The following is a 287,000-nucleotide window of genomic DNA, read 5'->3' as shown; positions in this document are numbered from 1 at the left end:
ACCAGCATACTGAATATGTTAAATTAAATTAAATTTGGCCAAAAGCTGCTTCCATACTTTGAAATTCTGCATAGCAAACTGCACCTAAGTTAGTGTTTAAATAAACCTTACTTAAGAGTATATTCTTGTAACAGATAGCTGAGTCTCAGCTAATTACAGCAGCCAGGTTTCATCCAATCACATACTACCAACTAATAAGACCATGTCCACATAAGGCAAATGCCACGTTGCATTGTGCCCAAATAAGGCAAATGCTGGGCCATAATCAATCAAGCTGTTTCTGTACCTCAATTCCTCTTTCTGCCTATAAATACTGCCTGCTCACATTGCTGAGTGGGGCTTTCTGAACCTCTACTGGTTCAGAATGCTGCCTGATTCATGAATTGTTCTTTGCTCAAATAAACTCTGCTAAAGTTAATTTGTCTAAAGTTTTTCTTTTAACAAGGGTCTGATGAGAGCCTGTTCCTCATAGATTATACCTTCTCTGTGTCCTCACATAATGGAAGGGGCAGAAGACAAACAGTTCCCTTGTACCTCTTCTATAAGGGCACTAGTCACATTCATGAGCTCTGATGATTTAATCACCTCTGAAAAGCCCCATATCTTAATACTATCACACTGGCAATTAAGTGTCAACATATGAATTTGGGGAGGACACATTCAAACCATAGCAGGTGCTTTGGTTACTGAAAACGTAAAGTAAACTGAAAAATTTACTTAATAAACTGAAAAACATAAGGCAAGATTCAAACCCTGGACCATATGTTATTAAAAGCTGCTATTTCTTTATACCTCCCTCTTTCTGAGATATCTTTGAATCTTACCCCAACTCTCCAGTTTCACTCATTCTGCATTACTTCAGGGCCTCAATTTCAGTTTCTCTCATCTGAATTATTTCAGTTTCCTTACAAATGAATTTCCATTCTCCCTCAATTTAAACATACTTAAAATTATTATTTCAAATACAGGATCTGGTCTTCTCACATCTTTTTCTAAAATATTTCAAGAAATCCTCAAAGGCTGCAAGTGAAGTCCAACATTCGATTATAGGCAAGATTTTGTTTAATCTAGCCTCAACAAATCATGTGCCCTTAAGGGCTCTGCAGAGGTACTTCAGGGGCTACGCAAACATTATATTTTGAAATTAAATTTTAGATTACATTTTTACTGTTCTATCAACACTAACAAAAGGAGCATGCACACTCAATTGTGATCTATCTTTGATTTAAAAGTATTAAAAATTACCAGATTGTGTCTGGGCATGGTGGCTCACACCTGTAATCCCAGCACATTGGGAAGCAAAGGCGGGCAGATCACCTGAGGTTAGGAGTTCCAGACCAGCCTGGCCAACATGGTGAAACCCCATCACTACTAAAAATAAAAAATTAGCCTGGCATATGGCACAGGTACTCCAAGCTACTCTGGAGGCTGAGGCAGGAGAATCACTTGAACCTGGGAGATGAAGGTTGCAGCGAGCTGAGATTGCACCATGTACTCCAGCCTGGGTGACAGAGCGAGATTCCATCTCAAAAAATAAAAATAAAAATAAAAACAGACCAGATTGTGCAGTTGGGAGACAAACCTTAGATTAAAGGTTCCTCATCATCGAATTTCCTATATTTGAATATATAAAATATGTCATTGATAAAGAAGTTTCTAGCTCTGTATTTATCTTTTTATCATTTAGACCTCTGCATTTTGACTCACTTAAATTTATGTAAGTATATAATACTGTGAGGCTCTGGTCAGAGACATGTACTGCCTAGAATTATTTCTTATCACAGCATAGTAGTTGTTCAAAAAGAGCATATAAAACACTTCATAATAATATTATACTATAAATAGTTTTAGAGATTATTTTCCATTTTGGCTACATCTTGTCTGACATTTACATATGTGAACAAGAGGTAATTGACATTATTAGTTATTGACCACTGAAGCAAACATTTCCTGCTACTTTTCTTTCAAGCTTCTGATCTACTTTAATTGAAGCATATACTGAAATTCTGGGACAAGCTGCAGTGTGAATCAGAATTTTCTTATTATTGTGCAGCCAAACAGAAATAAAATAAGCAAAGTATCAGATATAACTCCATGGCTGCAATATTTAGCTTCTCCGAAGAGCTTTATTATTCTCATTTTTTCCATGTATAACAGAAAATATTTCACAATTAAAATGATAAAATACATTTAAACTGTAAAGTACCACTTTTACACATTGTATATGTTGGGTTCTAAATACAATTTTATTTGAAAGGGTGACTCATATTAAATATGTTTGAAAATTATGGCTTTAGCTAAATTGGACTACTTTCTGCTCCCTGCACATACCAAGCACCTTCTGACAGGGAGCCTTTGCTAAAGCCTTTTTTTCTGTGCCGGCTGAGCAAACTCCTACTCTTCTTTCAAGACTCAGATCAAATGTCACTCCTCTGTGTACTTTGACTGTTCACACTCCGAATTCCACCTCTTAAAAAACTATATTCTTTTACTTTGTGCTCTCAGGGCCCTTGGTCACCTGGATTATGAGCTTATCAAGTTTTGTTCATTTTTGTATCTATAGTGTCCTAGGATTTCTTTTAAGCATAGAGCAGTTCAACAAATATCAGTTGTGTTGACTTGACTTGGGTAACCCTTTTTTGCTGCCTTAATACAAACCATGAACTTAACCTGTGTCTCTCAGCTCAGCTCTTTAAATTGAATACTTTCAGCTCTTTAAATTGAATACTTTCTTTCTAATCATGATGTGATAGTAGTAATTATTTACATTTTCATTCTCTTTTACAGCTTACTTTGTGCTCACCATCATCCTTTGGCCTTTCTTCTCTAACACAGTTCCTGTATCCAGCCTCATGCTTTGCTGTGCCTGTAACTGTCTTCTCCCCACAGACAACCTGTCATTGAAGTACATGAAGAAAATAGTCAAATAGTGAGTTACAAATTGTACTTCCCTCTTTCAAATGGTCCCTGTTTCTCTCATTATTATTTTCTTCCCTTCTTGTGGATATTCCATTTGGTTAAATCTTTTTCACAATAAAGTAACCCAAACCAAGTATGATATTTTGGCTACATGATCGCACTGTTTATGTTCCCAGACAACCAGTAACACCTGCAATAATACATTTCAAAAAAAATACTGCCAAGAGATTGTGACACCCTGGCTCAGTAGAATACATCAGGGTCACTTATAAATATCCAACCACAGAGAAATGATTCATTACATTATACTGCATCATCTTGAAAAACTATTATGCCACTATTAAAAAGTAAAAATTTTTAATTGTATGTGGAAATGGTTAGGATAAGTGTAAAAGTCAGAATTCAAATTGTATTATATAAGGATTACAACCATGTATTATATATTTTTGCAAAATAAATGAAAAGACCATCTAAAAGTGAGGAAAAAAATCAATACGGTGAGGGCAAGAATTTACATACTTTTATTTAAACTATTGTACAGCTTTTATTTAACTTTTAAAAGCACTGGACATATAGTTTTAGTATGAGAGTTCTAAATATACATGTCAGATGTATATTTGGTTGCTTGAAAGAGGTATTTGCATACCAATGTTCATTGCACTATTCACAATAGTCAGAATGTGGAAACAACCTAAATGTTGATAAATGGATGAATAGATAAAGAAAATGTGGTATATACATACAACGGAATACTGTTTAGCCTTAAAACAGAAGAAAATCTTGCCATGTGTGACAACATGGATGAACATTGAGGATATTATGCTAATTGAAATAAGCTAGTCACAGAGGAACAAATACTGTATGATTCCAATAACAAGGTATCCAGGAGTTCTAGTCAAACTCCTAGAAACAGAGCAGAATGGTGGTTGCCAGGGGCTATAGGGAGGAGGAACTCGGGAGTTCCTACACAGATTTCAGTTACAGAAGGTGAGTAAGTTCTAGAGACCTATACAGCACTATGCCTGTAGTTAGTAATACTGTATCATATAGTTAAAAACATGTTAAGAGGTTAGATCCCATGTTTAGTGTTCTTACCACAATAATATATATATTATTTGGTTGCCAACTTTTGCCTTCTCTAGTCTGAACCTGTGAACCCAGGGGAATGTTTCAGGATAATAGATGCTGTGTTTCACATCACATACTAATATTTCCTTTGGCTGCCAATTCAGAAAATGGAATAACAGGATAATCTTTCAATATGCACTTCTCTGTAGGCGAATGAGGGTGGTAGCCTTCAGTGAAATAAAGCCATTAAGTTGGAAAACCAAAGAATCAACGATATAGAAATCCTTCCTCACTTGTAAATCATTAATGAACATTAACCAGTTACTAGTGGCTTTGAGCTGTGACTTGAAACACCGCTACTCTCTAGCCAGATCTATATCTGTGGGTTTTCTATCTATCTCAGATTTACTCTACAGTCATTTGTTGATGTCTAGGAAAAACCTCCTGAGTGTTAAAATGATAAAACTGATTATTTCACTGGCTACTCCTAAAACATAATCAGTACAAAAGTATTGAACTGCTATTCACCGGAATGCAGCCAGGAAAGTACTGGGAGAAAAGTAAGTGCTATGGTCTGAATGTTTATGTTTCCCTTTCAAAATTCACATGTTAAAATCCTCACCCCTAAAGCAATGGTGTTAGGAAATGGGGCCTTTGAAAGGTGATTAGATCATGGGAGTGGAGTTCTCATGAATGGGATCAGTGCCTTTATCTGTGTCTTTATCACCAAATCTGCTGGTGCCTTGATCTTGGGCTCCCCAGCCTCCAGAATTGTGAGAAATAAAATTGCTGCTGTTCATAACAGCACACTGCTGAGTTTATGGTATTTTATTACAGTAACCAAAACAGACTAAGATAACAAGGGTCACAGAATTTGTAATGAGCTTTTAATGACCAGATGTGGAAAAAAGGCAAAGCAAATTTTAACAGCACTCAGACTTCATTCCCCATTTTCAATAATAAACTTGGATGAAAAATTGGTTTTATATCAATATCTTATGACAATTATGAATCTTCACTATTTTTATTCTCTGCACGTTTTAGAGCAGTGATGTAAAAACTTTTGTTTGTGTCATCAATGTAAATGTATGTGGAAGTTGTATCCTACATGTACATATATATGTGTAAAGTATGTATATGTTTATTTTTTATAAATTAAATACATTTACTACAGTACATTTTAAACACAATTTTGAAAGATTAGTTAAAAACAAATATAAACAGACCTTGTTTTATTTTTTTCCAGTGTGCCCATGGGTTTTCCTGAGTACTTCCTACAGGGTATGCAGTCCACTCTGAAGATCACAGCCTAGGACCATAAGTATGCGGTGAATATCTTAAAGACAATAAAGCTCTATCCACAGAATTCTGAGGATGGAGCTGATGCTGGAAAATCAGTATTCTCTTAGGCAATATTACATCATCTCCTTATAACTATGCTACATGCTCTCAGTATTATTTATATCATCTTTCCTTCCCTTCCACCCAGCAGTCTCATTTCAAGAGATTTAACCTAAAAAGATACAAGAACAGGTGCACATATATATATGGACAAGGTTATGCATCACAGCAATTTTTAAAACAGCAACAAAAATAATAACAATATGGTTAAATGTGTCAATCATGTATTGGTCTATAAAAGTATGCTATATCATTAGTCTATAGACTAATTGGGCTACAGACTAACCATTAAATGCTTTCCTTCATGTGGCACTATACTAAGTGTTAGGAATTCAACTGTGAATAAGACAACAGACATGGTCCCACGTCTCCGGGAGTTTATGTCTTATGAGGAGATGAAGACTGAACAAGGATACACGCATTCTTATGCAGGGTATTGTCAATGAGAAATACAGAGTGTTAAGAATCTGTGTGACAGGCTGACCCAAGTTGAGGAGGGGTGGTCAAGGAAGACTTACTGTAGGAATCATCTTTAAATTAGAATCTTAAGAATCAGAAGAAATACTAGGTGAAGGGAGAGTGGGAAACATTGCAGTTAGGACAATATATACAAATCATTGACATTGAAAAAAAGTATGGTGGGTATAAGAAATAAAATCCAGAATGAGTAATGGTGGACAGGGTACAGGTTTTGTAGGACTTTGTAAAGTATGTTAAGGATCTGTTGACAAAAGGAGTCAAACTCTAAAATATTTGAAGATAATAATTTTGAGCCAAATATGAGTGACCAATGGCCCATGACACAGTGCTCAGGAGATCCTGAGAACATGTGCCCAAGGAGATCAGGCTACAGCTGGACTTTATACATTTTAGGGAGACATTAGATATTAGTCAATACATAAAAGATGTACATAGGTTTGGTCCAGAAAGACCAAAAGTGGGGGTTTCCAGATCATCAGTAAATTCAAAGATCTGATTGGCACTTGGTTATTGTCTAAAAACTTTGAACCAATAGAAAGGAATGTCTGGGTCTTCAAGATTAGGGGCTGTGGAGACCAAGGTTTTATCATGCAGATAAAGTCTCCAGGTAGCAGGCCTCTGAGATAATAGATTGTAAATATTTCTTACCAGACTTAAAGAATCTGTTCTATGAGTAATTCCAAAAGGGTAGAGGATATAATGATGCATGTCTGGCTCTCCCTTCACATCATGGCCTGAACTAGTTTTTTCAGGTTAACTTTGGAATGCCCTTGGCTGAGAGAAAGGATCCATTCAGATGATTGCATGGCTTAGAATTTTATTTTTGGTTTACATTCTCTCCCTTCTGGCCAATATTTGCCAGAGACAACATCAGTGGCCACCAAACTTTTATTTTGTCCCATAGCATTGCCAGGGTGGCATGGCTGCCTGCCCCAGGTCCATCCTGCTCCTCAGTTGAACCCCAGTGGCCAAGAGACTTAGTGCCAAAAGACTTATAGCTAGATTAAATGTTCTAGACTAGACAGGAATGGACGTGGACAGGCATTTATTAACTCTTACATTTTTTAAAGTAATATAACAGCCAACAAACAAAAAGCCTAAAGCAAGGATACAAAATTGACTTACCTTTAACTTCTGTGCATTGAACTATTGTAATCTCAGCTTTAGTTACAGACTTGTAGCGATTAGCATAAAAACATAGCATAATAAAACATAAGCATTGGTAAAACCTTTTAAGCTAAGGAATTTAAGGATTTTGTTATGTCACAATGCTTTTTGCAGTCTTTTAGTAATTTGTTCTAAGATGGCTAATAAAATTTTTTAAATAAATATATACATATATATATGCATGAATCACACAACTGGGAGTATTATACCCAGGAGACTTTGTCATGAGGTATCTTTATAGCCTTTCAGTAATAATTTTATTTTAATTCTATAGGAAGCAGTAAATTGTTTATAGTTGGGATGGATGAAAAGGTGCCACATAGTAGCTCAGAAAGCAAAGTTCCTTATTTTCCAGCTGTTTAGGCATTTGTGTACCCATCCTTGATTTGCAGGGTCTGAACAAATTCTATTCCTCAAAACCGGCCCTTAAAATCTCACACGCCCACCACTTTTGCAGTAGTTTCTGGACCTGGAGGGAGAGTGCTTGTATAGTTTTAGCAGCAGGAGATTTGTAGTGAAAAACAGATTGGGCCCAGTGGGATTCCAAATAAGGGTAATTCAAAGGCTTTGTCAAATCATCTCTGGTCTTCAGAATACCACAATTCTGGTTTTCTTGGAAGGAGTAAAGCTGTGAGAGATAAATATCATTAATAATTTGACAATTAAAAAGAGAATGTATGTGTCAGAACAGAAAAAGTGACCTATTCAATTAGGGTGCTAACAAAAAACATGGAGAAAAATTATAACCTGGTTCATCTTTAGAGGATTATTATAGCTAAAGAATAACTCATGATTTAATCTGCAATCAAAAGAAAAGTCAGGGCTACAATCTAGTAACAGGGGTTATAGTTTTCTTTTAAAATAATTTTTCTTTCCAGCCTTCCTTTTCTACTAAGGAAAAGTTATAGTAAGACCAATTTGTGTGTAAAATAAGTTTTAAGATTATTACACTTGGCCTGACTTTTCACATAAAGTGCAGGAGGAATTGATTGGTCATATAGGCTCTTTTCAAGTTGGCTTTGCTGGAACCTTACCTAAAAATACTTATTCTAGCCAAAACCTTGGTAAAATAACTAGTGTCTCCAATTGTCTTATTTTAAAAGAAAATACTCTTACTAAATTTATGCAAATAACTATTGTCATAAAATCACAAGCAGTTTTTAAATTTTGGAGAACTCATAGAGAGAAAGGTACATTTGTTCACAGAAACATACTTTACCCAATTGCTTTAAACTATAACTAACTCGCTAAATACCACATGTTCTTACTTATAAGTGGGAGCTGAATAATGATAATATTAGTAACAATGAGCCATACGGGTCTAGAGCAACCTCAATTCTTGCCTTCTCAGAAGAAAGAATTCTACCGAGGAGGCATAAGGCAGAAGGAGAGATCAAGGCAAGTTTTAGAGCACGAATGAAAGATGACTAAAAAGCTTTAGAGCAGGGACAAAAGAAAGTACACTTGGGAGAGGGCCAAGCCAGCAACATGAAGAACAGGTGCGTGGTTTGACCTTTTGACTTGGGGTTTTATATGATGGCATGCTTCCGGGGTCTTGCATCCCTTCTCCCCTGATTCTTCCCTTGGGGTGGGCTGTCTGCATGCTCAGTGGCCTGCCAAAACTTGGGAGGTGAGCATGCAGAGTGTATTTACCGGAATTGTTTGCATGTTCTCTTGAGGCATTATTCCCTTACCAGTGAAATGTCCCTAAAAATTCATATAGAATGTCATATACCAGTTAAGCTCCACAATTTTTGCCTCTTACTGTGCATGCTTGAGCTCACTAGCCCAACTACTGAGATCTTATCAGGAAGCTGCTGATGGCCAGTTTCAGGCGTTTTTATCTATTGGGAGACTGCCTTTCCCTGGCCCTGGCTGTGACCAATTACTATTGTTGAGACACAGTTTAATAACCTCCTGACCATCACCTGATAGTTGCCAGACAATCCTGGTGGTGGGGGGAGCTCGCCTAGCCTGCTCGTGTCAGACTAGCTACTTACTATAACAAGAACACATGGACACATAGAGGGAAGCAACACACACTGGGGCCTATCAAAGGGTGGAGAGTGGGAGGAGGGAGATGATCAGGAAAAATAACTAATGGGTACTAGTCTGGGTGATGAAATAATCTATATAACAAACCCCCATGACACAAATTTCCCTATGTAACAAACCTGCACATGTACCCCTGAACTTAAATTGAAAGTTAAAAAAAAAATTTACTCATGTCTGTAATCCCAGCACTTTGGGAGGCCGAGGCAGGCAGATCACTTGAGCTCAGGAGTTCAAGACCACCCTGGAAAACATGGCAAAACCCTTTCTTTACAAAAAAATACAAAAATTCACCAGATGCAGTGGTGTGGGCCTGTAGTCCTGGCTACTTGGGAGGCTGAGGTGGGAGAATTGCTTGAGCCTGGGAGGCAGAGGTTGCAGTGAGCCAGGATTGTGCCACTGCACTCCAGCCTGAAGTGCCAGAACCTGTCTCAAAAAATTTATAAGTAAATAAAAATACATGACTCAGAAGGAAAAGATTTCCTTGATTCTTATTTAACCAGAGCTGCAGCCTTCCAAAGAAAAGATCTCTTTGGTCACCTGGGCACTGCCATTCCCAAGCCAAGCAGCTTTACATGTCTTTAGTTTTATAGTACTAGATGGGGAAACATCCCCCAGTCAGATACAATACCCATTTTCATAAGATGTTTAGGCAAAGGAGTCACAACCAGTTTACATAAAGGCTGTTTAAACATCTCAAATTTCATAATTTCATAATCCTTTCAACCTTTACATTTTTATGTTCTGGTCCCAGGAAATTATCTTCTCTACTGCCAGATCATTTTACTTTTTCTGGTGAAAAAAATTTGGGCTCCTAGCAGGGAGTTGAGCCAAGGAACTCAGGCCCTTTTTAGCAGTCTATAGCTATCTTAATTTGCCTCAACATTGCCCCAGGCAATGTCAGCTTTCTCATTATAACCTTCGCCTTTTGATTTTTTTTAAAATTTCTTCAATCCAGGGCAAATGCAGACAACTAGTTTGAGGTCCCATAAATGTTGGAGAACCAGCAGGGGTTCCCCATTGGTCCACCCAACCTTTGATTGTTATTAACCCCATCCATTTTTATTTTATTAATTTCATTTCTTAATAATCATCTAAATCTTTAGATGATTATTAAGTCAAAGGATTCATCCCTTCTGGGACGTCCCCTTCTGGGACTAGTCCTTCGACTCCCTTTCTCCTGTCTCCTTTTTTGTTTTGTTTTGTTAATTATCCTAATGTTTTATTAGCATCTGTAAGAATTTGATAAGGCTTCTCAAACAGTTGTTTGATTCAGTAGTAGTAATGTCACCCACGGTGCCCATGTAGAAGGGGCCCTCTTAACCCCAGCATTTATCATGACCTGGGTAATAGGCATATGAAGTGGGAGAATATCCCACTCATCATAAAGCCAGTCCCACAGGGCTTGCATTTGAAGCATATAAGCCGCTTCATCTGGGGTGTTCCACTTGGCAATTTATAGGGATAGTTAGGAATTCCCCTTCTCAGGGTAAACAGAAATTAAGGTGGTGTTTATTCTGTCCAATAGGCTGGTCATTCTCTCAGGAATAATCTCCTGTGCACCTGGATCATATGTACTCATCAGCAATTGTTTAATAGTGAGCTGTGGGTAATGCATCAACCCAAACATGCTCTTTTATTCTGTTGCAGTTAAAACTAAAGATACTGTCCATAAAGTAGTATTTTTACAGTCCATTATAGTAAAGGTTTCTCAGGAAGCTGAGGATACCAATCTACAAAATGAAACAATTCCTTTGCATTATACACTGTGGTTTTAATAGTTACTTGGTTTTTGCCCTTTTCACACATTGATTATCTTTTTAGTAACTACAGGTCTCAGAGGTAACTTTTGTTACCCTGGCTTAATTTTTCCTTATGTGGGTAGCTTTGAGGCTGGTGGCCTGAGCTGAGACAGACTCTCATCTGAGCTTCCTCCAGCCTTAGGGCCCAACCCAGCACTCTCTTACTTTCATTTTAGCTATTACAGATAACAATAAATAAGAGATTGAATGTTTTGCTTTTTTTTAATTAGTTTTCATTTCCTTATGCATTCAGTAAACTAACTCCCTGGGAGTATGAGTATAATCCATCTCTAAATTCCACTGGGAACTTTTACTCTTTTGTAATTGAATGCAGCCCAGCTGCAGCTCCTTAAGATGTGTGACCATGTGGCTACCCACGGGTCAGGGTTTCTTATTCCCCACCTTTCAATTTTTCTCTTTATCCATTTAGTTTTATTTATATAATTTTTTTCTTTATTTTAAAATGACAGCCTCTAAACTAGAAAAATTACATTTCTTTTAGCAAAAATCACATCCTTGTGTTTTTATGAACTTCATCAAAAACACTTTTAACTCATCTGCTATTTTAACTCTTAGTATAACTCAAATTCCCAGTGGAAAAAAATTGAGGTAACTTAATTTAACATGACTCTAAGATTTCAAACCACTGGAGAGAATTTCGAGATTAAATTTATCAAATTAATCTTTTCAAGTATAACTATAGTCATACAAACTAAAAGTCATCAGAGGTAGATTGCTTTTATTAGTCTGATAAGCATTTACTTTTCTTCAAGCCAGTTGATTAGGGCTATCATAGAATTTGATAGTGAAGTATCACTTCCACATGACACATATAAACATGTAGACATAAGGCAGATCCTATGAGATTTTTCATTTTCCTGTTTTTAAAAATTCTTGCCCTTACTTTAGACTATTAATTTTTTTAAAAAATTAAAAACAAACATTGAAGAAGAGAATTACCACCACAGGCCTCCTCAAAAGGGAGCTGAAGCAGCAGTATACAGCAGAAGTTAAACTGAAATATCAATATGAAGAATTTCAAAAAGAAACAGATTATATAGTTTAAAACTTAAAAACTTCTTGTATTATGAGTAAGACAATTTTAATAAAATATTGTTCTAACCAATCCTTTAGTTTTGTATTAGTGTATTTTTAATATCAAAGTTGAGTTTCTAGAAAGACTTAAAATTTCCCTTTATTATAGCCAACTTAATTATATAACTTTTTTAAATAAATTTTTTAACTAACCTATTAAAATGTACACAGACCATTTACAACATGTTTGGACTTTCCGGTTTATCCTAAAAACCCCTCTTTCTTTAACAACTAGTCATTTTATTTTAGGATAAAAATTTATCATACAAGATTCTTTCTCATAGACTTTTCTACCAAAAATACTTCTTTATATTTATAAGTTTCTTTACATCCATCTCCTAGTTCCTTCTACCTTGTTTTATATATAACCTTTAAATAGTTTTTGAATTAGATAAAAAGTATTTACCTTTTAATAAGAACACTGTTTCAGAAAAATATTTTTCTATAATTTTTAATTGAAAATTACCCAAACATTTAATGAATATTTATTATTTAAAATAACTTTAGATTCTAAATTTGTATGACAAGTTTGTTTGCAAGTATTTATTCCATTACATTTACCCAATTATTTATTTTTAATAGCTTACCTAGATTATTCATGAAAACTGTGATAGTCATCATTTAGTGTTATTTCCCTGTTAACCATTTTTATAGCCTATGAATTTCAGGTGTTTACCTATGTGAGAAACTTAAGGTTAAATATATGGGTATTTTACCAATAACTTAGGATTTAGCTATTTTCATTAAACCAACAATATTAAAAGTCTCCTATATCAAAAAATACACAAGCAAAGATCATTCTGTTTTGAGCTGGGTTTATACTTTTTTAATTCATTTGGCAAGTTTTGACACCTTATAGTATCTGTCAGGGTACATATGAAACTGCTTAATCAATAAATGCAAACAAAAATGCTGACAATTCTTAAGACATCTCTAATATTACTTTACCAATAATTTTAAAGCCAGGTTATTTATTAAAGATTTTAGTTAAGTCACATGAACTTAAAAAACATTTGGGCTTATTATTCACTTAATTTATGACTACTCCTTAACTTTAATCCAATTTGGTACCTTGTGGTAACAACACATAAAATACAGTATGTAAACATAAATACATACATAGGCACTCATAAAAAGATCATATAGCTTTTACTTCAGAACTCCAGCCATGAGATGCTAATACAAACTCATCAGTTTAAAAAAAAAAAAAGTGATTGGATCCAAACAGTCGTTTTTATCTCAATAGAAGAGTAACAGCAGAAAAGAAAATAGAGAACTTAGGAACTCTATAGTTAGCTGAAGGTCAGCCTCTGGACTCCAGATTTTCCCTTGATGTAATTTGTCCATGAGTTTAAAGTGTGCACAACAGACCATGATATGCACAGAGCTAGAAAAACTGGCATGCCCTGGAGCCTTTCCATTTTACACAAACACTTGCAAGTAGAGGTGCCATAGAACCAATGAGGTGCCTGAAAGGGGGTCGTTCTCATTATCTTTCTTCATTCTTAGATTTTCTCTTTCCTACCTTTTTTTCCCTAAAAGAAGTATCTGAGTTGTGGCTTAGGGTTTAGTGTGGCGGATCAATATGTGCTGATTGTGGGCAGGATTCCAGTGTTTCACCACTGAATCATTTTTGCCCTCTTACATATTTCAGTTTCTCTCTCTTGAGGTCTAGCACCTTTGAGATGGTCCAAAACACATAGTGATCAGGTCTTACATGTGTTTCCTAGATAAGGCTTTTTGAACTAAGTTTTTGGGGAGGTTCTCTGTAGGGCCACCATATGTCATGGGGGTCAATCCCCCAGATACTCCCATTCAGCCTGTGGTCACCCAGGGGTGCCTTTCCGCTGAGAGGAACAAAATGCTCCTTTTCTTCAGAGCTGAGGAGCTCAGTGTCTTATTTATCTGTGAAAATAACACTTCAGTTTCTCATGCCAATGCACAGACAGGTCAACTGAGTTTAATTTGGGGAGAAAAAACAATGGAGAAGACCCTTTAGAATGCACCTGCAAACTGGAAACCAAGTAGGGGTTCTCAAAAGGGGGTCATTCTCCTTATCTTTAGAAAAGGGCAATTAAGAAATCCCTTTAGAATGTACCTCTAAACTAGAAATTAGGATCTTACACAACAACTTCCTTGGGGAAAATAAAACGCAGCTCAGAATAAACCAAGGACCATCAACCAGAGAGAGGTCCAGGGCTCAGGAGGACGTACCTGTTCCACTGGAGAAGATTAAAGTCAGGACTTCGAATGAAATTTGCTTTCTTCTTTGCACATTTCTGAATGATTTTATTCTGTGTACAAATCATTTTACAGGGGCAAAATATATTTTCTATAAATGTTTACCTCTATTTAAATACTTTTAAAATGGCAGGAATATGTCTTTTTGTGCCTTTCTAATGCCCTCTGACCTCTTACCTAGTATTTAGGCTTACCTAAGCAGGCCAACTTTTCAGGTAAGAAAGTAGAATCAATTTGACAAAAAAAAGTGCTTCTGAAGATGTTTGTGCTAAGACAGTAGTCTAATAGTTTAGGTCATGCTTAACTTTACATCCTCTAAACTAAAGTTTGGGAAGACAAACATTCTTTCTTGCCAGATCACTCATAAGTAAATGCACGTACCCATCAAATCATTGAGGTATAAAGAAACAAGATACACTCCGTCTATTACCCTGCTGGATATTATCATCTAATCCAGAGGTCAACAAGATTTTTCTGCAAAGGACCAGATAGCAAATATTTGTACTATTATGTGCCATACAGTCTCTGTCTCAAGTATTCAACTCTGCCTTTGTAGGACAAAAATAACCATAAATTATATGTTACAAATTATGCAAGGTTGTGTTCTTAGAAAATTTTATTTACAAAAACAGTTTGGCTGGATTTTGTCAGCAGGCCATACTTTACCACACTTAAATTATAATCCATCAAAATAAACTTTTTTAGAATGTGGAATATTAAGGTTCAGTCTCTGCATAAAAATCAACAACCAGAGAAGAGACTTGTGCACAACAGTATGAGGATCTCATGGACCCACTCCCTAGGGAAATGGGTTAAAATTATTTTTTGAAAGACTCAACTGTGTAGAGTTTCTGAAAATGGCCTAAAAGACATGTGGCAAATAAGAAATGTTTATTCCAGAAAATCTGTAAAAATCTGGCAGAGCAAAACCAAACACTGACATTGGCATTTGCAGCCAGAGAAAGTGAGGCATTTATTTCAGGACTCCAAGCAAGGAGAATCAGGTAGGATGCTTAAGATCAGAACTCCTCAGTGGCCTACATGTAGGGGTTTTAAAGGCAAGGAGGCAGAGTTACAGGCAAAGCCATAACTCAATACATGGAGGCTATACATTGATTTGGTCTAAAGAGGTGGGGCATCTTGCAGCAAGGGGTCACACGTTATTGGGAGATTTAAAGATTCTCAGATTTGTGATTGGTTAAAGAAGCGAAGGTTTGTCTAAAAACTTGAGGTCAGCAGAAAGGAATGTTATGCTCTGTACTTTGGGCATGACTGTCCAGGCTCCGCAAGAAGAAATTTAGAACAAAGAACAGTGCTCTAAGTTCAGTCTTCAGTTCTCACTTATCTGAAGTCTGTATGCCAACAGATAGCATTTTCCATTTTGTGGAGGTCTAGGTTTTTGAAAAACAATTCAGGAACATATGTTAAGGTGTTATCTTTAGTTTCTATAGGGAAGCAAACATTTTGTGACTCTAATTTCCTTCACTGTTGTTTTAAGCTACCTTCTTGTTTATCAAGTTGCTCATTTACTACTCAAGTCTAGCTAGGTCCTTGGAATTTTCCTTGAAGGAACTCAAGATTTTCCTTTATTACCATGCTTGTGGGGGTGTGGAAGGCCCCTAAAAAGGGTCTTTGCTCCATTTCAGGTTCATTGATGATAAAAGCTGTAAACCAAAAATAAAATTTTAAGTCCCACAACTAACTTAATGGACCTCCCTTTCAACTAAGGGGATTCCAAAGAAACATGAAAAACTATTAATAGTTGAGGCCAAGATGGCAAGAGAGGGAGTCAGACATGCTTCATTATACCCTCTCCCTTTTGGAGTTTAGACACAACTGAACAGCGTTAGCATTAAAAATAGAGATCCTAAGACTGACAGAGCAGACTCTTTGTAGCAATGTGTTACCAACTCAAACCTGATTGTGGTATAACATCATATGATAGATAAGAGGCCCTAAAAGAAATAAAAGTATTTTACTCCAAAATGTATTTCTTTTTTTGTTTTTTTCTTTGTCTTTTGCTCTGCCACCCAGGCTGGAGTGCAGTGGCACGATCTTGGCTCACTCTAACCTCTCCCTCCCAGGTTCAAGCAATTCTCATGCCTCAGCTTCCCAAGTAGCTGGAATTACAGGCCAAACCACCACGCCTGGCTAATTTTTGTATTTTTAGTAGAGATGGGGTTTCACCATGTTGGTCAGGCTGCTCTCACACTCCTGACCTCAAGTGATCTGCCCACCTCAGCCTCCCAAAGTGCTGGGATTACAGGCATGCCACCACACCTAACCCCAAAATACGTTTCTTTAACATATTTTGGAATAGTCCTGCAAGTCTGCCTCATGTGGGGAAAACATACATTCTATAGAAAATCCCCTTCCCTTTCCAGGTATTTTCCTGATCTACAAGTGATTTAACAAGGAGTCTGAAAACTTTTAAGGCCCAATTAGAGACATTTACCATCTATTCCCTCTGAAGCCCAGTACCCGGAAGCTTTATCTACATAACAAGAACCTTGGCTTCTATAACCTCCTTTATCTTAACCACAAGCATTTCTTTCTGCTGACTTCAACTCTATAGGCAAAGCTTAACTCTTTGAACCAATTGTCAATCAAGAAACCTTCAAATCTACCTATCACCTGGAAGCCACCCCCATCCCTTGGAGATATCCTGCCTTTATGGGCTGAACCAATGTATTCTTTACATATATTAGTTTATGTCTTTGCCTGTAACTTCTGTCTCCCTAAAATGTATAAAATCAAACTGTAACTCAGTCACCTTGGGCACATGTTCTCAGGACCAGAGGTAGTGTTATGACTCAGAATAAACCTCATCAAATATTTTTCTGAGTTTGACCTTCTCTGTCAACAAAGCAAAAGGCAACTGGAAGGTGATTAGTAGTTTCATTGGAGATATAAGGTAAACTGTAGGTCTGCTAGTTTGTTGGAGAGAACGAGAGGAAGAGGCAGCTGTGGGGAGATCACAAGGGGTCAGAATAAATCTCAATAACTGACGACAGGAACTATTCCTTCAAAGGAGCCCTTGATTTGGTCTGTGGAGCTATTTATGCCCTCAAGGCATTGCTGAAAACAACAGAACACTAACTAGAAGTTACTAGTGCTTGATAGTTAAGATGTGGTCAGGGAAAGACATAATCAAAAAGTAACCTAACCACAGCAACTGTCATCTAAAAGTGACTCTGAGAGCATCACAAAGGCTGGGCCCTGATGGGCATCAGAGGCTTCACACTGGGGCTTGGGGGTTGTGGGGATGGATATAAATTCTGTTAAAACAATGCAGCTGGTCACTAAGCAAATAGCAATAACAAGTATGGGCAGGGGGTGAGAACAGCACTCAGAGTTGCTACAGTTTATTACCTAAAATGTTGAGTTTTCAACAAAAAAATTATGAGACATGCAAAGACACAGAAAATTATGACGCTTATAGCAGGAAAAAAAAATCAGGCAACAAAACTGCCTGTGAGAGTAACCACATGTGAGATTTCAATAGTAGCTATTATAAATATGTTCAAACAACTAAAGGAAATCATGATTTAAAAAGTAACATGAGATGACCATGTCACATCAAACAGAGGTTACAAATAAATAGAAACAGGCCAAGTGCAGTGGCCCATGACTATAATCTCCCAGCACTTGGAGAGGCCAAGGCAGGAGGATTGCTTGAGCCCAGTTGTTCAAAACCAGCCTGGAGGGTCCAACAAAGTGAGACCGTATCTCTACAAAAATTTTAAAAATTAGCCAGACATGGTGGCATGCATCTGTAGTCCCAGCTACTCAGGAGGCTGAGGCAGGAGGATCACTTGAGCCAGGGAGGTTGAGGCTGCAGTGTGCTATGATCTCACCACTGCTTTCTCGCCTGGGTGACAGAGCAAGACCTTGCCTCTAGGGAAAAAAAAAAAATAGAAATAGAAATAATAAAAGAGAACCCAATGAAAATAATGGAATTTTCAATACAGTATAATTTACATGAAAAATTCATATAGGGGCTCAACAGTAGATTTCAACTGACAGAAGAAAGAATTTACAAACTCAAGCATAGATCAATAGATTCTACAATCCAAAAAATAGAAAGAAAAATAAACCAGGAAGAATGAACAGAGCCTCAGAGAAATGTGAAAAACATAGGGCAATGACGTATGTATAGTGGAGGTACTAGAAAGAGAAGAGAGAGAAAAAGAAGCAAAAAATATTCAAAGAAACAAGGGCTGAAGCTGGGCGTGGTGGCTCACACCTGTAATCCAAGCAGGTTGGGAGCCCAAGGTGGGCAGATCACTTGAGGCCAGGAGTTCAAGACCAGCCTGGCCAACCTGGTGAAACCCAATCTCTACTAAAAATACAAAAACTAATTGTGCATGGTGGCATGCGCCTGTAATTCCAGCTACTTGGGAGGCTGAGGCACGAGAGTCGCTTGAGCCTGGGAGGCTGAGATTGCAGTGAGCCAAGATCACACCCATTGTACTCCAGCCTGGAGGACAGAGTGAAAATGTCTGAAAAAAAAAAAAAGGAAAGGAAAGGAAATGAAGGGGAGGGGAAGGGAGGGGAAGGAAGAAGGGAAGGGAAGGGAGGTGAAAGAGAGAGAGAGAGAGAGAGAAAAAGGAAAAGAAAAGAAAACAAAAGAAAGAAAAGGTTGAACACTGAAGAAATTTATTTATTGAAAGGCAATCTGGACAACCAGGAAGCTCAATAACTCTAAGCAGGAATAATGTAAAGAAATCCACACAAAGACACATCGTGATAAAAATAATGAAAGTCAAAGATCAAGAGACAATCTTCAAAATATCAAGAGAAAAATGACTTGTCACTTACAAGGGAAGCTTAATGATATTAAGAGCTTACTTGTCAGCAGAAATAGTGGAAAACATAAGATAGTGATATAACATATTCAAAGTATTCAAAAAATAAGGTCAATCACGAATCCTACACCCAACAAAGCTGTCTTTCAAAAATGAAAGCAAAATAAAGACAGACCTTCCCCAAGAAACAAAACTGAAAATGTTTACTGTTGTCAGACTTGCTATATAAGAAATAATAAAGGGAGTTCTTCAGGCTGGAACTAAATTACCCAGACAGTAATTGTCAGAAAATATTTGTAAAACATACCTCTCATAAGGTACTTGTATCTAGAATATATAAAGAACTATTATAAGTTGGTTATTAAAATATTAATAACCTAATTTAAAGTGGGCAAAAGATCTGAATGGACATTTTTCCGAAGAAGATATGTAAATGACCAATGAGCACATACAAAGATATTCAACATAATTATTCATCAGGGAAATTCACATCAAAACCAAAGAGATACCACTTCATGTGGACAAGAATGGCTTGTGAGAATGGCCACTAATCAAAAAATGACATAATAACAAATGTTGGCAAAGATGTGGAGAAATTAGAACCTTCATATACTGCTGGTGGGGATGCAGAATGACGTAGCCACTTTGAAAAACAGTCTGTCAGTACCTCAAAAATTAAACATAGAGTTGCCATATGGCATGCAATTCAACTGGTATGTATATATCCAACAAAAGTGAAAACATGTGTCTTCACAAAAATGTGTATGGGAATGTTCTAGCAGCATTATTCATAATAACTAAAGCTGAAGGCAACTCAAATGCTCATCAGCTGGTGACTAGATGAACAAAACATGGTATATCCAAACAATGGAATCTAATTCAGCCACAAAAAGAAATTCAGTACCAATATGAGGTACAAAATAGATGAACTTCAAAAACATTATACTAAATGAAAAAAGCCTGCCACAAATGGCCATTTATTATATGATTCCATTTACATGAAATGCAGTGCAAATACAGACCATTTCCTTTATTGTGGAAAGTTGTATTGGACAGAGCTGTTCTGCCTGATAGTAAGGGAAAAGGTGGTTATCTTTTAGGCTTAAATAGTTTCTAAAATTAAATCTTGTAAGAGCTGGCATCAAATCAGTAGACATTAAATTCTTAGGCAAGAAGCTAGGATATAGATTTTTTGGTACAGATTAGAGACAGATCTGCATAACTGAAAAGTCAACTGAGGAGATGGGTATGTTAGTTTTCTATTGCTTCAGTGACATACTACCACACCTTTAATAGCTTAAAACAACACAGATTTATTATCTTATTAGTTCTATAGGTTGGAAGTCCAGCCTAGGGCTCATTGGGCTACAATTTAAATATTGGGCTTCTTTGAGAAAATACCAAATGATAGATGTTCCTAGTGCTGCCAGAGGGTCCCCCCACACCTGGATGTCCTGGAAAAAGAAGCCTTGGTTTCCACAGAGGTTTCTGCGGCAGCATTTGGTCCAAGTCTCAGAGCTTGTGAAGGAATTAAAGACAAGGGATGCCTTCCTATCACCAAGCTGTGCCACCTGGATCAAGGCCACAAAGGAGATCTTTCTGTTTTCCCTACCCATTCAGTAGTCTGAGATCATCTACTATTTCCTGGGAATATTCCTCAAAGACAAGGTTTTAAAGATTACACCCCTGCAAAAGCAGATTCATGCTGTCCAGCTGACCAGGAACAATGCATTTTTCACTATCTTGGACTATAAGCAACATATCATCTGTGTGTGAAGTGCTCCAAGGAAGTAGCCACTGCCATCAATGAGACCGTCATCCTCGCAAAGCTCTCTGTAAGTCCCATGCAGTGAAGCTACTGGAGGAACAAGATTGGCAAACTCCACATTGTCCCTTGAAAGGTAATAGGCAGCTGTAGCTCTGTGCTGGTACTCCTCACCCCTGCCACCAAAGAAGCTGCTAATAATGGCCGGTATCCTCAACTACTACATTTTAGCCACGGGATTGCACTACCACCCTGGGCAACTTCACCAAAGCCACCTTTGATGCCATCTACAAGACCTATAGTTATCTCACTCCAATCTCTGGAAAGCCTCTGTCTGCTTAACAAGAATTCACTGACCCACACCAGAGTGTCCATGCAGAGGATTCAGTCTCTGGCTGTGACCACCACACTAATGTCTTTATACAAGAAAAATAAGGTGATTTAATTAAGCCATTAAAAATTGCTGGTAGTGCTTTATTTTTTCTGGAGTATATAGGTTAAGATATCCAGATCCTAATACTGAAAACCCTTGAATGTTACTTTGTATGACGAAAGGAACTTTGCAAATGTTATTAAGTTAAGGATCTTGAGATGGGAATATTATCAATAATAATCAGAGACAGGAGACAGTGTAGACTGTACTTCTGTAGTGTTTGGATGTTGGGACTTACATAGAGAATAGAAAGGAGCCAGAGAGAAATTCAGGGACAAGAGATTGGAGAGATTTGAAGATTTTTAAGGTGGACTCACTCATTTAATATAAATGTTAATGAATTAACTCATTAGCATTTAATAATTTGACAAATATTTAAGTGTTCACTATAGGCAAGTCAGTGGTATGTGCAAGAGATGCAACCATGCATGAGGTATTCACTCTGCCCTCAAGGAGTTTACTATCTGAGGAGAATGCACCAGAAGAAACTGACTAGGGACAAGTAAGAGAACTGTTAGGCAGCATCAATGATCCATCTCAATTTATAGTGGCAGCAATCTGTGTGCAAATGAGGCTGTTGTGCTGCAGAGTTCACCACCTGAATGGCAGGGCAAAGAAACATTGATTGAAGATTTGTTGGATTTTATGGGTTAAAAGGATATGGAACTGAGAGTGCTGAAAAGATAAGGAACTGAGGGTTTTGGCTTAAGTGATCAATCATGTGACTCAAGCTACAAAAAGAGGGAACAGAGGCCAGAAGGGAGTTAAAAAGATTGGGAGAAAATGTTGCCAAAAGGTTTTCTAGATGAAAGATCTCTTATGGTATGAGATCATGAGAGAAGATGCAGTCAGAGATCGGGCTTTAGAGTTTAAGATTTCTGAGATCCACAACATGGCTTGCTGGCTACAAGGACATTGGACTGTCTTAGGATTATGGCAGGATTTAGGGTAAAGATAAATAATTTAACCCCAGATTCACTGGCTTTACTGGATATGAGCAAGGAATCCAGAAGTATAGTCAGGGAGCTTGACCTCACAGCAGATGAAGCATGGATTAATAGGTGTTCGCTGGACCAAATTTCCATCTAATTTTGAAAATATGGAGGCATCTTTTAATGTTGGAGCAAAAGTTACAGGAAGTAGAGTGGAAGGTGGGAGGAGGGTGGTTGTTGGAAAGAATCTTGGGAGAGGGAGTTCAGGATAGTAAGGAGATGACGGCATGAAAGCAGGTTGGAGACTGTAAAGCTTCCATTGTATGAAGACTGTAGGGCTAAGAAATATGCTTAGAATTGACAGACTTCAAAGGATTTAACCTGGGCATAAGTTGTGTTTTTTGTTGCTGTTGTTGTTTTTGAGACAAGGTGTCACTCTGTGTGTAGGCTAAGGTGCAGTGGTACCATCTTAGCTCACTGCAGCCTCAAACTTCTGGGATCAAGCAATCCTACCACCTTAGCTTCCCAGGTAGCTAGGTCTACAGGCATGCACCACCACACTGGCTAATTTTTTAATTTTCTGTTTTGACAAATTCTTGCTATGTTGCCCAGGCTGGTCTAGAACTCTAGGGCTCAAGCAATTATCTCACCTCGTCCTGCCAAAATGCTGGGATTACAGGCAGGAGCCACCATGCCCATTCATAAATTGTTTTAAGCCAGAGACAATTATATTATTAAAGCCAATAAAGTAAAAGGAGGAAACTTTCTAGTTTGAATACAAGAAAGAGTATTTAATTCAGGCAGTTCTCTGATATTGTATTATATGACCTCTTTATTTTTATCAATTAATTGAAGATACAAACTAAAATTTATAAATGTTGTGCATGGCCAAACTACATTAATGGTGTCTTTAAATCTCCAAAGTTAATATGATCAACATTGTGCAATGGAATGGAGAGAACTTTGACTTCAACAGATTAAGAATTTAGAAGGTAGGTGATGGATTTTTCTTGTTAATAGGCACAAAGCAGTGTTCTTGGGCTTTAACTTTGTGCTAAATTAATGGCCAATTCCTACTGATTTTACCTCTTAATAATATTTATTTTATCATGTCCCTCTTGCCCTTCTATGCTGATACTATCCTTGTTTAGGCCATCATCCTCTCTCTCCCGGATTACTTTAAAAGCCTCCCCACTGGTCTCCCTCTCTTTAGACTTAAACCTACTAGTTCATCTTCCTTACCACCAGTGTATCTTTCAGACATCTAACTTTGTCATTATCCTACTGAAAGCCATTCCAGTCTCTCCACTGTCTACAGCTGAGAGTACAAACTCTTTATCATGGCATCACATCGGCTCTATAATGTGTCCCCTATCAACTTTTTCAATTTAATTTTTTTTCCTTGCTGCCAGTAGGTTCCCATCTAATCAAATGCAGTATATCCTAGTTTTTAAAACAGGAATCCTCCATTAAAAAAATTACTAGATATCCATCTAAAGTATATGCCTGTTCTGTGCTTGACAAATTAGTTTCAGAGTAATTAATCTTAAATGGGTTGGTATTTAGACATGGTTATTCCACTATTGACAACTGGATTATTTTAGGAATTACATACAACTATATTGGAGCTACAACCTTTGAATTTGTGCATAGGAATTGCTATGGATGAAGTTTCAGATGCTCAGTATGGGACACATTTTTTAACAGCTTTATTGAGATATAATTCACATACCATATAAGTCATTCATTTAAAGTATACATTTCAATGGTTTTAGGATATTCACATATATTGCAACAATCACCACAATTTTGTTTTATTTTGTATTATTTTTTAATTTTTCACATCCTCATGAGGCATCTGACATCACCACAATTTCAGAATATCTTAACCCTCTCCTTAAAAAAACCCTGTGTCCTTTAGCTATCATCTTCGTATACCCCATCTACCTTAACTCTGAGCAAGCATTAATCTACTCTCTGTCTCTATGGAATTTGCATATCATGGGCATCTAATATAAATGGAATCATATGACATGGTCTCTTGTGTATGGCTTTTTCACATACCATAATGTATTTAATATTTAGATTCTAGCATGTGTCAGTACTTCATTTGTATTACAATAATATTTTATTGTATGGTTATATCACATTTTGCTTCTCAGTTCATTGACATTGAGGTTGTTTCCAACTTTTGGCTATTATGAATAATACTGCCATGAACATTTGTGTTAAAATTTTTGTGTGGCTATATATTTGAATATCTCTTCAGTATATAGCTAGGAATGGAATTGCTGCCTGTCTGAGTCTGGGTTGCTATAACAAAACACAATAAACTGGGTGGTTTACAAAAAGCCCAGAAATTTGTTTCTCACGGTTTTGGAGGCTGGAAAGCCTAAGATCAAGGCATTGGCAGATTCCGTGTCTGGTTAGGGCCCTCTTATTAGACAATCGTCTTTTATCTGTGTCCTCACATAGTGGAGAGTTTGAGAGATCTCTCTGAGGCCTCTTTTATAATCCTATTCATGGGGGCTCCACCCTGGTGACCTAGTCACCTCCAAATGCCACGCTTCTTAACACTATCATCTTGGGGATTAGGATTTCAACATATGAATCTGCTTCAGGGCCAGTGGGGGCACATAAACATTCAACCCATTGCACTGGGTCATATGATTTCTCTATAATTAACGTTTTGAGGAACTTCCAGCTGTTTTTCAAAGTGGCTGCACCATTTTACCCCACCAGCAGTGTATTAGAGTTCCAGTTTCTCCACATTGTTGTCAACATGTTTTTTTACCTGAGTTTTTTATTATAGCCATCCTAGTGGATATGAAGTGGTATCTCATTGTGGTCTTGATTTGCATTTCCCTAACGCCTAATGATGTTAAACGTCGTTCCATGTGCAAATTGGCTATTTTATTTTTTTCTATGGAGAACTACTTATTCAAGTCCTCTGCATATTTTTAATTGGATTATTAACATTTCTACTATTTCATTGTAAGAATTCCTTGCATATTCTGGATCCTAGTCTCTTATCATGTATATGTTTTGCAAATATTTTCTCCTATTCTGCAAGTTGTCTTTTTACTTTCTTGATAGTGTCCTTTGAAGCACTGAAGTTCTTAATTTTTAGTAAGTTTAATTTATCTATGTTTTCTTTTGTTGCTGCTTTTTTTTCTTGGTGTCATATCTAGGAAACCATTTATGCTATTATTTCTTCAAATATTCTTTTGACTTAGCTGCCACTTTGATTTCAGAATTCTTACTGCCAGAGCTGTGAGCAAATAAATTTCTGTTGTTTTTAAGCAACATAGTTTGTGGTATTTTTTTTTTTCTTACAGCAGCCACAAGAAACTACCTCTGTTGGCCTCATCACCTTCTCTTTCTCATTTTTCCCCAAGGAAGAAATAGGTCATCTGATTGAGTGTGGCTCTAGGGAGTATCCCTTCATTCCCCTCCCCTAGCTGCCAGTGGCTGTCATCAATCTGTGGTATTCCTTGGTGCATCACTCTAATCATTGCCTCCATCTTATATCTGTGTCTTCTCTTCTGTCCCTTCTAAAGATATTTGCCATTGGATTTAGGACTCACCTAGATAATCCAGGATGATCTTATTTCAAGATAATTAAATTAGTTACATCTGCAAAGACCCTTTTCCTATATAAGGCCACATCCACAGGTTCTGGGGTTTAGGACATGGACATATCTTTTTGGAGGCCACCATTCAACCACCGCAATTACTCTCATGGTGGTCTCTCCATATGGAAACATGGGGGAAGGGAGAAAAGTTCTACTTTAACTTATGCTCAGTGTAGCATTTGTAAAAAATAAAAGAAAATTAAAAAATTAAAAGTCATCTATATGTGCACCCATTGTATGAGTTTATTATTCATAATTGATATTCTCTCAAATTTTGGATTCATAAACCCAGATTAAAACAAGCTTGTCTGGCACCGTGGCTCACACCTGTAATCCCAACACTTTTGTAGGCTGAGGCAGGTGGAACTCTTGAGCTCAGGAGTTTGAGACCAGCCTGGGCAACATGTCGAAACCCCATATCTACAAAAAAAACACAAAAATTAGCCAGGCATTGTGGCATGCACCTGTAGTCCCAACAACTTAGGAGCTGAGTTGGGGGGATCACTTGAACCTGGGAGGCAGAGCCAAGATCACGCCAGTGCACTCCATCTTGGGTGACAGAGTGAGACTCTGTCTCAACAAAAACAAAAACAAAAATAAAAACCAAAACTAAAGCTCTACTCTGTGTACTGTTATACTTATTTTTATTTAATAAGAAATTATGATAATCTTAATCTGTCAATAGATATAGAGATAAAACATAATTTTTAATGCCTACAGCATATCCTGTTGCATAAATATACCAAAACTTATTGAATCAATCTCCTATGAAAGATATCTGTGTTATTTCCAAATGTTCACAATTATGAACAAAATTGTGGTGAACCTCCTTGTTTTATTGAGCTTTACACATTTCTCCAGTTGTTGTCTTAGGATAAAAAACTGGATCAGTTATTTTTAAAGGCTTTAATACACAATTCATCCTTCAGTAGTTTGTATAAAAGTATATTCCTAACAACAGTGTATGAGACTGAGTGCTTATGATTTTGGGTATTACCCATCTTTTAAATTGAGTATATTCTAATTAGGATTTTTGCAAATATATTCATGATATTTGTTAGTTGTGTCTCCTTTTGTACCATTTTTGTCACAAAGCTTGGTGTTTACCATAGAGGCCTAAAAATTAGAATCACACTCATAGCTAGAGAGAAATACTTTATTAGGAGCCTGGTAAATATGAAAGAGTCTTAACGTCAGGACTCAATGCTCCTTGGTAGTTTAACCAGACAAGACTGGCTCAGCCTGATAGAGCCAGAAGAAATGTAGCAGAGTCTGGAGAGATTGAGCAAAGATGGCAAGGAAGAAGTTATGGGGGTAAGGGTGATTTTATTATGTTTCAATATTTTACAGTTTACTTAAACTTTGAACTAAATAAAATGCATTAACAAACATGAAGTTTCTACATTTGACCACGGCATTAACTAGGGAAAGAGAACATAAAGGAAAACAAGAAAAAGACTTTGAAGTATTGGAAACACACTCCACTAAAATGTTCTTATTTTTTATTTTTATTTATTTATTTTTTGGGACAGAGTCTCTCCCTGTAACCCAGACAGGAGTGCAGTGGTGCGATCTCGGTTCACTGAAACAGCCACCTCCTGGGTTCAAGCAATTCTCCTGCCTCAGCCTCCTGAGCAGCTGTCACCGCAGTCATGTGCCACCATGCCTGGCTATTTTTTTTGTATTTTTAGTAGAGAAGGGGTTTCACTATGTTGGCCAGGCTGGTTTTGAACCCCTGACCTCAGGTGATCTGCCTGCCTACATCTCCCAAAGTGCTGGGATTACAGGCATGAGCCATTATACCTGGCCTAAAATGTTTTCAATAGCCACATTTATGGAGAGGGAACAGATAAGCTGTGGTTGTAATGAAAGAGCCTTTTGAATATTTGACTCTAAATGTTTATTTTAAAAAGGAACCCTTGATTCAAATGGCGATCCAAGATCACTTCGAAATAATGAGCAAGATCTCCCAGACCCAAATCTCATGGCTAGAAAATGGATGACCTGATTACATAGACCCTAAGATGTCTTTTATAAAAACCTGAGAAGAACAGTGGACCTGAGAGTAAAACACTTCTGCAGAGATAATTTGTAGATCCACAGTCAAAATATTTCAGCTGTGCCTTTGTCTGTTGCCCACATGTCCAGGTAATTCTTTTAAGTAGTTTAAGAATGGTAAATTACACATTTTCTAGGAGATTGAAAATTCCTAATCAAAGGTTAATTATTTTTTGAAAATTATTTTTTGCAAAGTTTAGTAAAATCTTCTGAAGGCTTCATTTAGTTCTACATCTTGTAGAAGATTCAGAAGGCATCAGGTGTAACCTTCTGCTCTTTTCTCTATCCATTGCTGGCTCCCTACTTTCATTTTGAATTTTTCCCTATTTCCCTATTTTTCCCCCTTTGCTACAGATACGATCATTCTCCACCCTACCTTCCAGCACTTGCCCCTCTTCAACTACCACCTTCTCCACCCCTTATTGAGAAAGCCTTCTCTCAACTTCTTGTTTATACTTAGATTCTTTTTTTCCTCACCTACAATTCCCAAACTATTGAATAATTGTCTACTCCCACAGACCACATCATATCTCCTTGCCATCTTGCTTGTTGACAAGAGTGCATATGTGCCAGGCACTGTATGAGGCACCAAGGACACAAAATACATGATTCCTGTCCTCTATATTTAGGGTGAATTGTCAGAAGAAACTGCTATTACAAAGGTCAGTTAGAGAGTCATTGTGGTCAATCACTTATAAATCACAATACACTTTTTCTCTATTTTTAGTATTTTTCTATTACATATAAAAAAACTACCTTCCATAAGAAACAATAGGATGGAGATTATTCAAGATATAGTGTGTCAAACTGAGAAATGAATACACAGAGTTAACAATTTGTTTGACCAGAGGCAAGAAATCAGTCACAGAATGCAAAGTGAAGTTAGACTTGCTGACTGAGTGCTTTGAAACTCCCGGTTGGGAGGATGAACCTCATGCACAATTAGCGCCTTAAGGGAAGGTCTTGAGATGAAAGAAAAATGAAAATAGTTTTGTGGCCGCAGAATTTAGTACCACTGGACGCAAGATGTCTAAAGTACTTTAAATGTGAACTCCAAGGGCGGTCAGAGATAAATTCGACTGCTAAAAATCAGATTTAGAAAAGCAATATTCAACCATGTAGACTGGCAACTCCACTAGTGTTTGGAGCTCCCCATCCAGATGTACAACAAACTCTTGGAGACTTGGATGTGTTACACAGGGGGCCGGTCGGGTTTCCATTTCGGACCAGGAGATTATAATCACTTTATTTTAGCAACCTCCTTACTACAAGGCCAAAACTGACAGTCCTCTCTCCAGACCCTCGCGTCCGCCCTCCAGACTGTGGTTCCCGCGCTGGACAGGGAAGTGGGAGTGCGGACGACAATCCGCATCCTGCTAGCCAGACGTCACCAAGCTGTCTTCCAAGAGGCAGGCGGAGAGAGCTGACTTCCGATTGGGTCAGCCGAGGGGCACGGCTGGCTCTCTATTGGCTTACAGGAGGGGGCTAGAGAGAGGCGTGTCTCAACGTCACACCCGCCCCTAGTCTCCTTGCTGCTCAGGATTATGGGAGGGAAGGGAAGTCCAGGAGGGAAAAATGACCCGGAAAGACCTTTGCCGGCCTGGGCCAGCCCTCTTCCGGAGCTGATGTCTCCTCCCACCAACCAGGAGAGGTCCGCCCTAGGCCCCGCCCGTGCCGGGGGATCAGGTGATTGCGGGCCAACACGGTCACGTGACCGGGGCGCACCCGCCGATTGTGGCCATGGCGGCCGCAGTCTCTAGTGTGGTGAGACGAGTGGAAGAGCTCGGGGATCTGGCTCAGGCCCACATACAGCAACTTAGCGAAGCTGCCGGTGAAGATGGTGAGGGAGCGGAGGAGAGGGAGGCGGGCGGGGCAGACGGCGCTAAGGTACTGGCGCTCGATGGCTGTGAGGGCTAGAGGCTGAGGCCTGTGTTCCTTTGGGTCCCAGGCCGCAGGTGGTTACCCGAGGTCTGTCGCTTCTGATCCCCGCTGCGCCATCGATTGCCCACTTCCCAGAACTCACATTGCCAAGGCGTTGTCTTCGAAAACCGCATTATTCAGAACCCATGGAAAATCTGTCTAGATCCGTGCTGGTGTAAACTGTCTGGGTAGCGATTGGAAGAAGGGCAGAATCTAAATAAAATACAGAAGTTTAAATAAATGGCTAAGATGAATGATAACACTCAAATTAGTAATGGTGGTTTGCATCCTGTAAAGATAAAAAGGCATGTATAACAGTTCCACTTTTTCATTGCTGCGTTGTAATTTGCGTTTTACGTTTTGGATTCAAAACAACATTCTATAGAAGAGCTTTACATTGGTGTGTAGACTATTCTGCCCCATACATCATGCCAGTTCTCAAAAGGGCTCTGTTAAGTATTGGCATACTTGTTTTGGAAAGGTCTAAGCTGTTAGGAAAAACTGGACTAGGGAATTGCCTCAACCTTCTGAATTTAAGTCCAATTCTTTTCATTACGTCTCAGCTGCCTTTAGGTTCTACATTATTCCTTTTTGAGTTTGAGCAATTACTACAGATAGTTTTTAAAATTCTGTGGACTGACTCATATCATCGGACTCATAGGAAAACAGTGGTGGAACATTTTCTTAAGCGATTGAATAGTTGGTGAATTTGTTATTAAATAGGGTCTATGATGAAATGCCTTAGTTTCAGTGAATATTTTTTGCCGGATTATCATTTATCAGGAGTGTTTTGTTTTGTTTTGTTTTTAGAGGCAGAGTATCATTCTGTCGCTCAGGCTGGAGCCCCTCTAGTAGTGGGACAACAGGCGCACACCATCACGCCCGGCTAACTTTGGCATATTTTGTAGAAACGGGGTTCACCATGTCGTCCAGGTTGGTCCTGAACTCCTGGGCTCAGGCATTCCATCCGCTTTGGCTTCCCAAAGTGCTGGGATTACAGGCGTGAGCCACTGTGCCAGGCCAGGAGTGTGTTCTTTAAAGACCTACAGACCACCCTGAAGCCGACTTATATTTTGGTCTGTGGATTCACATGAATAATTCTTGGGTAGTAGGAGCTATTAACTTGAAAGTGTATCTATGTTACCTCTAATTCCAGATTCACTTGAACCAGTCCAAAGAGACCAAAGAATGTTTTTTATTCACTTATCACTGAACTAAAAAGCCATTCTCATTTCCCTTGGAAGAGTTCTTTAATCTGGAATGAATCAGAGCTGGAAATAAAAGTCATGTGCTATATATAGAATTCTTGTTTGAAGGCTTTACACTTCTGAAAATTTACTAAAATAAAATGACAATGTTAGTGGTCCACATTATGAGCCGTTGATCAGCATGGAAATCAGTTCAATCTTAAAAATATTACAAGATTTATGAACTTTAATTAAAACAAGATTTCATGTACTTGAATTGAATTTGGCATTATTTTTCCACGCAACAAGAATAATATACATTCAAACTTTGTTATTTAATGTAATGAGTATATATTTATACTAGGATATAGGGGTTTGATGATTTCCATTGTCTTCTTCAGATTAGATGAGATACAGCCAGACATTATTTCATCTAAGAATGCGTTTTTAAATTTCTAGCCAATTTTTGTTAATTTATTTCTCATCATACAAGCACAATCTGTTTACTCTATGGAAGTACGTCATGAGGGAGTTTTTCCAGAGATTATATAAGAATCAGTTTCATCTTTTGCTTTGCCAGTCATTACTTTGACTAAATAGTTCTAGTCAAAATACTGCATTTTATGGGCTTTTCCAAAATGTGAGCTATGCCACCACCACACCCCTGCCACAGTAATTATGTCATCAATTTATGTGACATACTCTTTCAGCAATGGTTTAGTGAGTTCAATGCAAATCTTTACATTGAAAATAATCCTGCAAGTTAAACAAAATATCAACACACTCTCTAAAGAAGCACCTAAGGCGTGTCATATTCCATGTAATTTCAGTTTATAGTAGAATCTTTTTCTATATTGTGTGGATGTCACTTCTGGGCTAATGAGAGGTGGAAGGACAGAGCTAAGAAGTAGATTTCAACTCAAGTGAAAGTGGATCTTACAGCAGTCAAAATGCAATCTCAGGCTTTACCTGAGAAGACTTAAGACAGCAGTCACATGATTGCCAACAGACATAACTTGATGGTGCTTTTGCTCCAACAATGAACAGCTTATCTGTGTAACTCCTGAGGCTGGATCAGGTAGGCCTACACCAAATGCTACACTATCTGTTCATTGGCCCGTGAAGAAGAAAGGGATATATTTTAGAATATCAGACTATGTTTCAGAAGGGAAGCACAGAGAGGTAAACTCAGAGAGTTTAGTGTCTTGATTATGGGTGTATCTAAATTTGACTTCATGAAGTGCTGCAGAAGGGTGGATAGTACCTTGAAGTGGACACATAAGAAAAGGTGAAATCACAGAAGCAACAAAGGGATTATGACATTAGAGAAAGGGAAAAAAAATCAGGAGATGGTGAAGGCGGAGGGAGGGTGAATTGTGATTAGAGGACTTATTAGAAGTATTTAGTTCCTTTTCTTCCAGGTTTTGAGGAAATGAGGTAATTTGTTTCTAAGTTTTTAAAGGAATTAAATACACAGATGTATTAGGTAATTTTAATTGTAGTAGATATAAACAATTATAAAATTGCTCATAATGTTGGCATTTTATAAGGAATTTGATTTGGTCAATCATGGTCTTTTGAATAACATTTGCAACTACATTTATGAAATCTTAAGTTTTCAGTGGAAGCCCTTTCTGTATATTTATGTATATTATTTGTATATTCCAGTAAGTTTTAAATTTGTTTAACTATTTTGAGTGCATTATCATAAAAGAAGCATAATGAGAATACAGACTGCATTTAAGAAATGGCAAGAGTGACTCTAGAAAGTTTTCAGTATTTTGCTTTGTAGAAAAAATTTTCATGATAAATTTACTTAATTAGGATTAGGCATTATGAGATATTTCATGTTTTAGATAAGATATTATTACTATAATGCTGTTTCTCCATATGTCATAATATTATTTCATCTTGTCATTTCATCTTCATACATAATGTGTTTTTTGTTTAAATAACACTCTGACACTAGGTGAAGTAATCCTCATGTTTTTATTTCTTATAGATCACTTTTTAATTCGGGCCTCTGCAGCGTTAGAAAAATTGAAACTCCTGTGTGGAGAAGAGAAAGAATGTTCAAATCCATCAAATCTTCTAGAACTTTACACACAGGTACTGAAAGAGTGGTGGACTCTGGCATTTTATGAGGGCAGGTTGTTTATTTAGATGATTGACTCCAACTTTAGGTAAAATGAAATCAGTTTATTCCATATTTCAAGTGTTTAATTTTGTCCAAAAAACTATGAATAAAACACAAAAACTTAAAACTTTGAGGTAGTATGAAAAGAAGTAAGATTTATTAGATGTGTTAATAAGAAAAGTCAGGAAGAAAATCTTACAGATAACGGAATTGTTTTCCTTTAGAGATAATTGAACAGGACACTAGTGTGTGCAATGTCCAATCTCTTGAAAGTTTCAGAGGGAACAGGGGAGTATATAAGGGCCCTGACTTTTTTTTTTCCCTGAAATTTACCTTCCCTAGGATTCTCAATATTATTCTCCCTGCTAATGTCATGCATATCTATGTGATTTTTCTGTTCACCCACTTTTTTTTAACTTTCCTTTCCAAATCAGGCTGCTGTGTGGACAATACCTTTTTTTCTTGGTTTTCTGAAACACTGCTGAGGCATGCTAACATCAAGAAATGTAATTTTATTATAGTAACTAACATTTATATAGCACTTTGTAGTTGATTGAGTGTTTTCATGTGCCCTTTTTGGATTGCTAAGGGATAATAAAACTGAAGTGGTTACAGAAAGTACAGTACACTTAGTTAGGCTTCCAAAGTGCCCATTTATAGCATTTAAATGCTTGGTGCTGTTCTTCCTGTTAGGAAATTTCTAAAGATAGCTTCTGCCTTCAAACACCATGGCTGAGTAAGCCTAACAGCTACTCACAAACCACAGAGAACTGTTTTAAGTTTGGCAGGTATTTTGCTTGGCTTTCTTTCTGTTCAGAAGACTCTGTGCTTGTCTGTATGTGTTTTATGTCATCTCATTTTTTTCACATGAGAGTGTTCCAAACATTTTAACGTACTTACTGGAATAAGGCAAAAGACCTAGAGATACAGATTTCAATTTTAAGATCCTCTTAAACCCTATTTATGGTTCTGAATCAACAGATCACCTTTCATATGATGATGAAATCATATATGATGATCTCTCCTTACTGGCTTAGGCTTTCGCACGATAACATTTACTCCTCATGTTCACAGAAAGTAAAAGCACTAACTGGGTGCTAGGTAACGTTTCTAGTACCTTACATATGTTAATTAATTTTATACTCCAACAAGGAACTTTGAAAGGTATTTTAGTCCAATTTATCATTTAGCCAATTAAGAAACTGAGGCTCAAAAAAGGTACAATTGACTTGTCTTTGGTTAGTTAAGTGATTAGTGGTAGAACTGACACTAGAACCCAGTTTCCTTAGTCTTAGTTCAATAGATTAAAAAAGGAAAAAGGATTGGGGAGTTTTAATATGCTTTAACAGCATCTATAATAATTAGGAATACTGGGGGCTTAGTGTTTGAGTTGCATATGTTGATGGTACGCTTCCTCTATTGGGTGGCAGGATACATACGCCCTTCATGCTGGCTCTGTATTTGGGAAAACAAATCCTTTGAAGGTTCAAAACTGGAAGTAGTGACCTTAACTTGATACAGCAGGCATTTGGAAAATTTTCAGGGGTTATATAAATAGTAGAATATAATAATTACCTTTTTCATAATTATATATGATTAAATTCTGTAAATTAAAACAAAGCTCTATTTTCTTTTTTGAGGGAAAGAAAGATTATCATTAATTCAGCACTTTAGTAAAATACCTATGAAGTTTTCTTTAAAATCTTTCTCAAATTATATTTACATCTAGACATTTTGCCTACTTCTCAAATTTACATACTGAGCTAGAAGATTTAAATGTGTAATAAAGCACTTATATGTGCAAGGTTAAACTGTAAGAATTGTTTTTTTTCAATTTTAAATCATTGATAGATACCTTTCTTTTTTTTTTTTTTTTTAGGCTATTTTGGACATGACATATTTTGAGGAGAACAAGCTAGTAGATGAAGATTTTCCTGAAGACTCTTCTTCACAGAAAGTAAAAGAGCTGATTAGTTTTCTTTCAGAACCAGAAATTTTAGTAAAGGAAAATAATACGCATCCAAAAGTAAGTTTTACATTCCTGTTAATTATGATGGAATATTGCTGGTACTTGCTGTCCTTTTTGGAGTCTATATTTTTTTTCTTCTTGATTGTATCTTTGTTTCTTAAATTAAGATTGGAAGAGGGAGATAAAAGAGCTTAACACTTCAGACCAATGTTGCAACAAAAGTATCATATTTTACTAAATGTATTTCAGAATATTTGCATAATAGAATTGTAATAGCTGTGCCTAATCATTTTTTTTTAATATAGATATTCCCATTTCGACCCCCTTTACTTTTGCAGATGCTGTTTTCTTGAAGGTCACTATTAATCTAATTACCACGTCTGTTCTTACAGTCCTTATTCTCTCGAACATTTGCTCCCCTTCTTAATGTTGATCACCCCCTCCCTCTGAGACCCTGCATGCTTCTTTTCCACTTCTTCATCTCTGAAATGTCTTCTCTTGCTAGCAACTGTCCTGCCTTCCATTCTAGAAACACAGGTACTAGCCAGGGATGTCTCTTTCATCACCGATAGTCTCTATTCTGTCTTTGCTTGATAACCTGTTCACAGGCTTTGTACTGTCATCTCTATTTGGATAATCCTATGATTTGTATATCTAGTCCTGGATACTCTTTCAAGCAAATAATTTCTCATCTTTAACTGCCTGCTGACTGTTTACTTAGATATATTTTTTTTCTCTATTTATTTATCAGGGGAGGCTGTGGAAACATCTCCAAATTTCAATGACAAGCCACTTTAAAAATTTTGATTTATTAAAATTATTTTTGGGTGTAAATTTTCATTATTTTATTCCAGCGGTAGTAGAAATAGATATGATCTCACTTCAAGTAATGTATTTGTGAAAAGTTACCTTTTTAATGAGATGATGACTGCTTATATTGCAAACCTGTTAGGGGAATTTGCTAGTAAAAATATTTTTTAAATTATTTTGTAAAACTACTAGTAAATTGAAGTTATTTTAATTTTCATGTATTAATAGAATTGCATATTTATAATTGATTGAAAGTAAGGCCTCCCTGTGTAAGCAGCTAAACAAAGGGAACATTTTGTGACTTGAGAATGTTTTTAATTGATGAGTTTTTGAAATTTAACTTCAACTTTTATAGACATCCAGTTTCCGTTTTTAGCTATGTCTTTTTTTGTGTGTTTCAGCACTGCAATTTGCTTGGGGATGAGCTACTGGAATGTCTCTCTTGGAGACGAGGAGCCCTGCTGTATATGTATTGTCATTCTCTTACCAAAAGAAGAGAGTGGCTCTTAAGAAAATCCAGTTTGCTTAAAAAGGTAAGAAGACATTCCTTACACATTTTTCATTGTTGACATTTAGAGGTTTCAAAAAGCTGTCTTTGTTGTACTACTAAGAGTAGTGGATCAAAGGGTCTGAGTCTGTGTCTTTTATTTACTAGCTGGGTAATCATAAATAAATTGGGCTTGTTGTGAAGACTAAATCAGATAACATGTGAAAGCACTTTGTAATCTGCAAAGTTCTTTTTTTTAAGGATTTGTATTGTTTTAAATATAAGATAAACTATATTAATTTCTAAACTTTTAAAAAATTTTTGTCCTGAAAGAAACACTTGACTGTGAGCCTGTCAGCAGATCACTTCTAAGGAACTCACATGACCCTGCTTCTAGAAAATTGTGGCCCTCTGATTCACTTGACCATTATGACTGAATCATTAAATCCAAAATATGAGTCTTGGTATTGTATCACTAAGGATTCTAACTTGGGTTAAATGTACACACAATTTAGGTGGGCTTGAAATGGGAGGCCACACTTGCAGATATAAAAGTTTGATCATAATATTTCTAAATTATAAGCACATACATACATGTTTTTAATACATTGTTGTTGAGCACATCTTTATTATCTTTATTCTTTTCTTCCTCTGATAACATCTTTAACAAGTATATTACTGAAATGTGTTTCTGGTTAATGTGTTCTTTTTTTTTAGTACTCTTTTTTGCTACTAGAGCATTTCAAGGGGTATATTTATATTAGCAGAGTCTTGGGATGGTGGGTCTTTATACCATTGAAATAGAATAGCTGTAAGCTATGCCTATATATTAACCAATTTTCTCTTTAGTAAAGAATGGAAAATATTAGTATTTGAAGTTTATATATCTCTGCATATAATACTTTCAATTCTTTGGCTCTGACTTTTATTTAGTACCTTCTTGATGGAATCAGTTACTTGCTACAGATGCTAAATTATCGATGTCCTATCCAGTTAAATGAAGGAGTTTCTTTCCAAGACCTAGACACAGCTAAATTACTGAGTGCAGGTAATGTGATCTCTCATTAAATTTTCTAAGTGATTTAAAGCTTCTTAAGATTTTAGGAAGTTTGTTAGATTTCACTCTGATTTAAATAAATGACAAGGTAGATTATAGACAAAAAAGTAATAAGTAATAAAGGGTTTATATAAAATTCAAAGATAAAATCTTTTGATGTAATACAGAAAAATATTTCTAATCCCTTGTGTTTAGTAATTTTGGAAGTTATGTCTTGTGTTCCTTCTGCTCATTTTGCATCCTCACACAGCCCTGTAATTAGTTTGTTTTCACACTGCTATAAAGATACACCTGAGACTGGGTAATTTGTAAACAAAAGAGGTTTAATTGACTCTCAGTTCCACATGGCTGGGAAGGTGTCAGGAAACTTACAATCATGGTGGAAGGGGAAGCAGGCATGTCTTAAATGGCAGCAGGTGAGACAGAGCATGTGTGAGTGCAAGAAAAACTATCATTTATAAAACCATCAGATCTCATGAGAATTCACTCACTATCACGAGAACAGAATGAGGGAAACCACCCACATGATCCCGTCACCTCCCACCAGCTTCCTCCCTCAACACCTGGGGATTATGATTCAAGATGAGATTTGGGTGGGGACACAGAGCCAAACATATCAAGCCTGTCAGCATATTATCAGTACTAGATTTGGCTACCTGTAACCGAATGGAAGTAACTTTTCAACAAGGTAGACATTTAGTGATCTTTCGCACAGTAAAGGTCCAGAGCTGGTACAGTGGCTCCATCTCATCATGTTCTTACCTTTTTCCTCCATTCTTCTTTAAAACAGACTTCCTCTTCATGGGGAGGCACTTTATATAGAACATAATATAAATGATATTTTCCAGACTGTGCAGCATGCATCTCTGTTTAGGACATTGCTTTTATTCTCAGTATCCCAAGATGTTCCTGGAGCTCCTTCAATCTCACCTGTGTTTCAGGCTACAGGAATGGCAAAAGGGAATTTCAGCCAAGTCTGTTCCTTTAGACCATCATTCTCAGAAGTTTCTTACAACCTCCATTTCACTGGCCAGAATTTAATCAGATTACTTTACTTAGCTATAAGGAAACCTGGGAAGTATAGTCCTTAACCTGATACATTGCCATCCCAAATAAAATTAAGATTCTTTACTAAGAAGGGGGTATTGGGGAGAATGAATACTGGTTGGCAACTATAAATTTCTGCCACAAGCGTCTGTGTACTTGAAAATTCTAGGAACTGAATATAGAGCATCATCTGGGTTTTAGACTTGTGTGTGAGGAGAGAAGAACCACTTACTTTTACCATCTCCTTATAAATGGAAGAACTGAGATCCACGTAAATGCAAGTGAATTGTTCAAGGTCATATAGCTGCAAGTAACATTAGATCACATGTGTAAACCTTTTTATACTTCATCTGAAGTTTTGATGGGAAAAAAATGAAATGTGAAGAATAATTAGAGTACCTCTTTGGAAATATTCTAGTATATTAAATATGTTTTAATTCTTCCTGTTTCTTTGTTAGCCTCTCCTGGATTGTTCTATTTGAAAGCATTTCATAGAAAAAAATAGTGATTTAAGTGACCTGATGGCCAAAAATTATTACTTTCTGCTCATTTAGAGAAATATTTTATTCTAAAACAACTTATTGTGAATACAAAAAGCTCCCTCAGTGGGCATGACATTTTGACAAACATAGGATATTTGATGTAATTATGGCAAGTATATACTAGTTATTAGTTATTTCAGATAACTAGGAACCAATTAGAGGCATTGAAAATGGCTTTTAAAAAATTTCTATTTATACACATGGACTGATTACATTGAATTCTTAATGTGGGACACTTTAAAAGAAAAAGGTGGGGGTAGGCACTACAGCTCATTTAGAACCAAAGGGAGTGGCACAAATCACCTGTTTTCCTAATTCTCCCATTTCCAGTTATAAAGTAAGACATTCTCATAACCTGGAGTTTTTTCTTCAGGAAGCACGTAATATTGGTGGCGTCTCTTTGTCGTACTTTGAATTTACTAGCTCCTAGTTTCAGTTGGTTCTTCAACAAGGGAATTAAAAGGGTCAGATAGGGTAGCATTTTCCAGGCAAAAAGACACAGTATAGGCACCATAGCAGTTTGCTACATACTGTCCTAAGTCCTCTTAGGGTGTCGGCCTTTTGTTCTCATCTAAAGAAGTTTGCACTTGAACCTAGGAGGCGGAGGTTGCAGTGAACCAAGATCTCACCACTGCATTCCAGCCTGGGGGATAGAGCCAGACTCTGTCTCAAACAAAACAAAACAAAACAAAACAAACATAAGTTTGCCTCCTTTAGGAGGCCAAGGCAGGATGATCACTTGAGAAAACTGGCGCCAGGAGTTCAAGACATAGTGAGACATCATCTCTGCAAAAACTAAAAAAAAAAAAAAAATTAGCCAGGCATGGTGGCGCATGACTGTAGTTCCAGCTACATGGCAGGCTGAGGTTGGAGGATCAGTTGAGCCCAGGAGTTTGAGGCTGCAGTGAGCCCTGATCGCACAGCTGCACTCTAGCCTGGGTAACAGAGTGAGACCCTGTCTGAGAAAAAAGAAAAAAAGGCTGCTTTGCCCAAATGTATCTATCTGAACATGATTAGATTAGAAGCCAGGAAACCTACTTTTCATAGGCTGAATTACTCCTAAGTCCTAATTTGAGAGGCTCAAATTATTTTTTGTTAGTCCATATAAAATACAATTCTGAGTAATTCTTAGCATTTAGGGAGAAAAGTTCTATATGAGACATCAAATTTTCTGTGGCTAGATCTTGGTGATAATTTACCTAATTTTAGATAAAACTCAAAACTGTGTATGGTTTTTGTTACTTTTTCTAAGGTAAGATAATCATATTGTTGTTTAGACATTATCTGTATATCATTAAATTTTATGCAGTAAGCCCTTGTATCTCACCTCTGAGTCTCATTCTTCTGTGAAATGGGGCCAGATAATTTTAATCTTTGGACATGGCCTTATCAGATAAAAGGGTTATAAAAATTGCATTGTCAGAATAAACCTGGAATCACATGGGGGTAAATAAAAAACTGTCCAACTTTTACACCCTTTGTTTATGCCCTTAATACCACTGAGGAGCCTCCCACCCCTACAAATCAGAGCTGGTATCACAAAAGGTTGTATGAGTGGGAGGAGGGTGATGAAGAGAGGTTGGGTTAATGGGTACAAACATACAGTTAGAAAGAAGGAATAAGTTCTGAAGGCAAAAGTTTGAGAACCACTATTTATCATATAGCCATTTGTATTAGTCCGTTTTCACGCTGCCAATAAAGACATACCCAAGACTGGGAAGAAAAAATAGGTTTAATGGACTCACAGTTCCACATTGCTGGGAGGCCTCATAATCATGGCAGAAGGCAGAAGGCACTTCTTACATGGCGGTGGCAAGAGAGAAGGAGAGAGAAGTGAAAGCGGAAACCCCTTATAAAACTATTAGATCTCTTGAGACTTATTCATTACCACAAGAACGGTATGGGGGAAACCGCCTCCGTGATTCAGTTATCTCCCACTGGGTCCCTCCCACAACACATGGGAATTATGAGGGTACAATTCAAGATGAGATTTGGATGGGGACACAGAGCCAAACCATATCACCATTCATTCAGCTATTCTGCTGAGCCTGTTGTTTCTCTTGCTACTCTTTATAAGCAGAAATTGAGGTGAAGTGAAGGTGAAAACTGTAGGAACAAATTTTGATACTTTAAAAAGCTTGCAATAGATTCAAACAGAAACTACCACTATTTTGAAAGTTGAATTTTTCATATCCAGTGCCATCATAGTCACTTTTGTTGAATCATATTAGGTGAACAACAGACATTGTGATGCTCATTTATTTGAAGTAATCTTTTCTAATCACAGAAGCACATTAGAATCCATCATTTATTTTTTCTTCAATGGCTTTAAGAAGTTACATTTTTATTTCTTATGTTCTTTAGGAAAATTCAGGAATTAAGTAGGGGATGCAAACTCCTTATTTTTCAGATTTAAAACCTGAGATTCAAAGAGCTTTGGTGACTTGCCCAAAGACACAAAGCCAGTAATTTATACCCAGATCTTTTTTATTCTAGGTTTATTTGTCTTTCTGCCAAATTAATATACTTTATGCACCATAAATGTTTAATTATATAATTGCCTACTGGAAAAACTACCCATAAGAAGAAAGAGTTCAACTTTTGATGAAAATTCTGCAGCATACTCTCTTTTTTTCTGGTAATACAAAGCATCTTGGAAATAACACCTTTAATAATTTAAAATTGTATGGACTCTCAGGCATGATTATGCATGATAATTTCTTAGACTTTTAGAGAATATAGGAGGTCTAGGATACTTGACTTTAGCTATATGAATGATCCTAGAGCATACCCCAAAATAAAGGGTGTGTCCATGGATGTAATTCAGGGAGTTTATAAGTACTCTGAAATTGACTGCAGAATTTGGGGTGTATATTCTGGGAGAAGTTCTATTCCTTAAATTAGATTCTCAAAGAAGTTATAGAGTGGACCCCAAAAAGGTCAAAAACACCTAAATGGTTCTCTAAAAAAATTCTCTGGTACTCTGTTTTTCTTTTTGTAATGGGCCTCCTTTATCAGTAAAATCGATATTAAAAAATGCTAATTAAATGAAGATTGTATTAGTCATATTTGGCTTTTGTGTTACTGTTAAAGTGAGAATAGAAAATGCTTAATGACAAAAGGAACTTTAATTAGAGTTTAGTTAATAACTACGGTTTCTTTTTAAGCTTTTAATTCTAATCTGTCAACCTAAATTACTTTCCCAGGAATATTTAGTGACATTCATCTGCTGGCTATGATGTACAGTGGAGAAATGTGTTACTGGGGATCGAAGTATTGTGCTGATCAGCAACCAGAAAATCATGAAGTGGATACTAGTGTTTCTGGAGCAGGCTGCACTACATACAAGGAACCCTTGGATTTCCGAGAAGTAGGAGAAAAAATCTTGAAAAAGTATGTATCTGTGTGTGAAGGACCCCTGAAAGAACAAGAATGGAATACAACGAATGCAAAACAAATTTTAAACTTCTTTCATCATCGCTGTAACTAGTAAGTTCATCTAGTCCTTTTCAAATAGAAAAACAACAAAACCCATGAAATGGAAAAGAGAGTTCCAAAAAAGAAGACCTGTTGATACTGAATATGAGAACATTACACTGCATAAAGATATCCAGCTTGGGTACCCTACTAAAACAACATCACCATCTTTTTCATTATATATTAGTAAACCTATGAAGGGATGATTCTTTAATTTCTAAAGTGTTGTTCAAACTCACCTTAAAATACAGATGTTATGTCACTAATAATGAGTAGTAACCCAATTTAGCTTTACAAAGATTTTTTCTTTATTTTTTTTATTGTGGTATATGTAACACAAGTTTACCATTTTTATCATCTTTAGATTATTTTTTAATCTCACTACCTTGAAGTTTGCCATGCTTCAGAAATTAAAGTCAAGTTACTTCACTGCTTTGAATACATACTATGGATATAAATGTAGGCAAAATGAAAAATTATGACTAATATTCAGATTCCATTTTCAATAAGGTAAATAATGAAAGATCTCACAAAGGAATCATTGTGTTTAATTATTTTGCCATGTATTACTAATTGTATTTAAAATTTCTACTTCCCTTAGGCATTTTATAAAAATTTAAAAATTATTTTTCTATTTTGTTTAAAAGAAAATGCATGGCTTTTCAAGTGAGTAATGAAGATAAAAACCAAGCTAGGTTAGTCTACCATTAGTTTATATGTTTTTGTAGCACATCTTTTCATAACATACTGAAATTTTAATGTTTTTTGCCTTTAATAATAGGGGTGAGTGTTAAAGGCCAGAGAGCCTAACTTGATATCTTGCTCATGGTCTTTCTGTCTACCTCAACTCCTGTTATCATCTTTGGATGATCTTTCTGATACCTTGCTGATACCTTGGACTTCTGCCCAGTGACTTTATTACATTCCAGCAGCTTACTCCCGTGGCCGCACTTTGAATGTCACCATCTTGAGTTTCTCTTTCTGGTAAAATTTCAGTAACTGATAACTTCCCTCTTTTCAGTTTTTTCACTTCCTTATTTTATTGACTTTTCTCTCCTTTATGTTCATTCCACATTCTTCAGTTCCTTCTTACCCCCTTTTCTTGACTGCTCCCCTTCCTCCTAAACTGTCAGCCCCTTTCAGGCTTTCTTCCCTATCCACCTTCAGCTTTGTGGGACACTATATGAACTAATCTCACCAGTTATTCTTCTTTCCCTGGTCTTTTAGTCTAGTCCTTCGGCAAGCCCTCAACCTCAGATTAATCCTATTTATTATCTACCTTTTCTGGGATGCTGAGTTCTTTGTGATGGGTAGTCCTTCAAAGTAGAATCACTACAAGTGTCTCACTTCAGCCTTAGAAAAGCCCTCAATGTAAACCTTATGTTTGTTACTAGGGTGGCCTGTCTCCCATTTCCCGCTGTGGCTGAGCCAAACTTCATTACTTTCCTTAGGCCCTCTGCCCCTCCCCTAGCATATGGCTCTTTCTCCTATTGAACAGAAAATTGAGACTATGAAGAGGTCAACTTGTATTTACCAAATTTACTCATTTTCCCGTTTTAGAGGAAAAGAGGTTGCCTGCTTCCTATCAAAGGCGACTCTGTGCTACATGTTGGTTTCATCTTCGCTGTCTCCCTCATTTCCCCACGAAGTGTTGTCTCACTTTCTGCCTACCTTTTAGGTATTGATCTTCACTATATTTTTTTCTCTCTCTCTCTCTTTTTTTTTACTTTACATATTTTATACAATGTCATTCATAACTATGGCTTCTTTTACCACCTGTAATAACAGACTGAGTCTCAAACCTGTAACTTGTATCCTGACTTATCTCTTGCTTTCTAAACCTTGTTTCTAACTGTCTTATCAAATATCTTCATTAGACATCCCACAGTAATTTTAAACTCAGTGTTTCCAAACATCAAGTCCTCATCTGTTATATAAAATCCTTTCTGCTTTGTAAGTTTTCTCTTTTTGGGATTTTCCGCAGATCAGGGCAACACAGAATGGCTACCTTCCCAGCCATGTCTCTGCAGTCATCCTGTGTAATCATGTTCTATTCCAGTGTTGCTCAAACAGTTAAAATCCAGGCTGCTTTTGGTAAACATACAAATTCTGATATAGAGCCTCTGTGGCAAAGGGAATCTCTCAGTTCCTGTCCCAGCCCCCTTGTTTATCGTTACACAGCTAAGATTTTTATTTAACTTAGCATTTTAGCAAGTTTTCTTATGAAAATACCTTTGTGCTTTCTAAGTATAAAGATTTAAATTATTTTTAATAGGTTTTTAGAACCACAGACTATCCCTCTTTTTAGAGCATCCTGATCAATTGCAAGTACTTCCACTTCTTCCCTAAATGTGCTTTGTGTGTTTTCCACCTCAGTAGCCTTGCACACATCATTACTTCTACATCCTTCTTTGTGACCAAGTGAATACCTACCTACCTCTTAGGACTCAGCTTCAGTGATTCTGTTTTCATAGGCTTTTTAAAGCCCTTTTCAGTCAAATTAGATGCTCCTTTGTTCTGGTCATTTACTCTTCCCCTCCCATGTTGTCGCACTGATCACACTGCTTTGTAATTATTTTCTTTATTGTTGGTAAACTCCATATTTTAAAAATTTACCTGTATACACAGTGCTTAATGCATGGTAGGCCCTTAGTAATGTTTTTGAATTAATGAGGCATGATTCTAAATGCCAAACTTTGCACAAAAAGTTGTTGCTATTGGATTCCAAACTGCTATGCCCTCTATACCAGTGGCTGACAAGGCATATAGGGATATATGCCATCCTGAGAGGAGTAAAGTGTTTAGATTCTGAACCTGAGAAAAGAGAACTTTCTCTTAAGAAGTTGGAAACTTCATTTTACCTTCATGACCCTGGTAGACCACTTGGTCTCACTGGTTGGTACAATTATGAGGGTAGTACTGGGTGCTTTTTATACAACTTTCCATCCCCCACACAGTTGGAGAATAATTTGTAGACCATAGCAGTTAAAATGCTTTTTACTCGGGTGTATTATAGAATAATGAACACATTTTTATATATGTTAAAGCCTGCTAAATCATTCACTTAGAATGAAGTAACCTCAAGGTACCAAATACCCCACATAAGGAAAGTACTACACTAAATTCACTCAACTATTGTATGCCTACCATATGCCAGATTTTATCCTAGACCCTGAGGATATAGCTTTTTAAAACCCCCTCCTGTTTCAGAGCTTATATTCTAGTGGAGGAAGTTAGACAAAGCATTTTAAGTAATAAATGTATAGAGAGTGTCAAGTGATGAGTACCATGAAGAAGAATAAATGAGGGTAAGGGGCTAGTGTGATAGGGAGAGGGGTGAGATGCCATCATATTTAGGGGTGGTTGGGAACTGACTACTGCTTTAGCATTTGTGTCTTCAAATTTCTCTCCTTTGGTTATATACCTTGCATATTCCGCACATTCATAAAGTTTCTTTCTTACAGAAGTTCTGATATTGAATTAAGGAATGGGTCACTACTTAAGACTTTATCATTTCAGCTACACATAAAAGGTTTCTCTCCCCTATGGATTTTGCTAATGGTTGAGTGATACCTAAAGGCCTTGTTGCATTTTTTACACTTGGGGTTTCTCTTCGGTTTGAATTCTCTCATGGTTATCAAAACTCTGTTAAAGGACTTTTCACAGTTGTTAAATGTGTATGGCTCTTTATGTTAACTAGGCTTTTAGACTTAGTTAAAGACCTGTGTGCTCTGCTGCATTTATAGGGTTTTGGGCTACTGAGAATAATTGATGCTGAGTAAGGTGCAAATCATGACTAAAGACTTTTCTTTCTTCTTTTGCATATAGTAGAGTGAGGTGAGGGTCGTGGCTAAAACCCCACAATAACTTTACATTCCTAGCTTTACAGTCTTGCTGTGAATTCTCTGGTGTTCATTAAAGTGTGAGCTGTGTTAAAAGGCATTCTTAGATTCATTTTAACCACATTTTTAAAAACTCACAGTTGGTTAACATGATGGTTTCAGATTGCTTGCCTCTTTTCTCTTTCTACCTTACAGGGCTCCTTTTCTAGCTTAAATAAGGGTACTCCATCTGCCACAGAATCCAGGATTCTATAGTTTTTTAGTTTCACTTCCCTATGTTCTTTTTTTTTTTTAATTTTTAACAATGAGATGATACCATGTTACAGCGGTATTACATTAAGATACATTTAATATAGCCACAATTAAAGTATGTATTATGTATTTATGCTGGTGTTCTTTCATGTTATTTCTTCTAGTGAAAATTTCCAAGTAAACTGTTATTGAGCATATACATTTTTAAAAAAATAAAACCATACACCCCTACTTGTTGCTTGTTTTCTTTTATATTTGGCTGTTGCATCAGAATTAAAACTTTTATCATCTCAGTTTACTATTTTAACTTCTGAATGTTATTTCTTCTGGTCCTAATAACTTTTAAAGATGGGGTAATATAGTGGTTAGGATTCTGAGCTCTGGAGCCAGAAGGCCTGAGTTTAATCATAGCCCTGCCATTTATAATACTAACTGTGACTCTCTTTAAGTTATTTAATCTTCCTGTGCTGCCTTATCTTATTTTTAAGGCAGTAATAGTACCTACCTCAAGGATATTGAAGATAAATAAGTTAATATTCAGAGTGCTTTAGTTCAGTGTGTAGTATATAAGAGCACAAGAGAATTAGCTATTTCTAGACTGTTTCCCTTAATGTCTAGTTCTGTATATAGGCATACCTCATTTAGCATGCTGACTCATTAGCCAGACAATTGAATGACAAACTTGTTGGCCAGGAAAGCACTGCCTTTTCCTTAGTTCAAGTCATGCCGGTCTTTCTAGGTGGGAAGCAGATTTCAGAGAAGAAATCAGGACTTGGATAGGCATCTCAAATGTTTTTTGTGGATATGACTGGAAGAAAACATCCAATTAATTTTCAAAACATTTTCAGCCCTCCCTCAAAATATATATAAAACCCACTGTATTGAGATGTACTAGTCATCTAAATATGTTATACATATCCTATTTAAAACTGGATTTTTTAATCAGCCTGATCGCCTTGGCTTCTGATACCTTTTGGTCTAATTCTTAACTCACAAATCAGAAGCATTCAATGAAATACTGGTTATTTAAATTTAAATACTATACTTAAAAATAGATTATTCTAAATCCTTGTATAGCCACATGATTGAGTAGTATGTAGCTGTAAAAATCCATGAGGTATATTTCTGTATAACGCTACAGAGTGGTCTTATTAAGTAAAAACAAAATGGAGAAGGTATATATATATATGTGTGTGTGTGTGTGTGTACATATATATGTATCATATTTAAGAAAGGGAATATAAAAGTGCGTGTGTGTGTGTAGTTAAAAAAAAGAAACAATGGACCCATAACCAAAACTTTAAAAAATGGTTACTTATGGTGGAGGCAGGAGGAGAGGAACCAGATGGAAAGGACCAGGATGGAAGCTAGATTTCTCAGAATATATCTTGAATTTTCAACATTTGACTTTGGTACATACGTTATTCTAAAACGAGATTTAAGCAAAGTTAAGAAAAGCCCTACAAGTACAAAGCAAAATGAAACAGACGACCTGCATTGCATATCAAGTTGATGGCTTGAATACACAGGTATGTTTCAGTTATCTTTAAAGCATAGTAATTTGTATGTCCATTCTTAATGGGATATATCCAAGGGCAAAAAGAAATGTGAAGAAATCTTAAACTCTTCAGTAATTAAATTGTTAATCATAACTATGTTAATATAATTAGAAATGAGGATTTTTAGTGTATGAGAAAAGATACATACAAAAAGAGTAAAAAAAATCTGTAATCCTAAATTTGGGAAATAACACGAAGTTATGTTTTCTCTGTATAAAAGACACTAGAAAGGCCTGGAAACCATGTTCAAATACCATTCCCGTCAAAATGAGCCAGGGTTTTCTGGAAATATAGCTAATTCTGGCTTGAGCAGGACAATCAAATGACTGACGGAAAATTTTTCTTTAATTCAGCTAATAAAAGGAATTATAGAACTAGAATACTAACATTTTATAACTTGTAAGCAAATAATATTCATTGATAAATGCTGTATCTTTGAGGTGAAAAACTTACAGGAAATTTGAATGGATCAGCCCAGTGAAACCACTGATCACTCCGAACATTAGAAAATGAGAATGACTTGTAGCTTTCAGTCTCAGTATATAATACCATTTACGAATGTGTTAAAGACACTATTGAGATGCCATCAATAGTGTGCAGGCCGGGTTCAGTGGGTCACACTTGTAATCCTAGCACTTTGGAAGGCCACAGCAGGAGGATCACTTGAGCCTGGGAGGTCGAGACCAGCCTGGAAAACATGGTGAAACTCCATCTCTACCAATAAAAAAAAGAAGAAGAAGAAGAATATAGAAAAAAGAAAGTCCAGAGTGGTCCAGAAAGACCAACCTGCTTTCTTTAACAAATATCAAGGGAAAATAAAGGAGGGGGAGCTATACAATGAAACTTAAGCTTTAAGAGTATCTGTAATGTGTGACCCTTGTTGGGCCATGATTCAAACAAATCAAATGTGAAAAATTATTTTCAAAGCAGATGGGGAAGTTAAACACTGACTCGGTATTTGGTGATTTTAATGAATTAAAATTGCTTAGGTACAGTGGTCTGTTTCTTAAAATCTGTTTTTTTTAGGGACGGATACTGAGATATTTACAGATGATAGGTCTGGGATTTGTTTCAAAAGAATCCAGAATTGGGGGTGTAGTATTAGGTGAATATAGCAACAGCACAAGATTAACCAGGTGTTGGTAATGGAATCTTGGATACTGGGCACACAGGAGCATATTATTCACTCTCCGTTTATAAATGTTCGAAATTTTCCGTAATAAAAATAAAGTTTTTCTCATTCATTTAACAGATATCATTTTAATACTTTATACTTGAACTGATTTTTTTTCTTGCTCTAGTTCCAGTTTTTTGCTCTCAAAGTAAATCGTGTCCTAGAAAGTGATGAGAAATGCCATATGGTTAATCCGTGGTCCTTGTCCAGATTGCCTCCCAAAAACGAGGCTGCAATTTTATTGGTTATTGGCCCCTACCAACAACATGCAAATAATAAAATGTAATGAAACTTAAACTTGTATGTTACAGAGCCTTGCAGAACCTTAGTTATCAGGCTTTCTTGGATTCTGTTGACATTTGATCCTCAGAGATTTACTTTTTGAATGTATACATACCCAGTTCTATGTAACAGATTCACTTGTAATACGTTCTCTTAAAGCACTTTTAAAGTAAGCCCAAAGTAGAATGGGCATCTGTTTTGAGAATTAAAAAACTCACTAGTGGGATTTCAATACCACCACATCTGGGTTCTTCTAGCCGTTTTTTGCCGCCCTTTTATGAGATACATAGGTTAAGCAAATTTTAAATGTACTTATATTTTTGCATAGTGGGTCCAGACTTCTCATTTTGGCAAAAGGTTCTTTGTAATTGGCCCGCGGACTGCCTCTCTAGTCTGTTTTTGCTGATACTCAAGAAAATAAATGGTAACTTGGTGATTGAGGAAACAACACACACAAAAAACACCCCATACGTAGTATGGTAGTGCTGAAAAGGAAGCAAGTGGTTATTAAGCCCAAGACAGTGGCAGAGGGCTATCGAACAAGCGGAGTCGCCTAGGACCAGGCATAGTGGAAATGATCCCGGAGAGAACATCTTGAATGAAGCCAGGAAGTCAGCGGGCCAGTGATTGTACCGGGGCTCTGCGGTTGGCGTGGCTGAGGTTGACGCCACAAGTTACTGAGGAAGTTAATTGTTGACAGGAGCTTCGTACTCGGCTCACAACCACGCACAGTGGGCTTCCTCCCAGTACCCCCCCCCTTGCCCCTGGGCCTAACCCTGCCCTGGAGGCGGACTCGCGGGAGAGGCGGGAGGCGGAACGCCCGAGGGCGCCCTCGGCTGGCGCGGAGCTGCGCAGGAGGCTGACGCGCTAGCGTGGCTCTGAGACGCGTCACCCACGCTGCGGGCAAGCCATGGCGGGAAGCGAGCCGCGCAGCGGAACTAACTCGCCGCCGCCGCCCTTCAGCGAATGGGGCCGCCTGGAGGCGGCCATCCTCAGCGGCTGGAAGACCTTCTGGCAGTCAGTGAGCAAGGAGAGAGTGGCGCGTACGACCTCGCGGGAGGAGGTGGATGAGGCGGCCAGCACCCTGACGCGGCTGCCGGTGAGCGTCGGCCGCAGGCCGCGGAGGACAGTGGGGCCGGCCCGGGCCGGAGGGACCTCCCCTGGAGCCCCCCGGGGCCTGGGGAACTCTCGCACCCCGGCCTGGGTCTGGCTCCGTCCATGCAGCCATTCCTGGCAGTGTAGTCACCGAGAAGCTACAGTTGATCAGAAGCGTCTTGGCGTGGACCCTGGTGCTCCGCAGGGGGCCGGAACATCTCAGGGAAGCACCTTCACGGGGCCCCTGGGGACCCTCCCTATCGCCCTCAGGTTTTCCACCCCCCAAAACAGGCACATATGACTAGGACACCCTGAATGTCCGGTTACGGAAATGAGACAGTTCCCAACTTGCTGATTAGCTTGGGAAAGCATTCCAGCGTCCGTGTTCCCAGCGTCTTTGATTCCGGATCATTGTACCAAAACACTTGGAGGGCCAAGGTTTTTACCCTCTCAAGAGGACATTGTGCCTGTGGCTGTTATTATATATTTGAAGAAACAAAACGGCCCCTCAGTTGAAAATAAATGACTTAAGTTACAAGTGCCTCAAGTTACATCAAGGCCACGAGAATGACACACATAATTTATTGTTAAACTTTGGGGTAGATAGGTAAATGAAGAGAACAAAAATTATTGAAAATTATTACAATTCTTTGTCTCATTTGGACTATTGACACCTCCCTCCAATGTGTATATCAACGTGAAAACTGCAGGTTTAGAATGCCTCCAAGTTTCTCCTCCTTGCAGAGGTTTTTCATAACATTTTAATAGATTCTGTAGAGGAACTAAGATGACAAATTTACGGCCGGGCGCGGTGGCTCACGCCTGTAATCCCAGCACTTTGGGAGACCCAGGTGGGCGGATCACGAGGTCAGGAGATCAAGACTATCCTGGCTAACACGGTGAAACCCCGTCTCTACTAAAAATATAAAAAATTAGCCGGGCTTGGTGGCAGGCGCCTGTAGTCCCAGCTACTTGGGAGGCTGAGGCAGGAGCATGGCGTTAACCTGGGAGACGGAGCTTGCAGTGAGCCGAGATCTTGCCACTGCACTCCAGCCTGGGCGACAGAGCGAGACTGTGTCTCAAAAAAGAAAAAGACAAATGTACACTCTTTGATTTGGTCTGATGATAAAATCAGATAAAGGTTGATATAGGTTTTATTTTGAAGGACAAATTATTTCCTTAACTAATTTATGTAACTAACTGGTATATCCAAATATCTCTGAGGAAAAATTAAAGGAACTGGTGATTTTGCTGGAAAAATAGCAAGACAGTGGTTGCTTTTTCAGGAATGTTTCAGTGTTTCAGAAATTAAATGTTTAACAACTACGAAACTAAAATGTTCAGTTATGATCCTTTGCTGATGGCAGGAAAATAATAGATTTAATTATTAATGGTAGATTTAATTATTAAAAATACTAGTCAGTTGACCTTTTGTTATTTATTTGTTGATTATGTGATTTATCACTCAAAAACTATTTTCTTCATTCCTTTTTCCTACCTGCTGCTTTCTTCTGTTTCAGATTGATGTGCAGCTATATATTTTGTCCTTTCTTTCACCTCATGATCTGTGTCAGTTGGGAAGTACAAATCATTATTGGAATGAAACTGTAAGAGATCCAATTCTGTGGAGATACTTTCTGTTGAGGGATCTTCCTTCTTGGTCTTCTGTTGACTGGAAGTCTCTTCCAGATCTAGAAATCTTAAAAAAGCCTATATCTGAGGTCACTGATGGTGCATTTTTTGATTACATGGCAGTGTAAGTATCTAGTTTTATGAATTAAAAAGAAGATATTAAATTTTCCTGTATTACTAGTCAATATCCAAGTTAGTCCTGACCCTGCTACTGATTTGTTGCGTGGATTTGGGGTCTAATTGTTCTCGTCAAAACTGGGAGTTAAATGACTTCCTTCATAGGACCCTTTCAGCTTTAATATTTTATTATTTCCCTGTGGTGCCTAACCAGTATTTGAATAATTATAAGTAGTATAGATGGCAAGAAGTAAAAGACTTCTTAAAAGTCTCATGATCTTTAGAACAATCGTCATTTTGTTAAATAAGTAAATACTTTTCCGTATTCAGAAAAAGGATGATCAGAGACCCCTGTCGTTTGGCAGGGAAGAAGAAAACCATTCTAAAGGCTCTGAGAAATAAGATTATATTAGCACCCAAAAGCACTGACATTTTTTAATATCGCGTAGGTGAGATAATTAATGTTACTGAGCAACTGCAGTGTACTGGATTCTACGAGGGATGCTTTATATATGTTTTACTCATTTAATCCTCATGCAACAAGGTGTTATCTTTGTATCCCAGATGTGGAATTAAGGTTCATGGAGGTTATGTGATTTGCCTAAAGTCATATAGCTTGTAAGGGACTATTCAGACTGGAACCCCATTATGCTACCTCAAAGATATATAATGACATTGGATCTGGATATAGCCTGTTTTTCTGAGAAACTCAAATTTAACGCATTATTTTAAAAATTTCAAAATATTCTTTAAAAATTGTTGTGCTTGACTCAGTAGCAAAATACAGAATTTTTTTTTCAAATTTTGAGTTATTCAGAGCCTTTCCTTATTCTAATACAGATGCCATTATGTCAAGTGTTGTGATACTATTGGATTCAAAGGTGTATTGTCTGTTATAGATAATCTCAGCAAGTGCTGCTGTATCTCACTTGCTAGGCAATACCTGTACAATAGCTAACCATTGCATCAAGTGTATATGAGGCTGTGGAATTAGATTTTGCCCAGGGAATAGTAATAATAGTAACTACCATTTATGGTCATATAAATTACTTATCATTTTTACAACCCTGAGTTATTTCTTTCTTTCTTTTCTTTTTTTTTTTTTGAGACGGAGTCTCGCTCTGTCGCCCAGGCTGGAGTGCAGTGGAGCGATCTCGGCTCACTGCAAGCTCCGCCTCCTGGGTTCACGCCATTCTCCTGCCTTATCCTCCCGAGTAGCTGGGACTACAGGCGCCCGCCACCATGCCCGGCTAATTTTTTGTATTTTTAGTAGAGACAGGGTTTCACCGTGTTAGCCAGGATGGTCTTGATCTCCTGACCTCGTGATCCACCCACCTTGGCCTCCCAAAGTGCTGGGATTACAGGCGTGAGCCACTGCGCCCGGCCAACCCTGAGTTATTTCTGTTGCTCACATAATACAGATGAAGAAACTGAAATTCAGACTGTAAGTGGCTCATATAACTAAAAGTAGTGAGGCTTGGTCAGGTCTATCTAGCTTCAAAGTTGTTTTTTGTTTGTTTTTTCCCCTTCATGAGTTACAAGGTTTCTAATAAAAGGATTTTGTTAGGTTAGTGATTTTGTTAACCAGCTTGACTTATTTGAAGGACTTTAGGTTTTATTTTGATTTGGGCAACTTTTAATTTTTGATAAAATGCATAATTGGTACTTTAGAGATTTATAGCTATTGCAAGAAACGGAATTGTTTTACGTCATTCTTAGTTTGCTAGGTTTGCTGCAAGGATCATTTGAGCCTCCCTCATTTAACTCTTACTAAACTGTTATATTTGAGGCTATTAATAGAAGTACCCAAGACATTTGAAATTTGGTTATATTGGTAGTGTTAGCAATTTTTTTGGTTTGTTTGTTTTTTACCTGTAGGGATATTGTGCTAACTGTCTGTGTGTAGCTTATCTTTAGTGCTGAGTTTCTGAATCTTGGCACTATTGACATTTTGAGACAAAGAATTATTTGTTCTGGGGCCTGCCCTATGCATTGTAGGATTAATGTTTAACAGCATCCTTGGCCTCTGCTAACTCCTTCTCCCCTCCCCAGTTGTGACAATAAACATGTTGTTCAGACATTGCCAAATGTTCCAGGGGGGCAGGGATAAACCTCCTAGGGTTGAGAACCTTTATGTAGTAAAATTTCACCATTCAAATGTTCCATGAGAGAATCTAAATTAAAGATTAGAAAGTAAGTAACCACTTCATGGGGGAAGAGTTCCTTAGCTTCTGGGCCACTCCCACCCCCATGGCACCTTGTGCTTTTCCCTGTCAGAGCACTCCACATACATATTATAAAGGTGTCTGTCTATTGTCCTCCTGGAGGACTGGGAGTATATAATCATTGTATCCCTTGTGTCTAGCAAGTACTCAATAAATTATATATTTTTGAATGAATAACTGGCTGTTTTCTGTGTTAATGTTCTAATTGTGACAATTTTTTACAGCTATAGAATGTGCTGTCCATACACAAGAAGAGCTTCAAAATCCAGCCGTCCTATGTATGGAGCTGTCACTTCTTTTTTACACTCGCTGATCATTCAGAATGAACCACGATTTGCTATGTTTGGACCAGGTTTGGAAGAATTGAATACCTCTTTGGTGTTGAGCTTGATGTCTTCAGAGGAACTTTGCCCAACAGCTGGTTTGCCTCAGAGGCAGATTGATGGTAATTTTCATGTTAATCTACAGTTAATTCAAACACTTTGAGCTTGACATTCTTGTTAAAAAGAAAGAAATTCATTTTAAATTAATTATTTGCTATAATGAAGTATAGTACTTTGGTTGTTGGGAGCCCTACCAGGTTCCACTGAACTGACAGAATTAATTTACTTACTGTAAGAAAGCTTCCTCTTAATTCCTCAAATTTGTACAATCCAGCCTTTAAGATTATGTGAAAATAAATTATTTGTTGTCAAGATGTTGCATTTGTACAGTGGGATATCATATTTATCATGTTTGAAAAAGCAGAAAAAATTGAGCATCTGTGTGGAGAGTATTTTGATATGTATTGGAATTCAAAAGATTTAAATCATCACCTTCCCCTCTTTCTATTAAAAAATGCATAAATATTTGGCAAGGCAGGATAAATAGTAATTGTAAGTAATAATAAAATTTAGCCTTTGCTTTACTTATTTATTGAGAGCCAGCCCCTATAAGTGAGATGATAGGGATGCAGATTTAGAACAATGTCTCTGTCTGCCTTCAAGATAGGTGTAGGTGAGGACATAGACAAGTGTATACAGATAACTAGAATATGATGTATTTAGTTCCTGGGTAGAAAGGTAATGGTCAAAGAAGGCTCCATATTGATGATGTCTCATATGAGTCACTAGGGTGAATAGTTGTAGGCCATCACAAAAAGACAGTAAAGGTGTTCCAGGCAGCGAGAACTACATTTCTTTTTTTCTTTCTTTCTTTCTTTTTTTTTTTTTTTTTTGAGATGGAGTCTTGCTCAGTTGCCCAGGCTGGAGTGCAGTGGCGCGATCTCGGCTCACTGCCAGCTCCACCTCCCGGGTTCACACCATTCTCCCAAGTAGCTGGGACTACAGGTGCCCACCACTATGCCTGGCTAATTTTTTTGGTATTTTTAGTAGAGACGGGGTTTCACTGTGTTAGCTAGGATGGTCTCGATCTCATGACCTCGTGATCCGCCCACCTGGGTCTCCCAAAGTGCTGGGATTACAGGCGTGAGCCACCGCGCCCGGCGGAGAACTACATTTCTAAAAGCACAAAGCTCTGGATGTAGAGGACACATTTGAAGTATCACTGTGTATCTAGAAAGAGTGGAGCTATGTGAAAAGACACATATGTACCGTGCTTAAGCATTTGGGAGCTGCTGGAAGATTTTAAGTAGAGGATTGAGATGATCAAGGTTGCATGTTAGAAAGGTTACTCAGGCTCTTGAGTGAAGAATTGATTAGAAGGGGCTAAAGATATGGAGACCCATTAAGAAGCCACTGTAATGTTATGATTAAAATATGAAGAGGATCTGAACTCTAAGTCAACTGTTAGTGAAGATGAGAGAAGAGAATCAATAGTAAGGATATAAAATTGACAGAATAAATGTATTAGCAGTAATAAGGATGGCTCCAGGTTTCTGACTTGAGTTTTGTGTTGGATGATAGAGGATTCACTAGGGTAATAAATCACTGGAGAAGTAAGAAAAATTTGGAAGGGGCAGGTAACAGTAAGATCTGTATAGGGAGAATGGCAGCTATTCTTTGGAATATGTTGACTTTGATAACTCCATGGAAGATCCAAGTAGAGATACCTACTATAAGCAAATCTGCTAGAATGGAAGCTCCATGAAGGTAAGAGTCTTGTCCACTTTATTTTTAGCTATATCTATGGTGCCAGGCACATAACAGGCACTCTCTGTATATTTGGTGAATGAGTGAATGACTTTATGGATTACTGTATGCATCCAGCTCTCAAGAGCAAGATCTGGGCTAGAAAATCGAGATTTGGGAGTCATATGGAGTCCACATGGACTTGGAAGTTTTTGAGGATGGAGAGGAAGATTGGAGACAGGTGCTGAAATGTTCAGTTTATGTTTGGGGGAAGTGACTATTAAATGGAGATTCATAAGTAATAACGACAAAGAAGGAAAGAGTGCTACAGCTGAATGATGTGTTTCTCAAGTAGAAGGATTTTTTTCAGAGGGTTGGTGAGTAATTGTTTAGCTATGGCATTGGGAGTTAAGAGAACATGAATCCCACCTCTTTACCTTGAGTTTTGAGAAAATAAGCATCTTTGCTACTTGAGAGTTCACTGCAGGAGAAGCCTCACCTAGGGGTAGGCCAATTTCAAGTGTGGCTATTAGGTCAAAGGAACACCTCAAGAAGAGGTTGAGGAAATGGGGAAGTTTGATGGTTATAAAATGTCAATTCCATTTTCCAGAGAGCAGCTGAAGTGATTGTTTTAAAATTTCAATTTATGCCTCACACTCAGCAAGACGAGAGAATATGGGGTTACATAATTGGCAGAGAAGGGCAGAACAGCATGGCGACTATATTGGACTGAAGTTAGACGTGTTGAGAGGATAATCTCTGGGAGTGCAGCTGATGAAAACAAAGATCAGAAACATGGTAAAGTTTGATTCTGTGGTCTCTGTGAAACATGCACCAGACCTGGTGGCTGGAGGACTAGGATCACGTGGCCTGGCATGGTTGCAGTCCTAGTACTTAAGAGCCCTGTGTGTGTGTTGCCTAGAATGATGACATGAGATGGTATGGCATAGCTTATTTAAACAAATAAATTAGTTATAATGCAGGAATTAAGAGTATGAACGGCTGGAGTTGTCTCTAATGAGGTTAGTAGGGACCAGATATTATGGTTTTATTTCTTCATCTGAAGGGCAATGGCTTTGTAGAGAAGACACTTAATTAGATACCATTATTAAAAAATTCTTCCAACTGATGTCAGAGGAAAGGATAATAGGAGGCAAGAAGATATAGGAGACTGGTTAGAAGTGATTGCAGAGGCCCGGGTGAGTGATGATGACAATGTGAACTAAAGTGTGGTCATGGGGATACAGAGAACTGAACAGATCTAGAAGAACATTTATATAACAGGATGAAGTAGAGCCATGGAAGCCCAGAAGGGTCTTTTGAGGAGGCAAAAGGAGAACCAGCCACTTAGTGTTAACACAGTCCAAGGAGGGAAGAGGTTAAGAAAGAAGGACAAATAACAGTGGCTAATGATTCAGATACAAAGCAGTAAGAAGCTAATATTTAGCACTTGTGGTTTACTAGTCACCCTACTAGGAGTTTTACATGTATGATCTCACTTAATCTTCCCAGTAAACCTAAGAAGAATATATTAGTTCAACTTCTTTTTGGTGTCAAACTGAGGGATACAAATACATGGCTATAAGTGAGAAATTCAGAATTATAATCCAACTCTGACAAATTCTAAATTTCAGTATCTTCAGTACTTTCTCAATTTACTAATGTTCTCTTGGCAACTCCTCATTAATTTATTATTATTTTTTGAGACAAGGTCTCTGTTACCCAGGCTGGAGTACAGTGGCATGATCATGGCTCACTACAGCTTTGAACTCCTTGGCTCAAGTGATCCTCCTACCTCAGCCTCCCAAGTACCTGGGAAACAGGCATGGACCACCATGCCTGGCTAATTGTTTTGTATTTTTTGTAGAGATGAGGTTCTCACTATGTTGTCTAGGTTGGTCTTGAACTCTTAGCCTCAAGTGATTTTTCCACCTCAGCCTCCCAAATTGTTGGGATTACAGATGTGAGCCACTGTGCCTGCCCCCCCATCAATTTAAAAACAGCTTTTCAGAGGGGGAGAAAGACACTTAATTGAATGTATACATTGATTATTAGACTAATGAAAAACATAAAAATATGAAAATGAGTCTTACTCTTGAGGATACATAGTAGTAGCTGTGATTATGCAGCTGCTACTGATAAGATGATAAAGTTGATGATAGTGATGATGATATAAGGACTGTTGCAGTTTTTTTCTTTCTGTGTATTTTTGTTGTCATGTGAATGAAAGTTACATACGGTATCTTTTCTTCAACGTATACATTTTATTTTATTTCAACTCTATGTATAAGTTGTTATAGAATTTTTTTCTTTGCTCTTTTTGCTTTCACTGGGTAATTTTCAGTGTGATCTTTTGCTATTTTTATTAATGATTTGTTTTGGTAACTGTGATTTTCTTTCTTAGGTATTGGATCAGGAGTCAATTTTCAGTTGAACAACCAACATAAATTCAACATTCTAATCTTATATTCAACTACCAGGTAAGGCTACATACTTGGTGGCTTAACTGAAACATCAGAACTAAAACATTTCAGGTGAGTGGAGCCTGTTCAGTGTCTTTTTATATTCTGTCTTTACAATTTTTTTTCTAGAAAGGAAAGAGATAGAGCAAGGGAAGAGCATACAAGTGCAGTTAACAAGATGTTCAGTCGACACAAGGAAGGTGATGATCAACAAGGAAGCCGGTACAGTGTGATTCCACAGATTCAAAAAGTGTGTGAAGTTGTAGATGGGTTCATCTATGTTGCAAATGCTGAAGCTCATAAAAGTAAGTACTCATATGTACATTTTTAAGCACATTGTTCTTTTCAAAGCAAATGGAAAATACCCTTTTAGACTTTACTGTGGCTTCTTCAGAATATGATGGCTTATTTTATCAATGTGATTTTCTGACCCTTACTATTAATAGTGTGTTCTCACACTTTGGTGTGTATTAGGATCACCTGGGGAGCTTGTTAAACATGTTAACAAGCTGATTCCTACCCTGGTGGATTTTATTCCTAGATTTGGGTTGTGTGAATCAGATTTGGGCATCTGTTTTTTCCAAGCACCCAGGGAATTCTGATGCATTCCAAAGTTTGGTGCTAGAGCTATACAATATTTTTTTGCTTTATGCTTCTGCATTTTTTTGATACTGACATTTTGTCTGCTTCTGGCTTTATTCAAATAATCTATGCAAATAACTATGAAAAATTTTACCTTTGTTTTATCCAAATAGTAGAGAGATGTGATGGTAGGGTGTTAAGTAGATTCGTTGAGAACACTATTCATATATTCTGAATAATTGCCATTCAGAATGCTATTTTTGTGTGAAATCAAAATATCATTGGGCCATGAGCTAGTATTATAATATCTTTCCCAAATCCTTTGTGAACAAGGTAGAATATAAATACATAATATTTTGTATATATATTATAGTTCTCTAATACACTGGTTTGAATTTCTATTCAATTTATTTTCCCTATGATCTGTTAGGCATGAAAGCAGTTGCAATTACTTTCTGTTATTACAGGGCTATCTATAAAAAGAAAACTTAGAAGCAAAATAAAAGATAAGTTCATTTAACAAATAGTTTTTTAGTTCCTACAGGCATGTTGCAGTTACAATTGGGAACTAAAACAGATATAGCCCCTATTTTTATCTAGTTTTCCAATCTGCTTCTATAAAACAGGCACACAAAAAATAAATTAAAAAAAATTACAAGACACAAAGAGACTATACTCACTTATCAGCTTTTTCCCACTGGCCTCTACTAGGTGCTCATGTAAAAGGTTAGTGGTAAGGCAGGAGACCTATGAGTGCCCTCCTTGGTGGTACAGGCATGCATGTGATGACCAGCTGGTGCTTGAAGACAGGTATATCCTCCTGCTTTCTATATCCTCTTCTCAATGAAGCCAAAGCTGTTTTCCACAGACAAAAGTTGACTGCTGCTGTCTCAAGGGAGATAGAAACAAAAGCTGTCTTAGGGGAGGAGCAGGAATTCCACTTGTACCAAGGATCTTGCACTGATACAAATTAAATGTTTGCTGACTCTGGAGGAGAGGCAGGAAATTTGCAGTGGAGACCTTTCTACCAATACAGGGCAGAATTCAGCAGTCATGCTGGAACACTGAGAAAGCCTGCAGCACTGAGGCTGTGGTGCACAGGGCCTACCTAAGGCCTGAGGCTGGGATGAGAAAACTGAGAAATCTCCATGTCCCTACCAATTAAGGAGCAACAGCAGACTACTGCAGGGGTGGGGGAAGGGTGTGGAGAGGCTCTCCTTGCCTCTTCCCCATAACCCCCATGGCACAGTTAAAAAGATAGGCTGAAAGCTGAGAACAAGTAGAAACTCTGAGAAAGAAACTCTGGTACTCCAGTGCTGTTACTGAGAACAAGATAGGCAGCAGCATGCTGCTGGAAGAATTTAAAGTCTGTGTGTTACAAAGTTAACTATAGCAATAAAAGCCAAATCCGGCTCAACTACAGACTAGTTTGATTCAGCCTACTGCATTAATACCCTGACCGAAGTATGATGCCTATTTTTAGGAGTAAATCCTTTTTACCTTAGTCTTTACTGCTCTTCTACATAAAACACCTAACATTAAATCTAAAAATTATGAGACACTCACAAAATCAAAGTGAAATGATACATTGTCATGAGATAAGGCAGTCAGTTGAACTGGACCAGAGATGGTCAGCATGTTGGTATTCTTAGAAAGGGACATTAAAATAACTGATTAAGAGATCTAGGTCAGGTGCAGTGGCTCTGGGAGGCCAAGGCGGGCAGATTGCTTGAGCCCAGGAGTTTGAGACCAGCCTGGGCAACATGGCAAAATTTTGCCTCTACCAAGAATACAAAAAATTAGCCAGGCATGGTGGCACGTGCCTGTAGTCCCAACTACTTGGGAGGCTGAGGCGGGAGAATCGCTTGAGCCTGGGAGGCAGAGGTTACGTGAGCTGAAATCACACCACTGTACTCCAGCCTGGTTGACAGAGCCAGACCCTGTCCCCAACCCACAAAAAAATGAGAGATTGAGAGAGACCTAGTGGAAAAGGTGGACAATATGTGTGAACAGATAGATCTTTCAGCAGAGAAAAGGAAGCTGTTTTGAAAAAGTAAAACAAGCATGCTAGATATGAAAATATGACAACAGATGAATAGTTCCTTCAGTGGGCATATTAGCAAAGGAAAGAATCATTGAAAGTGAAGTTAAGTCATTCAGAATTATCCAAATTAAAACACAAAGAGAAAAAAAAGTAAGAGCAAGGAACAGAGTGAGAGTTGGGGGAATCTATCCAGTGATCTAACTCAGGGGTCAGGAAACTTTCTTAAAGGGACAAATAGTAAATATTGTAGGCTTATGAACCATACAGTTTTTTTTTTTTTTTTTTTACAATCACTTAGCTCTGCTATTGCAGTGCAAAAGCAGCAGAGACAATACATAAATGAATGGACAGACTGTTTTCCAATAAAAATTTATTTAGAAAAATTGACCCACAGAATGTAGTAGGCTGACCCCTGATTTAACTTATCTGTAATTGGAGTCCCAAAACATGAAGGGAGAGAGAAAAGGGGAAAAGGAATTTTTGAACAGATAATGGCCAGAATTATCTCAAAATTATGGAAAGACAACAAATCACAGATTGAAGATGCTCAGAGAATGCCAAGCATAAATACAAAGAAAAATGCATCTAGGCACATCATAGTCAAACTGATAAAAATCAGAGATAAAGAGAACATCTTTAACGCAGCCAGAAAAAATGAAAACATACATATAGAAGGCCAAGATAATAGTGACGGCAAATTTCCTGTCAGAATTGCCGCGGGATAGAAACCAATGAAGAGAAATCTTTATAGTACTGCAAGGGGGAAAAAAATCCTATATCTAGCAAAAATATTTTTTTGAAAATAAAGGCAATGTTAAGACTTTTTCAGACAAACAAAAGTCCAATGTCTTAGTTCATTTGTGCCACTGTAACAGAATACCCCAGACCTGTATATCAGTCCATTTCTGTTTTTAGATTATGGAGACATCTGAATGGTACTGTGATTTTTTTCCCTCTGGCTTCACCTAAATTCCTATTCTCCCAAGACTACTTAGTCTAATTTTATTACAGATCAATACATGAATTTTTAAAGAACAGAAATTTATTTCTCACAGTTTTGGACACTAGGGAGTCCAAGATTAAGGCACCAGCATCTGGTGTCTGGTGAGTGCCTTCCTTGCTGATTTCTTACTTGGCAGAAGGCAGAAAGGGAAGCGGGAGACAAACATTGCATTCTCACATGACAGAAGAGGGAAAGACAGGGCTGCAAGCCGTTTTTAATGGCAATATTAATCTACTTATAAAAGTAAAGCCCTTATGACCTAAACAACTCCCAAAGACACCCCTTCCTGCAACACTGTTGCATTGGGGTTTAAATGTCCAACACATGAATTTTGAGAAACACATTTGAACATAGCACTGAGAAAATTGATTGTTAACAGATCTTCACTATAAGAAATCTTAAAGGAAGCTCTTTAGGCAGAAGACTATGATAACAGATGGAAATTTGCATCTACTGAAAAAGATGAAGACTCCTGGGATGGAAACAATGGAGCTATATATAAAAGGTTTTTTTCTAATTTTAATAAAAAAACTAATAGTGTATTATACATGTATGACATTTTAAAGAAAAATATGTGATAATAGAACACATCATGGAAGAGAGAACATTTAAGTATATTATACTGTAAGTTTCTTCTATATGTGAAATGGCATAATATTTAAAGGTAGACTTATAAATTAAAAATGTGTATTACATATACTTGAACAACTACTAAAAAATGTATAATGAAGTTGTAACTAAGCCAGTAGTGGATATAAAATGGAACCATTAAAAAACTCAGTCCAAAAGAAGGGAGGCAAAGAGAGAAGAAGGAACAAAGAACAGATGGACAAGTCAAAATCTGAGACGTATAGGATACATTTAAATGCACCTTGTTGATAAGTACATTAAATGTTTATTAATTTTCAATTTCTATTAACAAATTACCTCAAATTTAATAGTTTAAAACAACTATTTTTTTAGCTCACAGTTCTCTATGTCAGAAGTCTGGAAATGGTAGTACTGAGTTCTCTGGATAGGGCCTCTTGGGCTGAAATTTGTGTATCATATGGTTGCATCCTTTTCTGGAGGCTCTGGGAAAGAATTTGCTTCCGAGATCATTCAAGTTATTAGCTGAATTCAGTTCCTTATTGTTGTAGGACTGACCTTCCTGTTTTCTTGCTAGCTGTCAGCTGGGGGCTGTTATCAGCTTCTAGAGGTCACCTATATTCCTTCCCATGTGACTCCCTCCATCTTCCAATCCAGCAATGGAGAATCTCCCCTGCATTGAATCTTTCAAAAAGAAGAGCCGCTTTTAAGGTCTCACCTGATTAGGTCAGGCTCAATGAAGATTACCTGTCTTTCTTAAAGTCAACTGTGTCTTAAAGCCTAATCATGGGAGTGATGCCCCATCTTATTTGTAGGTTCTTCAGACACTAAAGGGGAAAGGGATTATGCAAGGGTTTGGAACATTGAGGCTATCTTAAAATTCTGCCTACCACAAAATGCAGATGGTCCAAACACTCCAATAGAAGGTTGAGATTGTTGGTATTCATTAAAAAAGCTAAACTCTACTATATGCCTACATTTTGAAAGTAAGCCCTTTGAATGAAAGGGTAGTGACATCTACAGAATTTGTGAAAGGAACTACCTGTATCAAGCATTTTTGCTTTTAAACTGTGGAGACATCTGAAGAGTACTGTGATTTTTTTCCCTCAGTTTATGTTTGGATCCTGGTAAATTTTTGTTCCCTCGCTTTGTTAGTTTTTTATTTTATTATTTTCAAAACTATTAAAAGTAATGCAAATTAAGGGTTTTGACTTACATTCCTTAGGACATGAATGGCAAGATGAATTTTCTCATATTATGGCAATGACAGATCCAGCCTTTGGGTCTTCGGGAAGACCATTGTTGGTTTTATCTTGTATTTCTCAAGGGGATGTAAAAAGAATGCCCTGTTTTTATTTGGCTCATGAGCTGCATCTGAATCTTCTAAATCACCCATGGCTGGTAAGATCACTTATACTCTAGTGACAAAAATTTTATTTTGCACTCTATTTTCTATTTGATTTTATTTTTTAAATTCATCTTCTTTAATGAAATGGCATTCTAAAGTCAATTTTAATAGCTTAATCTATGGAAGCTATTTGATTGGTGATAATAAATGTTAGCTGATCAATTGTTTCTTACTTGCCTCTTCTCTCATACAGTGAGATAACAATTGGGGATTTTTTTTTTTTTTTTTTTTTTGTTGAGACAGGGTCTCACTTTGTTGCTCAGGCTGGAGTGCAGTGGCACGATCACAGCTTGCTGCAACCTCAACCTCTTGGGCTCAGGTGATCCCTCCACCTCAGCCTCCCAGGTACCTGGGACTACAGGTGTGTGCCAGCACACCCAGATAATTTTTTGTATTTTTTGTAGAGATGGGGTTTCTCCATGTTGCCCAGGCTGATCTTGAACTCCTAGGCTCAAACCATCTGCCTGCCTCGGCCTCCCAAAGTGCTGGGATTACAGGTGTGAGCCATCATGCTCAGCCAGGTTGTTTTTTTTAGATGCCACTATTATGTTTTTTATAACATCAATGTATTATGCTTTATGGACCATCAAAGTTATATGTTCCATCTTATAGTTTATTGCTTTCTAAAATATATTTTATTTATTTTTTTGTGACAGGGTCTCGCTCTCACCCAGGCTGTAGTGCAGTGGTGCAATTTTGGCTCACTCCAACCTCTGCCTCCTGGGTTCAAGTGATTCTCGTGCCTCAGCCTCCCAAGTAGCTGGGATTACAGGCATGTGCCACCACACCTGGCTAATTTTTGTATTTTTAGTAGAGACAGGGTTTCACCATGTTGGCCAGGCTGGTCCCGGATTCCTGGCTTCAAGTGATCCACCCGCCTTGGCTTCCCAAAGTGCTGGGATTACAGGCATGAGCCACCGTGCCCAGCCCTAAAATACATTTTAATTATGGCATTCTTTCTTCAAACAAAACCTGACATAATAACCCCTGAGTAAAACAGATAAAGAAAAATTAAAGTTGGAAACCTTTTGCAGAGAAAGTAAGAGAATTTTCTTTGTTCCCCTTCCATCTCTTCCCTGGAGCTCCAAAGACTCTTTGGAATGAAGTTTGAAAACCACTAATAAAGTTTCCCCTTCTGAATGGTGGCAATTTTAGCTTTACTATTAGGAGGAGTGGCAGTCTTCAAGACACATTTTTGCAACAGGATGTCACACATATGACTAACTGGGTCACTAAAAAATGTTTTAGTTTTCAAAGTGGATCCTTTGGAGGATTTTCCCCTCATACCTGGAAGCAAGTCATGGAAATGGTAGTTCTTTCCATTTCCAAAGCTGAATTCCAAGGCAAATAAACTTTATATTGATAATAGTTACAAGAGAGATGATCATATTTTTATCTAAGTGCCCTACAAAACAAAACTTGAGCAACTTATCCAAAGTTTGTTGGGATTTTTAAAAGTTCTGTTATCTTTTTAGTGTCTAGAAAAATGTCCCTCCTACTCATAAGATTTTGGACTTAGTTTCTTACTAACAACATTCTCTCTTATGTATTCCGAGGTCCAGGATACAGAGGCTGAAACTCTGACTGGTTTTTTGAATGGCATTGAGTGGATTCTTGAAGAAGTGGAATCTAAGCGTGCAAGATGATTCTCTTTTCAGATCTTGGGAACTGAAACCATTTGAAATTTATTACTAAGGTCGTGATGTGAATATTTGCTCAGTCAGCCCACCTTGTCCTGCCTTTTTGCAGATGGGCTTTCATTTGGACAGCTGTAACTGCTGTGTTTTTTATATTATTTTTACTCTTTACCATAAATCAATTACAAGAAAAGAGTTTCAGTCCTAGTATTTAGCCCCAAAATGAACCTTTAAACATTTTTTTGGTAATTTTTATATTTTCTGTCTTTTTAAAAATATTAAATTCTGGAAAAAACAAGTTTGTGCCTCTCATTCCCTGAGTTTCTATTCTTTTGTGTATAAAGATTGCCTTAGTGAGAAATAGCAAATTTGCTAAACTTTCCATTCAGTCTTTTCAAGGGTTCATCAGTGGTTATCAGAAAAGAAATTTTTATCTATTCTTAATAAATACACTGCTTAAAGACTGAAAAATGTACTGGAATTGCATTTAATATTATGGCCATACAATCCGTCTTTTATTATGAAACAGTACAAAGCAAGCTTATATCATATTTAATACTGCTTTAGTGAAAAATAACTTTTCCTGATAGTTCTTACTATTTTCAGATAACTTCGCAAGTTCATAAGATACTAAAGCCAAATTCTATTCTATACTCAGAGTGAAAACTTCCCAGAGACTTGTATGTATCATATTACTTCCTTCCACAAATGGCTTATACTCGGCAGAAGAAACACCCTAATATCTCACTGGAACTCAGCAATTTTAAGATTATAGTAAAAGCCATAAATATCTATATATAGTTTATATAAGTTCCATATTTAAATCTATTTCTGTTTTGGACAGAAAGTTTGTAACATATACATATAATTGTATTTAGTCTCTTTTAGGTCAGTGCTATTACTATTTTAACCTTTTTGTTGAGGGGGCAGAATTTTGCCTAATGGACTATTGGGTTTAGGAGACCTTCGAGAAAGACCTACGAACATATGGTTTCGCATTTGTCAGAATGTTTACTTAGATATTTGTAGTTTTACTATGGTGAGGCATTATTAATATTTCTAATAATAATCCAAAGTTATGATAGAAGAGTGGTTTAATTTATTAAGTACCAATGGAAGCAGAACAATGCTTTTATATCAGCTATCTTTTTTTAAAATGGCATTTTAGTTCTATAATTAAGATATTATATCTGATGAATGGAGAAAATGAAATAGTGTAGTATCAAATTCTAGGTCACTCACCAGATTTAAACTAGTACCTTATGCTCTTTTTTACTTATAGCACACTCCAGTATTTATAATCTAGATTTTTGTTAAAGCAAGATACATTTATGTTTCTAGTTTTAATTTAATTTTCCAGAGTCCCAATCAAATCTTTTTTTCCTCCTCTACACACTATGAAATTTGTCTCTCTTATATTAACTCATTTTTATATGGTCTTTTCCTAGTCCTAATTATCTTTGGATAGGACTTGCTGCATGTCTTGGGGTTCTCCCCACTCTATTTGCAGCATGAGATATAATTTATTATATTTGATCCTTGATGATTTCGACAAGTACATGAGCCATTTGCATTTTAGATGTTTTTCTCCATATAATTATGGGTAACAAAAGAGATTTTTAAAATTACTAATTATGAGGATACTGTAAAATTTACAAAATCTTCAAATGTTGGAGCTAAGACTAAATGCTAGCCTTTATGACAGCTGTGTCAGGCAATGTGTATAATACTTTGTATACATAAACTTTAAATCTTAGAAAAACCTTATAAAGCCACTAGTATTATCCTCATTTTTTAGGTAAAGAAATTGAGACCCAGAGAAAAGAATTCTATTATAATTCAAGTCCATATCATGGTATAGGTAGCAAAGAAGACATTAGACTTGGAGTCCAAAAATCCTCTTATCCAAGTTAAAAAGAGCTACAAGCTATTTTGATGTTTAATTAAAAAATCAATTTCCTGGACTCTACGGTGGTTCACTAAATTCTCATCAGTGCTATATTAGCATTATCCAGGGATGAACAAACCAAAATTGTTGTGCATGCAACCTCTGGAGTTGAGAATGACCTAACGCAAATTTCCACTCTGCCAATTTTTATTGACATGGCCACAAGTAAGTCCCTTAAATTCTGAATCTCAGTTTTCTCATGTACAAAATGAGAACAATAATACCTACCTTGGACATAAGTTTTGCTTTATCAAAAACCGATGTAAGCATCTGCATAAGTACTTCTCTGTGGGAAGGCCTCAACTTCAGTACTAACGTTCTAAGAGTTTTTATGGGTTTTTCAATGTCACTCTCTGAAATGATTATCCTGACATAAAACAACTATTTTATAGGTATGTTTAGATGGTCATATAAAAAGTGTCAGTGTTTAATCATATAAACTCTATCGCCACTATTGAAAATTACTTGAAAATTGTGCCTCTATATAGTTTGTGAACTGCATGTGCATATTAATAACTGTTAATGGACTGAATTTTGTTTCCCCAAATTCATATATTGCAGTCCTAACTCCCAGTACACCTCACAATGTGACTGTATTTGGAGACAGGGCCTTCAAAGAGAGAATTAAGGTTAAATGAGGTCATATAGGTGGCCCTAATCCAACAGAAGAGGAAAAGACACAAGGGATGTTTATAGACAAACAAAAGACCACATGAGGACATAGTGAGAAGGTGGCCATCTGCAAGCCAAGGAGAAAAGCCTCAGGAGAAACCAAACCTGTTGACACTTTCATCTTAAACTTCTAGAGTCCAGAATTGTGAGAAAATAAATTTCTGTTGTTTAAGACACTCGGTCTATGGTATTTCATCATGGCAGCCCTAGCACACTAAAATGGGAACCCAATGCTATTTTGCACTAAAATGGTAACCGAATGCTATTTTGTAACGATCTCAGGCTGTCATTTTGTAGAAATCAAATGGAAGTTCTTATTTAACATATTGAAGCATCCAGTTCTACAACTGCAATTAAAATAAGCATATACTAAAAGAATATTTGTTTTACTTATACCTAGAGAAAGTACAATTCTCCATATTGTCAAAATAATTTTTCTAAATCATGACAGATGTGTAGTTCCTCTGTTGAGAAACGTTCAATGGTTCACTATTACCTCTAGGATAAGGCCTAAAATTTCTAGCCTGATAGCACTATAGAAGAGAGAAACTTTCTCAGCCCGTTTGTTATTTTTAGTGACACAGGAAAACCTAGTGTTTGTGAAATTATGATTCTTTGCCATCATGATGAATTACAATATCAAACATTACTCATAAATTATTCCTAAATAAGTCAGATAAAAAATGAGACTACATAAATGTTAGAAGTCTTTTCCTTTTACCAAATATTCCATATTTAGCAGTCATAGGAAATGTGAAAATAATAAAGTTCAATTTTTAGTGCATTCCCACTATATATATGCCAGGTCTTGTGCAGTTTCAGGATAACCAAAACAAATAACAGCAATTTAGAGCCATTAGCACAAATTGCTTCTTCAGCAATTTGCTCTTTTAGCTAAGGTTAAGATTGTACTCATGCAGTATTTTGCAATGGTACATAAGTTGATGAAATGTAGTCCACAACCAAGTAGATACTTCACTGGACAGGAAACGAAAGAAGCAAGGGTCTTAACTCCAATTAGCAAAGTTTCTATCTGAAACATTTAAAATGATAGCAGAAGTGATGAGAGTCTGGGGGAGATCTAAGCTTTCTAGGAAGGACTTGACAATTTGTGTCAAGAGCCTTAGAGCTATTAAATGTTCTAGCCTAATAATTTTATTTCTAAGATCTTATCTTCAGGAAACTGTCATTAACATGCACAAAGCTACAGCTAAAAAGATAGTCAATGAAGCACAATTTCTAATTTATGGTAGCAACATTTTTTTTAAAAAAGTGTAAGAGACCAATCTAATTAAGAAACTTTCAATACAACTATGTAAAGGAATACTATGTGAGCTTTATGAAAGTGATTGTTTATTCTATTTTGTTCCTTGCTTAGTATATATCATTAAGAACAGTGGTTGGAACATAGTAGATGCTTGGTAAATATTTTTAGAATGAATAATGAATAAATGGCTAAATGTGGACATTAAAAATAATGCTTTTAATTACTTAAATACATAAAATATTCACAATCTATTTTTGTAGGGAGACCCCCTGAAACTATTGCTATGGAATAAAGATGAAATGCTCCTGATTATTGTAAATACAAAATTGCATGCAGGGTTGGGTAAAGACAATGCCAGGTTGGACTGCCAGAATGAGACAACAGCACGTGATGTGCTTCCCCCTGCAGAGAGCCTATGAATGGACGTGCAGTCAGGGAGGTTTCACATCACCAAGATTCCTATCCCAGAAAAGCCGACGTTCATAGCTCTGGGAATGGAATGTGACCCTTGTGGAGAGCCTATAAATGGATATGTGGGGGACGCCTGTCCATATGGATAAGATAGGGCTATATCTCATCTTGCCACGGCTCTTCTAGGCCTCTTTAGGGTTAAGGCATACTCCCTTCTGAGAATTTCTGGTCTAACCAGTTGTCTAGCTTCACAACCTATGGATTTTTTGTAACCAGCTTTTGCTGCAGCTGTTACCGCTGATTAATATCTTGCTAATCATAGGTTATGGAAAGACTGTGTTTCTGTTTTAAGGCTGTGTTAGAAATTACTGATGTACACACTATATTGTAAATTTTTATCCCTGTATACTGTGCTTCTGCATACAGATGTTATGTTACAGAATTACTTCATCCCCATGTGACCATCTCACCTCATAATCAAATGACCTTAAATCCCTCACTAACCTACCCTGCCCTCACTAAGCTTAATAGTAAATGCTGGCATATCCAGTGCACTGTTGGCACCGTGGGACCAAAAGGTGGTGACCCCCCTGGACCCAGCTTTCACTGTCTTGTGTGTGTCTATTATTTCCCGACCTGCCGATCTGCCTGGGAACAAAGAGAGAGCCCCGTTGCATTGCAGGCTGCTGGCCAGATCCCGCAATATATTTTTAAGTAAAAAGCAGATTATAGAATTGTGTTTATAATGTGGCCACTGTCATGTCTATTCACCTGTTATTGTGTTCTCCAGATAAAAGGGCATAAATCACAATTGAAAAATGCATTTGCCTGTTGAGAATCAACATATTAAAACTTTTGTAGCTGGTCGAATAATATGCATCAGCAGAAATCCTTCAAATATGTCAATAGAAAAAGTAGGGCACTCTGCTTGCTGAAAAGCACTTGCCTTGAGTAATTTTCCATTGCAGAAATGATCTATCTCAAGACTTTTCAAGACTCCTAGTCAATTAGAAACAAGTAAGCAAGCTTAAACAATTTTACATGCCAAGTGATACCTAAAAATACTCCCCTTGGATCAACTACCATTATGACAAATAACTTCACATAGTTTTTGACTAGCTTTCTTTTACCAAAAAAACAAAAACAAGAAGTCAAGCCTTCCCCCAAACATCCCCACCAAGAATTTCTATCCATAGCATTAAAATTCAAAAATATTTGTTTTGATCAGAAGGTTCAATAGAAGACCCCACACTGTCTCTTCTGCTTTCTTCATTTACTGTCAAACATTGAAATGCAATGGTACAAAAGCATATGGCTTCTTCAAGATTTCAAGTATAGCCACAATGCACCCATAATTTCAATCCCTAAATAAGTCAGAATCAAAAGTTAATAGACATCATTGCTCACAAGTTTCCAAATAAAGGACCATTTATATTCTGATTTCATCAGGAGACCTTGGATTCACTGTCTAAGCTAATACTATTGTATTGAATAAATAGGTGATACATAATATATTCCAACAGAACACAAAGAGCCCTAGAAAAAAATTGAAATCTTATTGTGTAAGACAGGGATATTTCCTCCTTAGAGACAATAACAAATGAGACTAGGACAAATGAAAGTACCTGGAATATTTGAGGTACAAAGGAAATGAAAAAAGATCATGATGTATGTTCTTAACTACCTTCATCAATTAAGAGATAAAATCACCTACCTGTCAAAGATGAGAAGGCAGGATTGGGTTTAGGCTGACAGAGGAAGGATTAAAATGAGGCATAGAACAGCTGTTGTGAGAAATATACCAGTATCCAAAGGAGATGAATAGATTGTTAGGAATGAAGAACCATTTGAATTTGAATAGCAGGAAGCTGAGCAGGTTAGCATGGTTTAGAAATTTCTCAACTAATATTCAGGAGTCCAGAAGTGGAAGCCAAGAGTGTATTTTGTGGAAGTTAATCAGGCTTAAGCTTTCACAAGAGGAGCCCAGAGGATTGTCCAGAAGGGAAAGACTGGGGAGTAGTGGGAAAATATCATCAGCCTAGTATAGGCTAGAAGTACATTCAAGCATTAATGGGAGGAGGCAGGAAATTGGGAGAACATGGATAGTAACTAAGCTGCCACTTCTGTAAGATAAAATGAGAGAGGTAGTCATATGTAGGTTGTGGTCAAAGTGAAAAAGCTTATAGTTTAAGGTATTGGAGGATGAGAGTTTTGAGTGATGATAGTTTCTACAGTGTAACCATGGGAGGCTGACATCAATATGATCAGTGCTTTCTTTGAGGCTCAAGAAGTAGGGATCAGGTATCACAAGGGACCCTAACATAAGTGTTGACTCACCCAAGACGGTGATGGGGCAGAGAGAGGCGAGCTACTCAATTAAGTTAATGTTATTCAATAGAACTCTCTACAGCAATAAAAAAGTTCTGTAGCTGCAATGTCCGATCTGATTAGTCTCTAGCTATTAAGATTTTAAAAGTACTTAGTGCAACTGAGGAACTAAATTTTACATTTTATTTAATTTTAAATGACCTTATTGTTAGCCACATGTGGCTAGTGGCTACGATCTTTTTTTTTTTTTTTTTTTTTTGAGATGGAGTCTCGCTCATCGCCCAGGCTGGAGTGCAGTGGCGCAAACTCAGCTCACTGCAAGCTCTGCCTCCCAGGTTCACACCATTCTCCTGCCTCAGCCTCCCAAGTAGCTGAGACTACAGGCGGCTGCCACCACGCCCGGCTAATTTTTTGTATTTTTAGTAGAGACGGGGTTTCACCCTGTTAGCCAGGATGGTGTTGAGCTCCTGACCTCGTGATCTGCCCATCTCGGCCTCCCAAAGTACCGAGATTACAGGCATGACCCACCGCGCCTGGATGCTAGTGGCTACTATCTTAAACAGTGCAGCATCCAGGGAATGTAATATATTTTCTTTGTTTATCATAGTCTATCTTTTAATATTATACTACTTTACATATAACGAATGAACGTTACAGCAGTAGAATTTCCCCTCTCCTCCCTTTGGTGATACCATTGTCATACAGTTTAATTCTTCATGTATTATAAACACTATGATATATTATTTTGCTTTTATCAGTCAATAATCTTTAAAAGAAATTAAGATAGTCTTTCATATATACTCGTATTTTTGCCATTTTTAGCATTCTCTATTTTCTAAGTAGATACAATTTTTTTCTGCTATAATTTCCCTTCAGTGAGAAGAATGCTTCATTTGTATTCCTTTTAGTGCAGTTCTGCTGGTAACAAAATCTCGCTGTTTCTGTATGCCTCCAAAAAGCTTATCCACCACTATCAGGTCGGCTTCATCCTGGGGTTGCAAGGCTGGTTCAACATAGGCAAATCAATAAACGTAATCCATCACATAAACAGAACCAATGACAAAAACGACATGATTATCTCAATAGAGGCAGAAAAATCCTTTGACAAAATTCAACAACTCTTCATGCTAAAACCTCTCGATAAACTAGGTATTGATGGAACATATCTCAAAATAATAAGAGCTATTTATGACAAACGCACAGCCTATATCATACTGAATGGGCAAAAACTGGAAGCATTCCCTTTGCAAACTGGCACAAGACAAGGATGCCCTCTCTCACCACTCCTATTCAACATAGTAATGGAAGTTCTGGCCAGGGCAATCAGGCAAGAGAAAGAAATAAAGGGTATTCAATTAGAAAAGAGGAAGTCAAATTGTCTCTATTTGCAGATGACATGATTGTATGTATGAGTTAGAAAACCTCATCGTCTCAGCCCAAAATCTCCTTAAGCTGATAAGCAAATTCAGCAAAGTCTCAGGATACAAAATCAATGTGCAAAAATCACAAGCATTCTTATACACCAGTAACAGACAAACAGAGAGCCAAATCATGAGTGAACTCCCATTCACAATTGCTTCAAAGAGAATAAAATACCTAGGAATCCAACTTACAAGGGATGTGAAGGACCTCTTCAAGGAGAACTACAAACCACGGCTCAAGGAAATAAGAGAGGACACAAACAAATGGAAAAATATTCCATGCTCATGGATAGGAAGAATCAATATCATGAAAATGGCCACACTACCCAAAGTAATTTATAGATTCAATGCTATCCCAATCAAGCTACCATCGACTTTCTTCACAGATTTGGAAAAAACTACTTTAAAGTTCATATGGAACCAAAAAAGAGCTCACATAGCTAAGACAATCCCAAGCAAAAAGAACAAACCTGGAAGCATCATGCTACCTGACTTCAAACTATACTACAAGGCTACAGTAACCAAAACAGCATGGTACTGGTACCAAAACAGATAAATAGACCAATGGAACAGAACAGAGCCCTCAGAAATAATGCCACTTATCTACAACCATCTGATCTTTGACAAACCTGACAAAAACAAGCAATAGGGAAAGGATTCCCTATTTAATAAATGGTGTCGGGAAAACTGGCTAGCTGTAGGTAGAAAGCTGAAACTGGATCCCTTCCTTACACCTTATACAAAAATTAACTCAAGATGGATTAAAAACTTAAATGTAAGACCTAAAACCATAAAAACCCTAGAAGAAAACCTAGGCAATACCATTCAGGACATAGGCATGGGTAAAGACTTCATGACGAAAACACCAAAAGCAATGGCAACAAAAGCCAAAATAGACAAATGGGATCTAGTTAAACTAAAGAGCTTCTGCACAGGAAAAGAAACTATCATCAGAGCGAACAGGCCACCTACAGAATGGGACAAAAATTTTGCAATCTATTCATCTGACAAGGGCTAATACCCAGAATCTACAAGACCTTAGACAAATTTATGAGAAAAAAACAAACAACCCCATCAAAAAGTGGGCAAAGGATAAGATCAGACACTTCTCAAAAGAAGACATTTATGCAGCCAACAAACATGAAAAAAAGCTCATCATCACTGGTCATTAGAGAAATGCAAATCAAAACCACAATGAGATACCATCTCACACCAGTTAGAACAGCAATCATTACAGAGTCAGGAAACAACAGATTCTAGAGAGGACGTGGAGAAATAGGAATGCATTTACACTGTTGGTGGGAGTGTAAATTAGTTCAACCATTGTGGAAGACAGTGTGGTGATTTCTCAAGGATCTAGAACTAGAAATACTATTTGACCCAGCAATCCCATTACTGAGTATATACCCAAAGGATTATAAATCATTCTACTATAAAGACACATGCACACATATGTTTATTGCAGCACTGTTCACAATAGCAAATGCTTGGAACCAACCCAAATGCCCATCAATGATAGAATGGATAAAGAAAATGTGCCACATATACACCATGGAATACTCTGCAGCCATAAAAAAGGAAGAGTTCATGTCCTTTGCAGGGGCATGGATGAAGCTGGAAACCATCATTCTCAGCAAACTAACACAAGAACAGAAAACCAAACACCACATGCTCTCACTCATAAGTGGGAGTTGAGCAATGAGAACACATGGACACAGGGAGGTGAACATCACACACCGGGGCCTGTTGGGGGGTAGGGGGCTAAGGGAGGGATAGCATTAGGAGAAATACCTAATGTAGATGACTGGTTGACGGGTGCAGCAAATCACCATGGCAAGTGTATACCTATGTAAGAAACCTGCACGTTCTGCACTTGTACCCCAGAACTTAAAGTATAATGATAAAAATAAAAATGCTGTAAAAAAGGAGAAACTGATGATTTTTTTTTTTCATCAACCCTATTTCCATCTTGCTTAAATGCATGTGGAAGAACGGCTTTAACACTATTCAGCGGTTCTTCCTACCCATTCAGTGGCCTGAGCAGTGGGAGGGCAAACCAGCCTTCGGTGGCAGGCTGAGTGCTCCAGTGTTCAGTAGGTAACTGCTGAATAGGCACAAAGCACACATGCAACCTGCACACCTTCAGGCCATTCTGAAACCTCACACTAAGTAGCAGTGAACTCAGGTGCTGAAGAAGTCTGTTCACCCTGAAATTCCTCCTTGGTCACAGCTTTTTCAGCAGCAACCTGCTGTTTCTTTTCAATCTTTTCAGGATGTTTGTAGAAGTAGAGATAAGTCATAATCTCCCATGGGTGTTCACAGGAGATGGCGCCAAGCACGTGCATAACTTCTTGGCCACCATCCACCACATCAGGCCCACTGAGTGAGCTGCTGTTGCATGGGATGGCAATGTCCACATAGCATGGAGGAAAACCTGTGTGACCTAGAGCAATGGTAGACAGGTTAGCATAACATGCCTCTATGAGAGGCTTGTGGTCAGCCCTGGAATCAGTAACCACCAGCAATGTAACTCCTGTAAGGCTGCCTGGATCTGGTTAATGAAGTTTCCAGGAGGAAATGATCATCAACAGGAGTAGCTCTAATGGCAGCAGTAAACTTCAGCACAGCCTGGTGGTCAGTATTCCTGGAGGATATGACACGGACATCAGCAGGGTTTCCAATCACAGCAATGACACGAGCTGCCAGCAGAAGCCTCTAGGTCCTCTTCAGATTTATGATGCAGATGCTATCACTTTTTCTTTTGTAGAGGTACTGTTCCATTTGGAAGTCAAGGATGGTGCCACCTGAGTGGGTTCAAACTACAAGAAATTTGAGGACATTTTCTGTCCTCCTTCATTTTCAGGACATCAAGGGCTCTGAACATTGTGAAAATTTCCCTTTAAGTTATGCCACAAATCTAGAAAAACTCCATATGGATCTCTCCACAGTGCAAAGCTGTGGGAAGGTTTTAAACTGAAAATTTAGTATATTTAATAAAGATAGGAGAATTCAGATGATATATTGATCTATTTCCTCTTGAGTAGGAATTTGTTGTTCGTGCCTTTCAAATAATGTGTCCATTTATAAAAATTGACTAATTTATATAATATATTGGCATGAAGTTGTTTGTAATACCCTTATTACCTTTTTAACAATAGTATAACCCAGTGATTAATATATTTACAATTCAGTAGTTAGTACCATTCAGTTTTTATATATGGGTAACCATCAACACAGTCAATTTGAGAACACTTACATCACCTCAAAAAGGAACGCTGTGCCTTTTAGCTGTAAATACCCTATCTTCCCATGTCCTGTCCACTCTCCTAGCCCGAGGCAACCACTAATATAGTTTCTGTCTCTATAGACTTACCCATTGTGGACATTTACTGTAAATGAAATCATAAAATATGTAATATTTTATCTGTGTTTTAGTTTAAGTATTTTCTGTTGGCCTCTCTTTGAGTTTACTATTCTTTTCTTCTTTGTCTAGTCTCCTATTATACCTGTCAATTTTAAACAATTTTAGGTGTATTTTTGAGTTCTAAAATTTTCATTTTGTTATTTTTAGTTTCCCTTTCTCTGCTAAAGTTTTTCCTCTCATTAATCATTCTATCTTTCAACTCTATTCTATCAGTTTTTTTCTTTTTTTATGTAATTTGTGTGAATGCTTTCATTGATTATTTTTTCTTTTTCTTCTTATTATACTTTAAGTTTTAGGGTACATGTGCACAATGTGCCGGTTAGTTACATATGTATACATGTGCCATGCTGGTGTGCTGCACCCATTAACTCGTCACTTAGCATTAGGTATATCTCCTAATGCTATCCCTCCCCCCTCCCCCCAACCCACAACAGTCCCCAGAGTGTGATATTCCCCTTCCTGCGTCCATGTGTTCTCATTGTTCAGTTCCCATCTATGAGTGAGAACATGTGGTGTTTGGTTTTTTGTCCTTGCGATAGTTTACTGAGAATGATGATTTCCAATTTCATCCATGTCCCTACAAAGGACATGAACTCATCATTTTTTATGGCTGCATAGTATTCCATGGTGTATATGTGCCACATTTTCTTAATCCAGTCTATCATTGTTGGACATTTGGGTTGGTTCCAAGTCTTTGCTATTGTGAATAGTGCCACAATAAACATATGTGTGCACCTGTCTTTATAGCAGCATGATTTATAGTCCTTTGGGTGTATACCCAGTAATGGGATGGCTGGGTCAAATGGTATTTCCAGTTCTAGATCCCTGAGGAATCGCCACACTGACTTCCACAATGGTTGAACTAGTTTACAGTCCCACCAACAGTGTAAAAGTGTTACTATTTCTCCACATCCTCTCCAGCACCTGTTGTTTCCTGACTTTTGAATGATTGCCATTCTAACTGGTGTGAGATGGTATCTCCTTGTGGTTTTGATTTGCATTTGTCTGATGGCCAGTGATGATGAGCATTTTTCATGTGTCTTTTGGCTGCATAAATGTCTTCTTTTGAGAAGTGTCTGTTCATATCCTTTGCCCACTTTTTGATGGGGTTGTTTGTTTTTTTCTTGTAAATTTGTTTGAGTTCATTGTAGATTCTGGATATTAGCCCTTTGTCAGATGAGTAGGTTGTGAAAATTTTCTCCCATTTTGTAGGTTGCCTGTTCACTCTGATGGTAGTTTCTTTTGCTGTGCAGAAGCTCTTGAGTTTAATTAGATCCCATTTGTCAATTTTGTCTTTTGTTGCCATTGCTTTTGGTGTTTTAGACATGAAGTCCTTGCCCATGCCTATGTCCTGAATGGTAATGCCTAGGTTTTCTTCTAGGGTTTTTATGGTTTTAGGTCTAACGTTTAAGTCTTTTATCCATCTTGAATTAATTTTTGTATAAGGTGTAAGGAAGGGATCCAGTTTCAGCTTTCTACATATGGCTAGCCAGTTTTCCCAGCACCATTTATGAAATAGGGAATCCTTTCCCCATTGCTTGTTTTTCTCAGGTTTGTCAAAAATCGGATAGTTGTAGGTATGCAGCATTATTTCTGAGGGCTCTGTTCTGTTCCATTGATCTATACCTCTGTTTTGGTACCAGTACCATGCTGTTTTGGTTACTGTAGTCTTGTAGTATAGTTTGAAGTCAGGTAGCGTGATGCCTCCAGCTTTGTTCTTTTGGCTTAGGATTGACTTGGCGATGCAGGCTATTTTTTGGTTCCATATGAACTTTAAAGTAGTTTGTTCCAATTCTGTGAAGAAAGTCATTGGTAGCTTGATGGGGATGGCATTGAATCTATAAATTACCTTGGGCAGTATGGCCATTTTCACGGGATTGATTCTTCCTACCCATGAGGATGGAATGTTCTTCCATTTGTTTGTATCCTCTTTTATTTCCTTGAGCAGTGGTTTGTAGTTCTCCTTGAAGAGGTCCTTCACGTCCCTTGTAAGTTGGATTCCTAAGTATTTTATTCTCTTTGAAGCAATTGTGAATGGGAGTTCACTCATGATTTGGCTCTCTGTTTGTCTGTTATTGGTGTATAAGAATGCTTGTGATTTTTGCACATTGATTTTGTATCCTGAGACTTTGCTGAAGTTGCTTATCAGCTTAAGGAGATTTTGGGCTGAGACAATGGGGTTTTCTAGATATAAAATCATGTCATCTGCAAACAGGGACAATTTGACTTCCTCTTTTCCTAATTGAATACCTTTTATTTTCTTCTCCTGCCTAATTGCCCTGGCCAGAACTTCCAACACTATGTTGAATAGGAGTGGTGAGAGAGGGCATCCCTGTCTTGTGCCAGTTTGCAAAGGGAATGCTTCCAGTTTTTGCCCATCCAGTATGATATTGGCTGTGGGTTTGTCATAGATAGCTCTTATTATTTTGAGATATGTCCCATCAATACCTAATTTATTAAGAGTTTTTAACATGAAGGATTGTTGAATTTTGTCAAAGGCCTTTTCTGCGTCTATTGAGATAATCATGCGGTTTTTGTCTTTGGTTCTGTTTATATGCTGCATTACATTTATTGATTTGCATATATTGAACCAGCCTTGCATCCCAGGGATGAAGCCCACTTGATCATGATGGATAAGCTTTTTGATGTGCTGCTGGATTCGGTTTGCCAGTATTTTATTGAGGATTTTTGCCAACGAGAACAAAGACACAACATACCAGAATCTCTGGGATACATTCAAAGCAGTGTGTAGAGGGAAATTTATAGCACTAAATGCCCACAAGAGAAAGCAGGAAAGATACAAAATTGACACCCTAGCATCACAACTAAAAGAACTAGAAAAGCAAGAGCAAATACGTTCAAAAGCTAGCAGAAGGCAAGAAATAACTAAAATCAGAGCAGAACTGTAGGAGATAGAGACACAAAAAACCCTTCAAAAAATTAATGAGTCCAGGAGCTGGTTTTTTGAAAGGATCAACAAAATTGATTGACCACTAGCAAGACTAATAAAGAAAAAAAGAGAGAAGAATCAAATAGATGCAATAAAAAATGATAAAGGGGATATCACCACCGATCCCACAGAAATACAAACTACCATCAGAGAATACTACCAACACCTCTACGCAAATAAACTAGAAAATCTAGAAGAAGTGGATAAATTCCTTGACACATACACTCTCCCAAGACTAAACCAGGGAGAAGTTGAATCTCTGAATAGACCAATAACAAGATCTGAAATTGTGGCAATAATCAATAGCTTACTAATGAAAAAGAGTCCAGGACCAGATGGATTCACAGCCGAATTCTACCAGAGATACAAGGAGGAACTGGTACCATTCCTTCTGAAACTATTCCAATCAATAGAAGAAGAGGGAATCCTCCCTAACTCATTTTATGAGGCCAGCATCATCCTGATACCAAAGCTGGGCAGAGACACAACCAAAAAAGAAAATTTTAGACCAATATCCTTGATGATCATTGATTATTTTTTCAATTCATTTGGGGCTGTATTTTTCCTGTTTCTTTACATGTGCCCAATTGTTTAAATGATATATATGAAATTTTTAAAAAAGAATGATATATTCTGAACTAGAAAATACATGTTTTATAATATTCTCCTTTTTTTGTCAGTTGCGTAAGAGGCTGATTATTCAGATTCTACCATGCATCCAGCTCACTTGGAGCTGGACCACATCTTTATTTCTAGTTAAAATCAGACTGTAGCTCTAATTTCCTTTTATGCTTATCCCAAATAAGCTGTGCTGCTACCAAGTAGTTGACCTTTTTGATCTTATTGGTTCAAAAGGCATTTGGTTGCTTATGTAGTCAGTTTCAGATCATATGCAATTCTAGCAGGGCCCTGAAACCCAAGCATAGAATGAAACAGATATTTTCCTGCTTTTCAGGTTTGTCCTTTCTGTTTCTTACCAGAATTCCTGTGTGGGAGAATTGTTGGGCTAAATTTTTTTTTTCACTGGAGTTCTTCCATTTGTAATCCACTGCAGCAGCCATATTATCAATAAAAGCTTCAGTAGTACATTTTTTTAATTCTAGCAGAGTCTCCCTGCTTATTCCAAAGATGTGCTATTCCACCCATCAATACCCAGAACAGGCAATTTGTCCCAAGAAAGCAGTATAGGACTTTGATCACCAAGAAAAGTGTTTTTCTAGTTAGAATTTAGTTTTATTTAGATCTCTTTGCATCTACTGCTATTTGGTGGTTTAAAGTCTATCCTATGGTTTACCTACTACCCTTTGATGGATTAAAGAAAAGTGTAAACTTCAGTTTATCCTGTGTTTTCTAGTTGCAGGAACAATCTTTTGTGACCTTCTACATTCTATCTGAAAGTAAACCCTTGGTGGCTTTTACACTGTTTCTTAAATACCTTATAATCTCCCAGATTTGCTGATGTATTAAAACACTTCCTAGCATTATGTCTGTACATGGTGGCTGTACTAAACTTATTTAATTATTGATCATAATTATATATTGTGAAAAATTATGTAGTGTCATATTCTCCATGATTACCATCATCGTTTCATTTTAATATATAGTATGATGACATTTTGCTGTTTTTATTTTTGTGATGGAGCTTCTTGACTTTTGGAATAAGCAAGTTTATATAACATATGAGATCTGATTCTTGCTACAGCCTCAACAAATTAAATTTCCTATATTTTAATTTTCACATCCTAGCAGGTATTTTTTTCTACGCATTTGTAAAAGAAGTTTGTAGCATATACTCTATTCATAGAGTATACAAATACAAATTGTAAGAATTATACAAATTTAACCCAACAATTCTCCCCTACAGGAATTCTGGTAAGAAGCAGAATGGACAAAACTGAAAATCAGGAAAACATCTCAGTTTTGTTCTATGCTTGGGTTTCAGGGCCCTGTTAGACTTTAAAACCAAAGTAGTTGGAGTTCAAATCTTAACTTTATCACTGGGTGATCTTAGGCAAGTTTCTTATTTTCCATGGGCCTAAGTTTCTTGAATTGTAAAATGAAGATAAACAGTAATTATACCTTATAGGGTTCTTAAGAGGTTTAAATAAATAAATATTTTAAAGTACTCAGGATAGTGGCTGATATAAAAAAAAAAAGTACTCTAAGCCTAGGCAACATAATGATACCCTGTCTCTGTAAAAAAATAAAAATTATCCAGGTGTAGTGGTATTTGCCTGTGGTCCCCGCTACTTGGGAGGCTGAGGTGGAAGGGTCTCTTGAGGCCAGGAGTTCAAGTTCATCCTGGGCAACATAGTGATACCCTGTCTCTGCCCACCCACCCCCAAACTAATTAATTAATTTAATTAAAATTTTTGAGAAATACTCTGAGTCTGTTCAATAAATAAGATGTTTTTGATCTTTAGAGCAATATCATTATCAAAATGAGTTTTTATTCTTAGTCTCATAAAAACCTCACAAGACAAGGATGCCCTCTCTCACCACTCCTATTCAACATAGTATTGGACGTCCTGGCCAGGGCAATCAGGCAATACAGAAGTAAAAGGTATTCAAATAGGAAGAGAGGAAGTCAAATTATCTTTGTTTGCAGATGGCATGATTGCATATCTAGAAAACCCCCTCATCTCAGCCCAAAAGCTTCTTAAGCTGATAGGCAACTTCAGCAAAGTCTCAGGATACAAAATCAATGTGCAAAAATTGCTAGCATTCTTATACACCGACAACAGGCAAGCAGAGAACCAAATCACGAGTGAGCTCCCATTCACAATTGCCACAAAAAGAATAAAATACCTAAGAATACACCTAACAAGGGAAGTGAAGGACCTCTTCAAGAAGAACTACAAACCACTACTGAGAGAAGTCAAAAAGGATACAAACAAATGGAGAAACATTCTATACTCATGGATAGGAAGAATCAATATCATGAAAATGGCCACACTACCCAAAGTAATTTATAGATTCAATGCTATTCTCATTAAACCACCATTGACATTCTTCACAGAATTAGAAAAAACTATTTTAAAATTCACATGGAACCAAAACAAGAGCCCAAATACTAAGTCAATCCTAAGCAAAAAGAACAAAGCTGGAGGCATCATACTACCTGACTTCTAACTATACTACAGGGCTACAGTAACCAAAACAGCATGACTTCAAACTATACTACAAGGCTACAGTAACCAAAACAGCATTGGTACATGAACAGACACATAGACCAATGGAACAGAGTAGAGAACTCAGAAATATGACTGAATGCACACAGCCATCTGATCTTTGACAAACCTGACAAAAACAAGCATGGGGAAAGGATTCCCTAATTAATAAATGGTGCTGGAAAAACTGGCAAGCCATATGCAGGAAATTGAAACTGGACCCCTTCCTTACACCATATACCAAAATGAACTCACGATGGATTAAAGACTTAAATGTAAACCCCAAAACTATAAAAACCATAGAAGAAAATCTAGGCAATACCATTCAGGACATAGGCATGGGCAAAGATTTCATAATGAAGATGTCAGAAGCAATTGCAACAAAAATGAAAATTGTCAAATGGGATCGAATTAAACTAAAGAGCTTCTGCACAGCCAAAGAAACAATCATCAGAGTAAACAGACAACCTACAGAATGGGAGAAAATTTTTGCAATCTATCCATCTGACAGAGGTCTGATATCCAAAATCTATGAGGAACTTAAATAAATTTATGAGAAAAAAACAAGCAGCTCCATTAAAAAGTGAGCAAAAATATATGAACAGACACTTCTCAAAAGAAGACATACAAGTGACCAACAAACATGAAAAAAATCTCAATATCACTGATCATTAGAGAAATGCAAATGAAAACCACAATGAGATACCATCTCATGCCAATCAGAATTGCTATTATTAAAAAGTCAAAAAGCAAAAGATACTGCCGAAGTTGTGGAGAAAAGGGAACACTTTTACACTGTTGGTGAGAGTGTAATGTTCAACCATTGCAGAAGACAGTGTAGCAATATCTCAAAGATCTAGAAACAGAAATAGCATTTGACCCAGCAAGTCCATTACTGGGTATATACCCAAAGGAATATAAATCATTCTGTTATCAAGATACATGTACGGGTTTGTTAGTGTAGCACTATTTACAATAGTAAAGTCGTGGAATCAACCTACATTCTCTTTAATGATAGACTGGTTAAAGAAAATATGGTACATATCCACCATGGAATACTATGTAGCCATAAAAAGAATTAGATCATGTCCTTCATGGATGTAGTTGGAAGCCATTATCCTCAGCAAACTAAGGCAGGAACAGAAAACCAAACACCACATGTTCTCACTTATTATTTTTTTATTTTGAGATGGAGTCTTGCTCTGTTGCCAGGCTAGAGTGCAGTGGTACAATCTCGGCTCACTGCAACCTCTGCCTCCTGGGTTCAAGTGATTCCCCTGCCTCAGCCTCCTGAGTAGCTGGGACTACAGGCATACACCACCACGCCCGGCTATTTTTTGTATTTTAGTAGAGACGGGGTTTCACCATGTTGGCCAGGATGGTCTCGATCTCCTGACCTCGTGATCCGCCCGCCTCGGCCTCCCAAAGTGCTGGGATTACAGGCATGAGCCACCGTGCCCGGCCTTGTTCTCACTTTTAAGTGGGAGCTGATTGATGAAAACACATGGACACAGGTCAGGGGAACAACACACATTGGGCATCTGTTGGGGACGGGAGAGCATCAGAAAGAATAGCTAATGGATGCTGGGCTTGATACCTAGGTGATGGGATTATCTGTGCAGTAAACCACCATGGCACACATTCACCTATGTAGCAAACCTGCATATCCCGCACATGTACCCCTGAACTTAAAATCAACGTTGAAAAAAAAAAAAGAAAAAGAAAATCTCTAAGAGATATGAAGGTGGCGGTGCCAGGGAACTGGTGGTGGGAACTGCCTGACCAAACCAAGCAGCATGTAGGCCATGGTGGGACACCCGAGGGAGAATGCTACACAGATGAGGTTTATTAGAACCAGATCTTGTGGAACTACACTTCAAAGTGCTAGGAACCCACGAACTCTACACAGTATCACATGAATGCCCTCTGCAAGGGTGAGGGGCCTGGTCGGATGGAAGGATGGAGACAAGGCCAGAGGGGAGAGATTCCTCTCTGGGAAAAAGGAGAGAGCCCTGGGGGCTGTGGAATGAGGGTTGTGTGAAGCAGAAGATGCCTTCTCACACCCCACCTCCTTTCATAGACTTCAGGAGCTATGTCTTTGGAGAGGGCCTTGCCACACCACATCAGATATATTAAATATATTAAAATGCATCCACATCACTATGAAACATTTTCATTATAGAAATAAGAGGTTGAATAGCTTTTTCTAATTTTGCTTCTGAAATATAACTGTATTTTGCAGGAAAAAATAGAAAAACACGATGTATTTATTTAAGAAGGGATATAAAAATCTAACAGTAGGTAAGTCTGATAAAGTCATTCAGGGGGACTATCAGGGTTCTTACTGTTCACAAAGCTATAGTAAATTTTAATTAAAAATAGAAATTTGCCAGAATATTATTTAAGTTTTCTCCTTGCCATGAGTAGCTCTGTCAGTTTTACACAAAAGTACATTGTAGGTCATCTTCTAAACTCTATCTTCTTCATACTGCTTTTCTGTATCTTATTTAAGGACAATGCAAGAGTGAGAGATAAAATAAGTTGTCTATCTGACTAATTTATCAAGGGCAGTCCCATGATTTTGTTCTCTAAAATATTTTTAATAGAAAAAAAATTTTATGCCAATCCATTTGCCAATAGTTACATTGTTCCTATGCTATTTGTTTCTAGAAAATATATATTAATGATGGCAAAAGGTCAGGGCTTTTTATGTGTTTTGTCTTGTTTTGATTTAAGAGAATGTAAAAACACAAAGTCTTAGCTCATTTGTTAAATGATGCCATAATTAATGAAGACTATTCTTAAATTCTGAAAAATATGGTAGTGCTATCTTTAGACTTCCAGAAGGTGGTACTATTGCTACATACAAGAAGACAGAATGTATGACCTGAAAAACAGTTATTTTAACTTATATATATATATTTTAATCAGATTTGACTTTCAGTAGCATTTTCTAAAGTGTATTCTAAAGTATAGGGACTTCCTTGAATACTAAATCAAAACATTAATCCTTAGTGACTTAAAGTTAAGACAGGTTACACAGGACTTCTTAGAACCTTTAATATCCTGATATAAAATATAAATCAAAGAAGATTTAGTGTGAGGCATTTCTCATAATTATTTTACCCTGAAATTCCCTTTTCACAGAATATATTTAAGGATTTGTTTTTAATGGAATGAACTTAGGGAAATCTTTTTAGAGGAATTCAAACCCAGTAGAATACGTCATGACAATCCACAGAAGGGGAGAATTTTTTTTGCAAATGATATCAGTAATAAGATAATCATATCTAACTATATCAAGAACTACTATATACCAAAAATAAAACACAAATAATCCAATTAAAAATGGACAAATAATCTGAACAGACATTTCTTCAAAGAAGATATACAAATGGCCAGTAAGCACATAGAAAGATTCAACATCATAGTCATTAAACAAAGCAAATCAAAACCACAACAAGATACCATTTTACACCCACTGGAATGACTATAATAAACAGAAGATAATAACACATGTTAGCGAAGATGTGCTGCTGGAAGTGTAATTGACGCAGTCACTTTGAAGAACAATTTAGCAGTTCCTCAAAATGTTAAACATAGGGTTACCATATGACCCAGCAATTCCACTCCTAGCTATATACCTAAGAGAAATGAAAACATATATGCATATAAAAATTTGTATATGAATGTTCATAGCAGCATTATTCATAATAGCTAAAAAAGAAACAACCCAAATGTCCATCATCTGATAAATGGATAAATACAACTATTGTATATTTATTCACTGGAATATTATTTGGCAAGAAAAAAGACTACTGACATATGCTACAACATGGACGAGTCTTGAAAACATTATGCTAAGAAGCCAGTCACAAAGGACCACATACTGTTTAGTTTTACATAGGAAATGTCCGGTATAGGCAAGTTTATAGAAACAGGAAGTAGATCATTGGCTGCCTAGGGTGTGGATGGGTGGTAATAAGATATTCTATATATGTACATATATATATATATATATATAATTATACTTTAAATTCTGGGATACATGTAGAGAACATGCAGGTTTGTTACATAGGTATACATGTGCCATGGTGTTTTGCTGAACCTATCAACCCATCATCTACATCAGATATTTCTTCTAATGCTATCCCTCCCCTACCTCCGACCCCCTTACAGGCCCCAGTGTGTCATGTTCCCCTCCCTGTGTCCATACGTTCTCATTGTTCAACTCCCATTGATAAGTGAGAACATGTGGTGTCTGGTTTTCTGTTCCTGTGTTAGTTTACTGAGAATGATGGTTTCCAGCTTCATCCATGTCCCTCAAAGGACATGACCTCATCCTTTTTTATGGCTGCATAGTATTCCATGGTATATATGTGCCTCATTTTCTTTATCCAGTCTATCATTGGTAAGCATTTGGGTTGGTTCCAAGTCTTTGCTATTGTGAATAGTGCCACAATAAACATACGTGTGCAAGTGTCTTTATAGTAGAATGACTCATATATTATTAAATTAGAAATCAATCTAATTATTTACTAAAAAAGGTGGAAAGTAGTCATTAGTAATAAGTTGATAGATTGTAACTGTGTAGACTAGTATTTTTCTTTGTTTTCTTGATCTTTGAATTAGAGTGAAGTATTAAGTACCTAATTGTTAGTGATATTCCTATTTCTTATTGTGCTTTCTGTAGCTTATGCTTTATAAAGATACTGTACTATTTGGTGAATATGTATTTAAAATTATCTTCCTCTTTCAAGTTGCAAGTTCCTTCCTTATGATTTCTACATAGCAATACTAATTGTGTCTTTTGAGACAACATAGAGTAAATCACATTTCTCTTCTATGTTCTAACAAAAGCTGATTCCAAGCCATATAATCTTTTCTTTGGAAGAATTATCCATAAATCCTTTAACCATTACTCATATGATGAAGCTTTGGGTTGCATCTTTCTCCACGTGATCACTGTTTTTATCAAAGATGCTAACTCATCAGGTACATTGTTTTCCATAATGTATTTACCTGCATAATCTAAGGACATTATTGCCGTTGGAATAGGTTAACAATAGCAATTAAAAAGTTCACTCTTAGAACAATTACTTTTCTTTGTCTCAATATAATGGCTTACATAAAAACATAAGAAAAATTGAAGATGGAACAAAACATATTTTTATATTTTGCTTTCAACAAAGGATAATCATCTGTTGGCTTATCCACAAACCGTGAGTATTTTTTCCGACTGGAAAAACAGCTAATGTAGCTAAATGTTTCTAATCAAATGTAATAAATAATTGTAGAATAGCTTGAATGAATATGAGTACTTATAACTCTCTTAATTTGAAGTCTAGTGCTGCAAAATAAATGCTAATAGAGCAAAATAGTACTTCTTTGCTTGTCCTCATTTATGTGGCAATAACAGGGTTATGCCATTTTATGTAATGAAAGCAAACCCTAAGGTGGCTAAAAACCTTCAACACTGGGCACAATATACTAAGGGGGTTTAAGTGGGAAGATGATAGGAGAATGTGGGGAAATTGGGCAAGGCAATAGAAGTTGAGAAGATAAAGTGAATATAAGGTTGATAAGAATTTTTCTTCTAACTTTGGTGGTGGCTATTGGTATAAAACAAAAGTGGGACTTAATGAAGCTAAATGATGCATTTTTCCTTATGTGACTTTCCCCACCCTCACTTCCATATGATCTCATATTTTTATTGAAGAGCAAATAAACCAACCTGTAGCTTTGGGTACAGAAAGATATATAAACTTAAGCCCAGACAATAAAGTGAAAAGTTTAAAAGTCTATTAATTTACTAGTTTGAAGCCATGGGAACATTCAGTGACAAAAGTATATAAGTATCACTACTGCTTCCTTCACAAATGGGGTAATAATATAGAAACTCCTTTATATTTGTGCATAATTTTCTAGTTTACCCATTCCTCATATTATCTTATTAAATCTTCAGAGCAACTGTATACACAACATGTGACTTGTCCATAGACACACAAGTAGTGGCAGAGCCAGTGCTCAAACTCATGTATTCTATTGCCACTGGAACACAACACGTTAGAAAAATACAATTTAATACATCATTAGCTTCAATACTGAAATACTTCTAGACCTCAGACTTGTGGTTTTGTAGTAGCAAGGCAAGGCTAATTAAATATTTAAGTATGTGCAACACACACACTCTTACATATACGCCATTCACACATACACATATGTGTATATATATGCACATGTCCATACCTATGCACACACAAACTGAATAAGTATTTCTTAACTATGTTGCTCTTACTAAAATGTAAGCTTCGAGAGGGTAAGTGTGTTAGTTTTTTTATTCATTGCCGTATCTCCAACACCTGAAGGAATTACTGGTACATAATAGGTGGTCAAGAAACATTTTTGAAATAAAAGTACCAGTGAGGTGTTAATAATTATGGTTATTTTGCAAATGATGTTTATGTATATTTTCTGTATTATTTAAGAATAATCTTTCTTAGACAAAACTAAACAGAGAGAATAAGCACATAGTTAGACAGACAGGCATAGATAAAGCCAGTGGTACATATGTGTGCTGAACAAATATAGGAATGGATGAAAGAAGCAAGTAGGCACTCAACATTCATGAGGCATAAAATATTCAAGACAGTTATGATATTCTTAAATAGGTTATTCATTGTTGACATTCATTCTGACCCCATGTGTCTTTGGCTGAAGCTGTTTGGGAGGTTATTAGCAAGCTACTGGCTCATAATACTTGCTCCTACATGGAACACAGTCTGCATGTGTTGGCTCCAGGTATCTTCCATCTGCTTAGTCCTCTTTCTCACCTTCAACCCTAGTCTTTGTAACCACACTGTAAGCAGGAAGGGTTGATGTGTCAGAGAGTGAAATCAAGCGAGAGTAAGAGAACAAATGAACATTATGTAACACAGAACATGTATCATGGTACCCTTATCCTGCTTGAACTCTAGACTAGGTATATTAAACTCCCTCGTTTCTTTCCTCTTGTTTCTTGCAGTATTTTATTTTTTAATTGATTTAACGAACTGCAATTATCTTCTGTTCTAATGACCTCTGGGAGAGCCTACTTTGTATACGGAATACTTACAGACTACCATATATCAAGTTATTTCCTACCACTGTGATGATTTATTTTAAATAAGTTGGAGAATGATTAAGTTTAATTTTATAATAAAGTCACTTTATTTTACTGGCCTGTCAATTGGAATTATATCTGGCAAGCCTAGATAATGCAGATGCCTTGTCTTACATGTCACATTTCAGGTGTCAAAGCTGAAGAAAAGTTTAAAATCTCTGAATAAGTAAACTAGCATTCTGGATTCAAGGTTATTAAATTCTAATCTGAAACGTTTACTGACAGACCAGTTGGCCCTTCAAAGTGTTGAGGTTAATTACAGAATATGGCTAAAAAGAAAATAAAGCATAGAATTTCAGAGTTGTAACATTCTATCAGGTTCTTCAATATAAAAGTCAAATATTTTTCAGTTCCTACAATTTTTTTTTCGAATACTACAGAGGAAGAAATGCCTAAATTTACCCAAATAGTCTTCTCATTTGAATAAAAAATATTTAAGGAAATATTTAAAACTTACGTTATTATTTTTACTTTGAAAGTAAATGGCAAACTTGAAATATTTTAAAGAGTAAAAACTTTATGAGATGCTACTATTAACATTTGTTGTTTAATGTGATAGAAACAATAACAATTCTATTAGGAATGTTATGCAATTCTCCTTTTTCTACTTCATTGTTATGCAATTTGAAATATGAATTTTCAATTAAGTTGCTTTGCCATCAGACCTGTATAACCATTCTCCTCAAAGCAGCACCCCTGACTGTAGCACTGAATCATATAATCATAATGCATCATCTACAGCTGGCCAATCCCTCCATTCTGAATTTATAGTAAAATAACTTACAGCTATTTGAACACCAGCTAGTGGTCTGGCTTCAAATTTGCAATCAGAAAAGTTTGTAAATTACTCGTGTTGCCTTTTGTTACATATTTTTTCAGTGTGCTTTTCAGGAAAACAGGATATTACTTTTTATTTAAATCTCTTCATAATTATTGATTGTGACGTATATGTTTGGCTGAAGTGAAGGGGGTATATCAAAAAGGGAGATGTCAGAAATTAATTACAGTTGTTAATTAAGTTGCTAACATTTTCTGCTGAAAGATAAAACATAGACACTAACTTAATATGAAACTGATAGATAATGTGTGTGTCTGTTTCTTCACTTCTAGAGGAATTCTAGAGAAAGTAGGTAAAGCTACGGTACTTAGAAAAACTATAATTCAAAAATTTCCAAAATATTTGGCATCTAAAAGAGTTTTTAGTTGCTCTATGACACTCCCTCTCCAGAGTAGAAGGTGATCACAGGGAATGCAGGAATGTCTGGTCCTAAAGGAAAGTAGTGTCAGAGAAGAATTTTACAAAGGGCTAAAGAAAGTAGGTGAATGGATAAGTACATGTGTACAGTCAATGTTCTTTCACACATCTCTAAGCTTCTGCTTATAGTTTTGCCTATTCACAAAATTCATACCTTTTATTTATATTATATTCTAAATTCAATATATCATATAGAATCTGGAAAGATATTGGAACTGGCCTAAAGGGAAACATCAGGATTTCAATCATTATGTACAGGTTACATAGATTTAGTATATTTAAAAAAGAACGATACAAAGATTTCTGTTTCCAGTGAAGATGAAGGGTAAATTTGGAGGGAGCAGATTTACCTTACACATAAACAACAAAAAAATGAGCAATATTTATGAAACGATTTTCAAGACTTCAAACATCAAGTAATAAAAGGTAGTGATTCCTTAAGAGATGTGAAACATGTGATGAGACCTATGAATACCCTAGAGTTTCTAGGTCATAGCAAAAGGAGATAAAACACAGACAAAGCCTGGCAGTCACTCTAAAGTTGAGAAGATAAAACTGGGGATCTGACGAGGCCACAGGAGTTAAAGTTCATAGGGCAGAGTAGACAGAGTATTACAAAAGAGAGTGCTGCCTAGCGAGTGAGCCAGTTCCAGAAATCTTCAGTCTCCCTTGCATTCTCAGCTGACTGCTGATCAGTGCATGAGTAGTAGAAAACTACCCAAGGATGAAGAAAGAACCACCAGAAAGAATGAAAGGAAATAATACCTGGGGCTTACACACGGCGCCAACCAGCATGGGAAATTTCATAATTCATGTTGAAAGTTCTCAGAAGTGGTTGGCCTCGGTAGTAGAAAAATCAACTCTAGACTCAATACTGCTCTGCTTCTTCCTAGTGACACCTACAAGGAAGACCAGAATGGATTAAAGTTTTTCTAATTAACTTAGCATCCCAGATCAAAGTTTAAGAATATTTATAGGATTACAAAAATATTAAGATCTAACAAGATAAAATTCATAGTGTCATCCATTCAGTTAAAAATCACTGTCATACAAAGAAAGATTATAATCTATAAGCAGGAGAAAACCTATCAATAATAAAAACCAATCCAGATGTAATACAGAAGATATAATTATTAGACAAGGACTATAACTATACACCCTATGTTCAAGAAGCTGGAGTAAGGATTGGACACATTAAATAGAAACATAGAAGACAGCAAAAAGGCCCAAATTGGGCTTCTGGACATATAAATTACAATGCTTGAAATGAAAAACACACTGGATGTGATTAATGACAGATTAGAGGTTGTAGAAATAAATGATAGTTGAACTTGAAGATGCAACAAATATATTTTATATCCCAATGAAACACAGAGAGAAATTGACTGAAAACATTAAAGAGCATTAGTGAGTTTGAAATTTCTTATAATGCAGGTCTGCTGGAGATGAAGTAAATTCTTTCAGTTTTCATCTGCTTCCAAAATGCCTTTATTTTGACTGCATTTTTATAGATTTTTTTTTGGTTGGATATAGATTTACAGACTAACAGTTTTTCCCCCAGCAATTTAAAGATGATATTTCATTGTTCTGTTTCTTACAATTTTTTTTCTGATAAGAAGTCAGCTGTCATTATTTTTCCTTGTATGGAATATTTTTTTTTCTTTCTTCTTCTTCTTTTTTTTTTTTTTAAAGATGGTATTTTGCTCTGTCACCCAGGCTGGAGTGCAGTGGCGAGATCTCAGCCCATTGCAACTTCCACCTCTCTGGTCCAAGTGATTCTCCTGCCTCAGCCTCCCAAGTAACTGGGATTACAGGCACACACCACTGCAAATGGCTAATTTTTGTATTTTAGTAGAGACTGGGTTTCACCATGTTGGCCAGGCTGGTCTCAAACTCCTGACCTTAGGTGATCCACCTGCCTCAGCCTCCCAAAGTGCTGGGATTACAGGCTTAAGCCCCTGTGCCTGGCCTTTTTTTCTTTGATTTCAATATTTTCTAATGATTTCTATATTGTAGGGCTCTCACCATGATGGAGTGAGGTGTGGTTTTCTTTGTATTTACTATTACTAGATTTCATTCAACTTCTAAGATCTGTGGTTGATGTCTTTCATCAGTTTTGGAAAATTGCCATCCATTATTTCTTTCAATATTTATTCTGGTCTATTCTATCTTCTTGTTCTGGGACTCCAACTATACATATGATAACTTATTTGATAATCTATAACAGTTTGGATGTCCTTATTCTTTTCCTTTATAGTTTTTTCTCTTTGTGTTTTAGTCTGAATAATTTATGTTTTCTACAAATTCACTGATTCCTTCCTCTGATTATTAGCATGCTGAATAATTATAATTATTTAATTATGATTATATTATACTTATATAATAAGATTTCTATAATTATATAATTATATTATATTATAATTATATTAACTATATTAATAACAATAATTATAATAATCCTTGCTCTGATTATTAGTACGCTGAATATTTAGCATAATGAATCCATCAACATAATTATGTATCTATTATTTCATCTTTCATTTCTAGGATCTTCATCTGGTTCTTTTTCATAGGTTTCAATTCTATGATAAAATTCCCTATGTGTACACCTTTTCCACGAGATCCTTTAATATATTTATCATATTTTAAAGTCTCTCTTTGATAATTTTAACACTTGGGCCATCTTTGGATTGAGATTTGTTGACTTTTTCCTCTCTTGACAATGTATCACATTTTCTTCTTTCTTCCATACCTCATATTTTATATTGGAAATTTGATATTGTATATAATAGAACAATACACTGAAGCAAATACATTTACACTCAGAAAAAGGCACATCATTTCTTTTTCAGACAACTAATGTGGAGATATGAGTTAATCTAGTCCATAATTTAGTTGGGTCTGGGCTTGTTTCTTTTTAAAATTTTATGTACTTTTAAATCGATGAGTAAAATTATATATGCTTATGGGGCACAATAAGATGTTTTAATATATATATGCATTGTAGAATGGCTAAATCAAGCTATTTAACATATACGTTATCTCACATACTTATTTTTTATGTTAAGAATTCTCAAATCTAGTCTGTTAACAAATTTTTTTTTTTTTTTTTTTTTTTTTTTGAGACGGAGTCTCGCTCTGTCACCCAGGCTGGAGTGCAGTGGCTCAATCTCAGCTCACTGCAAGCTCCGCCTCCCGGGTTCACGCCATTCTCCTGCCTCAGCCTCCTGAGTAGCTGGGACTACAGGCGCCCGCTGCCACACCTGGCTAATTTTTTTGTACTTTTAGTAGAGACAGGGTTTCACCGTGTTAGCCAGGATGGTCTCGATCTCCTGACCTCGTGATCGCCCACCTTGTCCTCCCAAAGTGCTGGGATTATAGGCGTGAGCCGCCCTGCCAGCCAGCAATTTTTAGGTATACAATAAGTTGTTATTAATTGTAGTAAACATGAGTACAATAGAGCTCTTGAATTCATTCCTCTTGTCTAACCGAAATTTTGTGTCCTATGACCAACATCTCCCCAATCTCACCATCCCCCTTCTTCTGGTAACCACCATTTAACTCTGTTTTTATAAATTTGGCTTTTTTACATTCCACATGTAAGTGAGATCATGCAGTATTTGTCTTTCTGCATTTGGCTTATTTCACTTAATATAATGTACTCCAGGTTCATCCATGTTATCACAAATAACAAGATTTCCTTCTTTTCAAAGAATGGAACAGTATTCCATTGTATATACACATAGAATTTTTTAAAATTCGTTTATCTGTTGATGGACTTAGGATGATTTCACATTTTGGCTGTTGTAAATAATGCTGTGACAAATAAGGGAGTGCAAATATCTCTTTGACATACTGATTTCATATCCTTTGGATACAGATCCAGTAGCAGGATTGCTGGATCATATGGTAGTTCTATTTTTATATTTTTAAGGAAATGCCATACCGGTTTTCATAATGACTGTACTAATTTACATTCCAACCAACAACATACAAAAGTTCTTTTCTCTGCATCCTCACCTACATTTGTTATCTTTTTTCTTCTTGATAGTAGCCATTCTAACAGATGTGAGGTGATCTCTCACTGTAGTTCTATTTGCATTTCTCTGATTAGTGGTGTTGAGCGTTTTTTATACACCCATTAGCCATCTGTATATCTTCTTTTGAGAAATGTCAGTTCAAGTTTTTTGCTCAGTTTCAAGTCAGGTTATTTGTTTTCTTACTATTGAATTGTTTGAGTTTCTTATATCTTTTGGGTATTAACTCCTTATGAGATCTATGGTGTTCAGATATTTTCTCCCATCCCATAGGTTGTCTCTTTACTCTGTTGACTTTTTTTCTTTGTTTTGCGAAAGTTTTTCACTTTGGTAGAATTCTATTTATCTTCTTGTTGCCTGTGCTTTTAGGGCCGTATTTTAAAAAGTCCTTGCCTAGATAAATGCCATGGAGCTTTCCCTCCATTTTTTTCTAGTAGTGTTATAGTTTTTGGTATTATATTTGTCTTTAATCCATTTTAGATCAATTTTTGCATGTGCTTTGAGATGATGGTCTATTTTCATTTTTCTGCATGTGAAAATTCAGTCTTTATTGAAGAAACTCTTCCCTATTGTGAGTTCTTGACATCTTTGCCAAAAATTGACAATAAATATGCGGATTTATTCCTGGACTCTCTATTCTGCTTCATTGGTCAAGGTGTCTATTTTTATGCCAGTACCATGCTGTTTTAATTACTATAATTTTCTAGTAGATTTTGAAATAAGGTAGTGTGATGCCTCCTGCTTTGTTCTTTTTGCTCAATATTGCTTTGGCTATTCAGTCTTTTGTGGTTTCATATAAATTTTAGGATTTTTTTTTCTATTTCTATGAAAAATGTCATTGGAATTTGTATAGGGATTTTTTTGAATGTGTAGATCTCTTTGGGTAGAATGGGCATTTTAAAAACATTAATTCTTCCAATCCATTAACATGGGATATCTTTTTATTTATTTGTGCATTGTTCAATTTTCTTCATTAGCGTATTATAGTTTTCTGTGTACAGATCTTTCACCTTCTTAGGTGAATATATCCCTAAGTATTTTATTTATTTGGTGGCTATAATTAATGGAATTGTTTTCTTGATTTTTTTATTTACAGCTTTTTGTTAACGTATAGAAATACTACTGATTTCTGTATGTTGATTTTGTATTCTGCAACTTTATTGAATTTATTAGTTTTAACAGTTTTTTTTGGCAGAGTCCTTAGGGTTTTCTATATATAATGTAATCTATGAACAGAAATAATTTAACTTTTTTCTTTCTGATTTGGATGCCTTTATTTTTCTTTTGTCTAGCTTGCTCTGTCTATAAATTCCAGTATTATATTGAACAGAAATGTCAATAATGAACATTCTTGTCTTACTTCTGATCTTAGAGGAAAAACTTTCAACTTTTCACCATTGAGTACGATATTAGCTGTGGGCTTCTCATATATGGTCTTTATTGTGTTGAGGTACATTTCTTCTATATATCTCATTTGTTGGGAGTTTTATGATGAAAGGATGTTGAATTTTGTTTGTGCCTTTTCTGCACTAATTGAGATGATTATATGGTTTTTGTCCTTTATTCTGTTAATGTATTATATCACATTTATTGTTTGATCATGGTGAATTATTCTGGTGTTGATGTTCTCTATTGCATTTTTCATTTCATTCATTGTGATATTCAGCTCCAGAATTTCTGTTTGTTTTTGTTTACAATTTTAATCTCTTTGAAAAATTTTTTATTTTGGTCTTTTTTTAAATTTTATTGTATTATTTCTCTGTATTTTCTTGAAGTTTATGGAATTTCCTTAAAATAATAATTTTGAATTATTTATTAGGCAAATTTGAATATTTACATTTGGAGTTCATATATCTTCATTGGGGTAGTTACTGAAAAATTGTGTTCTTTTGATGGTGTTATGTCTCCTTGGTTGTTTTGTTTCTTCTTGCCTTCTATTGATGTCTGCAGATTTGGTGGAGTATTCTCCTCTTCCTTACTTTACGTGCTAATTTTCTGTGGAAAGATCTCTCCCTATAGGGAGGTCAGAGGCCGTTTCTGCGTGGGGTGCAGTGATTTGTCACCAATGGGGTCAAAGCTGTGTATTCACCTCAACATCCCTGTCTGCTGAGGTCAATGTTGATGAAGGTTACAGGCATCTTCAGTGGCCAATGGTGTGGATATCCATAGTGGCAGTGAAAGTCATTGCAGTGTTTGATGGTGATGGCTGCTAAGGTCCTCCCAATCTTTTTTTCTCTCACTGGGGAAGTTGTGGCTGAAGAGATTCCTCTTCACACTGGGTCTACTTTGCAGTCCCACTCAAGTTGGCAGTGGCACTGGTGTCTGATCATGGTGCTCATGGAGTAGTCACGAAGTTGAGGCCTAAAGCATGAGCATGCCTGGAGGGACTATGGTTCTGGAATCCAGAATGATAATGGCACAGGTGTCTAGGGCTCAGGGACCCCTGCTCCCCTGTCAGTAACAGCATGTGATGTGCAGGTGCTTGTGCAGAAGCCACAGAGTTAAGCATGGGAGCACAGGCTTATGCAGAGTTAAAGTGGCTCTGAAGTCAAGGTAGAGACAAGATCTCTATGGTATCTAAGTCAGTACCTGGAATGAAACTATGTGCAGAAAGAGTTTGGCTCTGGGTCCCAGAGTGCTAACTAGTTCAATATGGCTTATGGGCAGGGCACTTGTATGGTTGGGAGAGGTGTCAGCTTCTTGGGTGGTGGAGAAGTGTGCAGACACATCTCCTTTTCTGGCGTTCCTGGACAAGAACAGCTGTTTGTTGCCTTGGTGGCAAAAGTAGCCAGTGTCCCCTATGGAGCGGACTGCTAGGAAACTCAATGGTTCCTGCCGTGCAACTGATAGCAACAGCCTTTGTCTTTCTTCTTTGTTCCTTGCTCTCTCCTGGCATCTCAAGTATGCTAATTTCACCAGCAATCTTTTCTATGTGCATATTCCCAGTATTTTTGCTCCACTCTGTTGCCACAGACTCTTTAGTGGGCCTTTCAGACTTCTCTGGGATATTTTGGTTTGTGGCTAGCTGTCTGTATTTGTTTATTTGTAGGTGAATGAAGGCTGGTACCTCCTACTCTGCCATTTTGATTATGTTTTGATATATGCATATGAAAGTTTCTTTAGACTTATTTTACCACAGGCTGCAAATAATTTGGGAATGGGATCTGTGCCTTCGTTTTAGCTAGATTTGGGACCTGAGCATCTGAAGAATTTGTTTCCATTTTTTTGTTTTGCTTTCAGTCTTTCTCAGTCCCTGCTTGTCTGCATCTCAGAGGGATTCTTATTAGCTATCCTGCCTTAGCTTCCACCAAAATCAACCAATGCATCAGTGGGGTCCCTGAGTGCCTAGAGAATTTTGTTCAGGTTTTTGTGTTGCCTGAAGACTCCAGCAATCCCCCTACACTTGCATTTCAGAGGAGAGTTTATCTTAGCTTTCCTGCTCTTCTCTTAGCCACAGGTCATCACTGTCTTTTACTCAGTGTAAAGCCCAGAGGGTTTATCTTCGTTCTTATGCCTTGCCCTTAGATTTCATGAGGTCCTGCACACTGTGTGTCAGTGCGGCAAGTCTCTTCCAGTATTCCTGACCCTCTTCCACCAAAGGTAAGTGCCTCCTACCTTGTACTCGGTGTGAAGTTCAAACACTTGAAAGTTTCTCTTAGCATTCCTACCCCGGCCCAATATTTCTCATGAGTACTCTGTGAATGCCTCTGAAAAGTGTTGGCAAGTGGCATACTCTCTGTTCTGGGGACTCCAAATCATCATGCCATCCCACACTTGGTCAATAAAAATTCCTTAAACGTTCATCAGTTTTCTCATTTCCCATTTATCTGACAGCTTTCTCCCTTTTCCACGGATTCACCAAAAATGACAGAAACTGTTAGATTTCTTCACTCCAAAGAGAGGTGTGTAACTTTTTGGATTTTAAGTCATTAGGTTTTATCCCTCATTCTTAGCACTCTGATAAATTTTTTTCAAACCATGACTTTACGTATTATCTGGCTGGTTACTGTTGTTAGGTTGGGAATGACATTTTCTTGTGACTTTTTACATTCTAAGCAGAAGGTAATACCTGATAGTTTACATATAAATGATCATTTTTCTCTTTCAACATATATACACACACATATATAATATATATACTATATATACACACACTACACATAATATATATGCTATATATGTTGATTAAAAATGTTTTTGAAATTATCCTTTTAGAATATATTGGAGGTATTAATCTTTTTTTAAATATCTTCGGTGGTAGGAAATCTTTCACTAATTCCAAAATTACATCTGCTCTAAAATAAGAGTGACATTCAAAACCAAGTTTGTAAATAATGGTGGTGATTAATTATGTTTTTTGTACAGTTGACTCTTGAACAACGTGAGGGTTAGGGCTGATCCCCCACATTGTCAAACATCTTTCCCAAAACTTAGCTACTAATAACCTACTTTGACCAGAAGTCTTACTGATAATGTAAACAGTCAATTAACATATATTTTGTATATGTATTTTGTCTTGTATTCTTACAATTAAAAAACTAGAGAAAATAAAATGTTATCAAGAAAATCACAAGAAAGGGAAAATATATTTACTATCCATTAAGTGGAAGTGAATCATCATAAAATTCTTCATCTTCATTGTCTTCATATTGAGTAGGCCAAGGAGGAGCAGGAAGAGGAAGGGTTGGTCTTGATGTCTTGGGGTAGCAGAGATGGAATAAAATCCATGTATAAGTGGACCTGTGCAGTTTAAACCTACATGGTTCACAGGTCAACTGTAATGAAATAATTGGAATTTTTTTTTAAAGGCTAGTCAACTGAAGCAGTGGGTGTGGAAAAAGAACAAATAAATCTGCAACTGGTTGTGATCGGTTAGTTATACACACCATTGCACTCAGACCAGTCAGGATGATTTTTTATGCTTCTTCTAGGTACCTTTTGAAGGCAATATTACACAAGCAATTCAAAATTGATTTTGAGTGATGGCAGCATCATTGAAATAAGGAAATTCCTCTGATGTTGACTCTTTAATTATGAGTAGTAAACAAAAGCAAATATCTAGAAAGATGTAATTTTCAAATATATTTTCATTGCTCATGTATCCAGCCTTGAACATTTGTTGTTAAAATTACTTTAAAATATTTCAGATTTTAGTCTTTCTTGTACTCTGAATAATCCAATGCCAATTGATAATATATGGTTTGCCATTTTATTGCTTTCTTTGTAAATGCAAAAAGAGATTGATTTTTTTTACTTTACTTGAAAGAATATCATAGGCATCTTCACCTTATTAACAACTTAGAGTGATTTCTCTTTTTTTCATACCACAGCAGACAGATGTGTTTTAATAAAAAAAAACCTTTAATCAGAAAGTCTGATTAAATTCAATATTAACTCAAACTCTTAAAAATATTTTGGAAAAGTCAACAGGATACATCACAGAAAAGCAGGCAGCTGCTGAAAATTCTTTGGTGGAAAAGTAACTTGCATATTTATCCAAGCCACAAAATGATTTTCAAGCCAAGTGTTTTTTTTTTTTCAAAAATAGATTTTAAGATACATCAAAGATGATGAGCATTTTTTCATGTGTCTGTTGGCTGCATAAATGTCTTCTTTTGAGAAGTGTCTGTTCATATCCTTTGCCCACTTGTTGATGGGGTTGTTTTTTTTTTCTTGTAAATTTGTTGGAGTTCATTGTAGGTTCTGGATATTAGCCCTTTGTCAGATGAGTAGATTGCAAAAATTTTCTCCCATTCTGTAGGTTGCCTGTGCACTCTGATGGTAGTTTCTTTTGCTGTGCAGAAGCTCTTTAGTTTAACTAGATCCCATTTGTCAATTTTGGCTTTTGTTGCCATTGCTTTTGGTGTTTTAGACATGAAGTCCTTGCCCATGCCTATGTCCTGAATGGTATTGCCTAAGTTTTCTTCTAGGGTTTTTATGGTTTTAGGTCTAACATTTAAGTCTTTTATCCATCCTGAATTAATTTTTGTATAAGGTGTAAGGAAGGGATCCAGTTTCAGCTTTCTACATATGGCTAGCCAGTTTTCCCAGCACCATTTATGAAATAGGGAATCCTTTCCCCATTTCTTGTTTTTCTCAGGTTTGTCAAAGATCAGATGGTTGTAGACATGCAGCATTATTTCTGAGGGCTCTGTTCTGTTCCATTGATCTATATCTCTGTTTTGGTACCAGTACCATGCTGTTTTTGTTACTGTAGCCTTGCAGTATAGTTTGAAGTCAGGTAGCATGATGCCTCCAGCTTTGTTCTTTTGGCTTAGGATTTACTTGGCAATGTGGGCTCTTTTTTGGTTCCATATGAACTTTAAAGTATTTTTTTCCAGTTCTGTGAAGAAAGTCATTGGTAGCTTGATGGGGATGGCATTGAATCTATAAATTACCTCGGGCAGTATGGCCACTTTAACTATATTGATTCTTCCTACCCATGAGCATGGAATGTTCTTCCATTTGTTTGTATCTTCTTTTATTTCATGAAAAAATGCTCATCATCACTGGACATCAGAGAAATGCAAATCAAAACCACAATGAGATACCATCTCACACCAGTTAGACTGGCAATCATTAAAAAGTCAGTAAACAACAGATACTGGAGAGGATGTGGAGAAATAGGAACAATTTTACACTGTTGGTGGGACTGTAAACTAGTTCAACCATTGTGGAAGTCAGTGTGGCGATTCCTCAGGGATCTAGAATTAGAAATACCATTACTGGGTATACACCCAAAGGATTATAAATCGTGCTGCTATAAAGACACATGAACACGTATGTTTATTGTGGCACTATTCACAATAGCAAAGACTTGGAACCAACCCAAATGTCCAACCATGATAGACTGGATTAAGAAAATGTGGGACACACACCATGGAATACTATGCAGCCATTAAAAATGATGAGTTCGTGTCCTTTGTAGGGACATGGATGAAGCTGGAAACCATCACTCTCAGCAAACTATCACAAGGACAAAAAACCAAACACTGCATATTCTCGCTCATAGGTGGGAATTGAACAATGAGAACACATGGACACAGGAAGGGGAACATCACACACCAGGGCCTGTTGTGGGGTGGGGGCAGGGGGGAGGATAGCATTTGGAGATATACCTAATGTTAAATGATGAGTTACTGGGTGCAGCACACCAACATGGCACATATATACATATGTAACTAACCTGCACGTTGTGCACACGTACCCTAAAACTTAAAGTATAATAAAAAATAAAAATAATCCTACTTATAATTTAAAAAAAGTTACACCAAAGAAACTATACAGATATTCCCTAACAATACAAAACTTTAACAATGAAGTTAAACTGTATAGCAAAAGCCAAGTATGACAATACACATGAATAATTTATAAAATAAGCCTTTAAATCCTAGAAAACTAAAGTGGGCAGATCTTACTAAGGGGTAACATACATAAAATGAGGACTAAAAGCAAGGAACAATCCTTAACACTTTCCCAATGACTGACTAAACCTCAAAAAGACAACTTAGGAAAATGATTAACATGTAGTTTTTATTTTTTTCCTAGCCGTCAGTTCTACTTAGACAGACCTGGTTACCAATCGATACGTATATAGATTATTTTTTTCTTTCTACTCAGTTACTACCATTTTTTTCTTTTTCATCTTTTCCCTAATTTTTCCTCTGGTTTGACGAGTTGAACTCAAAAGGTTTGGTACCTAAAATGATTATCAATGCTTATAGGAATAGCACTAGAGAAGTGCAATCCTAGAAAAGGCAAATTTTTAACAGAGGTGGCTTGACAAAGTTAAGCATTCATTCTCAATATGACAATGTCTCCCACGTTAGTCACAAGGTTAATGGCTGCTCTTGGGTAGATCCCTTGACCCTGCATGATACTGTAATGCTTCCTGGTGAGGTACTGCAGAGCTATGTCACACACACCCATGAAAGCTTTCAATAAATGCAAAGCATCGTTTTAAACCATTTCAGTGGAAAAAATAAAAAAAAAATCACATTTCTCTCGGCTTGCTTTGTTTCTTGAGCTGGCTTGAAGTGCTTTTGGTGATATAGAAGACACAAGAGTTAGTTAGTGGCTACTCCAAGCTCTTTAGACTTCAGCACTTTCCGTTCTTCAAGCCTTAGCACTTTTTTTTGCAGCAATTATGGTATTCTTCATTAGCATTGCCACTGTCATAGGGCCAACACCTCCAGAAACTGGAGTGATATAACTGGCTTTTTGCCTAACTCCTTTAAAATCCACATTTCCAACCAACTTAGGTTTAGCAGTTACAGGATCTTGAACTGTATCTATTCCCACATCAATGCTATTGCTTCTTCCTTGGTCATATTTGCTGTGATCAGATTTGGAACACCTGCAACAGATATTACAATATCTACAAGAATTGTATGTTTCCTCAACTGCTCTTTGGGGGTATATCAATGAGATATTATAACAGTGGCATCACCTCCGTGACGTTCATGCACCCCATCTGTGTGCAGTGACATTGCAATAGGCATTACAACATTTTTTGACCTTCCAGCCACAACCACATTCTTCCCTAGGGTTGGAATGCCAGTTTGCTTAATTATTTCCCACACACTGCATGGAGTAGCTGGTATACGGAATACTGGTCCAGATACATTCGCCCTACATTAATTACATGAAAGCCATCAACATCCTTATCTGGAAAAACAGAATTGCAGATCTTTCTCTCATCAATGTGCTCTGGAAGAGGCAGGTGGAGAAGGAGGCCATCTACATTACCATCATTATTCAATTTATTGATTAAATTCAACAATTCTTCCTCTGAAATTGAAGCTGGTTTCACAATTATCTCACTGTTGATTCCCACATCTGCAGCTGCCCTGGTTTTGTTGAGGATATGGCAGTGACTTGCAGGAGTTTTGCTGACCAGAGCCACGCTCAGGCATGGCCCTTTGTTGCCAGAGGCCACCTACTCCTCCACCTCCTGCCGCACTTCCTGCTTGATCCACTGGGCCAGTTTCCTGACAACAGCTTCATTTAGTTGGCAATGGGTTCTTCCCAAGAACCCCACTGCTTCATCCAAAGCTGACAGACCAAGAGTGAGTATCTGACTGCAAAGGCAACAATTTTTAGGTTGGCCAGCTGTTCAGTTGGTGCAAAAGCTTAGCTCATAAGAGCAGTGAGAGTTATCGGAACCAGTAAGAGCTCGTCCGAGGGAGTTCAAAGGAACTGCCGCGAGGTGGAAAGGGCGAGGACAGAGGCGGCAGCTCTGAGCGGGCTGGATCAGCCAGCGGCCAACGCTGACATGAGGGAAGTCGCAGCCATAGCCCGCGCCGGTGCCCGCGCTGGGCTGACAGTGATTTTAAATAAAGTTTTGTTGAAGGAAGATAGATACGTTTCATTTATGGAAATGAAGGTGGAATTTTTTACAAAAATTAAGTTCCGCAGAAAAGTAGTATTAATGGGATTAGCTGTGACACAGTCTCCCAGCAGGGGGCAACACGTTGGGAATCAGAAGTAGCTGGGCAAATGCTTTTCAACTTTTTTGCCTTTGTGTCCCAGCCTTGTTAAAGTTCTGAAAAACATTCATTTTAAACTAAATTTCAACTAGTTATGAAATGATTAAACACCTTTTTTAAAAATATTCTGTCTTGGTGCCTAAGTATTCGATTTTTTTTCTGTTACATACCGAAATTTAAGAATACGTAATAATAATACATTACTGCAAAGTTATTACCCTCTATGTAAATTTTTTTTAATTGTTGAAAATGATTTCTTTTGAATTTCATTGACATCCTCATGTTTTGAAAATTGCAGGCTTTGTTGCACAAACCCTCAGTTCATGGTATTCTTACATTTTATGATTTTATGAATGCCCATTCTGTTCCCATGGAAACTTTCAGTTTTTATCTTCTAGATATTTTTAAAGCGTGTTATTTACATTGAAGGTTTTCTTATCTATAAAGTTCCAATCCAACAAATGTATTGTTTTTCTAAGTGCAAGATCTTCTGCAAATGGTTTTGTCCCTGTCTTATTTTGGGTAACCTTCTTTTTATACTCTACAGTTGTCATATATTTGTTGACATACGGTCAGATAGAGCAGCCAAGGGTTGGTGCCCCTTAGCAGCATCCTGCAATCCTATCTCCTTTATTAATACCTAAGCATACTTTTTCCACTCACTTTTTCCTTTTCTTACTCTGAAACATATACATTTCCAGAAGAGTTCATGAAAATATATTGTAGTTTAATGAGTGCTTATAAAACAAACACTTGTGTAACCTAAGTCAAAAAGTAAAACTGGCAGCATTCCAAAACACATATCCAGTCTATTCATGCCGTTCTCCCTAATTACAGTTCTATCCCTCCACCCTGGAGGTATCCCTATGTCTTAATCAATTTTGTGCTGATAGAACATCTCAGACTAGATAATTTAAAATGAACAGGAATGTATTGGTTCATGTTTCTGGAGGTAATCCATACTATAATATTTGGCTATATCATTTTCTTTTTAATATACTCTCCCATTATATGAATATTTCATAATTCATGCATGCTACTATAAGTGAACATTGAGGATGTTGACAGTTTTTCATTACTGTAAACAATGCTGCTACAAATGCATGTGTGTGGATGTATTTAGGATAAATGGTGAGTTGCACACCTTAACATTTTCCTGGTGAAACACCTCTTGGATTTTAAAATCCAAACTTCAGAATGTAGGTGTCTTTGCAATATATTACTTGCTGATGTCTTACACACACACAAAAATGTGCATTCATGCCTCCAAAGCTCAATACTACATTTTAAACAAAACAATGTGTGTGTGTTGTGAAAAAAAGGTGGGGATAAGAGTGAAATCTTGAGTTCTATTTTAAATAGCATTAAGTGTAAATGCTGTGAAAGGTATAGCTGAGAATCAATAAAGGCCATAGTACTGTGGTTACTGTATACAAAGCAACCATTTAATGAACATTTAAATCTTTTTACATCCAAACATGATTGGTTGTTATATATAGGCATTTTACTGTGAATTAGTTCTGTTTTAGAAAATTGGTTGAAGTTTTGAGTTGATATATAAAACATTATCATTTTTCTCATTTAAAATATTGAGAATTTGGTTCTCAATTAGCACTTATAGATGCCTAATTTACAGCAGTAGATATCTGATTTTAAGTGGAGTATCCTGAAATTGAAAAATGCTAAACGTAAAATGGAAATGCTGGGTCATAGATTTGTATATATCTTTACCTTGGCTAGATAATGGCAGATTGTTTTCCAAAGAGGTGGTACAAATATCCCCATCAGGTGTGTATGAGAATTCCATTTATTATATCTTCACCTGTTAACCAATTTTCCTAATATTTGAGAAAAAGTTCTGTATAACAGAAGAAAACCAGTTATAAAATATGCAAGAAATTATAGAAAATGTAATTTTACAGGCCCAAATGATATTATTAGATTAAGGGGAAAATATTAATTGGTGTCAAAACCATTAAGTAAATGATTGATGATAAACTGGTCATTGGTTAATTGTTAAAAAAAACCCTAATAGATTAGTTTTTAATCACAAGGAAAAAAGCTTATCTGTATAGTGGATGGGAAAAACAAAATAACTTAGTGTAAGAATTTATCAGTCATAGTGCCACCAATGATGGTTAACCAGATATTATGTGACATTGGGTATGATGCTACATGAAGTATACACCATCACTTTAATTGTTATTGGCAAAAATAATTTAAATTTATTAAGCTTCTAACATAATATACAATACAGAATATAGACTATAGACAGGAAATATAGGATATGGGCTAACAAGTTCAATAATAGTACGGCAAAGCAACTAGACAAATTCAGGAATATTCTACAGAATGTAATTGGCTTGGGATTTTTAAAAAGTTAGTATTATGAAAAACAGATTGTAATCAATTATAAGAAATTTAACAAATATAAAACCAAATGCAAGATTGGATCCTACATTTGATATTTGAATGGACAAATAAACTGTATGTAATATTTTTTGGGTCAACTGGGGGAATTTTGAACATAGTCTCAGCAGTAGATGAGATAAAATGTACTGAAAGAGAAAGTTACTAAAAAAACAAAATCAGATTGAGGAATGGTATGTACAATAAAATTTTATATTGATGTAAAACTAGAGAGGTGTGTGTGTGTGTGTGTGTGTGTGTGTATGTGTATAAAGACCTGGAAAGGTAAACATTAAGGTGATGAGCATTGGTGGACACTGATGGTAATTAAATTGATTCAATTAAATTCAAAAATTTCCTATAGTGCACATGTGCTGCTTCTGTAACTATACTTTTTAAAAGTACAAACAAGATAATAAAAAGTTAACCAATTTAACAGATTACTTTTTGTCAACTGATTACTTTTTAATGGAGTGTATTTCCTGCTAAGAATTAAGATATAAAAGAAAAATATTTTTGGCCTAATAATAATTCTATGCATGACTAGCATTTCATATGCTAGATAATCTTCCTGGAAATAATGATTGCCTTGATTGTTATTATAAAGACCACTCCATAGGGTCATAAATCATCTAGTGTCCTCATCTTCTTTCCTGATTATGTGCATTTTAGTATGAATCTTAAAATAGGTAAAATGTTTCTTTCTCTATTCTAGCATTTTACAGTTTTGGTTCTATCATTTTCTTCTCTGTTACATTATGTTTAGTTTATTGAAGAAATAGATTGATTAAAATAAATTACAAAGAATTTATGTACAGATGGCTGTCAATAATTGTGAATAGGTTCTTTACACTCTTACTTATTTCATTTTATAAATATGTATTTTCAAAAACATGCACATCTTCTTTCTACTCTCTTTTCAAAGCCTGGATCACAATTTCTCAGTTCTATACCCCAAAGTGATAAGAGCCTTTTATGACAAACCCACAGCTAACATCATACTAAACAGGCAAAATCTGGAAGCATTTCCCTTGAGAACATATACAAGACAAGGATGCCCACTCTCATCACTTCTATTCAACATAGTATGGAAGTCCTAGCCAGAGCAATCAGTCAAGAGAAAGAAATGAAAGGCATCCAAATAGGAAGAGAGGAGGTAAAATTATTTCCCTTTACAGAAGATATATAATTCTATACCTAAAAAACCCCATCCCATAGTCTCTGCCCAAAGGCTCTTAGAACTGACAAATCACATCAGTAATGTTTCAGGGTACAAAAATCAATGTATAAAAATTAGTAGCATTGCTATACACCAGTAGTGTCCAAACTGAGAGCCAAACCAAGAACATAATGCCATTCACAGTAGCCACGAAATAGATAAAGTACCTAGGAATATAGCTAACAAGGGAGGTGAAAGATTTCCACAATGCAAATTAAGAAACACTGCTGAAAGAAACCAGAGATAATACAAACAAATGGAAAATCAATATTGTTAAAATGACCATACTGTCCAAAGCAATGTACAAGTTCAATGTTATTCTTATCAAACCACCCATGACATTTTTCACAGAATTAAAGAAAAAACTATTCTAAAATTCATATGGAACCAAAAAAATAAGCCTGAATAGCCAAAGCAATCCTAAGCAGAAAGAACAAAGCCAGAGGCATCACATTACCCAACTTCAAACTATACTACAAGACTACAGTAACCAAAACAGCATGGTACTGGTAAGAAAATAGACACATAAAACCAATGGAACGGGCTAGAAAACCCAGAAATAAAGCCACACACATACAACCATCTGATCCTCAACAAAACTGACAACAAGCAATGGGAAAAGGACTCCTTATTCAATAAATAGTGCTGGATAACTGGCTAGCCATAAATAGAAGATGAAACTGGACCCCTTTCTTTCACCATATACAAAAATCAACTCAAAATGCATTAAAGACTTAAATGTAAGACCCAAAACTATAAAAACCCCAAGAAGAAAACCTAGGAAATCTCATTCTGGTCATATGCCTTGGCAAAGATTTCATGATGAAGACTCCAAAAGCAGTTTCAACAAAACCAAAAGTTGACAAGTGGGACTTAATTAATCTAAAGAGTTACTGCACAGCAAAAGAAACTATCAGCAAAGTAAACAGACAACCTACAAAGTGGGAAAAAATATTTTTGAAATATACATCTGACAAAGATCTAATATCTCATATTTATTAGGAACTTAAACAATAAGCAAAAACCAAACCAAACTCTTTGAAAAATGGGCAAAGGACATGAACAGACACTTCTCAAAAGACAGCATACAAGCACCCAACACGCATATTTAAAATGTTCCTCCTTACTAATCATTACAGAAATGCAAATCAAAACCACAATGAGATATTATCTCACAACAATCAGAATGGCTATTATTAAAATAGGCTCATGCCTATAATCCCAATACTTTGGAATGGTGAGGCGAGAGGATTACTTGAGCCCAGGGGTTTGAGACCAGTCTGGGCAACATGGTGAGATCCTGTTTCTACAAAAAATAATAAAAAAAACTAGCCAGATATCATGGTGCATGTCTGAGGTCCCAGCTACTCAGGAGGCTGAGTGAGGAAGATTGCTTGAACCCATGAGGTTGAGGCTGCAGTGAGTTGTGTTCATGCCGCTGCACTCCAGCCTGGGTGAGACAGTGAGATGCTGTCAAAAAAAAAAAAAAAAAAAAAAAGAAAAAGAAAAGAAAAAAGTAAAAATAACAGATGTTGTCAAGATTTCAGAGAAAAGAAAGAGAACCCTTATACACTGTTGGTGGGAATGTAAATTAGTTCAACCACTGTGGAAAGCAGTTTGGCAATTTCTCAAGGAACTTAAAACAGGACTATCATTTGATCCAGCAATCCCATTACTTTTTACACATTCAATCTTTTGTTGCTATTGTCATTCTTTTTACTTTTACATATGCTATTAATACATAACGGGTTGATAATGGGTTAAAGCTAATATTTTTGCTTTAAATAGCTGATTATCTTTTAGACCCATTAAAATTCTGCCTGAAAAATTTTCTTTAACATTTATGTAGTATATAAACCTGGTGGCAATGAATTCTCCTAGTTTTTGTTTGTTTTAGAAAGTCTTTATTTTTCTATTTGAAAGATATTATTACTAGGGATAGAATTCTGGGTTGAGAATTTTTCTTTTTCAGCACTGTAAAGCTAGACTAGTGTCTTCTGGCTTGCATCATCCCTCTAATTGTTATCTTTCTTTCTCTGTATGTATGTATCCTCCTTTTTCTTTTGTTGTCTCAACACTTCTTCTTTGTCTTTTGCTTTCAGCAGTTTGAAGATGGTATCTTTGGTCTGGGGTGTGTACGTTTGTGTAATTATCTTTCCTGGTGTTCTCTGAGCTTCTTGAAACTGTGGTTTGGTGTCTGTCATCAATTTTGGAGAATTCTTGGCCTTTTTCCTTCAAGTATTTCTGTTGCCTTTTTCTCTACTTCTGTTTCTAGAATTTCAATTACATGTATGTTAGATGGTTTGATATTGTTCCACAGCTCTTGGATGCTCTCTTCTTGTTTTTTGTTTGTTTATTTGTTTGTTTTTTTTTTGGGATGTTTTTTTCCCAAGTATGTTTTTCTCTTTGTGTTTCAGTCGAGTAATATCTGTCAATCTATTTTTAAGTTTACTAATTCTTTTGCTAGATTCTTGTAAGTCTACTAATGACTCAGTTGAAGGCATGCTTTGTCACTGTTATTGTGCTATTTGTTTCTAACATTTCCATTTGATTCATTCTTGTTGTTTCCATCCTTCTGCTGAAATTAGCTGCCTGATCCTGCATGTTGTTCACCTTCTCTCTTAGAACTTTAAAACATATTAATCAAATTTATTTTAAATTTCCTGTCATTTAGTTTCAACATCTGCATCATATCTGAATCTGGTTCTGGTGATTGCTTTTTTGCTTGGTAGTGTGTGTATGCATGTGTGTTTTATTTTCCTTACTTTTTGTATTCCTCATCATTTTTTGTTAAATACTAGTCATGTTACGTAGGAAAGAATGGTTTTTATTTCTGGAAGTGGGTGTATCCTTTTATACTGTTAGGCCTTTAGTGTCAGGGATTGAGTTAATCTATTTAGGAGGCAGGCTGAGTTTGAAGTGTGTTTCTGCTATGGCCCCAGTGCCATTCTGCAGTAGCTGCAGTTCCTACCTTCAGGCCAGTGCCATAAAAGTTGATTCTTAGGACTCTTGCCAGGCTTTTTCATGAGTGCTGGTGGGGTCTATGGAGAAAAGGTGAGAACTTTACTTTCATCTGCAATCCCTAGCACTCTATGGTCTCTCACTAACCCACACTTAGCTTCTATTAATTTATTAACAATTCTAGCTGAATTATTCTTAATGACATCTGGCTGTGTCTGCCCCAGGGAAGCAAGTGCTTACATCTCAGCTCTTTCTGCTAGAATTGTCTTTCTATAGAGTTAAGACTAATTAATTGATGTATGAGCTCAGCTCTCTGATTTAAGAATTTGCCCAGCATATGTTGTTAGAATGAGATCTCTCTAATCTACAGTAGAAGCCAGAATTTATTAGACTCCATTGTTGCTTTGTTATACTGAAGCAAGAGATCTAAAGTAAGTTTGCTCAATAGAAAGAATATTGTGTGTATTAATGAGAGACTGGTTAACTATATTAGAGTATATATGGTATATAGTTCTATTACTAATCTTATCTTACAGAGGAGAAAATAAGGCTCTGAAGGGCTAAAAATTGTACAGAACCATTCAATAGTAAGTGATAAGCTGGTACCTCACTATACTAAACTACGTTTCTTATTATTAGCTTTTAAAAACTTGTGGCAAAATATTCATAATATAAAATTTAACATCTTAACCATTGTTAAGTATATAGTTTAGTAGTGTTACCTACATTCACATTTTATAAACTTTTTTGATCTGGACACTACAATTAAACTTAGTGTGTTAGGCTGTTTTTGCATTGTTATAAAAAAATACCTGAATCTGGGTAATTTATAAAGAAAGGAGATTTAAATGGATCATGGTTCTGCAGGCTGTATGAGAAGCATGGTGCCAGCATCTGCTTGGCTTCTAGTGAGGCCTCAAGAAGCTTACAATCGTGGTGGAAGGAGACAAAGACACAGCATGTCACATGGTGAGAGTGGGAGCAAGAAAGAGTGAGGGGAGAGGTTCCATGCTCTTTGAAATAACCAGATCTCACATGAACTACCAGAATGAGAACTCACTCATCACCAAGGGGACAGTGCTAAGCCATTCATGAAGGATTTGTTTCTATGATCGAAACATCTCCCACCAGGCCCCACGTCCAACTTTGGGGATTACTTTTCAACTTGAGATTTGGAGGGGAAAAATGTCCAAACTATATCATTCATCCCCTGACCCACCAAATCTCATGTCCTGCTCACATTTCAAAATAGAATCATGCCTTTGCAATAGTTTCCCAAAGTCTTAACTTGTTCCAGACTTAACTTAAAAGTTCCAAAGTTCAAATCCAAAGTTTCATCTGAGACTCAAGGCCAAGTTCCTTCCACTGATGAACCTATAAAATCAAATACAAATCAAAGAAATCACTTTCTTCTAAGATAAGATGGTATTATAGGCATTGAGTAAACATTTCCATTCCAAAAGGGAGAAATTGGCGAAAAAGAAAGGGGTAATAGGCCCCATGCAAGTCTGGAACCCAGCAGGGCAGGTGTTAAATCTTAAAGCTCCAAAATAATCTCCTTTGATCCCATGTCCTGCATCCAGAGCACACTGGTGCAAGGGGTGGGTTCCCAAGGCCTTGGGCAGCTCTGCTTCTGTGGCTTTGCAGGGTGAAGCCCCTGTGGATGCTGTCATGAATTGGAGGTGTGTACCTGCAGGTTTTCCAGGCTCAGGATGCAAGCTGCCCATGACTAACATTCTGGAGTCTAAAGGGCAGTGGCCTCCTTTCCACAGCTCCAGTAGGCCATGTCTGTGTGGGGGCTCTAGCTCCACATTTCCTCTTCACACTGCCCTAGTAGAAATTCTCAGTGAGGGATACAGCCCTGTTAACAGGATTCACATCCTGTGAAATCTAGGAGAAAGCTGTCAAGCCTCCTTCATGCCTGCATTCTGTGTGCCTGCCACTTAACACTATATGGAAGCTAGTAAATCTTGTGGCTTGTGACCTTCAAAGCTGTGGCTCAAGCTGTACCTGGGTCCTGTTGAGCTAGAGCTGCTGGGATGTGGGGAGCAGTGTTCTGAGACTGAGCAGGGCAATGGGGCCCTGGATCTGGCCCCCCAAACCATTCTTTCCTCCTAGGCCTATAAACCTGTGATGTGAGGGGCTGCCTTGAAGACTTCTGCAATGCCTTTGAAGTCTTTTTCCCATTGGTCTTAGATATGAGCACTTGGCTCCCTTTTAGTCATACTAATATCTCTAGCAAGTGGTTCCTCCACAGCCTGCTTGTATTCCTCTCCTGAAAATGCTTTTTTTTCTCTGCCACATGGCTAGCTTGCAAATTTTCCAGAGTTTTACACTCTGCTTCCCTTTTAAATATAAGTTTCAACTTTAAGTCATTTATTTGTTCCCATATCTGATTGCAGGCTGTTAGAAGCAGCCAGACTAACTCTTGAACATTTTGCTGCTTAAAAATTTCTTCTGCCAGTTACTCTGTCATCACTGTTAAGTTCAAACTGCCACAGATCCCTAGACTCTGGACACAAGGCAACCAAGATCTTTGCTAATGCATAACAAGTGTGACCTTTGCTCAAATTCCTAATAAATTTCTCTTTTCCATCTGAGACCTCCTTAGCCTGGCCTTCACTGTCCATATTTCTCAAAAAACTCCTGACCTCAGGTGATCTGCCTACCTCAGCCTCCCAAAGTGCTGGGATTACAGGCATGAACCACCACGCCTGGTCGCTGTCCATATTTCTATCAGAATTTTGGTTACAATGATTTAATCATTCTCTAAAATATTCCAAACTTTTCCTCATCTTCTTTTCTTCTTCAGTGCCCTCCAAACTCTTCCAACCTCTGCCCATTGCTCAGCTCCAAAGCTGCTTCCACATTTTCTGGTATCTTTATAGTAATGCCCCACTTCTGGCACTAAGTTTCTATATTAGTCCATTCTTGTGTCTCTATAAAGGAATAGTTAAAACTGGGTCATTTATAAAGAAAACAGGCTTAATTAGCACACAGTTCTGCAGTCTGAATGGGAAACATTGTGCCAACATCTGCTTGGCTTCTGGTGAGGGCCTCAGGAAGCTTACTATCATGGCCTAAGTTGATGGGAAGCCAGCATGTCACATGGTGAGAGTGGAAGCAAGATACAGATGGGGAGATGCCATGCTCTTTTAAACAACCACATCTCTTTTGAACTATAAGAGCAAGAGCTCACTCATCACCACTTTGTAAAGGGGATGGCGTAAAACCATTTATGAGGGATCTACCCCTGTGAAAAAAACATCTTGCACCAGGTCACACCTCCAACATTGGAGATTATATTTCAACATGAGGTTTGGAGGGAACAAACATTCAAACTCTATTACTTAGAAAATTATAAAAGTACTAAAAACACAATAACAAACACATTGTTTAAAAAAGTGTGAAATGAAGAAAATATAGAAAGAAGAAAACAGAAAAGCATTTATAATATCTAAACCCAGATAGAACCACTTTAAACATTTTGGTAAGTGGTTTTTTTAGGGTTCTTTCTAAATATTTAAGTTTGTATGTATTTCTTAAGTAGTATTCTGAAAATAACTTTTGAATGACACTTTGTTCAACCTACTAAACTTCAACTGATACTGTGTTAGATGGTGTTGGCTTTATTTAGTGGCCAAGTTTTTCTCATATATAATCTGTAGACACCTAACTTTCCCCAATTTTTTCTTTCAAAATGAAATAAACATATATTTTTATTCATTAAAAAAACTTAAGCTCAAGTCTTTTACATTTATTTTTATTTGATTTAAATTTGTGGACTTTGACCAAGATTCCAAACTCCTGAGTTTACTTTTAATCTTCACTCCATCATACATCATGCTTCTATTCTTGGAACTTGGTGTTGAGGGCAAAGCCCTCTTGACACATTCCATGAGAGCCTTAATTCTATTGGGATAAAGGTATTGATCCTCTTAAGCAGGCATCAGCAATTTTTGTTTTTTTTGTAAAACGCTAGATGGTAAATTTTTTCAGCCTTGTAGACTGTGTAGTCTTTTTACAGGCAATGCATAAATGAGCATTAATGTTTTGCAATAAAGCTTTATTTCAAAAAGTTTAAGCAGTGCCTGGATTTTGCCTCTATATCTTAGTTTGTGGCCCACTACTCTCAAGGTAAGATTGGTTAATTGGTGTGAATCTGCATAATACTGTTGCCATCCAGACAACCATAAGTCATAGAACTCTCTCAAGTTGTTGGATTAAAGTCTTCAGTTAGGATTGTGTTCTTCAGTACTCCAGAGGTCTTGTTGCCTCTCATTATTAAAAGGTGACAAGCTATCCACATTTCTTATGTCTCTGCCTTTATCACTTATTTCTACCCAGTGTTAATTATGTTGCTTGAAGTAGTACAGCTATAGTGCACAATCATATCTACCACTAATTATGTTATTAAAATTCTCAAAACTATACCCCCTCATTAACTGTGTGTTAGCAAATGTTTAACAATCACCTCTCAGGAAAAGACAAACAAACCTTAATTTGTGGTGTTTGATGATATCTGTGGTTCAACCACTCCCAACATGGCCAGTTTCAAACTACCAACATGACATCACTCAATGTGGAGGTAGGAAGGGATGAACACAATGGCTTTCCTGAGCCAGTGCAAGTTGGTGCCAGCATACCACTGTTAAGCTCAGCAAGTCCCCTGGCATGGCTAGAACGTGTCCTTGGTTTTTGGTTACTATTTCTATTTCCAGAAACTACAACCTTAAATTCTGAGGCTTTCTATTATCCAGGAAGTCTGCAACAACAACATGCTTCACCCTTCTGCTAAAGTGTATCCTATCTTATTGCTAAAGACTTCAGGTACATTTAAAATGATCCTATGCCCTTCACAGACTTTCTTTCTGCTTTCAAAAATACCACCAGAGGCTTAATTATAACAATTTGTGATAAGCCTACATGAATCAATCTAAAGACAAAACAAAACAAAGAGATGCATCAATCTATTTTGCAGTTAAAACTTGTTTGTAATAGCCAGGAGGTCAGTCTGTCCTAACCTGGGGGCTTAGTGCAAACTTAATATAGGCATAGTCTTAAGAGTCTTAAGAGTTATTAATTCCAGTCTTTTTAGGGAACGAAGAGACTGAGCCACTCATGGTAACGTTAAAGTAAAAAGCTTTGGGGGGTATGTGTTAAATAAAAAAATTACAGAATCTATTCATCAAGACTTTTGACTGAGAACTAAAATACTAAGAGACAAGGAAGTTTCATAGAAAGTCTCCAGTATATATTCAGGATAACATTTGGAATAATGAATTTTAGTGAGCAAACGTATAGGTTAATACTTTCTTGTGTTATCATTTCTCCATATTCCAGGATGAAATGAATAAAAAAGGATAGAAAGAATCTTGAAGTTAATTAATTTCTCATTCCTTACTCAGTTTTCTTTAATCTCCATATAGCACACTATCACCAATTTATCAACATTCTTCTAAAGGAGGAAATTGGAACATAAAACACATCCTTATGATAAATAAAAGCATACAGGCAGGAGTTGTAAATTATTTAAACTTTCTTAGTGATTGTGATTCCAAAACATTCCTAAGTGAACTGTTATTGCTATTAATCACCTTTATAGCCAATAAATTACGTTTTATGTTTTTTTGTGCCAAATGTATGCATCCCTTTCTCTGTGAATTAAAGAGCATTTACTTAGATTTATCCAATAGCATCTTAAATATATGAGAACCATTTTAGGTTACACTTTAGCTACCTGTGTATTTTTTTTTGTTTCTTTTAACCCAAGTATTTTTTTTTCTGAGATAAAAAGAATATATGCTCATTATTAAACAATTGGAAAATATAGACAAGATTTATAAATAAAACTGAACAATCAGCTGTAACCCTAACACTTGTAGAGAACTACTGCTAACATTCATAGTATGTCATTTAGACATTTTCTATACACATAAATATTATTAAAAATTGGAAATACGCTCTCTATACAGTTTCAAATACTAACATCCTCACTAGATATATATGAGCCTTTCCCTGTACTGTAAAATATTTCAATTCTGTAATTTTTATCTGCTGAGTCATAGTCTATCATATGGATATCATTACAATTCCTTAATCCTGTATATATAATTTAAAATCCAAATAGCTATGAAAAGTATCTTTGTAACTCATTTGGTGGCACCTGAGCTGGTTTGATTTAATTTGGTGGCAAGATTCAACTGAACTGATTTGAGGCTATTAATTAATTTATCCCAGTTAGAGTGAGATATTTCACAACCAAAATATTAACAAGATTGATTATGAAGTATTGCCTGAAACCTTCAGGGGTTCAGTATATGCATTCTAAAGTTTTTTTTTTTAATGGTAAATTTAAAAAAAAACCTTCCAACAGTCCAAAATAGAAGATTATGGATTTTTTGTGTTTGGATTTTTTTCTTTTTATTGCTAATATTTCAAGGAACATTTATATGGAGAAATCTTTTGCACACTTTGTATTATTTCTATAACGTATACTCTACTGAATAAAAAGAAAATATGTGAACATTGTTAAGGCTATAGTTTTTCAATTATTTGCCAGAAATCTTTTCTACCAGTGGTGTATGAAACTGCTCAGCCTATGACATCCTCTCTTGGTTTAATAATTAAAAAATTTATTTGGTAGGTGTCCTCTAATTTCTTTTTTTTTGTTTTTTGGGGTTTTTTTTTTTTTGCTTTTTTAATATATATATTTTTATTGTACTTTAAGTTCTAGGGTACATGTGCACAATGTGCAGGTTTGTTACTTATGTATACATGTGCCATGTTGGTGTGCTGCACCCATTAACTCGTCATTTAGCATTAGGCATATCTCCTAATGCTATCCCTCCCCCCTCCCCTCACCCCACAACAGTCCCTGGTGTGTGATGTTCCCCTTCCTGTGCCCAAGTGTTCTCATTGTTCAATTCCCACCTATGAGTGAGAACATGCGGTGCTTGGTTTTTTGTCCTTGCAATAATTTGCTGAGAATGATGGTTTCCAGCTTCATCTACGTCCCTACAAAGGACATGAACTCATCATTTTTTATGGCTGCATAGTATTCCATGGTGTATATATGCCACATTTTCTTAATCCAGTCTATCATTGTTGGACATTTGGGTTGGTTCCAAGTCTTTGCTATTGGGAATAGTGCTGCAATAAACATACGTGCTCATGTGTCTTTATAGCAGCATGATTTATAATCCTTTGGGTATATACCCAGTAATGGGATGGCTGGGTCAAATGGTATTTCTAGTTCTAGATCCCTGAGGAATCGCCACACTGTCTTCCACAATGGTTGAACTAGTTTACAGTCCCACCAACAGTGTAAAAGTATTCCTATTTCTCCACATCCTTTCCAGCACCTGTTGTTTCCTGACTTTTTAATGATCGCCATTCTAATTTCATTGCTGTTTTAATTTGCATCTATTTGATGAATAATGAGCTTAAAATTTATTTATTTTTTGTTATATATCTGTATCACTTCTGTTGGTAGTCAGTCCTTTGCTCATTTTTCTATTGGGTTGCTAACATTGAAAAAAATTATTTATATAAATATTTATTTACAAAATCATATCTATCTGTATTGTTGATGCCAAATAGTCTAATTTGCCTACTAATTCTGTTTGTGATAATTGATGTAGTCAAATTTATTGATTTTGCAATTATGTATTTTTTTATTATTATTATACTTTAAATTCTGGAGTACCTGTGCAGTATGCACTGTTTTGTTACATAGGTATACACGTGCCATGGTGTTTTGCTGCACCCATCAACCCGTTATCTACATTAGGTAATTCTCCTAACGCTATCCTTCCCCTAGTCCCCCACCCCCTCAACAAGCCCTGGTGTGTGATGTTCCCCTCTCTGTGTCCATCTGTTCTCATTGTTCAACTCCCATTTATGAGTGAGAACATGTGGTGTTTGGTTTTCTGTTCTTGTGTTAGTTTGCTGAGAATGATGGTTTCCAGCTTCATCCATTTCCCTGCAAAGGACGTGAACTCATCCTTTTTTATGGCTGCATAGTACTCCATGGTGTATATGTGCCTAATTTTCTTTATCCATTCTATCATTGATGGGCATTTGGGTTGGTTCCAAGTCTTTGCTATTGTGAATAGTACCACAATAAACATACGTGTGCATGTGTCTTTATAGTAAAATGATATATAATCCTGTATTTTATTTTTAAAGGAGTGATACCTATATTGTATAACATACTCTGTATCGTCTATATGATACAAATTAAATGAGTGTATAATTAATGTCCTTTATATGCTAATTTTTGCCTACCAAATTTGCTAAAATATGAAGGAGGGGTTATTATGCACTTCTAATACTGTCAACTTTATTTCTGTCAACTTTAGCATTTTCTGTCAACTTTATCATTTCTGTCAACTTTAGCATTTTCTAATTTTCATATTTGCTATTGTGAGAGCATTATTCAGTAAACAAGTTTTGTGATAGTCATCATTTTATTATGAATTGAAATGTTTTTCAACATAAATTGATTTTCCTTATATAACTTAATTATTTGCCTGAATTTTTTCTTGGTCTTTTCCTAAATGTCTTGGCCCATCACTTTTCTTTTAACTTATCTGTGCTATTTTGTTTAATTTTTTTTAGGCAAACTGATTTTGTGTTGAATTTAAGCCATTGCAATTGCTATGTCTGCTCATTATATTTCTCTTTGATTCTTTTGTTAATAATTATGTGATACTTCTCCTTTTCAGTTTTTAAAAATATGTCATATGTTGCTCCAGTATTTGTGATAGTAAATGACCTATTTGAAAATTTTACTAGTGTTATATTTAAATTATATATTTTTTAGTTTTTAATTGTCAGACTCAATACTTAAATATTATCATTTGAGTCCCCATGGTGTAAATCTCATTATTTGGCCACACTTTATTTCCCTTCTGTTTATCATACCTCTGCCTATCATCATTGCTAATATAATTTCATATGTTCTTCTCATAATACAGCCTATCAGGACAGAGATAGTGAATAAAACTATCTAGTATATAAAAAATAGTAAATCAAATAGTAAATAAATATAGTAACCCCCATTAGATAATATGAGGTTACTATTCATTTTAATTAGCAAATTTTATCCATGGCATTTGTAATAGTTTCTAACAATCAGCTTCCTGTCAATTTTAGTTTTTAGTGTTGCTATTATTTTATATTTTGTGTTTTTATAAGTATTTTACTTGGAAAATGAAAAAAGAGAACTTAGTCAATCTGATAATGTTAGCTAGATGCAAAGTAAAATCTTTCAAATTTACTTTATGCAGACTAAATAATTCACCTCCACTTCTTTAAATTAACTCTCTAGAGCTCAAAAAGTGATGTTAAATGTGGCAAGAGTTAGAGGGGTAGCTCAGCTAGGGTTGTAGTTATTTGTGGTAGTTGGTCATGTGTTATATTACAGGGACATAAGGGCTCACTCTCTGACGTCTCACTTATACTCTTGGGCTTTGGATCATCTTTCTTTCTGAGGAGGTGTCAGGACATTTTCCTTTATGTCAGAAACAATTAGCTCCATACTTTTCTTCCCTTGTTTTCTCTGCTCTACAGAGCAACAGATCTCATTCCTCATTTGGCCAGGAGTGTATGAAGATAAGCCCCGCAAATTTTTGTATTTTTGGCAGAGATGGGGTTTTACCATCTTGGCCAGGCTGGTCTCAAAATCCTGACCTCGAGTGATTCGCCCACCTCGGCCTCCCAAAGTGCTGGGGTTACAGGTGTGAGCCACCCTGCCCAGCCCAGCTTTCCTTCTATGCATGAAAACTCCAGGGTTGATGTGTTTCTGTCTCTGTTGACACCCTGAGCTGCATGGAGGGACTTTTTATTCTCAAATGTATTCGGTATTTTTCCTTCTTGCTGTCAGTACACAACTTCAGTCTGATTCTCTCCAAGTTGGGTTCTCTGCAATAGAGAGCTTCTATCTACCCTACTTCTCAATTTCTCATATTGTGATAGATCCAACCTTCATTATTTCTTGCCTAGATTGGACAACAAAATCCTCTTTACAAATATCCCTGCATTCAGTCTCACACACTTTTTTCCAAGCTCTTCTCCAAACATCCAGCCTTGTGATTTTTCTATCGTCAAATCAGAGTATACCATTATCCTACTAAATATTCTAAATGTTTCCCATTGCCTTCAAGGGGATGGTTTAGCCAAATGCATAATTCCCTTCACATTCTCATACTAAACCATCTCTTTATTAACTTATTCAACAGAGCCTAGAACATTATATTTGCTAAATGAATATTTTCAGGCAATATGAGTAAATATTTGTGGATTTGCTGATGGTAAATATTCTGTTCAGGTGCAACATTGAAAGAAATAGGATTACAAGGCACAGGTAAACAAAGCTAGTAATAGAAAAGCAGCAATGTCAGAAAGTAGTTTCCAATTTACTTCCTGGAATCTTTATAATTACTAAGGGATGGTTCCTATTTAAAATAAAGTTTAAAGAATGAAAAGAAAATTTTCAGGTTTGGTGAGGTAGTAGAAAGGAAGAATATAGGCTTAGTGTTAGAGTCTGTGCAGGAGAGAGGTGAAGTGTGCTTTTAAGGAAGTCAGCCTGCGTTATAATTTTGACTTTTTCACTTACTAACTTGGGAGAATTACCTAACTTCCTTGAGATTTGGTTTTCTTGGCTAAATGGTTATTACTAGAATCTACCTTATAAGCTGAAAACTAACCCAGCTCATTTAAGAGCTTAACATCATAAGCTTTCAGTAAAATATAAACTGTTAGCTTTTTGCTAACTTTGTAAAAGACAGTTGAATGACATAAGCCATTAGCTGTTCCTTAGTCTACAGGAAAACTGTAGAGAAAATAAGCCATTTTATACTCATTGATTTCAAATTTTCTATTTAAAATTTCCGACTCTTGTCTTTTTTCCCTTAGAGTGAAAGATTAGAAATTTGACTCATAAAATACACTTCAAACTCAGAATTCACTTGTGGTAGTAATAATCATTGAAACTGTAACTTAAAAAATAAATTTAGAAAGTATTGCATAAGGCTAGATAAGAGCAGTCCCCATCCTTGAGGTAGTTCAAAGATAATTTAAAGGCAGGTTCCACCTCCATTGTGATATAAAAGCCCTCATTTCACTTAAAATTTTTTTCTGGTCCTACTCTCTATTTTCCTTGCCTCTAGGCTCCACTGTTTGGCCCCATTCAAAGCAAGATTTACCATCTTTTTGACTGAGAGAGAGAGGAAAAAAAACAAATCCAAGCCCCACAACAACTATTGACTGTAAAATTGCTTTCACTTGGAGGCACAGGTGGAGCAGGTGGAGAAAAGATATAAAAACAAAGAAGGATTGAGTTATTTTCAGAGAATTTATTGGTTTAAGGACACATCTAGCCTACTATTCACTTTCTTCCGTTCTGAAACATAATTGAATTTCAATGAGCTTTAGGACAAAGAACAAAATGTGATGCTACCGTTTGTATTTATGTACTAAACACAGAGGGCACTTCAAAGGAGTGTTCCCTTTCTCCAAATCATTTGTTTGGGATGTTTATGTGAACTTTTGAACTTTGTTCTTTCACTCAAGTGCTAACCTGAGGCAAGATAGCACAAAGACCCCAAATTATGATATTATTACCTCTCAGAATGCATAACACCACAAAAATGCAAACATGTTCTAAATACAAGGAGAAGGTTTGTGAATTCTCAAAAAACTTCTGTTATTCCTTTTCTCATGCAAAAAAATAAGACAGGTTTTAGGTGGATAAAACAACAGAATTCTAGAATTTATATAAATTGTTGTGATTTGTTTTTATTTTCATTGTTGTTGCCTTAATGTGGAAATGTTACAGTCATCCTGCTGTTTATAGAGAACAAAATGTCCTCTAGTTTAAATCCATTTAGCTTTAATGCCTGAGTTCAGATTCATGCAAGTAAATGCTACATTCTGACTAACTAGAAAATGATGAAACAAATAACACACAGGAGTTTGTTTATGAATATGCTATTATCTAAGAATAAACAGTGTTTTTACAGAAAAATCAGACCTTTAAGATTGCAATCTTAATGAGAGGCAATTAGACTTGGTTTTCTTAGAGATTATAACATTATGTTCATTTAGAAAGCTTTATCTTAAGTAAAATGGAAATAATAAATATTAATTTCATTGTAATATAATGCAACCATCTCTCTTCTGAACTTGACTTCTCAGTTTCTGGCCCTTCTCAAATTTCTTTAACCACCAATGTTGAACTGACCTCCCCTAACCTGGGAAGTTAAATAATTTTTCAAAGGATATGATCAAATCTCTGTTCCTGCATGCCTACATATATCTATTTTCAGTTGGGGTGTTCTCAAATTTCTAAGTTCAGTTTAGGCACTGAAATACCTTAGAAATGAAAAACCATAGAGAAGGGTAATTGTAATAAGCTCCTTGTGAGGAATATTACTGTAGAGAAATGATCTTAACATTTTCCTGAAATTTACACAAGCCTGCGTGGCATCTCATTACAATGCCTTTTTGCAGCATGAATGTATTGAAAACTAGGGTATATGCTAAGAATATTCAAGTTTCAAATTAACTAATGAAACATTTGCTTGTGTGCATTTTTCCATCTTCCTGTAATTGAAAGTAATGGCAAAATTCACAATTACTTTTTTACCAACCTGATAATAAGCTCATCAAAGGCATTCTTCATTTCTATTACAGTATTTTTAATCTTCAGCATTTCATTTTGGTTCTTTCTTAGGATTTCCATCTCTCTCCATACATTACTTGTCTGTTCTTGTATGCTGTCCACTTTATCCACTAGAGCTTTACCATATTAATCATAGTGGTTTTAAATTCCTGGTTTGATAATGCCAATGGCCCTGCCATATCTGATTCTGGCTTTGATGCTTACTCTGGCTCTTCAACTTGTGTTTTTTGCTTCTAGTATGTCTTGTAATTTTTTCTTGACAGTGAGAAAAGATGTAATAGGTAAAATGAACTGTAACACACGGCTTTTAGTAATATGGTGGTAACGTGGGGGGATAGAAAATGTTGTATAGACCTATGTTTAGGTCTTAGTCTTTAGTGAGCCAGTACCTCTGGATTGTGAACTTCACATGTCCTTCTCATTCCCCAACCACCTTGTGTGGCACAGGATAGCTAAAGTGGGCTAGAGTTGGGTATTTTCCTTTCCCTAGGTCAGTTAGATTGTGGGAAATAGCAGGTTAGGCTCTGGTTAAATAGTTTCTACTGAGGCCATATCTTTTTAGGAAGAAGGGAATGCTCTTCATCTTTCTTGAAGGGTATACTTAAAAATGATTCATTTTTCCTTTCCCCTGCTCAAAGTATGAGGATGTTTTTCTATGATATTCACTGTGAGAACATGGTAGAGCTCCAGGAAGTAGAACTCACAAAAGTGTTGGGGCGTTGATGACTGGGACCCATGGATGTTTTAAATTCTCAGGCTTGTCTGCATTGAGACTCCAGCAATTATTCATCAACTACAGTTTAGGTTTTCCTACCCTGGCACTGGGTTTCATGGAGGTTGCGGCTCCTGAGTTTCTGGTTTGATGAGCTCTGTGATTCTCTTTATTCACCTGTCAGTCTTTCCAGTTGGGGTGTAGCAGTTTGCTCTATGATCTCACTTCTCTTAGGATCTAATAAGAGTTGTTGACATTTTGGTTTATTCAGCTTTTACCTGTGTTCAGGACAGAGTGATGACTTTCAAGCTTCTTACACTGCTTCACCAAAACTCAGAAATAATTTTGATTTTAAAATATATTTATCCAAAAGACCAAAAAAGATATAGAAGATCTGAAAACAAAATTATCAAGCTGACTTAACAAAGCTGTGGAAAGCACTTAACCACAAATGACAGAATTCACTTTCCTTCTAAGGCACATAAATGCTTAGCAAAATTTAGATCATAATGTAAGCTGAACAAATTTCAAATAATTGAAGTCATTTGGGGCATGGTTTCTGATCACAGTTGAATAAGTTCAATATTTAAGAAAAAAACGGCCACAATGATGTTAATATTGAACACAATACCAGTGAACCTGATATATCCCTTTTACCCTAAAGAATTTCCAGTTTGCCTTAGCAGGGTAGCTTGTAAATTAATTAGATATTATCATTGATATACTTAATAAGAAATGCTTATGAAAAAGTAGATTCAAATGTCAGCAGTCAAGGGGTGACTAATTTCTGTGTAAGTAAACATATATGTATAATTAATGTAATTAAGTTTACAGTGGCATTTTAAAGCCAAAATAACTATTAATTCAGAACTTAGCATAGAACTTGGCAATCTAAATTATTTTATGATAAAAATAATAAATATATTCCTTTACGATCTTAGCAAGTTACTGTAGAGAAAGATGAGAAAAAGCATTCAGTTGCAAAAGTTATTACTGTAATCTAGGTAATTTACTTTAAAGCTCCCTTTGTATACATGAAAATATATTTGCCTTGGAATATTATTGCAGATCCAATTAAACAGTTTGAAGATCAGAGTGTGCACCCAATTAAAAGATCAGCAGTAGTCAGTTGCTCTATATGCTTACTGTTATTTCTTTATTATATTTATCGAATTGCTCCAGTCAAAGATGTCTACCCTGTAATGATTTGCTAATTCAAGAAGTATCATCCCAAAATAGCTCCCCATTGCTTCCCCTATCATCTGCTCCTTATTCATCCTAGTTCAAACATTCCACCTTAGATTCAGACCAAAGATTACTAATCAAATGCTTATAATTATGAAGCATATTATTGGCTACATGACTGCTGGGTCTATTTAGCAGTTTAAGATTTTGCATAAATTTCACCAAAACTAGGGCAGGGGAAATACGGCAGGGACCGAATATATGCCTGGTGGATGCACATTGATTTTAGAGGGACCTAGTGGATTCTGACAGTTATCTGTGAAGTAGGATTTAGACCTGGGGTGCATCTTGAGTCCTTCCTTTAATTCGTACAATAATACCATCATCATAAAGCTACATTCATAATTTTAATATATTACTAAATAATTTACATCTCACACAGATAAGTTTCCAATTTCAATGAATCTCTTTTGATCTTTTGACTCATTCAATGATTGCATTTTTGAGATCCTATGTATCCCATGCACTAAAACTGAATGTTAAAATTTTGGAATACTGCCTGGTTTAGAATCCCAAGGAAATTTAGACACATGCAATTCATTAATTCACTCAAAAAATAGTTCAGTGTGGTGGGCAATCTATCAGACATTCAGCCTATATAGAATAAAGGATTCATAGTCATTGCTTTATGGAATTTACAGTCTATTGTGTATTCATGTGGATGGGGAGACACATTCATCAAAGTTCAAACAATGTAATAGAACAACAGTGATGACTGCTATGAAAATATATTGGTAGTGGGAATTTCAGAAAAGACTTCTCTGAGAAAATAATGTTTGAGCTAAGATCTAAAAAGTAGGAGTTAACCAGGGAACTTTCTCAATGTCTGACTAATGCTCCAGGAATAATACCAATTCCCTAAAACTCTTAAAATTACAAATTTTAGTTATTATCATTTTGGACAGCATTGTAGATAGTTTTCTATTTTCTATCTAAGTTGGGAAATAACATTAATAGCATTTTTATTAGACCATGGAAAGAGAAGCAGAGGGGAAAAGTAAAGCAAAAATAAAAAAATGTATTAATGGCCACTATTTATTTTCTTGGCTTTGGACTTACTAATTTTAATATTAGGCCAGGCAACTTCTTTGACATTTTATGGAAGAAGTTCTTGCTCCTCACTACCAAAGAATATGCATTTTCTGCCCCCACCGCTGAATAAAACTCCTTCCCTTTTGTAGTCTACATTTATATTGCCTTTTCTCATCTTCATTGTCATGAACTTTATTCTACCACATCTTAAGGACAAAAGCCAAAGTCTAGATGAATTAAATATGATGGGTTGCTTAGAATGTCAGGGTCTGCCTCATCACCATCCTGGGTGAGTCAACATTCACATTAACGTCCCTTTCTATATCTCACTCTTATATCCATATCCCCAGCCTCTACTAACCTGCTGACCATTTTATCAAAATAAGCCTCCCGTGATGATACCCTGGGGCTTAGCATCACTAAAACTCTTCTTCAGAATTTTAAACCATAACCTTTGTAATGTCAACCACAAACTATTTACTGTCCACCAACTTTCTTATTCCTACCAAAGTGGCAGTTTATTATCCAATTATGTTCTCCCAATTTCCTGGCTGTCTTCTGTTAAATCTTGAATCTACTCCTAACCTAAAACTAGGCTGATGATATCGTCCTCAGAAATTCCTGCTCTTTTCTCTGCTTAATCCTGTGAGGTCTTTTTGTGAAAGCATAAGCCTGATTAACTTACCCCACATACATTCCTGGGTTTCCTTTCTGGGCTCCTAAACATTGGTTGAGAAATAACCAAGCCATGCTGATTTGTCTCTTCAGAGTCCTGCTATCAAACTCAAATGGGTCTTCAATGCTACTCAATAATTCTGGTGTAAATTTCTGTTGGATTCTGGTATATTTCCACTATTGTAAAATTTTTTGCTCTCTCCTAAAATCCTTAACTGTAACTCCAGCTCTGCCTTTTAACTCACAGAAGGTGATTTTATCTCCTAATCTGTAGAGGCATTTAAGAACTTACATGCTTGATCTTCCTCAATTTTTTGTGTCTTAAGTATTTATATACCTTCCGGCCGGGCACAGTGGCTCACGCCTGTAATGCCAGCACTTTTGGGAGGCCGAGGAGGGCGGATCACCCCAGGTCGGGATTTCGAGACCAGACTGACCAACATGGAGAAACCCCGTCTCTACTAAAAATACAAAATTAGCCAGGCGTGGTGGGGCATGCCTGTAATCCCAGCTACTCGGGAGGCTGAGGCAGGAGAATCGCTTGAACCCGGGAGGCAGAGGTTGCGGTGAGCCGAGATGGCGCCATTGCACTCCAGCCTCAGCAACAGGAGCAAAAATCGGTCTCATAAAAAAAAAAAAATACATATACCTTCATCTTCTATTTCCTCTTAGGAAGAAACATCTGTCCTCCTATATAATAAATAACACACTGGTTTATTTAGATTTTCTCTAGCTCTTTATATACTATTGGAATATAGTACACATTACTAGTTGGTTTATTAAAACTAATAATGGTGTAAGCAGTCAATCCAAATGCTACATATGAAATTAAGTATAAAGTCTTTGTTTATTTGAGGTACATGAACATGATGGTTTACAAACATTTAGTGGATCAGAGGACTTTGGTGCTAAAATCAAGGGTCTGGTGTGGCTTATAAAAATATGTTTTTTCTATTGGGAATCTTCATGGACCCATACAATTTTTTACCCTTACCTTCCATTGCTAAAAGGAAAAATGGAGAAGCACAGAAGAAGAAGAGTGGGGTCCCTTATCCAAACTTATAATCCCAGAGCTAACATTTCTGAGTTCTATTGTGGAAGGCAAATGGTAGACTGCTTGGGGACAGCAGTGGTCTCTAGGAAACTATTTTCTTGATAAGACAGTCAATCAAAAAGTTTACACGTAGAAATTAATTACAATGGCCGGTTATTTCACTGGGGAGATATTTTTAGATTTGAATTGTTATGTAAAAGTGTTTTGGAATTTTTCTTTTTTTAAAATTTGCTTGCAATTGATTGGAAATCTTGAAGAGCCTTCATCAAATAAGTGATTTCTAGAATAAAAACAAATTTTGAGTTAAAATATTTTCAGCAAGTATGCTGCCTTATTCTTTCTACTGCCAGATTTGAAGACTTCTAGTTATAGTATTCTATTAGCTTCTAAATGTTTTGTATGCTGATTTTTAAGAACTAAATGCATTCTTCAACTGTAAGTCATGCTCTTTTAAGTGGAGAATGATAAAATTGAGAAGAGAAAATTGTGATCACATTATAAACACACTATTTTTTAATTTGCTTTTAAATGTAAAAACATATTGTAAACCCTTTTTAATAGACTGAAGTATTACTTAGTAGCATTAGTTTTCGTGACCACAGTACCTTCTATCCTTCATAAATTCATTTAACAAATATTTGTTGAGCATCTGCTATTTATCAGGTGACAAGGATAAAGCAATGAACAAAATATACAAAACTCTTCTTCATGAAGCTTGATAATATTTTCTTACAGAGCTGTGTTGCAACTTTTAATTCCCTTTTTATATTTCTGCATGAAGTACTTAAAATTTTTCCCAGATTTATTGATATATATTTGACAAATAAGAGTTACATGTATTTAAAGTGTAGAAGATAGTGTTTTGATATACAAAAACTTTGTGGAATGATTACTGAAATCAAGCTATTAAGCATATGCATCATCTCACGTAGTTACAATTTTTTTTGTGGTAAGAAAACTTATGATCAACTTTCTTAGCAAATTTCAACTATATAATTCAGTGTTAATTATAGTTACCTTGCTTACATCAGATCTTCAGGACTATTCATCCCATATAACTGAAACTTTTTACCCATATTAGTCAGGGTTCTCAAGAGAGACAGACCTAATAGGATATATATATATATATATCGTTTTATGTATGTGTATATGCATATAAAGGGATGTTTATTAAGTATTAATTCACATGATCACAAGGTTCCACAATAGGCCATGTGCAAGCTGAGGAGCAAGGAGAGCCAGTTCGAGTTCCAAAACTGAGGAACTTGGAGTCTGATGTTCAAGGGCAAGAAGCATCTAGCATGGGAGAAAGGTGTAGGCTAGGAGGCTAAGCCAGTCTAGTGTTTTTGCATTTCTCTGGCTGCTTTATATTTGCTGGCAGCTGATAAGATGGTGCCCACACAGATTAAGGGTGGGTCTGACTTCCCCAGCCCATTGACTCAAATGTTAATGTCCTTTGGCAACATCCTCACAGACATACCAAGGATCAGTATTTTGTATCCTTCAATCCAATCAAGTTGACGCTCAGAATTAACCATCACAAGTCCACTCCTAGACAACTTGAACCCATACGCATCTCCTGAGATCATACATAGTCTTCAAGTAAGGACAATAATAAGGTCATAATTATGCCTAACATAATACAACTATCCTTCGTACAACCAGAAATGCACCAATCCCCAAACAAAATGCTATTACAAAAAGTTAACAATACTTAAATGCTAATAGGAACTCAAAAAGTCTTATGTCACATGATAAAGAAGAAAATGAAATAAAATGAAGATATTTCCTTAGTACAAGTGTATACATGCACAAACATGTTTTTAACAAAAGAAGGAGGAAATACTCATGACAATTACAGTCCTTGTGTTCTGCAGTTGGTACATGGTGGTAGCTTGTATTGATGACTACCTTCTTCTACTACCCATTCTGTATTCCCTTTGCCTTCAGCAAGCACCTCAGCAGGTCGTGGTTTTTTTCCTGATGGAGTGACCCCAACCTTCATTCCTGAAGGGTCTGGGCCATTTCTAGCCCTGCCGGATTGGACTGTTGTAGTTTCCCTTTGACCTTAATCATAGGGCATGGTAATACTAAGAGACATTATAACACCCTTACCTGTGTTGTGGAGTAGTAGACTGATTTCATCTGGATAGTCCAGATCAATCACCCCAGCCAACACTGTAACTCCCTTCTTATCCTGTTGACTTAAAGGTGGGAGGAGCCCAAAATGTCCAGGTGGCAATCTTAACTTCCAGTTCAGAATCATTGTTGTGTTTCCTGGTGGCAGCATTCCTCCCTCTGGAACTAAGACCTCTAGGCCGTCAGAATGTAATGTCGTGGGAACAGGAAGCAAAAATTTTGCACCATCACTAGGGGTGATGGTGAGTGTTGTCACTTCCACTTCCAACCCTTGATTCCTGGGCCCATGAATCCTGGCCATGGAAGAAACACTACCATATACTGGGTGCTGATTCAGAGCATACATGGCCTCCTGGAGAACTTTTCCCAAGCCCTGCAAAGTACTATCACCTAGTTGGCGTTGTAATTGTAACTTCAAAAGGGAATTTCACCATTCTATTAGTCTAGCTGCTTCAGGATGATGGGGAACATGGTAAGACCAGTGAATTCCATGAGCATAAGCCCACTGCCACACTTCTTTAGCTGTAAAGTGAGTGCCTTAGTCAGAGGCAATGCTGTGTGGAATACTGTGACAGTGAATAAGGCATTCCGTGAGTCCATTGGTGGTAGTCTTGGCAGAAGCACTGCATGCAGGATAGGCAAACCCATCCCTGGAGTAAGTGTTCATTCCAATGAGGATAAACCTCTGCCCTTTCTATGATGGAAGAGGTCCAATATAATCAAGCTGCCACTAGGTAGTTGGCTGATCACCCTGAGAAGTGGTGCAATATCAAGGACTAAGTGTTCTTCTCTGCTGCTGGCAAATCGGGCACTCAGCAGTGGCCATAGCCAGGTCAGCCTTGGTGAGTGGAAATCCTTGTTGCTGAGCCCATGCGCAACCTCTATCCCTGTCACCATGGCCACTTTGTTCATGGGCCCATTGGGTGATGACAGGGATGTCTGGGGAAAGAGGCTGAGTGGTGTCCACAGAACTAGTCATCCCATCCACTTGATTATTAAAATCCTCCTCTGCTGAGGTCACCCATTGATGAGTACTCACATGGGATACAAATATCTTCACAGTTTTTGACCACTCAGAGAGGTCTATCCACATACCTCTTCCCCAAATTTCTTTGTCACCAATTTTCCAATCATGCTTCTTCCAATTCCCTCACCATCCAGCCAAACCATTCTCTACAGCCCATGAATCAGCATATAATCGCACATTTGCCCATTTCTCTTTCTATGCAAAGTGCACAACCAGTTGCACTGCTTGAAGCTCTGCCCACAGGGAAGATTTCCCTTCACTACTGTCCTTCAGGGATGTCCTAGAAAGGTGCTGTAGTGCTGCAGCTGTTCACTTTTGGGTGGTGCCTGCATATCATGCAGAACCATCTGTGAACCAGGCCCTAGTCTTCTCTTCCCCTGTCAGCTGATCACAGGGAACTCCCCATGAGGCCATCAGTGCAGGCTGGGGGAGAGAAGGCAGGGTGGCAGGAGTGGAGACCATGGGCATTTGAGCCACTTCCTCATGTAACTTACTTGTGCCTTCAGGACCTGCTCGAGCCTGATCACATATATACCACTTCCATTTGATGATGGAATGCTGCTGTGCACGACCCACTTTATGGCTAGATGGGTCAGAAAGCACCCAGTTCATGACAGGCAGTTCAGGTCACATGGTGACTTGATGATCCATAGTCAAACATTCAGTTTCCACCAAAGCCCAGTAACAGGCCAAGAGCTGTCATTCAAAAGGAGAGTAGTTATCTGCAAAAGATGGCAGGGCCTTGCTTCAAAATCCTAGAGGCCTCCACTATGATTCACCTATGGGGTCCTGCAAAGGCTCCAAACAGCATCTCTATTTGCCACTGAGACCTCAAGCACCATTGGATCTGCTGGGTCAGATGGCCCAAGTGCCAGAGCAGCTTGCACAGCAGCCTGGACCTATTGCAGAGCCTTCTCCTGTTTTGGACCCCACTCAAAACTGGCAGCCTTTTGGGTCACTTGATAAATGCGACAGAATAACACACACCACATGAGGAATGTGTTGCCTCCAAAATCCAAATAGACCCACTAGGCATTGTGCATCTTTCTTGGTTTTCTCTTGGTTGTAGGGGAGGCCACATGCAGCAACTTATCCTTCACCCTAGAAAGAATACCTCAGCAGGCCCCACACCACTGGACCCCTAGATATTTTACTGAGGTAAAAGGCCCCTGAATTTTAGTCAGATTTATTTCCCATCCTCTGGCACACAAATGTCTCAGCAATAAGTCCAGTGTGTTTGCTACTTCTTGCTCACTGGATCCAATCAGCATAACGTCATCAATGTAATGGACCAGTGTGACATCTTGTGGAAACGAAAAGTGATCAAGTTCTCTCTGAATAAGATTATGACACAAAGCTGGAGAGTTGATAAACACCTGAGATAGGACAGTAAATGTGTATTGCTGGCCTTGCCAGTGGGAGGCAAACTGCTTCTGGTGGGCCTTACAGACAAGAATGGAGAAAAAGTCATTTGCCAAGTTAATGGCTGCATACCAGCTACCAGGAGATGTGTTAATTAGCTCAAGCAATGAAACCATATCAGGTACAGCAGCTGCAATTGGAGTCACCACTTGATTAAGCTTATGATAATCCATTGTCATTCTCCATGATCCATCTCTTTTCTGCACAGGCCAAATGAGAGAATTGAATGAGATGTGGTGAGAATCACTATCCCTGTGCCTTTCAAGTTCTTGATGGTGGCACTAATCTCCACAATCCCTCCAGGGATGGGATATTGTTTCTGAGTTACTATTTTTCTAGGTAGAGGCAGCTGTAATAGCTTCCATTCATCCTTTCCCACGATAATAGCCCTCACCCTACCAGTCAGGGAGCCAGTGTGGGGGTTCTGTCAACTGCTAAGTATGTCTATGCCAATTATGCATTCTGGCACTGGGGTAAAAACCACAGGATGAGTCCAGGGACACACTGGACCCACTGTAAGTTGGACCTGAGCTAAAACTTCATTAATTACCTGACCTCCATAAGCACCTACTTTAACTGGAGGACCACAATGACTTTTAGGGTCTCCTGGAATGAATGTCAGCTCAGAGCCAGTGTCCAGTACTCCCCAAAATGTTGGATCATTTCCCTTTCCCCAGTGTGCAATTACTCTGGTAAAAGGCTGGGAGGTCTACTTGGGGAAGAATGGGAAAAAGATTAACAACATAAATTGTTGGTAGTGTAGTGGGGTCCTTCCTCAAGGGTACCCAGCCTCCCCTTCATTCAAAGGGTTCTAGGCCTATAAACTGGCTCAAGTCTAGAAATTAATTGAGGGGCCATGATTCTTTGTTTTTATAATTCGAATTTGTCTTTCATCCATTTGACCTGTAAATTTTCTGCTTATACGACTTAGGTAGGGATGCAGCAGGCTCCCTATCAATTTCACTTCTAGGAACACTGTAATTAATTAGCTAATGCCAAAGCGCTACATGAGTCAGACTATTCTGATTGCCACTTTGCCTCTGGTGTCCATTATGATAGCTATGTCTACCTTTCCTTTGACGATTGAGTGCCACCACTTGGTCCCTGACATCTCAGGATCCAGTTATTCCCATTATATTTAAATTTTGTAGTTGAGTGACTGTGGTTCCCACCATTAGATCTGATATACAGAGAAGAGCAATTACAGGTGCCTTCAAAGATGCAGGTGCTGCCCTCACAAATCTATTTCAAAAGGCATTGGTTAAGGGTGTATCTCCTGAACCCTCCCAGCGGGGATGAGTAGGTCTAAAGTCACTAATCCACTCCACCATCCAATCTCCCTAAGCCTTAGGATCCCTTCCTCTACATTAAACCAAGGGAGATCAGGCATTTCCAGCTAGCTCACAGTGGGCCATATTTTAATCCATCTTTCAGTTAACCCAGCAAATAAATTATTAGAACCTTTTGTAACTCCATGAGTTGAAACATTAAATGCAGAGTCCCTACTTAGTGGGCCCAAATCAGTAAATTCAGCCTGATCCAACAATATGTTCCTCCACAATTATCCCATACCCTTAATATGAGAGGGGATGTTGTCACTACTGGGGATGGAGAAGCTATTTCTTCTGCCAAAAATGTTCATCACAGTTTACAAACTCAGTGACACCTGGTGAAACTATGCATGCACCTTTGGTTGCAGGTCAGCCACTCACATGATAAGAGCTTGTGTCTATTTTCCCACTATTTCAGCTCTTTCTCTACAGGAGATAAGACTCTCACTCAGGTAAATCTTAGCACATTTGAGGCTCGGTATCTGCTTCTGAAGCCGGGAGTTAGAATCCGTGAGTTCATAGTTTTCTTTCATCACTTTCTCCACTGAACTTAGGAGCAGCCAACCAGCTTCATTACGTTCCTTGGTTCACATATGGTCCATATATGGACCACATATGGTTCACATATGGTCAAAGGTATTATATATAGAGTTGCTAAACTCCTTGCCTCTCACAGGTGGTGAATCAAGAGTGTCAAATGCATTTATTTTGCATAACTCTGTAAACAGTTAATACCAAGGACTCTCAGTGTTCTCCATACTATTAGAAGTAGAGACCTTAGCATTTTGGGGTCTAATCATATTAAGCAGCCAACTCCAGAAACCCCACAACCAAGGAAAGAACTCCATCCTTAATATTCTGTTCCTCTAGAACCACTCCTGGTACCAAAATATGTATTAGTTAGGGTTCTCTAGAGGGACAGAACTAATGGGTGATATATATATATTTATATATATGTATATATAAATATATATATAAAATATATATGTGAGTGTGTGTGTGTATATATATATATTTATATATATAGTAGTTTATTAAATATTAGGCCACATGCTCACAAGGTCCCACAATAGGCTGTCTGCAAGCTTGAGGAGCAAAGGGAGCCAGTCTGAGTTCCAAAACTGAAGAACTCAGAGTCCAATGTTAGAGGGCAGGAAGCATCCAGCATGGAAGAAAGATGTAGGCTGGGAGGCTAAGCCAGTCTCATCTTTTCACGTTTTTCTGCCTGCTTTATATTCACTGGCAGCTGATTAGATGCTGCCCACACAGATTAAGAGTGTGTCTGCCTTCACCATCCCACTGACTCAAATGTTAATCTCCTTTGGCAACACCCTCACAGACATACCCAGGATCAATACTTTGCAACCTTCAAGTCAATCAAGTTGGCACTCACTATAACCATCATAGTACCCAACATTTCCCCATTTCCCTCATCTCCCCAGGCCCTAGCAACCATCATTATACTCTCTGCTTTTACGAATTTGACTATTTTAGATTATATATATAAGTGATATCATGCAGCATTTATCTTTCTGTTTCTGGCTTATTTCATTTAGCAAAATGTCTCTAGGTTCATACATGTTGTCACAAATGGCAGAATTTATTTCTTTTTAAAGGCTGAATAACATTTCATTAAATAATAATAGTTTACACTTGCTTTATCCACTTATTTGTTGATGGGCACCTATGTTGATTCCATATCTTGGCTATTGTTAATTATGCTCCAATGAACATGGGGAAGGGATAAGGCACAGACATCTCTTTAAGATACTGATTGCATTTCATTTGGATATAAACCTGCACATGTACCCCTTGTATCTAACATAAAAGTTGAAATTTTAAAAAAGAAAAATATCTTTTCAGTTCCTGAGTTCAGTTTTCATTGTGTCACTTGTTTTTGAGATATTGAAATATTTGTTTTATATATTTTGAATATCCCTTGTTGAATATATGGTTTGCAAATATTTTCTCTCATTCCATAGGTTGCCTTTCATTTTATTGATTGTTTTCCTTGCTCTGCATAAGATTTTTAGTTTGATGCAATCTAATTTTCCTGTTTTGCTTTTGTTGCTTGTGTTTTTGTGTCATATCCAAAAAATCATTGCCAAGACCAACGACAAAAAATGACAAAAAGCTTTTCCCTTATGTGTTCTTCTACTTGTTTTATCATTAAGTATTTACTCTATTTCAAGTTAATTTTTGTACATAGTGTCATAAAGATTTGGTTTCATTCTTCTGCATGTGGATATTGAGTTTTCCCATAACAATTTATTGAAGAGACCATCTTCCCCCCATTGTGTGTTCTTGGCATCTTTGTCAATAATCAATTGACTGTAAATGTGTGTTCTTATTTCTGGGGTCTCCGTTCTGTTTCAGTGATTTATGTCTGATTTTATGCCATAGCATATATTGTTTTGGTTACCATAGGTTTGCAACACATTTAGAAATCAGAAAGTGTGATGATTTCAGCTTTGCTCTTCCTGTTAAAAATTGTTTTGGTTATTAAGGCTCTTTTGTGTTTCCATATTGGTTTTAGGATTATTTTTGTGTTTCTGTAAACAACGTCATTGGAATTTTTGGTAGGAACTGCATTGGCTCTCTAGATCAATTTGGGTAGTATGAAAATTTTAACAATATAAATTCTTCAAATCCATGAAAACATTGTCATTCATTCATTCATTCATTCATTTATTGAGATGGAGTCTTGCTCTGTCACCCAGAGTGGAGTGCAGTGGTATGATCTCGGCTCACTGCAAGCTCCACCTCCCAGGTTCAAGTGATTCTCCTCTCACCTTCCTGAGTAGCTAGGGATACAGGCATACGCCACCATGCGCAGCTCATTTTGTTGTACTTTTAGTAGAGATGGGGTTTCGCCATGTTGGCCAGGCTGGTCTTGAACTCTTGACCTCAAGTGATCCACCCCTTTCGGCCTCCCAAAGTGCTGGGATTACAGGTGAGGGCCACCATGCCTGGCCAATGTCTTTCATTTATGTCTGTCTTATTTCTTTCACAGTGTTTTATAATTTTCAAAGTACAAGTCTTTCACCTCTTTGGTTAAGTTTATTCCTAAGTATTTTATTGTTTTTGTTGCTATTGTGAATGGGATTGTTACCTTATTTTTTATTTTATAAATTTTCTATGTATATACTTTTGAGACGGAGTCTCACTCTGTCACCTAGGCTGGAGTGCAGTGGTATGAGATCAGCTCACTACAAACTCTGCCTCCTGGGTTCAAGCGATTCTCCTGCTCAGCCTCCCTAGTAGTTGGGACTACAGCGCCACCTTGGCTGGCTAATTTTTTTTTTGTATTTTTATTAGAGGTGAAGTTTCACTATGTTGGCCAGGCTGCTCTCGAACTTGACCTCCTGACCTTGGGCGATCTGCTCGCTTCAGTCTCCCAAAGTGCTGATAACAGGCGTGAGCCACTGTGTCCAGCCACCTTAATTTTTTAAAAAATAGTTTGTTGTTTATGTTTAGAAACATGACTAAATGTGTATGTTGATTTTGTATCCTGCAATTTTACTGAATTTATTTATTCATCAAAATAGGTTCCTTTTTTGTCTAGTCTGTAGGGTTTTCTACATAAATGATCATGTCATCTGTAAACAGGCCACCCAAAGTACTGGTTAAAAACAAGAATGCTATGGAATGACGATGTCTATGGTTACTCAAAGTATGAAGAATAATCATAGTACCTCTTTCCCAGAGGGTCGTTGTGTACACAAAAAGAGTTATAGTAGTGCAAGGCTTAAATAAGTGCCTGCCGCACAATGAGCACCATTACAGAGTGGCTCTCACTATGATGATCCTAACCTAACCTTGCTATATCTTCAAATTCTTTAAAATATTTTGATCAACAAAGAGATGTCTCTTGAAGACTCAATCATATACCAGTAAAAACCATCAATAGGAACTTTGAAATTAAGACATTTCCTTTTATGATTGCCCAACTAAGATTTTTATTGAAGGATTTCTTTCCCTAATATAATTTTCTGTGGAAGGTAGAAGTAGCTATAGCCTTTTAGATCCTGTTTACTTTTGCATATGTGTGATAAGAGAGATGTGTCTGTGTTAAATAACGTTTTTCCCTTTTTGCTGCTCTGTATCTATGTCATCTATCTATACCATCTGTCTCTATATCTATCTATATTATCTATATCTATCTATATTATCTATGTCTTCAATGTTGCCTTCACTTGTACCCCAATAAGTGCGTGAGACATAGTGGTGTTCAACAAATCCTTGAAAAACTAAATAAATGAATAGGCTCAGATAATATAAATTTTTCTTCAATTTCAGTATACTCATGCCCTGGTGCTTAGAAGCAAACTTGCTGAGATGTTATCACCATCACCTTTTGTTTATATTTTGCATTTTGGCTTATAAAGCACATTTAGATTGTATTTCTATAATGGCACAATATATGTTGGGCATGTATTTTGTGATTCCAGTTTTACATATTATAATTGGGTATGTTTTTGTAACGTAACCTGCTTAGAAACATTTTCATAAGTTGTGTATTTACCCATTTTATCCTCAGAACGATTTAACGAGATAGATTATACAATCATAAAGTCTTTTCAAAGGAGAAAAAATGAACTAAGTAACTTTAAGCAACTCAGACAATAATAGAATTAGATAAGTTGTGGAGCTGAGGCAAAAATAGAGATTTAACACTTCACTGTCTTGAGTTACATGCTTATCTTGGGATCACCTCTTGTGTGATGAAGGATGCAGTGTTGTAATTGGCCAGACCTGACACATAAGACTTACCATGGAATTTTTTAACTACAGACACTAAGAATGAAGGAGGGAAGAGCTATTCAAATGAAAATGTGGTACTGTTTTCAGAAGAGGAATTGAATGTTGGCTTGGTAAAAATGATAGATGAACATCGTACCATCTAGCTAGCTTATTACCACAGATGCCTGTAATTTGGCGTTCTGTATCTATTTATTTATTTATTTTTTAAATTACACTTTAAGTTCTAGGGTACCTGTGCACAACATGCAGGTATGTTACATATGTATACATGTGCCATGTTGGTGTGCTGCACCCATTAATTATTCATTTACATTAGGTATTTCTCCTAATGCTATCCCTCCCCCTCCCCCCACCCCACAACAGGCCCCAGTGTGTGATGTTCCCCACCCTGTGTCCAAGTGTTCTCATTGTTCAATTCCCACCTATGAGTGAGAACATGTTGTGTTTGGTTTTCTGTCCTTGCTAGTTCAACCATTGTGGAAGACAGTGTGGTGATTCCTCAAGGATCTAGAACTAGAAATACCATTTGACCCAGCGATCCCATTACTGGGTATATACCCAAAGAATTATAAATCATGCTGTTATAAAGACACATGTGCACGTATATTTATTGCGGCAATATTCACAATAGGAAAGACTTGGAACTAACCCAAATGTCCATCAATGATAGACTGGATTAAGAAAATGTGGCACATATACACCATGGAATATTATGCAGCCATGAAAAAGGATGAGTTCATGTCCTTTGTAGGGACATGGATGAAGCTGAAAACCATCATTCTGAGCAAACTATCACAAGGTTTTCTGTATTTCTGTAGACACCTCCTTGTAAAATCATTTATTCCACGTTATTTTATCACCCATTTCCTTCCTCCAATGTCCCATACACATACTTCTGCACTTGGAAACAGTCTTACCTATTGAAACTTTTTTTAACTTAAGAATTATATTGTAATATCTTTGGCAAATTTAACTTTCACAACCATTAAATTTGTTGATTTTAAATTAAGAAACAAAAGATCAAAATAATATGTGTGAGAGAAAGTGGGTAATTTTCTTAAGGTGAAGAGTAGAAGTACAAAGGTGGGTATATTTGAGAGGTAAAAAAAGTCTATTTAAGAGATCTAGAATCCTAAAATAATGTATGTAATACTCAATCGATTAATGAACAAAAATAGCAGAAATGTTTAAATACATAGGACCATAGAATAATACATGTAAGTTTAAAAATCATTAGGACTGGAAAAAAATTATTTGGTTTTGAAAAGTTGGTCACTTGTGCAGATTCAAAGCTCTTGCCTCTCTGACATATAGGCTGTCTTTTCTATTTCAGATAAAAATGAATTAGAATTGAGTAGGAATAACCATAAGCACACAGTCTTGATTCCAGTTCAATTTCTGCTACAAGGATAAAAAAAACAAACCACAAGAAGTTTCTACGCTTCAAATTCTTCTTCTGTAGAATGGGTGGTGGTGAGGTAGGGTGGTGAGTTAGGGTCAACTTACATTCGACTCTACAATTCTTAGTGATGCTTTTGAATTTACAGTTGGAATGGACACTAAAACCATGTTTTTCATCCTCTTTATCTTATAGATGTGGAAACTGAGGGACGGAGGCATTGATTGATTGATCTAAATGAACACATAGCTGGTTATTTTCAACACTGGTTAGCAAATTGCCTAAAACAATTGATGAAAACTTGCTGCAGGGGGGTGGGTAATATAATGCTTCTCTCTTACCTCATCATCGCCAAACTTTCAGCCATTCCTGTTCCATGTCATTTTATTCTAAATAAAACATCTTGGAAGAGGAAGGCAAAGTAGAGAAGAGAAGATACAGCCGGAGAACCTGAGGGTTGCTGGAGAGGATTCATCTTCTGATGTAATATAACAGTGAAGCTCTTTCTAAGAAATTGAAACAGAGTTTTACCTTGTTCTCCCTTGTTCAAAGTTCAAATTATAAACTTTATTTGCTTCATAAGTATACTTTGTGATGGCTATACGTGCACAGTTCTTAGGAGGGATTTTGAACTGCACTCTAATGCAGTGCTTCCAACTTGGCTTATCTTGAAAGCTAATTGAAGTGAAAGACTATAAAAACATTTACAAACCATTTTCAGATTTCTGAAGGTGTTTAAAATGAAGATTTATATTTTTCCTTTCTCCACAAGTTCCTAACTCAGCTGATATTCTCTAATCACTGAAGAAATCTCTCTTCTCATTCTGAGTCCTCCATCTGAACTTTTATTGCATATTGGCTACTTTTCAGAGAATAATGCTCTTAACTGTTGGGATAATTTTGCTTGAATATATTTTTGGCATTATTTCATTCTGAGGAAGAGGGTTTCCTCCATGCTTTATTCCAGCTGCACAGGAGTTGATCAAATCTGTGTTGTATCACCCCTTCCTTACCAGTAGGGGGCAACTGAGAATTTTTAACCAAGTCTTTTAAACTCATTTCTATTTAAAAGAAGCCACAATGGTCAAGTTCTATTTGTTTTTGACCTCCTCTTCTATCACCCAAGCAAACTTTTTAGATTTCCTCTTTAAAAAAACCAGTGACCCGCTATTGCCTATCAGTAACTTTTCAACCCCTTAGCCTGGATCCTAAGGCCCCCTGTGACCTAACATTTACTGATGAAGCCCTGCCTCTCTTCCCCTCTTTCCATATTGAGTGCTATCATGTAACTAGTGTTCCCAAATGTTTGGCTCTTTTGTATTTATGCACCTCAAAAACATATTGACATATGTTGACATATTTTTGAGGTGCACAGATACAAAAGCTTAGCTTAGCCTAAGCTGAAAGCACTGCCTGAGTTTTCATAAAATCAGTTTCATGAAATTACAGTTCAATTACTACATTTCTATCATCTCACTAGTCAAGAAATACTGACATTTCCTCTTAATATCAGTAAACAATTTTTAAAAACCAGAAGTTCTTCATGGAAATGCTAACCAAAAGTTTATTTTCTATTATCTTAAAGGAGAAAAACTGTAATGTGTTTTATATCATGCCAAGGACCCCTAATTAATTTCTAAAATGCTGCTACAATATATCAAAGTACCTACCTATAAGCAAGAATTATGTTAGGCTACAAATAGTTAAACCAAACAGCAGTTACTTTACATAAAATAATATATGTAACATACTATGATCTAAACACCTTGGCAACATGGAGTGGGAAATAGTATATAGCAATAAGTAAATTTCCTTTAATAATACAGCGAAAAATTACATTTAAAAAGTCAATTTTTTGTCTAAACTGTTACTCATCAAGTAATGTGTAAATATGAAGTTTGAAGAAAGTTGAGAAGGAAGAAAGGAAGAAGGGTCTTAATAGCCTTTGTTTGACACTGGTTGTGGAAAGTATTGCTGGGGGCAAATTGGGTAGTAATAGAGAAATTTTAGGCAAACCATCAGTTTCAGAGTAATTAATTGTGATTCTCCTTCACTTTGGTTCTGTTGAAGATACACAAAGAAATGCTTTGCAGAATATAGCCAAGGCTTTAAGATAAAACATTTGCAAAATGGAGCTTTGCCTACATTCCTAAGGTTCATGCTGATATATATATATATGTATATACACACACACATACATACATATATATACATGACATGTATACATAAACATGATATATATCAATATTATATATATTATATCTATATATTTTTTGGGAGGGATACAATACTTATTATGTGTTGAACTGCCTCCCTTCACCCAAATTCTTATGTTGAAGTCCTAAGCCTCACTACTACCTCAGGATGTGATCTTATTTGGAAATTTACTTGTAGATCTTTACAGAAGTAATCAAGTTAAAGTGAGGTCATTAGGGTGGGCCCTAATCTGATGTTACTGATGTCTTTATAAAAAAAGGACATTTGGACACAGAGTGAGGCCCTGTCTCTAAAAAAATAGTATGAAACAATGTATATTGTACTTTTTATGAATGATTTATGATATTTTCATTTTTATCATATTTTTACTGCCTATGAATTGACTTTAGATTCTTAACCTCTTTTGAGATGTAAAGATCTGCAAATAATTTGTATTAAAAGTAATTTAAAAAGTATTAGCCATTTTCTAAGACGTGTAAATTTGCAAACTACTTAGGGGCAGAAATACATACTCTTTCTATTTCTCAGACACAGTATTTAATAACTGCTAACTACGTATTATCCGTAGATAAGTGTTACTCCTGAGGGAGAAAACTTTTCTATTGCAAACACTCCTTGATTAATCTGAGTACCCAGTCCCTTGCTTAATCTCTGTAGCTTTCACAGGTGGACAATTCCAATAGTTCTAATGCAACATTCACTTTCACCTAGAGCTAATAAACGTTTGATTCTTAGGTGATCCAACTCATTGGGCATCAATAGTTTTTTAAATATATTCAGGCATTATTGCAAAACTATAAAATATTATGTCTTTTTGTACTTGAACAGTAAGAGTATCCTACTGGTGGAGTGGTGCCAACATATAGTAGACTAATCCCAATTATTTCTAGAATTGGGTGGTAGTAGGGGCTGCTCCCTAGTTAGTATTCGCATAGGAAAAGATCTACTCAAGCAAAACTTTTTTTCTAGTCATTTGTTTTCATTTGGGATCATGAGACAGTTAATAATTTGGAGTAGGTACAGAGAAGGGAAAGAACAGCCACAAGAAAAGAAAAAGAATTAATAATGGACTCAGGAAGAATCACATGAAGATGACTCTCATTAAAAATCAATGAGACATCGTGATGTTACCATTAAGTTATTGCTAAGAAAGTTGGAATCCAGAGAAAGTTGAGTCTACTGGGTAACATGCCAATAATAGGAAATACATTGGACACATATTTGCCCAGGGATAATTTCAGTTAATGATGCAACAAAATCAATAGGTGAAGGGTGTTCCATTATCTTACATTAAGCTAACCTGTTTTAATGAGGAGCAAAGTATTGAGGTACCAAGGCTGCATGACTCTGACCCTTGTTTTGAGTTTTAGGGAGCTAGACATACCAGCCTGATTGCTTTCTGTTTTTCCTCCTGATTCCAGAAAAGGAAATTCTGTGACCAGAGCTCCTAAGGGTAAATTTGGGCAGGCTGGTTGAAAATGTTTCAGGGGATTTGTTTTGATATGCACCATGGATCCTTGTCCGGATTTCTGTACTGATTTCTTCCAACTGACTATGGTCCTAACTGTGACCCCTGCTCCTCTGTGCCCTAAGACTTTGTGCCTACAGACATGTCTGACTAAGTAAGAGTCATAGGAATCACACCCATGATCTTGGTTATATTGCCTCTTTGTGTGTGGGGGAATCTCTTTTAATCCTCCTGTCCAGAAGTGCCTTAACATGGATTTAATTATTTAATCATTAATATTATCATGTTTTTCTAAACTCCATAAAATTTTGGCTTGAATTTTTAATGTGTGATTCTTGGATTTTTAGTATTTGACACTTTAGATTTCTAATTACATTTTATTGACTGTAAAAGTAAGCTGATCTCTGTTCCAACACTGTCCCAGGTTGATGGGAGAGCATGAGCTGGATCCACCTATTGTGTCTTAGGCCAGGCAAGGGTTTTCATTCCTTTCTAGATCACCATCTATTGCCCAGAGGTCTGCCATTTTCTCTTTTCTAGAGAGATACAAGTGTTCTGGACCATTGAAAGGGAGATTATTCTATGTATGGTAGATAGGATGGAGGTTAAGTAAGTTTTTAAAGCACATAGGCATCATTCCCGCTAGACTTTCAATAGGTAATCTCCTATCTACTGTCAATGAGAAGGGCAACAGAGGCAGTGCTTCAGGGCAGGTGCTGTGCAGTTATCATTTAATGAAGACTGCAGTATTTCTAAGCACTAACACCTGATCTGGCCACTGACTTAGCTCTTATTTGCTCCCTGTTTCTCCCTAACCTGTTTAACTATCCATGTCTGACAAAGTCAGGCCAATTCTTCAGTGTCTAGACTTTAACTCTTGCGTTCCTTTGGCTTCCCTTCTCTTCATCCCCTACTCTGTGAAAGCTTTACCTACTCTGGGAATTGGAGTGTGTGTGTGTGTGTGTGTGTGTGTGTGTGTGTGTGTGTGTTGCAGAGGGGACTTCAATCTTCTAAATATTTTCTGTCCTTCTTTTAGACTGTGGCTTTGGAAAATTTTTCTACTTTTGTTATCTGATTTTGAACTGCTAGGGCTCAGGGGTACAAGTGACTGAATCACAATGGGCTAAGTGGAGCTTATTTCAAAATGATTTTTTAATTTTCTGACTTTAAATAAAATGACTACTTGTGGAACATGTTTAGCACAGGCAGTCTGTGGATGTGGGGTGCAGCAATGATGCTGCACATCTCTGTCTCATCAGTCACTGGACTGTTACATAATTGCTTGTTCATAAGTCTTTCTCCCATAGAAGACTAAATGTTCCTTTTAGTTTAAATTTTTAAATTAAATAACATCAATTTATCATTTCAACCATTTCTAAGTGTGCAGATTAGTGGCACTAAGAACATATATGTTGTTATGCAATTATTACCACCATGTATGTATCTCCACAACTTTTAAATCTTCCCAAACTAAAACTCTATACATATTAAATGACAACTCCCACTTCCCTCTCCTTTCATTATCTGGCAACCACTGTTGTACTTCATGTCTCTATAAATTTGATTACTCTAGGTACCTTAGGTAAGTAGAATCATACAGTATTTGTTATTTTGTGACTGTTTTATTTCACTTAGCATAATGTCACTTAGCATAATCATAAGGTACCTTGATTACTCTAGGTACATTAGGTAAATAGAATCATACAGTATTTGTTCTTTTTTGAATCTTTTATTTCACTTAGCATAATGTCCTCAAGGTTCATCTATGCTGTACCATGTCAGAATTTTCTTCTTTTCTGGCCAGGTGCGGTGGCTCACGCCTGTAATCCCAGCACTTTGGGAGGCCAAGGTGGGTGGATCACTAGGTCAGGAGTACAAGACCAGCCTGGTCAAGATGGTGAAACCCCATCTCTACTAAAGCTACAAAAGAAAAAAAAAATTAGCCGGGCATGGTAGCACGTGCCTGTAATCCTAGCTACTTGGGAGGCTGAGGCAGGAGAATAACTTGAACCTGGGCAGCAGAGGTTGTAGTGAGCTGAGATTGCGCCACTGGACTCCAGCCTGGGTGACAGTGTGAGCCTCCGTCTCAAAAAAAAAAAAAGAATTTACTTCTTTTCTGAGACTGAAAAATATTTCACTTTAGGTATATATCACATTTGTTTACCCATTCTTCCATTGATGGACACTTGCACTGCTTCTACCTTTTGGTTATTGTAAATAATGGTGCTATGAACAATGGGGTTATGAAATATTTGTTTGAGTTCTTTTCAATTATCTTAGGTATATACCCTGAAGTAAAAGTGCTGCACTTTATGATAATTCTGTTTAATATTTTGAGGAACTACCATACTGTTTTTCATAGGGGCTGCATCATTATACATTTCTACCAGCAATCCATGAGTTTTAATTTTCCCATTTCCTGGCTCAAGATTTGTTATTTTCTGCTCTTTCTTTTTCTTTTTTTTAAATTATACTTTAAGTTCTGGGATACATGTGCAGAACCTGCAGGTTTGTAACATAGGTATACACGTGCCATGGTGGTTTGCTGCACCCATCAACCCGTTATCTACATTAGGTATTTCTCCTAATGCCATCCCTCCCCTAGCCCCCCACCCAGTGACAGGCCTCAGTGTGTGATGTTCCCTTTCCTGTGTCCATGTGTTCTATCCTGATGGGTATGAATACATTTTTCCTGATGGGCTAGAATAATGTCTTCATCTGCAAACTTGCTGTGATTGGGATGCAATTTGTCCCTGTTAAAATTCATGTTGAAATTTGATCTCTAATGTGGCAGTGTTGAGAGGCGGGGCCTAGTGGGAGGTGTTTTGGTAATGGAGACAGATTCCTCAAGAATGGATTAATGCCATATCATGGGAGTGAGTTCTAGCTCTCTCGGGACTGCATTGGTTATTGTGAGAGTGGGCTGTTCCTTCTCATGTTTGGTCTCTTCTCTTGGCACATGCCCACTACCAGAAAGCAGTGAGGCCCTCACCAGATGTGGCTGCTCATCCGGGACTTTCCAACCACCAGAATTGGGAGCCAAATAAATGTCTTTTCTTTATAAAATACCCAGCTTCAGGTATTCTGTTATAGCAACACCAAACAGACTAAGACAATACTCCCATCATTGCATGCATGTGCCTGGCTCTTACGGATATTTTATATATATTTACTGAACTGTTATTAGATGGCTCTAGCTGAGGCTCTATTGTTTCTCATTATTATAAGAAACTATATTATTCATAGGTTTAGGATAACTCTAAGGAAGGGTTTCCTAATAAACTGTGGTGGCATAATCTCATACCTTGTTTAAGTTCCATTCCTATGTAGAGTGAGTGCAGTAAGAGAAAGTTTAAGAATTATTTGCTAATTGTACAAATAACCATGCCAAATTTGCCAATGGCTTCTATCATTTATAGATGGACATTCCTTGTTTTGGGAAGGATTTCTTGAATGTGTTTTGTTGTTGTTGTTTTTGTGGGTTTTATTTTTTCTTATGTGGATGTGAAGCAATTAGATACCTTTTTGTTCTGGGAAACAAATACCATCTTCAAATTCCTTAATTAACTAAGCTCCAAATACGTTGGTGGGAAGGTCAGCAAGGTGAGAACATTTATATAGGAATTGAGTAGGTTTCAGAAGAAAAGTTATGGAGATGTTAGATTGTATTTTCCTTGAGGTTCAATATTAGTAGGAACTCTGATGGGTTCAGGAAACCCTAACTAAGAGTAATTGTCAGTAATTAGACATGAGCGTCCTCAGGGATTATTCATCATGGTGGCGTGCTTACCAGGTGGTCTGCACAACACCAGGGCCTCTATAGAATGCCCTGAGAGAGGGCTAGAAACCCTAGTTCTGTAGATGTACCTTGAGAAAATCTCCAAACCTATACATGTGAACATGTGTGTGTGTGTGTGTCTGTGTGTGTGTACACTGAAAGATCTATGTTGCTAAAGATCTGTAACATTGGGTGATTGGGTGCCCAGTCCTCCTGATGCAGAAACACACTCTGAGAAACCTGTGCTGTTCTACTGAATCTGGAGAGTGGGGTCTTTTACTGGGCACTGTCTCCCGTAAATTGGAGCTCCTAGATTTTGTTGGCAATAATAGCCACAATCATTATAAAGTTTTTGATAGCAAATTAGGACTGTGTTTGGCTTCTAGAATGCTAAGTTGGGGGTCAAGCAAGCCTTATGTCACCACTGAACTTCCAGCAGGGAACAAGAATTGTCTTGGGTGGCTGGGCTGCTTGTTCCTGACAACATCTCCAGAAGTCAGTGCTGTCTGTGAAGGCAAAGGCAGTATGTGCAAGGGTTAAGAACAAGGTCTCTAGATCAAAATGGCCTGCATATAACTTCTGGCTCTGGGCTTCAGTTTTTTCCCAAGAAAAACAGGTATGATTATTGCTCCTGTATTAGATGTTTGTTGTAAGATTTACAATGATGCCTGTTACAAAGCAGCACTCAGTAACGTTAGGTAGCAGAAGAGAAGAACAGCAATCCTATAAAGAATTGCCTAAAATTTCCACTTGTTCTCTATTAGTACCTACAATCACACCTATTACTGAGTGGCTTATCATGGGATTCAAGACTGTGGGGGAAGGCTGGGCACAGTGGCTCACACATAATTCCAACACTTTGAAAGGCCAAGGAAGGAGGATCACTTGAGGCCAGGAGTTTGAGACCAGGCTGGGCAACATGGGGAGACTCTATCTCTACAAAAAATAAAAAATTAGCCAGGCATGGTGGTGCGCACCTCTGGTCCCAGCTACTAGGGAGGCTGGGAGGTCAAGGCTGCAGTGAGCCACAATTGCACTACTGCACTCCAGCCTGGGCAACAGAGTGAGGCCCCATCTCAAAAAGAAAGATTGCTAGGAAAGAAAGGTTTCTATAGCCATTCAAATTAAAAAGAGGATAAATGCCACCTTCCACTCTAATTGGCAAAGTTGAACATATTTCTTTTCATATTTCCATGTAGGCATCCTTGTCAGATTAAAGTACCACTCAAATGGTCTTATTGGCTAATATTTTTATCAAGTTATAACCATTCCCAAACCACTCAGGAGAAAACCTGGATTCTATTTTGAACCTTGTTTCTTCCTTGAATTCCACATTTAGTCAGTCGCTACATACTCTGTTTTTCCTTCATTATGACCCTTGCATCCCTTTCTCCCTCTCCATTCTCACTTCTATTTCTCCAATCCAATCATCCAATCCGGACAGATTCTTAATAAATTACACACGCTTAAGTGCTGCAGGACAGAAATAGGTTTTATGAGCTTGTGTTCATTTGGAAGCAAACAGAGCTGTACCCTGGCAACACTTGAAGTAGGCAAAGTTAGACTTTGGTGTCTCATTCTTTGCCAGCTTTTTCTCAGAGGTGAGAAAAGCTTGCTGTGGCTTCTGGCCAGTAGTGTACATCAGCAAGTACGTTCTCCATGAATTGAGTATTAATTAATGATTTCCCACTCAGCTGCCGAGAGGAGACAAGATCTGAGAATGGTCTCTTAGCTTCCCTGAAAGATCATATGCTCCATGAAGATAGAGCTATCTTTTTATTGCTGTAGCATAACCATATGATAGGACAACCACATGCAATTGCAAGAAAGGCAGAAATACCAAGACTGCCAACATTTTAGAAAGACAGACGCTTGACTTGCTTGGCTGAGGCAGGTGTGGTTTCTCTCTGAGGAAAGACATTCAATGAGGAGTCTTCCCCATATCACTCCTACCTTGCTTCTGTACTCTCACTTCTTCGTACTCAGGGCTAGAAAATTTTGGTCTATTCATTGTGATTTTTAAAAATCTGCAGAAAATTAAACATCCCCTACCCCCATCTTCTGATTTTTTTATTAATTAATTAATTTATTTATTTATTTTAATTATACTTTAAGTTTTAGGGTAGTCTTCTGATTTTATTTAGATTGATTATCTCCTTTCGTGTGAATATTAACAATGAGAACCGTTTTCAGGAATTTATACTATAAGAACAAATATATGTGGGAAATGTGAGTAAATATTAATTTAATAACATTGAATATGCTTTAGGAAAACTCCGCTCTTTCACTGTGCATATTCTGACATGCATCCCTAATTGAGAACAATTGCTTCAAACTATATAAGCATTTTAGGTTAAATATGTGTCAGAAAATGTGGCACATATACACCATGGAATACTAGGCAGCCATAAAAAAGGATGAGTTCATATCCTTTGTAGGGACATGGATGAAATTGGAAATCATCATTCTCAGTAAACTATCGCAAGAACAAAAAACCAAACACCGCATATTCTCACTCATAGGTGGGAATTGAACAATGAGATCACATGGACACAGGAAGGGGAATATCACACTCTGGGGACTGTGGTGGGGAGGGGGGAGGGGGGAGGGATAGCATTGGGAGATATATCTAATGCTAGATGACGAGTTAGTGGGTGCAGCGCACCAGCATGGCACATGTATACATATGTAACTAACCTGCACAATGTGCACATGTACCCTAAAACTTAAAGTATAATTAAAAAAAAAAAATGTGTCCTCATGAGTCAGACAGGTTTGACTTTAAATCCCAGTCCTGCCATTTGCCAATACTAGAGTTTCTTCTGCATGTTATTTACCCTCTTATTATCTTAGTTTCCTCACCTACTTCACTAGTTTTTTTTAACACAGAAAATATAAGGCAAATTACTTAGCTCAATGTCTGGCCCTTAGAGAGCACACAATACAAGAAAGCTCAATTGTTTAGCTAAGAAGTCCTTTAGGTATCAATTCACTCTAGCCTGCCCTTTTTGAGATCAGGTATATAAGCTTTGAGACTGGAATCCAAGTCTCTTTACATCCTCCTATAAGCTAGATGGCATCCACCAGAAAGCATGGGTTTTGGAACCTGATGGATCTAAATTTAATTATATTTGTTTTTCCAATTACCTCACAAGCTTTGTTTCATTACCCTCAGCCCAAGTTTTTCATCATAATGAAAAATACAAAAATATTATTAGAATATAATCTATATTAATAAAGCACTGAGGCAATTCTTGGCACAAGGTGAATGTACCAAAAATATTTGTTTTTCCCAGTGGCATTCCAAGAGTAAAGCAGTAGGTATGATCTGCTCCAAGTACAGGCAATAAGCAGAGGGGGCATTATTTGCAGAGAATTTAGAAATGAGAATAAAAGCAACTCTTTCTTTAATTATTGCTATGCACAACAATTATAAACAATTTCACAAATTCAGCAATAAATACTATTCTTTGAAAAAGTGTTTTGTTGGTCTAAGTTCCTAATTATTATTGGGCATACTGTTGAGATTTTGTGTGTGTGTGAGTGTGTGTGTGCACACGCACATGCGCTTCAAACTGACACATTTCTATTACTTTTCCTTTAGGAGACGTTGTATTCTACATGGAAGTTAATTCAGGGAGGAGTTGGCCCCTGGCACATACAGACTGTTATAATCGTTCATTTTGAGTGTGATTTTGTAATAGAGGGGACTTTGCCTTCTTCCCCATCCTCAGATCACATGCCTTCAGGCTAGTGCTATTACCAGTTCATCAGATACACCCACCTATGTCTAAATCCAAATTTAGTTTCAATCAGAATCTCTTTTATGTAAGAATAAATGTGCTAATATGACACCTTCCAAATGTCAACTCTACCACAGTCAGAGGCTGAGAAGAAGATTTAACCCTTGACTCTTTCTTTCTGCTCTGGTGGGGGAATGGTCAAAGGGAATTTGATTAATCTGATATTGCCAGGATTGAAAAAAAAAAGTATCCATAGAAAAATGAGGATTTAAGTGTGTTTTTAGAAAGAAAATGAGAATAGAGAGTCTGATCTCAAGTGATACTATTTTTAACTAAGTGATTCAAGATATCTATGTAATAAACCATTTGGAATGTAGTGGTCAGCTGTGGTTAATACTAGAAATAGAGACTGAGATTTTCCCTCAAAGTAATGGCACAAAATAAAGCCAAGCAAGCTAAAAGGGAATGGCTGGGATGTGCTTAGGGAGTCAGGGATGTCCTCAGTAGGAAAACATTAAAAGTGCATTTAGGTAGAAATGTTAAGTCTTGTGAAGGGAGAACGGACATTAACATTGGGAAGCACAAAGAAAAGATGGAAAAGATACATATATTAATTGATTAAAAGAAAAATAGAGTAGCGAGCTAGAAAACTGTTAATTTTCAATCATTAGCCATTCCCAATTCCCTTTTCCATGCTCATCTCCAAGTATAGAGGCTGAAAAAGTTACTTTCTTTACTTGTCCTGCAGACAGAGGTGGCATGTTGCTCTGTTCTGAGTAATGAGATACAAACAGAAAACTGTTGGGGATGCTGCAAAGGATTATTCTCTCTTGTAAAAGGAGAAAGATGCAGAAGGAAAGCTTTATTCCCCCTCCCTCTTTTTTTTTTCCTTAGGATGTTATTATATGATGACATGATGATTGGAACTTCAATAACCATTCTGCCACCATGGTAAGAGGCATAGCTAAAGCACAAAGGATAGCAGACTAGAAAAACAAAAAAAGCCTGGGTCCTTCTCGGCATAATTCAACCACAAAGCAACCTTGCAACCTCCTGTAAACAGATTTCTTTTTTATAATTTTAAATAAACAATTTTTTTATTTATTAGTGGTATAAAAACTATGTTCTCACCAACTTGTTAAAATGTTACTAATATATAATATTTTAAGTGAGAAAAATTGAATATAGGTCCTTTTTTGAAATTTAAAAAAAACTTTATAACAAAGAATGTAGTGATCTGGTTGTAAAATTGGATTATTTTAATAGTCTGTTGTAATTACTGTTGAATTTGAAAAAGATAATAAAAGAAAGATATGATTGGCTGTGGTTACTCAATTATGATACTTAGTTTTCAATTTTATCCACCAGTGGGCAAACTTTGTTTTTTAACCTAACTCTTTTTGTTGAAATAAAAGACTTTATATTTCAGTAGTGTTAGCCAGATAATCTATTACTTGTAGCCAAAAGTATTCTAACTGTTAAAGCAGGATATCGATTAATTAGCAATATTTAGACAGTGTTTTAGATGATATTAGTCTTTTCCTAGACATTCTAGGCAATTGCAAGAAAAAAAGAAAATGTTTCTTTTATTATAGTATATCGTATGTAGTATAGATATAACATATGTATCTGAGGAAAACTGAGGCAATCGATTGAGAAGAACACAGCTTGTCATCATACTAAGAATAAATAAATAGTAACAACAAAATGTATCTATAAAAGCTGTTTATGAGACAAATCTAAAACAAATGCAAGACAGAAAAAACTTAAAAAGATTTGGCAAATTGTAAGAAAAAAGTCATGAAAATATTGATATCAAACGGAAGAGAAATATAACCAAAAATCATTACATGGAAAATGAACAGTATCTTGAAGAAAGGTACAATTCTCCAGGAAGACTTTTTTAAGGTAGTTTATTTTATTTTATTTTATTTTCAAAAAATTTCTTTTTTTTTCTCTTTTTCAACCTTTATTTTAGCTTTGGAGGTACATGTGCAGGTTTGTTACTTGGGTATATTGCATAATACTAAGGTTTGGGACATGAATTATCCTGTTACTTAGGAATCAAGCATAATATCCAACACTTTTTCAACCCTTGTCCCCCTCTTTTCTGCCCCCCTCTAGTAGTCCCCAGTGTCATTGTTGCCACCTTTATGTCCATAAGTACCTGATGTTTAACTCCCACTTATAAGTGAGAACATGTGATAATTTCGTTTTCTGTTCCTGCATCAATTCACTTAGGGTAATGGCCTCCAGGGCCATCCATGTTGCTGCAAAGAACATGATTTCCTGCCTTTTTTTTTTATTGCTGCATGGTATTCCATGCTATGCACCGCATTTTCTTTATCTAATCTACCGTCTCTGGGCACCTATATTGATTCCATCATGTTGCTATTGTGAATAGTGCTGCAGTGAACATGTGAGTGCATGTGTCTTTTTGGTAGATGATTTGTTTTCTTTTGGATATATACTCAGTAATTAGATTTCTGGTTCAAATAGTAGTTTTAAAAAGATTTAGAATCTAAGAATTGATGGCAAAAATTGTTAAAACCAGAACCTCAATGGGAGACTCTAAGGTATTTATCTCTGAAATGATTGATTAAAATGATAAAAAGGAACATAAACAATGAATAATTTCATTATTATTATAATTAACAAACTATATATATAAAATTATATATATCGAATAAACTAAAATATATATGTAATATTATATGTATTACATTTTTATCCCATGATAAACTCTAGGTTGAGAAAAAATCAGAGCAAATGTTTCAGATTAGCAGTGAAAAATAATGAGAACACCAAACATAAAAATTGATTATTGAAAGCCTAGCATAATCCTAATGTCAAAACCAGTCATGAATGGCACAGAAAAATAAAACTACAAACAAGTGCAAAAATGCTGATAAAATATTTCCAAATTAAATTCAGCATTGTACTTAGGGAATAACATGAAGAAATAAAAGTAAAACATAAGTGAAACTCTTGACACAATTAATTAGGTTAACAGTTAAATGAAAGAAGATTATGTGATTATCTCAATAGATGCCAAAAAATTGCTTATTGTTTCAAGTTTCTGTTTTTTATAAAGTGTAGAAAGTACTTAAAGAAATTTACCAAGCAAAAGTACAGATTATTTCATATTTTTACATGCTTTCTCAAATATTTACAATAATCTTGTTTGTCCCTAAGTCAATAGAATTTTTCTTTTGGTGATTTACCTTTTTCCCCCAAAAGCACTGAGTTTAACAGAGAAAGAAGTTTTTCTCTTTATTCTCATCTTTCATCAATATTTTGTACTGTTGATCGATGGCACAATTATAATGACAATAACAAAGAGATCAAGCAGATTTTGTAATAAATGTAACTTCATCTTTGTCAATGCAAAACTCAACTAGGGAGAGAAATGCTGCTAGGGCTACTAATGGGTAGCAGCCTCCTAGCAGCAAATGTCAGCATCTTGTCATTCAGTGTGGTGAACAGAGCGAAGGGAACACTGGTTAATTTATAATTATACTGTCCAATACTATAGCCATATGTGGCTATAGAGCACTTAAAATGAGATTAGTTTAACTGAAGAATTGAATTTTTAATTTAATTTAATTTCAGTACATTTGAAGTTAAGTTTAATAACCTAAGTATATTTGGGGCAACTTATATGCAATCTAAATTTTATAAAATTTAAGTATAATCAAGCATTTCCAACAAAAATATGGCTTTGCAATTAAAATGTGCTGTAAATATAAAATACATACTGAATTTGGCTGACTTGGTATGAAAGGAGGAATGTAAAATATCTTAATAATTTTTATATAGATTACATGATGAAATAATAATGAGTTAAATAAGTTAGATGCTCAAATTAATTTTACTTGTTTCTGTTACTTTTTAAATGTGTCTACTAGAAAATGTAAAATTAGGCCAGGTGCAGTGGCTCACGCCTGTAATCCCAGCACTTTGGGAGTCCGAGGCGGGTGGATCACCTCAGGTCAAGAGTTCGAGACCAGCCTGGCCAACATGGTGAAACCCCATCTCTACTAAAAATACAAAATTAGTTGGGTGTGGTGGCACACGCCTGTAGTCCTAGCTACTCAGGAAGTTGAGACAGCAGAATTGCTTGAACCCAAGAGGCAAAGGCTGCAGTGCAATGATTCAAGATCACACCATGGCACTCCAGCCTGGGTGAGACAGAGCAAGACTCCGTCTCAAAAAAAAAAAAAAAAAAAAAAAAAAACAAGAAAGAAAGAAAAAAGAAAATGTAAAGTTACATATTTGGATTACATTTCCATTAATTAAAACCTTATTAAAATAATATGTAATTTTTTTCTACCTAGTGTTCTATATTCTTTCATGTTTTTGAAAAGTATATGTTACACTTATTTTAAATAATTGAGTGACAAGGTTAGAGATATACAAAATTTGTTTGCCACATTTTGATTTACGCAACTCTGTTTTAGAATGAAAAATAGCTATAAAATAATAATTTTCAAAATTATTGCTGATTTTTTAATTTGTAAATCAATCCATAGGCAAAGCATGAACAACTTAATTTTAGATACAGAAAAGATTATGAATATTCTAAATCCTGCCAAAATAAAAATTGTGGAATTAGGAAATAGTGGGAAGAGAATGCACAATTGTTGATTCTCTCATCTCAGATAATGGAATCAAGAAATAGTGCCCCCAATATTTCAGTTTAAATACTATTTAAGGTCAAAAGGTAGCCACAAGAAATTAAATATAACAGCAAAATTATTTACGGGATAGTAATCTAAACTTTCATCCTTCCTATTAAGGAGTAAAATGAAATGATCTAATATCAATCAAGTAACAATTATTGATATTCCTGTATTTAACATTTATTCAACAATTATTTGTTGACTGGGATAAACATAACAAACTAGTAAAATTAGAAAACAAAATAATTTCTGATCTAGATAAATACAGAGTGAATCAAGAGGGTAACATGATAGAAACTGCTGTGAGTGTTGTATCACTTAGGATTATGTTTATCTGTGATTACCAGAAAACTTAATAAATAGTGGTTTAAACAATTTTTATTTGTCTCATGAAATAAGAAGTTTGATTTTTCAGTTCACAGTCAGTGTGGTGTTATTAATAACGCCAGCAAGGAACGAGGCTCTTTTCTCTCTGTTCTGCCCTGCTTATCAGGAATTGCTGTACATCCAGCTTTCTGTTTGCATTCCGGGGAGGAAGAATGAAATAGAAGAAACCACAGCCAACTTCAGCTTATGTCTCATGGGCCAGAACCGGCAGTATGGCCTCCACTAGCCATAAGGAGGCTGAGAAATGAAGCCTTTATCTTTCCAATACCCACTTGAAAAAGCAAAGGGAAAGGGGGTTAGAATGGGTTAGACACAGGTTGCTCCTTTAGGAAGCGATATTTAAACTAAGACCTTAAAGATGAGAAGGAATCCAGGTAAACACTAGGAAATTAGCATTCCAGGCATGCTCAAAGGACAGGAATGGAGCCTAATGCAACTGGAGTATAGGGTGCAAATAGAAGCATGACATAAAGTGAGGTAAGAGAGGAAGGCAAGAATCAGATCACACAGGGTCCTGTAGGTCACAACTAGGCATTATGATTTTTATTCTAAGTGGAGTATAAGAGTTTTTAAACAGAAAACGATTAGGATCTGATAACATTTTAAAGACTTCTCTGGCTGCTATATAGAAAATAGATTAAAATGGGATAAGAGTTGAAGGAAGGAAATCAGTTAACTGTTCCAGTTGTTCAGTTAGCAACCAGTAGTGGCTTGGATTAAGTGGAACAGACATGGATACAAGGGAAAGATTCAAGATATATTTTGGTTAGAGAGCATTCCTGTGGCTTGGTGATTAATTGACTAGAGAGGGAGAAGGAAATGGAAGAATCAGAGATGACTCCTAGGTCTTGATTTGAGCGCCCTTTTAGATCATATTGTCATTGAAATTGGAGAGACTCATGGTGAACTAAATTTGGGACAGATAATGGTATGGAATCTACAATTCTGTTTTAGGGGTGTTAAGTTTGCAATGCTCATTGAACATACAAGCTGGCGGCTGCCTCTACGAGACTGGTGTTCAGTCAAGAAGTCATGGTTACGATTAAAAAATTTACAGTCATCAACCTAACAGCCATTTTTCCAATCTATAGGTTAAACATATCACTTAGAATTTAGGTGATGATTACCAGAAGAGTAAGAGCAGAATTAGTTAAAAGTTATTTTTCCCTTTACAAAGGGACTGGAATTTGTGGGATTGGGTAGGAGACTTTCGCTTCTCATTTGGTATTGTGTAATTTTTTAAAGTGTGCATTTTAATTCATGTACATATTTTTAAAGAGACAGAATGTTGAAGAACAGCAACAGAGAAAGAATAAAAGCATGAATCAAATAGCAGGAAAAATATATGCTTTAGTATGTTTACTTCACACTTTTCTTACATTGATCTAATTACTCCTGTTGATGGTGAGAGCAAGGACAAACTAGATTAAGTTTTAAGAAAAGCTAACAAAAACTCAGATTTGGTTTCTTTCATGGTCTGGGTTAATTTTGGAAACACTTTGGGTACGTCATTCTGAACGAGAACATTTGGTTTAGCCTTCAGATGATCTCATTCATAAGAAGGGCTTAAATGAGTTGTGTGGGACTCTAGGTCCACTGTGTGCAGCAGACTGTGTCCATTCACTCTTCTGACATGTCCTTCCTTTACCTTCTTAAAGTGGCTTCCCCACAAACCCACTGGAATTTCTAAGCAAATAGATGCAGACATTGGAGAAAAAGAGAAAAGCCCTGAAGGAACATGCCAATTCATATGCACTGAATAAGCCAATTTTATTATTGGGCAAAGCAAATACCCTAAATGAATTGTAAGTACCCAGCCAGTGGCTGCAAAGCTGTAGTGAATTTTCAGCTTTATTTATATGAAAGTAAAGCTACAGTTGTTATACATCATTCTGCTTGTATTAAATAGCCAGAAAATATTCAATTTGCAACAATAGTTACACTGAGTTTATTCTGATGTCCTGTTTTTCTTAATTCTTTACCACTTTTACTCTGATGCTATTTTACCACAATTCTTTTTCAGGCTCATCATTGAAGTTCTGATTTTAGTAATTCTTTATGAGTACCTCCTAAAGGTGTCTCTGACAGACGGCATTATCTTATAGACATAATTAGTTACATGCTTCAGTATTCCAAAGTGAGGTTGGATATTTTTGTTTACTCACACAGTAGAAGTGTATAGTGGGTGGAGAAGTTGGGAAATAAAATCACATGGTCTTTTGACACTCTCCAGACTGTTTTGGTTTGTAGATATATGACAGCTGACGTGTGCAGGGTATGAGAGTGTGGAGATGAGGGAGAAAAGAGAAGCTCAGATTATGTGGATACTCTTGTCTTAGTTTTCTCCATGAGAACATAAGCAAGCAAGAAAGGCTCAGATTATTTTGTGAATAGATAATTTGAACAAATACAGGATTTTAAAAAAATGAAATACAAATGTCAATTTCTACAATGATGTCTAGGTAACAATGCCAATATCAAATATAAACATAATAAAGAACAATGTTCTTATCTAACACTTGATGCACTCCATTGTCTGACTACGATAATGATTTGGGACTGTGGTGAAAAGAGAAGTGAACCCACTTTCTAGGACCGAATACGTGGGCAACCTGGGGAATGTTTTGTAAATTCCAGACATTATTTAAAAAACTGTTATAATAGAATTGAGATTCATAGTTCATAGATAGCACATAGTATGAAGATATATTATACATCTCTAACATATTGCTTGGAGAAACCTACCAAGAGGGTTGAGATCTGTTGTTATTGTGGAATCTGCTAATTTTTTCCTGTTTAGCATCTCTGTTACCTTTGGGGAATGCACCTCCTTCAATGCCTGTGCACCTGATGATTCCTCACAACCATCACAGGGTTTGGGCAAACGATGAACTCTGAGACAATCCTAGTAGCTTTATTCCTCTCTAGCTACAATAGGTATTCTATTTGGGTACATGGTCTATAATAAGCCAGTCATTCTTTCCTAAATTGTTATACAGTTGCTGTGAGAAAGTTATTTTTTTCCCATCCAGTTTCTAAGCTAAGTGGATATGAAAGCAGAAATATCCATGGCCATTTTCCCCATCATGTGCAGACACCAATTTGCAAATTGAAGTCACATCACAAACAAGGGCAAAGCAGAGAGATGGAGAATCATAGCACACCCTGAAATAATAATATGAGCCCCCATCTGCTTGTATTAAATAGCCAGAAAATATTCAATTTGCAACAATAGTTACATTGAGCTTACTCTGATGTCCTGTTTTTCTTAATTCTGAAGGAAGTTCTGCACTGAGGTTTTAAGTTACAAGAATTTATCAGTTCCCATTTGAGCCAACTATCTGCACCTTGCAACAAAGAAAATTGTGGGCAACATTGCTGTTCTCCACACCCAAACCTTCCCCTTTGATCAGGTTTGCTGGCTGTTGGCTGTATATATACATGCACCCTTTGCTCTGAACTTTGGCTTAGGTTGTGACCTTACTGGTCCCTCACATTTATTGTAAAACTATTTATCTAAATTCTATTTATCCTTTATGTCCCAGGTAAAATTCTTTCTTCATCAGCCTTCACTAATAGCCTTCATAGCCTTCTGAGCTCATTGTATTTATTTTCTGTACTGCTAAATGAAAATTTAATCTAATATTGCCTCAAGCTACTTCTTGAATTATTGTTATTTAATTTACATGTGTGTGTCACCAATTAATTTATAAGCTCATTCAAGACAAAGAATATGTACTATACTGCCTATATCTTTCTAAAAGGTAATCATAATGATAAACACATTATAAGAACTTGAAAAATATTTGTTGTCTGTGTAACAGAATGAACTGAAAACAATGCCATACTCTTTTTTAAAATTTTATGTGTTCTTTTTAATTTTTGTGGGTACCTAATAGAGGTATATGTTTATATAGGGGTACATGAGATATTTTGATACAGGCATGCAATGTATAATAATCACATCATGGAAAATGGGGTATCCATCCCCTCAAGCATTTATCCTTTGTGTTACAAACAATCCGGTTAATTCTTTTAGTTATTTTACAATGTACAATTAAGTTAGTGACTACAGTCACCCTGTTGTGCTAATAGGAGATTTCATTCATTCTTTATAAATATTTTGGACCCACCAACAATCTCTGCCTCTCCACCACCCACTCACTCCTGTTCCTAGCCTCTGGTAACCATCCTTCTACTCTCTATGTCCATGAGTTCAATTGTTTTGATTTTTAGATCCCACAAATGAGTGAGAACAAATGATGTCTTTCTGTTCCTGGCTTATTTCACTTAACATAATGACCTCCAGTTCCATCCATATTGTTGCAAATGACAGGATCTCATTCTTTTTTATGGCTGAATAGTACTCCATTGTGTATATGTACCACATTTTCTTTATCCATCCATCTGCTGATAGACACTTATGTTGCTTCCAAATCTTAGCTATTGTGAACAGTGCCGCAACAAATATGGGAGTGCAGATATCTCTTCAATATATTGATATTCTTTCTTTTGGGTATATACTCAGCAATGGGATTGCTGGATCATATGGTAGCTCTATTTTTTGTTTTTTTTTTTTTAGAAGCCTCCAAACTGTTCTCCATAGTGGTTGTACTAATTTATATTCCTGCTAATAGTGGATAGGGTTCCCTTTTCTTCACATCATTACCAACATTTATTATTGCCTGTCTTTTGGATATAAGCCATTTTAACTGGGGTGAGATGATATCTCATTGTAGTTTTGATTTGCATTCCTCCGATGATCAATAATGTTGAGCACCTTTTCATATGCCTGTTTGCCATTTATATGTCTTTTTTTGAGAAATGCCTATTCAGATCTTTTGCCCATTTTGATTTTTTTCCTGTAGAGTTGTCTGAGCTCATTATATATTCTGGTTATTAATCCCTTGTCGGATGGGTAATTTGCAAATACTTTTTCCATTGTTTGGGTTGTCTCTTCACTTTATTGATTGTTTCCTTTGCTGTGCAGAAGCTTTTTAACTTGATGCGATCCCATTTATTCATTTTTGCTTTGGTTGCCTGTGCTCATGGGGTATTAATCAAGAATTTTTTTCCCAGACAAATGTCCTGGAGATTTTCCCCAGCATTTTATTGTAGTAGTTTCATAGTGTGAGGTGTTAGATTTAAGTCTTTAATTCATTTTGATTTGATTTTTGTGAATGGAGAGAGAGAGGAGTCTAGTTACATTCTTCTGAATATGGACATCCAGTTTTCTGTGAACTATTTATTGAAGAGACTGTCTTTTTCCCCAGTATTTGTTCTTGGCACCTGGGTTGAAAGTGAGTTACTGTAGGTGTGCAGGGGGTTGAAAGTGAGTTACTGTAGGTGTGCAGGTTTATTTCTGGCTTCTCTTTTCTATTCCATTGGCCTCTGTGTTTGTTTTTATGCCAGTATCAAACTGTTTTAGCTACTATACTTCTGTAGTATAATTTGAAGTCAGGTAATGTGATTCCTTCAGTTTTGTTTTTTGCTTATGATAGCTTTGGCTATTCTGGGTCTTTTGTGGTTCCATATAAATCTTAGTATTGTTTTGTCTATTTCTGAGAAGAATGTCACTGATATTTTGATAGGAATTGCATTGATTCTGTAGATTGATTTGGGTTTTATAGGCATTTTAAGATTATTGATTCTTTAATCCATAATCATGGAATATTTTTCCATTTTTTGGTGTCCTCTTCAATTTCTTTTATCAATGTTTTATAGTTTGCATTATAGAGATCTTTCACTTCTCTGGTTAATTCCTAGGTGATTAACTTCACTTGTGGCTATTGTAAATGACATTACTTTTTTATTTCATTTTCACATTTTTCACTGTTGGCATATAGAAATGCCACACTGATTTTTATATATAGAAATCAGCATACTGATTTTTGTATGCTGATTTTGCATCCTGCAACTTCCTGAATTTATTTACCAGTTCTAGGTTTGTTTGTGTAGTATTTAGGTTTTTACAAATAGAAGATTATATCATCTGCAAGGAAGGATAATTTGACTTCTGCCTTGCCAATTTGGATGCCCTTTATTTCTTCCTCTTTTCTGACTCCTTTAGCTAGGACTTCCTGTACTATGTTGAATAACAGTGGTGACAATGAGCCTTCTTGTTGTGCTCTGGATCTTAGATGAAAGGATTTCCATTTTTCCCCATTCAGCATGATACTAGCTGAGGGTTTGTCACATATGGCTTCAATATGATGAGGTATATTCCTTCTACACCCAGTTTTTTATAAAAGGATGTTGAATTGTATCAAATGCTTTTTCACCATCACTTGAAATAATCATATGGTTTTTATCCTTCATTCCGTTGATATGATATATTACACCGATTGACTTGCATATATTGAACCATTCTTGAATCTCAGGAATTAATTCCACTTGGTCATGATGAAAAATCTTTCTAATGTATTTTCCAATTCAGCTTGCTAGCATTTTGTTGAGGACTTTTGCATCAATATTCCTCAGAGATATTGGCCTGTAGTTTTCTTTGTCTGATGTGTCTTTGACTGGTTTTGGGATCGGGGTAATGCTGGCCTCATAGGATGAGTTTGAAAGCACTCCCTCCTCCTATGTTTTTTGGAACAGATTGAGTAGGATTGGTATTAGTTATTCTTAAAATGTTTGGTAGAATTCAACAGTGAAACCATTAGGTTCTGGGCTTTTCTTTACTGGAAGACTTTTTATTACAGCTTTGATCTCATTACTTGTTATTGCTCTGTTCAGGTTTTGGATTTCTTCCTAGTTCAATTGGTAGGTTGTATGTATCTAAGAATTTGTCCATTTCTTCTAGATTTCCCAATTAATTGGCATATAGTTGCTCATAGTAGTCTCTACTGATCCTTTGAATTTCTGCAGTATCAGTTGTAATGTCTCCTATTTTGTTTCTGATTTTATTTAGATCTTCTCTTTTTTCTTCTTAGTCTGGCTAAGGGTTTGTCAATTTTGTTTAACTTTTTTGAAAAACAGCTTTTTGTTTCATTGATCTTTTGTATTTTTTTATTTCAATTTCATTTATTTCTGCTCTGCTCTTTATTCTTTATTATTTTCTTCTACCAATTTTGGGTTTGATTTGCTCTTGCTTTTCTAGTTCTTTAACATGCATCCTTAGGTTCTTTATTTGAAGTTTTTCCTGTTTTTTGATGTAGGCACTGATAAGCTACAAACTTCCCCCATAGTACTGGTTTTGCTGTATCCCATAAGTTTTGGTATGTTGTGTTTCCATTATCATTTGTTTCAAAGCATTTTCTAATTTATTCGTTGACCCACTGGTCACTCAGGAGCCTATTCTTTAATTTCCATGTGTTTGTATAGTTTCCAAAATTCCTCTTGTTATTGACGTTTGGTTACATTCCATTGTGGCCAGAGAAGATGCTTGGCATTATTTCAATATGTTCAGTGTTTTAAGACTTGCTTTGTGAACTAACATATGGTCTATCATTGAGAATGACCCATGTGCTAAAGAAAAGAATGTGTATTCTATAGTCACTGGGTGAAATATTCTGTAAATACTTATTAGATCCATTTGGTATACAGAGCACATTGAGTCTAATATTTCTTTTTTGATGTTCTGTCTGGAAGATCTGTCTGGAAGAAATGCTGAAATGGGGTGTTGAAGTCTCCAGCTATTATTGTATTGGAGTAGCTCTAATAATATTTGCTTTATACATCTCGGTGCTCAAGTGTGGGTGCATATATATTTAAAATTGTTATATTCTTTTGCTGAACTGACGTCTTCATCATTATATATTGACCTTCTTTGTTTCTTCTTATGGTTTTTGTCTTGAAATCTGTTTTGTCTGAAAGAAGTATAGCAACTTCTGCTCTTTTTTGGTTTCCATTGGCATAGAATATCTTTTTCCATCCCTTTATTTTCAGTTTTTGTGTGTTTTTATAGGTGAAGTGTGTTTCTTACAGACAACAGATCAATCGGTCTTTTTTTTTTCATCCATTCAGCTGCTCTATGACCTCTTATTGGAGAGTTTAGTCCATTTATAGTCAATGTTACTATTGAGAAGTAAAGACTTCCTCCTGCCATTTTGCTATGTGTTTTCTGGTTGTCCTGTGCTCATCTCTTCCTTTTTTCTTTCATTTCCTTTCTTCCTTTAGTGAGCATGATTTTCTCTGGTGATATGATTTATATTCTTGCTTTTAATTTTTTGTGTATCCAATGTATCTTTTTTGGCTTGAGGTTACCATGAAGGTTGCAAATACTATCTTATAACCCATTATTTTAACCTGATAACAACTTAACATAGCTTGCATAAACAAACAAACAAAAAGAAAACTAAAAAAAAATCAACTCTATGCCTTAACTTTGTCTCCCGCTTTTTACCTTTTTTTGTTTTAATTTTTATCTTATTGTACTTTACTATCTATGTCTTGAAAAGTTGTTGTAGTCATTTATTTATTTGGTTCAATGTTTAGTCTTTATATAGAGGATGAGTAGTTTACACATCACAGTTAGTGTTATAACAGTTTGTGTTTTTCTGCATGGTTACTATTACCAGTGGGTTTTATATCTTCAGATATTTCTTTTTGCTCATTACATTCCTGTTCTTTCTTATTGAAGTACTCCCTTTGGCTTTTCCTGTAAGACAGGTCTGGTATTGACGAAATCCCTCAGCTTATGTTTGCCTCAGAAAGTCTTTATTTCTCCTTCACATTTGAAGAATATTTTCACTGGATATACTATTCTAGGATAAAACTTTTTCTCATTCAGCACTTTATATACGTCATGCCACTCTCTCCTGGCCTGTAATGTTTTTACTGAAAAATCTGCTGCCAGACGTATTGCAGCTCCATTGTATATTATCTGTTTCCTTTCTTTTGCTACTTTAGGATCCTTCCTTTATCCTTGATCTTTGGAAATTTTATTATTAAATTCGTTGAGGTGGTATTCTTTGAGTTAAATCTGCTTGGTGTTTCATAACCTTCTTGTAATTGGATGTTGCTATCTTTCCCTAGGTTTGGGAAATTCTGTTATTATCCCTTTAAATACATTTCCTACTCCTATCTCTTTTCCTACCACGTATTTGAGGCCAATAACTCAGATTTGCCATCTTGAGGCTATTTTATAGATTCTGTAGGTGTGTTTTATTGTTTTTATTTATTTATTTATTTTTTCTTTTATCTCCTCTCACCATGTATTTTCAAATATCCTGTCTCCAAGCTCACTAATTCTTTCTTCTGTTTGATTCATTCTGCTATTAAATGACTCTGATACATTCTTCAGTATGCCAATTGCATTTTTTTCCACTCCAGAATTTCTGCTTGATTCTTTTAAATTATTTTAATCTCTTTGTTAAATTTATCCAATAGAATTCTGAATTCCTTCTCTGTGTTATCTTGAATTTTTTGGAGTTTCCTCAACACAGATATTTCTAATTCTCTGAAAGGAGAACTACAAACCACTGCTCAATGAAATAAAAGAGGATACAAACAAATGGAAGAACATTCCATGCTCATGGGTGGGAAGAATCAATATTGTGAAAATGGCCATATTGCCCAAGGTAATTTATAGATTCAATGCCATCCCCATCAAGCTGCCAATGACTTTCTTCACAGAATTGGAAAAAACTACTTTAAAGTTCATATGGAACCAAAAAAGACCCCACATCGCCAAGTCAATCCTAAGCCAAAAGAACAAAACTGGAGGCATCATGCTACCTGACTTCAAACTATACTACAAGGCTACAGTAACCAAAACAGCATGGTACTGGTACCAAAACAGAGATATAGACCAATGGAACAGAACAGAGCCCTCAGAAATAATGCTGCACATCTACAACCATCTGATCTTTGACAAACCTGACAAAAACAAGCAATGGGGAAAGGATTCCCTATTTAATAAATGGTGCTGGGAAAACTGGCTAGCCATATGTAGAAAGCTGAAACTGGATCCCTTCCTTACACCTTACACAAAAATTAATTCAAGATGGATTAAAGACTTAAATGTTAGACCTAAAACCATAAAAACCCTAGAAGAAAACCTAGGCAATACCATTCAGGACATAGGCATGGGCAAGGACTTCATGTCTAAAACACCAAAAGCAGTGGCAACAAAAGCCAAAATTGACAAATGGGATCTAATTAAACTAAAGAGCTTCTGCACAGCAAAAGAAACCACCATCAGAGTGAACAGGCAACCAACAAAATGGGAGAACATTTTCGCAACCTACTCATCTGACAAAGGGCTAATATCCAGAATCTACAATGAACTCCAACAAATTTACAAGAAAAAAACAAACAACCCCATCAAAAAGTGGGTGAGGGATATGAACAGACACTTCTCAAAAGAAGACATTTATGCAGCCAAAAAATACATGAAAAAATCCTCATCGTCACTGGCCATCAGAGAAATGCAAATCAAAACCACAATGAGATACCATCTCACACCAGTTAGAATGGCAATCATTAAAAAGTCAGGAAACAACAGGTGCTGGAGAGGATGTGGAGAAATAGGAACACTTTTGCACTGTTGGTGGGACTGTAAACTAGTTCAACCATTGTGGAAGTCAGTGTGGCAATTCCTCAGGGATCTAGAACTAGAAATACCATTTGACCCAGCCATCCCATTACTGGGTAGATACCGAAAGGATTATAAATCATGCTGCTATAAAGACACATGCACACGTATGTTTATAGTGGCACTATTCACAATAGCAAAGACTTGGAACCAACCTAAATTTCCAACAACAATAGAATGGATTAAGAAAATGTGGCACATATACACCATGGAATACTATGCAGCCATAAAACATGATGAGTTCATGTCCTTTGTAGGGACATGGATGAAACTGGAAATCATCATTCTCAGCAAACTATCACAAGGACAAAAAACGAAACACCACATGTTCTCACTCATAGGTGGGAATTGAACAATGAGAACACATGGACACAGGAAGGGGAACATCACACACCGGGGACTGTTGTGGGGTGGGGGGAAGGGGGAGGGATAGCATTAGGAGATATACCTAATGCTAAATGACGAGTTAATGGGTGCAGCACACCAACATGGCACATGTATACATATGTAACAAACCTGCACATTGTGCACATGTACCCTAAAACTTAAAGTATAATAATAATAAAATTTAAAAAACAAACAAACAAAAAAAGAAAGGTCACATATCTGTGTTTCTCCAGGATTTGTCGTGAATGCCTTATTTAGTTCATTGGTGAGGTTATGTTTACCTGGATGGTCTTGATGCTAGTAGATGTTCTTCAGTGTCTGGCATTGAAGAGGTAGATATTTATTGTAGTCTTCATCGTCTGGGCTTATTTGCACATGTCCTTATTGGGAGAGCATTCTAGATATTCGGTAAGACTTGAGTGCTGTGATTTAACCTGTATCTGCATTAGGAAGCATCGTAAGTTCAGTAACACTGTGGTTCTTGCAGACTTGTAGAGGTACCACCTTGGAAAAGATTCAGGAGAATTCTCTGGATTACTAGGCAGAGACTCTTGTTCTCTTCCCTTACTTTCTCCCAAACAGCTGTAGTCTCTCTCTCACTCTCTCTGTCTTTCTTTCTGTGTGTGTGTGTGTGTGTTCTGGGTCATGTAAAGCTGGGGGTGGAGTGACACAATCACCCCTGTGCCCACTACCACTGTGTCTGTGCTGGATCAGACCTGAAGCCAGCACAGCACTATTTCTCACCCAAGGCCTGCAGTGACGGCCCTCTGGCTACTGCCTATGTTTTTCAAGGCCCTGGGGCTCTACAATAAGCAGATCACAAAGCCAGGAAGGCCTATGTCCTCCCCTGCAGTCTAGGGAGTTCCCCCAGGTCTTGGGTGGGTCCAGAGATGCCATATGGGAGTCAGGCACTAGAATAAAAACCTCAGAAGTCTACTTGGTGTTCTATTGCACTGCAGCTGAGCTGGCACTCAATTCACAAGGCATAGTCCTTCCCACTCTTCCCTCCCACTTCCCAAGGCAGAGAAGCCTTACCTCTTAGCCCCCACCACTATAGACAATGGGAACTACTGCCAGACTACTGCCAACATTCCCTTAAGGCTAAGGTCTCTTAAGTCAGCTTATGGTGAATGCTGCCTGATGTGAGACTCACCCTTCAGGACAGTGGGCTCCCCTCTGGCCCAGGGCAGGTCTAGAAATGCCATCCAACGTTCAATTCCTGGAATCAAGAATCCCAAGGGCCCACTTGGTGCTCTACCCCCCTGTGGCTGTGCTAGTACCTAAGGTGCAAGAAAAAGTCCCCTTTTACTTTTCCCTCTGATTGTTTCAAGCAACAGGAGTTTTACACCATAGCCACTACAGCTGGCACTGTGCTGAGTCTCACCTGAAGACAGCAGGTCTCAGAGGCTCACCCAAAGCCCTCAACATAGTGCCTGGGTATCGCTGCTGGTTATTCAGGGTCCAAGGGCTCTTCAGTTAGCAAATGATGAATGCTCTCAGACCTAGGTCCTTCCCTTCAAGGCAGCCAGTTCCCTTCTGGCCTAGGTTGTGCTAGAAATGCCTGGAATGGGGCCTGATGACTTTGACTGGTGCCATATCATGCTGTGGCTGAGCTGGTATCCAAAATTCAAAACAAATTCCTCCCCACTGTTCCCTCTCCTCTACTTAAGTGGAAGGAAGAAGTCTGTTTTGAAGTTGTGAGCTGTGCAGCCTGGGGTTGGGGGAGGGGTGATGTCAGCACTCCTTTAGCTTCCCCAGCTGGCATCCTAGCAGGTTGCATCTTCCCACAACTCCAGTCCACTGTCTCTTGTCCCAGTTCAACACTAGGAGTCACCTAGGAGTTGCAGTCTTCATGGCCTAGACTGCTTTTCATGTCCACTTAGACACACAGAACACTGTAGCCCTCAGTGGTGATGTTTTTTTAAAATTTTACTTTAAGCTCTGGGATACAAGTGCAGAACGTGTAGGTTTGTTACACAGATATACGTGTGTCATGGTGGTTTTCTGCACCTATCAACCCGTCATCTGGGTTTTAAGCCCCGTATGCATTAGCTATTTGTCCTAATGCTCTTCCTCCCCTCGCCTCCCACCCCTCAACTGGCCCTGGTTTGTGTTGTTCCCCTTCCTGTGTTCATATGTCCTCACTTATGACTGAGAACATGCAGTGTTTTGTTTTCTGTTCCTATGTTAGTTTGCTGAGGATGATGGCTTACAGCTTCATCCATGTGCCCGCAAAGGATATTATCTCATTCTTTTTATGGCTGCATAGCATTCCGTGGTGTATATGTATGACATTTTCTTCATCCAGTCTATCATTGATGGGCATTTGGATTGGTCATTTCTTTGCTATTGTAAATACTGCTGCATGTGTCTTTATAGTAGAATGATTTATATTCCTTTGGGTATATACCCAGTAATGGGATTGCTGAGTAAAATGGTGTTTCTGGTTCTAGATCCTTGAGGAATCACCACACTGTATTCAGCAATGGTTGAATTAATTTACATTCATTACCACCAATAGTGTAAAAGCATTCCTAGTTATCCACAGCTTCATCAGCATCTATTGTTTTTGACTTTTTAATAATTGCCATTCTGACTGGTATAAGATGGTATCTCATTGTGGTTTTGATTTGCATTTCTCTAATGATCAGTGATGTTGAGCTTTTTTTTCATGTTTGTTGGCTGCATAAATGTCTTCTTTTGAGAAGTGTCTGTTCATATCCTTTGCCTGCTTTGTGATGGGTTTGTTTGTTTTTACTTGTAAATTTGTTTAAGTTCCTTATAGATTCTGGATATTAGACCTTTGTCAGATGAGTGGATTGCAAAAATTTTCTCCCATTCTGTAGGCTGCCTGTTCATTCTGATGATAGCTTCTTTTGCTGTGCAAAAGCTCTTTAGTTTAATTAGGTCCTATTTCTCAATTTAGGCTTTTGTTGCAATTGCTTTTGACATTTTCGTCATGAAGTCTCTGTCCATGCCTGTGTCCTGAATGGTATTACTTAGGTTTTCTTCTAGGGTTTTTATGGTTTTGGGTTTTACATTTAAGTCTTTTATCCATCTTGAGTTCATTTTTGTATAAGGTGTAAGGAAGGGGTCCTGTTTCAGTTTTCTGCATATGGCTAGATTGTTTTCCCAGCACCATTTATTAAATAGGGAATCCTTTCCCCATTGATTGTTTTTGTCAGGTTTGTTGAAAATCAGATGGTTGTAGATGTATGGTGTTATTTCTGACATCTCTGTTCTGTTCTATTGATCTATGTATCTATTTTGGTACCAGCACCATGCTGTTTTGGTTACTATATCCTTGTAGTATAGTTTGAAGTCAGGTAACACAATGCCTCTTAGCTTTGTTCCTCTTGGTTAGGATTGTGTTGTCTATACAGGCTCTTTTTTTTCCATGTGAAATTTAAAATAGTTTTTTTCTAATGCTGTGAAGAATGTCAATCGTAGTTTAATGGGAATAGCATGGAATCTATAAATTACTTTGGGCAGAATGGCCATTTTCTTGATATTTATTCTAAAGATGGTATGTTTTTCCATTTGTTTGTGTCCTCTCTTATTCCTCCTTCCCATCCCTTTTTAGCTGTATTCCTAGGTATTTTATTCTCTTTGTAACAATTGTGACTGGGAGTTTATTCATGGTTTGGGTCTCTGCTTGTCTGTTGTTGGTTTATAGGAATGCTTGTGATTTTTGCACATTGATTTTGTATCCTGAGACTTTGCTGAAGTTGCTTATCAGCTTAAAGAGTTTTGGGGTTGAGATGATGGGGTTTTCTAAATGTAGAAGGGGAATTTGACTGCAAACAGAGGCAATTTGACTTTTTCTCTTCCTATTTGAATACGCTTTATTTCTTTCTCTAGCCTGATTGCCCTAGCCAGAACTTCCAATAGTATGTTGCATAGGAGTGGTGAGAGAGGGCAACCTTGTCTTGTGCCAGTTTTCAAAGGGAATGCTTCCAGCATTGGTTAATATTATGACCAATCTTATCAGAAGCATTTTTAAATATTGTGAAACTGTTAATCTCATAGTTGCAGGTACAAGCTTTCTATAATTCTGATTTTCTCTCTAAAGGTCATATATTGTCATTGGCATTGGATTACTATATATGTTTTCCTTTAAATGACAGGCTTATTTCATTTTTGAGAAAATGCCTGCCAGATACTCAAGTTTGAAGAACCATGGTTTGTCTGCCAGCATTCCTACAAATAAAAATCGTGTTCCATGAGAAAAGAGGCTTGTTCAGCTTGCAGCTCAAACTGTCATGCAAGAGCTTTTTCCAGAGGCAATTTTTGTACTTTGGTATGCAGTGAAAGTCCTTTATGTGCACTTTCCATTTTTTCACACAGGCTATTAAAGAGAGAAGTACTGAATGGTTAAGATTTAATAAAATTAATATTTTTTATTGGCTCATTAAGGACATTTTTAACTGAAACTTGCCTTTAAAAAAATACAAACTGAGTTTAAACTGACCCTGCCTTGATTTGTGGTAAGGTGACAGCAGTTCTACCCACTATTAATTTTGTGCCATCAGTGCAAATGTCAACACAGTGAAAAAGGCAAGTAATATCCTAGTATAATTATCAAAATAGTTTTGACATTGCAGACTGCTTAAAACAGTCTCATATACTCCTAGTGTTTTTCAGATATTACTTTGAGAACCACTGGGGTAGAAATTAGAATTTTGGAAGATAAAAACCATAAATTTAAATGGTGGTTTGGGATGGGAGCCTAATCTGTAAAATAATCAAATTCTTCTCTTCATTTTTTTTTTTGCATGTTTAGTGGATGGGTATGTGAGGAAAATGGACAAAAGTAAAGTTATGTCTACAGAAGAAGTAGCATATTAGAATATGAGATTAGTCTTGTTACTAAGAAAAAAAAATGGCTTACATAGGTATCACCAAACTAGTACCCTCCTGCTACCTGTTTTGATAAAACGTTTGATTGGAAAACAGCACATAGACCACATGACCTGCAAGGCAAAAATGTTTACTCTATGGCCCTTTAAAATAAAACGGGTTGTTAGCTCTTGTCTTAGATAAATGTATTTACCTCTTAATTAAAACAGAGAGAAAATCAGCCGCTAGTGAAATTCAAACATTTACCAAAAGGCTTTGAGTAGCGTTGTTTGCATCCAGCCTTATCTTGGGGAATTAAAGTTTATAATATACACAAAGGGCCTGAGGGGGCAGAGTCACCTTTGATGGGGAAAGTTGGAATTTCCAGAGGATAAGTGGCGAGATGCTGGACTGGATTGGAAGGGTTAGAGAAGAGACAGAGATAGGAGCAAAATATATGATACAAACTTGTAAATGACTTCCTTTCTACCACAGGTAGACAGTTACAAGCTTTTTTTTTCTTCACATACCATATGCATTTTGAAAGCTAACTAATCCTTGAGTAAAGAACTTTATCATCTTAATATGATGGTCTGAGATGTCTAGGGAATACTTGGTGGGGAGGGTACTAAAGAAAGGCTAATCCCACTCCTCAGTCATCAGTTGTTTCTTGGGTGTATTGAGAAGCTCCACCCAAATTTCCCTTTCCTCACAGAAAAGGGAGTGCTCTCCAGCACTTGGTTCAGAGATTTGTTTTTTTAAAAGGAAAACCTAAAGACTTTATTTTTGCATGGCTTCTATGAATTGGAGATATTATTTATCCTCACTACAGTTGGAGTTCACTAATCAGTTTATTTAAGCTCATAGTATCTGTGTCAACAGAAGTATGCAAAAACAGAGCTCTTTATTTTGTAGGAGTTACCTTGGCAACATTATTTGAGGGGATTATTTGAGTACTCACTTGCAGGATGAGAGGCAAGGTTATGAGCAGGTATGTTTCTAGCTAAGCACTCCCCGTCCCCCACCTTCTTTTTAGCCCTGATAGAAAGAATCCTAAAATTGGAATGCGCTTCATAAAATCTAAGCATATTACACTGCCAAATTAGAGGAACTGAAACCATCCCTACAAATTTTATAAAGTTAATCAGGGAAGAAGGGAGGGGAAAAACAAAAATAAATTAAGTTTGCAGTGCATTCAGCATTAATCATTAGGTCAGCTTGTTCTCTGACCCACGTCCTCATAGTTGTTTGCCTATTGCCTCAGAATCACGTAGACTCTGTTAGAAGATTATAATTCCTCTTAACTGCTCTATAGAAAACAACTTGAACATTTTAAAATGTTAAGTTTTCCCTTTGAGACATTCTTTCATGTCCTGCATAACAGTGGAACTACTGACATCCACTGGTCTGAAGGGCCACAGGGGAAGCTGACTCAGCAAAGAATGTAGTTTTCAAGACCCGATGCTTTCATCCTCCTAACCCCAACTAATCAATGACCTCAATTTTTCATCCCCTTAAAAATCCACAATCCCCTTAGAAATATCAGCCCAGAACTCCTTGGGGAGATTTATTTGACGGTCTCCTCTCATTTTCTTGCTCAGTACCCTGCCATCATTAAACTCCTCTTCTGCTGTAAACCCTGCAGTCTTGGTGTGTTGGTATGTTACTGCACAGCAGGCAAACAAAGCAGTTGGTCCTATGACAGAAGCATGGGCAGCCCTTTCAGAATTCAAACAGTAAGGAAATGAGGTGGTATCTCCTTGACGGCGTGCCCGTTAAAAGAGAGTGTTGTGACCTTTCCAGGAGCATTTTGCTGCCTTACCTTCTCAGGTAGAGCATGCCATCAATTCCCCTCTCCCAGTGGAGAAAATAGATGGGTGGGATTTGGGACATGTGCCTTATCTGGTGAGGGATAACTCATATTCTGTTCACCATGAAGCAAGACGACACCTTTTAATTAAAAATATTAAAGTGGAAAAGCAGTTATGGATAGATTTGCAAGTGCCAATCTGTACTATAGTCATTGCTTAATCTTGTTTTCATTAAACGATTGTTTCCAATAAAGGGGAAAGGACAGTTGAAGCAGAGAACTTGACAGAGAACGATATTCTACTACCAGCCATTCCAGGAACTGGTTTTATTTTCTATTTTGTTTTTAAAATTTTTATGTTAATTATTATGGGTACATGATAGTTGTATATGTTTATGGTGTACATGTGATGTTGTCATACAAGCATACAATGTGTAATGATCAAATCAGAGTAATTGTGGTATCTATCACCTGAAGCATTTATCATTTCTTTGTATTAAAAACATTCCAATTCTACACTTTTAGTTATTTTAAAGCATACAATAAATTACTGTTAACTATAGTCACCCTGTTGTGTTACTAAGTACTAGGTCTTATTCATTCTGATTGTTATTTTTGCACCCATTAACTAACCCATTTTTATGCTCTCCTCCCCACTACCCTTCCCAGCCTCTGGCAATCATCATTGCACTCTCTACTTCCATGAATTCATTTTTTAAAGCTCCCACATTATAAGTGAGAACATGCAATATTTGTTTCTCTGTACCTGGATTATTTCACTTAACGTGATGTCTTCTGGAACTGGTTTATTTTTGCCTCTACTTTGTTTACTTCAGCTATACATCTTCCTTTTCATTTTCTATAAGATGTAGAACCCAATGCTTTGCCTCTTCCCTTGAATTAAATGATTATCCATAGTTACATATTATTCCCATGGCTTTATTCAAGAGAGAGTTTCATTTTATTCTAACTGTAATGACAAAGTTGAGAGCCCCGGTATAGTAAAGTGACCTTGTTCTTTGCAAAAAAGTAACATGCAGCTATGTTAAAATTGAGCTCAAATTCTCTAAGGTGAGAACAAATAATCACAACTTGTGCTTTTTTGTGACACCTGATAGTGTCACAAAATACATAAGTACCTTTCATTTCTTGTTATTTGTCCTCTAGATTTGCTGAAAGAGTGAGACTTCATGAAAATGTTAAAAATGTAATATGTAGAATATCTTGACAATATTCCTCACAGCTCTGTAAAATCGGGCAACCTGTTCCCACTCTGGACCACCTCCCCACTATCCTTGTGCATTGCTGCTCCAATCACACTGGACTCCTTGCTTGATGTTAAACTTCCCAGACATGTTCCTACCTGTGGAACTATGCACTTCTTTCTCCTCTGTCAGTAATGTTCTTCCCTTAAATATCCACTTGCTCTCTCTCCTTATTTTGCTGAAGACTCCTATAACCTCTGGTGACAGATGTACTCTGGGCTGGCCTCAAATGAATCACAGCCTTTTGTAAAACCCTCCTATTGAGTGTGGGCACACCTGTGACTTGCATCTAACTGAAAGAATATGGCAAAAGAGATGGGATAGTACTTCCGTGATAATGTTACCTTATATGGCAAAGGTGAAAATAATTTTTCAGATATAATTAAGTGCCCAAATCAATTTGACTTTAAATTAATAAAAATGGAGATTATACTAGTGGGGCTAATCTAATCAGGTGACTCATTTAAAAGAATGCCTAGATTTTTCCGGAACTCAGAGACTGTAAACTACAGAGAATCTTATCTTCTGGCTGTGTAGAAGCATCCTGCCCTGAGTTCCACAGTTGGGAGGAAATGCATTCTGCTAACAACTACATGAGCTTGGAAGAGAAAACTGAGCCTCAGATGAAACCAGCTCTGGCTGACTCCTTGACTGCAGCTTTGTAAGATCCTGAGCACAGCACACATTGAAGCTGAGGCTGGACAGTGGGTGTTGTTTTAAGCCACTAAGTTTGTGATAATTTGATACCTAGCAGCAGAAAACTAATACACCTCCCTTTTGCAAGATGTATCCCATCTACCCTCTCTGTCCCTTTTCGCCACTTTGTTTTTCTTCATAGCCCATATGCCTTTCATATTTCAAATAATTTAATATGTGTGTGTGTTTTTATTTTCTTTCCCCACTATGGTATAAGCTTCATAAGTGCAACTATTTTGGTTTCGTTTGTTTACTGTTCTGTCCGCACTGTTTAGAAGAGAACCTGGAATGTAATAAACACTTAATATGTATTTGTTCAACAAATGAATAATAATATTCTTCTGACTTCTTTGTTTTCTCTGTCACTCAACTGACTTCTGTGTTTCCAAGTTTCCCACAAAAGGATTTTTTTTTATTTCTTCAATTTTTATCTTAAGAGGAACTTACCTCTCAGCAAAAGAGAAAATTATGTCAGTCAATACCTTAACAATGGAGGTTTACAAGCAATCTCACTTCCCAAAGGACAGAAAATAAGAAACAGGTTGTCAGATTAATTACAACCGATGGCACAGAATGCTTATTAGAGAAAAATCACCGTAAATAAATTCTACAGTTTTAATATTTTTTAGGCTTTTCCAAAATCAACTGAAGATATATAAAGTTTCTTTACACATACAATCCCCAACACACTATGATCATTGATCTAGAAATATCTAGAGTTTTAGATTGGAAAGCAACTTTTGAGAGTTGTTTGGAACTCCCTTAGCTACTTTTATTTGCTTCTAATAAACACTCATGTTCGTAGCCGGACTCAGGTCAGTTTGGTGGAGTATTCTCACCTGGTTCCTCTGCCTGGGACACTGCTGGCACAGAGACTCAAGGCTGTTAATACAAACTGTTCGATTTTAATCACTGAATTTAATTGGCTTCTATCTTTGAACTTGGAGGAGGAAATAGACAAACTCATGAGAAGCCCTCTTGTGTCCTTCTCAGAGCTGTGTCTCAGAGAGATTTGCTAAATATCTATCGTGTCTCACAATTGTCTCGACTCCTTGAATGTGGAAAAGAGTACATGCAAATTAGAGGACCCTGGGCAGCCCTTTCAGAAATCAAGTCTTCAGGACTAAGAAGCTTTTGTTTTTCCCTGAAAGCATACCTTTGAAAAAGAATGTTTTAACCATACTTTGAGCATGTGGCTTCTGTATGTTCAGAATACCTCCATGACATTGGGAATGAGTGTGAGTAATATATGAGACACACACAAAAGCATTTCACAGATGTGAAGATCCATCTCTAATTTTCCTTTAAATTGATTGATTCCTCTACAGGCCTTTCATTCATTTTTGCCTTTTTCTGTTTGCAATTACTCTCAGATTTCACTGAGGGTAGAACAATTACATATTCCTGGACCTGTGCTTGTGGCTAGGAGTAGGAACCCTACAAGACAGTAGGGCTTTTGACACGATCCCTGAATACAAGTCTACCCAAGTAAGCAAAGACTGACCCCAATTTGGGGTGAGAATTGGTCTTGCTAATCTTTAAAAACTTTCTATTTTAAAATTTCTATTTTAAAATTTAAAAATAGCATGCCTTCAAATCATTCCAACTATAACTATGGCAATATATTAATTTGTGAGAGGAATGATTCTTCTGCTTATTTTAAATAAGAAAATTACGCCTAAGCGATTTATTTTATTTAGCAAGACAATGACAGTTACAAAATTATAATTAAAAACTCTTGTGTGGAGATGCCAGTCTTAGATTTTCTCAAAGAAATGTGTAAAAGAAACTGATTACTTCTTTTGTGTTGCTAAAAATATATTTGTTGATAAATCAAATATTGTTTTAAAATGTTAATATCCATTTTGTTCCTTATTAATTTGATTTTCTTTTTGTATATCAAGCCCTTTGAATAATAAAGCAATATTAATAAATTATATTTTTTTGTTAGGGACCATAATGCAATACTTAGATTTATAAAATGTAGAAACAAAAAATATAAAAAACAGAAGAAAAACTTTTTTAAAGCTCCATAATTATTTTTATTATAATGTGTGTGGAGAGACTATTGTCTGCTCAGCTTTATCATGGTTACAAAGATAGTTTTCCTCTAATCCTTGCTGTTTAAGAAAACAGTTAACTGCTTTACCAGACCCTCTGAAGAACTGAATTCTAGGTTTCTCTTCTTTAGACGCAGTCTGAATGGTTTATGAATTTCTTTTAAAAAATAAAATTATCAGAAATTTAAAAATTTGCTTTTGCATCTAATTTGATAAATCATTAGATATATCTTATAGAAGAAAAGTAAAAGCTAAATATTATTTAGTGTTTCCACCAATATGGGTTATAACTCAGTGGGTTATAAAATCAATTTAGTGAATGGATAATATTTAAAAAACACTAGATTGGACTAGACTAGAATAATATCAAAACTATCAGAGTTCATTGTATACCCTAAGACAGTAAGGTTGACATTGGTTTGTGAAACTTTTGTTTTAGTTTTGTGTATAATATGTGTTTCTTATATTGCAAGTCACTACACTATCATATTAATTTTAAATATTGATGTTAGTAATATAATTGATGCAATCAATGAACAAGTTCTAATAAAATGATTTTAGTACACCAGATAATCATAGTGAAGGGTACAGGTTTTTAGTTAGACTGACAGTATTCACATACAGCCTTGTCACTTACTGGCAGTGTAGCCATGCTCAAGGAACTGGGTCATACTTTCCTAACAAATAAGATGGGTAAAAATTGTATCTATACCAGAGAATTGTTATATTTATATGAGAAAATACACATAAAAGGCTCAGTATATGCCTCACACGAAGCTCATAGCAACCAGCTACTATAACCATCAAACTTTTAGTTTTCAGTTACTATTTCCTAATGAGAAGAACAGAAAAGATACTCTCTTTGTTTCAAGCAACAGATGACTTAGGTAAGAAAAACCTACGAAAAAGGAAAAAACAAGCCAAAGAGAAAGAGAGAGTTGGGATACCAGGATGGTAATGACAAAAATTTTGCAGTTATTCTCAGATCAATATTCAAAAATATAGTCCAATTGTTTATCAAATAATAAATTGTAGGCAACCAACAACTTTACTGTTGTCCAATGTCAACAGAAAATTTTATATATGAAATGTGGAATTAATTTCTTACACTATTAGCAATTTTCACACATGAAGTAGTTTTGCCCAGATATCATAAATGGCATACCTGAACAACATCATGAGTAAGGATAAGGGCATCAATTATTCAAGAAGATATAGCAATCCTTTATGTGTATGTACCTAACATAGCATAAGAATATGTGAGGCAAAAACTGAACTGCAAGGGGGAATATCCACTATTATAATTGCACTTCAACACTCTCTCTATCAGAAATGGATAGATCTAGCCAGCAGAAAACCTGAAAGGACATAGTTGAATTCAAAAACACAAATCAACCAACTGAATATAATTAACATCTAAGACTGCTTCATCCAACAACAGCAGAATACACATTCTTCTGAAGCTCACATGACATATTCACCAAGATAGACCACATTATGGGCCATAAAGCACACATTTACATATTCAAAAGAACAGAAATCTTACAATGTCTGGTCTCAGACCACAATAGAATTAAACTAAAATTCAATAACAGAAAGATAGCTAGAAAATCCTCAAACATTTGGAGATTAGACAACGCATTTCTACACAGCACATCAATCAAAGAAGAAATCTTAGAAATTTTAAAATATTTTGAGCTAAATAAAGATGAAACCACAATTTATCAAAGTTTTGAGGATGCAGTGAAAGCAATGCTTAGAGGAATATTTAGACACAATGCATACATTAGAAAAGAAAGATCTAAATCAATCATCTAAGCTTCCACCTTCGTAAACTTAAAAAACAGCAAATAATAAATTCAAAGAAAGCAGAAGAAAAAATAGTGAGAATTAGAGCAGAAATCAGTGAAATTGAAAATGGGAAAATAATAGAGAAAAATTAACAAAGTCAAAACCAAGGCTAATAAAAATAAAGGACATAAAGAAAGAAATGAACATCATTACAACAGAAGACATTAGGTAGATAATAAAAAATAATATAGACAACTCTATGCTCACACATTCGATAACCTAGATAAAACAGAATGGACAAGTTTCTTGAAGAGCACAATATGCCAAAACTCAGGTAAGAAAAATAATCTGGATACACTTGTCTTTTAAAGAAATTGAATCAATTATTAATAACCTTCTAAAATAGAAAGCATCGGCACAGATGGGTTCACAAGTGAATTTTACCAAACATTTAAGGAAGAAATCATATCAAATCTCCATAATCTCTTTCAGAGATAGAAGTAGGACTACTTTCCAACTCATTCTATGAGACCATAGCTGCCCAAATACAAAAACCTCAAGAAGACATTACAAGAAAAGAAAACTACAGACCAATATCCTTATGAACATATATATGAACATCTTCAACAAAATATGAGTAAATAGAATTCAACCACATATAAAAAATATGCTTCAAAATCAAATGGGATTTATCCCAGGTATCCAAGGCTGTTTCAACATTTGAAAACCAATTAATATAATCCATCATATCAACAAGCTCAAGAAGAAAAATCACATGATTATATCAACAGATGCAGAAACAGCCTTTGAGAAAATCAAATATCCATGCATGATAAAACTCTCAGTAAATTACGAATAGAGGGAAGCTTCTTCAACTTTATAAAGAATATCTACCAAATAACCCCACAGCTAACATCATACTTAATAGTAAGAAACTTAGATTTTCCACTAAGATCAGGAACAAGGCAAGGATGGTCCCTCTCCCTACTGCTTTTCAATATTATATTGGAAGTCCTAGCTGCTGTGAAAGACAAGAAAAGAAAATGTATATAGATTGAGATGGAAGAAATAAAACTGTGTGCAGATGGCATAATTGTCTATTTGGAAATTGGAAAGAATCAACAAAAAAATGTTGGAACTGATAAGTCATTATAGCAAGGTTGCAAGACGCAAGGCTATCATAAAAGGTCAATTGCTTTTCTTTGTACCAACAATGAACAGGTGGAATTTGAGATTAAAAAGAATACAATTTCATTAGTATCTTCCAAAAATAAAATACTTAGATATAATTCTAATAAATATGTATAAGATCTATATGAGGAAAACTATAAAACTCTAATAAGAGAATCAAAGAACTAAGTAAATAGATACTCTATGTTCATGAATAATAAGACTCAATATTGTCAAAATGTCAGTTCTTGCCAACTTGATCTATAAATTTAATGCAATACTAGTCAAAATCCCCCAAATTTTCTAGTGACTATCAATGAACTGATTATAAAGGTTATAATGGAGAGGCATACATTCCAGAATAGCTAACACATTATTAAAGGAGAAGAGAAAGATAGACAGACATTACCTGATGTCAAGATTCACTATAAAGCCACTGTAATTAAGACAGTGTGGTATTGGTGAAAGAGTAGACAAATGCATCAATGTAATAGAATAGAGAGTCCAGAAATAGACTCACATAAATATAGTCAAATGATCTTTGACAAGAAAACAAACACAACACAATGGAGAAAAGAGGAAACTTTTTAACAAATGGTGCTGGAACAACTTGATATCAACATGCAAAAAAAATGAGACTAGACAAAGAACTCACACTCTTCACAATAATGAATCAAATGGATCAAAAACGTAAATGTAAATCAAACAACTATAAAACTCCTAGAATATAACACAGGAAAAAAAATCTAGATGAACTGAGTTTGGTGATGACTTCTTAGACCCAATACCAAAGGCATAATCGATGAAAAAAAACCAAATTGAACATCATTAAAATTTAAAATTTCTGCTTGTAAAAATCACTGTCAAGACAATGAAAAAGCAAGGCACAGACTGGAAGAAAATATTCACAAAAGATATATTTGGTAAAGAAAAACAAACAAAAAACCTCTCAGGTATTATACTTATTAGTAAAAGTGCCACTAAGTACTGGAGTAATCAGTTCTTCAGATTTTATGAAACAGCAGGAATGCTTTGGCCATTCAGAAATATCACCAGCAAAAAAAACACCTGAATTCAACGTGGATCTAGAATGACAGTTGAACTTGTGAGCTTCCTAGTCCAGGTTGAGGATATGAGACAGCACTATAGAAATTCTCATTCACATACTAGAAGGAAAAAGAAACGTGATTGTGGTTTTAATATTTTAATAGCTACCTTAGATCTAGCATGTTGTATAATGATGTTCTTATCTGAAAAAATTGGTCAACTCTGTACCCTAAATCACAGAATCTATGCCTGTTAAATTCTGATTGAGTTGAAAAAATCCAGCATTTAAAAGCCATGCATTCTAGAATGTCAAATTCAAATGATTTCATTTTCTGTGAGTCTTAGAACCTGTGTGGCTATACATCACATGCATAATCTTTCATTCCTAGATGACAACATCGTATGTTGTAATACACACGCACCCTCATTTTAAAGCTCCTTTACATATTCATTCAACAATACAGTTAAGTCTGGGCAAATCGGGTATATAGTTTTGCTGATCTCAGTTAAATTCAGAGAATATTTCCTGAATTTTCTGCACACATAGTAATGAGAACAAAGGTCCAGAGATATTAATTTAAGGAAAAGAGATTCAAATAGGTCTTTCACTTCTATGTTACTCCACTTTGCAACAGTTCACTGAGTATAAGCCAAGGTGCAGCAGAAGACCACCAGGCACTTGACAAGGGAAGAGAAGAAAGGAGAAGGGAGGAGAAGTAACTAAACAAGAAAAGGAGTTAATGCATGGAGGAAAAGAAAACAGTGCAGCGTGGAGGGCAATAAGATAGAGTTTTTTTTCATATGCTAAAGTTTCATTCATACTTGTATACACAAGTTTACATCTACTGGGAGTTTAGAAATGGGTTTGTTATTGGCATACATTCATTCAATAAATAACTACATTCAGTAACTACTATGTGCCAGGCAGTGTACTGGGTGCTGGAGATATACCATGAACTAAAGAGAAAAAGATGGTGCCCTTAAGAAACGTATATCCTGGGGAGTGGGGATGGGAGATGCGATACAAAATAAATAGGGAAATCAAATAGTAGGTTATAAAAGTGCTGTGGGCAAAAAAGGTAGAGCAGGAACAGTAAGGAGGATTAGGGTGTCTAGGTGCCTACGGTTAGAGAGAGAAGCAGGTAACAGTATAAATAGAGCAGTCAAGGCAGGATTCATTGAAATGGTAATATTTGAGCAAAGACTGTAGGAGATGAATTTAGCCAATCAGTTTTCTGGGGGAGTGTTGCAGCAGAGGGAAGAGACAGAGCAAAGGCTCTGTGGGGGAGGGGTAGGAGTTTAGTTTGGACATGCTGAGTTGGCATACTATTGGACATCCAAGTGCAGAAGGCAAGTCAGCAGTTGGATGTATGAGTCTGGAGTTTGGGAGCAAGGTCAGGACTAGAGATAAGTATTTGGGAGCATTAGCAGAGAGATGGAGGATCAAAGCTCAAGCCTGGGCGAAATCACCGAGAAGTGAGGATACCGAAAGAAGAGGACCAAGTCTGTTATGAGATGCTCAAAAATTGAAAGGTTGGGGAGAATTTGAAAAAAAAAGTGAAGGAAATTGAGGGGAGGTTTACTGAAGGATGGAAGAAGAGCACAATTACTCCCTCCATTTTCAAAACTGGTTAATGTTGGTAAGTTTCAAAGAGTGTTTGCTCTACCTAATGAAAGTCATCTCCTCCCCTGTAGGAGGCAATAGAAATTATGCAACACTGGCAAAAAAAAAATAGTAATAACCTTGGTCTCAAAACATGTACCAAAGGTGGGGGGTGCCAAGATGGCTAAATAGAAGCAGCTAGTGCATGCTGCTCTCATGGAGAGAATAAGTGGGGCATAAACACTATCTCTTCAACTGGATCATCCAGGTAGACACACTGAGATTAACTGAGGAAGAAAATGACCTATGGAGAACAGAGAACAGCTAGACAGGATAGCCACCCACACGGGATTGACACAGAGCCAGGGCAGGATTCCCACCCTGGAAAACAGTGAGTGAGTGAGAGCCCCCGTGGACTCATATTTCTGCCACAGACCTTAGCAACCCTGGGCTCAGGAGATCCCCACTGACACCCCCCAACCCAGGGCCTCCAGACTGGCAAGAGAGCTGCATGGGGTCTGGGCAGACCCATAGCTCAGATACATGCAGAGACCCAGGGACCTTGGATCTCCGGCAACAGTGGCTGTAACTCCAGCAACTGGGGAGGCCAGGCAACCTACAGAGTAGGAGAAAATATTTGCAAACTATACACCTGACAAAGGTGTAATATTCAGAACCTATAAGGAACTCAAACAGATCGACAGGCAGAAAACAAATAACACAATGAAAAATGGGCAAAGGACATAAACAGACACTTCTCAAAAGAAGACATACACACAGCAAACAAACATGAAAAAATGCTCAATATCACTAATCATTAGGGAAATGCAAATCAAAATGATAAGATACCAGTCAGAATGACTATTATTAAAAAGTCAAAACATAATAGATGCTGGAGAGGTTGCAGAGAAAAGAGAATGGTTATACACTGCTGGTGGGAATGTAAATTAATTCAGCCAGTGTAGAGAACAGTTTAGGGATTTCTCAAAGAATGTAAAATAGAACTACCATTTGACCCAGAAATTCTATGATTGGTTATATACCAAAATGGACATAAATTTTTCTACCTTAAGACACATGCATGTGTATATTCACTGCAGCACTATCCACAATAGCAAAGACATGGAATCCACCTAGATATTCATCAATAGTGGACTGGAGAAAGAAAATGTGGTGACCAAGCATGGTGGCTCATGGCTGTAATCCCAACATCTTGGGAGGCCAAGGCAGGCCTATTGCTTAAACCCAGGAGTTTGAGATCAGCCTGGGCAACATGATGAAACCCTGTCTCGAGAAAAAAAAAATTAGCCAGGCAAGATGGCATGTACCTGTAGACGCTGAGGCAGGAGAGTGGCTTGAGCCCAAGAGGTTAAGGCTGACATGAGCTGTGATTGTACCTCTGTACTCCAGCCTGTGTGCCAGAGTAAGACCCTGTCTCAAGAAAAAAAAAAAGGGAGAGAAATGTGATACATACCCACCTTGGAATACTATGCAGCTATTTAAAAATGACATCATGGCCTTTGCAGCAATATGGATAGAACTGGAGGTCATAATCCCAAGCAAATTAATGCAGGAACAGAAAACCAAATATCACATGTTCTCATTTATAAGTGAGAGCTAATCACTGAGTATGTATGGACGCAAAAAGGGAACAATAGACACAGGGGCCTGGTTGAGGTTGGAGGGTTGGAGGAGGATTAACAACCTTCCTATTGAGTATTATTTTGATTACTTGGGTGACCAAATTATCTGTACACCAAACTCCCATGACACACAACTTACCCAATTAACAAACCTGCATATGTACCCCTTGATCCTAAAAGAAAAGTTGGAAAGTGGAAAAAAATGTACCAAAGAGAAGACATGTTTTAAGCATATGTAGAAATTAAAGAAAAAAAATCTTTTAGTTTAATGCTAGGAAAACTACTATAATGAGAGCTTTTTACCTGAAAAGCCCATTAAAAATTTTCACTAGGCAGTAATCCAATTCCTAACACTTTTAGTAACAGCAGTACTCTGGCAGCAGATCTTCTCCACCTCCTCAACTCAAATTTACACACTAATCTCCTCTAGAAACACCCTGCCAGATACACCCAAAATAATGCTGTACCAGCTTTTTAGGTATTCCTTAATCAGTCCACAAGTCCAACCCTTCTCAACTTGGCACTCATATGTACCTCCTCAAATCATACTTAATTTCCAAATAAAGATAATAGCAAGGAAATATTCCCACCTAACATGATGCAACTAATATGAACCATCCTGCCTATAACTGAAAACACGTTAATCCATTACCCAGAATCTGGTTTTCAGGATTTCAATATTTGGGACTTTAATCTTTTGGAATTTCAATTTTTGGAATTTTAGACTTTAGAAATTTTAGATTTTAGTCATTTTAGACTTTAGGGATTTTGATCTTTAGAGATGTTGATCTTTCTGTATTTCAACATTCAGGATTGTGGCATTCAAGACTGTGTCTTTTGGAATTATGATCAGCACCAGACTCTGGCACCGAATTTTTCTTGAATTCTCTGACTCTGGGATGATAAAAGGCATCTGTCATCAAAAGACTGCGTTAGATTAACTAGAAATGAAGGTTAACAACTTTTCTTATGCCTGATAGAAATGTGCACATAAAATTAGTAGTAACTTGATTTCATCTAATGGTTAAAAGTGGCTAATAATTCATAAATACATGTACTTTAAATTAAAAAGACTGAGATGTGCATAAGTGCAAATCCAGTTATTTTATTACTCTAAGTATAAAAACTTAGATTAAAGATATAACTAGAATAAACTAGAAAATGAAAATTACCTAGATTTACCATTATCCAAAAAAAGTATCTCCGTTTTCTTGATTTATTCCCAAACTTTAAGAAGTCTACAGATTTATTCGATAAACAGCTTTTTATGGTTATAAAACTAAAGGAGGTGGGAGCAATTCCTGTACATAGTTTTAGAAATTTATAGCAAATATATCAACATACTGAAGGCCTGTCCTTTGATCCCAGTCAAAATAAGCATATTTACTCTTTGCTGTGAAGAATTCGTGACCTAACGTTCCTAGCTGGTTGAGTGTAATTTGGAAGAAGGCTTAACATAGATCAGGGAAGCTGACCTCATAAAACACAGTAATGTCTTGTGGAATTTAACTTAGGTTTAACAGTTACTCTATGTATAAATGTTATAGGAACTCATAGAACTTTGCAATAAGCAATTTCTAGAGGAAAATGTAAAATAAATTATAAAAAGATGTTCTTCACTTTATATTACTACTAAAAAATTATTTGACCTGTCGGTCAATACAGTCAAACAGTCATGAATGACCAACACTTTCCGAGAGGTTCCCAGTGACTGTCAGTGAATGATATCCTTGGTTGATTTGAATAGTTCTTCATGTTTATGAACATTGAGAAGCTAATATTCATAGCCAAAAGCACTGGGAATGTTTTTTCAAAGTGTTTTCTGGCTTGCACTGTAGATGGCTTTGCCTAGGATGATATTTCCCTTGTTATTTGTCAAAATGCAAAGATAACTCTTTCATAGATAATTGCCCTATGTTTATTTATATTGTATGTTTCCATGTTTGATCACTATTGAAGTGTTTGCTTGCTGTGAGTTGATTTTCATTCAGATTTTTAATGCTAAATAAAATACCAAAAATAAAATAAGTAAAATAAGGGATGGTTTAAATTTTGGACCTTAAATAAACCAATTTAAGGACAAAAAGTTTTGTTCTGTTTTTATCTATACATATGAACAAGACCAGGACAAGGGCAAGGTGAGTAAGACACTCGCTCAGGTGCAAATTCAAGGTGGCCTGGACCAGGTAATGAAGGATCTTCTGTGCAGTTTGAATACTATTCTCTAGATAAGGAATTCGCTGGGCTATCTGAAGCAAAGGAGTGATGTGATTAAGTCTTTCTTTCAGAACTGTTCTTTTCCCCAATCCTGATTGAAATCATAAGTGAACAGTAGGGAGTAGTAGCAGTGGCATAGTATGAATACAACATCAATGGATTTCTAGTAGATATAGCACAGAGGGTACCAGATAAATGCAGTCATCAAAGATTCCATTATCTTCTAAGAAGGTAATGAAGTGCTGCAGACTTTGTAGGAAACAAGGTAGTCCTGGCCTTTAATACCTTCTAATTTGGAGGAGTTTGAGTTAGTAGTGAAGATGAGTATGACAAGATAGGAACCATTTTTCTTGGAGTCCCTAACAATAAGCATTACTTGAAGGCATAGTCAGTTATATGAAAGTTACCTCAGAATAAAAACTCATAATCTATGTCATGATAGGAAAGCACTGATGTTGAGCACTGAAATCATTCAAAGAAAGTATGAACAACTATTGTGTGTTGAAAAAAACACAATTTTTGAAAGTGATAATATACTTAAAATGATCTCAGATTATAATTGAAACAGAATTAAACATAACAGATCATAATTGAAACACAAAACAACATCAAAAAAAGGTTATGGGTGTTGAGGAAGGCACAGATATACTAATTATTTCAGCACTGAAAAAGCAAACACTTGCTGTTTCGTTCTTGACATTGATAATTAGAGGCTAATGGCTTGATTTTAAGACTTACAAGTAAAACAGCACACGTACCTTCCAAACTTCTAGAGGTAAAAGATATCAATGAATATATGCACCATATAGCAGAAGACTAAAAACAAAAGAAACAGCAAGGAGGCAAAGCAAAAAATGATATCTCTTATGATATTACATGTAAGTGGGCCCCATCAATGCGGTAGGATGGGAAAGATGCAGTGATCAGCGAATTCTGCTTCAGGCTTGCCCCAGATCTCAGGTACCATGCTCGGTGAAATGTCACAGCTTCCTTTAGTTTCTCTGTGGCTGCTTACCCATTTATGCAGGTAATGTGAAGGATGCTCTGAAAAATACTTTTCTTCTCATCATTTGGTTTCTCAAGCCCCAAATCCCACCAATAGAATACACTCCCTTTTTCTTCTAGGTGAAAAATTCTAGCATCCCTAGACATTTTCCAGTTTTATCTTGAATCAATCACACAACTTCTTCTTTAGCATTCAAATATATTTTAATGCTTTTATCCAGTTATTAGCTACTGATGTCTTAGCAGAGGCAGATTTTCAGATCATTTCTCAAGGATAAGTGAGAATAAGTTAGCATTGTGGTGTGGCCCAGATAAGGGTTGACAGCCAATGTATCTGGAGCAGTGATTTCCTTGCTGAAATATTTACTAGCATGAAAGAAAATACGAAAAATACATTGAATTTCTGGAACAGCTAAATATATGTATTTGCTTCTGATATAATAGATTCTTGATGGTTTTTAGTGTTAAAGATTTCTTTGATTTAGAAAATCAGTCATTATTAGTTAGCAATTTTTAAAATGCTCATACTTGGCAAAATAGGTTATGATTAATCCTGTGCTTGTTTGCATCTTTTTTTCCCTGTAATATATGACTGTTAATTGAGGTCAGAAAGACTCTCATTCATTCATTTACTTATGTATCAAATATCTATTGAGATCCTGTTCTTTGCACTGGTTTGGATCTTGGGGATACAATAGGAAACAACAAAATATTTGCTCTCATGGATCTTAAATGCTGGTGAGAGTAGAGTCAAGCTATAAGGAAATAAATATACATCAGGTGAACATAATGCGAACAAGGCACAGTAAAAAAGACAGTGAACAGTGTGTTGCTATATTTGATTAGGTGATAACTGAGTAGAAGTCTTTATGAAATGAGGGATTATTTCCTGATAGGGTAGAAGGTGCCTGCTTGGTAAGGAACAGTGAAGAGACCTATCACACTACAACAGAGTGAACTAGGAGAAGGTCAATCAATTGAGAGACAAGGAATAGCTTAGCACAATGTCTTGCCAATAATATTGTCTCAAATTTTTGTTTTTCTCCCATACTCCATAGCTATATTTGTTCACCAAAGAGGATACAGGTTGACAGAAAATCCAAAGTATAGAAATTTTTAGCAGTCAAAGAAGGAAGCAGTATGGTGACTGCTAATTAGGCTACATGACAGACATTTTCCATAATTTGAAAGAGTTAAATCTATAGTGCCATGTTTTTGCAAAAATATATTTAAAACACATGATAAAATAAAAATGTATGATCAAAAATTATATCGGCTAAAGTGTATTGAAATTAGCATTTAAAAATTTTTTTCCAACTCTTTTTGAGTGTGTCAATTCAAATAATTTGCTTCTACGTAAAAAAGTAAAAGTACAATTAAGAGTCATTTTATAGTCTTGATAAGTCCATATGAGCATACTTTACAGAATTGGAAAATGTATATTGCTGTCATGGTGTGTAACTATTTCATTTGCAACTCAAGTGGCTTCTAATTCTTCTTTTTTAATGATACTGTTAAAAATAATTTTTGTTGATAGATCAGTGTGATAGTTAACTAATACAATTAGTATGTGACTTTTACCATGTAACTTGAAAGCAGTTCAAATAATTGAGTGACATTGGTACACAAAATTCCTTTCATTTCCATCTATATAATTTCTCAGCACTTATGTCTATAAAAATGAATAATAGAAATGAAATGTCTGTTCAACTCTAGCTCATTCTAGAAATGGCTAATATTTAACTATAATGAACCAATTGTAAAAAACAGCCACATCCACAGACTTACGTTTTTAAATAAAATTTTACTTTTCTATGTTTAAAATTATCAGTATTTATAATTTTGTTATATAACTAATTTTTTACTAATAATTAAAATGGTAATTGAATCTAGAGGAAATATTTTAACACAGCCTTATAGTCTAAAATTAAAAAAAATTTTGATATATATAATATGTGTGTGTGTGTGTATGTCTGTGTGTAGATTTTTGTGCCAAAGAAGATAGATTAACAAAAGAATTTCAAATATGAAAGTAGATTTGATTTGGGTAAAATTCTACAGGCAAAGTTAATAGAAATACAAGGTACAAGCAGAAAAGGGAGCATTGTAAAATTTTTGGCTCTTATAAAAGAGCTAATTCAAATATTAAAACTGACAATGATATTTATATCTTTTTTGGATATATTTAAAAGAAAGATTTAACAGTTTTATTTACATGTCAATATTTGAACATACCAGAAATTATACTGTTTGCAATTATTTAAGCTTATGATAAAACATCTTAGTTGGTAAGTTAAAAATGTGCAGAGGTACAGTTTGCCAAAATTCTTTGTGCTAGTATAGGAGTAAGAAAAATACTGGAGACCATTCTCCTGTGATATTTCTTAGTATAGCCTTTATATGTAAATACATGCTAAACTCCCTTAACTTCACTGCAGTAAGAAAACTGAAATAAAATAAAATCTTAAGAAAACCTCACTGGTTACAATAAACCTGAAAAGGATTTCCATTTCTTATCATTGACCATGAAACCAAGCAAGAGCAGTCTGGTATTCTGTAATTTGAAACAAAATGTTCTGAGGCTAAAATTGAATGATACGAATTTTCTCATTGTTTCATAAATAATATGATAATCAACAGAGTTAAAACTTAAAAGTAGCAAAAGAGTAAATACAGAAAAACTTGAAAATGATTCAACACATTAATTTGATAATTCATTTTTCTTTTCAAAGGGTGTGTGTACTAATGATTATGACTATCTATTACATATATAATATAATTTTAGTGTTTGTTTTTGTTTCTTTTGCTAAGAAATTAGTTCCTGGTTTGTGTTAAGGAATTAAATATAAAAATTTCAAAGTGCTGTACAAAGATTATAATATTTTTAAGAGTCTCATGATGTCGCTGCCATTTGAATACATTTGAGAACCATTAAGATGGATCATTGTTTGTAAACTACTAAATAATCTGAAGAAACCAGCTAGTTTTATTTGGCACATAAAAATGACTGGGCTATTTTTTATATGCGCAATACATTTAATTTCTAAAGTAACGCACATTTCTTTATAAAAATTATTATATAATATATGCTACTTCTCCAGAAGGACTTAATCTCCAAATATGGTTCTTATTTTCTTAAGTAATTACAAAGACCACGCAGGATGAAAGGTTGGATTTTCAAGGACCTCAATAAACAGTGGTATATGGAATAAAGATTTCATAATAAGGAAGAATTATTAAGAATATTTCCCACTTATTAATAAAATAACAGAACTTTATGTCCCCTTAACATGTGCATTTTAGTCCTGCATATGAATCAATAATTTTGTTTAAAACTTTATGTCTATTGACAAGGGTTCCTGACAAGCTGGCTTTTTCTATTAGCCTATTCCAGGAAGCATCTCTTTTCAACTACATTAGAGTATCTTTAGAGTTGATTAAATGTATTGGCTGGATATAGCTTTCTATTGAAGATGACAGTGATTTGAAATCACTTAAGAAAAAGATTGCTTATAGAATTTATGGAAACATCCCAAGTACACCAATTTTTACTTTCTTATATTAATTCTTGTTGAAGAGTTTTCTTCTTTGAGCTACCAATTCAGTGTTTTTTTTTTCCTTAACAATATGTTAGACAAGAGATGGATTCACGTGGATCTCTTATTTCTTCTCAGTCCAAGTTCTACACATGAGAAAATTTTGAAACCCCCTTTTTATTTTGAAACGGAGTCTTGCTGTCACCCAGGCTGGAGTGCAGTGGCGCTAATTCAGCTCACTGCAACCTCCTCCTCCCAGATTCAAGTTATTCTCCTGCGTCAGCCTCTCAAGTAGCTGTAAATGCCTTTATTTTAAGGAAGAACATGTTTAAAGGTCCAATCTTAAAGGGGTTGATCAATTTTTATGTATGTATATACCCATGTAACTACCACTAAGATCAAGAGACAGGACTTTCTTAGCTCCTCACGAGGTGTTCTTCCCAGTCAGCCCTGCGCCTGAGCTGCCCACCTCTCTGTGTTCTATGACCATCCATGAGGTTTACATCTTGCTCAACTTCATAAATGTTATCATGCAGAATGTCATCCTTGTGTCTGTCTTCTTTCACTTTACATATTGGCTGTATGCAGAGGCTATTTCATCTCTTTAAGGCAAATACAGGCTATTTAACACGAGAAATTAAAAAGAAGGTTTTTGTTTTTTTATTTCGTCTCTAATAAAAAAAAATGATCTCCTATTTCTCACCCCCCTTGCCTCTGGCAACAACCATTCTACTCCCTGCTTCTATGAGTTTGACTATTTTAGATACTTCATATAAGAGGAATCATGCAGTATTTGTCTCTATGACTGGCTTACTTTACACAGTGTAATGTCCTCAAAGTTCATTCATGCTGCTGTGTATTATAGAATTTCCTTCTTTTTAAAGGCTGAAGATTATTTCACTGCGTATATATACCACATTTTCTTTATTCATTCATCTGTTGATGGACATGTAGGTTGTTTTCACATCTTGATTATTGCGAATAATGGTGCCGCAATGAACAAAGGACAGGCATAAAATTTTAGTTATGCAAGATGAATAAGCTCAAGACGTTTACTGTGAAACATTGTACCTATAGTCAACAATAATGTACACTTAAATATTTGCTAAGAGAGTATATCTCATGTTAAGTGTTCTTACTAAGAAATTAATCAATGTGATAATCCCCTTGACAAGATTCTGGTGATTCCTTTAAGGCCTACCTCCCGGAGGAGTTTACCTGCAGTGTGGGAGTTTGTGCCAAATTCAACCCCTTCTGGGCACAGGGTAGCATGTCCATGTCTGCCACCTTGTGGTTAGGTGGGGCCACTGACAGCGGAAATTAACCTGTCATTTTTGAGCTGGAGCATTTAGTTGATGGTGGGTGACCATCCAGAGCTCTCTTGCTCTCTGCCAGGGTGACAAGCATGTTCTAGAAAGGCGCTGCTGCACTAGCCTGAGGGCGGAATAAATGGATGGTACATAGCAAAACTACCAGTTGACAGATGTTCATGTGAAAAGAAAGAAACCATTGTTGTTTTAAGCTGCTAGGATTTGGTGGTCCTTTGTTATCAAAGCATAACAGTGTATGCTGATAGATTCTGAGGGTGAGATGTAAAATTTGAGTAGGAATCACAGGAAGTGATGAACTTATTATTTTTAACTGTGGTGGTGTGGATGTCAGGAAAAGCTTCACAGAGTTTCTGGTTTTTAAGCTAAATCTTGAGGTTGTGAGCAGTTTTGTACTATTTTTTTAAGGAAAACAAGCGTTAAGTTTGACATGTGCTTTAATATTAGCAATATAACACATTTAAGTTTCCAAAAATTTTCCTATATTGAGTAAGATAATAGACTCTTTTTCAAAGAAAACATCCATGAGAACTCCTAGCTTTGACTTAAATTATTTTTATTGTAATAATGCTAAAATATATATTAATTTTTTATATCTATTATGGCTATAGCTCACATATTGCTTTAAATTTGAAGCAAATTTAACATGTCATACTTTAATAAAAAGTTTTCAAAAATTTCTAACAAACTTGGGGGGTTCTAATGAGAGTTCCTTAAGATATAATAAATAATAATTTTTTTTTTTGAGACAGAGTCTCACACGGTCACCCAGGCTGTAGTGCAGTGGCACGATCTCTGCTCACTGCAACCTCCGCCTCCTGGGTTCAAGCAATTCTCCTGCCTCAGCCTCCCGAGTAGCTGAGATTAGTAGCCACCATGTCTGGCTAATTTTTTGTATTTTTATTAGAGACGGGGTTTCACCATGTTGACCAGGCTGATCTCGAACTCCTGACTTCGTGATCTGCCTGCCTCAGCCTCCCAAAGTGCTGGAATTATAGGCGTGAGCCACCATGCCCAGCCATAAATAATAATATTCTATATTCTGGTTAAATTTAAAGTTATTTTTACTAAAAGTCTTTAACAAAGTACTTTGGTAAATTGATACCAATGGAAACTCCAAAATTAACAACATTCAAATTAATTTGGCATGACAAATGATGTTTTAACTAATTGCTAAAATTTAGTTTAATGTTATAAAAATATGCTTGGATAGTTTCTATTTTACTTGTGGTTAACTTGAATCCTTAAATTTGATTATTATGGACCATCATCTGAGTCACTGTCATTAACACCGTTGATATTTTTTTCTTTTAAACACTACACCATTTTAAAATGACTCTAGCATCATTTCAATGAGCCAGTCAATTCAATGCTGTACTCCATATTATAATGTCAAAATAATTTAACAATCTATAACAAAATATTCTTCATATTCTCATTACTACACTTGCTGCTACTGAATGCTTCAAGTTCATACCTGCAGAGCTAGAATCAGTGTGGTATATCTGTTCTCAATGAGTATATGGATTGATTACCATAATGTCAGTCTTTCTGAGTAGAGCTTGCTTATGCTACTGTGTGCCCTCTCATCACTCAATTCCCCTTTGCTCAGTTCTACTCATGTCTCCTTGAAGTACTCTGAAAACATTGTTTTCACATTTGTCAAATATTTATTAACACATGAAGGTTGCCTCTGTTTTTTACCCATTAACTCAAGATAATTAAAATAAAAACAACACATGATCCTGATACATTTTATTGTTTTAAAATGGAAAATTAAAGCCTAAATTTATTCAATAATAAGCAAAAATTTTATTTTATGAAAATACCTTCCAAATAACTTAATACTGCGAAAGCGTAGTGTAGCCTTTATATGTAGGAACATATTTCAATATGAGTGCAAAGTCAAATTTGGAATGTTTATTACCATTTTCACAATTAGGACAATGTCTACTATTGAAAAACTTCTAAGGTCTGAAATTCCAATCATATGAATTACGTATTTAGTCACACTGGTAGCTTTGTTTTTTTGTCCTTCATTGCTAAGCAACCAAAAAAAGTGGTTAGATAACCTGAAGAGTATAGTATAAACCTGTTTGGGTTTGTTTTGTTGAAATCATGCCTAGAAAATTGCATTTGTGAACAAAATAATTATATTTGCAACTTAATTAGTACTTCACATATGTCAGGAACTTTATGTGTATTATTTTATTTAACCCTCACAACAGTTCAGACAACCTCACTTTAATATATTAAAGTCAGATTATAGATCAACTACTTAAAGTCAGATTATAGATCAACTACTTATAAGATAATTTATATTTAGAAGTATTTAACAAGTCTTTGAAAAATTGGTTGAGCAATCAAGAGGTTGCTATATTGTGCTACCATGCTTTCTTTCTAAACTCAGGCACTCATTTTGATATGAGAGCAGGCCAGGGAAGTGCTGGATACAGAAGGGCCGAATCCCTGGAGAGGGCTCCACCCTTGGGCCTGTGCCCACAGACCTAAGTGAGAACAGGCACTTCTCTTTTCACACCCGAATGTTGCGTTTTCCAAGACCACTCTGGCCTGTGACACCCCCCATCCAGTGCCCATGTAAACCTGAGACCTTATCAGGCACACACACAAGCAGTTGAACATCGAGACCAGTAGACCAGCATACCAGAGGCAGCAGAACGATTTGGCAGAGAAAGAGAGAAAAGGAGGGATGTTAGGACACTGAGGGGAGTTTGGCCAGGGGTGGTCGGGGCCGTTGGGCGATTCAACTCCAGGGGGAGACCACCTTCCCACTCCATCCTCCATTCTGGCTCCCACCCGTCTCGCAGAGCTCTACCTCCACCATTCAGCAAAACCTTGCACTCATCCTTCAAGCCTGTGTGTTCCAATTCTTTTGGGACACTGGGCAAAAGATCGGGATACAGAAGCCTGTCACACTGGCCCTCTGCCCTCCCGATAAGGCGGAGGGTCAATTGAGCTGATTAATACACAAGCCGTCAGCAGATGGCAAAACTGAAAGATCTTGGTAACACATGCCCACTTGAGCTGTGGGAGTTGCAGACACCCATCCCTAGACTCTGCTATGGGGCTGCAGCCCAAAAGCATTCGCCCTGGCCTCTGTACCTGCCCATCTGCATGCTTCCCCTAGGGGTTTGAGCTGTGGGGTGACCAAGCAGGCGAGTCACACCCCTGTTGCACATCCTGCAGTGGGAATCAGGGAACTCTTCCATTTCAATTTTCCCTGCTGCTGGGGCTGTAAAGCTCCTGAGAGCTCGCTGTTGAGCCCATAAAAAAGAATGAGTTCACATCTTTTGTTGGAACGTAGGTGGAGTTGGAGGCCATTATCCTTAGCAAACTAATGCAGGAATGGAAAAGCAAATACTGCATGTTCTCACTTATAAGTGGGAGCTAAATGATGAGAACTCATGAACACAAAGAAGGGAACAGCAGACACTGGGATCTACTTGAGCGTAGAGGGTGGAAGGAAGGAGAGGAGCAGAAAAATAGCCATCAGGTACTAGGCTTAGCAGTGGTGATTAAATAATCTGCACAACAAACCCCCATGACACAAGTGTACCCATGTAATAAATCTGCACATATACCCCGAACCTAAAATAAAAGCTTTAAAAATTATAAATAAGTTATAACATCTTATATTTGTAAAAAATACTTAGCCTTACAAAATGCATTTACAAATACTTCATTATTGCATACTCATAACTAACCCTGCAAGATAGAACACATTTTGTTGTTTTTATCTTATAATGAGAAAATGAAAGCTTCCATAGAAGAACCCATGATCACTTTCACAGCTGTCGGAAACCAAGTCCAACATTCTTTCCACTAATTCTTTCATCTTTACTGATACCATAATGATGCAGACATGCTTTTCCACATGTTCTGGTTGATATCCCAGATGTGGAGACGCAAGACAAATAAATTTGAACACTGGTAGTTGTGGCAGAAATAAGCCTTGTGTAATTTGGAGCAAAACAAAGTCACTGAGCCACAGAAGGCATGTTGAGGCAGCAAAGTGCTTGCGAATCTGTTCCTGAGGTGGTGTAAAACTGAAAACAGAGGGGTAAAAAACACCAAAGGTATAATTCACTGATTTGACATGAATCAAGCTAAACAGCATCAGCAATTTTATTTTGGCAACTTGAAATGTGCCTTGACTTTTGTAAATGTATACTTCTCAAGTGAATGACCCTGGAAATAACTATTTAAGTGAGCTAGAAAAGTCACTTATAACCATAGTAAAATATAAATAATATTGAAATTCCTTGTCAAAAAGCCCTTAGTATTTTAATAAATTAATCTCTATTTGTCACATTTAAAAGCCACTTCTTTGTCTCTCAACAGTTTCATTCATATAATTTTTTATTTATATTGATGTCAGGCAAAATATTGATCATAACAAAGAAAATTTCTACTTACGTTATACAAATGTCTTGGTGTGGCAAACTAGGAAGTAAATACTTTCACTTTTGAAATTTTAGAGACTATTTATAAAGGTGCTTGAAGGCATAACAAATTTTCAAAGGATATTATTTAAAACATTGGTAAGAGAGATTAGAGAAGACACAAACAAAATGACACCCTGTGCTACTGGATTGTAAAACATTGTTGTCAAAATCTCCATAATACCCCAAGTTGTCTAAGATTCTATGCAATCCCTATAAAAATACCAATGGCAGGCTGCGTGCAGTGGCTCACGCCTGTAATCCTAGCATTTCGGGAGGCCAAGGCAGGTGGATCATGAGGTCAGGAGTTCAAGACCAGCCTGGCCAACATAGTGAAACCCCACCTGTATTAAAAAAAAACAAAAATTAGCTGGGTATGGTGGCATGCACCTGTAGTACCAGCTACTCAGGAGGCTGAGGCGGGAGAATCACTTGACCCTGGGAGGCGGAGGTTGCAGTGAGCTGAGACCACGCCATTGCACTCCAGCCTGGGTGACAGAGTGAGACTCCATCTCAAAAAAAGAAAAAAAATACCAATGGCACTTTTAAATAGAAATAAAAAAATCTTAAACTTCATATGAAAGCACACAAGACCCCAATTAGCCAAAACAATCTTGAAAAAGAACAAAGCTGAAGGCATCATACTTCCTGATTTTAATATATCTTGCAAAGTTACAGTAATTAAAACAGTATGGTGCTGGCATAAAGAGACACATATAGACCAATGGAACAGAATAAAATCCACACCCATATGGTCAACTGGTCTTTGACAAGGGTGCCAAGAATATACAACAGGGAAAAGATGGCCTTTTCAAGAAATGGTGCTGGGAAAATTGTATATACACGTGCAAAATAATAAAATTGGGCTCTTATACTGTATACTATATACACATCACACACAAAAGTAAACCCAAAATGGATTAAAGACTTAAATGTCATGACTTGAAACTAAAACTCTTAGAAGAAAATAGGAAAAGCTTCCTGACGGTTTTGGCAATGATTTCATGAATATGACACCAAAAGCACAGGCAACAAAAACAAAAATAGACAAATGTGATTGTGTTATACTAAAATGCTGCTGCACAGTAAGGGAAACAATCAACAGAATGAAAAGGCAACTTACAGGCTCTCTCTTCAAAATAAGGGGTTAAAAAAGGGCAGAGGACTCGAACAGACATTTCTCCAACAAAAAACATAAATGGCCAATAGGTATATAAAAAGATGTCCAATGTGACTCATCAGCAGGGAAATGCAAATGAAAACTACAATGAGGTATCATCTCAAACCTATTAGGGAGGCTATTATCAAAAAGTCAAAAGATAACAAGTGTTGAGGTTGTGGAAAAACTCGAACCCTTGCACACTGTTCATGGGCAACAGTTATGGTGCAATCACTACGGGAAATAGTATGGAAGTTTATCAGAAAACGAATAATAGGACTACCATATAATCCACTGATTCCATTTCTGGGTATTTATCTGAAAGAAATGAAATCATGATCTGAAAGAGATATTAGCACTTACATGTCTATTGAGGCACCCTTTACAATAGCCAAAATGTAAAAGCAACAAAAATGTCCATCCAATAAATAGATTTTAAAAATGTGATATATATATATATATATATATTCACACACACAGACACAATGCAATGTTATCTAGCCTTTAAAAGAAAGAAATCCTGCAATATGTGACCACAAGGATGAACCTGGAAGACGTTATGCTAAGTAAATTAAGTCAGTTTCAGAAGACAAATGCTACATGATTCCACTTACATGAAGTATATTTGTTTAATTATCTGTTTTCTATACATATATATGTCTATGTGTTTGTATGTACAACCATACAAATAATGTACATATAACAATATTGAAAATATTCCCCTGAGATTTTTGAATCCTGCTTTTCATTTAACATTCTATCATGAGAATTGTCTTATGTCTACATAATCTTTATAACCATGCTTCTTAATGGTAGAATAGTATTCCAATATTGGGTTATAGTCTTTTAAATCCATGATTACCCCTTTTTTGGCCATTTATGGTCCTTCTTTTTCTACTGTTTTGATGAGGGAAGATAGCAAAGCCCAACAGTTAGTAGTACCACATATTGACAGAGCACTTACTTCATGCCAGACACAGATTAAGCACTCTCTCTATATATATATTAACTTTTTAATACTCCAAAAATTATATGATAGAAGTACTATTATTATACCTATTTATAGAGGGATAAACTAAGGTACAGTGTTTTCAAGAAAAAGCGAAGTGAACAAGCTGTCAAGTACATAGTGAATAGTTTGCATTCTTAGCTACTATAGCTAAATGAATAATTGCTTATGTTCATACAGGACCAGACAGTGCTGTAGGCATTTTGTGTCTAATAATTCTATTAATCTTGTTAAAAACAAACACACAAACAAACCTTAAGTGGTGATGAGGCTCGATTTAGAGGTATACAGCTCTCATTTCAAACTGCAACTAACATCTAGTTGGTTCTGTGGCCTTCCCACATGGCCTTCCTATAGAGATGCTAATTCTTGCTGCCACATGTAATTTGGTATTATAATATCTGTAAATTGCTTTGCATAATACTTTGGCACATGGTAATCATTCAATAGATGACAGTTGTGGATACAATAATTATTACTACTATCATCTTAAAAATTAGGTTAAAGGTCACCAATACAGTCTTCTAATTATTTTTTTTAATGATTTTGATATTTTTGTTTAGCTCTTCAATCCATTTGGAATGTACTTTCATCTATCATGTGGAGTAAATATCTAGCATAATTTTTCACCATGTAGCCAATTTTTAAGCATTATAGATTAAATAATCTATATGTTACTTTGCTACTTTCCACTTTCCAACCAGAGTAACTTCTGTGTGCATAGGTATATGTACACAAACACATATAGTAGTCATTCCTTATCTACTGTTTCATTTTCCACAATTTCAGTTACCTGTGGTCAACTGTGGTCCAAAAATATTAAATGGAAAATTCCAGAAATAAACTATTCATAAGCTTTAAACTGCTTGCTGGTCTGAGTAACATGATAAAATATTGTGCCATCCCACTCAGGACCTGAATCATTCATTTGTGCAGCAGTATCCATGCTGTATACACCACCTGCAGGTTAGTCACTTAGTCATCTCAGTTGTCAGGGTATCACAGTGCTTGTATTCAAATAAACCTTATTTTACTCACTAATGCTGCCAACATGCAAGAGTACTGATGTTGCCATATTGTCCTATTTTATTATTAGTTATTGTTGTTAGTCTCTTACTGTGGATAATTTATTTAAGTTAAACTTTATCCTAAGTATCTATGTTTAAGAAAAAACATAGTACATATAGGGTTTGGATAATCTATGGTTTCAGGCATCTACTGGGAGTCTTGGAAGGGGAATACTCTGTGTGTGTGTGTGTGTGTGTGTGTGTGTGTGTGTGTGTGCATACATATGACTGTTGGACTGTTTTCAGGGCTGGATATTGGATATTCTGGTCCATTTATTTGACTATTAATTATTGTGCCAAGTTATAACCTTCCAATTATTTTATTTTTTAAAACAATTTAATTTTAAATTGATAAATAATAATTTTGCATATTCATAGGGTATACAGTGATGTTGCAATACATATATAGTGATCAGATCAGAGTAGCTGGCATATCCATCATCTCAAACATTTATCATTTTTTGTGTGCTGGGGACATTTGCTATCCTCTTTATAGCTATTTGAAACAATATAATTTATTATTAACTATAGTCATCCTACAGTGATATAGAACACTATAATTTTATATTTTGGCTTTTACTGAGGAAACTCTTCACATATTTCTTTTCTTCTTGAAACTATGCTTAGCTATTCTTATGAATTTTTATTCCAAATATCTTTAGAATCATTTTGTAAAGGCCTATAGGCCTTGATAGGACTATGGAAAGGCTAGAAATTTATTTAGAGAAGGTCTGATATATTATAATATTTAGTCTTCCTATGAGGAAGTATACCTGCCACGTATTAAAACAATTTACAACCGTTAGAAAGCTTTTCTTTAATAAAGTCCTACATATGTCTTGATAGATGTATTCCTATATTATTTGTATTTTTGTTACTATTGTGAAGCAAATATTATCCTGCCTGTCATTTATTATAACTAGTTATTATTGGGAAAGAAGGAAATGATCGACTTTTAAACTTTTATCTTGATAGTAGACACTTCACTAAACTTTTAAATAAATTTCAACAGTTTTGTAGTTGACTATTTTGAGTTCTGGGCATGTAATACTAAGTTAAATAGTAATGATGGCTGCAAGCTCCTTCTTTTATAAACGATATTAATAGGACTGGCTCCAGTATTCTACTAGTAGGCATGATGCAGCTGCTGCATTTAAATTGATGTTCTTAGCTTTCTAAGCACTTTAATTAGGTGTCAAATGCTGTAGAACATCTTTTGTCTTCTTATCATCATACGATTTTTTTGGTGGATATATTTTCAGTAGCAACATAACGAATAGGAGGCAGGGCTTAATATCCTAGCTTTCATTCTCATTAGCTACATTTTCCCCCATTCTTTGATATAAACAATTGAGATATTCTGAATCTTTGGTAAAAAATTTAGATCTCTATCTCACTTTTGTTTTTTCATAATGTCGTGCTCTATATTTCCTATGTAGTTTCTTTCCGTAGCCACTTTTGAACCAAGTAATATATTTATAATCTATATTTTAATATTTCTTTTAATTCATAAAAAAATCCATTTTCAAAGTTGGAATAAGAACTTAAAAGGTACATTCGAAACAAACTATCCTCTTTTAAGTCATGATAAAATGGATGTAAACAAATACTATCCTGGAAAAATGGGACATAAAATCACTTAATCTAGAAAGATCCAGAAATGCCATTGAGCCTTGTTTTTTCTTATGACTCATTAAATTTATACTGATTTTAGGGGAAATTGAAATCTAGAAAATTAGTCTTGAATGCTTACTTAAGGAGTATATTATTGAATACGTCTTGAGAGGCTGGCTTGGAATAGAGTTGATTAATAAGGCCCAGTAGCTCATAGCAAAGAATTTATTCTTTATGCTGAGAATAAAGGGTAGCATAATTAGATTAAAATTTTTTTATGTTTATGGGTATACAGTTGGTGTATATACTTATAGGATATATGAGATATTTTGACACAGGCATATAATACATGATAATTACCTCAGGATAAATGGGATATCCATCACATCACAAATTTATTTCTTTATGCTGGAAGCATATCAATTATATTCTTTTAGATTTTTTAACATGTAAAAAATTATTATTAACTGTAATCACCCTGTTGCAGTATCAAATATTAAATGTTATTCCTTCTATTTAATTACATTTTTGTACCCATTAACTATCTCACTTTTCCCTATCCCCCACTCACTACCCTTCTCAGACTCTGGTAACCATCATTCTACTCTCTATCTCCATGAAATCAATTGCTATAATTTTTAGCTCACACAAATAAATGAGAACATGTAAAATTTATCTTTACGTGCCTGGCTTATTTCACTCAACATAATGTCCTCCAATTCCATTCGTGTTGTTGCAAATGATTGAATCTCATTCTTTTTTATGGCTAAATAGTACTCCACTGGGTATATATACATTTTCTTTATCCATTTGTCTGTCGATGGACACTTAACGTTGCTTCCAAATTTTGGCTATTGTGAATAGTGCTACAATAAACAAGGGAGTACAGATATCTTTTCAATATACTGATTTCCTTTCTTAGGGGTGTGCAGCTGGCAGTGGAATGGCTGGATCATAAGATAGTTCAATTTTTAGTTTTTTTAAGGAAACTCCATACTGTTCTCTATTATGACTGTACTAATTTACATCCCCAGCAACAGTGTACACGGTTGCCTTTTCTCCACATCATGACCAGCATTTGGTATTACCTATCTTGTGGCTAACAGCTATTTTAACAGGTGTGAGATGATATCTCATTGTAGTTTAGACTTGCATTTGTCTGATGATCAAGGATGTTGAGAACTTTTTAATATACCTGTTTGCCATTTGTATGTCTTTTTTTTTCAGAAATGCCTATTCAGATCTTTTGTCCATTTTTAATCAGATTATTAGATTTTTTTCCTATAGAGTTTTTGAGCTCCTTTTATATCATTATTAGATGGTTTGCAAATATTTTCTCCCATTTTGTGGGTTGTCTCTCCACTTTGCTCACTGCTTGTTTTGCTGTGCAGAGACTTTCTAACTTGATGTGATCCCATTTGTCCATTTTTGCTTTGGTTGCCTGTGGTCTTGGGGTATTACTGAAGAAATATTTGCCCAGACATGTTTCCTGGAGAGCTTCCTCAATATTTTATTTTAGAAGTTTCATAGTTTCAGGTCTCAGACTTAAGTATTTAATCCATTTTAATTTGATTTTTGTCTATGGTGAGAAAGAGATAGGGATATAGTTTCAATCTTCTGCTTATGGATATCCATTTTCCTCAGCATCATTTAGTGAAGAGACTGTCCCTTCCCCAATGTATGTTCTTTGCACCTTTGTCAAAAATGAGTTTGCTGTAGATGTATGGATGTATTTCTGGGTTCTCTATTCTGTTTCATTGGTCTATGTGTCTGCTTTTATGACAGCATCATGCTATTTTGTTATTTGGGTTATAATAGCTCTGCAGTATAATTTGAAGTCTGGTAATGTGATTCCTCCAGTTTTGCTCTTTTTGATTAGGATGGCTTTGGCTATTCTGGATCTTTTCTGGGTCCATATCAATTTTAGGAGATTTTTTTTCTATTTCTATAAAGAATGTCATTGGTATTTTGATGAGAATTGCACTGAATATGTAGATTTCTTTGGGTAGTATGGATATTTAATGATATTAATCCTTCCAACCCATGGATATAAAATATCTGTCAACTTTTTGTGTCCTCTTCAATTTCTTGCATCAATGTTTAATAGTTTTCATTATAAAGGTCTTTCACTTCTTTTGTTAAGTTTATTTCTAGGTATTTTATTTGTTGCTGTTGTAAATGGGATTACTTTCTTGATTTCTTTTTCAGATTGTTGATTTTTGGCATATAGAAATCCTACTGATTTTTGTATGTTGATTTTGTGTTCTGCAAATTTACTGAATTTGTTTACCAATTTTAGTAAGTTTTGGAGGAGTCTTTAGGTTTTCCCAAACATAAGATCATACCTTTTCCACACAGGGACAATTTGACTTCTTCCTTTCCAATTTTTATGCCCTTTCTTTCTTTCTTTCTTTCTTCTTTCTTTCTTTCTTTCTCTTTCTCTTTCTTTCTTTCTTTCATCTTTCTTTCTTCTTTCTTTTGTCTTTCTTTCTTTTGTCTGATTGCTCTTGTTAGGACTTCTAGTACTATGTTGAATAACAATGGTGAAAGTGGGCATCCTTCTCTTCTTCCAGATTTTAGCTGAAAGGCTTTCAGTTTTTCCCTGTTCATTATGATACCAGCTGTGTTGTATATGGTTATTGTACTTAGGTATGCTTCTTCTATACTCCGTTTTTTTGAGTATTTTATCATGAAGGAATGTTAAATTTTATCAAACCCAGAAATACACCCAATAATTTTCAGCAGCAATCAAAATAATTATATAGTTTTTGTCCTTCCTTCTGTTAATATGATGTGTCATGTTGGTTTGCATATGTTAAATCATCCTTGCATCCCTAGGATAGATCCCACTTGATCATGATGGATGATCTTTTTAATGGATTGTTGAATTCAGTTTGCCAGTATTTTGTTGAGGATTTTTGCATCAATGTTTAGCAGGGATATTGGTCTGTAGTTTTCTTTTCTGAATGTGTCTCTGTCTAGTTTTGGTATCAGGGTAATTCCAGCCTTATAAATTGTGTTTGGAAGTATTCTCTGATCCTCTATTTTTGGAAATGTTTGAGTATTATTAGTTCTTCTTTAAATGCTTGATAAAATTCATCAGTGAAGCCATTGGGTCCTGGGCTTTCCTTTGCTGGAAGAATTTTTTTTATTACTTCTTTAATCTTATTATTTGTTATTGCTCTATTCATGTTTTGGATTTCTTCATAGTTCGATCTTGGTAAGTTGGATGTGTCTAGGGGTTTATTTATTTCTTCTAGGTTTTCCAATTTATTGACATATCATTGCTCTTAGTAGTGTCTATTGACTCTTTGAATTTTGATGGTATCAATTGTAATGTCTCCCTTTTGATTTATCATTTTATTTATTTGGATCTTCTCTTATTTTTAGCCCATTAGTCTGATGAAATAATTGTGGGTTTTGTTTCTCTCCAAGAAGGCAAATTTTTGTTTTGTTGACTTTTTGTATTTTTTTGTTTCAGTTCCACTTATTTCTGTTCTCATCTTTATTATTTCTTTTCTTCTACTAATTTTGGGTCTGCTTTGCTCTTGCTTTTCTGATTCTTTCAGATACATCATTAGGTTGTTTATTTTACATTTTCCTACTTTTTTGATGTAGGTGCTGATTGCTATACACGTTCCTCTTAGCATGGCTTTTGCCATATCTCATAAGTTTTGGTATGTTATATTTCCATTTTTGTTTTCATTTATTTCAAGAAATTTTTAAATTGATTTGAAAAGTGTTATTGGCTTCTAGTTTTATTCCAATGTGGTCAGAAAGGATACTTAATATGATTTCAATTTTCTTGAAATTTTTAAGCCTTTTATTGTGGCTCAACGTATGGTCTATCCCTGAGAATGATTCCTGTGCTGAGGAGAATAATGTGTATTCTGCAGCTGTTGGATGAAACGTTTTGTAAATGTCTGTTAGGCACCTTTGGTCTATAGTGCAAATTGAGTCCAATGATTTTTTATAGGTTACCTGAGGCAAGATCATAAAGGCTCTTGAATGCTTTCTGTGGGTCTTATTCTAAAGGCATTAGGTATCATGAAAGTTTTTAAGAGGAGTGTGATATAATTGGGTTTTCACTTTGGAAAGATTACCCTTACTTAGTGGAGAAAATAAATCAGGGATAGAGATGACCTCAAGACCAGAGACGGAATAAACCTTTCAGAGTCTATAGCAATCATTTCTGCTAGAAATGTCGGTAGCCTGAACTAAGGTAGTAGATGTAAAACTAGACAGAAGTGGATTGAATGGAGAGTTATTAGGGAAATTACATCAATAACAATTATTGACATGAGAAGGGAGAGTTGGGAATTACACAGGAGAAGAATAGGCTTAGAAGCAAGATGTTATACCAACTGTGAACAGATTGAGTTTGAGTTAACTCTAGGGCATCCATGTGGTGATGTTCAAGATAAAGTTATGTATATGAGTCTGGAACTCAGGAAAGGAGTCTGGATTAAAGAGATAAATTCATGAGTCTAGCATTTAGTTGGTAACTGATGCCTGGATATAAATATGGATGAGCTTGCCCAGGGAGTTAGTGATTATCACAAAACTCTGTGGAACACCAAAAGGTAAAGCATGGTCAAGAAACAAACATGTATTTTCAAAGAATATTGAAAATAGCTATAAGTAGGAGGAAAACCAGAAGAGTGTGATTTCAGGGAATCCAAATAAAGAAGAGAGGAGAGGTTGAGAGTCACATGGTGCACACTGGTAAAATAAGGTAAATACTGGAAATTAAAACAAGGAGGTAATTGGTGACTTTGGAATGTATTCATTCCTCTAAATGCTAAATGACACTGAGAGCGTCAGTCAGTAGCATCAAGATTCCAGTAGAATAAGAAATGTTCAAGAAGTAAGAAAATGACATGGTTCCTGTTTGCAAAAGGGCAATTATCCTGTGTAGGTGGATGCTATGAATTAGCATAAGACAAAACTCACAAGATCTAGAGGAAGAGCACATTGGTCAGGCAAGGGTGTCAATAGCATTCACCTTGGTTATGAAAGGCAAAAGAGGAATACATCAGTAGTTTAAGAGAGATTTGGGCTAATTTTTGTTTGTTTGCTATTGTTGTCACTTTTGTTGATAATAGTGGTGTGGGTGTGTGTGTGTGTGTGTAAAGAGTAATTCTTCAGTAATTATTCTAGACCCTAGATGTATATTATAATCACTTGAGGGGCTTTTTAAACAATCTCAGATATTCTATTTAAACTGTCCTGGATATGGCTGAACATGTGGTGATTTGGGTGTATAACCAAATGTTAACAATTACTGCTCTGAGCATATGTAAACACTGATGGGAAACAGCCAGAATGCGGGGGGCAGGGAAGTGTTGCAGATAATTGAGAGGGGTAATTAATTGATAGCTATCCCTGGGAGTGAACTGAAATCCACATTACAAGTGGGGAGATTGTACATACACAAGAAGAGGTAAGGCAAGGAACAATGGAGAGCAGAAAGGACAGATGACTATTCTGGTAACTGAAAGTTTGGTATCGAAAGATACACTGAATTCCTTTCTTATGTGATCCGTTTTCTCTATGAAGTAGCAAGGGTAAGTTATGAGGTAGAGATTTTGAAAAGAATCCTTAAAAAATAAAAAACAAAACCCCCAAACAAACAGATGAATAAATTTAAGGGTGGTAAGTGACAACTTATGTTTGCTTTGAGACCATCCACTTTCTTCTACAAAAACACTTGTTCAAAGATGACTGACAGGAGAATGGCTGTGAAAAAAGTGACCATAAATAACATAAGACCTCCAACTTCAAAGCATTAACCCATATAAGAACCTTTCTGAACAAATTTTCTGAACTAGAAAGCCACAGCCATTTTTTCTCTGAATTTTATTAGAATTGATAGTTGTCTATAACTCCCATAGATATGTAAGAAACAAAACATTTTTCACATTGCACTATAATAATTTGGGAACAAATTTATAATGAATTATCTCTTCGGCAGTTAAGGAAGAAAAGTGAATTAAGTTAAGGCACAAAAGTGAATTACAAAGAATGGAGCTTCTGAAATGGTAAAATAAGGCGGTTGGCTGACCCTCTAATCAGCAAAACAATTTAACTGGCGAAAATTACAAAATATGATTATTTAAAGTCTCTGAAAGTCATTCGAAGGACATATAGCAAATGGAAAAATATTCATTCAAGAAAACTTATTAACCCTTGGTAAGAATAGCAAGATTTTATGGAACTTGAGCCATGACCCACTCCTTTATAACCTTCCCCCCAGCTCTTTGTTAGCTCTACTTCGATGAGGTACTCCAGCTGTGGCCAAGAAGATGGGGGCTCTTCTCTCCCAGGTCCTAGTCTTGGATTATGGTTTCACCCTAGGAGGAGGAGTCTTCCAAATGTTTTTCACCCCTGCAGCTCTGTGTTGCAGAAACCCTATTTCAAGTCAGCATGATGAAAAAGATCCCACCTCCCTCCAACGCAGCCCCTATTTATAGGGTGAAAGCTCTACCCCAGGCATGACAGGCCAAAAATACTGGGGTCCCAATTATCCCAATTTACTCATAGGGTAGGGGTTCCATGCCAGGACAGTCAATCCAGGAAGACTAGGGACACCACCCCCAATACCTTCTTGTAGAGAAGGGCTCTCACTTTGGGAATAGTGGGTCTTTCCCCCAGCTCTGGTACATAGGAGTTCTGCCCAGAGGAAAGGCAGGTGTAAGTACAGATGAAGAAGTTTCGTAACTCTGCCTGAGAAGAATGACTTTATTAGGAACAGAGCTCAGAGAACTTAATACCTAAAAGTGTTGTCAAAAGCAATAAAGAGGTTGGTGAAGACCAGTTAAGAGGAGGTTAGCAGCACCATGATAAGAGCAAAATGGCTCAGCAGCCAGAAGTTTAATAGAATCAGAGAAAGATACAGCCCCCTACTATCACTACTATATTAGTCTGCCATTACAAAATACACAGACTGGGCAGCTTAAACAACGAAAACTATTTTCTCACAGTTTAGGAAGCTAAAAGTCCAAGATCAAGGTGTTGGTGGGATTGGTTCCTTATTAGGGTTGAGTTTCAGATAGACAACTTTTTGCTGTGTCTTCAAAGGATCATCCCTTTGTCTGTGTTGTCTGCTTACTAATTTCCTGTTCTTATAAAGGCACCAGTCATATTGTATTAAGGCCAACCCTAATGATCTCATTTAAACTTAATTACCTCTTTAAAGGTCATATCTACAAATATAGTCACATTCTGAGGTACTTGGGATTAGGACCTCAAATATTAATTTGTCGGGGACATAATTGCCCATGACAGCTGCTAACCTTGGGGATTTGAGAGGCTATGTACTATGTCCCGGGCTTCACCCACTGGGGAGAAATTACAGCATGATGTGGGGCAGCCAAGACAGCATTTCCAAAGCCACATGTAGATTCGTCCACAAAGGGGAAAAACCTCACTGACAAAAGGGGTTAAACACAACCTCTGACAAAACATTGAATAACAATAAGATACTCAAATGCAGGGACAACTCCTAAGAAGCCAGGCCTAAAATTAAAATTTCATGCATCCCTGGGAGTCTGGAAGACTGTTTGCATGTCCGAGACTGTTTCCTCTCTGGAGCAATCAGAGAGGGGACATCCAAACTAATAGTCCCTGGATGACATTGGGCAAACAAAGTAAACTCAACTGCAATAGCAGCCTCAAAGGAACACACATATCCAATGTTAAAAGGGTAAAAATACAATTAGGTAATGAGGCCTAAACACAACCTTTAACCTAGAAATAACTCTTAGATACCCAAGATAAAGGATAAAACAAGGGGGAAAATATCTGAGTAAGGACAACAGAGACTCCACGTGACAGAGAAAATAGACTTTGCAGAAGGAGTTCAAGAGTTCAGCACAGTCACTAAGCAAATAAACAAATGACCAAACCATCAACAACAGTATCCTTCCCCTTTACTGAAGAGAGACATTGTATTCAGAGTTGCTAAATTTTATCTAAATACCCAGTCTTAAACAAAAAATTAAAACACATATAGAAATAGAAAAACGTGATCCATATACAATTCAACAATAATAGTTGAAGACTTCATTATCTTCTTTTACTTAAAAATAAAACTAGGCATAAATCAACAAGCAAACAGAAGACACGAACATTATAAACCAACTAGACCTAACAGACATCTATAGAATACTTCATCCAACAGCAGCAAAGTAGACATTCTTCTCACATTCTCCAGGATAGATCATATGCGAGGCTGTAAAAGAACCCTCAACAAATATAAAAGGATTAAAATTATACAAAATTTGTTCTCAGAGCATGGTAACAATTAAAATAGACAAAAATAACAGAATAAAATTCAGAAAATCTATAAATATGTGAGAATTAAACAAGACATTCTAAACAACTAAAGGGTCAAGAAAAAATCACAGTGGAAGTCCCTTCAGAAGAATAAAAACACAATCCATAAAAACCTATGGGATGCAGACAATCACTGCTTAGAAAGAAATTTGTATTTGGAAATGTCTATATCAAAAAAGAGGGCAAATCTCAAATCAATAAGCCAATCTTTTACCATAAGAAATTAGAAAAAGAAGAGCAAACCAAACCCAATGCAGATAAAGGGAAAGAAGATAATAAAAATTAGAGCAGAGATAAGTAAAAATATAAAATAGAAAAACAATAGAAAAAAATAATAAAATTAAAAGTGTTTTGGGAAAACTTCAAAACTGATAAACTTTTTGCATAACAGACCAAGAAAATTAGAAAAAAATACTTATGATATAAAATGTGTTATAGGAAAATACTGTTAACAATTATATGCCAGCAAATTTGATAACCCAGATGAAATTGAGACATTACTAGAAAGACACAAACTACTAAACTGACTCAAAAAGAATAGAAATCTGATAAAATAAGAAATACAAAACGTGATATTTAGTTAGTAATTTTAAACAAATTTTCTCTTCCCAACACACACACACAAAACCCAGGACCAGAGAGATTTAATAGTGAATTCTATCAGACATTTACAGAAGAGTTAATATCAATTACTCACAAACTATTAAAAAAGAAGAAGAAGAGAACACTGTTTGACTCATTCTACAAGGCCATTAGTACCCTTAGGCCAAAATTCAACAAAGAATACTATGGACTGATATTCTTATAAACATAGAAGCAAAAATCTGCAACAAAACATAAGCAAATTGAATCTAGCAACATATAAAAATGATTTACACAATGACAAAGGAGATTTATCCCCAGAATTCAAAGTTGGTTTAAAATCTGAAAATTAATTAGTGTGATCCATCATATTAATAAAAGAAAAATGTTTCATGATGATCTCAATAGATTTGGAAAAGTACAGTCAGTCCTCATTAATATAATTGATAAGTTCTTGGAAGCTGTAAGTTTAAGTGAAATGACATATAACAAAATCAATTTTACCATAGGCCAATTGATGTACACAAGATTTAAGTTCTTACATCATATTTTTGGTAAAAAAAAATCATCACCAAACTTCTAAATAAAGACCCAAAACACTTCTAATGTTAAACATTGAAATAGGAGGGGGGTCAAGATGGCCGATAAGAAGCAGCTGCAGTCCATGGTACTCATGGAGAGGAAAGAAATGGGCAAGAGGATACAGTACCTTCAACTGAAATATCGAGGTTCTCGCATTGCGACTGATTAGCCAAACAACTTGACCCATGACCTATGAAGAAGGAAGAAAAGCAGGGTGGGGCTGTGGCACACCCAGGAGCAACACAGAGCCAAGGCAACCGGCACCCCCAGCCAAGGGAAATGGTGAGTGATTGTGCAACCCCACCTGGGAAACCACACTCCTTCCACGAATCTTTGCAACCCATGGATCAGGAGATCCCCTCATGATCCTGTGCCACCAGGGCCTTGGGTCTTACACACAGAGTTGTGTGGAGTCTCGGCAGAGCAGCTGACTAGGCACACACAGAGACACAGGAGCTTTACACACTCCATCCCCAGGATCCCCAACAATGGTGTCTGCAACTCAGGCAAGGCAGGAGGTCTGTGCATACCCCTAGGAAGGGGGCTGAATTCAGGGAGCCAAGCAACATCATCCTGTGGTTCCCACTTCCATGTCACCTCACAAGATAAGACTCACTCACTGGCTTGAAATTCTAGCCAGCCAATGGCAACAGGGTGGAATTTGCCTGAGGCTGGTAGGAGCTCCCAATGGGAGGTGTGGCCGTCATCTCTGTGGTTTGGTCCATTCAGCCGTTCCAGCGTGCAGGCTTTGAAGAGTCCAAATGGCCCAGATGAGGAAGGGTCTCCCCCAACACAGCACAGTTGCTTTTCCATATCGTGGCCAGACTGCTTCTTTAAGTGAGACACTGATTCACTCCTCATCACTGGACAAGACCTCCCAGCCAGGGCTTCAGCCATTCCAGCCAGTTTTCCATGAACAGAGCTCTAATTTCCCCCTGGGAAAAAGTGCCTGGGGGTGGGGCAGGCCACCACTTTGGCTGTTCAGGTTTCCCAGTCAGTTCAGCCTGTGGGCCCATAGAAATACAAACCACCACCAGAGAATACTATAAACTACCTCTATGCACATAAACTAGAAAATCTAGAAGAAATGCACAAATTCCTGGACACATACAGCATCCCAAGACTGAACTAGGAGAAGCTGAAGTCTTGAATAGACCAATAATGAGTTCTAAAATTGAGGCAGAAATAAATAGAATACCAACCAAAAAAAAAAAAAAAAAAAAGCCCAGGACCAGATGGATTCACAAGCTGATTTCTGCCAGAGTTACAAAGAAGAGCTGGTATCATTTCTACTGAAATTATTTCAAAAAATTGAAAATTGAATGATGCTGGCCTCATTCTATACCAAAACCTGGCAGAGATACAACAAAAAAACAAAACTTCAGGCCAATATCCTTGATAAGCATCAATGCAAAAATCTTCAGTAAAATATTGGCAAACTGAATCCAGCAGCACATCAAACTGCTTATGCATCACTATCAAGTAGGTATCATCCCCAGGATGCAAGGTTGTTTCAAAATACACAAATCAATAAATATGATTCATCACATAAACAGAACTAAAGACAAAAACACATGATTATCTCAATAGATGCAGAAAAGGCCTTTGATAAAATTCAACATCCCTTCATGTTAAAAACTCTTAATAAACTAGGTATTAAAGGAACATACCTCAAATAATAAGAGTCATATATGACAAACCCAAAGCCAATATTATACTGAATGGGAAAAAGCTAGAAGCTTCCCCCTTGAAAACCAGCACAAGAGAAGGATACCCTGTCTCACCACTCTTATTCAACACAGTATTGGAAGTTCTGGCCAGGGCAATCAGGCAAGAGAAACAAATAAATAGTTTTCAGATAAGAAGAGAGGCAGTCAAACTCTTTGTTTCAGATGACATAATCTTATATCTAGAATATTCCATCATCCCAACCCAAAAGGTACTTAAGCAGATAAGCAACTTCAGTAAAGTCTCAGGATAAAAAATCAAAGTGGGAAAATGATCTGAAGATGGAGGAATAGGAACAGCTCGGGTCTACAGCTCCCAGCGTGAGCAACGCAGAAGACGGGTGATTTCCGCATTTCCATCTGAGGTACCGGGTTCATCTCACTAGGGAGTGCCAGATAGTGGGCGCAGGTCAGTGGGTGTGCGCACGGTGCATGAGCTGAAAGAGGGCAAGGCATTGCCTCACTCGGGAAGTGCAAGGAGTCAGGGAGTTCCCTCTCCTAGTCAAAGAAAGTGGTGACAGACAGCACCTGGAAAATCGGGTCACTCCCACACCAATACTGCGCTTTTCCCACAGGCTTAAAAAAAACGACGCACCAGGAGATTATATCCTGCACATGGCTCAGAGGGTCCTACACCCACGGAGTCTCGCTGATTGCTAGCACAGCAGTCTGAGATCAAACTGCAAGGCGGCAGCGAGGCTAGGGGAGGGGCGCCTGCAATTGCCCAGGCTTGCTTAGGTAAACAAAGCAGCCCAGAAGCTCAAACTGGGTGGAGCCCACCACAGCTCAAAGAGGCCTGCCTGCCTCTGTAGGCTCCACCTCTGGGGGCAGGGCACAGACAAACAAAAAGACAGCAGCAACCTCTGTAGACTTAAATGTCCCTGTCTGACAGATTTGAAGAGAGCAGTGGTTCTCCCAGCAGGCAGCTGGAGATCTGAGAATGGGCAGACTGCCTCCTCAAGTGGGTCCCTGACCCCTGACCCCCGAGCAGCCTAACTGGGAGGCACCCCCCAGCAGGGGCAGACTGACATCTCACACGGCCAGGTACTCCAACAGACTTGCAGCTGAGGGTCCTGTCTGTTAGAAGGAAAACTAACAGACAGAAAGGACATCCACAACAAAAACCCATCTGTACATCACCATCATCAAAGACCAAAAGTAGATAAAACCACAAAGATGGGGAAAAAACAGCAGAAAAACTGGAAACTCTAAAAAGCAGAGTGCCTCTCCTCCTCCAAAGGAACGCAGTTCCTCACCAGCAATGGAACAAAGCTGGATGGAGAATGACTTTGACAAGCTGAGAGAAGAAGGCTTCAGACAATCAAATTACTCCGAGCTATGGGAGGACATTCAAAGCAAAGGCAAAGAAGTTGAAAACTTTGAAAAAAGTTTAGAAGAATGTATAACTAGAATAACCAATATAGAGAAGTGCTTAAAGGAGCTGATGGAGCTGAAAACCAAGGCTCGAGAACTACGTGAAGAATGCAGAAGCCTCAGGAGATGATGCAATCAACTGGAAGAAAGGGTATCAGCGATGGAAGATGAAATGAATGAAATGAAGCAAGAAGGGAAGTTTAGAGAAAAAAGAATAATAAGAAATGAACAAAGCCTCCAAGAAATATGGGACTATGTGAAAAGACCAAATCTACGACGGATTGGTGTACCTGAAAGTGAAGGGGAGAATGGAACCAAGTTGGAAAACACTCTGCAGGATATTATCCAGGAGAACTTCCCCAATCTAGCAAGGCAGGCCAACATTCAGATTCAGGAAATACAGAGAACGCCACAAAGATACTCCTTGAGAAGAGCAACACCAAGACACATAATTGTCAGATTCACCAAAGTTGAAATGAAGGAAAAAATGTTAAGGGCAGCCAGAGAGAAAGGTCAGGTTACCCTCAAAGGGAAGCCCATCAGACTAACAGCTGATCTCTCGGCAGAAACTCTACAAGCCAGAAGAGAGTGGGGGCCAATATTCAACATTCTTAAAGAAAATAGTTTTCAACCCAGAATTTCATATCCAGCCAAACTAAGCTTCATAAGTGAAGGAGAAATAAAACACTTTACAGACAAGCAAATGCTGAGAGATTTTGTCAGCACCAGGCCTGCCCTAAAAGAGCTCCTGAAGGAAGCACTAAACATGGAAAGGAACAACCAGTACCAGCCGCTGCAAAATCATGCCAAAATGTAAAGACCATCGAGACTAGGAAGAAACTGCATCAACTAACGAGCAGAATAACCAGCTAACATCATAATGACAGGATCAAATTCACACATAACAATATTAACTTTAAATGTAAATGGACTAAATGCTCCAATTAAAAGACACAGACTGGCAAATTGGATAAAGACTCAAGACCCATCAGTGTGCTGTATTCAGGAAACCCACCTCACGTGCACAGACACACATAGGCTCAAAATAAAAGGATGGAGGAAGATCTACCAAGCAAATGGAAAACAAAAAAAGGCAGGGGTTGCAATCCTAGTCTCTGATAAAAGAGACTTTAAACCAACAAAGATCAAAAGAGACAAAGAAGGCCATTACATAATGGTAAAGGGATCAATTCAACAAGAAGAGCTAACTATCCTAAATATATATGCACCCAATACAGGAGCACCCACATTCATAAAGCAAGTCCTGAGTGACCTACAAAGAGACTTAGACTCCCACACATTAATAATGGGAGACTTTAACACCCCACTGTCAACATTAGACAGATCAACGAGACAGAAAGTCAACAAGGATACCCAGGAATTGAACTCAGCTCTGCACCAAGCGGACCTAATAGACATCTACAGAACTCTCCACCCCAAATCAACAGAATATACTTTTTTTCAGCACCACACCACACCTATTCCAAAATTGACCACATAGTTGGAAGTAAAGCTCTCCTCAGCAAATGTAAAAGAACAGAAATTATAACAAACTATCTCTCAGACCACAGTGCAATCAAACTAGAACTCAGGATTAAGAATCTCACTCAAAACCGCTCAACTACATGGAAACTGAACAACCTGCTCCTGAATGACTACTGGGTACATAACGTAATGAAGGCAGAAATAAAGATGTTCTTTGAAACCAACGAGAACAAAGACACAACCTACCAGAATCTCTGGGACACATTCAAAGCAGTGTGTAGAGGGAAATTTATAGCACAAAATGCCCACAAGAGAAAGCAGAAAAGATCTAAAATTGACACCCTAACATCACAATTAAAAAAACTAGAAAAACAAGAGCAAACACATTCAAAAGTTAGCAGAAGGCAAGAAATAACTAAAATCAGAGCAGAACTGAAGGAAATAGAGACACAAAAATCCCTTCAAAAAATTAACGAATCCAGGAGCTGGTTTTTTGAAAGGATCAACAAAATTGATAGACTGCTAGCAAGACTAATAAAGAAGAAAAGAGATAAGAATCAAATAGATGTAATAAAAAATGATAAAGGGGATATCACCACCAATCCCACAGAAATACAAACTACCATCAGAGAATACTACAAACAGCTCTACGCAAATAAACTAGAGAATCTAGAAGAAATGGATAAATTCCTCGACACATACACTCTCCCAAGACTAAACCAGGAAGAAGTTGAATCTCTGAATAGACCAATAACAGGAGCAGAAATTGTGGCAATAATCAATAGCTTACCAACGAAAAAGAGTCCAGGACCAGATGGATTCACAGCCGAATTCTACCAGAGGTACAAGGAGGAACTGGTACCATTCCTTCTGAAACTATTCCAATCAATAGAAAAAGAAGGAATCCTCCCTAACTCATTTTATGAGGCCAGCATCATCCTGATACCAAAGCCTGGCAGAGACACAACCAAAAAAGAGAATTTTAGACCAATATCCTTGATGAACATTGATGCAAAAATCCTCAATAAAATACTGGCAAACCGAATCCAGCAGCACATCAAAAAGCTTATCCACCATGATCAAGTTGGCTTCATCCCTGGGATGCAAGGCTGGTTCAATATACACAAATCAATAAATGTAATCCAGCATATAAACAGAACCAAGGACCACATGATTATCTCAATAGATGCAGAAAAGGCCTTTGACAAAATTCAACAGCACTTCATGCTAAAAACTCTCAATAAATTAGGTATTGATGGGATGTATCTCAAAATAATAAGAGCTATCTATGACAAACCCACAGCCAATATCATACTGAATGGGCAAAAACTGGAAGCATTCCCTTTGCAAACTGGCACAAGACAGGGATGCCCTCTCTCACCACTCCTATTCAACATAGTGTTGGAAGTTCTGGCCAGGGCAATTAGGCAGGAGAAGGAAATAAAGGGTATTCAATTAGGAAAAGAGGAAGTCAAATTGTCCCTGTTTGCAGACAACATGATTGTATATCTAGAAAACCCCATTGTCTCAGCCCAAAATCTCCTTAAGCTGATAAGCAACTTCAGCAAAGTCTCAGGATACAAAATCAATGTACAAAAATCACAAGCATTCTTATACACCAACAACAGACAAACAGAGGGCCAAATCATGAGTGAACTCCCATTCACAATTGCTTCAAAGAGAATAAAATACCCAGGAATCCAACTTACAAGGGACGTGAAGGACCTCTTCAAGGAGAACTACAAACCACTGCTCAAGGAAATAAAAGAGGATACAAACAAATGGAAGAACATTCCATGCTCATAGGTAGGAAGAATCAATATCATGAAAATGGCCATACTGCCCAAGGTAATTAACAGATTCAATGTCATCCCCATCAAGCTACCAATGACTTTCTTCACAGAATTGGAACAAACTACTTTAAAGTTCATATGGAACCAAAAAAGAGTCCACATCGCCAAGTCAATCCTCAGCCAAAAGAACAAAGCTGGAGGCATCACACTACCTGACTTCAAACTATACTACAAGGCTACAGTAACCAAAACAGCATGGTACTGGTACCAAAACAGATATATAGATCAATGGAACAGAACAGAGCCCTCAGAAGTAATGCTGCATATCTATAACTATCTGATCTTTGACAAACCTGACAAAAACAAGCAATGGGGAAAGGATTCCCTATTTAATAAATGGTGCTGGGAAAACTGGCTAGCCATATGTAGAAAGCTGAAACTGGATCCCTTCCTTACATCGTATACAAAAATCAATTCAAGATGGATTAAAGACTTAAACGTTAGACCTAAAACCATAAAAACCCTAGAAGAAAACCTAGGCAACACCATTCAGGACATAGGCATGGGCAAGGACTTCATGTCTAAAACACCAAAAGCAATGGCAACAAAAGCCAAAATTGACAAATGGGATCTAATTAAACTCAAGAGCTTCTGCACAGCAAAAGAAACTACCATCAGAGTGAACAGGCAACCTACAAAATGGGCGAAAATTTTTGCAACCTACTCATCTGACAAAGGGCTAATATCTAGAATCGACAATGAACTCCAACAAATATACAAGAAAAAAATAAACAACCCCATCAAAAAGTGGGCAAAGGACATGAACAGACACTTCTCAAAAGAAGACATTTATGCAGCCAAAAAACACATGAAAAAATGCTCACCATCACTGGCCATCAGAGAAATGCAAATCAAAACCACAATGAGATACCATTTCACACCAGTTAGAATGGCAAGCATTAAAAAGTCAGGAAACAACAGGTGCTGGAGAGGATGTGGAGAAATAGGAACACTTTTACATTGTTGGTGGGACTGTAAACTAGTTCAACCATTGTGGAAGTCAGTCTGGCGATTCCTCAGGGATCTAGAACTAGAAATACCATTTGACCCAGCCATCCCATTACTGGGTATATACCCAAAGGACTATAAATCATGCTGCTATAAAGACACATGCACACGTATGTTTATTGCGGCATTATTCACAATAGCAAAGACTTGGAACCAACCCAAATGTCCAACAATGATAGACTGGATTAAGAAAATGTGGCACATATACACCATGGAATACTATGCAGCCGTTAAAAATAATGAGTTCACGTCCTTTGTAGGGACATGGATGAAATTGGAAATCATCATTCTCAGTCAACTATCACAAGAACAAAAAAACCAAACACTGCATATTGTCACTCACAGGTGGGAATTGAACAATGAGAACACATGGACACAGGAAGGGGAATATCACACTCTGGGGACTGTTGTGGGGTGGGGGGAGGGGGGAGGGATAGCATTGGGAGATATACCTAATGCTAGATGACGAGTTAGTGGGTGCAGCGCACCAGCATGTCACATGTATACATTTGTAACTAACCTGCACATTGTGCACATGTACCCTATAACTTAAAGTATAATAATAATAATAAATAAAAATCAACGTGCAAAAATTGCTAACATTCCCATACTCCAATAACAGGGAAGCAGAGGGCCAAAGCATGAATGAACTCCCATTTACAATTGCCACAAAGATAATAAAATACCTAGAAATACAGCTAACAAGGGAAGTGAAGGACCTCTTCAAGGGGAACTAGAGACCACTGCTCAAAGAAATCAGAGATAACACAAACAAATGGAAAAACATTCCATATAGTTTGTGTTCATGGATTAGGAGTCTTGATATTGAATTCTTAGCTATGACATGAGAAGCACAAGCAAAAAAAAGAAAAGTTAGTAAATTGGACTGCATCAAAATTAAAAATCTTTATGCATCAAAGGACACTCTCAAGAAAATAAAAAAAATAGAATGGGAGAAAATATTACACATCATATATTTGATAAAGGCCTTGTATCCAGAATATATAGAGAACGCTTAAAATTCAACAACAAAAAGAAAAACAGCTCAGTTAGACAAATGATCAAAGAACTTGAATAGACACTCATTCTAAGAAGATACACAAATGGCTAATAAGTACATGAAAAGATAATATGCTTAGTCATTAGGAAAATGCAAAACAAAAATTCATTGTGGTAATACTTCATAACTACTGAAATGCCTATAATTTAAAAGATACATAATAATATGTGTTGGTAAGAATGTGGAGAAACTGGAATTATCTTATAATGCAGTGAGAATGTAAAATGGCACAGCCACATTGGAAAACTGCCAGTTCCCCAAAATGTTAAGAATATAGAGATACCTTATTACCCAGTCATTACACACCTAGGTATATAACCAGGAGATTTGAAAACAAATATCCACACAAAAAAATTTACAAACTTTTACAGCTATTCTTAGTGGTATTATTCATGATAGCCAGAACGTAAAAATAATGCAAGTTTCCATCAACTAATGAATGGGTAAACAAAATGTATTCGATCTTTACAATGGAATACTATTTAGCAATAAAGAGAATTGAATTAATGCTTCATGCTGCAGCATAGATGGACCTTGAAAACATGCTAAATGAAAGCCAGTTACAAAACACCACATATTGTGTGATTTAATCTACATGAATTATCCAGAATAGGCAGAATTTGTGGAGATGGAAAGAGGATTAGTGGTTGGTAGGGACTGAGGGAAGGAGGAAATGGGGAGTGATTGCTAATGAGTATGAGTTTTCTTTCATGGGGGAGATGGAATGTTCTAAATTTACATCGTGTTGATGTTTGCACAACCTTGTGTATATATACAATACATTGAATTGTATATTTTAAATGAATAAATTTTACGTTATATGAATTATGTCTTCATAACACTATCAAATGCTAATTACAAAATAGCCTGCCAAATATTTTAGTATTAGAAGTCATCTCAAGACCTTAACTCCTTTTAAATCTTCCTTATGCATTTTAATTTTGTTTTGAATATAAGAATACCTTAGCTGTATTTTAAATATTATACTAAATGCTCTCAACTTAAGTAAATTTGTTTCTTATTTGAAAATCTTGCCATTTTCACTCTCTCAATGGGTAGAAATAATTCTGTGAGTTGACTATTTTAACGTCATAAACAGAATGCTAATTATTATTGAATTCATCCTTAAGCAAGCTATTCCAGTATGGTAACACTATTGAAGCTTATCCACATCACAATTCTATTGCTTATGTAGTTTTAGTCAAATAATGGCAAAGACGCTCTAAACCTGTGTCCTAGTCACAGTAAGCCAGGTTATCTTCAGAGTAGGCTCAACATTATGGTTTCCTTGTGTATTAGGTCACATGGGCACCTCTTTTCTTACCATGTTCATTTTAAAAGCCCACCATTCTATACAAATTTACTTCCAGCATTTCCGTGACTGAAGGTTTAAAACAAATCCAACCTTGAAAACAGCCATTAGTGTTAAGTGGTCTCTCAGTTCAACAAACAAGATGTACCAACCCATAAATGTCTAAAATCGGAGTGATGTTGACCAGTCATTTGTTCTGTTTCCTGGTAAGTTAACTACCAATGTTCTGTGTTTTAAAATCTAGGACAAATAATAATGATCTTAATTTTGAGTTCTACCCGGGATCATTTTGCACAAATAAAATTTAGCTTTCTTAGCTATTAGCACAAAACTCTTCTACCACATTGTATTCATCTTAATAAATAAAGTTGGTCAGAATCTAAGCAACTAAAAAAATTACATAAAAAGCAAAGGTTTAGTTTGCTACCAAAACCAATGAAAGATATAGATGTTACAGTCTTTCTGTGGGAAATGGATAAAATACAAAAGCAAAACAAATGGAACCAGGAACTGGTAATGACCTTGCTAGAATGGAAAGTCATGTCAGTATTATCTAAATTGATACATAAGCACAGAAAAGGAATAAAAATTTATTCAGAAAATAAAGTGCTGATGCTGAGGGAAGTGATGTGAACAAACGATAAATTAAAAGGAATATTTGTTCCCGTTTTTACTCAGATGTAATTTGTGAATCCCATAAAAAGCATAGGGTGCTTGTTTGATGTTCTTGCCTTATGAATCTTAAATTTCTCTGCAACAAAGTGATCTTCTTTGAGGGTCTACACAAATCAAGTTGATAAAAGATTTGTGTGGCCAAACCTTGGCCACCCTATGAAGAACTTGTGATTTGTCTTTCCTCTCCCCCTTCCTTCTTATTCTTGTCTTCTGGTGAAACCTTTTCATTGCCCTAAAGATCTGTCCTAGAGACTCTCTAATGTGCTCTTATCACAGTCAGAAGTATTGCTTTACCTTCATCAAGATGCACATCGCTTTAGAGCCTAACAGTATCTGGAAGTTGGAAGTAATTTTTGGATACAATGCTTCAGAGTATACCTAAGAGAGCCTACATTTGAAAAGGATAAATTGTCAATAGGAAATGATGACTATCTAGTGATTTTCACATCAAAAATTGAAACAGGGTAAAGGACTGATGACTACCTTGGAAGACAAAAGCCCACTTTTACCTCAAGTCAGCACACTAGAAGTGAATGTGGGCATCAACTCTCTTGAAGTTTAGCTTTTGCATCTCTCTCTGCCTAGACATTATTACATCAAATTAAAGGAAGTACTTTAGAGATCATCTAGTCTCATGTATTTTCATACTTTTCTCTATGGACAGAGGCATAGAATTTCAGAATTGTTTCTTAGGATTTCACTTTGGATAGTGAGAAACAGAGAGGCCCAGTAAGTGAGGTGAGGGTTTTAAAGGTTTACCTGTGCTTCAGGAAATTTGATCAATTAAAAATGTATTTAATATACTCACAACTTGAATAAGATTTTATTTGAGCAATTTCTGATTTAAAACAAAAGTTAAAACCCAATGTTTCAGCCTCTCTGTTGTCTGCTGAGGGTCACACATGAATGTGGTAGCAGGGCTGGAATCCAAGTCCACTGGTTTTCAACCCAGTGCACATACATACCATCATGCCTCCATATTGGCATCTCTGCATTCCATCTTCATTTTTGCCCAGATTATTAACTGAAAACCAATTTTGATAGGTACCTCATCATATATGGATTCTACATTATCTCTTCAATAATGTGGGCAAAACAAAATGAGGCAATGTAGTAGCAATTGCATGTTATTTAGTTAACATCCTAATGTTGGACAAAATAAAACGAGGCAATGCAACAATAATTGCAAGTTATTTAGTTAACATCCCAATCACTCTTCCAAGCATCCCTCCTTACATTGCCATTGAAACAAAATTAATGTATTCTAAATCTCCTAACATAACCGTAAACATAATAAATAAAATCCTCTTTATCTTCTGATTTTAAGCCCATAAGCAACCTACATATATCCTATGATAGCAGATGTTTACTGAATATGGTTCTACACCCCAGCACTACCTGAATAAATCTGTGTATAACATCCAGGGTTTTCCTTTCTGCATAATGTTGCTCCCTGTTGGTGTTGCGCCAAAATTATTTCCAAAATGAGCTGATTTGTGGAAAAGGGAGCTATGATGTTGGAGGCTATTGGGGTCTTGAAGTTCTGTCTTCTGGTTCTAAACTTGGCAGAACATTTCTACTTCTTGAGAACCACTCTATCGTTTTTAGCTGAAAATAAATATACCAGGAATGCTTTCTCCTCCAAAATTACACTCCATATTTTATAGAAAGAAGATTTAAAGAAAGAGTTTTTATTCTGTCTATGAAACAGGCCCCACCTTGAACATAGAAGACAAAATCTTATGCCTGATAGGAATAGTGATTAAATGACCATTCAGATAATGCCTTCTATGAATAATGCAGAGCACACCTGGTACTGTGTGGACACAAAGCAGAGTCTAGCAGTTGAGAGGTTTGGACCTAGCAATGATCAACATATGTTCACTTTCCATATTGAGTAGTTATTAGCTATTTCACTTTGGCAAGTTCAGCTTTTTATGTCCCAGTTTCCTTATGTGTGAAATACAAATAATACTAGTTCCAGCTTCAGAAGGATTTTTTTAAAAATCGTATGTAAATGATTTAAAATAGCAATTTAAATAATTTACTTTATAAATAATACATATAGCACTTTGGGAGGCCGAGGCAGGCAGTTGCCTGAGTTCAGGAGATCGAGACAAGCCTGGGCAACACGGTGAAACCCCGTCTCTACTGAAAAATACGAAAGAAATTAGCTGGGCGTGGTGGCCTGCACCTGTAGTCCCAGCTCCTCAGGAGGCTAAGGCAGGAGAATTGCTTGAACCTGGGAGGCGAAGGTTGCAGTTAGCTGAGATCATGTGACTGCACTCCAGCCTGGGCAACAGAGTGAGACTCCGTCTCTAAAAAATAATAAAAATAACACAAAAAGAATTATTATTGACTTTATTAGGTTGTAATAATGGCATTGTGGCTTTGTTTAAAAATAAATCTTTGTTAAATATCCATTCTAAAGCATTAGTTAAATAATATGATACTTAAGTTGTGCTTTAAAATACTTCAGCAAAATTCCCCAGGGAAATAGATGAAATGTGAATAGTATAGTAGTGACAATCCTTGAAGTTGAGTGGTGGTACATGACTGTTAATTATGCTATCATATTGACCTTGTGTACGTTTGAAAGTTTCCGTAATAAAAAGTCACTGAAGGCCAGGCGCGGTGGCTCATGCCTGTAATCCCAGCACTTTGGGAGGCCGAGGTGGGGGAATCAAGGTTGGTCAGGAGTTTGAGACCAGGCTGGCCAACACGGTGAAACCCTGTCTCTACTAAAGATACAAAAAAAAAAAAAAAAAAAAAACACAAACAAACAAAAAAACAAATTAGCTGGGTGTGGTGGCACGTGCCTGTAATTCCAGCTATTAGAGAGGCTGAGGCAGGAGAATCACTTGAATCCGGGAGGCAGAGGTTGCAGTGAGCCGAGATGGCACCATTGCACTCAGACTGGGTGAAAGGGCAAGACTTTGTCTCAAAAAAAAAAAAAAAGTTACTGAAAGAAAAGGTACTATTGTGCAAGGAACAGGTCTGAGGATTATTTGTCCTAGTTGACAGAAAAAAAATGTATGTTGGCTTTGTTACTCCAGTACTTTGGTTTTAAGCATCTATTTAAAAAATTATAGAAGTTAAATAAATATTTGGAAGGATCTTGCTTTTTTCTTATTATTTTAATTGTTTATAACTATAAACTTAGAAGCATTTTAATCACAGTGTTTCTACATGTACTATTTGTAATATTTGTAGTACTGCTTACTATTTCAATTTATTTCAGATTGTGAGACTAACTTGGCAGTATGTAAAATAAAAATCACTCTTTTACTGAAACTTAAACCTACCAATTGAATTTGTTGTTGTCGTTTTTTTTAAAGAATAAAAAGGGGGTAACAATGTCGAACTTTATCTGAGCCCTGTGCTTCCACTATATTCTGTTCTAAGAAATGGCAAACCTAAAAAGGCCACTCTATTGCCCTTACATAATCCAAGATAAGAGTCACCTGTACCCTTCCTCAATGACTCAGATGAAACAACCCTACACTTCCTCAGGGACTCATAGGGCATATTTCCATCCTTTGTCAGTGACTCAGATGGTACCCATCTCCATCATTTGCAGGAGCTCAGATAGAACTCATCTCTACCCTTTATCAACCACTCAGATGGGACCTATTTCCATCCTTCCTCAGCGACAGATGGAACACAACTCCATCTTTTTTAAATGACTCAGATAGGACACATTTCCAACCTTCCTCAACGTCTAAGCTAAGACCCATCTCCATGTTTCCTCAGTGATTCAAATAGGACCCATTTCTATTGTTCCTCAATGACTGAGATAGTATTCATTTCCGCCCTTCCCCTAGGACCCGATAGGACTCATCTTCACCCTTACTCAATGACATAGAGAGAGCCCATCTCCACAGTTCCTCAGTGACTAAGATAGAACCTATCTCCATCCTTCTTCAATGAATCAGAAGTAACAGACTCAATCCTTCCTCAGTGATTCAATTGGGACCTATCTTCATCATTTCTCAGTGACTAAGATATTACCCATCTCTATTCTTTTGCAGTGTCATAGATAGAAGCCAACTCCACCCTTTCTTGAAGACTCAGATAGGACCCATTTTCACTCGTTCTCAGTGACTCAGATAGAACTTATCTTCACATTTCTTTCATGACTCAGATACAATCTATCTTCATTTTTTCCTTAGTGGCTCAGATATAACCCATCTTTATTATTTTTCAAAGACTCATATGGCACAAATCTTCACCCTTCCTCAGTGACTCAGATGGAACCTATCTCCATTCTTCCTCAGTCACTCCAGTAGGACTCATCTCCATTCTTTCTCAATAAAACTGATAGGATCCATCTCTACCTTTCCTCTATGGCTCACATAAGACCTATTTCCATTTTTCCTCAGTAACTCAGATAGGACCCATATCTATTCTTCCTCAATGACTCAGGTAGGAATCATCTTCACCCTACCTGAATGACTGAGATGAGATCCATTTCCATCCTTCCTCAGTGACTCAGATAGAAACAATTTCACTCTTCCTCATTGACTCAGATGGGACCCTTCTGTCTTTCCTCAGTGACTCAGATTGGACCTATTTCCATCCTTCCTCAGTGACACATAAGACACTACTCCAGTCTTCTTCAGTGACCCAGATAGGACATGGTCCTATTTTTCCTTAGGGGCTTATATAGAACCAATATGGGCTCAAGAAATCCTCCCACCTCAGCCTCTCAAGTAGCTGGGACTACAGGTGTGTGCCACCACACCTGGCTATTTTTTAATTTTTATTTTTAGTAGAGATGAGGTCTCGCTATGTTACCCAGGCTGGTCTCAAACTCCTGGGCTCAAGAAATCCTCCTGCTTTGACCTCCCAAAGTGCTGGGATTACAGGCATAAGCCATCTCACCCAGCCTGAGACCCACCTTTGTCCTTCCTCAATATCTTGGAGAGGACCCATCTTCATTCTTCCTCAGTAGCTCCAACAATAGGACAAATCTCCAACCTTAATCACGACTCACAGAGAACCCGTTTTCATCCTTCTTTACTCAGATAGGACCAATAACTTTTCTTTCTCATGTATAAGATAGGACCCATGTAAACCCTTCCTCAGTGACTCAGATAGGACCCATCTCCATCCCTTTTTAATGACTGATATATAACCTATCTCCATTCTTTCTCAGTTGACTGAGGTCAGACTCATCTCCATCCTTCTTCATGACCCTCATTAACTAACTGATGACTTCCTTGTTTATCTGCCTTCATAAAATCCCTGCCACCCATCACCACCACCTTTTTAGATATTTCTCATTATGGAACATTCTTACTATTGCAACAGCCTAAACAAACATTTATTTAATTGTCCTGTGCATTTTGTCTCTTTCAGGGGCCATCATCTCTTTGATACACCTTTATTATTCTGGAGGATTGCAGGATATTTACACCTCCATTCTGATTATTATCAAATGTATGAAAGGATGCAAAACAAATTCTGTTTGTGACTTCAACAGCAGCAGCATTAGTATAAAAAATATTCAGATCCTTCCCCTCTTCCCCAGTCTCATACCCTGCTAGTAAGTTATAATGGATTAGACTTATTCGAGCAAACCAAGATAACAATGCAGAACAGTTTTCTATTTATAGAATAAGGACCACTTTCTTTTATTTAAAGCAAATCAATTGGGACATAATGCAAGTTTCAGAAACCTTTTCTTTCAGTGTATCTGAAGTGTAGTTTTAAGGCAATTGTTTTGATGGGCTATGTTTGAACAACAGACAGGATTTCTTAAAGCCAAACTAATCCCTTTAATTCTTTTGGTTGACTAAGGGAGCTTGTGAAAGTTTTTCCAAGAAGGAAAATTTAGAAGTATCTACATGGTCTGTATTTACTTGATCCTTTTTCCATGTCAATTTAATTCTGTTCCTTCTTCTAGGAGCTCCCAAAAGCCCAAAATTGCATTTGTTGAGTGATTTCTTTTTTGAGAAAGGTTTTTCTTGATATGATAGGATCAACTTCACTGGGATTATTTCCAATTCTAATTGCTTTTCTGCATTATTAGAATAATATAAACTTATATGAATCTGTTTCCATTTTAAGCAATAGATGATAGATAGATAAATAGATAAGAATATGGTTAATAGTAAAATATTTTACTTTTATTAATACTGGTCTGCGTATACCATGTTGAAATCTTGTATTTCTGAGAGACAAAGTGCTATGCATTTATTCTAGGTTTTTGTTATGAATTTCTGTTCATTTACAATTGCCATACAGATCAACTTCAGCCTTCAAAGGGTAATTTTTTGGGACCAATCTTTTAAATTTGTGATAATGAGTAAGAGAGAAACATTTTTCAGGAACCTAAATCTAGAACTGTTTAGCATCTTACCCCCTGAGGTCCTCATTTACTGTTTTCAGCTGAAGCTGAACTGATCTAATACATTTATTTTATAAAGTATCAATGTCATTTCTGTCCTCAGAACAGTTCTTAAGTAGCATTGTCTTAGATGTGACATTCTCCTTCTTGGAGAGACTCTCCCTGAAAACTTGAGACCTTCAGAAAAAGGCTTCATCTCTTACATCCATAGAAATTTACATTATTTTGACCAGAACTATGTCAAGTTATATTTTGTTCCAATTTAGACTTTGGAACTCTCACATAAGAATTGTCAGTCCTTGCTGAGAGTCCCCTCCGTCTGTGAGTTCGTGGTAACCACTCATTGCTAACCACATTCAATAACAGACTTTTTATTTGTAGCCCAGGTTTATTACCACCCAGCTGTTTATTTTTCAGTCTAATTTGATCCCAGTGGCACACCCTCACTGGAAGCCTTGTCCGCCACTATTGAACCCTTGTTAAATGACAAAGATGTACATACAATGGATCTAAGTGACCTGAAGTATCTTCCACTTGGAACTTTCTGTGCTTCTTTTTGACTTTCTTCAGTGTCTCTATACCTTGAAGCTTTGCACTACTGATGTTTGTGTCTTACTTCTGAGTTTTTAGGAGGCATCTTAGTATGTTAACTATTCTATACAACACGCATTTGTATTTCCTTGATTTTTACATTTATAATCTCTAACTGAGATGAAAACTTTACCAATTAGGGATGTGCTGATGGGTTCCTGAACATGACATACTCAAGTTCTGCTGTAATAATATTTCTTAGAAACGTATCAGGAGGAAACTTCAGTTACCATCAGCTATAAATTAATGTGAAACAAGTTTCTCATGCAGTGGAGTCCTCAACAATTGTGTGTTCTCATCTGTGAACTATTAAAGAATAATAATAGCAGCTAACGATTACTGAGCACTTACAAAGGCACTATGTACTACATTGTCATGTTTGAATTCTGCTACAGCCCTATGAACCAGACATTATTATCCTCATTTGACACATAAGGAAACTAAGGATCAGTTCGTTACATAACATGCCCATGGCTACCCAGAAGCTGTGGGACTCAAATATGGAATCTGGCTGATACCAAGTCCATTCTCTTAATGCCATATTCTTCAAAAGAATATAGCAAAGATGAATATTTCAGCATGTGCATATACAAATAAATCCCCAGTCAGTGTTTACCGTGATGCCTGGTACAAGCAGTTACCAAAGGACTGAGAATTAATTGAAATACAACTGGACTAGATTATAAAACCCTCTAAGCTGTGGGAGGTTCATTCTCACAATAAACATTGAAACTGTAGTCTGTTACTCTAATCACTACCTTAGAATATGCTCAGGTCTTTAGATTGCAACTGTTGTCATCTAAATGTTCCTAATAGAATTTGCTGCAATTAAGTTTTTGGTTACCTGGAATTGGAAACTAGGGTATGCCTTCCCCTTGTATCATTGACCGGCCCCTGAGCTTACACATTCTATCTACCCAAAAAGTGTTGGCCATTTTCTCCAGAATCAGTATAATTGAAGCACTACTTTAAGCTTTTTCAGCATCAAGTCCTGTTTCTCTGCGTCAGGCAAGTCTACTGTCTAATTGGATCTGTGCAATTCTATAGTGTTACCTTTATACCTTAAGCTCTGCCTGTTTTAGGTCAGCAACCCTCAATTATTAATTAGAGCTTCAGACCTAAAAAAACTCCCGTAGAATCTCTCAAACCACTTGATTAGCTTATAACTCCCAGCTCTGACCTGGACTGCCTCAAGTTTCCAACAATCTGAAGTTCTTGCCACCACCCCCACACCACTGCACCTCCTGCCCCAATAACCTAATGTCTTAGTTCATTCTGGCTGCTATAACAGAATACCATAAACTGGGTGGCTCATAAACAAGAGAAATTTATATCTCACAGTTCTAGAGGCTGGGAAGTTCAAGATCAAGATGATAACAGATTTGCTGTCTAGTGAAGGCCTGTTTCCTGGTTCATAGATGGTGACTTCTTGCTGTGTCCTCACACAATGAAAGAGACTAGTTAGCTCTCTGCAGTCTGTCTTTATAAGACCACCAGTATCAATCATACAAGTCCACCCTCATCATTTAATCACCTCTCAAAAAGCCTCGGCTCCTAATAACATCACCTGGAGGGGTAGGATTTCAATATATAAATTTTGGGGGATATACAAACATTCAGACCATAGCACCTAATAACTCTTTCTGTGGGTTTTTGTTTTATGTATTTGCTTTCTTTTCTGCCCTCCTGAGCTTTGTATCCATACTAAAAGCCTTTAGTTCTTTTAAGGATGACCCAAGGCAAAAATACACAAGTAAATGAAATATATCACTTCCATGGATGGGTTATGTATTGCACAAATAGTTTCATTATAGCCTAAGTACCTAGCAGAGTTCCTGACATATACTAAACATTTGAAAAATGTTTGAAAAGTAAATGAATAAATACCAGATTTCTATCCAATAATAATCCTATCTATTTTAAATGCAGAGGAATGAAGCACAGTTTGATACAGTCAGCAATGGTCAACTTTGGTGTTATTTCAATGTATTACCGAGATTTTTCTTCCCCTTTCTTTCTATTGGTGTTGACAAAATTTTTGAAAACTTAAAATACACATCTTCTCTTTTACTTGTTAATGTCTGAAATGTCCTTATATCAGATATGGCTACAAATAATATTCCATTATTGTATAGGTACCACATTTTCTTTATTCATCTGTTGATGGAAACCTAGGTTGATTCAATATTTTGGTATTGTGAACAGTGCTGCAATAAACATGGGTGTGCAGATATCTCTTCCATATACTGATTTCATTTCTTTTGGCTATATATCCAGCAGTGGGAGTGTTGAATCATATCTGTGGTTTTTTGATGAACCTCAACAACTATTTTTCTTAATGGCTGTACTAGTTTACATTCCCATCAACAATGTATGAGAATTCCCCATTCTCTGCATCCTTACCAGCATTTATTATTTTTTGTATTTTTGATAACAGCCATTCCAGTGAAGGTAGGATGATGTCTAATTGTGGTTTTGATTTTCTCTTCCCTGATGATTTGTGGTATTGAGCATTTTTTTTCCCTATGCTTATTGGCCATTTATATGTCTTCTTTGGAGAAACGTCTATTCAAATATTTTGCCTAATTTTAAATCAGATTATTTATATATTTGCTATTGAGTTGTTTGAGTTATATATTCTGGTTATTAATCCCTTCTCAGATGGAGAAATTCAACTATGTTCTACAATTACATAGGCTGTATCTTCATTTCATAGTTTGTTTCCTTGCTGTGCAGAAGAGTTTTATTTTTATATAATCCCGTTTATTTATTTTTGCTTTTGTTACTTATGCATTTGAGGTCTTACCTAAAACCCTTTGCCCAGACCAATGTCCTGAAGCATTTCACCAATGCTTTTTAAAGTATTAGTTTCACAGTTTCAGGTCTTATATTTAAGTCTTTAATCTATTTAAAATTGATTTTTATATACATCGAATGACGAGAATCTAGTTTCATTCTTCTGTATGTGGATATCCATTTTTCCCAGCACCATTTATTGAAGAGACTGTCCTTTACACAATGTATGTTCTTAGTGCCTTTGTTGAAGATCAGTTGGCTGTAGATATGAAACAGCATAGAAAACCCATTAATGAATGGGTTCACTGGTCTCATTGGTCTATGTGTCTGTTTTTATGCCAATACTACACTCTTTTGGTTACTATAGCTTTGTAGTGTATTTTAAAATCAGGTAGTGTGCTGCCTTCAGCTTTGTTCTTTATGCTCAGGAATGCTTTGACTCTTTGGGCTCTTTTGTGGTTCCATACGAAAGTTAGAATTGTCTTTCTGTTTCTGTGAAGTTATTGACATTTTGATAGGAATTGCATTGAATCTTTAGACTGCTTTGAGTAGTATAGACATTTTAGCAATAATATTTTTTCTGATCCTTGAGCAGGAGATATTTTTTCATTTTTTGTGTTCCCTTAAATTTCTTACATCAGTGTGTTAATAGTTTACCTTGTAGAACTCTTTACTACCTTGGTTAAATTTATTTCTAGGTATTTTGGGGGGTAGCTATGGTAAACAAGATTGCCTTCCTGATTCCTTTTTCAGCGATTGCTGTTAATGTGTATAAAGGGTAGTAAGTTTTGCATGTTTATTTTGTACCTTGCCACTTAAATAAATTGGTTTATCTGTTCTAAGAGTTTTTTTTGTGAAGTCTTTCAGTTTTTCTAAATATAGGACCATGTCACCTGCAAGCAATGATAATTTGCCGTCTTTCTTTTCCATTTGGACACCTTTCATTTCTCTTTTGTCTAATTCCTCTGCCTAGAACTTTCAGTACTATGTTGAAAAAAAAGTGGTAAAAGTGGATATCTGTGTTTTCTTCCAGTCTTAGCAGAAAGGCTTTTAATTTTTCCTCATTCAGTATATTAACTGTGGGTTTGTCATACATGGCCTTTATCATGTTGAAATATCTATCCCCAGTTTGTTGAAAGTTTTATCATGAAGGGATGTTAAATTTTTTCAAATGCTTTTTCAGCATCTATTTAAATAATTCTCTTGTTTTTGTTTTTGATTCTGTTGATTTGATGTGTCACGTTTATTGATTTACATATATTGAACCATCCTTCCATCACTGGGATGAATCTCACTTGATCATGGTGAATCATCTATTTAATGTGTTGTTAAATTTGATTTGTTAGTATTTTATTGTAAATTTTTGCATCTCTGTTCATTGGGGATATTAAGCTGTAGTTTTCTTTTTTTGTTGTGTCCTTGTCTAGTTTTGGCCTCAGCGTAATACTGGCTGCATAGAATGAGTTAGGGAAAATTCCTTCATTTTCAGTTTTTGAACTAGTTGAAGAGGATTGGCATCAGTTGTTTTTTAAACGTTTGGCAGACTTCAGGAGCTAATTTATCAGGTCCTGGGCTTTTCTTTGATGGGAGACTTTTTTTTACTGCTTTGATCTCATTACTTCTTATTGGTTTGTTCAGGTTTTCTATTTCTTCATGGTTCAATCTTGAGTAGGTTGTATGTACCCAGGAATTTATTTGCTTTTTCTGGTTATTCCAATTAGTTATTGTATAATTGTTCACAGTAGTCGCTAATGATTCCTTGTATTTCTGTAGTATGAGTTGTATTTTTTTCATCTTTTATTCTATTTATTTGGTTTTTCTCTCTTTTTTCTTAGTTAATTTAGCCAAAAGTTTGCTAATTTTTTTACATTTTTAAAGAATCAACCGTTTGTTTTATTGATCTTGGTACTTTTTTTAAGTCTCAAGTTTATTTATTCTGCTCTGATCTTTATTATTTATTTTCTTCTAATAATTTGGGTTTGGTTTGTTCTTCCTTCTCTAGTTCCTTGAGATACATTGTTTGGTTGTTTATCTGAAGTCTTTCTATTTTTAAAGTAGGTATTTATTGCTATAAACTTTCCTTTTTTTTCTTTTTTTTTGAGACAGAGTCTCACTCTGTTGCCCAGACTGGAGTGCAGTGGCTGGATCTCAGCTCACTGCAACCTCCATCTCCTGGGCTCAAGCGATTCTCATGCCTTAGCCTCCAGGGTAGCTAGGATTACAGACTTTCACCACCCAAACCAGATAATCTTTTTCTTTTTCTTTTTTTTCTTTTTTGTATTTTTAGTACAAACAGAATTTCCCCATGTTGGCCAAGCTGGTCTTGAACTTGTGGCCTCAAGTGATCCACCTGCCTTGGCTTCCCAAAGTGCTGGGATTGCAGATGTGAGCCACTGTGCCCAGCCAACTTCCTTCTTTTTACTGCTTTTGCTATATTATGTAGGTTCTTGTATGTTGTATTTTCATTTTAATTTGTTTCAAGAAATTTTGAAAATTTCTTTTTAATTTCTTCATTGACTCGTTGGTTATTCTGAAGCATATTGTTCAATTTCCATGTATTTGTAGTTTCCAAAATTTGTCTTCTTATTGATTTCTAGTTTTTTTTTTTTCCGTTGGAGTCACTAAAGATACTGGATATAATTTCAACTTTTAAAAATTTGTTGAGATTTGTTTTGTGGCCTAACATATGGTCTATTCTGAAAAACATTCTATGTGTTGATGAGCAAATTTGCATTCTGCAGCTGTTGGATGGAATATTCTGTAATAGTTTGTTAGGTCCATTTGGTCTAGGCTAGTTTAACTTTAACTCCAGTGTTTGCTGATTTTCTGAAAGTGAGGTATTGATATCCTCTATTATTATTATTATCTCACAGTCTTTCTCCTTAGATCTATTAATATTTGCTTCATATATTTTGGTGCTTTGGTGTTGGATGTATATATTATAATATCTTCTCGATGAGTGAACCCCTTTGTCATTATATAATGGCCTTCTTCATCTCCTGCTAAAATTTTTGACTTAACATGTATTTTATCTGATATGAGTAAGTGACCCTTACTCTTTTTTGGTTTCCATTTTCATGAAATATCTTTTTCCATCTATTCAGTTTCAGTCCATCTATAGCTTCATAGGCAAAGTGAGTTTCTTGTAGGGAGCATTTAATTTGGTCTTGTTTCTTAATCCATTCATCCACTGCATCTTTTTTAATTGAAGAATTTAGTGTATTTACATACATATTATTATTGATAGGTAAGAACTTACTATTGCCATTTTGTTGCCTTCTTTTTTAGTTGTTTTGTAACTGTTCTCTTTCGTTTTTTCCGTTTCTTACTGTCTCCCTTTCTGGTTAAGTGATTTTATTGATAGGTAAGAACTTACTATTGCCATTTTGTTACCTTCTTTTTTAGTTGTTTTGTAACTGTTGTCTTTCATTTTTTCCATTTCTTACTGTCTCCCTTTCTGGTTAAGTGATTTTCTTTGTTACCGTGTTTTGATTCATTGCTTTCCGTTTTTAGCATATCTATTATAGGTTTTTGTATTGTGGTTACCATGAGGCTTACAAAAATATATCCTATAGTTAAAACAAGTTATTTAAAACAGATGCAAACTTAACTTTGATTGTGAAAAAAAGGAGAAAATAAATAACCAAAAATAACCTGTACAAATTAACTCCCTTCTCCACCTACATTTTGAATTTGTAATATCACAGTTTGATTTTTTTTCTTTCTAAGTTTTAGGTTCAAGGGGTACATGTGCAGGATTGTTGGGTAAACTTCATTTTGTGGGGGTTTGGAATACATATAATGTTGTCACCTAGGTAATCAGAATAATAGCCGATAGGGAGATTTTTCAGTCCTTACCTTCCTCCCACCCTCCACCATCAAGCAGGCCCCAGTGTCCATTGCCCCACTCTTCCTGTCTATGTGTACTCAGTGTTTAGCTCCCAGTTATAAGTGAGAACATGAAGTATTTGGTTTTCTGTTCCTGTGTTAATTCACTTAGAATAATGGCCTCCAGCTCTATCCATGTTGCTGCAAAGGACATTATCTCATTATTTGTTACGGCTGCCTAGTATTCCACAGTGTATATATATGTACAACAGTTTCTTTATCCAATATACCATTGATCAGCATCTGGGTTGATTCCATGCCTTTGCTTTTGTGACTAGTGCTGCAATGAACATATGCATGTGTCTTTATGGAAGAATGGTTTATATTCCTTTGGGTATATACTTAGTAATGGGATTCCTGTGTAAAAATGTAGTTCTGTTTTTAAGTTCTTTAAGAAATCTCCAAATTTCTTTCCACAGGGGCTGAACTAATTTATATTCACAATAGCAGTCCATAAATGTTCCCTATTTTCTGCAACCTTGCCAACATCTGTTATTTTTAAACTTTTTACTAATAGTCACTCTGACTGGCGTAAGATGGTATCTCATTGTGGTTTTGAAGCATTTACCTAAATGATTCGTGATATTGAGCATTTTTTTTCATATGTTTCTTGGACCCATTTTTTTTTTTTTTTTTTTTTTTTTTTAGTGAACTGTCTGTACATATCCTTTGCTCAGCTTTTCAATAGGATTGTTTGTTTGGGGCTTGTTGATTTGTTTAAGTTCCTTATTTGTACTCAATATTAGACCTTTGGTGGATGCATAGTTTAGAAATTTTTTCTCACATTTTGTAGGTTGTCTGTTTATTCTGTTGATAGTTTCTTTTGCTCTGCAGAAGCTCTTAAGTTTAATTAGGTACCACTTATCAGTTTTGTTTTTATTGTAATTGCTTTGGGAGTCTTCATCACAAAGTTTTTGCCAGGGCCGATGTCCAGAATAAAATTTCCTAGGTTTATTCTGTCGGGGAAAAGCTGAGTGTTGGGAAAAAAGCTGAGGCAGGGCTTGCATGTCTGACATAATGTAAAAGAGTCTTGGAACATGTCCGGGGTCCAGGGTCAAAACCCCTCATGGGTTTAGACCCATGGCAAGCTCTGTGCCAAAGGGTGGAAGGTTGCCCTGCCACACCACAATCTAAGCCCAGGGCATAAAATCCCTCGTGGCTTGGATGGAATCCAGGGCTCAGGGCATAAAACCCCTCATGGCCTCTGGAATGTGTATAGACTTGCTGGCTCCTTGCTTCTAGCACTCCCAGGTTCATAAAACGATTGTATCTTAAACTAGAAGAACATGTTTCCCATTATCTCAAGTAGCAGAACGTGCTCCCTATGCTCCAAAGAAAATGGTGAAATGACACTGCTGTAGATCATGCGCTTGATACACTGCTTTCTTTCAACCCCCACATCCTCACCACCTGCTTCTTTATTTCATCACCAATAAATAGTGTGGCTTCCAGAGCTTGGGGTCTTTACAGCCTCCATACTAGTGTTAGCCCCCTGGTCCCACTTTTACTCTTACCTTGTCTTTTCTCATTCCTTTGACTCCGCTGGACTTCATAGCCCCCATGGCCTGGTGTTGGGTCTGATCACCCCAACATTCTTCTAGGGTTTTTATAGTTTTAGACTTTACATTTAAATCTTTAATTCATCTTGAGTTTTTTTTTTTTTTTTTGCACACAGTGAAAGGAAGGGGTCAAGTTTCAATCTTCTGCTTATGGCTAGCCAGTAATCCCAGTATTTTTTAAATAGAGTCCTTTAATCTTTTTGTCAGCATTATCAAAGATCATATGGTTGTAGGTATGTGGCTTTAGTTCTGAGTTCTAATCTTTACCACTGGTCTATGTGTCTATTTTTTCACCAGTTCCATGCTGTTGTAGTTACTGTAGCCTTGTAGTAGTGGGTAATGTGATGCCTCCATCTTTGTTCCTTCTTCTTAGAATTGCTTTGGCTATTCAGGCTTTTTTTTTGTTTCCAAATGAATTTTAGAATAGTTTTTCTAATTTGGTTTAAAAAACTGTTGGTAGTTTGATACGTAATATGATTTGGCTCTGTCCCCACCCAAATCTCATCTTGAACTGTAGTTCCCATAATCCCCACATGTGGTGGGAGGGACCTGGTGGGAGGTAATTGAATCATGGGGGCAGTTTCCCCAGTGCTATTCTCGTGATAGTGAGTAAGTTCTCACAAGACCTTATGGTTTTATAAGGGGCTTCCCACTTCGCTTGACTCTCATTCTTCCTGCTGTCATGTAAAGAAGTACATGTTTATTTCCCTTTCCCCCATGATTGTAAGCTTTCTGAGGCCTGTCCAGCCCTGCAGAACTGTGAGTCAATTAAACCTGTTTCCTTTATAAATTACCCAGTCTCAGGCAGTTCTTTATAACAGTGTGAGAATGGACTAACCCAGTAAATTAGTACTGCACAGAGTGGGGCACTGCTGTAAAGATACCCCAAAATGTGAAGGCGGTTTTGGAACTGTGTAACAGGCAGAGGTTAGAACAGTTTGGAGGGCTCAGAAGGCAGGAAAATATGGGAAAGTTTGGAATTTCCTAGAGACTTGGAGGGCTTAGAAGACAAGAAGATGTGGGAAAGTTTGGAACCTCCTAGAGACTTGTTGAATGGCTTTGACCAAAATGCTGATAGTGATACAGACAATAAAGTCCAGGCTGAGGTGGTCTCAGATGGAGATGAGCAACTTGTTATGAAATGGAGTAGAGGTCACTTTTGCTATGCAAACAGACTGGTGGCATTTTTCCCCTGCCCTAGAGATCTGTGGATCTTTGAATATGAGAGAGATGATTTAGGGTATCTGGCAGAAGAAATATGTAAGCAGCAAAGTGTTCAAGGAGAAGCAGAGCATAAGTTTGGAAAATTTGCAGCCTGATTATGAAATAGAAAAGAAAAACCCATCTTTCTGGGGAGAAATTCAAGCTGGCTGCAGAAATTTCTATAAGTAACAAGGAGCCAAATGTTAATTACCAAGACAATGAGGAAAATGTCACCAGGGCATGTCAGAGACCTTCATGCCAGTCCCTCCCATCACAGGCTTAGAGCCCTAGGAGGGAAAAAATGGTTTCATTGTCTGGGCCCAGGGCACCCCTGCCCTATGCAGCCCCAGGACATGGTGCCCTGTGTCCCAGCTGCTTCAGCTCCAGCCATGGCTAAAAAGAGCCAAATTACAGCTCAGGCCATTGCTTCATAGGGTACAAGCCAAAAGCCTTGGCAGCTTACATGTGGTGTTGGGCCTGTGGGTGCACAGAAGTCAATAATTGAGGTTGGGTAACCTCCACCTAGTTTCAGAGGATGTGTGCAAATGCCTGGATATCCAGGCAGAAGTGTGCTGCAGGGGCAGAGCTCTCATGGAGAACCTCTGTCAGGGCAGTGCAGAAAGTAAATGTGGGGGTCAAAGCCCCCACACAGAGTCCCCACTGTGGCACTGCCTAGTAGAGCTGTGAGAAGAGATCCACTGTCTTTCAGATCCAAGAATGGTAGATCCACCTACAGCTTTTACTATGCACCTGAAAAAGCTGCAGCTACTCAATGCCTGTCCATGAAAGCAGCCAGGATGGGGGCTGTGCCCTACAAAGCCACAAGAGCAGAGCTGCCCAAGGCCATGGAGCCCACCTCTTGCTTCAGTGTGACCTGGAAGTGACACATGGAATTAAAGGAGATTATTTTGAGCTTTAAGATTTAATTACTGCCTCGTTAGATTTTGGACTTGCGTGGGGCCTGTAGCCCCTTCATTTTGGCCAATTTCCCCCATTTGGAATGGGTGTATTTATCAAACGCCTGTACCTCCATTGTATCTAGGAAGTAACTAACTTGCTTTTGGCTTTAAAGGCTCGTAGGCTGAAGGGACTTGCCTTGTTTCAGATGAGACTTTGGACTTTGGGTTAATGCTGCAATGAGCTAAGACTTTGGGGAACTGCTGGGAAGGCATGATTGTGTTTTGAAATGTAAAGACATGAGGTTTGGGAGGGGCCAGGAGTGGAATGATATGGTTTGGATACGTCCCCACCCAAATCTCATTCTGAATTGTAGTTCCCATAATCTCCAGGTGTCATGGGAGGTAATTGAATCATGGGGGTGCTTTCCCCCATGGTGTTCTCATGATAGTGAGTAAGTTCTCATGTGATCTGATGGTTTTAAAAAGCGTTTTCCCTTTTGCTAGCTCACTCTTCTCCTTCCTCCCATCATGTAAATTAGGATGTTTGCTACTCCTTCTGCCATGATTTTAGGTTTCCTGAGGCCTCCACAGCCCTGTGGAACTGTGAGTCAATTAAACCTCTTTCTTATAGAAATTACCCACTCATCGGCAATAAGGACGGACTAATACAATCAGAATCACATTGAATCTGTAAATTACTTCAGGCAGTATGGCCATTTTAACATTATTGATTCTTCCTATTCATGAGCATGGAAGATTTTTTCATTTGTGTTGTCTCTGATTTCTCTCAGCAGCGATCTGTAAGATCGCTGTGTAGAGATCTTCCACCTCCTTGGTTTGTTGTATTCTTAGAGATTTCATTTTCTTTGTTGCTATTGTTAATGAGATTGTGTTCTTGATTTGACTGTCAGCCTGAACATTATTAGTATGGAAACACTAACAATTTTTATACATTAATTTTGTAGCCCGAAACTGTGCCGAGGTTGCTTATCAGCTCTAGGAGCCTTTGAGCAGAGGCTATGGCATTTTCTAAGTACAGAATCACATCATCTGAGAACAGAGATAATTTGACTTCCTTGGTTTCTCTTTGGATGCTCTTTAAGTTCTTTTTATTGCCAGATTGCTCTGGCTAGGACTTCCAGTACTATGTTGAATAGAAGTAATGGGAGTGGGTATCCATCTCTTGTTACAGTTCTCAAAGGGAATGCTTCCAGCTTTTGCTCATTCAATCTGATATTGGCTGTGGGTTTGTCATATATGGCTCTTATTATTTTGAGTAATGTTCCTTCAATATCTAGTTTTTTGAAGGTTTTTGACATGAAGGGATGTTGAATTTTATGAAAGGACTTTCTGCATCTATTGAGATGATCATGTAGCTTTTGTTTTTAGTTTTGTTTAACTGATGAGTCATATTTATTGATTTATGTATGTTGAACCAACTTTGCTTCCCAGGAATAAAGCCACTTGGTTGTGGTGGATTATCTTTTTGATATGCTGCTGGATTCAGTTTGCTAGTATTTTGTGGAGTACTTTTGCATCTATAGTCATCAGGGATATTGGCTTGACATGTTCTTCCTTTGTTGTGTCTCTGCCAGGTTTTGGTATCAGAATGATGCTTTCCTTGTAGAATGACTCATGGAGGAGTTCCTCTCCTTCAATTTTTTGAAACAGTTTTACTAGATTTGGTTCTTTTTCTTCTTCATATGTCTGGTACAATTTGGCTGTGAATCCATTTGGTCCAGGGATTTTTCTGGTTGGTAAGTTTTCAAAATTGCTGATTCAACTTCAGACCACATTGTGTTCCATATTTCAATTTCTTTCTGGTTCAACACTGAGCGGTTGTATATTTCCAGGAATTTATCTGTTTCTTCTGGGTTTTCTAGTTTATGTGCTTAGAAGTGTTCCTAATAGTCTACGTTCATCTGAGTGTTTTTTGTATTTCTGTAGGGTTAATGGTAATGACCCCTTTGTCATTTATGATTGTGTTTATTTTTATCTTCTTTTTTTCCCTTTGTTAGTCTAGTTAGTAAGCTATCAATCTTATTCATTCTTTTGGAGAACCACTTTTCAGTTTGGTTGATCTTTTGTAGATTCTTTTCTCATCTTCATTTCAGTCAGCTCAGCTTTGATTTTGGTTATTTATTTTCTTCTGCTAGCATTGGAGTTGGTTTGCTCTTATTCTTCATATCTCTCTAGGTGTGAGGTTTGGTTGTTAATTTGAGATGTTTCTCACTTCTTGATGTGACCATTTAGCACTATAAACTTCCCTTTGAACACTTCTCTGTGTTCCAGGGATTCTGGTATATTGCATATTTGTTTCCATTAGTTTCAAATAATTTCTTGATTTCTGCCTTAATTTCATTGTTTAGCTAAAAGTCATTCAGGAATAGGTTGTTTAATTTTCATGTAATTTTATGGTTTTGCGAGAGTTTCTTTGTATTGATTTTTATTTTTATTATACTGTGGTTTGAGAATGTGGTTGGTATAATTTTAAGTTTTTTTGTATTTTCTGAAAATTGCTTTATGACCACATATATGGTCACTTTTAGAGTACGTGCCATGTGGAGATGAGAAAAATGTATATTCTATTGTTGTTGGGTGGAATGTTTTGTAGATATATGTTACGTCCATTTGGTCAGATGTCAAGTTTAGGTCCCAAATATCTTCATTAGATGATCTGTCTGATACTGTAGTGGGATGTTGAAGTCTCCCACTATTATTGTGTGGGTGATCCAGTATTAGGTGCATAATTTTTTTTTTTTTTTTTTGGAGACGGAGTCTCATTCTGTTGCTCAGGCTGGAGTGCAATGGTGCAATCTAGGCTCACCACAACCTCCGCCTCCCAGGTTCAAGCGATTCTCCTGTCTCAGCCTCCTGAGTAGCTGGAATTACAGGCATGGGCCGCCACGCCTGGCTAATTTTTTTTTTTAGTAGAGGTGGAGTTTCACCATGTTGGCCAGGCTGGTCTCGAACTCCTGACCTCATGATCCACCCACCTTGGCCTCCCAAAGTGCTGGGATTACAGCCATGAGCCACCGCACCTGGCCAAAAATATTTAGGACAGTTAATTCTTCTTGTTGAATTGGATGCTTTATCAAGTAATGTCATTATCAAATAATGACATTCTTTGTTCTTTTAGATCATTGTTGGTTTAAGTTTTGTTTTGTCTGAAATGAGAATAGCAACCCCTGCTCTTTTTTGTTTTCCATTTGTTTGACAGATCTTTTTCCATCCCTTTACCTTTAACCTGTAAGAATCATTGCACGTGAGATGAGTACCTTGAAGACAACATGCAATTGGGTCTTACAATGTGATTTTTTATATTGCCTATCTGTTAATAAATTGTTGGAGTTATTTTTATTCTTAATCGTTTTGCCTTTTAGTTTTCTTAGGAAAGATACAAGTGGTTAACACATCACAATTACAATATTAGTGTCACCCTCATTTTAGTGTCCTTTCCTTTTAATTAAAAAAACTGCCTTTAGCATTTCCTGCAGAACAGGTCTGGTAGAGATAAATTCCCTCAGATTTTGTTTGTCTGGGAGTTTTAATTTCTCCTCCATTTTCTAAGTATAGTATTCTTTATTGGTAATTTTTTACTTTAGCACTCAATATATTTTCCCACTGCCCCCAGGCCATAACATTTCTGCTGAGATGTCTGCTGCTAGGTGTATCAGATTTCCTTTATATATTATTTGCTTCTTTTTCTACTTTCAGGATTATCTCCTTGTCTTTGATCTTTGAGAGTTTGATTATAAAATATCTTGGGAAATTTTTATTTGGGTTGCATCTGATTGTAACTTTTGACCTTCCTGAATGTGGATGCTTACATCTTTCTGTATGGTTTAAAAGTTTTCTGTTATTTTTTTTAAATAAACTTTCTACTACATTGTCTTTCTCAGTTCTGTATTTCACTCCAATAACACAAATGTTTGTTCTTTTAATGTCCCATAGATCTTGTAAGCTTTGTTTACTCCTTTGTGTTATTTTTCTGTTCTCTCCTCTGACTGCATTTTCAAATAGTCTGCCTTTGAGCTCACTAATTTTTCTGTCTGATAAATTTTGCTGCTGATTCTCTGTTTCATTTTCTATTTTATTAATTGTCTTTTGCAGTTCAGGGATTTCTGCCTGTTGTTTTGAAATTATTTCAATCTCTCTCCTAAATTTCTTAATTGGTTATTTGTATTTTCTTGAACTTTGTTGAACTTTCTTAAAACAGCTGTTTAGAATTCTTTCTTTCAGAGATCACACATCTCCATTACTTTAGGTTCAGTCTCTCATACTTTATTGGTCCATTTGAAGTCATATTTCCCTGAATGTTCTTGATGCTTCTGGACATGTGACATTGTTTATGTATTGAAGGATTAAATATTTATTTTAGTCTTCACAGTCTGGCTTTGTTTGTGACTATCCTTCTTCAGACATCCTTCCAGTGATCCTAAGCAGACTGACTGTTGAGTTCTCTTAACCTATGAACACTGCAGCTATCTCAGCACTGAAGGACCCTCTAAGTCCACGCTTACCATGTGTCTTATGAGAAGCCTGAGGTTGACATGGCTTTCCAGCCAGATGAACCTGGGAAAGATCCAAGGCTGTGAGCAAACACTGGACAAATACCTGAGTCCAGAAGACTGCCTCAGTGGCTCCTACTGGCATACCTCCCAGCAGGTATCTGCATGGGTGGGATAGATTCCTGACTGCAATGAGACGGGTTGGGGTTGAGACTGAGACCCCTCAGAATATGCTGTGGAAATGAGGTTGGTGGGACTGTTTTATTGGCCCAGATTGTTAGGTACCACCCAGAAGGTTCCTGCAAAAGCTGGATAGGTAGATTCTTGATTGCAACAGGGGAGGCCAGAGCTGGGACAGGTGCCTCTTGGAATCTGCTGTGAGATGGAGATTGGTGAGCCTATCAGGGTGGCTCAGATTCCCGGGCTGCAAGATATAGGTGAGACTCCCTTTGGATGCTTGTGCAAGTAGCTATGAGCAGGGAGCTCAGCTGAGGGCACACTGGAGCTGAGTCACAAGGCAACTTTCAAGTTTTTTCCTGTGACTGCTACCAATGGACAAAGAAGCCTTTCTGCCAAGGCACTAGTGTGTGTGATTCTTTCTGGACTCTTTGGCAGATGGTTTTGGTTGCAGGTTCAAGGCAAACAGGCTTCTAGCCATTCCCCTTAGAGAACTAGGCTGCTTCTGAGCTTCAGCCTGGGAGCAAGTTTGGAGGATTAGTGACTCAAGTATTGGTCTACATTCTCAAAATGACCCTTCAAGGACTTGGATTCCAGTAGGATTTCACAAACTTCTATCTGAATCCTGATAGAGAGACTTTTGTCTGTGGATGTATACAGAATTTTTTTTCTTATGGGGGTATATGAGCAGGTTACCTTCCATCATCTTGGTAACCTATGTGCAGTATTGTATATATGATCACAAATATTTTCCTCTGCCCAAACAAGGACCAAAAAAGACAAGTTACCTTTTTATCTCCCTAAGAAGGAAGCTTTTTTTTTTTAATCTTTCACTGAGGTATGGTCTTTCAATGTGTCCAGCTTTAGGTTGAGAACTCAGTTCCAACTGTACAATCTTTATGGGAATTTTTTCCTCCAGCCAACAAAACCAAGTCTCTAGGTTCCTCTTATCAGATAATGTCCTCGAGGCATAGATTCAGGTATAGAACTTCTTTTTTTTAATCTCTGAAGAGTTCCTTAACTTTTAAAAACTCAGTTATAGAAATAAAAAGAAATCTTCTGACATTTTATTCAGCATTCCTAGGTATTTTTTCTTGGGAGTTTTTTCAGGAAATCTAGTTTGCTATTTTTTCTCCCAGTTTCTTATGTAATTCTCTCTCATTCTTTAAGTTATAGATTAAAATTCACCTCCTCAGTGAGGCTTTTGTAAATAGCTCAAGCAACCAACCTCCTCTATCCCATATACTTCATTTTCTGTCACTTGCTGAATTTAAATTATTTACATATTAATTCATTAATTTCTTAAATTTAATATAAAATATATATGCATAAATATGGAAATTTGTTTAATTTATTTATTTACTAACATGGCCATTTTTTGGTTGCCATATGCTAGTCAGAATGGTGAAAAGTACTGGGACTTTGACTCATTCATAGCAGTATCCTTAGGACTTATAAAACTGTCTGATATATGTTGCTATCCATTAAGTACTTGTTTAATGAATGACTCATCCAATAAGTAAGTGAGCACACAGATGGTTGTTTACCAAAGGGCTTTTTATTTGATATCTCTTAAATAAACAGATCCTTATCTGTTTGACAAACATTAGGGTTAAAGCAAGGGTTAGGATTAAAGCCAAATTCTTAGGAATAGCTTTATTTATAATTTAGAAATAAATGTGCTAATTAGCTTTAAGGAGCCAAGCTGAAAATCATGTGAAAGAATTACCATGCAAACCACTTACCAATAAATTTATATTCAAATTTAGAAGAATTTTGTAAAAAAAAATGTTAAGTCACTATGGAATTAGGTAACAGGAAGAGTTTGGAGGGCTCAGAAGAAGACAAAATGATGGGGAAACTTTGGAACTTCTTAGAGATTAGTTAAGTGGTTGTGACTAAAATGCTGATAGAAATATAGACCATAATGGTCATACTGAGGTCTCAGATAGTGTGGGCGTTCAGTCAGGCTGGTGGGAAAAATTTTAGTTATAATAGCCACAAACCCTCTTGGAAGGCCTGAGAGTTTGTATAACTTCTGTAATACATCTGGCTGAAGGCAGCCTGATCCCCTTACCTTTAGTTAAATAAATTAGAGTAGAAACAAAGGAATGTGGGGAATTTATCTAACTTGTTTACACATGTGGTCTTAAGACTAACGTTTGTTCTACAGTGGGTGCTTAATTGCTTTCTACTCGGGAAGTCTATAATGTCAATTACCCTCTAGCAGTGTTGGCTCAAGCCTTTGTCAATTAATCTTTACTGAATAAATGCAAGTCTCACTGGCTGGTCAGGGCCCTGTCACAACTGTTTACAGCACTCTGTGTGGAGTCTGTAAGTGGCCCAGAAACTCAACTGGACTGGCAAAGCAGAATATCTGTGTGTCAGTGTACTTTATTCATCCATCGTTGGGTCAGGTTCTACAGGACAGACCCCCACAAAATAGAAATGAACTGACTGGGACTTGGAGCAAAGGTCACCCTTGTTATGCTGTAGCAAAGAACTTAGCTCCATTGTGTCCATGCCCTAGGGCTTTGTGGAAGGCCAAACTTAAGAGTAATAACCTATAGTACCTGGTGGAAGAAATTTCCAAGCAGCAAAGTCTTCAAGAAGTGCAATGGCTACTTTTAACAGCTTACAATTAGATACTGCAGCAAAAAAAAAAAAAAATGACCTAAAGGTGGAATTTTTAATTAAGAGGGGAGCAGAGTGTAAACATTTGGAAAATGCACAGACTGGTAGAGAATGAAAGAGGATTTCAGGAGAAAAATCCAAGGATGCAGCTGAGACCTTTTGCTAGAGATTGGCATGGCTAAAATAGAGCCACGTGCTAATAGTCAAGACAATGGAGTAAAAAAAGCCCTGAAAGCTTTTCAGAAATCTTTGAGGCAGCCCCTCCCATCACAGGTACAGAGGCCTAGGAAGACAGAATGGTTTCAGGGGACAGGCCCAGGGCGTCACTTCCCTGTACCACCTCAGAATGCTGTGTACCACCTTGGGATGCTGCTCCTTGCATCCTAGCTGATCCAGCTCCAGCCACAGCTCAAAAGGCCCCAACTATTGCTTGGGCCACCACACTGGAGAGCTCAAGTAGTAAGTCTTAGTGATGTTAAGTGGTGTTAAGTCTATAGGCTTGCAAAATGCAAGAATGGTGAAAATGTGGCAGTTTCCACCTAGATTTCAGAGGATATATCAGAAAGTCTGTGTGCCTAGGCAGAAACGTGACATGGGTGCTTTGCATGTAGCCTGTAGAACCATGAGCCAAATAAACCTCTTTGTTTAAAAAATAAAAGCTTGATTAAGTTTGTGTACTATTTCTGACACCAGTATTAAATTTTTACTTTTACTTTTTAAAGCCCAAAATCGTATCCAACTTGGTAGATTAAAAAAAATTCTAAAAAAGTGATGCAGTCTATTTTTAATTCATTATTTTTAAGCTGTAGTATTATTTTCAGGTGAACCTTTCTCTGCTCTGATTAAAGAATGCTCCATTTGCTACCATTTCATTTCTTCCAATTTGAAATTTAGAGCATGATGTTCAAGATGCATGGTGCTGTCTGTAATTTTGTAAGCTCTTCTTCCCCCTTTCAGTGCTTTTGTGCTTGCAACTCTCTCTGCCTGCTTTATTTCATAACAGCTACTCATCTCTAAGAATCCAGATTACAAGACACCCTGTTTAAGATTCTTTACCTCTCTGTTCAAGTGTCTTCTTTGTGTGCTTCACAACTCCCTTTTACTCATCTCTATCACAACATTTATGACAATGTATTGTAATGTCTATGTGCTTACCTGTGTCCTTCACTGCGACCTCTTACAAAACTCCAGAAGGGTCTCTGATTTCTGGATGCCCAGCACCTAGTAAAAGGCCCTGCACAGACCAGATATTCAACAAATATTTGTTGAATCAATAATGGCCAATCTATGTTCTTAAGAATAATTTCACTAATAAGAAATAGAGAACTCTCCAAATTTCATATATTAATGAGATGTGAAGCCAGCTGGGCTTCTGGGCCACATGGGGACTTGGAGAACTTTTCTGTCTAGCCAAAGGATTGTAAATGCACCAATCAGCACTCTGTGTCTAGCTAAAGGTTTGTAAATGCACCAATCAACACTCTGTCAAAATGGACCAATTAGCACTCCGTAAAATGGACCAATCAGCACTCTGTAAAATGAGCCAATCAGCTCTCTGTAAAATGGACCAATGAGCAGGATGTGGGTGGGGCCAAATAAGGGAATAAAAGCAGGCCACCCAAGCCAGCAGCAGCAACCCACTCATGTCCCCTTCCACGCTATGGAAGCTTTGTTCTTTCGCTTTTTGCAATAAATCTTGCTGCACCACCCAATAAATCTTGGGTCTGCACCACCTTTATGAGCTGTAACACTCACTGTGAAGGTCTGCAGCTTCACTCCTGAAGCCAGTGAGACCATGAACCCACCGGGAGGAACGAACAACTCTGGACGTGCCACCTTTAAGAGCTGTAAAACACTCACTGTGAAAGTCTGCAGCTTCACTCCTGAAGTCAGGGAGACCATGAACCCACCAGAAAGAAGAAACTCCAGACATGTCCGAACATCAGAAAGAACACACTCCGGACACACCATCTTTAAGAACTGTACCACTCACCACGAGGGTCCGTGGCTTCATTCTTGAAGTCAGTGAGGCCGAGAACCCACCAATTCTGGACACATTTTCGTGACCCCAAAGGGACCATCACCTATCGCCAAGTGGTAAGACTATTGCCTATCACCAAGTGGTGAGTACCGTGGGACCCCTTTCGCTTGCTATTCTGTCCTATTTTTCCTTAGAATTCAGGGGCTAAATACCGGGCACCTGTCAGCCAGTTAAAAGTGACTAGCACGGCAGCCGGATAAAGACATGGGTGTCAGGCTTTCTGGGAAAGGGCTCTCTAACAAACAACCCCTGACTCTTCGGAGTTGGGAGCATTGGTTTGCCTGGAACCAGCTTCCACTTTTCCTGTACTTCTGGGCTGGGCCAAGGGTCAACAGAGAGTAAAGCCATTCAGCTCCAGGTTCCCAACAACAAGTTGGTCGACCTTGCGGCCATGAGCAGAACTCTCAAAGGCATGTCGCCCAAGTGAGACTCACGCATCTATTCTACCTACTCTGACCCTTGCCTCCTGGGTCCTGATGCCTGCCAGACAAACTTCCTCTAGCCTCTCTTCTCCGAGGCTAGTCCCACTTCTAAGGATCACTCCCTGTCTCTGGTGCCTTTCTAGTTTCTCCTATAAGAATGATTTCTATTATAAACTTCAGGTCTCTGTTACCTTCTTTTGGCACATGGGTTCACCAATCAGAAATAAATAATTTTTGCCCAAAGCCCCATCATAGTGGGGACTATCTGGAATTTTAGGATACCTCCTCAGACTAGCAGGCCCAGCAAAAGCTATTCCTGAAGCTGGGATATGAGGAGCCTCAGAAATTGTATCCTTCCTATTCATATAAGTGAGGACAAAAGGTGTCACTCTTCCAACCCTGGAGATCCCCTCCCTCCTCAAGGTATGGCCCTCCACTTTTTTGGGGCATAACATCTTTATAAGACACAGGTAAGGTCCCAAAACTAACAGGAGAATGCTTAGGATTCTAACATGTTTTGAGAATGCGTTGGTAAGGGGCACTAAATCCAATTTTTCTCGGTCCTCTTTGTGGTCTAGGAGGACAGGCAAGGGTATAGGTTTTTGAGAATGCATTGGTAAGGGCCACTAAATCTGACCTTCCTTGGTCCTCCTTGTGGTCTGGGAGGAAAACTAGTGTTTCTGCTGCTGCGTCAGTGAGCACAATTATTCCAATCAGCAGGGTCCTGGAACCATTGCAGGTTCTTGGGTGGGGGAGAAACAAAACAAAAAAAACCACAGGTGATTTTGTCTTTCAGATGAGAAACACTCAGGCATCAACAGGCTCACCCTTGAAATGCATCCTAAACCATTGGGACCAATTTGACCCACAAACCCTGAAAAAGAGACAGCTCATTTTTTTCTGCACTATGGCCTGGCCCCAGTATTCTCTCTCTGATAGGGAAAAATGGCCAACTGAGGAAGAATAAATTACAATACTATCCTGCCGCTTGACACAAATAATGCAAAGCTTGCAATTTACATCCCACAGGAGGACCTCTCAGCTTACCCCCATATCCTAGCCTCCCTATAGCTCCCCTTCCTATTAATGATAAGCCTCCTCTAATCTCCCCTGCCCAGAAGGAAGTAAGCAAAGAAATCTCCAAAGGCCCAAAAAAACACCTGGGCTATCGGTTATGTCCCCTTCAAGCTGTAGGGGGAGAGGAATTTGGCCCAATCTGGGTACATATCCCTTTCTCTCTGTCTGATTTAAAGCAGATCAAGGCAGACCTGGGGAAATTTTCAGATGATCCTGATAGGTACATAGATGTCCTAAAGGGTCTAGGGCAAACCTTCGACCTCACTTGGAGAGATGTCATGCTACTGTTAGATCAAACCATGGCCTTTAATGAAAAGAATGCGGCTTTAGCTGCAGCCCAAGAGTTTGGAGATACCTGGCATCTTAGTCAAGTAAATGATAGAATGACAGCCAAAGAAAGGGACAAATTCCTTACCAGTCAGCAAGCCATCCCCAGTATGGATCCCCACTGGGACCTTGACTCAGATCATGGGGACTGGAGTTGCAAACATCTGTTGATTTGCATTCTAGAAGGACTAAGGAGAATTAGGGAAAAGCCCATGAATTATTCAATGATGTCCACCATAACTCAGGCAAAGGAAGAAAATCCTTCTGCCTTCCTCGAGCGGCTATGGGAGGCCTTAAGGAAATATACTTCCCTGTGACCCAACTCCCTCAAGGGGCAAGTGCCAGCTCATGTCATCACCCTCACTGAGTCCTGGGTTTGCTTAACCATTGAGGGCCAGGAAATTGACTTCCTCCTGGACAATGGCGTGGCCTTCTCACTGTTAATCTCCTGTCCTGGACTACTGTCCTCAAGATCCGTTACCATCCAAGGAATCCTGGGACAGCCTGTAACCAGGTATTTCTCCCACCTCCTCTGTTGTAATTGGGAGACTTTTCTCTTTTCACATGCCTTTCTTGTTATGCCTGAAAGTCCCATACCCTTATTAGGTAAGGATATATTGGCCAAAGCTGAAGCTATTATCTACATGAATATGGGGAACAAGTTACCCATTTGTTGTCCCCTACTTGAAGAGGGAATCAACCCTGAAGTCTGGGCACTGGAAGGACAATTTGGAAGGGCAAAAAATGCCTGCCCAGTCCAAATCAGGCTAAAAGACACCATCGCTTTTCCTTATCAAAGGCAATATCCCTTAAGGCCTAAAGCTCATAAAGGATTGCAGGATACTTTAAACATTTAAAAGCTCAAGGCTTAGTAAGGAAATGCAGCAGTCCCTGCAACACCCCAATTCTAGGAGTACAAAAACCGAATGGTCAGGGGAGACTAGTGCAAGATCTTAGACTCATCAATGAGGCAGTAATTCCTCTAAATCCAGTTGTACCCAACCCCTATACCCTGCTCTGTCAAATACCGGAGAAAGTAGAATGGTTCATGGTTCTGGACCTCAAGGATGCCTTCTTCTGTATTCCCCTGCACTCTGACTCCCAGTTTCTCTTTGCCTTTGAGGATCCCACAGACCGCATGCCCCAACTTACATGGATGGTCTTACCCCAAGGGTTTAGGGATAGCCCTCACCTGTTTGGTCAGGCACTGGACCAGGATCTAGGCCACTTCTCAAGTCCAGGCACTCTGGTCCTTCAGTATGTGGATGATTTACTTTTGGCTACCAGTTCAGAAGCCTCATGCCAGCAGGCTACTCTAGATTTCTTGAACTTTCTAGCTAATCAAGGGTACAAGGTGTCTAGGTTGAAGGCCCAGCTTGGCCTATAGCAGGTCAAATATATAGGCCTAATATTAGCCAGAGGGACCAGGGCCCTCAGCAAGGAATGAATACAGCCTATACTGGCTTATCCTCACCCTAAGACATTAAAACAGTTGCAGGGGTTCCTTGGAATCACCGGCTTTTGCCGACTATGGATCCCCGGATACAGCAAGAGAGTCAGGCCCCTCTATATTTGAATCAAGGAAACCAAGAGGGCAAATACTCATCTAGTAGAATGGGAACCAGAGGCGGAAACAGCCTTCAAAACATTAAAGCAGGCCCTAGTACAAGCTCCAGCTTTAAGCCTTCCGACAGGACAAAACTTCTCTGTATACATCACAGAGAGAGCAGGGATAGCTCTTGGAGTCCTTATACAGACTCGTGGGACAACCCTACAATCAGTGGCATACCTAAGTAAGTAAATTGATGTAGTAGCAAAAGGCTGGCCTCACTGTTTAAGGGTAGTTGCAGCAGTGGCCATCTTAGTGTCAGAGGCTATCAAAATAATACAAGAAAAGGATCTCACTGTCTGGACTACTCTATAAATGGCTTACTAGCTGCCAAAGGAAGTTTATGGCTATCAGACAACCACCTGCTTGGATACCAGGTGCTACTCCTTGAGGGACTGGTGCTTCAAATACACACATGTGTGGCCCTCAGCCCTGCCACTTTTCTCCCAGAGGATGGGGAACCAATCGAGCATGACTGCCAATAAATTATAGTCCAGACTTATGCCGCCCAAGATGATCTCTTAGAAGTCCCCTTAGCTAATCCTGACCTTAATCCTGACCTTTCACCAATGGAAATTCATTTGTGAAACATGGGATACAAAGGGCAGGTTATGCCATAGTTAGTGATGTAACCGTACTTGAAAGTAAGCTTCTTCCTCCAGGGACCAGTGCCCAGTTAGCAGAACTAATGGCACTTAGCCGAGCCTCAGAACTGAGAAATGGAAGAAGAATAAATGTGTATACAGATAGCAAGTATGCTTATCTAATCCTACATGCCCATGCTGCAATATGGAAAGAAAGGGAGTTCCTAACCTCTGGGGGAACCCCCATTGAGTATCACAAGGAAACCATGGAGTTATTGCATGCAATGCAAAAACCCAAGGAGGTGGCAGTCATACACTGCTGAAGCCATCAAAAGGAGAGCGAGAGGGGAGAACAGCAGCATAAGTGGCTGGCAGAGGCAGGGAAAGATCAGCAGAAAGGAAAGAGAGAAAGAGACAGAAAGAGAAAGAGAGAGAGAGGAAGAAACGGAGACAAAGAGAAGGAGACAGAGGAAGAGACAGAGAGACAGAAAGTCAGAAGGAAAGAGAGGAAGAGAAAAAAGGGGAGTCAGAGAAAGTCAGAGAGAAAGAGAGAGACAGACAAACAAGGAGTCAAAGAAAGAGAGAAAGAGAAGCAGTAAAGAAAAAAGTGTACCCTATTCCTTTAAAAGTCAGGGTAAATTTCTGTCTACCTCGCCAAGGCATATTCTTCTTACATGGAATCTCAACCGATATCTGTCTCTCAGACAGTTTACAAGAAATAACGAGATCTATCCTTACTCTACAATCCCAAATAGATTCTTTGGCAGCAGCAACTATCCAAAACCGCCTAGGCCTAGACTTCCTCACAGCTGAGAAAGGAGGACTCTGCACCTTCTTAGGGGAAGAGTGTTGTTTTTACACTGACCAGTCAGGGATACTATGAGACGCTGCCCGGCATTTACAGGAAAAGGCTTCTGAAATCAGACAACGCCTTTCAAACTCTTATACCAACCTCTGGAGTTGGGCAACATGGCTTCTCCCCTTTCTAGGTCCCGTGGCAGCCATCTTGCTGTTACTCACCTTTGGGCCTTGTATCTTTAACCTTCTTGTTAAATTCATTTCCTCTAGAATCAAGGCCATCAAGCTACAGATGGTCTTACAAATGGAACCCCAAATGAGTTCAACTAACAACTTATACCGAGGACCCCTGGACCAACCCATGTGCCCTTCCACTGGCTTAAAGAGTTGCTCTCTGGAGGACATTACTACTGCAGGGCCCCTTCTTTGCCCTTATCCAGCAGGAAGTAGTTAAGTAGTCATTGGCCAAATTCCCAACAGCAGTTGGGGTGTCCTGTTTAGAGGGGCGATTGAGACGTGAAGCTGGCTGAGCTTCTGGGTCAGGTGGGGACTTGGAGAACTTTTCTGTCTAGCTAAAGAATTGTAAATGCACCAATCAGCACTCTGTGTCTAGCTAAAGGTTTGTAAACACACCAATCAGCACCCTGTCAAAATGAACCAATCAGCACTCTGTAAAACGGACCTATCAACTCTCTGTAAAATGTACCAATCAGCAGGATGTGGGTGGGGCTAAATAAGGGAATAAAAGCAAGCCACCCAAGCCAGCAGCAGCAACCCGCTGGGGTCCCCTTCCATGCTGTGGAAGCGTTGTTCTTTCACTCTTCACAATAACTCTTGCTGCTGCTCACTCTTTGGGTCCGTTCACCTTTATGAGCTGTAACACTCACTGCAAAGGTCTGCAGCTTCACTCCTGAAGCCAGTGAGACCATGAACCCACCACGAGGAATGAACAACTCCAGACGTGCCACCTTGAAGAGTTGTAACACTCACTGCAAAGGTCTGCAGCTTCACTCCTGAAGTCAGCCCGAGACCACAAACCCACCAGAAGGAATAAACTCCAGACACGTCCAAACATCAGAAGGAACAAACTCCACACACGCCATCTTTAAGAACTGTACCACTCATCACGAGGGTCCGCGGCTTCATTCTTGAAGTCAGTGAGACTAAGAACCCACCAATTCCTGACACATTAATAGGACAAATAACTTTGAAATATGAAATAGAGATTTATAAGCCTAGAGGTTGAATGGATTAGCTTGAAATTTATTTTTTTCTGTCATTGACATGGAACCATTTCTATGAAAAATAGATACTTGAAGCTTATGGATAGGACAGGAATATAAAAATTTATATTTCTAGCTTCTGGAGTATGTATTAGATTTTAAAGCTGAGAGGCTTAGTGCAACGGGAAGAGTGCCACACTCTTCAGGTAAATGTAGCTTGAAGATGTGGCCCCTGGGGCATAGTCCTTGCAAAAAAAGATGCCTCTTTCACATCTTGAAAAGACGTTCTAAATATTCAGAGAGGCCAAAGATGTGAAAAGAACAGAAACAAAATAGATTATCTGTGCCACCATCATATCTACTGCTCTTAGTAACTTGAAACACAAATTTTGTCTAACTGCAAAACACATAGCTGAGCAAGTCTTGCTTTTCTTTTTCTGACTTTCTTTAAAATTGTGTTAGAAGAGAACATCTCTTACTATGTAACAGAATGTCCTCTAATGGAGCCTGGTGGAAAAATGAAACCTGGTGGAAAGATGCTGAAGAATATAAATAGTATTTATTTGACTTAGAAAAATTAATATATGGTCCCCAATAAGTTTAAAAGTAATAGAGCATAAATAGGAGAAGAAAATGTCAGTGCCTTCTTTATTTTGCAAGTGAGGATACATATTAAGTATGTATTGAGATCTCAAAAAACTTGATTTCCTGAGAACATCAGAAGTGTAAACAAATAATGTAAAGCATGATGAAAATACATGATGTAATTGATTGAAAATAAATCAGTGTTGTAATTTGCTAACATTCCACTTGTATTTTATAGGGAAAATATCTCTTTATCCATGATGGCAATCATCAAATGTCCTTACTCATTAATGATAAAGTATATATTGGCGTATGTATACATGGAAAGCAGGCTCTTGATGAATTGCATGTTCAATATATTGAAAGTAGATAAATACAGTGATTTTAAAAAATGAAAAAATTTTCTAGATTACCAAACTGTAAGTTCTAAGGAACACTGAGAAGTCATTATATAACCCCTGCCTTTGGATTGGATGATACTTAAAATAGTCTTAGAGAGTGACAATCCTGTTATAGTTCCACAATTACTGAAGCAGATATCATAATTCCCATCAATCAGAAAATCCTCCATGTTCTAATGAGTTATGAACAGGACATGTGCATAAAGCCATTTCTTCTTAAAGATAATCATATAATTTCTGTCCCAAAGTAAAATAATATTAATGAATAATGATAATAAAATTTTATTTCTTATAAAATTCTTCCATATACTTGTTAGGTTTATTTTATCCTCATAAAAGCCCAGCATGGCAATTACACTTTCCTTGTTTTACATTTGGAATGCCCAACAGTTGGTGAGGGCTTAAGTCATTGGCTTTGGAGACAAAGGGAGAATAGGTTAATCACATACTTGCCCATGAGAAATAATAAGGAGTCTTCTATTCCAGTTGTGGAATGGTGTTTGGCAACACTGGTTCCTAATTCTCCTAGGATGAATTATTTTAAGAAAGAAAATATAATTTTTGTTTTTAAGTAGGTAGCCCGTTATGTAACTGACATTATCCTAGGTATTTTACATGTTACGCTATTCCTTTACGCAGTGATCCTTCCCTGTGATTAAAGCAAGTTGATATAATTTCAATAATACTTGTGCCCCTGAAATCGCAAATGAGAGGTTAGATACAGCCAATGCCTAAAACACATAGGTTTGAGGCATAGATAATTTGATGAACAAAAGCTTTTAAAGAGATTGCAAATCCAGTGGCTTGCAGCTGTGCACAAGTTTACTATGAGACTATGTAAAAACACCAAAATAATTCATTTCCACAATGTTCTCTTTATCTGAATTTGCTTTCATGTTTCAGAGAAGGCAATTAACACAGAGATACAGAAATTGCCTGTGAGTTGGCAGCTATCCTATCCTTTGAGCCAATTAATTGTTGCTGTTTTCTTTAAGGCATTTTTTTTAAGATTCATCCTTCACAAACATCAAGTTGGAACAGCCACTTTATTTGTATCCAAGTCATCCATTCAAAGAGGCGCTTGAGATGGAGAGGATTTATTCTTTATTTTTTTATTGTTAGTTAACATGAATTGGTGTCATTGATGTTTAGCTCAAAAGAGATATTTTTTCTTAAATAAAGAAATGTTATTTTATCACTTTAAATCATGAGTAGGTTTCATTCATAAAATTTTACTACTTAAAAAAAAAAGAAAACCTTAAAGTCCAATGGATAATAAGCCTCCTAAAGTAGGGGCTGAACTATGAGAGAAAACCAGTAATTGTTTTAATTTGCTGATTAAGCAAAGGCAGTGTATTCCAGTGGGAAAAAGTTAATTGTTGAGCAATTTTTAAAAAATTTTTGAGATAAACCACCACAACTATGGCAATCTCTGAAACTGACAAAATGTATATAATTTTACAATAGAAATAATTTCAGAATCCTTTTAGTGCAACTCCTCCCAAATATAGTATATAAACTGAGGGAGCTAGTGTGTTTAGTATAACATCATAGGGTATATGAATTTTCCAAAAGAAATTTAAAACTATTTTCATTTTGTTGATCACATCTAGTGTAATATAAGCATATTGGGGACTATGAGAGGGCCTTCTATAAAGATCCCTAGTTTCAGTGGTCATATTTGCATTTCTGTTTTTGATAGTATGCTCAGCCAAGAAATCTTAAATGATATCACAGTGCATGCCATTAATAAATGTACCATGGAAGATTAAACTGATAAAATTAGTAGGAGCACTGAATCTTCATGAGGCACACAAAACAGATATACCACACTAAGCCCATATTTCCAGTGCAAACAGGTACCTTGCATGAATTTGGTTTTGCACGTTATTAACTTGCAACAATTAATTAGCAGTTAAGTATGGAGATGGAAGATACCTCTGACGAAAAATACTTCTGAGTTCAGTAAAATATCAGCTAGATACCATTTAATACATATTTCAATAAATCTACAATGCTTATTACCAAGTAACAGAGAAAAATATTATCAAGTGAAAACTTACTATTACTGCCATTAGAGAATTGTTTGCTAGCTGAGTTTTAGTTAAGAATGAGAGCTGATAGTCCTATACTAGCCAAAAAAAGCCTTGAAGTTGTTAATGACATTTTGTATATAACACTTAAACAATTCCAACAGTGTGCTCTGAATTTGTATAGTTGAAGATAAAATACAGTAACAGACTAAATACAGAAACAAGCCTTGGGCTGTAGCTTTTTGTTTTTGAATTTAACATCAGTCATCTAGCTCCAGAAATAAAACAAATGTATCACATTAATGTTGTAAATTTAAATTTTATTTTGGCATTGGTTAATTTAGTTGATAAGTTTGCTTTGCTTTTATAGTTTTATTAGAGCTAATCACATAACGAATCTACAAACAATTTTAAATGGAGTATCTTTCATTAATATTAAAATACAAGTGATTTTGGTCAACAGCAAGAGTCTGGAAGAAATGTTTTCCTTTTAAAGGCATCTGTAGCTGAGAAAGGCTTGTCTACCAACGATTCATTTGCTCCCTGTTGTAGAAGGGCTTTCCTACAAACAGAAACATAAAACTGGATTCTTGTGCAGATGATTTAGTGAGGGAGTGAATTCAGGAGAGGGGGAGTGAAAAGAGAATGATGGAGCGGGGAGGGGAGAGGTAAGCAAGGATGTGGTCTCAGCTGGAGACCAGCTGGAACCAATCTGGTCCACCAGAAGCTATGGAACATGAATTCCACCATAGTTTTCCCAATGTCAGCAGGGGTTGCAGGCTGGGGTGATTATAGAGGTTCCCATTAAAAGAAGGGAAATGACTGTGAGCCTCTTACAGCTGCTAAGGCATGGGAACTGGGGATAGGTGTTCCCGTTTAGTATGGTGAATCTGGGCAGAGCAACAATTAGGCCTCTTGTAGTATCCACCTTACAATTCTCAGATCCACTTGCCTCTCAAATTGTTAACTCCATCTAGGCACAGATTTTCCAGGTTTATGAAAGGTAAATTTTCTGGGAAAACTTACAAGGAGATTATTTAGATAAACTACATCTCTTGCTGCAGCAATTGACTGGTTCTCAGAGAGTCATCATCTATCTCCTCTACCTCCCGTTCTCGACTGCCCTCTCCCTTGGCTAGCACCGCTGCTGGACTAATTGGCTTCCCCTATGGCATCTGAGGCTCTGGTTATCATGCCTTTACCAGTTTATGGTTACTAGAGCTGCTCATTATAGTAAAATTGGTCATGGAACTACAAAGAATAGTCCAGCGAATTACCTTGCTTGCATTAGATGGCAGTAGCTCTACCTCTTCCTACTGAGCAGGGTCAATTGAGACCCCGTGCCAGTTGAGAAACTATTTTTTGTCTGATGGCCTACTGTTTTGAGGAGCCCAAAGTAATAAGGAATCAGCCAGAGCTTTATTGGGATTTTCCATGTCTCCTGATAGAATAATCCACTCTTAGAAAACCAGGACAAGCAGAGCCTGAAAGCAGGAGCAAGGAAACAAAAATTTCCTGAGTGGGTGTCTGGGAGGAATGATGAGTGGAACCACTCTTACTTTCACCCTTTGGATTTCTTGCATTCTACTTACTGTAGATAGCACCACTTAGTGTCTTTGGTTTAGGGTAAATACTTCATCCTGAAGGATAAGGCATATACTGCATCCTTGCAAAGTGACTTCTTTGAGATGGAGCTTCAATTAAGCACTAAAGACTTCCCACTACCCTATCAAGGCATAAGCTGCTGAGTGATTTAATATATGGTGGGATCAATAAATAGATCCCATGGCTATATGCTGCCACTGAACATCTTTTGCCATAAATTTTATCTTTATGGCAATGCTATTTGTGTGAAATCATAGATCAGAAACTCTGAGCCCTTGGAGTGGTGATAGTTGGGCAGTGTGGTCAGGGACTGGCAGTTGATTGACAGTCTGGATGAAGTATTGCTCCTTGCAATGAAGAAGAGGTTCTGGGTAATCAACTTGCCACCAAATGACTTATGGGTCTCTTTGAAGAATGATACTGTGTTCTCACTGTTGCTATCTGTTGCTAGCATATTGGACATTCAATGATGACAGCAGTTGGTCAGCTGTCATGAGAGGGAACCCATGCTGTTTGGGTCCTTACATGGCTCTTACCTCAACTAGAATTGCTTCTCTGTTCTAGAGCCCATTGCACAAGCAGAGTTGGCAAGAACAGATGCTGGCTGCCATCTACTGGCCAAGTCATTTTGTCAACTTTATAATTTAGTTTCTCTTCCATGATGAATTCCCTCTTGTGAGCAATGACTTATGACACAAAGATCATTATGTATTGTATTCACTTTCACAGTTCCATCCCAATGCTTCTTTCTCAGACGTCCTTGTCCCTAACCTAATATTTTTCCTTTCAGGTCTCTAACCAACCATACAAACTATTTATAATGTTCATGAGTCAATTTTTACCCTTACTATAAAATACTTTGTCTTCTCAAAGTAAATGACAAGATGCACTACTTAAGTTCCTTCCAGTGGAAGATTTTTCACTCATCACTGTCTTCAGCACCATCCCTGAGTGGAATGTGGCATAATAGCAGTTCATTTTCAGCTTGTACCCACATACCAAGACAACTCACCTTTGAACCAACCTCAGGCTTTTTTTCTGTACTACCAGATCTAAATAAAATCTGTTTGGGATCTTTTTTCTTTTATTCTGGTAGGTATGGAAAAGAATGCTTTCTCAGATCAGCGGGCATATACTACATAATAAGAATTTGTGTTAATGTGGTCTGGTAAATATATCACAACTGGCATAGCAACTGCAGTTGGGGCTACAGTTGGTTAAACTCCAGTAGTCCTTTGTTACGTTTTGATCTATAGAATTTTTGCAGGAACTACACTGGTGAAGTAAGTGACGGAAATGATGGGGATCATCACCCCTGCATGTTGGCCTTTCCCACTGTATAAGTTCACTCTCGCATTGTTTTAAAGAAATATCTGAGACTGAGTAATTTATAAAGAAATGAATTTTAATTGGCTCAAGGTTCTGAAGGATGTACAGGAAGCATGAGGCTGGCATCTGCTCAGCTTCTAGGGAGGCCTCAGGAAACTTGCAATTATGTTGGAAGGTAAAGAGTGATGAGGCATGTCACATGGCCAGAGCAGGAAAAAAAGCCTGGGGAGGTGCTAAAAGTGAAGGTGAAGGTAGACCAGCTGAGACTGGATCCATGATTAGCTTTTTCCCCTCCCCACCACCCTTTTTGCTTCACTTTTAAACAACCAGATCTCATGAGACCTCTCTCACCATCACGAGGACAACACCAATGAGATAGTGCTAAACCATTCATGAGAAATCTGTCCCCATTATCAAATCACCTCCCACCAGGCCCCCCTCCAACATTGGGAATTACATTTCAACATGAGATTTAGGTAGGGATACACATCAAAACTATGTCACCCATGATAAATGCGATTACTCTATAGGTTATGGCACCAGTACGGGAATTCTGCCAATGGTTAAGGGTATTTATTCTGATTATATGTTCAGAAACCAGAAAAATAACAGCTGGGTAGAAATATGAAATGGACCTGAACAAGGGCTCTATTGATTATCAGAGAATTACCTGAGACTGGGTAATTTATAAAGAAAAGAAGTTGAATTGATGTTACAGTTCCACAGGCTATATGGAAAGCATGGCTGGGAGGCCTCAGAAAAATTACAATCGTGGCAGAAGGCAAAGGGGAAACAAGCACATCTTACCATGGCAGAGCAGGAGAGAGAGAACCAAGAGGGAAGTGCTACACACTTTTAAACAACCATATCTCATGAGAACTCACTCACTATCATGGGAACAGCAAGGGGAAAATCCACCTCCATCATCCAATCACCTCCCACAAAGTCCCTCCCCCAATATTGGGAATTACAATTCAACATGAAATTTGGGTACAGAGCCAAACCATATCACAGAGTAACACATGTTCTTACCACAGTGGGGGCCATAGTAGTTCCTTGGGCCTTCTGGTTTCAATGTCAAAGTAAATGCTGTATTCAACAGATTTCTAAAGATCTTAGTATTTGCCTTTCCTAGTACAACTATTCAAGTAAATGATCTTAGGTACCTTTAAATCTCTGCCTTGTCACATAATGTGGAAATTTCATCCTACTTATGGGTCTTGTGGTCACTAGGAAAGGTGGGAGCAGATGTTGAGAAGGGCAAGCATTGTCTTATGAGGCACATACCTCAGGTAAAGTCTCTGGAATGTCTTCAAACAAGATGAAGGCTTGTATTTTCTAGCAAAAAATTAGTGCACACATTCTACGAGCCTAGAGGTTTCAAAAAATCTGAAGGTTCAAGATTTTGGTGCGTCTATCCAGGTATTCCTACCTCAGGTTTCAACTTCTTCCTTATCAGAGCCCAGAATGCTGCATAGGAGACTTGCATAGCCTGAGAATTCAGCCATCTTTGATATTCTGACATTCTTATGAGAAGTATTGTGCCTAGTGTTTAGCTCTGTCTTCCCTTGGCTGAAAGAGATGGAATTATCTTTAAATGCTGCCAAAGAGGCCTCCAATTCTCACATTTTATTTTATATAAATAATTAATTAATAGATCTGAGCTGGCCATTTCCTCTCTTTAATCTGTCAGTGGCACTTAGCAGCATTGAAATGTTTCCAAAAGTCTTTATAGCTACTATTTCCTCAGTATATCTCAAAAGCCAGATACACCCATAGGTGAATGCTATTGTACCTGCATTCCACTCCAATTCACCACAGGTGGAAGCCTTAGTGATTGGATCACTGCAGATGCCAGGGTCTGGCAATTCTCCACCTGCCATTGAGGCTAGGGTGTTAATTACTATACAGCTGTCAATGATCTTATCCCCTGATATGGTTTGGCTGTGTCCCCACCCAAATCTCATCTTGAATTACAGCTCTTACAATTCTCACATGTTGTGGTGGAGGGTTGTGGGGAGGGTGGTGGCGAACCCCAGTGGGAGGTAATTGCATCATGGGGGTGAGTTTTTCCTGTGCTGTTCTCTTGATAGTAAATAAGTCTCAAGAGATCTGATGGTTTCATGGGGGGAGTTTCCCTGCACAAGCTGTCTCTTTGCCTGCTGTCATCCATGTAAGATGTGACTTGCTCTTCCTTGCATTCTGCCATGATTGTGAGGCCTCCCCAGCCATGTGGAACTGTGAGTCCGTTAAACCTCTTTCCTGTATAATTACCCAGTCTCAGGTATGTCTTTATTAGCAGCGTGAGAACAGACTAATACACCCCCAGAAGCGCATCCTTAAAGTAAGCTTCCTAGGACCAATTATGGTACACACTCTTTTAGGTTGGGTTCTCCAGATTGAGTTTCCTAGAAGCAGAGCCTGAGGTAAAGATTTGTGTGCAAGTGATTTACTGATGGAGTACTTCCAGGAAAAACTGGAACGAGAAAAGCTGACAAGGGTAGGTGGGGAAAGGTAATCAGGGATCCAGTCTCAGCTGGAGTCTACCTTCAGCTTGATTCCACGGGGAACTTGAGCATGACTTTCACCATAGAGTTGGTCTCACTTTGAATCAAAGGGCCTGACTTCTGTATGCCAATGTCAGTCAGTCATTGTGTGTTGTCCCTGGGCAATGGGGAAAACCTGCCAGGCAAATCATTTCCATTTAGCTGCAGGCAATTCTGAAAAAAGGGGGACAGCTATGAGCTCTTGCAACCAACATCTACAGCAGCCAAGGGATGAGCTCACCAGCCTCATAGTGAAATTTAGGACAGCAACAGATTCCACCACTTATCCTTATTTTTTTTCTCCCTTTAGTTAGGCTGAGATATGTGACTATTTCTAGCCTATGAAATGCACATATTTCCAATCTTTCTATTTCTGCTGCAATAATTAGGAATGTACAGGTTACAGTTTTATCTATGAGGTGATGGAACCTCCATCATCCTGGGTCCTTAAGTGACTATATGGAGCTCAGACCCATAGAAATCACCGATGGACATGAAACATAAATGAGAAACAAAATCTTGTGTTAATGTTCTAAAGTTTGTAAATAAATTTACTATTGCATTATAACTCAGCCTATAATGTCTAACACATGGTTTATCTATTAATTAGATTCAAGAAAGATTACCCTGGAACCACCTCTACTTTGCAGATGAGGAAACTGAGGCCCAAGGATGTCGTGTGATTAGCCTGAGAATGAACTAATGGAAGAACCAAGATTCAAATTCAGGCTTCCTAAATCTTCCTTACACCAGATCATAGGCACCAGGATTCCTCCATTACAATTTTTTAACCACTGTGTGGATGGCAGAAGGAGTTTCAGCATAATTAAAACTTATTAATTCACTTACTCAACAGATACATATCAAGCACTTACTGTTTGTTAAATATAGTTGTAAGTGCTGGGGATATGGCCACCAACGAGACCAAGTCTCTAATCTCATGGAGCATACCTTTTAATAGATGCTGAATCAGAACCCATTGATAGGTGTTTTCCAAAATGAGTGGTAAACTTTACTTTTAACACACTGTAAAAGTGTTGTTCATATAAAATAAATTACCATTGTTGTTTTAAAGCAAAATCTCATGGATATGACTCAAACTCTCAAATCTATTTTAGATGCTATCACACTTAAAAATTGTGTTTCTATTTACTTTTCATTTATGCTTTCATCCCCAGTGAGGGCAAATTTTAAAGAAGATTTACCTTGATAAGTCATTGATATAAATTTAACCTAGAGCTTTACAGTATTTAATACATTTATCTGGTTTATGAATTTTTCTATCTCAAATTTACTTAAAATTTTTTTACCATTACAGATTATCAGTGGCTTTATTGGATATAACCTTGGCATTCTAGAGAATACATGTCACAAATTGACTGAAGGAAAAGATCTACCTGCTAAAGTCTCATTTAAAAATTACCCAGGCTGCTCTTATATATGTGGCTGGGACTTCTTACACCTCATCATCATTATCATTCCCTTATCACTTCCATCAATAGGCAATTAACATTTACAGAACTCTAACTCAGCTACAAGCTGAGGAAAATGATATGAAAAGCAGATATAGTTACCGTTCTTATGGAGCTTACAGTCAAGTTATATAGATGGACATTAGTTGAATAGCCACACACCTAATGGAAAATGTAACTGGAGTGATCGTTTTGGTGATGATTTTGAATATAATCATCACCATTGTTAGGAGAAGCTGTAAATATGAGAGGTGTTAAACACAATCTCTCATTTTCTGTAGAGTCTAAAGGTACATCTTTTCCAGATTTTAGCATTTCTGAAATAAAGATGCACCTTCCAGTTTATGTCATCTGGATGTTAAGATGTTTTAGAAATCATTTAGCCAACTTCATCTGATACGAGCAATGAATGAAAAATCTAAGTCTCATGCAGCCCTTATACTAGGATGAAATCATTTGTTTAATTGGTAGTATGTTTTTTCTTTCCTAGTGGTATATAAGAGTACATTTTTAAACAATGGTATCTTAGACTATATACAGTAGATGGAGGCCACTGATATGTGCTCAGAATACATAGGTACATCTCACAGCCTCTGTTCTAAAAAAGACCTCAAACTTTAACTAAATTTAAAGACTATGTTGTAGGCATCATTGAGTGATCTTAGCTTAGAGCTCCAAAATAGAAAATGGATAATAGCACTGTTTCATGGGCTGAACATCGGGATTATTTGCACTTACATTTTCAGCCCATGTTCACTTGCTAAAAGTGTTCATCTCCATCTCCCTTCTGCCCAGTTTTCCTAACAATTTGCCTCTGTAACCAATAATGCTTTGAAACAGCAAATGCCACAGGCTGATTGACTTTATAATAGTGTCACAGTAGTTTCATATAATTAAGGGACACTGTTGGATTTTAAAAACCAAATGGGGGATGAGGGAAAGAAAGGACACTAGGTGAAAATATTGCTGTAAGAACATGAATCAATTTGGTCAGAAGCACATTTAGCCAAATATTTGATAATACCACATTCAGGAAGAACAGGTGAAGGCTTGATTCAGACTGGAAATGATACTGATCAAGAGGGGAAGAGTGTTTAGCCTGGTGGACAAGTTTACTTGTCAGATGTGAGGATGAGGAAAAATTGTGTGTGTGTGTGTGTGTGTGTGTGTGTGTGTGTAGAGAGGGAGCATGTTTGAATGTTACATTTCAAGACTTTAAATTAGCTTTTATAACATAATAGATCTTCCATATAGTTTTTATTTAGTGTGTGAATGTTTAGAAAAGTCTGTGGCATCCTTCTGAAATCCAGATTATCCCTTACTGTTTACCAGTCTAGAAAGGATACCTGGTAATAGTTGCAAGCACAGCTAAGTTTTAGGGTCAGAGAAATCCTAAATGATTTCATTTTTCTCACTTTCATGGAAGGTTTTACCCTATTACTTCATTATATCTTTTTAAAATCCTTTTGAATTCACATTATGAGAAAGCTTAATAGCTAAAGCTAGTTAGTGATAAGGTACTTCTGGCATATCAACAAACTTGAAACCAAGCCAAAATGGAATTTTCTATTGCTGTCTTTAACATTTGAATAATGTTTGAGAATATGTTCATGTATTTCTGTTAGGTTAATGTGGTGGTCTTCTGAACACACAGTTCCTGGTAGTAAGGTTTGTCTAACCCACCCACATTTGTTTAAAAAGTGCTAATTTAATGAATTTGATAAGCAATTGATTTCTGGGTGTCCTCCTATTTTGTCACAATTTAGGAAGCTTGAATGTATTTCTTAGCTTTTTAGAGAAGATTCTCCTTATGAAATAAACATCTTTCTTTGAGCTAAAAACAAAACAAAACCCATAGGTTATTAAAGGGAAGTAAAAAGTATTTGGTGTTTAAGAATTTCACTATGGTAAGAGAGAAACATTGTGATGTTAGCAATGCTTCCTCTGAGACTGAAAATTGTTCCTGAACTAGCATCACACTCTTCAACACAAATAAACAAAAATATAATGCAAACATATTAAGCCCAAATTCTTAAGGTCCAATCTGCCATTTCTCTAAGGCAAAGAAAAATTTCAGTGAAAAAGGGCAGCGGAACTACTAGAAGAACACGGTAAAAACTCAATTATTTTTCTTAATAATATGTTGTGTAACCTAATACATCTAAAGTGTTTCAAGTTGTAATCAATATAAAAATTAGATATTATAAATAAAAATATATACACATACACATATTTAGTAATTCTTTTTTAAATTAAGTTTAGGCGCAAAGTTGTACAGCCAATCTCTAAATGGATTAAAGATGTAAACATAAAACCTGAAATTGTAAAACTCTTGAAATAAAACATAGGGGTAAAGTTTTATGACATTGGCCTTGACAATGATTTCTTGGCTATGACACCAAAAGTGCAGAAAACCATAGCAAAAATAGACAAGAGGGGACACATGAAACTATAAAGCCTCTGCATTACAAAGGAAACAGTCGATAGGTGAAAAGGCAATCTACAGAATAGGAGAAAATATTTCCAGCACTTTGGGAGGCTGAGGGGAGCGAATCACGAGGTCAGGAGTTCGAGACCAGCCTGGCCAACATGGTGAAACCCTGTCTCTACTACAAATACAAAACATTAGCTGGGCATGGTGGCAGGCACCTGTAATCCCAGCTGCTTGGGAGGCTGAGGCAGGAGAATCACTTGAACCTGGGAGGCGAAGGTTGCAGTAAGCCGAGATTGCGCCACTGCACTCTAGCCCAGGTGACAGTGTGAGGCTCCATCTAAAAAAAAAAAAACAAAAAAAACTACATATTGTATTAGGAGTTAGGAGTTAGTATCCAAAATATATGAGGAACTACTATATCTCAATAGCAAAATATAAATAATCTGATTTAAAAATGGTCAAAACAAGTAAATAGACATTTCTTTGAAGGAGATGTCAGGTGTATGAAAAGATGTTCAACATCACTAATCATCAGAGGAAAGTAAGTCACAACCACAATAAGATATCACCTCACACGTGTTAGGCTGGCAATGATCTAAAAACAAAAGATAACAAGTATTGACAAGGACATGGAAAAATTGGAATTCTTGTGTTCTATTGGTAGGAATGTAAATTGATAAAGTCATTATGGAAACAATATGAGGGTTCTTCAAAAAACTAAAAATGCATTGTGGTCAGTGCTGCCACAGGGAGAGAAGCATGCATTCCCCTGAGCCTGAGAGCTGCCTGCCTGAGACTGCTTATAGCAACCCCACCTCCACCATCAGCATGGCCTCAGTGCTCTAGCATGCATCCTGAGTTCAGGCTCTCCCTGCACACTGTGGCTGCTGCTACTGATGCTGTCACTGAGGGCTGAAACACTTAATCCCCTGAGCCTGAGAACTTCCTGCCTGCCTGGGAGAGTTGACAGCAACCCTACTTCCACCAGCAGTAGGGCCACTTTTCCCCTGTGTTAGCGCAAGCCCTGAAGACAGGCTGTAATCTAAAGGAACACCTGAGACAGGGTAATTTCTAAAGAAATGGAGTTTATTTGGCTCATGGTTCTACAGGCTTAACAAGAAGCATGGTGCTGACATCTGCATCTGGTAAGAGCTTCAGACTGCTTCCAGGGGAGCAGGCAAAATAAGAGGGACAAAGAAAAGAGAGGAGGAAGCACCAGACTCCTTTCAACAACCAGTTCTTGCAGGAACTAAATGTAAGAATTTACTCACTTCCTCAAGAATGGCACCAAGCCCTTCATGAGTTCAACCCTATGACCCAAGCACCTCCCAGTAGGCCCCACCTCCAACATTGGGATGAAATTTCAACAGGCGCTTTTGGGGGCAAATATCCAAGCCATAGCACCGGCTCTTCTCAAATATCACCAGGGATCACCCTGCCCCGCCTACTACAGCTTGCACTTGTGTGGATCACTGGGAGGTCTGACGCCAGGCATGCAAAGCCTGACACTACCTCTCCCCTCCCCAGGCCTGAGCACACTGCTTGTGAAACTGGGAATCACTCTGCTTAGTCTACTGCCTCTGGCATTTGTGCACTCCTCTGAAAGACCTGAAGATGTGTCAATCCAGCCTGCCTCCAACAGCACCACTGGAACTCCCTGCACATGCCACCCAGGTGCCTGAAGCCTGGCTCGCCTAGCCCATTTTGGCCACTGTTAACATTAAGCAGTGCTACCTGGGAGCCCAAGGATTGTCCTGCCACCACTATTCCCATTGTCTCTACCACATGTACTGCCAGGGCTCTGAGGAGCTGCTCAATCATCTGGTCAACCACTGCCACTACTGGCACCTGAGCAAGCCATGTAGGGGACCATGAATCAGCCCACCTGGACCTGCTATCATGGGTGCCCACATATACTGCTTGGGGGTCCAAGGACAACACTTAGCCCATCTACTACTGTCACCACCAGGGCCCAGGACTGGCTGATGAGGCATCCCTGTCTATGCCAAAGCCTCATCTCAGCCTCCACTTACAACTATAGTCAAGCCACTGAGGAAATCAGGCACCACTGATGCTGTTCACAGCTGAAGAAATCATATGGAGCCTACACTATTGCATGCACCCAGAATCAAAGTGAAAGTATCCTTCTCAATCATTGCCATAGACACATCTTCAGGAAAAAGTCTTCCCCTACAAAAGTTAGTCCAAAAATTGGAAGAGGCAACTGTTACACCAGATGTACAGATACCAATGTAAGGACACCAGAAACACAAAGCAAGGACAGCTCCATAGCATCACAACAATTCTTCAATAACAGATTCCAATTGGAAAAAAAAGTTATAAAATGCTGCAAAAATTTTGAAATAATGATAGTGAAGTTCAGTAAGATATAAGACAACAAAGATAAGCAATACAAAGAAATTAGAAAGGTAATTCAGGATATGAATGAGAAATTCACCAAAATGATGGGATATAATGAAAAAGAACCAAACATAAATCCTGGAACTGAAGAATTCAATATGTAAAGTAAAAATATATTTGAGGGCTTCTACAATAGACTAGATCAAGAAGAAGAAAGAATTTCATAACTTGAAGAGAAGTCTTTTGAAACAAGCCAGGCAGACAAAGAAAAAAGAAAAAAAAAGAACAAATTCTACATGACATATAAGACACCAGAAAGCAATCAAATATTTGAATTTTGGGTGTTCTAGTAAATGAAGAGAAGGCCAACAACATAGAAAACTTATTTAACAAAATAATAGCTGAAGTCTTCCCAAGTCAAGTGAGATTTACACATTTAATACAGGAAGCTCAGAGATCCCCAAATAGATACAACCCAAAAAGATCTTCTTGGCATATCACGGTCAAACTATCAAAAATCAAAGTCATAGAATTCTAAAAACGGAATGAGGAGAACATTTAGTTACATATAAGAAAACTCCTATCAGAATAAGAATAGATTTCTCAGTAGAAACTTTACAGACCAGAAGAGAGTGGGAAGATGTATTCAAAGTACTAAAAAACAAACAAACAAACAAACAAACAAACAAACAAACTGGAAGGCAAGAATTCTATAGCCAGCAAAGTTATTCTACATAAGTTGAGAGAAATAAAGTATTTCCCAGATAAGCAAAAACTGAAGGAATTCATCACTACCACTAGACCAACCCTATAAAAAATGCTTAAGGCAGCCCTAAACCTGGAAGTGAAAGGGTAATATTTTACACCATGAAAACACACAAAAGAATAAAACTAATTGGTAAAGCAAACACACAAATGAGGAAGAGAAAGGACTCAAATGTTATTACAATAGAAAACCACCAAACTGCAATGATAACAATAAAAGAGAGAGAGAGAAAAAAAACCCCAAAGGATATTAAAAAAAAATTCAGAAAACAATGAACAATATGACAGGAACTAATCCTCACATATAAACAACCTTGAATGTAAATACGTTAAATTTTTCAATTAAAATATAGAATGTCTAAATGGATTTTCAAAAATGATTCACCTGTATGCTGCTTGAGAGAAACTCCCTTCACCTGTGAAGACACATATAGATTGAAAGTTAAGGAATAGAAAAAGATATTCCATGCAAATGGAAACCAAACGTGAGCAGGAGTTGTTATATTTATGTGAGGTACAACAGAGTCTAAGTCAACAAACAGTGAAAGGAGACAAAGAGGGTTGTTATATAATGATAAAGTAATCTAAATAATCTAGTTAGCAAGAGGATAGAACAATTCTAAATATACATGCGCCTACAACTGGAGAACCCAAATACACAAAGCAAATATTACTAGATTTAAAGAGAGAGAGATTAAACTGTAATACAATAACAGTTGAGGGCTTCAACACCCCCTCTCAGCACTAGATAGATAATTTAGACAGAAAACCAAAGAAACGTTGGATTAAAACTGGACTTTAGAACAGAGGACATTAACAGACATCTACAGAACACTTTATCCAACAGCTACAGAATATACATTCTTCTCATCAGCACGTGAAACATTCTGCAAGATAGACCACCACATTTTAGCTACAAAACAAGTTTCAAATTTGTAAAACATTTAAATTATATTTCCCAATGTTTAGCTCCCACTTATAAATGAGAATAAGCCGTATTTAGTTAGACACTGGGGACTAACTAGAGGGAGGAGATTGGGAGGAGCAAGGGCTGAAAAACTACCTATTGGGTACTATGCTCACTGCTTGGGTGATGGAATAATTTGTACCCCAAACTTCAATGTCATGTAATGTACCCATGTAACAAATCTTCACATGTATCCCCTGAATTTAAAATAAAAGTTGAAATTATTAAAAAAGAAAGAAGCAAATAAATTGAAATGTTTATTCCAGACCCATTTTTGGTGATAACTGAAGAATTATGAATAATTTGAAAGATTAAAAGAAAGTTGTCCATACTTCTTTTCTTATAAAATGTTGTTCTCTAAAAACTTATGCAAGTGAGTGTGGCAATAACCTCAACCAAATTAAACAAAAATCATGTTCGGACTTAAAGTGAGTATCTGAAGGGCCCTGATTATTCACTGGGAATCAAAAGAATTGTTTCTCTTGAAAAACAGTTGAAGTCAGGTCAAGTACTTTCTCAGACCACAATGGAATAAAAGTAGAAATTATTACCAAAGGGAAATATAGAAACTATACAAAAGCATTAAAATTAAACATGCTCCTGAATGACCAATGGGTTAATGAAGAAGTTAGGATGAAAATTTAAAAAATTTGCTTGAAACAAACGAAAATGAAAGCACAATATAACAAAATTTGTGGAATACCACAGCAGAAACAGTGCTAAGAGGAAAGTTTATAGCAATAAACACCTACATTAAAAAGTAGAAAGATTTCAAATAAGCAATCTAATGGTACACCTCAAGGAACTAGAAAAGCAAGAACTAATCAAACTCAAAATTAGCAGCAGAAAAGAAAAGATAAAAATCGAGTAGAACTGAATGAAATAGCATATAAGGAAACAATACAAAGGATCAGTGAAACAAAAAGTTGCTATTTTTAAAAAGATAAGCAAAACTGATAAACCACTGGCTAGATTAATCACGAAAAAAAGGCAACCCAAATAAAATCAGAAACGAAAAAGGTGACATTACAACTAATACTACAGAAATTCAAGAGATCATTATAGATTATTATGAACAACTATATGCCAACAAACTGGAAAACCCAGGGGAAATAAATAAATTCCTGGCCACATACAACCTACCTAGATTGAATCTTAAACAGAAATCCTGCACAGATTAGTAATGAGTAACGGGATTCAGTCAGGAATAAAGTCTCCCAACAAACAAAAGTCCAGGACTTGATGACTTTAGTGCCAAATTCTATCAAACTTTCAAAGAAGAATAAACATCAATTCTCATCAAACTATTCCTAAAAAAATGAAGAGTAAGGAATTCTCCCTAACTTCTTCTATGAGCCCAACATTACCCTGATACCAAAAGCTGACAAAAAAATGCAACAACAAAGAAAACTAGGGTCGATATTCCTGATGATCATGGACTCAAAATTCTCAACAAAATACTAGCAAACTGAATCCAACAGCATGTCAAAAAACATACCCTCTGACCAAGTGATATATATCCTAGAGATGCAAGGATGACTCAAAATGTGAAAATCAATAAACATGATACATCACATCAACAGAATGAAGGATAAAACCATATGATTATCTCAATAGACACAGACAAAGCATTTGATAAAATTCAACATTCCTTCATGATAAATCTCTCATCAAACTAGGTATAGAAGAAATGTACCTCAACATAGCAAAGGCCAAATATGACCAACACAGAGCTAACATTATACTGAATGAAGAAAAACTGAAAGTCTTTTCTCTAAGAACTGGAACAAGACAAGGATTCCACTTTTAGCATGTCTATTCAACATAGTACTGGAAGTTCTAGCCTGAGTAATTACGTAAGAGAAAGAGGTAAAAGGAATCTAAATTAAGTAAGTCAAATTATCTCTCTTTGCAGATGATAAGATTTTTTTTTTTTTTTTTTTTTTTTTTTTTTTTTTTGAGAGGGAGTCTTGCTCTGTCCCCCAGGCTGGAGTGCAGTGGCTCGATATAGGCTCACTGCAAGCTCCGCCTCCCGGGTTCACGTCGTTCTCCTGCCTCAGCCTACCGAGTAGCTGGAACTACAGGCATGTGCCACCATGCCCAGCTAATTTTTTGTATTTTTAGTAGAGACGGGGTTTCACCGTGTTAGCCAGGATGGTCTCAATCTCCTGACCTTGTGATCCGCCCGCCTCGGCCTTCCAAAGTGCTGGGATTACAGGTGTGAGCCACCGTGCCCGGCATGATAAGATCTTATATTTAGAGAATCCAAGAGTCCACCAAAAGCCTCTTAGAGCTGATAAGTAAATTCAGTAAAGCAGCTGGCTACAAAATCAACATGCAACAATGAGTAGTGTTTCTATACACCAAAAATGAACTAGCTGAAAAGAAAATCAAGAAAGCAGTTCCATTTATAATAGCTACAAAAAAAACCCCAAAATAACTAGGAATAAATTTAACCAGGACGTAAAAGGGCTGTACAAGAAAACTACAAAACACTGAAGAAAGAAATTGAAGAGGACACAAACAAGTGGAATAACATTCTGGGCTCACGGAGCAGAATTAAAATTATTAAAATGACCATGCAACTCAAAACAACCTACAGATTTAATGTAATCTCTATGAAAATGCTGATGTCATTCTTCACTGAAATGAAAAAAAAAAACCTCCTAAAATTTGTATGGAATCAAAAAGAGCTCAAATAACCAAAGCAATCCAGAGCAAAAAGAACAAAACTGGAGGCATTACACAACCTGACTTCAAAATATATTACGAGGCTGTTATAACCAAGAAGCATGGAATTGGCATAAAAACAGACACACAGACCAATGGAACAGAACAGAGAACCCAGACATAAATCCACATATTTACCACCAACTGACATTAGATAAAGTCACCAAGAACATACATTTAGGAAAGAACAACATCTTCAATAAATGATGCTGGTAAAACTGGATATCCACATGCAGATGAGTGAACCTAGACTCTTATCTCTCACCATATACAAAAATCAACTCAAGATGGATTAAAGTCTTAAATGTAAGCCCCCAATCTATGCTAGATAAAAACATAGGGAAACACTTCAGGACATTGTTCTATGCAAATACTTTATGGCTAAGAATTCAAAAACATAGGCAACAAAACCAAAAATAGACAAATATGACTCTATTAAACCAAGCTTCTGCACAGCACAGGAAACAACCAACACAGCAGAGACAAGCTGTTGAATGGGAAAAAATATTTCCAAGCTATTTATTCAACAAAGGAAGCATACCCAGAATATACACAGAACTCAAACAACTCAACAGTAAAAAAGCAAAATTTTTTAATCATTAAAAATTTGTCAAAGGACACAAAATAGACATTCCTCAAAAGAAGACATGCTCACAGGTATATGAAAAATGCTCAACATTCCCAATCATCAGAAAAATGCAAATTAAAACCACAATGAGATATTATCTTACCTTAGATGGAGTGATTATCATCAAAAGGACAAAAAAAAAAAAAAAACAGCTGCTGATGAAGGCGCAGAGAAGGGGGAATTCTTATACACTGTTGGTAAAAAATGTAAATTAGTATAGCAGTATGGAAGACAGTATAGCAGTATGGAAGAGTCCAGAATGCCGGACTCTTCTCTGACCACCCCTGATCGAATTTCTGTCAGCATCTGCATCGTTCCACCATTGATGGCCTACCGGCATCTGTCAGTGTATTCTTCTGCTGGTGTGCTCCTCTCCACATCCAGTCACTTGTGTGTGTGTTTGCCCACTAGGGTCTCAGGGTTTTGATGGGCACAGGATGGGGGGCATGGCAGGCCAAAAGGCAACTTTTGGGGTGTGAAAAACAGGAGTGCCTGTTCTCACTTAGGTCCTTGGACACAGGCCCAAGGGTGGAGCCCTTGCCAGGGACACTGCCCTTCTCGACCCAGCACTTCCCTGCCCCCTTCCCATATCAAAACCAGAAAAAGTTAACCAAAGCCACTGTTCTTTTTAGGAAGCAGGGAAGAAAAAAGGTAAAGAGAATATGCACCTGTTAGAGAATATGCTACTTTTTGAAACAATTTCCTAAATGTGTTTGTAATGCAGGAGCTTAAGTGTTGTGCTGCAGATTTCTGAAAGTTTCACAATATAAACATTTTGTTTGGGACATAGAACCTAGGTGATAATCATGTTGTTTTATTTCCACTTGATAACCTTCGTAGTAAAATGTGCTCACCTTTTTATTTATTCCAACCATAGGTCTCTCTTTTTTGTATTTTAGACTTTAGGGAGAAGGGAAAAGAAAATATTCCTTGTGAGAAAAAGGAACATGACCACAGCTTCAGCTCTGAGTCCATTACATTGCAATACTGTTTCCCAAAACACTGTAAGGTCCCAGAAGTCCTATATTTTACTTCATCTTTTATGTATATTACAGGATCTGCCAATAATAAGCACTCAGCTCAAATGGAGTCTATCTATAAACTAGATTCATATTTTAAACAAAAAATGCAAATAAAAACTGGGAATAAATAGCCATGTACCTAAGATAAAATAATTCAGTAGCTGAGCATAGAACTTAAAATTATGAATTACACAAAGATTAACATAAAATTAAATTATGTATGTTTGCATTTTATATAGAGGACACATATGAAAACATATGTAACTATATGTAAACTTCTGATACGGAAATATATGTAACCATATGGAAACATGTGAAAACCAATGTTAGTATCTGGAATTTTCAGGCAGGCTCTAGCTTATTTGACATTGCCCAGCCAGTAGTAATCAACACTGAGCATCCCCACAAATTGCCAGGGTTGTATTCCCCATTTGAAGGCAAGAATAGCTGCCAAGTTACTTTCTTGTCTCATATTTCGAAAAGAGACCAGACCAGCTGCACAGGAGTGTTGGGTGTCTGCATGGTTCCTCTCTTGAGTGATGCTTCATTTACTTATGTTTGTTCCTGTTTTTATACAATTGTCAGTAATTTTCCTTGGCTCTTCTAATTGTCTACACTTTCCTGGCTCTTCTATTCAAATTATTTCATGCTCTTTTTCAGTTGTATTTAGTATTAACTGCACTGGCTTGTACAATTGGTCAAAGGTGAGTAAAGAGTTCATAAAGCAAACAGCAGATGCACTTCCTAATTATACTCTTGCCGTTATGAACAATGTGAAATATTCTATGTAATAAGTTCTGAGATGATATATTCCAAATTTTCTTTTTAATTTGTGTTCTTTTCATGTCAACAACACAGTGTTCTTCAAGGGAATTGTTTACTTTATTTCTTCTTTTCCTACATTAGATTATATTTATGCCTGCAGGAAATACCTCTTCCTCTTCCCTATCAGCGCTGTCATGCGTGTTGTAAATTATCAACACATAAAAGATGTAGAGTCCTTTTTATTTTTAGCTATTTGAATTGTAGATTAGGGTAAATTTACTATTGTGTTAATTTGAAGAAAAGCCATTATTAATTAATCATACAAGGGTTTAGAAACTAATCAATTGAGGTATATACTTACTGGTCTCCATCCTATCCACATATTAATGATCTCCTCCCGTTTTCCTTAGAGCCTAAGATTCTTTCTATACTAAGAGAAGTTACAACTTTCACCAAACCGTTTCTACCAAATTCAAATCCCAGTTGACACACGGGTCACAGCCCTTTGATAACAACACTAGTTTCAAAAAAAGACCCAAGAGCCGGGCACAGTGGCTCACGCCTGTAATCCCAGCACTTTGGGAGGCCGAGGCGGGCAGATCACAAGGTCAGGAGATGGAGACCATCCTGGCTAACACGGTGAAACCCTGTCTCTGCTAAAAATACAAAAAATTAGCTGGGCGTAGTGGCAGGCGCCTGTAGTCCCAGCTACTCGGGAGGCTGAGGCAGGAGAATGGCGTGAACCCAGGAGGCGGAGCTTGCAGTGAGCCGATATCGCACCACTGCGCTACAGCCTGAGCTACAGAGCAACTCCGTCTCAAAAAAAAAAAAAAACAAAAACAGACCAAAGAGTCCATGGCTGATCATGCAGACATGTAAATAGAGAACTGCTATGATTAATTTTTGAAAGGCTTATTATTGAAACTAGGAGAGACTGTAAACCATATTAGATGTGTTGGATTAAACATTTTTTCAAGTTGCATATAAAATTGACCATGCTTGGCAATTAAGGTACATATGCTTTATGTACTGAAGACAGGTCTTCTTTGGCATCATACTAAAAAGTTATCTTCTCTATAAGCTATAAATTCTATTTACAAGTAGGGAAAGGAACTATTCTCACTTATCTGGGCTCTCTCATCAATCCCAGCACTTTGGGAGGCTGAGGTGGGCGGATCACCTAAGGTCGGGAGTTCGAGACCAGCCTGACCAACATGGAGAAATTCTGTCTCTACGAAAAACACAAAATTAGCTGGGTGTGGTGACACATGCCTGTAATCTCAGTTACTCGGGAGGCTGAGGCAGGAGGATCACTGGAACCTGGGAGGTGGAGGTTCGGTGAGCCAAGACTGTGCCATTGCATTCCAGCCTGGACAACAAGAGCGAAACTCCATCTCAAACAACAACAACAACAACAACAACAACAACCAGAAACAAAATAAATCTTCAAGAAGCGTTTGAGGAATGAATGAGTTAGCCAGAAGGGAATCTGTGTATAACCTGAACTTTTTTCTTATAGAAGAAAAGGGAGCCAAACATATATGAAGTGCGCTTTTGGAATTAATAAAACTGTATGCATAGCTGCTGATATAGTAGAGGTGTTCTAAAATCAGCAAGCTCACATGCAGAACTTTGATTGCTATGTGTTTTAAAGTCACAATTATACATTCTCCTTTTAAATGGTGAAAAGCCACTGTGAATATAATGTATTATATCGCATTATATTATAATATAGGTTATAAATATCTTTATGAGTCAATCCTATCTATATGAATATAAATATCTATTTGGCTATTTATGCAAATAAAAAAATAATTTAATTTATGGAGCATCCAACTAACATGGGCCAAACGGCCAAAGTTTTAATTTCATGGTTAAGTTGCATCAACATGAAGAGCTATGAATATGTTAGCAGTTAGACGTGTGCAATGTAGAAGGTATTAGGAAATTTGTCCAAGTATGCCATAAATTTCTGAATCATACTTTCAACCACCAGTGCCTCACCTCAAGGTGAAAAGAAGTAGCAAGAAAAATGTTATGTTTTATTGCTACCAGGGCCTCAGTTCTAAATGCCAGCAGAGAGCTCCGGAAAATTACATTAATTTTTGTAAAAAAATGTTTTATGAGTCTTGACTGGCTTCAAATGCTGAGAGTGAAAGTAGCAGAGAGTCCTGCTTAGCTTTTTGAAACTCTAAGCAAAGTCTCTGATGTTACTACTTGAAATTTCTTAAATAAGCAGAAAAGAGTTCAAGAGCCTAAGAGAGGCATGGCACGGTGGCTCACGCCTGTAATCCCAGCACTTTGGGAGGCAGAGAAGGGTGGATCACGAGGTCAGGAGATCGAGACCATCCTGGCTAACACGGTGAAACCCCGTCTCTACTAAAAAGTACAAAAAATTAGCCAGGCGTGGTGGTGGGCGCCTGTAGTCCCAGCTACTCGGGAGGCTGAGGCAGGAGAATGGCATGAACCCGGGAGGCGGAGCTTGTAGTGAGCCGAGATGGCACCACTGCACTTCAGCCTGGGCGACAGAGCGTGACTCCGTCTGAAAAAAAAAAAAAAGAGCCTAAGAGTTTGTCTGAATGCTTGGGTGGTGTGGAAGTATGTATCCAAAATGAGAATAACACTCATTTGGTCTGCCTCTAATGAATATGAGAAGAAGGTATCTCAGTATTGGAGAAAAGAGAGTACAAATGACACATCACACTTTTTAATTCTCTATTTTTGGCTTGACCTGTAACTCAACCTACTTGATGACTAATTAATTGTTTTTAATCCAAAACAATCATAGCTCATTCCTTCTGGATACAGAAAGAGAAAGAGGAAAGAAATACCTAAAGGTACCCAAGAGACCAACACTAAGTAGAAACAATTGCCTTCTGCAGTACATAAAATGTTATATAAGAAGAATAATCACCTTGTAAACAAATAATATCTGCTCAGTATAAAAAGGTATTCTCATTCCCTGCTGCAAAGGACATTGTAAAGACTATAAAACTTCTAGAAGATAACATAGGAGAAAATCTAGGTGGCTTGGGTTTGGTGATAACTTTTTAGATTTAATATTAAAAGCCAATCCATGAACAAATTGACAAATAGGATTTTATTAAAATTAAAGACTACCGCCCTGAGAGGATACTGTTATGAAAATGAAAAGACAAACAATAAGTTGGAAGAAAATACCTTCAGAAGATATTTGATAAAGGACTATTATCCAAAATATGCCAGGGATTCTTAAAACTCAATAATAAAGCAAATAATCTAATTACAAAATGGATAAAAGATCTGAATGGACACCTTATCAAAGAAGATATATAGCTAGCAAAGAAGAATATGCTCAACTCCATATGTCATTAGGGAATTGCAAATTACATTGACAATGAGATACCACTAAATATCAATTAGAATGGCTAAAATTCCAAACATTGACAACATCAAATACTGATGAGGAATGCAGAGCACAAGAACACTTATGTACTGCTAGCTGGAAGGCAACATGGTATAATTGCTTGAGAAACAATTTGGCAGTTTCTGAAAAGCTCAACTCAGGCTTACCATATAATCCAGCAATCATGCTCCTTGGCATTTATCCAAATGAATTGAAAATATACCTACACAAAAACCTGCACATAGATGTTGATAGCAGCTTTATACATCAATACCAAAAATTAGGTGCAACCAAGATGTCCTTCAATAAATGAATGCATAAACAATCTGTAGTACATCCAGACAATGGAGTATTATTCAGAGAAAAGGAAATGATCTATCAAGTCATGAAAAGACACATAGGAACTTTAACTGCATACTGCTAAGTGAAAAAAGCCAGTCTGAGCAAGCTACATACAACATTATTCCAGCAATATTACCTTATGAAAAGGGCAAAACAATAGAGGCAGTGAATGATTGGTGCTAGCTAAGGGCCTCGGGGTAAGGAAGGAGGGATGAATAGATTGAACAAAGGGCACTTGGGGCAGTTAAACTATTGTATATGATATTGTAATGATTTGTAGAACATTACTAATTTGCCAGAACCCAAAGAACTACATAAGACAGAGTGAATCATGATACTATGGACATTAGTTAACATTAAAGTATTCACATTGGCTCATCAACTGTAAAAAATGTAGCACACTAATGCAAGATGCTAATAATAGAAAAAGCCATGGGAAGATGGCGGAGGCAGAAGAGTGGCATATGGGAACTCTGTATTTTACACTCATTTTTCTGGAAGCCTAAAATGGCTGTAAAAGAAAAGTCTATTTAAAAATTATATTTAAAAAATATATGTTGCACCAGCCCCTACAATGAAGGTATCAGCTTCACTATCATATTTATCACTTGCTTAGCACTAAAACAATACACTGCTGAGGAAAGAGAAGGAAAGATAATCAGACAGACCTGTTTTTCAGTTCCAGCTATGCTGCTTACTGTTCAGGTGATATTGGGAAAATTATATGACTTATCTGAGCCAGTTTCTTCATGTGAAAAATAAACATTGTATACATGTATAACTTATAGAATTATTATAGATATTATATGGGATAATATTTAAGTACCTAGTAGAGAACATGACACGTATTACTAGTTACTCCATAAACATTAGATCTGTTGTTGTTTGTTGATGTTGTTGTTTGAGACGGAGTCTTGCTCTGCTGCCCAGGCTGGAGTGCACTGGCACAATTTCGGCTCACTGCAACCTCCGCCTCCTGGGTTCAAGTGATTCTCCTGCCTCAGCCTCCTGAGTAGCTGGGATTATAGGCACCCACCACCATGCCTGGCTAATTTTTTTTGTATTTTTAGTAGAGATGGGGCTTCACCACGTTGGCCAGGCTGATCTTGATCTCCGAACCTCAGACAATCGGTCCACCTCGGCCTCCCAAAGTGTTTAGATTACAGGCTTAACCACCATGCCTGGCCAACATTAATGCTTTTATCTAGGCTAAATTGTTTCAGGACCTGTCCTAAGATTTTATGTCCTACAGAAGGTTGCTTTGACAATTTTTCAAAGTTGACAAAGGCAAAAAAAGCACTTAATTAATTTAAAATGTTATATTTTTGTGGAATGAATGAAATTAAAAGAACCTTCATTTTCAAAGAAACAGGAATTGACAATTTCAGGGTGGAGAGTATGGTGACTCTTACAGCCAGCAGGAGAAAGTGGTAAGAAAAGGAGAGTTATTAAACCAGCACCTCTGAACACAGTGAAGCTGGTAGGCAAGGGAGAGAATAGAATCTCAGCTAGTTCTTCACATAGAAATAAGCAACAGAATAAGAAGTTAAATCTATAAATGCTATCTTCCTTTATATAAAGCCTCAGGAGACTTATACTTCGTCAAAACTCAACTATTGCTAAGAGATTTTGAATGCCATGAACACAGTCAAAACAGGTTCTCTTCATAGCCAATGCTGGAAGCTGAACTTTCTCCTGATTGGGCATATTTTTTATTCTATATCCTGCTTTCCTCTCAGATATCCAGAGCACCTAATGTTACAAGCCCAGATTTGAGCATTACTCCCTGCCAAAAAGCTGAATCCCTTTAAGTGCTCCAGATTTCTTTCTTTTTATCTCATCGTTATTGTCATTGTCTATCTACTCCAAGAGAGTTATGTAAAGCAATCTTTAGATATTAGGAGCAATTAAAAAGAAACAAGGAAAAAAATCTGAAAGCTCCTCTCCATTTGAGAAAAACTCAGGTTAATTTTTTAATTAAATAATTATTTTTTTCTGAAAGGGAAATGGCAAAAAAGATGTAAATATCTAGATGAATGTATTAGTTTCCTATCGCTGCTGTAACAACACATTACCACATAATTGGTTAATACAATGCAAATTTGTTATTTTAAAGTTCTGTAGATCAGAAGTCTAAATAGGTCACACTGGTTAAAATCAAGGTATTGGCAGGGTGTTGCATTCTGGAGGCACTAAAGATGAATTTGTTTCCTTGCTTTTTCCAGCCTCTAGAGACTGGTGATATTGCATGGCTCATAGCAATGGAAAGCTGAGTTCTTTTCATATGGCATCACTGACACTGACTCTTTGGCCTCCTTCTTCCTCTTTTAAGTTCCTTTCTGATCACATTGGTCTTGCTTGGCTAATTCAGAATAATCCTTTCTTTAGGTCCGCCGATTAGCAATCTTAATTGGAGTAAACCTGCTATCTTTACTCTTTGCTATGTAAAATAACATATTCACAGGTTCTTGAGATTAGGAGATGGGCGTCTTTTGGGGACTACTATTCTGCCTACCACAGTAATGACAAGTTAGGGGTTGCTGCCTATATTATCAGAGATGAGTTAGCACATGTATTATACTCTAATACCTCAGTCTTTTGGGGAGAAGAATAAATAAGCCCATTAACTTGATGGAGAGACTAGTAAAAGGTCTTTCAGCACATACTGCTCTGAAACTATTGCCGCAGAAGTTTGTGGCTGCAGGCAGGTGCACGTGACTCTTTGACATCAGTTTATAGCTATTGAATCTGTTTTGTGTTCCGGTGGATATACTGCCTTGCTTTGACAATCTTTTTTATTTTTTTTTTAAATGAAGCAAATGTTAAACAACAAGTTTATTTCCAGGAGGCAGGTCTCTGCTTTGCATAGTCATTTGGAGGGAGTGAAAATAGACAAGAAGTCATAGCAAACAATCTCAGCGAATCATCTGATGACAAGTGAATTATGTTATTTATGGGTGTGGATATATTCGCAACTTCCTTAAAAATGCTTTGGTGTGAAAACATTGACCATCTGAGAAACATCTGAACCCGAGCTCTGGGCACTGACAATATCAGAGACTAATAAAAGGAAAGGAATGAAAAACAGAAATGTTTTGTTTCCCTTAAGACTGACCAACTCAGAATGGATTCTCTGGTATCACAGACACATCATTCTGAAAATAGTAAACCATAATTCTTGGAGTTTCCACCCCTCCCAAAGCCTGTCTAAAGACCAGGGGATGAACTGATTCACTTCGGAATATCCCTCATCAATCAGAAAGCCTTAGAGATGGAATTTAAACTGCCATATAATTTTGAGATTTATTCATTCACACCTAGGTTGGGCTCTTTGTTTGCAAGAATGAGAAATTAATTGCGATGTCTCAAATGTAGGATAATGAAGTTTAAAATATCCACTACTTGTAAAGGTGTAATATGTTTCCTAATTGTGTCCAAAATGGAATTTTTATGATTGCAGAGTCATTCTTCAATTCTCAGCCTTCTGAAATAAACATCTGAATATGACTATAAATTCCCCATGGGTAAGACTAGGTCTTCTATTGTTAGTTATCTATAAGCTAGGTTCTGGGCTCAATAGCATTGCCTTCTCTATTGCATAACCTTTATCATTATATAATGATGACTCAGAAGAAGTGTTGTCCTCAAAACTGGCAAACTCCAGAATGTTTCACAGAAATTAATTTTCTGGGTGTTTGTTCTAACTTGCTGAATCTCTGACCCCATCACCAGCAATTCTGATTCTTAAGGACTGGTTGGGTATAGGGAATTGGCATTTTTAACAGATTTCCCAAGATAGTCTAGTCATAGAGTTTTCTAAGCACACTTTTTTTGAGAAGTACAACCCATGTCCTCTGAACCATTCTGGATATGCGTTTGTGTGCATCCACTCTGCGCAGCCATCTTCATTAAAGAACACACTCTCACATCACACTCTGAGCCAATTAATCTCATTTCTCTAATCATGAGTGTTATAATTGTTCACTCTTCAAAGTGGGAAGAGATTTCTCAGAAACCACTTTGGTTTTTGCAGAAGCAGAATGACTGCCTCAACACTGATTTTGCTTTTGTAATGTGAGCAGAGGATAAAATTAACCTTTTGTTTTCTGGTTTGAGGCAATCATTTACCTCAAAAAGGAAAGCCATTAATATATACACTGAATCATTTGGATTGCTTACAAACTAAATAGATTTAGTAATTCAGATTTTCATGAGTCTTGACATTTTTGATGTCCAGTTCAGAGGTTGGATGGTTGCTGCAGGGGAGAAGAAATGGAATAAGAGTAGGTGAGGAGGTTTTTCAAGATATTTTATTTTAGGAAAGCTGCCTCTATTCCTGATATCAACTTG

General features: G+C 36.9%; 2 protein-coding genes and 2 pseudogenes across 8 annotated transcripts; 2 read left to right on the top strand and 2 right to left on the bottom strand.

Annotated features, from left to right (window-relative positions):
- The first annotated feature begins 29,389 nt into the window (after nucleotides 1-29,389).
- Nucleotides 29,390-46,814, top strand: RIMOC1 (RAB7A interacting MON1-CCZ1 complex subunit 1). Its single transcript, XM_003810980.7, has 6 exons — nucleotides 29,390-29,696; nucleotides 32,966-33,072; nucleotides 34,980-35,126; nucleotides 36,281-36,412; nucleotides 37,300-37,414; nucleotides 42,219-46,814. Exons 1-6 carry the CDS (start codon nucleotides 29,597-29,599, stop codon nucleotides 42,500-42,502), a joined length of 885 nt encoding a protein of 294 aa, XP_003811028.1. The 5' UTR covers nucleotides 29,390-29,596; the 3' UTR covers nucleotides 42,503-46,814.
- Nucleotides 46,815-50,221: 3,407 nt separating this feature from the next.
- Nucleotides 50,222-266,541, top strand: FBXO4 (F-box protein 4). Of its 7 annotated transcripts, none has more exons than XM_008963338.4 (7): nucleotides 50,228-50,697; nucleotides 52,214-52,449; nucleotides 54,892-55,112; nucleotides 59,141-59,216; nucleotides 59,328-59,503; nucleotides 64,641-64,816; nucleotides 66,386-66,758. In XM_008963338.4, exons 1-7 carry the CDS (start codon nucleotides 50,509-50,511, stop codon nucleotides 66,467-66,469), a joined length of 1,158 nt encoding a protein of 385 aa, XP_008961586.1. In that variant the 5' UTR covers nucleotides 50,228-50,508; the 3' UTR covers nucleotides 66,470-66,758. The 7 variants fall into 7 exon arrangements, with proteins under 7 accessions (XP_063460553.1, XP_063460554.1, XP_063460555.1 ...); XM_003810981.5 differs by having other exon boundaries at nucleotides 50,232-50,697; nucleotides 66,380-66,758; XM_063604483.1 differs by lacking the exons at nucleotides 64,641-64,816; nucleotides 66,386-66,758 and adding an exon at nucleotides 177,724-178,333 and having other exon boundaries at nucleotides 50,222-50,697.
- Nucleotides 103,416-105,799, bottom strand: LOC100980008 (bifunctional methylenetetrahydrofolate dehydrogenase/cyclohydrolase, mitochondrial-like; annotated as a pseudogene).
- Nucleotides 131,844-142,416, bottom strand: LOC134730402 (uncharacterized; annotated as a pseudogene).
- Nucleotides 266,542-287,000: the final 20,459 nt, after the last annotated feature.

The sequence above is a fragment of the Pan paniscus genome, chromosome 4 (assembly GCF_029289425.2).
Source record: "Pan paniscus chromosome 4, NHGRI_mPanPan1-v2.0_pri, whole genome shotgun sequence".
NCBI classification, from domain to species: Eukaryota; Metazoa; Chordata; class Mammalia; order Primates; family Hominidae; genus Pan; species Pan paniscus.
This window is presented reverse-complemented; position numbering and strand designations above follow the sequence as displayed.

What these genes read in the sequence shown, in the direction of transcription:
- RIMOC1 (XM_003810980.7), top strand. Translation starts at nt 29,597, where the DNA reads ATGGCGGCCGCAGTCTCTAGTGTGGTGAGACGAGTGGAAGAGCTCGGG. An exon ending in AAAATAATACGCATCCAAAA is followed by an intron (nt 35,127 to 36,280) that starts GTAAGTTTTACA and finishes TGTGTGTTTCAG; the next exon opens with CACTGCAATTTGCTTGGGGA. An exon ending in AATCCAGTTTGCTTAAAAAG is followed by an intron (nt 36,413 to 37,299) that starts GTAAGAAGACAT and finishes ACTTTTATTTAG; the next exon opens with TACCTTCTTGATGGAATCAG.
- FBXO4 (XM_003810981.5), top strand. Translation starts at nt 50,509, where the DNA reads ATGGCGGGAAGCGAGCCGCGCAGCGGAACTAACTCGCCGCCGCCGCCC. An exon ending in AAATGCTGAAGCTCATAAAA is followed by an intron (nt 59,504 to 64,640) that starts GTAAGTACTCAT and finishes TACATTCCTTAG; the next exon opens with GACATGAATGGCAAGATGAA. An exon ending in TTCTAAATCACCCATGGCTG is followed by an intron (nt 64,817 to 66,379) that starts GTAAGATCACTT and finishes ATGTATTCCGAG; the next exon opens with GTCCAGGATACAGAGGCTGA.